This window comes from Macaca fascicularis, chromosome 11, assembly GCF_037993035.2.
Source record: "Macaca fascicularis isolate 582-1 chromosome 11, T2T-MFA8v1.1".
Classification (NCBI taxonomy): Eukaryota; Metazoa; Chordata; class Mammalia; order Primates; family Cercopithecidae; genus Macaca; species Macaca fascicularis.
Genome location: NC_088385.1, coordinates 82,388,958 through 82,677,315, shown reverse-complemented (window position 1 = coordinate 82,677,315; position 288,358 = coordinate 82,388,958). Strand labels below are relative to the sequence as shown.

The following is a 288,358-nucleotide window of genomic DNA, read 5'->3' as shown; positions in this document are numbered from 1 at the left end:
GAATGGTATGACTGGAGACTGGAATTATCTAGAGTGCCCTGGTGGGAATGACATGAAGGCTAGATCCAGACAGGACTATCAGTTGGAACCCCTGCTCACGTCTGAACTCTACATGTGAATTAGGCTTCCCCCACAGTTTGGAGGCTTCAGGATATTTAAATGTCTTACATGGTGGGACAGGGCTTTAAGAGTTAATGTGTGTTCTGCCTTACACTGTCACAATCGCCATTATTAAAAAGTCAAAAAACAATAGATGTCGGCATGGACGTGGTGAAAAGGGAATGTTTATATATTGCTGGTGGGAATGTAAATTAGTACAGCCTCTATGGAAAACAGTATGTCTCAAAGAACTAAAAGAAGGTCTACCATTTGACCCAGCAGTCCCACTCCTGTGTATCTATCCAGACGAAAATAAGTCATTGTATCAAAAAACAAAAAAAAAAAAAGAAAAGAAAAAAGAAAGAAAGAAAAAAAACCCTGCACACATATGTTTATTGCAGTCTAAGTTGCAATTGCAAAGATATGGAGCCAGCCTAAGTTCCCATCAACCAATGACTACATAAAGAAAATGTGGCATATATACACCAGGGAATACTACTCAGCTATAAAAAAATAATAAAAGAATGTGTTTTGCAGCAGAGGCATACAGAATGGTTATAACCATCATTGGAGACTCTGGGTGGGGGATAAGGAACAACATAATGGGTACAATGTATACTACTTGAGTGACACTAAAATTTCAGACTTTACCACTATACAATCTATCCAGGTAACTGAAAACCACTTATACTCCTAAAGCTATTGAAATTGAATAAAAACGAATAAGTGTGTTTAGAAATAAGGTGGAAGCTCTATGGCCTTTTATAATCTAGCCTCTGAAGTCATATAGTATCACTTCTACCTTACTTCGTTAGGTTGAGTAATCACAAGGCCGCCCATAACTATGATGACAATACATAGACCTGACCTTTTATCAAAATAAATATCAAAGAATCTGAAGCCATATTTTAAAAGCACTACCTCTTTATCTGAGCATGTTTTTAAAAAGACACTTGAAAGTCTAGTAGTTTTTAGGTAATTGTCCTTGTATTTGTTTGCAGAAACCAAACAAGAAAGGTATGATTCTTTCTTTTTAAAAATAATGAATTAATTTTTAATTGACAAATAAAAATTATGTATATGTATAGTGTACAAAATGATGTTTTAAAATAGATACACATTGAGGATTGGCTATATTGAGCTAACTGACATATAAATTACCTCACACTTTTTTGTAGTGGAAACACTTAAACATCTACTCTCTCAGTGATTTTCAAGAATATAATATGTTGTTATTAACTGTAATCTCCACATTGTTTAGTAGATCTCTTGAGTTCATTCCTCCTATCTAACTGAATTTTTCTGTCTTTCCACCATTATCTCCCTCCTACCACACCACAACCCCTGGTAACCAACCACCAGTCTACTCTCGACTTCTATGAGTTAGACTTTTTTAGATTCTACATGAATGAGGTCATACAATATCTGGCTTTCTGTGCCTGGCTTTTTTCACTTAACATAATATCTTCCAGGTTCATCCATCTTGTGGCAAATGGCAGAATTTCCTTCTTTTTTAAAGCTAAAAAGTATTCCATTGTGTATGTATGGGACATTTTCTTTATCCATTCATCCACTGATGGGTACTTAGGTGGATTCCATATTTTGGCTATTATGAATAATGCTGCTATGAACATGGGTGTGCAAATATCACTTCGACATACTGATTTCATTTCCTTAAATACTCAGAAGTGAGATAACTGAGTCATATAGTAATTCTGTTTTTGATTTTTTTTGAGCAACCTTTATGCTCTTTCCCAGAAGGGCTGTAATAATTGACATTCAACAGCATGCAAGGGTTCCCGTTTCTCCACACCTTTGCCAACACTTGTTATGTCTTGGTATGATTCTCTCTTAACTGTGTTCTCTGTTGTTACAATTCTGTCTATCCCAAATAGTTGGTCTTGCTCACCCTTGTTTTTCTACTTTTCTCAGGTATATTTAAAGCAAACCCTGTCTTTATGTTGCATTAGGCACTATTTACAAACCTTCAGTCTTTCTGGGATTCTTTATAAAGAGAATGTAAAATATGTTTTCAAAAGAACTTAAACTCTTCAAAAGGAAAGGAAACAAATAAACGGAACTCTTTCTGGGATTTGCTAGAGACCATGGCACGAAGACTTCTGATTTATTTGGCCTCAGTTTCTCTAAGTGCTGAAGAGAATTAGAGGATTTGAAATAAAATGGGAGGATCATTGTGTCTGCTTAGAGCTCATCACAAAAAAGTGATGCATAGTTAATGACCTTTTGTGACAACCTTATTCTTGCAAACTAGTGGGACCATATGTGCCCTACAGTGACAGATGGTCCCAATCTGCTGTTGCCAGATAATGGCTCGTTTAGAGGCTCAGGGTGACTGTGTGACAAGTCCCGGCTGGACCAGCTGTTTCCGTTGCAACTAATGCCTGGTCTGGCTGAATGAATGCAGGCCACAAACTTTAAAAGACATGCTTCTACTACATGAAAGTATCCACAATTTCCCTGGCAGGAGAATTGATTAATATATTTTTTTGAAAATTTTTACACCATTCCCCCCCACAAGAGCACTGGTCCAGGGGTCAAGGAACCTGGGTTTTAATCTCATCCTGTTGTTAACAAGCTATGTAACTATGGATGCATCATGTAGATTCCCTGAGCTCCTATTTCCTAAAGTGGGTCTGAGCTGGATAATACTTGAAGTCTTCTAGTCTTTTGCTTTTTTTTTAATCTTTCAATCCAAATCGTGGACCATAAAAGTTAGTGTAGTAAGTATTAAATAGTATTTACAAACTTACCAAATATTGGGTTCTATGCTTAACTCATAATAATATTGTTTCTTAACAATCCTGGTGGCCCAATTGCCCAATATTATTATTCACTATGTGAAAGATGGGCAAACTAAGTAACAGAGAATCACATAACTTTCCTAGAGTCAAATGTGTGGGACAAGGCAAAGCTGGGATTTGAACTAGCTCCTCCTCTTTATCCTCGTGCTATACTGTATACCTGGGTGAGTTGGAAAAGTAGGCAAAGCAATAGAGAATCCAGATGCAAACAGATGATATTGTGGCACCTCTGTTTCCTCTGCCTGCATGCTATCATTGGTATTTCTATATTTGTAATAACTCAGGGCAGATGTCCTAATCTATTTCAAGACCCCACCAAACCTACCAGGGACTTGGCTCCCCTAAGGCACGAAGAAAGCCCTGGGGAACCAGCCCATTGGTGTTCCCATGTGGTTTGTTTGGAAAAGCCCTACTGTTGTGTAACAGTAGGGGACCCTTTGGTATGGGGTGGGCTGGGCATGGGAGGATATGCTTTCCTAGAAAAAAAGCAAAGGATTCACGGTATACTGTTAATGTATCTCTGGGCTTAAGTCACATGTACAGATTTATATCTTAAGTCTACTTTATTTAGTTCACATTTCTGAAACCTCTCATTATATTGGTCTTGTGTTTCCTGGTCATATGAATTTTGAGACAGTGATCCCTTTCTCTGAAGAATGACCTCATTCTCCTCATGGAAAAATTACTTTGGCATTTGAGCAAATAAGAATTAAATTGAAACCTAAGCCATGGCTTCTCCACCCAGCAGCTCTTTGGTGTTTTGCTATGGACATTGGGTTATATTTTTTTTCCCCTAGGCTCAAGCTTATTTTAAGAATATAATATAAATATTGTTTAAATAAATCCCTCCCTGCCAAACACAGGATGTAAAACTTGATCATGCTGTGAAAAAAGACTAGATATTTAGCTGACCTTGAGGTTAGTGGATAGGCTCTTCACTGCCAGCTAAATTTTCAACTGGGATTGGAGTCTCAAGAGGCATTTTTCTTTTTTTAAAGAAAGCCTGTGGGTATTTTCAAATATTGCAACATTGGGTTCAGGAAAGAAGAGGATATTATGGCTCCCATATGATGATACCAGCCCTTTTGTATATTTGTTGATAATTTTACTTGGATCACTTGTTCTCTTATCTGGCATTATTGGGTTAGCTCCCACTGTACCTGGCATGGGGAGGGTAGAAGAGTCCTTGGAGGTCTGCAGAAAGGAATGATGGGATTTAATTGATGGCAAGATCTTTAGCCCTGTGGTCACTCATACATAAAACCTGCTTGCAGACCTCAGGCATGCAGGTAATATCAGAGACCATTTGAATTAGGAAGAAGGAAATTGAGTCCAGGAGGTGAGGCCAGTACTTCCATTTAGTGAGGTTTGAGTGGAGCTAGGACAGAGGGATATATATTAAGTTGACATTTTAAATCTAAAAAATGATTTTCTGTGGACATCAGCAAGCATAGGCAGCTGGGTAAATTAGCAAAGTATATCATTGCCTGCATCTTACATCTACAGTTCATAGCGTTCCTGTGATTACAGTATAGATCAGTTACATTGACAGATGTGGTCTGGCCAATAAAGTTACTGTGTTACATGCACTGTCCATGCCATATTCAGTTCAGGTTGGTGTTCTCTGCCCTACCACTGTGATGTCAAGGTTTCTCAAGCTTGTCCCTCTTGATATTTCAGGTTAGGAACACCTTTGTTGTGGGGAGCTGCCCTGTGCCCTGTAAAAGCAACATTCCTGGCTGTGACCCACTAGATGCCAGTAGTATTCTCCATTATGATAACCAAACATGTCCCCAGACAGTGCAAAATATCTATCCACTAGGGTGGCAAAAGTGCCCTCCTCCCCATATAAGAACCACCATATCAGATTCACAATGACCCATAGGATTAAATGAATATATGAGTTTGTGCATGTTTATGTGCACACATACATATATACACATACACACATCCCCAAATTGGGCTGATATGTTGAATAGGGTCTTTAAGCATCTGTGTATCATGTTCTAAGGTTTCTCCTTTAGTTATTTTCCATTAGTATAAATATAAGAGTGAATCGGCTGGGCACGGTGGCTCACACCTGTAATCCCAGCACTTTGGGAGACCAAGGCAGGTGGATCACGAGGTCAGGAGTTCAAGACCAGCCTGACCAACATAGCGAAACCCCATCTCTACTGAAAATACAAAAATTAGCAGGAATGGTGGTGCATGCCTGTAATTCCAGCTACTCAGGAGGCTGAGGCAGGACAATTGCTTAAACCCAGGAGGCAGAGGTTGCAGGTAGCCGAGATCACGCCACTGCACTCCCGCCTGGGCGACAGAGCAAGACTCCGTATCAAAAAAAAAGAAAAAAAGAATGAATCGATCCTTATTGGCTCAGATTTCTAGAATGAGTCCTTCGTTTCTCCGTTTTTAAAACAAAAAACTCACAGTGCATCTATTCTCCATGCATCATATTTGCATAGAGGAACAGTCACAAGGAACAGGACATTTACTCCATGCCCTAGGAAGGCAGATATGGGAAGGAATACTTCCAGGTTCTCTTGGCCTCTTTAGTCATGCTCATTGGAGCAGGACTTTGATGATTAATGAGTTTGATTAATGAACATCCTCAGTTACACTCCTGCATGTCTGTTTATTCCTGTCTGTCTGCCCACTAAAAGGATGCATTCTCATCCCCTCTCTGCCATGAAGCAAGCTGCTGCTCTGGGCAATGTCTGTGGACAGCGAGTGATGACAGTGATTGGGGGTAAGGCTGTGTGATGGGGTGGCACATAAGGAAGCTACTGAGGCTGCAAAGTGGAGATACACCCTTCAGTTTCACTTTGATCAACAATACATGTGTTATGATCTTCAGTGGGCTCAGATTCAGGTCTGTCTGTTAGTTCTGAGCTTGGTTAGGGCAGAAAGCAGTTATTTATTAAAGGGCCTTCTATCTACCTTTAAACTCCAAGTAAAAGGACTGACTGTCTCATATACATCAATGTAAAATATGCCAATAGATTTTTTTTTTTTTTTTTAGACAGGGTCTTGCTCTATTGCCTAAGCTGGAGTGCAGTGGTGTGATCACAGCTCACTGCAGCCTCGACTTCACAGGCTCAAGTGATCCTCTCACCTCAGCCTCCTGAGTAGCTGGGACTGCAGGTATGCACCACCATGCCTGGCTGATTTTCATATTTTTTTGTAGAGACAGGGTTTCACCATGTTGTCCAGGCTGGTCTCGAACTCCTGGGCTCAAGCAGTCCTCCCATTTGGCCTCCCAAAATGCTGAGATTATAGGTGGGAGTCACCATGCCCAGCCAAGATTTTAATATAACAAATATTCAAAGAGTTTCTGAATCCTGACAGCTAGAACTTTTAACCATAAATTCAAACTTTCAGGTAATTTTGTACACTGACAACTGATGTTCCAAAAAACAGCAGAGTGGTGATATAAAGATTATGAGCTTTGAAATCAATAAGACATGACAACAGTTCCCAGCTTGACCCTTTATGAATAGCTTTGGGTTAATTACTCAAGTAGCTTTGGGTAAGGTGAGGTCATGTACATGAAGTGCTTGCATGGTGCCTGGCACATAGTGGGTGCGCAATAGAAGCTAGCTGCCATTTACCTTCCCCATGCCACATGACTCCAAGTTAGCCAGAGTGGTCAGTCCCTCATAACAGCCACCTATTATGGCCATTAACATTTGTATTATTCTTTATACCTGTTGAATGCATTTGCATATACAGTTTGATTACTCTAAATCGCTATGTGAGCACGTGAGGTAGGTGCATAGGTGGAAGTGATCCTATGTCACAGATAAGCAAAGGTGGCTCAGATGGTTGACTGATTTGCCCAGGGTCGGTAGAGTCAGGTCTCAAACTCAGGTAGGATTCTAAATCCAGCACTCTTTCCATCATGTCTTACAATCTTGCGTACTTCTGTTTGAGAAGAATGTTGGCATTTACTGGCTATTCTGACAGATAGGGAAATTGGAAGACAGAGTATATGCATATAAAATCCAAAGTAAGTGTTAACTTTTGGGTAAGTGTCCTTGCATTATTTAAATATTGCTTCCCCACTAGGGCCTTTCCCTATAATGTTTTCTTTTCCTAAATGTTTACTTTCTACATTCACTCATTCATTCATTCATTCACTCATTTATCACGAACATTTCTTGAATCTCTGTTATGTATATCAAGCAGCATAACAGGGTCTGAGAGTACAAAAAACCCAAGATGGGATCTCTGCCCTCTTAGCATTGCTGGGGAGAAAGCTGTTCAAACCGATAGTCATAATTACTGTGTGATGGTTTCCATGGAGGAGGAACATACCAGATGCAATGCAGCTCAGAGGAAGGAGTGATGGCGGAAGCCTGGAGTAGGTGAGGTCAGAGGCAGAGGCTTCTCAGAGAAGATGCTCGAATCAGGCACTGACAAGGGAGGAAGAGCTGGCTACTCCTCTGAGCCTCAGTCACTCATCTGTGAAAGTGATAATATTAGTAACTACCTCATATGGTTTTTAATGTCTGTAAAGTGCTTAGATCCATGCATGGCAAATAGTAAGCCCTCTATTAATTGATAAATGGTGGTTGTTATTACTATCACAATTCCATTCAGGAAAAACATTCTATTTATTTATTTTTTAAAAAATTATTTGCTTTTTGAGACAGAGTCTTACTTTGCTGCCCAGGCTGGAAGGTAGTGGCAGAATCATGGCTTACTCTATCCTTGACCTCCTGGGCTCAAGCGATCCTCCCATCTCAGCCTCCTAGGTAGCTGGGACCACAGATGTGTGCCACCACACCCAGCTAATTTATAAGTGTTTTGGTAGAGATGGGTGTCTCACCATCTTGCCCAGGCTGGTCTTGAACTCCAGGGCTCAAGCAGTCCACCTGCCTCAGTCTCCCAAAGTGTTGGGATTACAGGCATGAGCCACCTCACCCAGCCAAGCCATTTCATTTTATAAATCAGACTTCACACAGAACAGTAGGATAAAGCAAATACCTTCGAATTCTTTACATGTTGTTTCCAGAGATGAGCTTAAAATAGCACATGTATTAGAGCCCCAATCCTACGTAGTACTAAGGAGAATAATCTTTAAATTTTACTTATAAAAGTTTGAAATAAACATGTTCCTGACCTCTTCTTTCTCTTCCTTTTGTTTCTTCTATTGCTTGTAACAGGCCATATTAAAATGGAGCTTTTCTAGTTTCCTGTCCAGAAACTCTACTGTTCTGCCCAAAGTGTTTCTGCTATATCTGAGGTAGTTAATCTTAGTGTGTTTTTTCCCCTTACCTTTGGGATCTGGTTAACCTTTGCAAAATTTTGTTCCTTCCCCATGGACATTTACGTGTTTAATTGCAGTGAGAAAACTTGGGAGACATATGGCTTAATCCTTAAAAGCAAACTTGGTCCACAGGCAAATGGTTTCTCAGGGTAGTGCACTTCTGAAAGTCCTGAAGCTACCGTAGGCCTTTGTGAAACAAAGCTTTCTGTTAACTAATCATATTTATATATTTATTATTCAATTTTTTCTACCTTCTTAAACTGCCTCAATAAAACAGAACTATGGACATTGGAGGTGTACGTATATGCTGTGGAAGGCATTGTGGGGAATCTTGCTGATTTCATGTTGTGTAGTAGTCAGGCAGGGATGAAATGACAGCTCAAGAAAGACTCCTGAGAAAAATCATGACGAGGGTTGCTTTGTTATGGCTTTTCTGGGAATATGGATTCGGATAAGCCAGTGGCCTAACATGAACTTAGCCCAGCATTTTATCTTACTTCCTCTTTGATAACAGTTCACGTCTCCAAAATCCAACATAGACAGCATGGCTCACTTGGAATTTTAAATATCCAGAATGCTTTGGTGTGACAGCTGTATCACATTTCTCCCCTTGAGAGAGAAAATGGTAGGCTGCCAATAGCAATACTGTTCACATTAGTGGGGCCAAAAGATAGACCACTTGAGGGAAAGTCTCACAGCTCTGTGAATCAGGCATACATGAACACAAGGGTCTGTTTGGCCCTCTCTCAGGCTCCTAATTTGAATGTATTACTCTTCTTCTTTACTTCCTTGGCTTATCTGATGATACTTTTGATGTGAAATACAAAAAAAGTTGTGTTCATACATGAATATAATTGTAACATATAAACTTGTCCTTTAAAAGCAATTACATTTTAAAATCACTACCTATTCTATTGGCGATGCTATATATTTTAAATTTTAATATAGTTTATTTTTACTTACATAATTGTCAATTTTAACAAAACTAAAATTGCACCGGAGGCAATGAAGCCTGATTTGCAAAGGAATTATGTATTTTGGCAGCTACTATGCAATATGTCAGCTACTGGAATTAGTAGTAAAATACCTGTCTTAAACATTTTATTGTATGGTGTATTACACTGTTTGTACTGCCAAATCAGTGAACCTGTAAAAGATATACCATTAGGTGTGAGGTTTAATGAAATTTATTATTATTATTACTGTTATTGTCAATAACATTTAAGAAATAGGTTTCATTTCCAAAGAATAATTTGTCTTTGCTTTTCTAAGACATTTTACAATATACTTCAAAGATGCTAAAACTAAGTTATACAAATACCTAAAGACAATGGATCAGCATAAATAAGATCAGCATAAATATTTTACAAGGTAGGAAAGAGATATATTAATATATTCTATTAGATTAAAACACTTGAACTTTTGAATAGGGAGTCCTTTCCCCATTGCTTGTTTTTGTCAGCTTTGTTGAAGATCAGATGGTTGTAGGCATGCAGCCTCATTTCTGGGCTCTTTATTCTCTTCCATTGGTCTACATGTCTATATTTGTGCCAGTACCATGCTGTTTCTGTTACTGTAGCCCTGTAGTATACTTTGAAGAAATCAAGTAACATGATGCTTCAGCTTTGTTCTTTTTGCTTACAATTGCCTTACCAGTTTGGGTTTTTTTTTTTTTTTTTTTTTCCATATGAATTTTAAAATAGTTTTTTCTACTTCTGTGAAAAAACTTTCATTGATAGTTTGACAGGAATAGCACTGAATCTGTAAACTGCTTTGGGAAATATGGCCTTTTTAATAATATTGATTGTTCTGATCCACGAGTGTCAAATGTTTTTCCATTTGTTTGTTTCATCTCTGATTTCTTTGAGCAATGTTTTGTAATTCGCATTGGAGAGATCTTTCACCTTCTTGGTTAGCTGTATTCCTCGGTATTTTATTCTTTTTGTGGCAACTGTGAATGAGATTGTGTTCCGTGTTTGGCTCTCAGCTTGGCTGTTGTTGATGCATAGGAATGCTGGTGATTTTTGTACCTTGATTTTGTATCCTGAAACTTTGCTGAAGTTGTTTACTAGCCAAAGGAGTTTTTGGGCTGAGACTGTGGGATTTTCTAGATACAGAATCTTGTCATCAGCAAACAGGGATAGTTTGACTTCCTCTCTTCCTATTTGGGTGCCCTTTATTTTTTTCTCTTGCCTGATTGCTCTGGCCAGGACTTTCAATACTATGTTGAATAGAGTGGTAAGTGAGGGCATCCTTGTCTTGTGCCAGTTTTCATCGGGAATGCTTCTCGCTTTTGCCCATTCAGTATGACTTTGGCTATGGGTTTTTCATAGACAGCTTTTATCATTTTGAGATATGTTCCTTCAATACCTAGTTTATTGAGAGTTTTTAACTTAAGAGCTTTTACACAGTAAAATAAACTATCAATAAACAGACAACCTACAGAATGGAAGAAAATTTTTGCAAACTATACACCTGACAAAGTTCTAATATCCAGCGTCTATAAGGAAATTAATAAATTTACAAGAAAAAAACAAACCACCCCATCAAAAAGTGGCTAAATGACACGAACAGGCACTTTTCCAAAGAAGACATGAATGTGGCCAAGAAGTGTCTGAAAAAAGCTCAGTATCACTGACCATTGGAGCAAATGCAAATCAAAACCACAATAAGATACCATCTCACACCAATCAGAATGGCCATTATTAAAAAGTAAAGAAAAATAAAAGGTGCTGGTAAGGTTGCAGAGAAAAGGGAACACTTATATACTGTTGATGGGAGTGTAAATTAGTTCAACCACTGTGGAAAACTGTGTGGCTTTTTCCTCAAAGAGCTGAAAACAGAACTACCATTCAAAACTACCATTCAAAAATAACTAACTAAAAATTAGTTATTTTTCAATCAGAAAAAATAACTAATGAGTACTAGGCTTTGTACCTGGGTGATGAAATAATCTGTACAACAAATCCCTGTGACATGAGTTTACTTATATAACAAACCTGCATATGTACCCTGAACCTAAAATAAAAGTTAAAAAATACTTGAACTTGAAGATTTGTTTTAGAATTTAGCTCTTTTTTGTGCATAAAATGGCTTATGTTAATTGCTTGATAACAGCAGAAAGAATACTTCATTTTAAATCCCTCCAAGCAGCAGAAAGAGCAAGAAGCAAAAAGACTCACTTATATATAAGATAGGTATGTTTGGGGAGGTAAAATATGCTTTATTATTAAAAGCTCAAACTTCAGCTCTGGAATTAGGCTTTGCTTCAAGTTCAGCACCACCATTTACTAACTGTGAAATTAGAAAAGGTGTTTGATCTCTATTAGCTTCAGTTTCCTCTTCAGTAAAAATGGAACTAATAAACCCATTTAATACAGTTAGAAAAAAAACTACGATGCTTAACAGACAGCTTAATAATAGTAAGCATGCAATGAATGATAGTTCTTATTGATATTATTTTGGATGGGAGGTTTAAGTGTGCCAAGTGTGCCAAGATCTTACTGATATTATTTTGGGTGAGGGGGTTTAAGTGTACCATAAAACAAAATCTCATTAATTAATTCAAATATTACTAAATGTTCTAAAGAAAGATTATGTGTTTTAATAATACGTGCTTTATTTACATGTCTGTGGAATTCTGTAAAGCCAAAAATATAATCATAAGCATCTATACACAGTCCATGTTTGTCATGTTATAATACAGGAAAAGCTGTCAGACTTTTTGTACTTTTATTTGTGAGAACAACTAAAATTAAGTGGTGAGGATTTAGAAAAGCTAACTCTATTTCTATGCTTTTTTCCCCTTTAATGTGGTGTTTAGTGCTTAAAGAAAATCATCCAGAGTCAGGATGAGTTGGGTAATTGTAAAACTATCACAACCACAGAAGTCATGATATATCAAATTGTATATGTTTACAGAAAATGTGTGGTATCAGTCTAGCTGGCATAAAAGAATAAAAATGACAGTAGCAGTAAACAAAGCATATGGTAACTTAAAAAATGGGCTTTAAAAGTATGATTGTTTACATTCAAAGCAACTCTCCATTCTGTAGCTTTTATAATTATAATTATCTGTATTTATCATCACTGTGCATCCTACCACATCCTTAGTCTTTTTTGAGAAAAGAAGCCCCAAGTAACTGAAGCTGCTGAAAGTGACTCTGGCTTAGGCCCATGTGCACGAAAGAAAACCAACCTAAATATCCTGGTCCTGGTTGAGGGTCAGTGAAGGATATCTGATCTGAAGTCTTTATGATTTGATGTGGGGAAGCCTAACTGTAGCAGTAGTGGCTTTGTGACAGCTGCCAATGGGACTGACTCAAACTCCATGAGCACACACCCCATTCAGATACTGGGATGGATAAATGAAAGGGGCACCAGAAATAGTGAGTTCCTTGTGTTATGTAGCGTCCAAAGTGGCCCTTTGATATTATGTCTCCCTCTGTGAGACCAACTATACATCCCACTCTCAGAAGCATTTGGAACCAGAGGTAATTTGACTGCAAGATGTCACATCTGTGATCACATCCGGGTCACGGGTCATGATATGTTTTGGCTGTGTCCCCAGACAAATCTCCTCTTGAACTGTAGCTCCCATAATTCCCATGAGTTGTGGGAGGGACCCAGTGGGAGATAATTGAATCATGGGGGTGGTTTCCCCCATGCTGTTCTCATGGTAGTGAATAAATCTCACGAGATCTGATGGCTTTATACGGGGTTTCCCCTTTCACTTAGTTCTCATTCTCTCTTGCCTACTGTCATGCAAGACATGCCTTTCACCTTCAACCATGATTGTGAGGCCTCCCAGCCACGTGAAATGGTGATATCATTAAACCTCTTTTTCTTTATAAATTACCCAGTCTTGGGTATGTCTTTATCAGCAATGAGAGAACAGACTAATACAGGTCACATTCTGATGTTGGAACAGCAAACACTCTGAACCAAACATTATTCTGTGAACTCTTCTGATCAATAAGCAAAGGTATTTCTGCATTTCTTTATACCTGAGTGTGAGTTCTCTTGAAATTTTGGTGCTGCTGAAATGTGCTCACAAGAATGCGCCAAACCTAAAGCAGAGCACCCACATCCCATTCCCAGCTGCTCCATCAAAAACCCAGGTGGCCAGTAGTAGAAAAGGGGCAAAAGGATTAGGGCTAGAGTATTGGTTTTAGATAAGAGAAAGGATGCTGTCTCTGGGATGGGTAGGAAGGAGGTAAGAAAAGATGCTGATGAAGATATGGTTGTTTTGAGTAGAGGGAGGAGAGGAATGGGAAGTTAAGGGAATTTTTACCTGATTGCTCTGTTTTCTTGGTGAAGACTGAGGTAAGGATATCTATTGTGAATAAGGGGATAGGTAACTCGAATATAGTAAAGATTTGAAGCAACCTTTATAGGAAATGATGGTGTAAAGGAACAATTGACATATAGGAAAATCATTGGAGTAATATCTAGGGATACAGATCATGGATTTGTAGAAGCATGTTGTGCAATTCTCTGCCTGCATTGCCTGAGTGTAGAATCGGTGGAAAGACTGATGTGGGAATGGTAAAAATTCAGGATTGTAGTGGACTCGTTTGGAGGAAGCACAAGGGAGCAAGAAAATTGAAATCATTCATAAGTGAATGATTAAAGAGATGGCTTAGGCCATGGAGGGAAGGAAAGTGAAGACAGGAAGGCACATACCAGGGAAAATGGGAGCACGGGGCAGTGGGTCAGAGCATTTTTTTTTTTTTTTAATGAAGTTGAAAAACAAGTTTAAAGGAATTAACAGAGAATAGGAAATTCAAGTAGGTTATGTGGTCAGGCTGTGGTTTATTAGAGATTAAATTTTCGTTAGTAAAGCAATTCTGTGGGATGACAAGTTTCAGGGTGTGGTTATGCATGTGGGTGACAAAATTTGAGTAGAATTGAAGGCTATTGGAATGAGGAGGCCCAGGAACTGTGGGGCAAGGCATTTTATGGTGTATGCACATGGACATGGAATTCACCCAGGATGGTAGTAAGACTAGGGGTGGAAAGGAGAGTGTAACTCAGGTGCTTCTTAATGTTTGTGGATGAATGTGGGAGAGTTGGTTGACGATAGTGAGAGAAAGGCATTTAAAATTGTGTATTAGAAGGCATAAACTTGCGGAGTGCGGGGATTGTTCACTAAGGGAAGAATCTGAGAGTGCACAGAGAACTAGGAGAATACTGTTTCACTTCCAAGCCTCATGTCAAATGAGGCTTGAGAGACCCAAAGCTGCACCTAGACAGGGCTGTAGAAGAGAAGATCACCCAGAGGGAGGTCCAGGTTCGGGTTCAGCAAAGAAGTGGTGGAAGATTTCCTTCTGGAAGTTGAAAATGCACTAAACTTTGATAATCAGGAAATGGAGCTCTGGAGGAGACAGCAGAAAGACTGGGGAGTGAATAAGGGATGTAGGCATTTGCTTCTCCCTGATCCCAATATTAGTTTAGTGTTAGTGGTTAAGGACAGAATAGATGACTGCAGGGGCTTATCTTTGGTACAGTGATTGAAGGTGATATGAATGTGAGGCATAGTGGAGTTTATTGACCTCAAGTTTTCAAAAGAAATTTTTATGTGAGATTGTTTTAGTGTTGAATCTAATGTTCCAAATGCTGTGAAAAGCCTGATAACTCTAGAAACCTGTGAACTTGCCTACTTGAGATCTCTTTCAGCTCATGAAAGCGTTATGGCTATTTCAAATATCAATGAGTCAAGTATTTTTCCTTCCTGATTACTAAGTTGTCTTCAAAGATTGTTTCATGAGTTGCAGTTCCTAAGCTTTCCGTGAAAGTAAAGGCAGTCCACCTGCCCCATGATAGGGCCAGTGCAGAAGCATGGATCCAGGCAAATGTGGGTAACCACGGGGTACCAGCTGAATGCCTGTGTCAACTGTCCATGGTTGAGCCTCTTTTTATCCCTTTAACTTTTTATCCCTTTATTCTCCCTGTCAAACTATCTGCCAAAGTACCAGTTAGCTGGAAGTGTATGAAGTGGAGTTTTCCTTCTTCCTTCCCTGAAGTATATCATTAGAAAAATTTTATTTCTTCGTTGGTGAGAACTTTTTTCTTAATTGGGTTCATTATTTTTTCAGAAGAGTGAAGAGTTCAAAGCACACATTTCTGATTCACATCTATGCTGATGCCTGTGAAAAATAACAAGATGCAGTAGCCATCCCAAGGTTGTTTGCCTGGCAGGAGGACTTTGGACCAGTTGCTTTGACTCTTTGTACCTCAATCTCCTCTTCTTGGAGACAGTTAATAACACAGGGTTCACCTTGCAGGGTTGTTTAGATGTGACCTCTAAAATTAATGTATGTGAAGTTCTTAGCCCAGAACCTGGCATATATTGGGTATTTAATATAGGGTGGCTGTTACTTTTACAAGAAAGATTTCCAAGCCATGCTAAGATTTGGAATCATGCTAAGATTTAACACAAGTAAACTAATTGCATTTTCACAACAATTTTGTGAAATGGCTATTAATGATGACACTTGTCGTATGAATAATTTGAGGTTTGGTGTGATTCCATAGGTCATTCAGGGTCAGGGTCAAATACTAGTACATTGCAGAGCTGAGATTTGCCCTCAGGTCTATTTGATTCTAAACCCAGTGCTCTTTTCAATATAGTTAGATCATCCTGGGCAAATTATTGAGAATTTAGAGAAGAAAATTTCAAAATATTTCATTGTTGCCGTGGCTTATTGTAACCCTTACAATCAGTTGATTTTCTTGGCGCAATCTCAAGCCCTTTATGCAGAATTGTATACCCTTTTTATCCTTTTCAGTTTTAAGGGGCACAAGGAGAGATATGCATATGAAGGGTTTTTTTCTAGGTAAGGAAAATCATATTCAGAGCAGTTGGCTGGTTATTCATAAAGAGCTCAGCAACTAGGCTCAAATTGGATAATCAAAGCCACGCTGAGGTAAGCCACAGTTGATTTGATATATCAAGAAGTAAGAGTAGGGACACTAAAACTCAGAAATATCATGAAATCATACATTTCCTGAACCAAGCACATCAGAATTCATTTGGTTAATAGTGAACAGAGGCGCCCCACTGAGTTCCTTAATTGTAACACCAGGATACTTTATAGAAATATGAGAGGAATGCCTTTTCTGGCAATTTATAAATCATCTGATTTTACTTCCTCCCTTGGGTGGACATTTTATTGCAGAGCAGGGTAGGGATTTTGCTGGACATGCAAACTTCATTCACTCAATCATTGAACATGAGGAACTCCATATTGCTTGTGGATGATTTTTAATTATCCATGGTTCTTTAGTAGTTATTGTTCCTTCCCATCCCAAGCCTGAGGTGTCCCTGTGTTTCCAATATCACGTTGTGGAGACAAAGCTCTGAGCTGGATACCCCAAGTTTCAAAGGAGATCTTGGAGATCATGGAGTTCTATCTTTTTCTGGCAAAAATGAAGAAACTGGGGCCTCAAAAGGTTTAATGACCTTTCCAGCATTACATGGCCAAATAATAGAAAGGTTAACATTGGAAAGATTGAAACTGGAGGCCATATCTTGATGAGGAAAACCAGTGTTATGGGATTGGGCAGACTTTGAAGACAGAGATATGGCAGTATTTTGGGGAGAGGGAAGAAGAAGGAATTACTTAACCTCTTTGAACTTCACCGTCTTCTCTGTAAAATGCCTTCATATCTGCCTTGTGAGGTGGTTGGATAATCGAATGAAGTTGTGAGCTTAGCAGAATGTCTGGTGTATGGGGTGTCCTACATAAATGATCAATTTTATAAATCTATCTTTGAATTTTATGTCATTAGATTTAAAATAAAAGAGGACATTTGTTCCATTTTCTTTGTATTTCCAGCTGAATTTACTGCCCTTTACTAACCACCCCAGCTCAGACCTGTTTCAGAGCCCATCTGGATTGTGGTCGTGAACTAGCCCTGACACTTACAGGCTCTTCCTGCTGCAGATTTATTATAGAAAGCCCGGAAACAGCCTTGCTCTCATCTTCGTGTCTGCTCCACCCTTGCTCCTTCCTCATTCTGCCCCTTACCCATGCCTGCCATACTCCATGTCATGCTGCTAGGCATGACATGGAGACAGATACATTCAGCTTTCTGTCTCATTCTTTTCTAAGTATTCCTGTTTGCCCTGGCATTCCAGCCCATCTCTCACCCCAGAATCTTTGGCTGGAGCCATAACCTGGATTGGACTTGAGCCAGTCATTTCCTCTAGTCCCAGAGACGTCTACCTGGGATGCTTGCCCAATGCTAGTCAATCCTAGAAGTCTCAAATGTACCCTCACAAGTTTCTTAGGGTGTCTCCTAGGCCTAGGTAGAGCTAGGTACCTAGAAATGCAGAGTGCTAGAGGGATGTGGAATTTCATGACATGCTTGCCTCATAGACCCCCCACAATAAGTTATGCTGTTCTATGCAAGAATGTGAAAGAGTCAGCTTCCTTTCTACCTCGGTCATCAGGACACCTGGGGTTTCTCTCTTATGATCTACAGGTTGATGTCCAGTAGGAATCTCTTTGGATATCCTCAGATGATCTGGCTGGGTTTTGATCCCTGCTTTGTTCCCATCTTTCCAGTCTGTGACACGGAGTGTGAATTGCAGTGGGGTCTTGCTTCTTCTCTAGCATCTGTCTTTAACAGAGAACAGACCTCTCTCTGGTGACTGATACTCAACGCAGTCTTATGGGGCAGTTATGAGATTGCAGATCAGGTTGCACCCTGACTGATTCCCCAAATGTGGTTGCCTCCTTTATTTACACATGGCTTGGACTAGGAGAAATGATCTGCCTCTGTGTCCTTTCCCACGGCTTTGGACTTGGTCTTAGACTATCAGCTGTTTAGGTAAAAAAAATTATTTTTATACTGACTTGGAGATTTGACAAAAGTTCTTCTAGACACTAAGTATATGATAGATAGGGCTTTTGTGATTTTTGCTCTTTAAGTATACAAGGCAAGAAACCGTATAAAACATTACAAACTACCATACTTTGCCTGTATCAAAAATAAAAATAAAAATTTTTACAGATTAACTTTTTCTTTATTCAAAATGGCAATAGTTATAATGAGTTCTATAGAGGGGAATTATAGGCAATTGAAATATCTGCTTTGTTGAATAGAAGGTAAGAACATTTATGTTGATTTTCAACCTTGAATGTTAATCTGCAGGTATATGTGAGAAGTGGCAACACAGATCAACTTTCTTAGTGTTTATCTTGACTCTGGCTCTTGGGATGAATCACTTGTATTATAAGATTTGGGTTGCTTATCACTGCTGGAGACGCTTCTGTCTTTCTACCTTCCTTTCTCTTGCCATGATCATGGGCAAGACTAGCACTACTTTACTGAAATTCCAATGAGGCAATAAACTTAGGAAAATGGCCATGTCAGTTATAAGACACCATTAAAAACCTGTTTAGTAAAAGAGCAGTTATGGGATTTTTAAAAACCATTGCAAATCACAGTCCTCCTTTAGCACTGAATCCTCCTTGACTTTCTTTCTTTTTTTTTCCCCTACTCAGTTCCCCAACTGAGCCTGTGACTTCAGCTTATAAACCATCCTTGGCCTGGGATAGCCAATAAGGCAGCAAGATGCAGCTGTTCAACAGGGTGGCCAAAAACATAAGCGTAAAAGATGGATACATATTTTCCCTTTTTGATTGGTTTACATTTACCCCTGATTCATGAGCATATTGTTTAAACTTGCTTTTCCAAAGCCCTATTAATCTTTGCTATTGGTTCATCTCCTGTTTCCAAACGTGACCTCACCCCAAGTGCCGCCCAGTGGTGAGCAACTCTGAAGTATGTTCTTTTCTCCATCCAAGAGAATCAGGGTGGAAGATCGCCGAGTTGGTGCTTGTTTAGGAGCTTTTCAAAATGAATCATTGGAGTGTGGGGATTTGATGTGGATTACTGGCCAAGTAATTATCAGAAGATGTTTAGTATTGGAACTTGGGCTTTTGTATAAGTAGAATTAAAGCCTGTGTCCTGGCACATGAGCTTGTCATTTGGGAGTGATGAAAATTATGTACGCTTGTTAGCATTTCTCAGTCCTTTCATATATCTCTCTCCCCAGTTACCTTCCCTGTTATTCAAAAGGTGATTTTGGGGTAAGATTCAAAGTCGTGAGCTGAGGGCTGAATACAAGGTCATAGTTTTTCAGTTGGGGTCTAACCTCCTATCTTTATTCTCCAAGGGTCAGTTGACTTTTCTCTTTCTTTCCTCTCAAATGACAGATAAACTGAATGGTTAGCCTACAGATTAAATTCCTTATCCAAGCATCCACAGAAGTCACTCTTAGCCCATGAGCTATTAAGTTATATCCTAACGTAAATCTCTAAAGGTTGAGCAACTCTCTTTTTTTTTTCTCTGGAAGATAGGGGTGTTACCTTTAATTTTGTGATGCCTTTTAATTGATGCTACAGTTAATTGAGTGCTCCAGCAGTTCAAGCTGTTGTCCCTTGTTAGATTTGCATAGCACATTGTGCTAAATAACTTTCATGTCTGCATGCTCCCAGAGACATTAATGCTGGAACCTTTTTTCGTAGTCTAAAAAGGTTAACTCATTTGACTGAATGCACTGAATACACATATACTAGCTGGATTAAAAAGTTTATGGAGAGTAGTCTAAAGGAATAACACTGGAGCATTTCTCCCAAATTCTATGGTATTTTTTTCAAAGAGAGAAGAAAAATATAGAATTTATCTTAAAATGAATTTAGTTGAGGAAGAGAGAAATCAGCAGCAGGAGAAAAAATGCCCCAGGAACTGGCAAGTACTGGTTTCATCCTGTGAGTTGAATTTTCATGTTTTATTTGTGTATGGTTGTTCCTTTTCATATATGCCAGAGGGAAATACAAAATAAAGCAAAAGAAATCCCTTTTACCTGCTGGGGAAAAAGAACAAATGACCAAGGACAAACACCTCCCTTTTCTTCATCTCCCACGTGGGCCTGACTGTACGCAGAGGGTGACTGGTATCATCACCTGGAGAATAACCACTAACACTTATGTAGCTCTCTCGGTACCTGTGTCACACACTTTACATGCCTCATTTAATCGTCTCCACAGTGCTATGAGCTAAGTACAGCGCATTAATATTCCCATTTTGAAGACACCAAAGTTAAGGTTATAGAAGTGAAAATGCCTAAGATCCTATGGCTGGGAAGTGGAAAAGCTAGGCTTTGAACCCATTCTGCCTGATTCCAGACCATATGCTCGTTACTGCACCCAGTGCTATCTACATCCTTGGTAGAGGATAACAGTCCTGTGCTCCTTTGGAGGCTGGTGCCTGTCCAGTGACTGTAAAGAGATAAGTTAGCTCTGGGTCAGCAAAGAGACCAAGAACACCTCCCTTATGATACATCACTCACCGGGCCAGCTCTCTCACTAGGCCTTGGAAACTTACTTCTTCAAATGTTATTTGTAGAAGATTTAGAAAAGTTATCAACATCAATAGCAGTGAAGTTTTTAGTATGTTAGGATCAATCAGTTAGTTGGCAAGTATGTGTTATACTGCATACGTAAGGTTGTGCTAGGAGCACGTGGGGGCTGAGGGTGGCATATCAATGACACATATAAGCCCTTGACGGAGAAGCTTATGAACTCCACCATATGACATGAAACTACTCAGGGTCAAAGGCATATATTTAAATGCCAAGTGCTATGATTCTGAATGTTAAGATGCTCAGGGAAGGGGATGATTTGTTTGAGTCTTTAGTGTGCTATTTGAAGAATGTAGAACTACTATGTCTAAGAGAATTGAAAGAATTTAGAAAGCAGAAGAAACAAGCACTGAAGAGAAAAATGTTTTTATTATTTATTACATGCTGACAGCATACCCAGTGGTGAACAAGGAATAAAAGGAGGGGACTGCTGGAAACATTGGGGAAGGCACAGAACTGGCAGGCTTTTATTAGGCATGAAGATGAGTGTCACATCAGTTCGTTGTCTTCTGTATCAATATTAGGATGATGGACTAAGGGCTTCAAATTTGGTTTTATATGGTGTTTGCAAAATGTTTGCAGTTAAATTCTACCATAGTAATGTCTAACGTGCTAATCCATTGCATTATCAAGGTGTGTAATCAAGTTTTCTTGAACAAAACACAATGAGAGAATACAATTATGTTTAGGGAAAGGTGAGGCAGGGGTCTCTGCCTGTTTGGCAGGCTCATGTAGGCCTGTAGCAGCTCCCTCACTGGTTCATGTGGCAAATGAGGGGTCTCATAGATCTCTTTTTGAAGCTTTATTCAGACATTATTTCTTCTCTTATCAGTGTGTTCCCATTGCTTTTTTTTTTTTTTTTGAGTTGGAATCTCACTCTGTTACCAGGCTGGAGTGCAGTAGCACGAACTTGGCTCTCTGCAACCCCCACCTCCTGGGTTCAAGTGATTCTCCTGCCTCAGCCTCCCAAATAGCTGGGACTACAGACAAGCGCTACCACGCCCAGCTAATTTTTGTATTTTTAGTAGACAAGGTTTCACCATGTTGGCCAGGATGGTCTTGATCTCTTGACCTCTTCGGCCTTGACCTTGATGCATGACTTCTGGGGCTAGGCCATAAAAGTTATGCTATGATATTGGTCAAAGTAGTTAAAGGCCTTTTCAGGTTCAAGAAAAACAAAAATATATCCCGTCTCTTGATGTAGGATGTAAACATCACATTTTAAGAAAAGCATGTAGAATGGAATGTAGTTCAATGTGTTTATATTTAGAAAATGCAATTTGCTACAACATGGAAACCAAGTAACTCGCACAAAGTACTTACAAATATTAACTATTATTAATATTATTCAATGAATGTTTTCTTAAAGAATAAATTGATATACATTTCTTTCTGCCTAGAACTTTGAGCTGTAGTTAAATAATTCTTGACTTGTAAATTGTCAGTTTGAGCTTGTCTTGTTTGCACCTACCTGCTACCTGCATCAGGATCCCTTCAAATTCGAGAGTTTATAAATTTTACTTTTTAACTTAAAATCATTTTAAATTTGCAGAAGTTTTAAGAGTAGTACCAAGAACTAACTCTCTAAACCCATCTGAATTCGCCTGTTTTAACCTTTTGCTTCATTTTCTTTTATATTCTCTCTCTTCCCTCCTTTCCCATTCAAGTATTAGTTTCAAACATCATACCGCTTTTCCCCTTATAGACCCATAGTACCAACATCAAATTCGGACATTTAACATTGATACATGCTATTATTTAATATATAGATCATATTCGAATTTTAATAATTGGCCTAAAAATGTTTTTGTAATGGTTTGTTTTCTCCCTGAACCAGCATCCAATTCAGGATCACAGATTGCATTTGGTTGTCATGGCTCATTAATCTCCTTTAATTTGAAGCAGTTCCTTAGTTTTGTTTTTCAGGACATTGACATTATTGAAGTATACAGGCCAGACATTTGGTAGAAATGTCACATGATTTGGGTTTGCCTCAGGGTTGCTCATCATTAAGTTCAGATTATGCACTTTTTGCAAGCATCCAATGACAATGATGTTGTGTCCTTAACAACGTATCACCACCTAGAGGCACACATTATTGGTGACATTAACTTCGATCACTTTTTATAAACTGGTGATTGCTAGGTATCTCCACTATAAGACTACCACTTATCTTTATAATCTACAGGGAGATATTTTGAAACTATTTAATATTCTGTCCTCTTCAAACTTTTACCCTATAGCTTTAGCATCCATTGATGAATCTTGACTAAATCAGTTATTACTATGATGTCTTTTTAAAAACATGATTGATTTACCAACTATTATTATTTCTTCTACATTTATTAGCTGGATTCTTATTTTTATTCAGTGAATTGGATCCAATTGCTGCCATTTAATTCATGTTGAAGCTCAAATTGTCCCAGATTTAGCCAATAGGTACCCTTAAAGCTGACCCTAAGTCTTTTTGACATATCCTTCATCATTTTTTGAACACTTTTTAGTATATGATATTCCAAACCCTTCTAGTCTTGCTTTGCCCTGGCCCTCCTCTCTCCAAAGAATCCTGGCTCCTTCTAGTGAGGAACAGTACTTAGAAACAAGGTCTGTGAAGAAGTGTTTGTTCAGGTTATCCAATGTTGAGGTTATTTAGGCAAAAACACGTTAAATATTGAGTCCCATCAAACAGAAAGTCTTAAATTAAAAATTGTGAAGACAGTTGACCCTTGTTCAAGATGTTCTATGTGCAATTTTATTTTTATATCCAGTCAATTGCAAAGCATCAGAAGAGCCACAGTCCTGGGCTTATTGGAAGTGAGGCTCTATTGAACATTGAGCCGGGAGAGTAGGGAAATTGCAAGATAGCGAGAAGTCAGACCCGCAGAAGGAGCTGCAGAACTTCGGGGCATCCACTTTTTAGAAAGCTGGTCAGAACCAGCAGACAAACAGCCTCATTTGGAAATAGTGGTTGTTTGTGCAATCTGAACTTAACCAATCATAACACTCAGTTGATACTCCAAGCCTAAAATGGTTTTGGAAACCATTTGTGGGTTTTGGCTTAAGCCCCATTTCAAGGAATCCAACCCCTTCTTGTGAGATCAGATTTCCCTGCCTTGCACTGAACTTGTTTACTCCTTGTCCATCCTAGAGCTTCACATGACTCAGTCTCCCAGTTAGTTAGGTTGGGAGATATAGCAGAGCTAGGAGCCCTGGCCCTGGTACTTACTAACCATACCCGTTTGATGACTTTAATTGACTTACTGTGTAACTCTAAGTCCCTTCTCCTTTCTGGGCCTCAGTTTCCTTATTTGTAAAATCAGAAGGTGAGGCTAAATCTCAAAATGTCCATCTAGCTTCATGTTCTGTGAAATCTTCTCTGCCTAAGATCTTTAAAGTGCTAATTAAACTCGCAGATCAAGATAAATGACCAGAGGAGCTGGACCCATTACAGAATTAAAGTCTTCAGAGCCCCAGCAAGTCTGCTTTTTGGAGCGTGCTTTCTTTTTACAGCTGTGAAGAGAGGAATCAGCACATGAGCTATAACTTCATATGACTAATGGTAACCATGGCAACCACTAAATATTCCTTCCAGACCTTGCATCTGCACAGCTCACTGAAGCAGAGGAAATAAACGTTGCTGCTTTGAAAAATGATAAAAATAATCTAAGCCAGCTAGAGGCTAGGAAGGAAAGGAGAGATCTTCCACCTGAAGGTCAAGCTATTTCATCTCATTATCTTTTCAGGGCTTTGTTTAACCTCAGGGGGCATTTGGTACCAACAGAATGAATAGGTCACAGGCTGGAGGGATTTAGTATCAGGCTACTGAAACACTTGACTAGTTTTTAAAGAAGCTTCTGGGGTTCTGACAATGTTTGCCAGGTTGGTGTGATGACCCCTATGTTAAAATGCAGTAAGTCATCAAAAGCGGATCCCCAGCAGTTCTTGGTGTCAGGTCATATTATTGGTTTAAGAGAATAGCAACTAGAAGACTGGCCAAGGTCAGACAGGGGCCTGAGAAACCAGGCAGAGAGCAATAGTGAGGAGGTCATAATGCACGGGAAGGTGGGGGATGGAAAGACACAGTGAGGCAGGTTGGGTATCAGCGATAACACTCAGAGAGCAGAGCACAGGCAAGAGAACTGGGCTGCATGAAGCCTGCAAATTAGACAAAGAGAACAGACAACAGGTTGATTGCACTTTGGGTAAAACATGAGGCAACAGTCAGGAATACTGCAATCAATAGTATAGCCAAGAAGAGAGATGCAGGAAATGTAAAGGAGTGAACTGTCGTGAGTGGTTGGAGTCTATCTAAAGAGGGCAGCCTATTGTTGCCATGGGGGATTGTATGTCCAGAGCCCTCATTTGTCAAGAGAAGCAAGAAATCTGGATTTTAAAAAGTGTGAAATGCCTTAATCGTTTAACGATAACATGGTGTGGATTGCCATTTTGCATCCTGTAAAATTATAGTTACCTTCAGAGAATAAAAATAGGAAATGCCAGAGGAAGGCAATTCACAGTTAGCCGAGTCCACAGTGACACACACGGCAGACTGTCCAGCACCTGAGGCTGTGAGCACCTTGCCCAGTGGCTAGTCAGTCTTTGTAATGTCATCTCCCCTACCCCAGTATTTTCACCCTGAATTGCAATAGATGCTAGCACCAAGAACCCAGCACTGAGCTGCTGCTTTGCTTTAGTTTAGTCTGGGGTCTACAGATAAGTCATAAACATCTGACTACAGCAGGGAGTGAGGGGACAGAGAGCAAGTGGACCATCTCTGACATTCTTACATAAGGTGAGAAGCCAACCTGTGCAAACTTGACCACCATCCTATCTGCCGTGTTGCCCCACAGGAAACTAGTCTGGATAAAACTTAGTTTCAGCCCTTAGTGCCTCTGGTTCAATAAGACACAGTAGATCATGTTACCCTTTGGAAAAGCACACTTACTTTCTAGATTATAAAATTATTAAAGGGAAATCTGAAAATGCAAAAAAAAGAATACTGGCTTGTAATCATAAGGTAAAATACAGATGAAGCCAATAAAGTGTGTTGTGGGAAATGACTCTGATGCAAGGATAGCCTACAAGTACCATACCAGGCAAGTTATTACAGAGGTCACAGAACAGAAAGGCTCATAGCTGGAATGAATATGTTGGAATCTCATACTTCATTGAATTAATTCAAAACAGAGCGAGAAACAAGAGGAAAGAAGAACATAACTCACTTAGGGCAGGGTGAATGTGGACAGAAAGACCACACTCCCCAAATCCTGTGTTATCCAGTGTTCATACATCCTGTCTCTCTTCTACACTAACCTTCCCTGTTAGTGATGTGGAGAGAAGGACCAGAGTAAGGGCAGAGCAAGAGGGTTCAGCAGGTGAAAGATGCTTGGAGCGGAGGCTTAGCTAATCTTTGGGAGCGATGCGTGGACCGGCACACGCGGACACAGCTCTCACTCAGATTAACCTGATGAGCACTTGTATATTATTTGCACTTTCTGTATAGAGAATTTCTAGGGCCAAATGGCACCATAATGGGGATCACAAATGAGTGTTTGATTCAGGAATGACACAGTCTTCCATCTGGAAGTGACATGGTTTGTGCTTTACTAATACTTAAGGTTTACTTCTGTAGCTTTTGAGCCATTGACATTGGTGGTGGTGGTGGTGGGGATATGTTCTGCCCAGGTTTAGGGGTGTCCTAACTCTTTACTAGGAAAGACTTCAATTGGAAGGCAGGAAATGGCAGCCAGATATAGAGTCACTGCTGCTTTTGTGTGAAGAGAGTTTGGTGCTTCATCATGAAACTCTGAATGGGCCCATAGAAAAAAGCAGCCTGCATCAGAAAGGGTCTAGTATGAGTCCCCCTCTTAAGAATGAAACCAGCACTGTTTGCATGGCCCTTTAGGCCTCAGCTCAACTTACATCATATACTTACTCTCCTGTTTGCAGCCTCAAATCTGCAACAGGAGAGTAAATATATGATGTAAGATGAGCCGAGGACAGAAGTTGAGAAAACACCCACATTTAAAGGGCAGGTGGAGAAAGGGGAATACATGATGGGGAGGAGAAAAAGAACAGTCAGGGAGCTTGAAGGACCAGGAGAAGATGTTATCACAGAAGCTCGGGTGCTCTGTAAATTCCTGCTGAAGTTGAAGTGGCTGCTCAAGTACTAAAGGTGAGACTGAGTAGTACACCTGTCTATAAGTGAAAGCCAAATGATGCCAAAGCTAGGGTAACTCCTGCCATTTAGCAGGGAAGGCAAGGGAGAGAGAGACAGCCAGATTCCCAGTGCTTCTGACGCATGCTGGAAAGGGTGGTGGTGGTGTCAGAAACTGAAGTACCATTTTGGGTTTCCCTATTAGAGATCCCATTGCTTCACAGTGGGCTTTATAGCACCCTGATACCTGCTACTTTCTTTCGTTCTGCACTTCTAAGAGGTTTGCGTATGTGCACATTTGTTTTCAGATGTCTAATTCTGACTCAGAAAATTGCTGGTTTCAACTCTTTTGCCAGATGGCTGAGGAAAGAGCAATTGACTGTTAGCGCTAAATGCCTGTGTCAGAGCCCAAAGCAGCCGATTTCAATTAACATAAGAAGCAGAACAGATCTCCTATCGTGCAAATATAAAACGATGAGAGAATGGAACCTCATCCTAGCTGAAAAAGGCAAAACACACTGCGTTTTATCTCCTCCCAGATGCTGGCCACGCTGTCGGGTTACTGGGATCTACATACAAATGGGAGAGGAATATAAATCAGTTCCTCTATGACTCTAATTCCCGGAACACCACCTGTGCCCTTGCTTTCTTTCTGCTTAGCTGGCAGGGAGTGGTCCTCAAAATCACACGGCAGAAATCTTTTGTTTATTTGTTTGGGTGCATGGAGAATACCATGGGGTTGTTTTCAACACGATTTCCTGTTTTCTCAAATGAGATGTATTTTATAGAAGTTAAGTGCTCTCTTGCTATTTTTTCAGTTTCTTTCTCTTTTTTAAATTTATTTTGGTTTAGAGATGGGGCCTCATGATGTTGCCTGGGCTAGAGTGAAGTGGCTATTCACAGGTGCCATCATAGCACACTATGCTAATTTTTAAGTGGATGACATAAAAAGGAGATTTTAATTTTTTGCTTTTGCCTTTTAAAAATGTATATGTTTTTCTTTTCTTTTCTTTCTTTTTTTTTTTTTTTGAGGTAGGGTCTCGTTCTGTCACCCAGGCTGGAGTGCAGTGGCATGATCTGGGTTCACTGCAACCTCTGCCTCCGGGTTCAAGCTATTCTCCTACCTCAGCCTCCTCAGTAACTGGGATTGCAGACATGTGCCACTATGCCCGGCTAATTTTTTTGTATTTTTAGTAGAGATGGGGGTTTCACCATGTTGGCCAGGCTGGTCTCAAAGTCCTGACCTCAAGTGATCCACCCGCCTCGGCCTCCCAAAGTGCTGGGATTAGAGACATGAGCCACCACACCCGACCTAAAAATATACTTTTTGTTATGTACTACACTTTACAAGGTGAAAATAAAAACAAAATTTAAAAATCTAGATTGAGGTATGTTGCTCCCACCTTGCTCTTCATCTACCCTGTTTCTTTCTGTCATTAATAAGTAATTTCAATTAGTCTCTTGCTATTTTTCCAGTGTTTTTAATTTTATTTTAGAGACAGGGTCTAATGACGTTGTCTGGGCTGGAATGCAGTGGCTATTCACAGGTGCCTTCAGAGTGCACTACAGCCTTGAGCTGCTGGGCTCAGTGATCCTCTGGCTTCAGCCTCCTGAGTAGCTGAGGACTACAGGTGCACACCACTGTGCCCAACTCCAGTGTTTCTTATTGCATGTACAAGCATACATATACATTCTTATTTCCTCTTCTCTTTTTTTTTTTTTTTCAGAAAAGATAGCATATTACACTATTTTGCACCAAGCTTTTTCATTACTGAAAAATATATTTTGGAGATCTTGTCATGTCGATACATAGAGAGCTTCTTCATTCTTTTTTTAGTTGTGTACCATATTCTGTAATACAGATACACCATAGTTCTTTTGACTGGCCTCCTATTTTTGGAGGTCGTTTCCAGTTTTTGCTATAAGAAACAGTTCTCTAGTTGATATCTTTAAACATCTATGCTGTGATATGTAGGTAACAGTAGCTGTGGGATAGATTCCCAGGAGTAGCATTGTGGTTGAAATGCATCTGTAATTTTGGTAGATATTGCCAGATACCCTTCCATGGGGGCTGGCCATTTTGCCTGCCTTCTAGTGCAGTGTGAGAGTGTCTATTTCTTTGCAGCTTTAGTAACTGAGCATTTTCAAACTTCTCTTTGGGGCTTTTTTGTTTGTTTGCTTTGTTTTGTTTTGGTTAGTCAAATAAGTTAGCTCAAGGTAATTCAATTTGTATTTCTCTTATTCTTTCTTGAGGTCCTAGTGTATTATTATTTTTGTTTGGTTTCATGATCTCCCAGAGAAGGATCATGACCTGATGATGGCAAGGTAAGGGATTCTTGGGGTGGAGAATCCTTCCTAGATGCTTCACTCTTGAGCTCTAAGGACTTCATAAGATTCTGGATCCTCCATCATGCCCTTGTGTGTTAGTTTTATTACTCCATGTTTTCCTGTAGTTGTTAGTAATTGTAATACTAAGCAACATGTGTTGAGTACTTGTTACATTCTAGGTGCTATCCTGAGCACTCTCTATATAATTCATTTACTCTTCAAAAAAAAAAAAAAAACTTTATAAGGAAAGACGTTATAATCTATATTCACATAAGGAAATGGAGGCACAGCAAGGTCAGTAACTTGCCTAAGGTCCCAAAGATAGAACCTAGGCAGTCTGACAGAGGGTGAACAAAATCCTGGTTTTTTTTTTTTTTTCCCTATTTTTTTCCTGGGACAATCCTGGTTTTTGCCTTGAAAGTTTCATGTCCCTGAAAACTCTTCAGCCTGGGCAAACTGGGACAGTTGGTGACCCTAATTTGACCCTAGGGTCCTTGTATATCACTATTACATTTGTCTTAAGCCTACAAGAGCATGCATGCATGTAATCAGAGGAATGGAGGAGAGAGCATTGCTATAGCGGCATGTGTGAGACTTTTAATTTGTAGATTCCTATTTTTATTCAATTAGCCTGACACCACGGGAGCAGGAAAAAAGAGTGGGGCCATTCCCTCAGTCAGGTAGCTGCAAAAATGAGAAATAGCCACAGAGACATAGTAGCTAATACAACTGCTATCATCAGAAATCCATGTGGAGATCTAGTAAAAAAAAAAAACCAAAAACGTGTATACACACACACACACACACACACACACACACACACACACATATATATAATCTTGTCACTATGGTAAGTGAACAATTTGCATGCACTCTTTCAATTACTTCTCAGAGTAGCTCTATGAGATAGGTACTAGTATTGCATCCATTTTCCAGATGAAGAGAGTTTAAGAAACTTACCCAAAGCAAGGTTAATCAAAACTCAAGCTGCCTGCCTGCAAAATCCATGCATGTTTTACCTAAATGTAAGTGCATATTTGATTCCTAACTGGGCTTTTAATGACTAACAGTAAGAAAGACTCTCGAAATTCTGAATCTTTGGGCTTGCTGCAAGAGATGCTGATTTGTGCTTGAATGGAGAAGCCTAGCAGCTAAACAATTAGAGATACTTTTAAAGATTTCCAACAGCTTTGGGAACAAGCACTTGTTTAAACGTGTTGAGGCTGTGAAGAGCAACAAATAAGGTTCTGCTCTATTTTTGCCACCAGGAGCCATGTGATCTTGAGCAAGACTCATTTAAACTCTCTTGGTTTAGGTACGTAAGTATAAAATGAGGATAATTGTTTCTTACTTATTTCAAAGATTATCTTCTGAAGACCCTTCTTTTTCTAAGATTAATCACAATCCATACATCCCTGATTTCTCAAGCTACATTATATTTGTATTAGTCTGTTCTCATGCTGCTAATAAAAATGTACAAGACTGGGTAATTTATAAAGGAAGGAGGTTTAGTTGATTCACAGTTCAGCATGGCTGGCGGGGTTGGAGGGCCTTAGGAAACTTACAGTAATGGCAGAAGGGATAGCAAACACGTCCTTCTTCACAAGGCAGCAGGCGAGAGAATGAGTGCCCATTAAAGGAGGAAGTCCCTTCAAAAACCATCAGATCCCATGAGAACTAACTCACTATCATGAGAACAAGATGTGGGAAACAGCCTCCATGATTCAGTTATCTCCGCCTGGTCCCTCCCATGACATGTGGGGATTATGGTAACTACAGTTCAAGATGAAGATGAGATTTGGGTGGGGACACAGCCAAATCATATTAATACCTGAGAAAAAACAAGGACCCAGTATAGAAAACTTTATACTAATACACAGTATATATACATTTATATAATTCAAGAATAAACTTGTCTAGAGTCCTATAATGGGATTTCTCAAGTTAGAATTTCTAAACTGGCCCCCCAAAGATGTTCTGACTAATCCCCAGAACCTGTGAATGTGATGAAATATCTTTGATTATGTTATATGACACAGTTGACCTTGAAATAAGGGGATTATTCTGGGTTAGCCAGTGGGCCCGTTACAATCACATGATCCTTTAAAAGCAGAGAGCTTTCTTTGACTGGTGGCAAGTGGGGCTAAAGTAGGAATAATGGTAGTTGAAGAGATTGAAGCAAGAGGGCCATTTGACACACCCCTGTTGGCTTCAAAGATGGAAGGAATATGGGTGGCCTTTATAATCTGAGAGCAGATCCCAGCTAACAGCAAGCAAGAGATCAGGAACCTCAGTCCTACAAGTACAAGGAATGAATTCAGCCAATAGCCAGAATGAGTTTGCAAGTGGATGCTTCTCTAGAACCTCTAGATAATATCCCAGCCTAACCAACACTGATTTCAGTCTTACGAGGTCCTGAGCACAGAACTTAGTGAAGCCCACTTGAATTTCTGACCTGCAGAACTGTGAGATGATAACTATACTGTGATGATAAATGTGAGATGTAACTGTGAGATGATAAGTAACTTAACTTGAAGGTTTTTTGTTAGATACCAGTAGATAATTAACATGTTTCCATCTAGGTTTCTTAGATTCCTAGTTTTTTATCTCCTACTCTTGTGGCCTTTTGTGCTGCATCCTAGACTGAGGATATTGTCTCAGTATTTCCATATTCCCTCTTGATTGCAAGCAGTTCCACAAAACTAGGAGTCTCCAATCATGTCCTCTCTAATCAAACTCGTGGCAGGATGCTGCTGCTTGACTTTGGTTGTCACCATCTCTGTCCCTTACCTTATCATTGCTACAGGCCACTGTTTCAATTATTGATCAAGGTCTTACTGTCTCACCTTTCCTACTTTCTATTAGAACCAATAAATAAATTCATTAGAACTGATTAATAAATGAATTCAATAAAGTTGCAGCGTACAAAATAAACATAAAAAATCAGTTGCATTTCTTTACACAAATAATGGTCTCTCTGAAAAAGGAATCAAGAACATAATCCCATTTATAATAACATCCAAAAGAATAAAATTTAACCAAGGATGTGAAAGATCTTCACACTGAAAACTGTAAAACGTTGATGAAAGAAATTAAAGAACACACAGTTAACTGGAAAGATATCCCAGGTTTATGAATTGGAAGACTTAATATTGTTAAAATGTCTGTATTGCTTGAAGCAATATATGGATTCAGTGTAATTCCCATCAAAATTCCAATGCATTTTTCATAGAAATAGAAAACATTCTAAAATTTGTATAGAACCACAAAGATGTCAAGTAGCCAAAATAATTTTGAGAAAGAAAAACAAAGTTGGAGGCATCATACTTTCTGATTTCAAATTGTAATACAAAGAAATAGTAATCAAACAGTATGATACTGACATAAAAACAGACTCCTGCAGCAATGGAATAGAATAGAGAGCCCAGAAATAAACCTATGCATAGATGGTCAGCTAATTTTCGACAAGGCCACCAGGAAGATACCATGGGGGAAAGGCTAGTCCCTTCAATAAATGATGTTGGGAAAACTTGGTATCCACAGACAAAAGAATGAAACTTCACTAATACCATACAGAAAAATAAAGTAGATTAAAGACTGAAACATAAGACCTAAAACTGTAAAACTCCTAGAAAAAAACATAGGGGAAAAGTTTATTGATTTGGCCTTGGCAAGGATTTTTTTGGGTATCTCACCAAAAGCACAGAGAACAAAAGCAAAAATAAACCAGTGAAATGACAGAAAACTGAAAAGCTTCTGTACAGCAAAGGAGTTAATCAGCAAAATGAAAAGGCAGCCAACAGATTGGGAGAAAATATTAGGGAATTATGGGTCAGATAAGGGGTTAACATCAAAAAACAAGGAACTTGCCCAGTGCAATAGTAAAAAAAATAATTCAATTAAAATTTGGGCAAGGTACACGAATAGATATTTGTCCAAAGAATAAATAAAATGGCCAACAATTATATGAAAAGGTACTCAACATCATTAGGTATCAGGGAAATGCAAATCAAAACCACATTGAAATATCATCTCACTCCTGTTAGAACAGCCGTTATCAAAAAGAAAAGAGATATAAAGTGTTGATAAAGTTGTGAAGAAAAGAGAACCCTAATACAATGTTGGTAGGAATGTAGATTGGTGCAGCCATTGTGGAAAACATTATGGAGGTTTCTAAAGAAATTAAAAATAGATTTATCATAAGACCCAGCAGTCCTCCAATTTTTTTTACTCTTAGGTTTAAAAAAGTTTTTAAAAGTGTCTATTAGATGAAAGGAGAATATACGACTTATGAAAAATTCAGATGCGTTTTTGTTGGTCAAGTGTTACTAGGGAGACATTGTGGCGACAGAGTTGAAGCAATAGAGATGAAATCCAAAGTGACATGAGGCTAAGATTAGAACCAGAATCATTGTGAGGAAACAAATTTACACCAGATGATAGAGCTCAAGAGTAAAACGGAAATGTAAAAGGAAAAGCAAGGTCAATAGCTAAGAATAGAGCAGGACTAAGGCTGTGAATGGCAAATTGGTGCTTGGTGTGTATTACAAGGGGTGTGTTCTCAGTCTGGACATAGAGTATATTAGTCCTGTCTGTAAGTGCCAGTCCTAAATATGTATTAGCTGTTACTAAAGTACTGTGGGTATATGTGTGCATGGAGAGGGAAAGACAAGCAATTAATGGAAAGATGTTCACACAAGATGGAGCAGAGTGGGAAGCTGTTTTTAAAAATAATACAAATTGTGTGTGGGTACAGGTTGATCCCCTCTTTTAATAGTGAGTGTTACTGATTTTATCTAAACAATTTACTCTTTAAGGACTTTGAGGCTAGGAAAATAAACCTATTTTATATTAACCATTATTTTAGCTTCAAAAAAGACAATAGGTCTTTGGTGAAACTGGCAATGTAACCCTTGGACCCAAGTCATGAAAATGTGTATACTCGCAGCATAACTCTCTCTAGCTGTTAAGCTGTCCCAGTGCCTGCTCTGTCAATGTTTTAGAGCATTCTATCACCCCAGTGGCATTCTACAAAGCTTTCAGAGCTGATGCTGGAATTTTCTGAGGCTAGCTCTATAAATAATTGAGTTTCCATCCCACAGATTTTACTTCCGTTTTTGTTATGTCTAGCTGGAAAATTTACTGACACCATTCAGCTTTCTTCTCTCCCTCTAGATTTCTTCCAACACTAACTCTAGCCCATTTCTCCCTTAAAAACTAAATGTGGAAAGAGCTGAGATTAGCTTCCTCTGCTAAAAATGGTGCCTTCGTGGGTAAGCTTCACCAGTATTATTGATAAGATTAAATTGTTTTGTGGACCTCCAAAGAATTTTAGTTCTGTTAGGAGCCTCTAGCTTGAGAGTTTTAGCTGGACCTTTGAAATTGTGTAGGCCTTAGGAATAGGCCTAGACAGGAGGATATTGGGTTTTGCTCTGTAGATGGAAGATTCATTTTGTAAAGATTTGGGCAGAAAGCTGTTTTTTGGTCTTATTAATTCATGCTATTGTGCTTTGATTATGTAACAGCTTCGTTGCTTTTAATGATTGATGGAGGTGATGATGGTGACGTACTCTCTTGAGACCAGGTGGTGTTAACAGGTTTTAACATTAGTTCCTCATTCCTACTCAACCAGCATGACTTTTCTCTTGATATTTTTCATGTGGTCAAGGTCTTGGATTATTGGAAATGAAAGACAAATAAAAAAGAAAATCTCACCCCAAATTTTAAGATATCTTAATTCATAAAGTAACTGTTTTTGTGATCCTGGGGCACCATACTTCATCTGATCAAACAATTTCACTGGAAGGAAATCTGTTGGATATAGTTAGTATTTATATGATAGATAACCAAAAGAACTGGTAGGCAATCCTACTTTTGGGTTATTATCTACTGCAACCTTGTTTTGGGTTATTATCTATTGAGTGTAATAGAAGTTAACTACTTCAATGTCAGATCTTCTAAAAGAGTGAAGATACAGGGAGTATCATTTATTTACTCTTCACTTATTTATTTAGTCAAAAATATTTATCACATATCCACCATGTGCCAGATACTGTGTTAGGTGCTGGGAATACATAAGTAAAGAAAACAAACAGGCTCTCAGAGCACTTTCATTTTAATAGGGAATACAGAAGACAGTAATGAAATAAAGTAAGAGATAAGCACTAATCAGATGAAGAAGACAACACTGTGGGTAAGAGTGATTAGTCACTAAAAAAAATAAGAATTTCTAAAAAGGTAGATAGATAATATATCTTATAAAAACCATAATATCATAAGGAACAGCAGTATAATATATAGCTATTGACCATCAGGATACATGATATTTGCTACAATGACTTTCTTTTTCTTTTAACTTTGCATTTCCTTTTATATTTCTTCAGGTTTCCTGTTATATAGGACATCGGGGGCGGGGATAGACAGGATTGCAAAACTTTTGATCTAAAAGATATTTTAGAATGATCTAATTTCCTTCACTTTGTAGATGATGAAAGTGAGGCTCAGAGAAGTTATCAGACTTGTTCAGGGTTTATAGCTAGGTGCAGCTAATTACAAGTACCCAGTGCTCATCCCTGGAAATTTCCAGTGAGTGGTGCATCTCTAGGTTTTTAATTTATAAACCTGAAATCTAAGCTTTCATGGTCTCATATGTGATCAACACTGAGATGGCTCAAGTTCTTCAGGGGTTACTTTTTATTTAATACCTATTAACAGCCCACAAGCTCTCTTCTTACCTCCAAATCAGGAAGAAGCCTAGCCTTTAATGAGCTCTTACTTGCCTTCTCTCTGTCTGGCTTAATGCTCTCTAGGCTTCAATGTGGGTGGATTCCAGCAATTTCAAACTGTTTCCCCAGGCTGCTATGGATATGCTTAGATTGCTTAAGTCTCAATGTGGACACAGTTAATTTTGTGAGCACTTCTGAGACGAGACTATATAGTTAGCAAAACATTATTAAAGGTTTGGGGGATAACAGAAGAGAATTATTTTGCAGAACAGAAAAAGGAACCTAGATATTAGCTGTCACTAGAGTTTATTGGCAAAGCCCTCAAGAAGAGTTCCCTCTTTGTCATCTCTTTCAACCTTCTTCTAAACCTAGTCCTACCACCATTGTGTGGTAATCAGCTTAAGACACCATGGCCTTTGACCATGTCCCCATTACCTACAGCCCTAGCTGTTGGGCCATCACTGGCCCTAGAGAGTTGAGAAAATCCTTTCTTCCTCAAGACAGACACTTCAGTCCACAATGATGATAACCTTGTGTTAAATCATACAGAACAGTTTGCTCTTCATAGTCTCACATGTTCTATCCCAGATTTGAATTTGGGCTTTCTTTTTACCTAATCAAAAAGCTGTTCCCCCTACTACCATTTATGATGCCTTCACTTCCAGCTAAATTTAAAACAAATAAACAGAAAACTGTTGGCAGCTTTGAAATAATAATTTCCCTTGCCTAATAGCCAATTATCAAAATTTTAGTTCTTATTGGGTCAAATTTCTGAACATCTCCTTACATGATAATCTAAAGAATTTCCCCCACTACTTTGCTGGTAGTTAGCTTTCCTTACCAACTTCACAGTGTGTTTCAAAATCCAGCCTTTTCTGGGAGGCTGCTTATCCTCATGTCCTTCTTTTTTTCTTTTCTTTTCTTTTCTTTTCTTTTCTTTTCTTTTCTTTTCTTTTCTTTTCTTTTCTTTTCTTTTCTTTTCTTTTCTTTTCTTTTCTTTTCTTTTCTTTTCTTTTCTTTTCTTTTCTTTTCTTTCTTTCTTTCTTTCTTTCTTTCTTTCTTTCTTTCTTTCTTTCTTTCTTTTTTTTTTTTTTTTTTTTTGAGACAGAGTTTTGCTCTGTTGCCCAGACTGGAATACAGTGGCACAATCTTGGCTCACTGCAGCCTCCACCCCCTGGGTTCAAGTGATTCTCCTGTCTCAGCCTCCTGAGTAGCTGCGATTACAGGTACCTGCCACCATACCTGGTGAATTTTTTGTGTGTTTTTAGTAGAGACAGGGTTTCACCATATTGGCCAGGCTGGTCTTGGACCCCTGACCTCAACTGATCTGCCCGGCTTGGCCTTCCAAAGTGCTGAGATTACAGGCTTGAGCCACTGCACCCAGCTGTTATCCTCACGTCCTTCTAATCAGCATGTTATTCTTAGCACTTAGGTGTTCAGTTTGGATGCCATTTTCACCTGTCATTTATAGATATGTGTTCTCCTCATAATTAGAGCACAAACACTTTAGAGACAGTTACTTTGTGTCATGATTCCCTCACCTCCTGTTCTCCACATCTCACAACAATGCCTATTTAGCACTCAACAAATATAACCTATTTCTTGGCAGACTAAAATCTATTGTTATCCCCCAAACATTGCGAAAGGCCTTACACTTACCACATTGTCATTTCTGCTTTGATATTGTCCTTCATTTCACCTTCCTATTGAATTTGTCCCAAGGTCAGTGCTTACTGCTTGTCATATGGATTTGGCATGAAATTCAGATGAAATTCCCATTAAAAGGCATAATTTATATATCGCTTGACATGAGAAAGCTTAATCTTTACATTTTATGTTATAATTTTCTATTGTGTAACCCAACAGGAAATAGTATGTTGAGAGGCTGGAGATTGAACTGAAGACAGAGTGTCACATTGTTGCTGCTTGATCCAAGAAAATGACATGGCCTTGTGTGTCGTGGTAGGGATGCTGGTGATCTTAGGAGGCTAGTCAGAGCTGTAATCAGGGCCTGAAAGCCAGTGCAGGGGAGTGTACAGGCAAAGGGGTCACACCTAATGAATGGGTCTTATTGAGAACAGGGAGATGGGCTAAGAAAGAGATATGGGTCGGGTACGGTGGCTCACACCTGTAATCCCAGCACTTTGGAAGGCCGAGGGGCATGGATCATTTGAGGTCAGGAGTTTGAGACCAGCCTGACCAACATGGTGAAACCCCGTCTTTACTAAAAATGCAAAAAACTTAGCCAGGCGTGGTGGTGCATGCCTGTGGTCCCAGCTATTCGGGAGGCTGAGGCAGGAGAATCGCTTGAACCCAGGAGCTGGAGGTTGCAGTGAGCCGAGATTGCACCATTACACTCCAGCCTGGGTGACTGAGCATGACTCCATCTCAAAAAACTAAATAAATAAAAGAAAGAGACATGGAGAAGGTGTGGGTCACTATACTCTCAGGCCCAACTGTGGCCTGAAAACACACAACATAGGAGGAGAAGTGGAGGGATGGATCAAGGAGTGAGGAGTACATTTTGCAGGTGTTAGCAGAACTTGGTGTGTTGTTTAAAATTTTTTAGGTCAGTAAAATTAAATGGTAACTCACCCAATATATCTATATGACTCACCCTTGTGCCCAGTCTTACCCTATCCTCCTTTTAATATATGTATAATAAATATATAATTAATTAATTAATTTATTTATTTATATTTGAAATGGAGTCTTGCTCTTTTGCCCAGACTGGAGTGTAGTGGCCCAATCTTGGTTCACTGCAACCTCCACCTCACGGGTTCAAGTGATTCTCCCCACTTAGCCTCCCAAGTAGCTAGGATTACAAGTGTGCACCACCAAGCCTGGCTAATTTTTGTATTTTTAGTAGAGATGGGGTTTCACCATGTTGGCCAGTCTGGTCTCGAACTCCTGACGTCAAGTGATCCACCTGCCTTGGCCTCCCAATGTGTTGGGGTTACAGGTGTGAGCCACTGTGCCTGGCCTCTTTTAATATTTAATACCGTGTGAAAATCCAAGAAGCTTTGCCTTTCCAGAGTTTGAATTCATCACTATGCTCAAAATAACAGCTTGATATCTTTGAAGGTTTTGGTTATTTACCTAATCTAGTTGTATTTTTCTTAAACAGAGGAAAGTTATCTTTGATTGTGAATAAGCGGAGCTAATCTATGGTGAAAATTTAGAACATACACATCTATAATAATTTCAACATTAAGTAAAACTACTTCTCTGGGTGTCAAAACATATGCATATCTATACATAGTGGATGAAACTGACATCAGTCAACAGAATGCAGAATGGATACATTTGGGGCCAAACAGCTTAAGTTTCAACCCCATCTCTACTCATTTAACTGTGTGATCTGGGCAAGTTATTTTGCTTATTTGAGCCTCAGTTTCTCCATCTGTTAAATGAAGGTAGTTCAGTTGGCCCTTGAACAACATGGGTTTGAACTGCATGGGTCCACTTAAACATGGATTTTTTTCAATAAATATATTGGCAAATTTTTTGGAGATTTGAGACAATTTGAAAAAACTTGCAGATGAACTGCATATCCTAGAAATAGCCCCCAAATTAAGAAAAGTTAAGTATGTTATGAATGCATAAAATATATGTAGATATTAGTCTATCTTATCATTTACTAACATAAGATATACACAAAGCTATTATAAAAAGTGAACATTTATTAAAACTTACGCACACAAACACAGACCATTCATGGCACCATTCCCAATCAAGAGAAATGTAAACAAATATAAAGACACAATATTAAATTATAACTGTATAAAATCAACTGTGGCACATACTGTAATAATTTTGCAGCCACCTCCTATTGCTACCGCACTGAGCTCAAGTATTGCAGATATCTGTTGAAAATGCTATTTAATGCTAATCATCTCCACATGAGCAGTTTGTCTCTCCAGTAAATTGGATATTGCAATAAAAAGTGATCTCTCACAGTTTTCATGTATTTTCCGTCATGTTTAGTGCAACATTGTAAACCTTGAATAACACCATGGGTTCCATGTGACGTGCCACTGGTGATGCTGCTGGACGTGCTCCCAAGAAGCAGAGAAAGGTCATGACATTACAAGAAAAAGTTGAATTGCTTGATATGTACCATAGATTGAGGCTTGCAGTGGTGGTTACTGCCATTTCAGACAGGTAATTCATCTTATAAACAGATGGCATAAACTTATGGTATCAATAAATATAACATTTTACTGTAAATATATTTTTCTTATGTCTTTTAAATAACATTTTTTCTCTAGCTTACTTTATTGTAAGAATACAGTACATAATACATAGACCATACGAAATATGTGTTAATCAACTCTTCATGTTACCAGTAAGGTTTCCAGTCACCAATAGGCTATTAGTAGCGAAGCTTTAGAGAGTTCCATTATGCTTGGAGTTTTTGACTGTGCGAGGATTGACAACTAGAACTTCTGCGTTGTTCAAGGGTCAAATGTATTTACCTTATGGGGTAATGAGAGTTTAAATGAATGAATATGTTTAAAGCTTGCAGAAGAATGTCTGGCACACAGTACCAAATAAGTATTAGCTATTATTATAATTACACTCCTGTGGTTTACTTTGGTAGTAAGTTCATGTTTAAAGTGCTTGGGGGTGAAGAAGATTTTACTGTTAATCACTTTTACAAATATTGAAAGTTGGATTTTCTCTTCTTCTGAAGAATGTGTGTGTGTGCATACATTTATACGATGTGTTTGTGTACGTAGTGATTTTTGAAAAGTGGATGCTTGTTAATTTCTGTATTACCCAATCATGGATTGAATTTTCTTTTTTGGTAATGCCGAAAGTATTTTACTAATAGGGCAGGTTCTTTCTCATCTTAATCACCAGAGAGATAATGTAATTCAAATGTGTAAACAGTTTCAGTGAAGGTGTGAGCCCACAGAATTTTCTTTATATTATGGCCAGAGGAATGGTTTAATTTTCTCTGTTATGTTCCAAATACATCTCAAGCTGTACTGGGAATATCACTATAAAATAAAGGGGCTGTTGCAATTCAGCACCTCCTACGCACAGCTAATTAGATAGAATGAGAGGCAAGGAGCAGACAAGTATCAAGCTCATACATATTACACATTTTTATTAATAACATACAAATGATCTTAATGAAACCTGCATTTTCCATGAGTAACAATCTCACACACAAGTTTGTTCCCTTGTCCAGGAACTCCAGCGGGAATGGAAATGCCCTGGAATTTTAATGGCTTAACAGACTCTCATTATTTTGCAGCCTCTCACCCAAGCTTCTCCCAGTTTCTAGGACCCAAGCGACTAAATGAAAGACCCATGTTTCCTCTGGGCTCTACATGAACTTGTGATCCTAGAAACTCCCAGAGACAAGTCTTGGCATTAAAAAAAAAAAATCTCAAATCAAAACCCTAATAATTCACAAAGGTCTAAACTAGGTCTCTCTGTTTTCTGTTCCCCTCACTCCCTTCGTTGTGTTTACCCAAATTTGTGAGTATACATTTTTCCTGTGATACTTTTTTTAAAAGTCTGTCTTAGCCAGGTGCGGTGGCTCACGCCTATAATCCCAGCACTTTGGGAGGCCGAGGTGGGTGGATCACATCAAGCCCGGAGTTTGAGACCAGCCTGACCAACATAGTGAAACTCCGTCTATACTAAAAATACAAAAAAATTAGCCTGGCATGTGGGCAGGTGCCTGTAATCCCAGCTACTCGGGAAGCTGAGGCAGGAGAATTGCTTCAACTTGGGAGGCAGAGGCTGCAGTGAGCCGAGATTGCACCACTGCGTTCCAGCCTGGGCAACAAAAGCAAACTTCATCTCAAAAACAAAAACAAAAACAAAAAAAACCTGTCTCCCACTTCGTCTCAAAAACAAAAACAAAAACAAAAAAAATCTGTCTCCCACTGTAGATGCAAGCTCCTGAAATCAGGTGTCATATCTATCTCTGGCTATTGCCAGAGCTATGCACACTTCTGACATACTGTAGGTTCTATATGATTTGATGTGTGTGCCAGGTGGATGCTACAGCTAGGGCTTTTATGACTTTATTAAACTGAATAATTATTTATACATAATACAATTTACACTTTGAAGCATATGCTTTCATGTGTTTGACAAATGTATGGAGTCACGTAATCTTGACCATAATTGAGATAAAGAAGCGTTACATCACTCCCCAAATTCCTTCATGCCCCTCTTCACTCAGTCTTCTACTTCGCTTTCACCTCTACCCCCTGGAAATACCAATCCGTATTACCTTCCTATAATATTGCCTTTTCTAGACTATCATATAAATGACATGATATACTGGGTAGTCTTTTGTGTCTGGCTTCTTTCATATAGCCTAATGCTTTGGAAATTCATCCATGTTGTTTTGTGTATTAGTAGTTTGTTACTTTTTATTACTGAAAAGTAGTACAGTAGATTCTTGATAATTATTTGTGGGAAATATAAAAGGGAAACAGATTTGGAAATATACCTATAAATGGATTAAATGAGAAAAATGTAAACATCTGTATCTGCAAATCCTTGCTGTGTGTCAGGATAATAGGTTAATAATATTTTAATGGTAATCACTGTAAATTTTAACACTAGTTTTTTTTTTTTTTTTGAGATGGAGTTTCACTCTGTCGCCCAGGCTGGAGTACAGTGGCACGATCTCGGCTCACTGCAACCTCCGCCTGCCAGGTTCAAGCAATTCCTGCCTCAACCTCCTGAGTAGATGGGACTACAGGTGCATGCCACCATGCCCGGCTAATTTTTTGTATTTTTATTAGAGACAGGGTTTCACCATGCTGGCCAGGCTGGTCTCAAACTCCCTACCTCGTGATCCGCCCACCTTGGCCTCCCAAAGTGCTGGGATTACAGGCGTGAGCCATTGCGCCCGGCCCTAGGTCTTGCTTTTAATCTTAAGATTTTTGATGGAGTAGTCATCCAAATAATTGGACAATTTAATTAAATTGAAAAATTTAAGCATCATTTCTAGTGGAAATGAAATAATATTCTGTTTCTTTGATACCTAGACATTAACATCTGGATATTGTCTCGAGATCTTTAGTGGAGATCCTGATACTTAACATCTGGATATTGTCTCGAGACCTTTAGTGAAGACCCTGATCTTTAGTGGAGACCCTGACACAAGGAAGGCTGACATTTTCATCATAGATTATCCCCATTGGTACAGAGGGCACTGCACTTTTCAAGTAAAAATTTCACATTTCAGCTAAAATGATATGAGAATTATCTTAGATGATGGAAAAATAACTTAAAATACATTGTTTGCCCAATCTTACCCTTAGAAAAATAAAAACCAATATTGGATGGTTTTGGGTGAATACAGGTTTCATCTTGGATTCTTTTTTAAAATTATTATGTATTTATCTATTTTCTTATTTTTTAGAGATGGGGTCTTGCTCTGTTGCTCAGACTGGAGTGCAATGGCGTGGTCATATGTAACTGCAGCCTCAAACTTCTGGGCTCAAGAGATCCCCCTGCCTCTCCTCTTGGATTCTTGAAGAGTATTTTCCTCAGTGGTTACTGGGACTGTGACAAAGAAAATGTTGCTATTTCAGAGTGCCCTAACGTTAAGTCATTGAGATAAAAGGAAAATCAGGTCTGTCCTTTCTGTCACGACATAAATGATTAAGGAGAGGCAAAATGTGTGAGAAGAGAGTACTGGGTTAAGAATGAGATGTGGATTCTACTTAGCCAAAGTGATTTAACCTCTTGTAACAGTAGTGCTCTCTGGTAAAATTTGGATAAATAATTATTAAGTCCTGCCTATCTCTTGGGGTTGCTGCTCCTTATTGTAAAATGCTACTAGCAATAATATTCTCTTTGGTTTGCCTGTTCTTTTACCAGAAACACTCCTGTACAATAGTTGAACATGTTGACTTCTCCCCTAACACAGCAGTAGAGATCACTGTGGGGAAAGTTATTTCTTCCTTCACTCCTTTGCAGTAAAGTTCTTCATAAGCACAGAAGAGTCTTATAAAAAATGTCTTGTGTTTTAACTCAAAAATGATATATGACAATATACAAACTTATTTGTAAAATTCTCCACATTAGTTTTGAAAAACTACTAAATAGACAGTAAATTCCCAAGATCTTGCTTATTTACTTACGATGTGCCTGGCACTATGCTAGGAATATGACATGTACTATCTCATTTAACCATCACAACGCTCCTCTAGGGTAGGTAATGTTATGGGTCATATTTTAGAGATGAGAAAACAGGCTTAAAGATGTTAAATAACTTGCTCAAGGTCATCAAAAATAGAAATGGGATTGAAACCCAGCTCTTTCTCTCTCTTTTTTTTTTTGAGACGAGTCTTTCTCCATTGCCCAGGCTGAAGTGCAGTGGCACAGTCTCGGCTCACTGCAGCCTCCGCCTCCCGGGTTCAAGCAATTCTCCTGCCTCAGCCTCCCGAGTATCTGGGATTACAGGTGTGCACCACCATGCCCAGATAATTTTCATATTTTTAGTAGAGACAGGGTTTCACCATGTTGGCCAGGCTCTTCTAGAACTGCTGACCTCAGGTGATCCACCTGCCTTGGCCTCCCAAGGCCAGCTCTCTTTAATTGCAAAGGCAGCCCAGACTCTTAAGCAGTGGTATGCTGGTAAACTGGATTTCTAGTTTCTGCTTTTTGGTTACTATGAATAATGTTACTATGAACATATATTTTTAATTCTCTTGGGTATATACCTAGGAATGGAATTGCTACACACATGGTAACTCTGGTAAACTTTTTGAGGAATTGTCAAACCATTTCCTAAAGCTGTTGACATATTTTACATTCCCACCAGTAATGTATGAGAGTTCAGATTTCTCCATATCCTTGAAAACAATTCTTATTGTCTGGCTTTTTTACTTTAATCATTCTAGTGGGTATGAAGTAGTATCTCATGGTTTTGGTTTTTATTTCTCTAATGATAAATGTTGAGCATCTTTTCGTGTACCTATTGGACACTTGCATATCCTTTTTGGAGAAATGTCCTTTTACATCCTTTGCTCATTTAAACATTATATCCTTTTCACCTATGTCTCTCTTTATGACAGTAACAAAATTTTGATGATTATAGATAGTTAGAAACTTTTAAAATTCAGTAGGGTGAGTCTTCCAATTTCACTCTTCTTTTTCAAATTTTTTAGATATTTTATTCTTTTGGATGCTATTATAAATTGATTAATTTCCCTTTATTTTTAGGTTGTTCATTACTTGTCTTTTTTTTTTTTTTTTTTTTTTTTTGAGACGGAGTCTCGCTCTGCCGCCCAGGCTGGAGTGCAGTGGCCGGATCTCAGCTGACTGCAAGCTCCGCCTCCCGGGTTTACGCCAGTCTCCTGCCTCAGCCTCCCGAGTAGCTGGGACTACAGGTGCCCGCCACCTCGCCCGGCTCATTTTTTGTATTTTTAGTAGAGACGGGGTTTCACCGGGTTAGCCAGGATGTCCTGACCTCGTGATCCGCCCGTCTCGGCCTCCCAAAGTGCTGGGATTACAGGCTTGAGTCACCGCGCCCGGCCCATTACTTGTGTTTTTATGCTTGAGTTGCAGGAGTTCTTTACATATTTTGAATATGGGCCCTTATCAGATATATGATATGTAAATATTTTCTCCCATTCTGTGGGTTTTCATTTTCTTGATGGTGTCCTTTGAAGTATGAAAGTTTTAAATTTTAATGTAGTCTAATTTATCTGGTTTTTAACTTCTTGCTTGTACTTTTGGTGTTACATCTAAGAAACCATTGCTGAACTCAAAAGGCCATGAAGGTTTACACCTATGTTTTCTTCTAAGAGTTTTGTAGTTTTAGCTTCTACATTTAGGTCTTTGATCCATTTTGAATTAATTTTGGATATGATTTGAAGTTGGGGGTCCAAATTCATTCTTTTGCATGTGGATTGCCAGCTGTTCCAACAGCAGTTGAAAAGGCTATTAGTTCCCCCATTGAATGATCCTGGTACCCCTTATTGAAAATCAGTTGACCATAAGTGTACAGGTTTATTTATAGATTTTTCAATTTTCTGTTGATCTATATGTCTATCTTTATGACAGTAGCAAAAGTTTGATGATTATAGCTATGTAGTAACTTTTAAAATCCAGAAGTGTGAGTCTTCTCACTTTACTCTTCTTTTGCAAGATTTCTTTAGACTATACTAGGTTGCTTGTGTTTTCATATAAATTTTAGAATTGGTTTGTTAATGTCTGTAAAAATGGCAGCTGGAATTTTCATAGGTATTGTGTTAAATCTATAGATTAATAATATTGCCCTCTGAACAATATGAAGTCTTCCAGTTCATGAAGATAGCTTTCTATTTTTTTTTTAGATCTTCATTAGTTTCTTTCAATAATGTTTTGTAGTTTTCAGTATACGAGTCTTACACAACATTGATAAAATTTATTTTTAGGTATTTTATTCTTTTGGATGCTATTATAAATTTATTTTTTCCCTTAGTTTTATTTTTTGGTTGTTCATTGCTAGTATACAGAAATACAATTGCTTTTATGTGTGATTTTATAGCCTGCAATCTGAGTGAACTTCTTTATTAGTTTGAATAGGTTTTTTCATGGATTTCTTAGTACACTGTATATATAAGATTATGTTACCTGTGAATAGAGATATTTCTTTCTTTCCATCTGGATGCCTTTTATTTTCTTGCCTGACTACTGATTAGAACAGTCAGTACAATGGTGAAGGAAGCTGTGACAGCAGACATCTACCCTTTGCTTCTGATTTTAGAGGGAAAGTTTTCACTCTTTCATCATTATGTATGATGTCATCTGTGAATTTTCATGTATGCTCTTTATCAGGTTAAGGAAATTCCCTCCTATTCCTAGTGTCTTTAGTATTTTCACATGGCAGGCTGTTGGATTTTATCAAATGCTTTGTCTGTGTCTTAATACAGCATATTACATTGATTGATTTTTCTCCCCGTAGTTAACCAAACCACATTCCTGGAATAAATCTTACTTGGTCATGGTGTATAATTCTTTCATATGTTGCTGGATTCAGCTTGCTACCTAATAATATTTTGTTAAGGATTTTTGTGTCTACATTCATAAAGGATATTGGTCTGTAATTTTCTTTTGATATCTTTTTCTCGTTCTGGTTGCAGGGTAATATTGGCCTCATAGAGTGAATTGGAATGTGTTTCCTCCTCTTCTGTTTCTTGTTTCATGAAGGATTGGTGTTAGATCTTCTTTAAATACTTGCTAGAATTTTCCAGTGAAACTCTCTAAACCTTTGAGTGTTTCTTTTTTCTTGGTCAGTCTAGTTAAATAAAGATTTGTCAGTTTTGCTGTTTTCAAAGACCAACTTTTGGTTTCATCAATATTCTCTATTTTTAAAAAATTCTCTGTAGCATTTATTTCTACTCCAATCTCTACTATTTCTTTCCTTCTGCTGGATTGGGGTTTAATTTGCTCTTTTTTTTTTTTTTTTTTCCCTTAGTGGGAGGTCTTAAGATAGAAGGTTAGGTTATTAATTTGATATCTTCCTTTTAAAATCGGCATTTACAGGTGTAAATTTCCTCCTAAGCACTGCTTTAGCTATATTCCACAAGTTTTGGCACGTGGTGCTCTCATTTCATTCATTTCAAAATATTTTAAAATTTCCTTCTGATTTCTGTTTTATTAATTGGGAATATATTGTTTGATTTTCACATGTTTGTGTATTTCTCAAATTTCCTTTTGTTACTGATTTCTAGTTTTATTCTCTTGTGGTTAGAGAACATATTTTGCATGAATTCAATCTTTTAAAATTTATTAAGACTCATCTTAGGTCTACCACATGGTCTGCCCTGGAGAGTGTTCCATGTGCACTTGAAAAGAATGTGTATTCTGCTGCTGTTTGATGGAGTGTTCTATAGATATCTGTTAGATCTAGTAGGCTTATGGTGTTGTCAATGTTTTCTATCCATTTTCTTGTTGGTCTTCTGCCTAGTTCTAGTTTTAGCTGTTTCCAAGGCTATTTCAGAGCTGTGGAAGGTAGAATGAGAAAAGGGCAAGTTAAATCTCCTAAAATCTTGCTGTGCTTATTATGATTCAGCCATTTATATTGAATAAATGTTTCCCAGATAGTTGTAAGCCTTTCACTAATTTCTAGAGTTCTGAAAGAAGTTGATTTTCATGAAATTTTCCCATATTCTCATTGATTTTATAGAGGAACAGATTTTTGGAGATCTTCTTTCTACCATTTCCACTGATATCCTGGAAATGATAGTTTTTAGTATAAAAGGTGGTGGCTGATCTGAGCCATCTTTTTTTTAAGTCTTGTAAATAAATTCTAAGTACATAAATACATTTTGCATAAGGCTGAATTGATCAAAATATGGTTAAGGATCATCTCTGTTAGAATTACCTGGGAGGTACATTAAGGATACAGATTACTAGACCATGCCAGGCATAGTAAACCAGCTTCTCTAGAGGGAGAACCCAGTACCTTATTATTTTTCACAACTTCCATGTTATTTATATATATTTACAAACTAAAATCGAAAAGTCACTGCCATGTGGTATTCTACAACTGATGTAATTCAGTGCTTATATACTGTCTATTGAGTACAAGATCAATTTTGAACATCCTGAATTTCAGCAACACGAATATTGGCAGATAATAACACTTTCCTTAAGTTTTACATTTGTCAATTATACTTTAACATTGTTTTAACATAGCATATCATGAAAATATCAAGGGTTCTGCATCTACTATTTGGTAGTGGCTCATGGACTTTCATTCTGTCATTTAATTCTCAAGAGTATGATTTTTTTACCCCTATTTTAAAGGCAAAGAACCTGCCGAGGGTCATGTGACTAACAAGTGACTGAACTAGAATTTAAAAGAAGTATTCCTTGTACTAAATCCCATGTTCTTTCTGCTTTACCTTCCTAGTTCTCATAGGCTACATCTTTATTAGACACTTCTCACTTGAACATAATGATTATTTTGCCAATAGATCCACAACACGTGTTCACTTCAATTTCTTTTAAAATGTTTTAGCACATTAGATGTCTTTCTTACCTCTTTGTAATGCGATTCAACCTCTCTTTGTCTGAAAGCTACAAAATAATTGGCAAATAAAAATGAGTTGTATGTCACAGGTATGGAATGTAGTATGCATGAGCAAGGAGGCAAAACAATTTGGAGCCTCTCTGTGGGCCAAGGGCTAATTTCACAGCAGCTCTAAAATGAAGGTGAAAGAAAGGAATTGAGGCCCTTAAGCCAACCAAATCAAATTAGTTCAAAGAAAAGGAAATGACTTTTCACATTAATAGAGATGAGCTGGCATGCACGTGCTAAATACCCTCATATTTTCAAATGACTGTATGAATGTGTCACTTTCTCAAGGCTGTGGGCAATGGGTGTATATTTTAAAAGATGATTTCAAAAGAACAAATTTTCTCAGTGAGCTGACCATCATTTCCTGGTGCAGTCTGTTAGCTATGGGGCTATTTCTTAGAATTCTGAATTTTGTTCATCACTTGTCAAAAGGAGAGAGCATGGCACAGAGGGGTGCCCCTGTAGCCCCAGACATATTTAGAAAATTGGATGTCCTGCCTCAGAGTCTTTTAGACCTGTCAGCTTATGATTTTGTTCTCACCCTTTCTGTGCCTGTGCAAAATTCCTCAGGTCAATTACGTGTGATAGAGGACTCAAGAAAATCCTACTGTACAGAATTAATTTTGTGCTCTGAATTTTATCAGATTGGTTCAGGTATGGGTATATATTCCTTACTCAGTGCCAATTTTTAGATAAATAGACTCAAAACTCCTTGAAAAGAGGGACTATGTCTCATTTAGTCTTGCACTATCAAAACCTAACATGGTACCTTGCTCATACTAGGCACTTGAAGCATTTGAAGAATAAACAGCTGTATTCATGATCCATGAATCAGGTTCAAGTGATTTTCCTGCTTCAGCCTCCTGAGTAGCTGGGACTACAGGCATGCACCACCATGCCCAGCTAATTTTTTTTTTGTATTTTTACACATTTTTGTATTTTTAGTAGAGACGGGGTTACACCACGTTGGCCAGGCTGGTCTTGAACTCCTGACCTCAGGTGATCCACCTGCCTCGGCCTTCCAAAATGCTGGGAATACAGGCATGTGCCACCATGCCCTGCCAGGACTAATTTTTTTCTTTGTTCACCACGGTGAGCAAATATAATCTTTCAAATACTCTCAAGAGCAGGCCTGCCTCAGTTTTGCTTGACATTGAATGAATATGATTCAATTCTCAAATACCTTGGTATTGAAAGTGGGGTTTAGGTGTTCTATTATATTGACACTATTTTTACATTAGTCTTATTCATGCAGCACATATTTGTTGAGCATGTAACGTGTGCTAGACGCTAGCAACATAACAGTATATAGAATAGATATAGCCTCTGCCTTCAAAGAGTCTAAAGTCTATTAAGGGAGGCAGACATTCATTCTAATTGCAGTAAGTGCTATGAAGAAAAAGCATATTTCATTTTGCTAAGTGTCATGGAGAGGAGCCTCTTTTCCACCTGCTTCCTATTTTCTTGTGGAGAGGTATCAATTAATATAGCACTCCTGGCTTCTCTGAATAGGCATGTCTAGCTTAGCCTTTCCCATCCCTTTGCTTTTGGGATGGGCTTGTCTGCTGAGTCTCTCTGCCTCTGAGTGGGAATTAGGGTTAGGGCCTTCCAGGTTTCCAGTGCTGCCGTGATTGCATAGGTCTATCTAATTCTGCCGTTGAAATTAAGAAATCCACTGACACCCTGCACTTAAGTACAGTCCCCAACATAGCCTTTATTAGTATTTTGTTGATACTTGACCCTCATCTGTTTGACACCATTGTCTCTCTCAATTCAGAATTTCAGTGGGATAGGTGGTGGTATTATTGGGTCTCTCAAACCTCAATAGTAAGAATCAATTTGATGCTTATACTAGGGGAACTGACAGACTGTAATTCTGGAGCAGTGTAATTTCTGGAGCAGTATAATTTCTGAACCAGTGGTTTTCAAAATTCTGCTGCTCACAGGAAGGTGGATTGTAGCGAGCTGACAGGGCCGAGTCCCGCCCCCTTCACCAGTGGCCTGCAGTGATGGCAGATTTATTTTGATCTATTTTACATATTAAGCTTCCACATAAAAATTCTGAGCTTAAAAATAGTTTAAAACCAGCACCTTGAACTTATTGCTTTCAAATAGTTTAAACCACGATCCTCATAGTTACATTTAATATTATTCAAACTCATATATATTTTATACATGTGTATACTGACCTTACTATCCGTGGTATAGTACATTCCATTTCATACCATTAGAAAGAAAAGTGTGGTTAAAACTCACGGAATTGGTTCCACAACACTCATTACATGAAGTTTAAAAAATTCTGCACGAGACCATGTTTATTTTGTCTCAGGCCTCTTGTCTAGTAATGACCTGACTTTCCCCTAGGAGTATCCTTTTTGCCTCATGGGCCTTCTTTCTTTTGGAGCTCAATGTATTATTCATTTTCTGCATACAAATACATTAGGGTTAAACTTATGAAATTACCATCCCTTCTGAGAAAGTACTTTTTCCACATTGTTATTATTGCTGAGGATTTCAACAATAGCAAAATAATGTATTACATTCCAAACTTGGCAAATGTTACTAAATATTTCTCTTGAGGCTCATTTTTAACCATATTATTGTTACTGGCCTGTTTTGTTGGGTTTAATGAGATAATTTTCTATCAAATCACGGTAGTGAACAAAGCTGATACAAATTCTCAAGTTCGTGATAAAGTTTATACTCCACTGGAAAGTTTCTTTTATATAACAATATTGGCAGGGCTCGTGTTTTAGAATGAATTATTTATGTGGGCCCATTCACCACCGCCACCCGATTCTACACAGCATGACATCCAGAAAACGGCAATTTTGATGAGGATGAAGAAGGCAGTATCATTTTTGACCTTGAGACAGTGCCTGGAAAGTTCAGGTCTGGGTGTCATCCTGAGAAAGGGAGCAAGGCAGCCTGGTGATGCTAGGCACGAGAAGGTGGGGGTGTCCCAAGGAAAGTGAGATGCTCTGCAAAAAAGTCAGAGGGCGTCTCAGAAAACAGGACCACCTTCCTGATGTAGCTTCCAACAGTCCTTCCCCTAATCGCTTCCAGCCCCCAGATATATGAAGCTGACTCCAGAGAGATAAACACCAGGAAGCCAACCCATTACTTAGCATTTGTTTCCAAAATAAGACATTTTCTAGTTAGGAGAGCTTCTGACTGAGGGCCAAGTGGTTTATCCTCAAGATGGAAGACAAGCACCGTGCATGCTCAGTAAAACATGGCCTCGCCAGATGCCAGGCTCAGAGAGTCCTCTTTCCTGCCTTTCTTGCGTCACTGCCTGTTTGCTTGAAATAAGCAGTAGAAATAGTCAAACACAGGTGCTGGCTGCACTGGCAGCACAGCCTCTCCTCCTCCAGATTCAGGCTTTCCCTGGATGGCACTGGCTGGTAACCACGGAGTGAAGATCTAATCAAGCCATTGCTGGCTCCCTGCCCACCACTAGCTGGTTTTATTCAGCTTCCCCAGTGTTGATAATAAAACACAAGTGAGCCTTCAGTTTCTTGCCTGCTGGTTCCAAAACCAGTATTTGCTGCATGCTCTCTGACTTGCAATTTGGTGGCATCCTGGACAGGACACTTACCTACAATCAGCACACCTGGCTTCTTTGTCTAGGTTTTGCCTGCAACACATGGTGCACATCACTTAGGCTACCTATGCGTTATTTCAAATGGAGTTCCTAACCCCTAATGTTGGCCAAGCTTTGTGATTGTTTATCTCAGGAATTTATCAGGGTTGAAAGCACAAAAAGCTTTAATGAAATTCAAGACTGTGTCCTAAGATCCTAAATGGTTGACGTGTGTCCTGGAGTGGGCTGGAGTGGAACAGGCCATCTGAGAAACAATAAGGCTGGAAGGAGAGATTTCTGGTGACTGGGAGGGAGAGAGAGGACCTGCCCTCAGAATTTGTACCCTAACTCAGGTTGTGACAAGGCCTCAGGGGGGAAGTGTTGACAGGAAGGGCACCTGTAGGAGGCTTGGGTTCTCCCATTTGTGTTCCCCTGTTTCATCTGAGATTTCTAACCTTGGCAAAGAAGCAGCACAACCTGGGGTAGTGGGTGTCTCAGCCACAGCCAGTGTGGACCCACACTGACACCTTGAGGGAATTGCTCATCTTGAAGCTAGTAAGACCCCAGGACCTTTACATATTTGCAGGAGGAAACGCAAGAAAGCATAGCTTTAAATTCTTCCAGGTCCAGTGAGAATGGAGCTTGGAGTCAGAATTACATTGATTTCAAGAATGAGAAGAATAGGTAATGCACAATTTTTTACATACCCAAGTGAATGGACTGAGGTTCGTAGTCTATATGCACTGTATTTACTCAGTGAACTCTCAGAAAACCTTGTACTTATTTTCTGCCCACACTGAGCTTCTCTGCCAGGTGCCTTCTGAGGACATGAGAGCTTCATGCTAGGCTGGCCTTGATGCAGTGTGGGCAAGGCCTGGAGCAAAGAGCCAGATGAAAGTTGGAGGCTTGGAGTCCTGCCCACGGGTGGATGAGTGGCCCAGGCAGGCCCAGACTAACTGCTGAAAGCCCATCAGTGCAGAATCATCTCATCAGGGGCAGCATCGGGGTAACACTCAAGCAGCAGCTCTTCGCTGGGGCTCCTTTTCCACCAGCTGTAGTCATTTGGGGCTGATATGTTCTCAGGGCTTCCTCAGCCCCAAGTCCATGCCCCCATTTGTGCTTAGGGGTGAACAGACATCTCTCCCTTTAACAGAGGGGCAGGAACCCAGGAGACTGCTGATCCAAAGCTTCTCCCCAGCTGTAATGCTTTCCTCAAAATAGAGACTTTGCCTTGGCTCTTAGACCCAGCTCCATACTTTACAATTCCCAGTTAGTCATGGAAAGAGGAAGGTGCCTAAAAATAAGCACCATCTGGGCCCACAAGGTTCAGCAGGGCACACTCACAGCTAATGGAGAAAGTTTCAGTCTGCCTTTGTGGTCCTGGAAACCCAGCTGTGATGCGCTTGCCAGAAGGGCCCTTCAAACCATGTTATTCTGAGTGTCTCTCAGGGCAGCCTTTGCAAAGGCAACTTTTCACTGCCTCTAAGTTCTTGAGGTCACCCAAGGATAGCAGCTTCAGGGAAAATATGAGAAAAAAAAATGCATTTTTAGTGCATTTTCTCATGTCTTTGTGTTGCCCCTCTCTCTCTCATGCTTCTGCAGCCCCCGCTCCCCTCTGCATTAGCTCCCTAGCTTCTGTGCCTGGTCGTCTTCCCAGATGCCCAGAGATTTCTATGATGCCCTGAGCCTCCATTTCCTAACACCCTTTTGACTCTCCTCTTTATGAAAACTGACGCATCTGCCCTTCAGAGAATGAAGCTAATCTGATAAATGAACTCATAAGAAAGTGTAAAGGAGGATGGTTTAAGATGACCTGTTATACAGAAGATGGCTGCATTTTTATAGTGGTTAAAAACATATACAATTTACCATCTTAACCATTTTTAAGTGGACAGTTCAATAGTGTTCAGTATATCTACAACGGTATGAAACGGATCCCCAGAATGTTTTCATCTTGCAGAACTGAACCTCTGTAGTTATTAAATGACTCCTTCCTTCCCCCTCCTCCCAAGCCCTGGTAACCACCATTCTACTTTTTCATATCTATAAATTTGACTACTTTAGATACCTCATGTAAGTGGAATCATACAGTTATTGTCCTTTTGTGAGTGGCCTATTTTACTTAGCATACTGTCCGCAAGGTTCATTTCTGTCTTAGCCCATAACAAGATGTCCTTCCTTCTCAAGGGAGCATGGTATTCCATTGCGTGTACATAGCACATGCTGTTTATTCATTCATCTATTAATGGACATTTGGGTTGTTCCCACCTCTTTGCTGTTGGGAATAGTGCTGCTAAGAACAGGAGTGTTCACATATCTCTTTGAGATCCTGCTTTCAATTATTTTGGAAATATACCCAGAAATGGGATTTCTGGACCACATGGTAGTTCTATTTGTAGTTTTTTAAAGAACAGCCACAATTTTCCATAGTGGCTGCATCATTTTACAACCCAGTAAACCATGCACAAAAGTTCCAACTTCTTTACATCCCTGTCAACACTTGTTTTCTGGTTGGTTTTTTTTTTTTTTTTTTTTTTTTTTTTGGATAGTAGTGATCCTAATGGGTGTCAGAGTATGATTGCATTTTAAGGGAAGATTTTCATGCTTCACCCTGAAAGAATGATGATGGTGTTGATTTCAGGCTCTGGCATAAGCCAAGAGAAAATATTCGACATTTTGTTTAGGAAATTCTTGTTGCATCCTTCAAATCACATGACATAAGCCTCAGCAGAATGATTATATATCACTTGAGTGAGAGCTAGCTGGGTCACCTGCCCTTGAGGTCTAGATAAGATTACCTTCTCCATACCCCATTCTAGAATTGAGAAAAGTCAAACTCATGACACAGGATCATGCACATTTCTGGAGGGTTTATTTGTCATGGTCTTATCTCTGTTTTGTGGGTCCTGCTCATGTTATTTTTTTTATTTTTTTTTAATTTTTTTCCCCCTCTCCTATCATTCTTGTTTTGTTTCACATGAATGCAGACCTGTACCTGAGTCACTTTTCTTGGTTTCCCAGAAACAGTCATTCACTCAAAGCCCTTGTATGTGCAGCAGATTTCACTCATGCTTTAAGGAGGAGTTTATGTTGCAAAAAAAGCAAGCTATTTAAAACTGAATATTAGCTCTCCTGCTTCTAGAAGTTCTTTGGGCCATCCTGCCTCAGAGCAATTGTTTCCCCTGCTGTCAAGCCACTCTCTACAGCACCATTCACCATTTTGCTGCCTTCTCCTTTCCCTTCCCCCTCTATCTTTTCATCTGAGTCCTTTCTAACTCCTAGTTTCCCAGGGCTCTGTGCTGCACCAGCTAGAACCATGTGGGGCTAATGGGCTCTTGTCCCAGGTTCATGCCTCATTTCTTTTCCAAGGTCAACAGACATCTCTCCTCTTAAGAGAGAGATGCAAGAACCCTAAAGCCTGGGCCAAAGCTTCTCCGCAGCTGTAATGGTTTCCTGAAGCTGGAGATTTTGCCTCGACTCCTAGACCCAGTCCTCCTTCTACACTTTAGAGTTCCCGGGGATGCCAATTCTCTCTTTATGAAGCACAACAAATCAACTCCCTCAAACTCCACTGTAAGTAAGCCAACCCAAATCTCAAAATGTTCACCTAAATAAAATACTCTTTGTCCATTTATGAGCTCAGAACAGCAGTGGAGATCTTGAGTTTTCCTTTAGAAGGTTTATCCACCTTCCTTGAGAATGTAATGGTTTGAAAAGCTTTTGTTTTTCTTCTTATACCCCAGAAATCTCTGTGATTTATTGTTCTGATGACCATTCTGACTGCATGCTTTTGGGAAGGCTTTTTGGAGTGGCTGAGTCTTGGGAGGGGGGGGGGCGGCGGGAAAGTAGGATTCTGACAAATGTATTTCTTTTCTCCATTGCAGCTAAAATCCAGGCTAGCTGGGCATGGTTAACAGTGTTTCCTAAAGCTGTTTGAGTCTATTTACTTAAAGGACTCTCTTTTGCACTACCCATGGAGACTAGACTTTCAGATTCCCCACAATGTTGGCTTTCTAACTTGAGCAACTGTTTTGTGCCTTATTCACACACTGTTTGCTGTTTGTGGCAGGATGCTAAAAGAGATGTTAGAATCTGTAGCACTTGGCTGTAATTATACACTCCTTGACCTCACCTACATAGTTGAAACCCCTGCTGCCTCCCTCCAGACAGATATCCTATGGGGAGTCTGGCTGAAGATTGAAAGGTTGTCATAGAAGTCACATTTAATTGCTTCCTCTTACTATATATGGTAGGCTGGAAATGGTATCATGAAGCTAATCTTGTAATCCTTTTCTTCCTGAAAGGAGAACAGTGGAATTCTGTGAGCCAGAGAAATGTAGGCAGCTGGGAGTCGAACTTAAGCACCGGCATGGTAGGCATCAGCCCTCCTGTCCAGTCTCATTAGCCCTTCAATGGTGATAATGACGTAGTCAGAAGGCAGCTGGAGATTGCAAAGGAGCCAGACTGCAGAGGTCACCGGGAGGGGCAGAACATGGCATGAGGGAGAAGAAATGTAAAAGGAAATAGTATTGTCACCAAATTTGAGAGCTGAAAAAAGAATTGCGTCCAAATATGGTAAAAACTCATAGATATTGTCTTAACTATCCTATCTATGTCAAAAGAGGTTGTAAATAGGATACAGCAGTGGGAGCAAAAATCTGCTTGCCCTGTAGTGAGAGACAGCTTGTGTTTCTGGAATGCCCCATGCTCCATCTATCTGCCAATCTCATTTTCTGTATCTGAAACAACTTTCTACCTGGGTCTCAACTACTCCCCATGCTGCCGTTTCCCCTGGGATTGCTTCTACTGGTCCTTCACATTTCAGCATGGATGGCATTTCCTGTGGGAAATCTTGGGCTGCTGGAGACTGGGTGAGGTGTCAGCACAGATCATAAAACACATATACTAAGTATTGTAATTGGGTCTGTCCTTATTTATCTTTTCTGTTAGGTCAAGACTAAGGACTGTGTTTTGTTCATTGCTGCACCTACAATGCCTAGCACAGTGCCTGGAGTATAGAAGGCAGTCAATAAATATTTGTGGAAGGAAAAGATGATTGAATAAATGGGCTAGTAGAAAATAATCATTTTCATGTCTTCTGTGGACCAAAACCAAATCCTTTATTAGTCCAAATCCTTTACTGAACATATTCTATGTGGAAAATCTAATTTAGGGTTTTGTAAAACTATGTAAGGGTTAATTCTAGCTATAGAAAATTGCTTTACTGAGGGTGGAATCTTTGGAGAGTCAACCAAAAAAGCTTAAGCATTCTGTGAAAGAATACAGTAGCTAGAGAATTTTATCCCAAAGGTCAATGTTGTCAGTTTTGAATCTCAATTTCTTTTATATCTTTGATCATTGGGTTACAGAATCTATGGTTATCATCCAAACTAAAGGGGATGAAAGCTTTGCTCTGAAGCAACTGGATCCAGTGGGAATCTTAGTTACTTTTCTACATACCACATAAGTGACAGACAAATATATGTCAACATAAAAATTTGTAGATTAGAAATACACATTTTGGAATGCAGGAGACCTCGTTGTTTTGATGACACATAAAGTTTACAAGATCTGGCAATACAGAATCACTTTGGGTTGATCTTTTTTAAAAATATATTTTTAAAATGGATTCTTAGAAATAAGGCCTGGCTATTATTCATTCCACTACTCTTCCCACTATTTTTTTTTTTTTTTTTTTTTCCGAGGTGGAGTTTCACTCTTGTCGCCCAGGTTGGAGTGCAATGGTACAGTCTCAGCTCATTGCAACCTCCACCTCCCAGGTTCAAGTGATTCTCCTGCCTCAGCCTCCCAAGTAGCTGGGATTACAGGCACCCGCCACCATGCCCGGCTAATTTTTGTATTTTTAGTAGAGATGGGGTTTTGCCATGTTGGCCAGGCTGGTCTCAAACTCCTGACCTCAGGTGATCCACCAGCCTCCACCTACCAAAGTGCTAGGATTACAGGCATAAGGCACCACGCTTGGCCTATTTTTCTTTTCTTTTTTTTTTTTTTTTTTTTTTTGAGATGCAGTCTCACTCTGTGCCCAAGCTACAGTGCAGTGCCGTGATCTCAGCTCACTGCAACATCTGCCTCCTGGGTTCAAGCAATTCCCCTGCCTCTTCCTCCTGAGTAGCTGGGACTACAGGTGCATCCCACCATGCCCCGCTAATTGTTTTGTATTTTTGGTAGACAGGGGGTTTCGTCATGTTGGCCAGGCTGGCCTTGTGATCTGCCCGCTTCCATCTCCCAAAGTTCTGGGATTACAGGTGTGAGCCACCGCACCAGGCCTTCCTGCTATTTTTGAATGCTCATTCTGTAGAGGTCAATCTTGGCCTTGACATAGACCCTGCAGCACTTTCTGTGTGTTATCACTATCAAATGGAAATAACAGAAAAAAATTAATACTAAGAATAACAACAAGAGCAAATTACTACATTTTGAGCTATCACTAATCTTTTTATTGATAAACTTTTTTTTTTTTTTTGCTTTTAGGAAATATTTCAGGCATACCAAAAGGATAGAATAGCATTTTATTTGATGTTAAATAAGCGATTACATGCACTTGAATTTTTTCCTCATCTAGAGCACATTTTCCCTTTCAATGTTTGCCAAAATTATCGAAAAACATAATTATTTCATCTGACAAAGCATGACTTCCGAGATAGTTGCCCAAATTTTTATCTTTTTGTGAAAGATTTTAAAATAAGATTGCAGTTAAACACAGTTCCTTAAAAATGTACTCCCTGATTATATGAACCAGGATTAGAAAATTAAAATTCCCATGCATTCCAGAATTATCAGTGAGAAGCCACAGTAAAAATTTTATTTTTAAAATTCTTCCACCATGTGAATACATTTATTTTTAAAAAGCAAATGAAGGGTAATCTTGACACGTCAAAACTCATACGAGAACTAAAGCCTCAATGTTTTTGAAACACAGCATATGGACTTTTGGGTGAGTTCTAAGCTTGTAAACCATAGCTGCCCATCTTTCTTGATACATTTTATAAAAATGATATTGAATTTTATTCTTTCACTTACATATCTAATCAGTATTTATTGACTTCCCATTAGGTGCCAGGACCTATGATAGGTGCTGAGAGAGGTCAGGTGATTGGCTGTGGCACCTGCCCTTATGTTGTGTACTCTCTAGCGTGATTCTCCTTCCACCTGAATGGTAGACTTCCCCTTGGTGATACTACATTGAACTACATTATAGAATTATTCCTCATTTTTAACATGGTGAGCATAGTGACTGCCTTACAGAGTTGTGAAATGTAAGTGCAATAATACATGGAAAAGTATTTAGAACAATGAATTGCATGTAATAAATAAGAGTGCAATACATGTTAGCTAAAAAACAAATTTAAAGGATCATAGAACTGTAGAATTGTAGGAAATCTTACAGTTTTTTTTTTTTTTTCCCAACAATCCAAACTTTTCACTATATGGTTGGCAAATCTGATTCTCATTGAAGTTAGGTAGTTTAGTCAAGGTTACAATGTGTTGTTAGCAGAAGGAGCAGTGGAACTGAAGATTCCTTGATTGCGACTTCACTGAAATTTTCACTGTAGTATCTGCCAGAGAAGTTGTGAGTGGGGGGAGAACTAGAATAATAGCTCCCAGCACATGCCAAATACTCAAAAATGCACACTGCAACAATATTGAACAAAATCATTACCTCAAGGGAAAAATTCCAGCAGCATAAGGACTTTCAAAAGCTTAATGACACCCAGTTGGGTGTTTTTATTCTGATTGAGCATAGTCTGATTTCTTAAAGATATCACACTGGCTGGTGGTTCATGTATGGTTTAATTTGCTTGGGTTGGGTTCATGGAAAACATGCTCCATGAAAACAACTCCACCATTGTTTATTGATCAGGTGCAGTCTCCTACCTACTCACTAGACATTGCCCACGAGGCATGTTCCCTTTGGCAACAGTTTCCAAGATTACCATAGGCATCCTCTTGGTTATGGAGATTTGAAAAGCTAAGAAAAAGTCTTCCTTATTTTCAACCCAATTTTTTTAGCCCCAGAAAACATCAAAAAGCTGTGAAAAGTGTTGTGTTCTCAATGCTTTTCTGTGCACAGCATCCAGGGAGAACCTGAGTGGCACCATGTAAGCACATAAACCTTTGCAGTCCCATGAACCGCAGAACATTTTAACCTACTATTCAGGGAACAAGGCATCAATAGCTTGCTGAAGGTGGAAAGGGAAAATAACTTTCCCTTCTAAGAGAAAATGAAGTTCTGTTTGTGCTTACCTCTCCTCACACCTTCAAGGCTGCATTTTTTTGAGATCGGCCTCAGTTACTGCTTAAGAAGCCACACACCTCTTTCAGTGCTCCAGTTATAGACTTAAAGGGAAAGGCCAAATCGCCAGCTGAGCCAACTGAGGGTCTTAGGTGAGCAATTTTCCAATTTAGGAAAAGGCTAGAGAAGAGGGAGCAAAGACAACACAGTCTACTGCCAATATTAATTACAGTGAGGGAGGATTCATTTGATTAATGATACTAATCCTTGAATTTTAGCTTTCCTTCTACAACTGTAAGTGTAGTTATTCTTTATTGTTTTAATGCAGTAGCAATATGGTACAGGACAGCGAATCTCAATGGGTAGTAGTCATAACATGCCTCCCAGGGGATATTGAGCAGTGTCTGGAGACATTTTTCGTTGTCACAATGCAGGTGGTATGGTATTGTTGCTACTGGCATCTAGTGAGTGGAGGCCAGGGATGTTGCTAGTCAGCCTGCAACACACAAGACAGCCCTCCACAACAAAGAATTATCTGGTCCAAAGTGTCAGTAGTGCCAAGCTTGAAAAACTCTAGTGCAGGGGCTAAGAGTTTTGTCTATAGAGTCAGACCAACTGGTTTCACTTCATAACTGGTGACATTCTGAAAATTACTTAATCGCTATTCCTCAATTCCCTATCTGTAAAATGAGATAATTACAGTATTTTCCTTATAGAGTTTTCAGGAGGATTAAATGAGTTTCTAGATGAAAGGTCTTTAAACAGTGCACAGCATATGGTCAACATCATGTGAATATTAGTTGTTATTTTTGGCAAAACAGCAGCGGGTATATTAAGAATGATCAGAACAATGGAATCTCTGCACAGTATGTTTTTGAGGGGAACTTGACTAAAAACCACTTTGAAAGGAATTAATCCATATAGATGAACTAATTTCATGCAACCCATAAGATATTGGAACCCATGCGATGAACTGTGTGACACTATCATTACTCTCTGCTGGTTTCTTTGTGCCAATATTGTGCCATGCTGTTGAAAGGGAAGAAGCAATGTCAGTGTACAGTCCTAATACATCGTATGTGCTTGGGTGGTATTTGAAATTAGTTAGTAGTCATTTTGGAAGATTCATAGAAGATCAAAGGGGTGTCAATTCCTTATGTGGATATGGAGCTGTGGATATGAGACTAAAGGAAAGACTAATGGAAATACAATTGAAAATTACTCTGCTGGGTGCAGTGGCTCACGCCTGTAATCCAAGCACTTTTGGAGGCTGAGGCCGGAGGACTGCTTAAAGCCAAGAGTTTGAAACCAGCCTGGGCAACAAAGTGAGATCCCCCCCCACCACAGAAACAAAAAAAAATGGGCTGGGCATAGTAACATGCATCTGTAATCCCAGCTACTTGGGAGGCTGAGATGGGAGGATCTCTTGAGCCCAGAAGTTTGAGGCTGCAGTGAGCTTTGACGGCCGATTGGGCAATAGAGGGAGGCCCTGTGTCTGAAAAAGAAAAAAAAAAAAAAAATCACTCATTTGGCAGGGCTGTTTGTATCTGTAAGAAGTGGAGGTGATTGACCTTTAAGATAACAAAGATAAAACTCTAAAAAATGGGACTCTGGCCTTGAAAACCAAAGGTGGTGATATTTGTGGACAGAGCCAACAAATTATCATATGATTTATTCTCTCATTAACTGTAGAGTTGAAGCTGCCTAAAAGGGACATTTAAGTAGACATGACAAATTGTAGGTATTCAGCAGGGAAAAGAGGCCTGAATTGGCTGAATTGACCTGTCTGAATACTATGCCCAGAATTATGTTTAATCTTGTGGTTTTAATTTGCATAAGAGTCTGAAAATATCTCTGCTAAGCTTTGGTTAAATAGTCCTTGACCTTGAGGTTTTTATTTTATGCTCTGGATAGTTTCAGCAGCCAGGGGACCCACTCTGGCTTTTCCCTATTTTAGATTCTTTCTCTCAGAATGAAAGTTTTAATTAAGACGACGTTTAACATTAGAGGCTGTGAAACTCAGGAAGGCAATTTCACAAGGCCTCTAGAGACCAAATTTAAAGTCCCAGTTTTAGGAGCCTGTGATAAGTGCCCATTCACTCTAAATATTTGTGAACATAGAACAAGATATTTACAGTATTATTGAGATCCTCTGAGCTTCCAGGAAATGCACCTTTACATGATATACTCCCTTTTAAGCTCAAAGGGCTGCAGTTTACCTAGTTCTGGTACAGTCTCATCCGGAAAGTGTAAGAGGTCAGAGGGAACAAGCTCAGAATAATAACTACCCTTCTTGAATGCCTAATATATGCAGAATCAGACACTGTGCAAGATATTTTAGCCATTTAAAAATATCATTTTAAATGATATTTTAAAATATTTAAAATGATTATTTCTAGTTTGTAGACAATAAAACAAAGGTTCAAAGAAGTCAAGTTGTTTGCTCAAGATCACACAGCTGGTAAATTGTGGTGCCCAAATCTGGATCTAGGTCTGTCTGTCTCTAAAGCCCTTTCTGCTTTATGTATTTGTCTCCTGAGCCATTAACACATAAAATACAGTTTTCAAGCACTACCACCACTCAAGGAGTCGCTGCAAGGGAAATTGAGGTGGGCCATATCTAGGGCTGGGGATCTGCATTTCTGTCTTTTTCTGACATTTTAAAATAGGGGGATTCCAAATTTTACACAGTATCACCATTGCCTTGTCACTAACCACAATATATTTACCATCTGAGGGAGGCAAGAAATATCTGTGAGTCACAAAAAAGAACAATGGGCTGATGTGTGTCCTATAGGTTCTACCTTCAAAATATATTAAGAATCTGATGACTTCTGCCCATCGCCTACTTCTGCCCACTACCACACTGGTTAAGTCACCATCATTCTTGTCTGGGGGATTGTAGCAGCTTCCCAACTGGTTTTCCTGTTTCTACTCTCACGTCCTTACAGAACATTCTCCTCATAGCATCTAGAGTGCTCCTTTAAAAAGGTAAATCTGGCTGTGTCACTCCTTGCTCACCACCCTCCAGTGGCCCAGACTGCATTTAGAATAAAATCCAAGCAACTTTGCATTACTTCAAGTTTTAATGTTGAAGTTTAATGTTCTTCCTCCCCACTTCCCAAGTCCTTCTCTGTCCCAGCCTCTTTGTACTCGCCATAGTTTGTACCACCTGATGTTCTTCCCAGGGCTCTTTGCTGGTGAAGGAGATCAGAATATGTCACCCCAAAATATGCCTTTTTGACCTAGCAATTACTTAGAGCTGAAGGCTATTAAGAAGCAGCAAATACAAGACAATTTCTCTCAACCCTCCCCCTTTCTGCCTAAAGGCCGGATCTAAATTCTCCTTTCCTAGGTCTGACTCCAGACCCTTACCAACCCAGAGACAGCACCAGGGGAATCTGCCGGCAACTCTTACTCCACTACCTTACCCCATATGTTTACCTTCCCATAGTTCCCTGCCCTTGGAAACCTAAAACTGCTTTCCTTTGTTCTGTCATTTCTCTACACATTTATTGTTCTTTGTTAAAAATGCTATAAAAGTCGAGTCCTTAAAGGTTATGAACTCGTCTCTCATGTGTAACATGCATGATTTGCATGTTAATAAACTCCCGTGTGTTTCTCCTTATTGTTTTTGTTTGTTTGTTTGTTTGTTTAGATGGAGTTTTGATCTTTTCACCCAGGCTGGAGCACAGTGACGCAATCATGGCTCACTGCAACCTCCACCTCCCAGGTTCAAGCAATTCTCCTTCCACAGCCTCCTGAGTAGCTGGAATTACAGGCACCTGCCAGCACGCCCGGTTAATTTTTGTATTTTTTGGTAGAGACGGGGTTTCACCATGTTGGCCAGGCTAGTCTCGAACTCCTTAACTCAGATGACCCACCTGCCTCGGCCTCCCAAAGTGCTGAGATTATAGCCATGAGCCACCGTGTCCATCTGTCTCTCTTGTTAATCTGTCTGTTGTAACAGGGGTCTCAGCCAAGAACCTAGAAGGATAGAAGAAAAGATTTTTTTTTTTCCCCTCCTTTACACCCAGCACTGGTAGCCTTCTGTCATCATTCAGTTCTAGTTCAAAGGTCAGTCCTACAGACATGACTTTTCTCCTGGCCAACCTAAATGAAAGTCTCGCATCCCAACCGCCACCTACCTGTCAGACACACACTCTCCATCATGACACCTTGTTTTCTTTAAAGCATTTATCACCAACTCACACTTTCTCCTTTATATGTGTGTTTATCAGGCCGGGCGCAGTCATGCCTGTAGTCCTAGCACTTTGGGTGGCTGAGGCAGGTGAATCACTAGAAGTCAGGAGTTCAAGACCAGCTTGACCAAAATGATGAATAGTAGCACATGCCTGTAGTCCCAGCTGCTTGGGAGGCTGAAACACAAGAATTACTTGAACCCAGGAGGTGGAGGTTGTAGTGAGCAGACACTGTGCCATTGCACTCCAGCCTGGGCGACAGGGTGAGACTCTGTCTCAGGAAAAACAAAACAAAACAAAACAAAAAACCTCACAGCCAGGTGCAGTGGCTCACGCCTGTAATCCCAGCACTTTGGGAGGCTGAGGCGGGTGGATCACAAGGTCAAGAGATCGAGACCATCCTGGCTAACATGGTGAAACCCCGTCTCTACTAAAAATACAAAAAATTAGCCGGGTGTGGTGGTGGGTGCCTGTAGTCCCACTACTACTTGGGAGGCTGAGGCAGGAGAATGGCTTGAATCCAGGAGACGGAGCTTGCAGTGAGCCAAGATCGTACCACTGCACCCCAGCCTGGGCGACAGAGCAAGACTCTGTCTCAAAAAAAAAAAAAAAAACTTCACAAAAACTATATATGTGTTTATCATCTACTTCCATCCTCTAAGAAGTTAAAGATTTTGTCTTTATTACTGTTGTAACCTCAGAGTCTAGAAAAAGTGCCTGGTTAGTATAACTTAAGTAATATGCATTAATATTGAAAAGAACACTGGGCTGGGAGTCCTGAGACCTGTATTTAACTCTGGCTCCACTACTGGTTTGTTTGCAGGGGATGCTGGACAAGTTAACCTTCTAGACTCTCAGTTTGTCTCTTCATCTACAGATTAGATTAAATGACTTCTACAACCCAGTCCTAGTCCTAAAACACTGATTCTGACATCCTGACTCACACTGGGGACCTGGGAATAGAGTTTGTTGACTCTTTTTTTGTTGTTGACCCCAAAGGAGGTGTTACACTAAATGAGAAATGCTGCAAGCCTCAGTCATCCCTACTGACAAAGAGATTTTGCTCAATGATGTTAACAATGAACTTTTTAGTTAGTGCCCTGAAGGTGAGTTATGTGTATAGAAAAAGCTACTCAGAGGTTTTCTTTGGTCATAGAAATTAATATTCAGGTCGGGCGTGATGACTCATGCCTGTAATCCCAGCACTTTGGGAGACTGAGGCAGGTGGATCACCTGAGGTCAGGAATTTGAGACTAGCTTGGCCAACATGGTAAAACGCCATCTCTACTAAAAATACAAAAATTAGCTGGGTATGGTGGCACGTGCCTGTAATCACAGATACTTGGGAGGCTGAGGCAGGAGAATCCCTTGATCCCGGGAAGCAGAGGTTGCAGTAAGCCAAGATTGTGCCATTGCACTCCAGCCTGGGCAACAAGAGTGAAACTCCATCCCCCGCCCCAAAAAAAAATTAATATTCAATTTAACAGAATTACAATTAAAAACTTCTAGTTCTGCTGGCTTTTAATTCAGTCCAAAAATTTTATTGTGTTTTACAAGTCTAGTGAATTTTAACAACTACTTTGATGGGTTTTTTGAATGATACTTAGTCCCATTTAAAATTTGGTTATTTAAATGCCTTTAAACATTTTAAATTATATTTCTTCTTCTTCTTTTTTTTTTTTTTTTTTGAGACGGAGTCTCGCTCTGTCACCCAGGCTGGAGTGCAATGATGCGATCTCGGCTCGCTGCAAGCTCTGCCTCCCGGGTTCACGCCATTCTCCTGCCTCAGCCTCCTGAGTAGCTAGGACTACAGGCGCCTGCCACCATACCCGGCTAATTTTTTGTATTTTTAGTAGAGACAGGGTTTCACCGTGTTAGCCAGGATGGTCTCGATCTCCTGACCTTGTGATCCGCCCACCTTGGCCTCCCAAAATGCTGGGATTACAGGCATGAGCTACTGTGCCCGGCCATATTTCTCCACTTTTATTAATCAAAGACCTATATGGGATTGTTAGGAATACCGATTAGCATGAGCTAAGCGTAGGGGAGGGAGGGATATCCTTCACTGTACCTTTACTCTTCTATGGACTCTTTGGCTGGGTCTGGGAGCCAAACTGACACAAGGCAAATGAACAAGAGAAAAGCATGCATGTTTTACCCATGTGGAGGGGATCTCCACCAGAGTGTGAAGTTCCAAGAAATGGCCAAAGCAAGATGCTTTTATAATGTTTAGACAAAAATGAATTTGTGAAGAAATGACAGGACAAAGAAATCTGCCTAGAGTAGTGAATTCTAGAGGAGTCACCAGGAGGTATACATGGGGTGTAAATCTAGTGGCAGAGTCTATTAATTCAGTCCTGTTGCAGTGCCAAGTCCCAGGTTCCAACGTTAAGAACTATTCTTTTGTCCTGGCAGTGGGAAGGCACCTGTCGCAAAGCAATCTTTATGGCTTGCACCTGACAGGAAAAGATAGGTCAGCCTTTTCCTGAAACTACAATTTTTCCAGTGTTTTCAGCTTGAAATAATCAATATGGCATATTTGGGTATAGTATGTCTTTACTCCTTCATAGGAAAGAATCTCCATAATGATTTGGTAGTTTCAGCCAAAGCAGAGGAAACTGGGGTGCTAGTTAAATATATTTTTCTTAGCCTTATCACAAACTAGTTCTTTCATAATCTTCTAGTGTTTAAAAAGAAATACAGATCTGGGCCGGGCACAGTGGCTGACACCTGTAATCTCAGCACTTTGGGAGGCTAAGGTGGGCCGATCACTTGAGATCAGGAGTTCGAGACCAGTCTGGCCAACATGGCAAAATCCCGTCTCTACTAAAAATACAAAAATTAGCCAGGTGGGGTGGTGCGACCCAGCTACTCGGGAGGCTGAGGTAGGAGAATCACTTGAACCTGGGAGACGGAGGCTGCAGTGAGCCGAGATAGCACCACTGCACTCCAGCTTGGGTGACAGAGTGAAAGTCTGTCTCAAAAAATAAATAAATAAAAAATAATTTAAAAAAATAAATAAATACAGATATCCAGTTTCCACACTGAACAATCTAAAATATAATCTGTTGGGGTGGGAATCTTAATTTTTAACAAGCGTTGTCCTTGTCATTCAGGTGGTTTAGACTTCACTGTTCCTTGAACAACACTTTGAGAAGCAATCCAGTAGAAATTTTGAAATATTGAAAATAGTTTCCCGACCTCCCTCTGAATTGACTTCACAGGTCTGGTGATTTCAGGTTGGGAACCTCTGGAAGGGTGAATAATTGTCAACTCAATTCAGCTGTTCAGCCTTAGGCACTGCTTCAGCTGAAGCTCAAGAAGCTATGACTAAGTTGACCTTTTGTCATATCTCTTTTCCTCCCTGTTTATTTAAGTTACCATCTTAACTGGCTGCTGAAGTCAAAAGTGCTTTTGTTCTCTGCATGAATGGTTTGATTCACATCACACCAATATAGCTTCAAAGGGAGAAAAGTCTTTTACCTTTGGATAATCTTTCCCTCCCCCGACAAATGCCACAACTTGGCCAAAGGATTTTAAAGATTTTAGGTTTTAACTATTTCAAACTCTTCGGGTTACTTCTCTCTCCTTTTTCTTCTTGGAAGAAATAGGCCAAAAGAAATAACATCCACTCACAGCATTTTTAACAAAGGCAAATTCCTGCACTTAAGACAGCAATTCGCAAATTAGGAACTTCAAAAGAACAGATTACAGGAGCCACCTCCAGAGAACCTGATTTGGGAGGTGTGGGATGGGGCCTGGGAAACTGTATTTTGATTCAGTGATTAGCTAGGTCTGTGAATCAACATTTTAGTGAATGAATCCCAGCAGATTACTTGCCCAAGGTTGGATGACCAAGAAGTGACAAATTCTAACTGGGAGTACTCTGTTCTCTCCACTCTCTCATGCTGTGATGATGATGGAAAGACAAGGAAAGGAAGAAATCAAAGGCAGTCCAAGCTACCTGCTGTTTGTAGAACCTCATGTTCTGTCATTCACTTCTCTCCTTACCTCCTTGCTCTTTCCATGTTTCAGCTGCCCTGGATTTTTTACACTGCATGCATGATCATGCATGATTGTCTTTTGTCTTCCTGCTTTTATACAAGCTGTTCTTTCAGTCTGGGATTCCTTTATGCCCAACTCCCTTTTCTCCCTGGTAAACTTAAAGACTCCATTCAAATATAACCTACTATGTGAAGCTTCCCTAATACCCCAGGCTGTGTATATCCTTCCCTTCTCTGTACTCAATTAGATTTTTGTACGTGCAGGAATTGTGGTGCTGAGAAACTCATGTTCTACCGCCTGTAATTTATTTGAAATACTTCTTCATAGATGATATGATATGTATGAGTGTCAGTTAGTGACAAACTCTACATCCTACTGGCAAGTTGATGAAGTATCCTAAATAGGTACAATCTCAAAAAGTGATGAATTGGCATTTCCAAGCTCCTATAGTCTACATTCTGGGAGAGTTATTACAACCTAATCACTTGGAAATGACTATCTAATTGAGATCAAGGGATAATAGAAATATTTTTCCATGAGTGAAATGGATGGCATTCAGGATAATTATACTGCCCGGAAAGACAGTGCAAACACCTCTGTCTTCCATGAATGGGATATAAGAACCTGGCAAACCCAGCAATCTTGTGTTCACCCCACTTAACAGAAGCAATCTAGATTAGTTAGCTGAAACCTGCTGCTGGAACATAGGCCCCTCTGTCACCAGAACACCTTTCATGCAAGGTGCTGTCCTGAGTGACTAAAAACAGAAGCTAGGACTTCACTGAGCCTACAGGGACAGATTGTATGACAGTGTGTGTATTTGATTGTTTCACATCCATGCTAATAAATGTATGCTTGGCAGAATTTGGTCTGAGACTGGCTTTTATTGTAACATACAAACAGTAGTGAGGTTGTGTGAGAGGGCACAGATAGCTCTCATTTACCTTTGGTCTAAAGGTTTAGTAGAGGCTGCCAAGAGAACCTGACACCTATGAATGGCCAAATTGTCTTGTGACAGCAATCTTATTTATCTTTGTATACCTGGTGATGACCGTGCCTGATATAGTAAGTACTCAATAAATGCCTTTTTTTTGGTCTTTAATTCATATAAATATAAAACAAAAAAGAAATTGGACCAATTTAATGATCTTCTACTGTTTTGTAGAGTTATATAATTTGTGTGAAGGTTTTTATTTAAGCTGTGAAGGTTTTTATTTAAGCAGAGTGGCAACGATCAGGTTGTGAATAACAGACAATTTCATTTATAGACTCTGCTTATTTGGGAGAGCTTTGAATAAAAATTACTAATACCAGCTTTTGATGAAACCACTGCTTCAGGTGAAGTGCCTTTTGAATAGAAATAAAAATATATTAAAATAACGGTGATACATATGTTTTATGAAGTTTTTATGCTCCTCACCCCCCTCCCCAAAACACCACTATGCAATTGCCCCCCAAAAGGGCAGCTTTAAGAATAGCTGGTGGGAATCTATGACATACTTATTTGCAAACAGTGGTATTCATTTTTCAACACTGTCAAGAAAATTCATCTAAAGAAATTATAAGCCTAAAGAGTTCCTACATTGGCTATTTATCATCAGAAGCATTTCACACAATGAATAGGCTTTACACGTTGTTAAGCAACTCCAGGAACATTGCTCAATGAAATTTGTTGGAAAGATGATTGAATATTATTTAAGTAGAACTTTACACACAATAAATAGTACATTTGCAGACTGCTGAGAAAATTGATGAAAAGTATAATGTTCCATTTTGGACTCTAAACAAAAGGCAATCAATTAGCAGAAGCAGTTTGAATAATGTGAAAGAAACTACCTAGAAAGTCTCCTGCTGAAAGATCAGACCTCAGCCTGAAATAACTGCTTTTGCATTAAAAAGATCTATGGCTTGGCATAAACACAACACAAAAGGGAAGTAAGAACAAAATCCATTTCTGGACCGGCATTCCTCCCCAGAGCTGGATTTCTCCTGAGCTCCCTTTCTTTTCATTGTCTCACCTTTATTACGGGCTGCATTTCAACTTCCTATTGAGTCCACAGCCAAACTCTGGGCCAGCCTTTCATGTATCCTCCCTAGCAGAGATTTTAAGTGATCTAAGGAGGGATCACTAACAAGAAGTCTAGAGAGTGTTACTGATTTCCAGAACTAGCCTTACAAAAATAGGCAGCTGAACCCTGCTCTACATCAAGGGACCAAAATTACTATTGAACAAGTCTCACACAAAACAGTTTTAGATCATGGACACATATTTACAAAAAATAACTATTGTCTCACAGGTAATTTCATATTACTTGTGTATTTTCTTTGCATAATAAATTTAATCGATTTGCATATGGGGAAAATCAGAAGTCTTAGAAAAGAAGTTATAATCTAAAACAAAACAAAATACCATCCTAAAACACATTGAACTTGAGGGATTCCAGCTAGGAAAGTGAAATCTGCTGATTATGTAGCTAGTATTTCTCATAACTGACTTCAATTAGCAAGCTAACTTACTGGATTGTGTGACACTCTCTATTTCGTCTGTAAAACAGACTACCTGAGGCTGGGCGCAGTGGCTCATGCCTGTAATCCCAGCACTTTGGGAGGCTGGGATGGGTGGATCACCTGAGGTCAGGAGTTTGAGACCAACCCTGCCAGCATAATGAAACACCATCTCTACTAAAAATACAAAATTTAGCTGGGCACAGTGGTGTGTGCCTGTAATCCCAGCTACATACATTTATGTAAAAGGAAAAATGGAACTCATTGCAAGGAAGAAACTATTCTGTCCCTCTAAGATTCTGGCTGAATATTTATGCTGAATGATCAGTAAGATGGTAATATATGTCAGTCATTAAACACTATAGAGTTGGCCATAACTGATTGCATTTTTTAAATAACTTCTCCATTATGAATCCATTTATTATTATATATTTAATTAATATTGATTTTGAGATTGAGGGAATTGGATAATAAAAACATATTGTATTTATTACATTGGATTTTCATTAAATTGTAACTTTTGTAGCAAAGCTCTGTAGTTTTTTATTAATATGACAAAAGGAAATATTATTGTATTGTTACAATCAATCCAAGAGATAAAATATTGAAAGTGTACCATGAGAGTCCTCTTGCAGAAATAACAGAGGAAGAGCTATAAATAAATATTTTCAGCGTGTCTTCTGAAAATATTAAAGACAAAACTAACATCTCCAGTTGGTTCTTGGAAAAACAATTGTCTCTTATATTTGAAATTATGTAGTTACCTTGTGTTTTTTCATCAAACATCAATTACTGTGTCAATTATGCCTATTTATTATAATTGATCACAGTGCCTTATACTAATGTCCTATTTATAAATTTGAATTTTAGAAAGCACATATATGGGATTCAGTTTAGAAATAGAATATATTCAGGACTGATACTTCCATAACCTTTGTGTTTATCTTCCTGTGGTTCAATCAGAATGAAATTTGGAGTGTTTATTAACATTTTTGTCTTCCTGATAATACTATGGATCTGTCAGCTGACATGCTGTCCTTCACATGTGAAAATTACCGTTCTGGTTTGTTGTGAATCAAGTGTGAGAGCGAAGATGTCTTTTCTCTCCTGGTCTGCTCTCTACCCATGTTCTCTTGCTGATTCCCTTTCTGACCGTTGGAATGAGAGGGCTGCCCAGTGAGTGGAACAACTATGGCCATGAAGCAGCACAAGGTGATTGCTTCTTGTGGGGATGGAGCCCAGGCTGGCTTGGCCTTTTGAGCACTGTTTTGACCCTTCTAGCTGTTGCCTTAGTGAAATGCACTAGTACAGCTTGCTGCTTTGAATGACAGGAATTTTTCCACATGAAGATACCTGGTATTAGTAACAGGCTTCTTTGTATCTGCACACTCTCCCTTTTACTTGAAACTTGGAGGTATCATTGACTTAATACTCATTTTAATTTAAAGTTATTTTTCTTTAGATAGGAAAATGATTCTGAAAATGCAAGACTAGATTTATCGTTCTCTCTCTTTTGAGACCTTTATGGATTATGTCTCTCCATGGAGGAAACTAGCGTCCTTCACACATAGAATAGGTGGGAGGGATGGAGGCATCCTTTCTGCTGTAGTGAAAGCTTTCAATATGGAAATATGACTTAGTGAATCAAGCTGCCATATTGTGCAGGGTGTACCTAAGGCAAAAGCTAAGTCAAGAGCAGGCTGATTTGTAACATTAGTGCAGATAGAGACATCTACCATGTAAACCACTCTGCCTGGCCCATGCCATCATTGAGGGGCTGGTGGGACTGGAACAGGGATCCTAGCCCAGGCATGGTTGAAACACAAGGTACATTTGGAGTTGCAGCTTTTTTTTTTTTTTTAAGTCTTTCATATTGAAGTCCTATAATGAAATAATTTAAGTTTATTGCAGCTTTATTCCCCTTGAAGGGAAACAGTATTTTTTTTCTTCTTCTTCTTTTTTTTTTTTTTTTGTTCGTTTTTTGCTAACCAGGAATCTACAGGGCTGAGGGTCTACATGTGGAAGGAATGTTACATCATCTACCTGAATTATTTATTTATTCAACACCTATTATGTGCCAGAGATTGTGCTTCATGCTCAGAATGTAAGATAAAAGGCAGAGGTGGTACCTGCTCCCATGGAACTCACTACTTCACTCTGGATTAACTGTGGAGGTCCATGGATAGACAAAAAGCAAACATGCAAACAAAATTTTAAAAATCTGTATTTATAGCTTGTGAAGGAAATAAAAACCAGTAGAGGGATCAGAGGTCTGTGTTGACACTAGTACAAACTTTTCCTGACATTGAGCACCCCAAGATCAGGCTTTAAGATACCCAGTGCTGGGGTACCCCATAAGACACTGGAAAGAAGGGATCACTTTCCTCATCTCATTGCCGAGGATCAGAGAAATGTCCAGTAGGCAAGGTGAACTTTCAAGGTGTTCTTTCTTTGTCATTTGCTTATGAGGAGAAAATTTGAATTTCCTAAGCCATTTACTATCTCCTGCAGCTTTTTCCAAGAATTGTTTCATATGACCCAAGGGTAAAGTTTCTGTCAGAGTTCTTAGCACATACATAAAGGTATTCAACTGTCACCTTAATGACTTTATGTACTGCTACGTTAAATGGAAAATGTACCACTTGGATGAAACCAAAGAAACCTGAAAATGGGGTTTAGAAAATTACACTGTTACTATGGCAATATCATCTCCTTGGCAGTTGAAGAAAATCATTTAATATAGGTATAAAACTCTAGTAAATATTGGACAGCTTTATGGAAATGTAATAAACTGTAGTCATACATCAAAAAGCACTAAAACTCATTTTGCATTTATGGCACACAGCAAAATTATAATACAGATGAGGACTAAATGACCTATAAATGTTAAACACATAGTTAAGCATAGAATATGTCACCCAGAGTCTTCGTGGTGTTTCTGTGCAATATGTTCAAGTCAGATCCAATTATGTGGAGAAGCACCTGCCTTTTTCTAAGCCTATGTATATTTTGGCCCCTTTCTGGGGCAGAAAGGGAGAACAGAAACCATATCCATTTGCCTGCAGTTAATCAGGTAAGATATCATGTGAAATGAGCAAGCCTCTGTCCTCTGATATGAATTTAACAGGGTAAATGCTGATAACATTGTTACCCTAATCCTGTTACTGCTCAGCCTGATCCAAAATATAATTGCGTTTTATGTTGTATGCCACATACTCTAGTTTGCGAGGAAACCATTGATTTTACTCGCCAGACATAGCTGTTGTTTTGCACTTTTTCAGACGCCACTGTAAGAAGCTGAGCTTACAGGTGTTTTGAATAACAGTCCTGGGATATAAAAGCTATTCCATTTGTAGGGAGCATTTTACCCTGCAAAGAAATAGATTTCTCCCCAGCGGATGGTCCAGATTTCCTGCAGAAAAAAAAAAACAAACAAAACGAACAAACAAACAAACAAAAAAATCTGAAAGGGACAGGGTCTTTCTAGGACACAAAGAGGAGGCATTTCCAGCTAAGACATTGAAAGTGAATGTGCATTTTACCATGTAATTCAGGCAGCTATTCTGTGGTAATCAAGGTGGGGCATACTGCTTACTCATAAGATGGCCAAAGTGAAACAGTCAGTCAATTATCACATTCTCAAAATGCAAAACAACAGAAGTGACTGATGGTTTTCATTGAGTCAGCCAGTGAGCTAAAGCAAAGTCATCTATCTAGGAACTCCATGTGGGCAAACCATAGGCACTATTTTTGTTTTTTATGATTCATACTCCTAGTATCTCACATGCGACTTTGAAGGTTTCCATGCTCTGTTTCTTTGATTCCTATGCTTGAGAAGTTCTCAATGACTCTGGCTCCAAATTCTTCAGGCAGCTTTTGCACTCTCTTTCAGCACCGGTTGCTCTGCTTTCCAGCTCTACAGGGACATCACTTAGTGTATATTCCTAACCTCTTTTTAGGACTCTGTTGAATCCTGTACTTGCTTAAAGGAATCTATTGCATGGAAGAATTGAGAGCAGCATTTATTGAAGAGCATTCTTAGGTAAAATTGTTGGCTTGGCAGGGGACAAAAAAGACAAAGAACTGCAATGTAATTAAATGCAAAATGATTGGTTATTTTACTTTCTATTAGAATGTAACATTTGAAGTGAGAAGTGGGGAAGGGATGATGCTGTACAGGTAGATAATGCTAATGGGAACACTGGTGGAATACTTTTTAAATGCTAGGCATGAAGAGTTTTACATGGATCATCTCATTTGATCAGTAAAAGTTTTAAGGTAGGTATTAGTTTATGTTTTTCAGAAGAAGAACTAGGTTAAAAAAAATAACTTGCTTAGGGTCATGTAACAATAAAGCAGTAGTGCCAGGACACAAACTCATGTCTAATTGAATCTAAGTCTAAGCTTTAAACCACTACGCTATGCTAAGGTAAAATTAGTCTAGTTGTAGCTCTGTACAATATAGCAATCCCTCTAATGGAAACAAAGGGAACTATAAATAACCCCCATCATAGAATTAAAACTTAGAGCATCTTTGCACCACTAAATCCCTGAAAGGCCATGCACATTAGGGCTGTCCTTGAGGGACCAGAGAGCTGATGCAGAGCCACAAGAAAGATGTCAGAAAATTGATGGTCAGCCCAGCTCAATACTAAGTTGGAAAAGTGAAAGTGAACAGTGAGTTGGGAAATAAAATCATTGATCAGAGGCTGGAAAGAAGGTATAAATCAAGACATGGCTAATGTGAATATAAAAAGTTTGATTCTGACTGGATGTTGCAAAATCAGAAATCTGGCTGATGTCCAATCCCATTGGGCCAGAATCAGCAATACCTTAAAGAACCTTGATAGAAAGAAAGGGAGAGACAGAGAAAGAGAGAGAGAGAGAGAAATTAGTTTGCATATGATGTATTCTTATTATTTAAAAATTAGAACATTCAGGGACATTTTTTCAAAAGAAAATTTATCATAGTTTCCACTTTGAAAAGAAAATCACAGTTGTAACATTTCTATGTATTTCCTTCTAGACTTTTTCTCCTCTAGGTAAAAGATTTGTATACGTCTACACAAATGTACCAAAGTATATATGCAGTTTAGTGTCCAACTTATTTCTTTTAATATAATGTATTTTACATTATTATAATTTTATAAGCGTTATTTTATCTATGTAATATTCTGTTACTTAACTGTACAGTTATTTGCTTTTTCCTTTGATTAGATGTTAGAGAATTAGCATTTAACAATTTTAGCTGGTATCAATATCAATTCTCTGATATGTATTGCTTTTCCTTTCCAGTTTAGGACTATTTCTTCAGATACCCTAGGTAGAATTTGTAGGTTGAAGGTTAAAGACAGGTATTTTTGGTTTTTTTTTTTTTTTTTTGGAGATGTAGTTTCGCTTTGTCACCCAGGCTGGAGTGCAGTGGCACAATCTTGGCTCACTGCAAGCTCCGCCTCCCGGGTTCATGCCATTCTCCTGCCTCAGCCTCCCGAGTAGCTGGGACTACAGGCGCCCGCCACCACGCCCGGCTAATTTTTTGTATTTTTAGTGGAAATGGGGTTTCACCGTGTTAGCCAGCATGGTCTCGATCTCCTGACCTTGTGATCCACCCGCCTCGGCCTCCCAAAGTCCTGGGATTACAGGTGTGAGCCATTGCGCCCAGCCTTGTATTATCAGTGGAGACGGAGTTTCACCATGTTAGCCAGGATGGTCTGCATCTCCTGACCTGGTGATCCGCCCGCCTCAGAAGTGCTGGGATTACAGGCGTGAGCCACCGTGCCTGGCCTAAAGACAGGTTTGACCTCTGACACATGTTACCTAATTGTTTTCACTTCCTTCAGTAGCATTTAAGGGTACTCTTTCACTATATTATAAGCATTAAGTTTTTATAAAAAGAAAAACAATCACAAATATTAGGCAGAAAATGACAATGTGTTGATAGAAAAATCACGTATCTTGAATTCCTAGTAAGCAGGATATTTTCCCCTAAGATGGCTAGTTATTTGCATTCCCACTTTCTGTGAATTTTCTGTGCACATCCATTTCCCATTTATATTTTGAGATCTTTTCCCCTGTCTTATTGGGAAGTACATGTGGTACATATGGAAGAGTGTATAAAACGTATGTACAGCTTGAAATATAATTCTACAGAGAACTGTGCAATCAGGCCTCAAGTTAGGAACCCACAAAGTAAAAGGTGGTTTCCTCATTCGCCTTCCTGCCTGCTGGCCCAAGGCCCACTTTCCCTCCTAGACCATGGTCTAGAGTGTTTGCTCTTCCCACCTCCCTCCCTCACCCAAAACATGATCCTGACTTTGGATCATCAATCCCTTGCTTTTCTTAATATTTTTATTACCTATGTAGGGATTCATAAACAGTTTAGTTGTGCCTGTTTTCGAACTTCATAAAAACGAAATCATAGTCTGAACTCCCATGAGTGGATCATTTTGTGTAACATTTGGTTCGTAGGATTCATTCACGTTAATGTGTGGAGCTGTGGTAGGTCACAGTAATTATTCTATCTATTTATTTCAGCAATTTCAAATATGATAGAAAATGTTCTCTATCATGTTTAAGGCAAATGTTTTCCCAGTTTTAAAAAGTTTCTTATAATTTTGGTTATGTTTTAACACAGAGACATTTTAGACAAGTTTACATAGTAAAATCTATTGATCTTTTCCTTTATGAATTATTTTATTCCTTTGAAACTTAGAGGGACCTTCCCCTTCAGGATGTTGATAAATATTTGCTCTTATTTTAGCTCTTTCATGATTTGATTTCTTTTTTTGAGGAAAAAAAAAAAAAACTTTAGCACTCTAATCCATCTGTATTTATTCTGGCTTATGGTTTGATTTGACATTGAGATCGATTTTCCTTCCAAATAGGTAACTGCTTATTGAGTAATTCTTTCCCACACCCATTGGGGCTGCTTTCTTTGGGTAGCTGAGATGAGGCAGAGCTGGATTTACAGATGTAAGGCAAGAAAGCAAGTAAGTCCAGGCACAGTGTTGGACAGAGCGGGAGTGATTTAGTATAAAGTTGCTTACTAGCCATGGCTTGTCTTCCCACAGACTCTATTTATGTGAGAAATGCACTTCTGCCATTGCTATTTTGTCATTTTTGTCACTTGCAGCTGCACCTAATTTTAACAAATTCTGATTCACCCTATTTGCTCTTAATCATTAGATAAGAAATGCAGCTTTTCCTTCTCTTTGTATATATAAAAAAGCCTCTCAAATAATAGATAAGAAATATTAGACTTTGTCTCCATCTTCAGTGTTAAACTCTGCAAAGCCCTTTTTTGGCCATTTCATCCAGATTGCTTTTTCCTGATTTGCAGAGTGTTCTTTTGGCTTCCTGAAATGCGTCAATGTTCCTCCAGCCTGGGATTAATTCTATGTAGAATGGAGGATTGTTTGGTATTTCTCTTAACATAGATTAATTTTATTTCTTAATTTTAGGGTGGTGTTGGTATCTTTTGGTTATTTCTTAAATGAGCATAATAGTTGTTAAAAAAAAATAAGGTTATACTTTTCATTGGTGCATTTGTTCTTTTCTGACTTGTGTGCATTCAAAGTGAATAAATGATATTCTGGCCTAGAGAATCACTCATCACTTGGTGCCTTGTTGTGTACACAAGAGCCAAAGAGCATAATAATAATACTGGGAGGAAGGCCAGAGAGAAGATGATGAAAACTGCACAAGAAACAGTGTACATCTCTGCTTATTAGCTATGGGTGTCTAATTCAATAAAATGATTTTTTAAAGTGTGTGTATATTAATGTCTCATGGTCCTGAGCAGAAGATAATTATGTCTTCGTTTCAGTCAGAATTGCAATTAAGAAATGGGTTCGGGAAGTAAATATTAAATAGTAAATGAATAATAGCTCAGAGTTTGCCTACTCATTGCTTCTCAGAGAATGCGAGATGAATTACAGGTTCTATTAAGATGGTTTTAGTTGAGTAATTGGGACTTTTGTGCTTTGCTTGCCTATTTCCTACTCTTTTTCTGGATTGAGTTGTTTATTTGGTTTACATTCCCCTAAACACAGTTCTTTTTTTAAGCATCAGAGTAAATACTGGTTCACATCAATAGACACATAAAAAGTTATTGAAGAGTCCGAGTGGTGTGGAGCGTGGAGTTTGGAATCAGGAACACCTGGTTCAAAGCCCACTTCTACAATTTACAGGGCACTTGACCTCAGGCAATCTATTTGATATCTCTGAGTCTTAATTTCCTTGTGTAAATAGAAAAAGTGGTATCTTATTTCCAGTTTTGTTCTGATACTTTTTCTTTATTTCAGAATTTCCAAGTTACTAGAATATGGGTAACCCATAAAACAACTGGCCATATAGTGCCTACTGATTATATGGTGACTGGGACATAGCAAGCACTTACCAATTACTTGTTAAATAAAGGAGTGGCAATTATGTGTCTACACCTCTATACTTTATATTTAATTTCCCTTAGAATTCCCACAAAACAGATACAGTGTGTTGCCATGAATGGCCTTGATGGTAAGGATGGAGTTGGGAGGGTGGATAAAGATTTCAGTTGTAAGACAGGATGTAATATGTGTGTGTGTGTCTGTGTGTGTGTGTGTGTGTGTGTAAAAATCCAGAGCCCATCAAAAGACATCTGGTTTGCTTTGGTATTTCACTCACATAAGGAAATGTAAACAGACAGCTCTGTTTGGATTATGACTCTTAAAAGCTATCAGCCTATTTCAGGTATCAGGTAGTTTGTAGTTTTGACATTAGCTCTACCCCACTGAGAGATATAAACCCTCTCAGGTGCAGCATTTTAATGTTTAGATTTTTTCTCAGGATTCTGAGCCAGGGGAAATAAACTGAAGAAATTAAGTGAGGTCAACAGATTGTGCATAAAGATGGTCTCCTTTCTGGAAGTAAGAGTCAGGGAACTCCTCTCCCAAATGAATGGGTTGATGTTCCCCACATTCACCATCAGGAGAATTTGAGTGAATTACTTCAGAAAGCTACTTCACAAGAACTTTGTGTGATGGTGACTTCCTTGATTACACATCTGTGAAATTCAGTGTCTGCAAACCACAAGGTTTAAACCACAGTGTTTAAAGCACACACATTTCATTGAGGTACAAATTGATTGGAATCCTTGGCATCCCTTTAGCTCCATACCAACTAATTTTTATTAGGCTACTTTGATTATATGTCTGACCTTTTTGTCTCCCCTCTGTCTTCCATCCTTTCCTCTCCTTAACTAGATAAAACAAGATAATATGTAAGAAAGAAACTTTTATTTAACGGCAAAGTACTATGTCCACATCAGAATAACAACTTATTGATTTATTTAGCCACCCAAATTAACCTGCAACTTGGTCCCAAAAGCAAAACGCACTTGGAAAAAAATGTTTCTAGAATTAAAACTTTTTTTCTCCTTTGAGAACTTTTTCTTTACAACCAAACCTACTGAGAACATGTGCTTCATCTTTTTTGATACTTTGTTCCTTTGTGTTCTTACTGCACCAGATTGGACTGTGGCATCCCTGGTTTTATAGCATTTCTATTTTCACTGCATCTGTAGCTTGGCTTAGACCTCAAAGTGCTAAAGTGTGAGATGAACATCCCACCTGAGCTATAGATGATGGTGTGTCTAAGAAAGAAAATAACATGCTCTCTACATCTCATGACTGCCCTTTAATCATTTGATCACAGTTCATTTGTCTTTTTATTTGCTGAGAAAACATTTCATGAATCTGTGTGAGATTTATTAGAAGTTTACCATTTCATCTATTTCATCTTCAATGTTTTTACATTTTAAATCTGATAATTAAAATTAAGAAAGTAGTCTCCTTTTTTCTTTAGCCATGAAAGCCTCATGGCTTTTATTTACTTTTATTTTTATTTTGACACAGAGTCTCGCTTTGTTGCCCAGGCTGGAGTGCAGCAGCGCGATCCCAGCTCACCGTAACCTCCGCCTCCTGGGTTCAAGTAATTTTCCCGCCTCAGCCTTCTGAGTAGCTGGGATTACAGGTGCTTACCACCATGACCAGATAATTTTTGTATATTTAGTAGAGATGGGGTTTCACCATGTTGGTCAGGCTGGTCTTGAACTCCTGACCTCGTGATCTGCCCGCCTCGGCCTCCCAAAATGCTGGTATTACAGGGGTGAACCACCGGGCCTGGCCCTCATTCATCCTTCTAAGACCCACTTTAAATACCATTTCCTCCATGAAATGTTTTCTAGCCCCATCACCCCAATCAGATATGAACCTTCTGAAACCCCAGTATATTAATTTACATCAATGTTACAGAACATGTATCCCTACTAGCATTATTACTATTGGTATACTTACTTTTGCTGATACGACATGTAGCTGCGATGTTCCTGGCATTATGCTAGGTGCTTAATTTACATTATTTTATTCAAATTTTAGGATTTCGCATCAACTCTATGAACTACATACAATCTCCACTTTAGAATTTAAGACACCAGGTTTGAATAAGTTGCTCAAGGACAAGTCTTAGATCCAAATCCAGATCTATTTTCCACCAAAGCACATGCTTTCTCTATTAGACTATACTGCCTTTTTGTGGTTAAAGGCTCTCTTACTTAGTTGTGTGCCTCTTGTAACTCCTCAGTGAAAGTGATTTGTATGTAGTGGGCCTGGGAGGGTGTAGGCTGGGAGCTGCCAGCATACATCATGTATTATGTAGACCCTAAGATGGAAGTCAAAATGGAGGAGCACTGAACCAAGAAGAGACACTAGGTCTGGGTGACATTACTTTAGCATCTGCATCATCCCAGACCTATCTTTGAACTGCTCAAGTACATGAACCAGTATAGTCCAGTATGTATTGGATTTACTGTTTATTAATTTTTCTAAAATGATAGATCAGGGAAATGTTGTAGGCTTTGATGTCACCAAGATATTTGACAAAATTTGTTAAAATATGTTCATGGACAAGAAGGTGAATTGTAGGTTGTCTAATATATACTCAAATTATGTTTATGTAGAGATAGCACTCTGGAAAAATTCTCCTTTGGGTGTTTCACAAATCTTATCAATGTCTTAGAAGAAACTCTAGGTGAGCAAATATAAACTCTTATAGATCTTGAAAATAGTGCTTGTACATTGGATACCCAAATTCTAAATAGTCAGGAAGCACCTCATCCAATATGGTTATGGATAATGCAAAGGAAAAAAACTAGGATGTTTAGATTAGTGTTTAGTGCTGGAAATCAGAGAGGAGGTGACAGAGTCTACCTGAGATTTTGCAGGGCAAGGTTAAAGCCAAGAAGCCAAGGCCAAAAATAACCAGAGGCAGCATTAGCATTAAAACCATTCAGATATAGATTCAAATCATACTCTTGTCAATGAATAACTGTGGAACTTCAAGAAGTTACTTAATCACTGAGCCCCTGTTTCTGCACCTGTAGATACCTATCAGCTGGGCTGTTGAGAAACAAGGGGGGCTGTTGAGGAATAACGCTTCCTATGTGGAAGCGTTAGGTACATAGTAGATGCTCAATACATATGATCTGTTTGAAAGTATATTATGTACTAGGAGCTGGCTAATAATATACTGGGAACAAGGAGGGAAGGCCAAGGACCTGGGAGGTGGGGAAGCAGGAATAGTCATAAAGATGCATGAGTAATTCTACAGAACGTGATCTTTCTCATCTGAGAACAAATTTTTCCCCCATAACCTCTTAAGTGCTCCACTTAGCACCTTGTAAGAAGGAAAAAACCAAGGTGATACAATCAATTTAACAGGGATAAATGTTAAGTTTAATAATAATAATAATGCCACCATTTAGATAATTACAGAACACAATAAATTTGGTGGTGTAGATCAATAATAACTTGATTAGAGTTCACAGAATGATACTGTTTCTAAAATGTTTGGCATCCTCGGAATGTTTTGATAGAAGCAGAGGGCACATAGTCTAACAATTATTAAGTAACTTACTATTTGACCAGAGCAATTTTGCTGGAAACAATTTGATCAACATACCTTGGTTGACATATTGATGCCGTTGAAATAGATATTTCCTAGTCATAGATTTTTGGAACATTGGTAATTTTTGTATCTAATTTTCAGCCACTGATTCTTACTCTGCCTTAATTTTTAGAGTGAAAAGTTGGGATAACACCAGTGTTAATATTGGAATTCTTCATGGTTTTGGAGAGTACTTATCTTTTACCTATTATAAAAACACAAACCCATTATAGAAAAGCTAGAAAATCCAAGCAAAAGAACAACAACAAGAAATGCATCATTTTGCCCGTCCTTAAGCCAACACTGTTATTATGTTGGCTTATATAATTCCAGGTTCTTTTCCTTGCCTTCCATTTATCTGACAAAGGAAGGGACTGTACTACAAAGTAGTGAGCTCTCCGTTTTTGGAAGTTTTTAAGCAGAAGTAGGAAAATCTGTCAGAGAAGTGTCAGAGATATGATATAAAAGAAAGGTTAAATTTTATAATGTCTAGTGTTCTTCAACTTTAGGATTCTAAGAAAAATACAATAAATGCCATTGTAATGCTCACAAGGATTATTCATTTATATTGTATTTGTGGGATTCAGCTGAAAAATAACTTCTAAAATTCCAGCTCTGATTTGTAATTCATTCTGTCGTTTCTGAGGTATTGACTTGAATGCCTATATTTGATTTCTGTGCTTGAGTAAACCCACCCACTGGCCAGACTGAACCTCAGTGTGTTTGACATTTTCCCTTTTGAACAGCATCCAGCATAATGTAGCTTACTGGAAAAAATCTACACAGTATGACTCAGAAAGTCATGCAAGCATTTCTTTCTGTGGAATTCTTTATTTTCTTTCTCAAAATGAAAATAGATCACATTATTTGAGGATAAACAAATCTGTAAGTGTTTCCAGTAATATCTTTTTATGTATAAGCTGCTGAAGATTAACTAACAGTTCTTGGCTAAGATCTTGCTTCCTACCCAAATGTCTCAGTAAATACTGTCCTATCGAAATAAAACTCAACTTTTCAAAGTTTCCAACTGAAAATAGAAAATAAAGCCCTACTTCCCAGAAGGAGAAGTCATGCTTTCTTTTTTGTTTAAAATGTCCGTAAATTATCCAACACACGCCCAGCCATGCAGTGTACATTTAATGCCCTCTAAATGAAACTATGTAAAAATTATAGCTTATGAAAAACCATGTAAGCTACATAGTCTAACAAGATCTGGATTCTTCTTCCTTTATCTTCCTTTGTTTTCTGATAAATTTCAGGAAATACTCCCAAATAAGCACATGTATTGTCAATACTCACAATTTAAAATTTATTATTGTTTGTTTTTTGCTTTATTTTTTATTTTAGGTTTGGGGGTACATGCGAAGGTTTGTTGTTACATAGATAAACGCGTGTCATGGGGGTTTGTTGTACATATTATTACATCACCCAGGTAGTAAACCCAGTACCCTATTATTGTTTTTAAGGAGCTGTATTTTAAAAATGTTTTAAAATTATGAATGGAGTGTTATTAGCTGAACATGCACATTTGAGATGTTCTTTAGGTAGAAGGATTTCTATGCAACTAGGCAAGCACTTTTAGAAGGTATTGACTGTTGTAATGTTGGCAGTATAAAAGGAAGGAAGACAGGACCATAAGACTTGAGACAAAGGGAGTGGAAAAAGAAGTAAGCTACAGAATGTTTGATCTGATCAATAAATAATAAAAGAGTAGCTACATGTTTTGAGTATTTACATTGTATAAGTTAGATACTAGGTTAGGTGGTTTGTATATACACTGCCTTTTATAGCCACCCTACAAGATAGCATTATCATCTCCAATTTACAGATGAATGTTCTGAAGCTGAGGAGAGCTGGGATTCATAGTTTGTCCCATGATAAAGCTTACTTTCTTCACCCTACACCATATTGTCTCAGATGTGTCATAAATAAAAACGGGAAAGACAAAGAATAAAAATGAAATCTTAAAATTCTCACAACATAACAGTAAACAAAGCAAACAGTCCAATTAGAAAATAGGTAATAGACATGAAACATTTCACTGAAAACATATACAGAAGGCAAATTAAGCACATGAAAAGATGTTCTACATTGTTAGCCATTAGGAACATGCAAATTAAAACCATAGTGAATTTAAAATTTAAATTAAATTAAAACCATACAGTACATCTATCAGTGGCTAAAATATAACAGCAACAACAACAAATGTAGCGATGTAACCGTCCAGTGGGTTCATCTTTCCCACTGCCTAGACAGAGCCAATTTATCAAGACATGGGAATTGCAATGGAGAAAGAGTAATTCACACAGAGCCAGCTGTGTGGGTGACCAGAGTTTTATTATTACTCAAATCAGTCTCCCCGAGCATTTGGGGATCAGAGTTTTAAAAGATAATTTGGCAGGTAGGGGCTTGGGGAGTAGGGAGTGCTGATTAGTCAGGTTGGAAATGGAATCATAGGGAGTTGAAGTGAGTTTTTCTTAATGTCTTCTGTTCCTGGGTATGATAGCAGAACTGGTTGGGCCAGATTACCAGTCTGGGTGGTGTCAGATGATCCATTGAGTGCAGGGTCTGCAAAATATCTCAAGCACTGATCTCAAGCTTTACAATAGTGATGTTATCCCCAGGAGCAATTTGGGGAGGTTTAGACTCTTAGAGCCAGAGGCTACATGACCCCTAAATTGTAATTTCTAATCTTATAGCTAATTTGTTAGTCCTGCAAAGACTGGACACCAGGCAAGAAGGGAGTCTTTCTGGAAACGGCTGTTATCAATTTTGTTTCAGAGTCAAATCATGAACCGAATTCTTTCCCAAAGTTAGTTTGGCCTCCACCCAGGAATGAGCAAGGACAGCTGAAGGGTTAGAAGCAAGATAGAGTCTGTTAGGTCTGATTTCTTTCACTGTCATAATTTCCTCCATTATAATTTTGCAAAGGCGGTTTCAGTGACATCACCCGTACTGGCAAGGATGTAGAGAAACTGGATCATTGTTACACAGCTGATGCTACAGAGACTCTGGAGAACAGTTTGCAGTTCCTTTAAAACTAAACATGCAATTACCATATGGCTCAGTAATTGTACTCCAGGGAATTTGTCCCAGAAAAATGAGAGCTTATGCTCACACACAAAACCTGTACACAAGTGTTTAAATCAGCTTTATTTATAATAGCCCATAACTAAAAATGACTTAGATATTCTTCAACAGATGAATGGTCAAACTGTGGTATGCCAGTACCATGGAATACTACTTGTAAATAAAAAGAAATGAGTTATTGATACATGCAACAGTCTGGATGAATCTCCAGAGAATTATGCTGAGTTTTTTTTAAAAGTCCATCCCAAATGATACATGCTCCATTATTCCATTTATATAATATTCTTGAAGTGACAAAATTATAGAAATGGGTAAGAAATTAGAGGTTGTGAAAGGAAAATATCTTGGGCTCCCAAAATGACTAGGGAAAACTCAAGCTGGAAACTGCTTAGGGCAAACCTGCCTCCCATTCAATTCCAAGTCACCCCTCTGGCAGAGACAGATGCATATGTGATTGCCTCTTTTGGAAAGGCTAATCAGAAACTCAAAAAAAGTAACAGGTTGTGTATGACCCATCTGTGACCTGGAAGCTCCCTCCCCACTTCCAGTCTTTCTGCCTTTGCTTCAAGTTGTCCCGCTTTTCCAGACTGAACCAGTGTACTTCTTACATGTATTGATTGGCATCTCATGTCTCCCTAAAATGTATAAAACCAAGCTGTGCTCTGATCACCTTGGGCATATGTCTGTGTCTCGGGTGCGTTCTCAACCTTGGCAAAATAAACTTTCTAGATTAACTGAGACCTGTCTCAGATTTTCTGCATTCATACTTTTAAAAGGGCACCATGAGGGATGCTTGTGGTGATGAAAATGTTTTGTATTTTGACAGTATCAATGTCAGTATCCTGGTTGTGGTATTGTACCATAGTTTACAAGTTACCATTTGGGAAATCTGAGTAAAAGGAACATAGGATTTCTCTGCATTATTTCTCACAATTGCATGTGAATCTACTATTACCTCCAAAAAAAATTTTAATCAAATAAAAAATGAACATTATTAAATATGAATAAAATTTATTTTTTATTTGAATAAATATTTGAATTTGTTTAAGAAATTCATGATAGCAAAAAAGGAATTGGATTGAATAGGTGAAATGGAACTGGTTTAGCCTGAGAAAGCATTTCCTGCCTTAGTAAATGTCAAGGTAACAGGGCCAAACATTTTGGTGTCCACTTTGAATCCTCTCTCTCTAACTGCTATATCTGATCAACTGTTTTCTTCCTCAAAATTCTCTAGAATATACTCATCTTTGGCAGGGCTTTTAATGCCACCCATACATATGGTGACTTTGTGAGAATAACGAAATGATACCTTGTCTAGCTGATGAAAAAAAAGGGTTCCTTTTTTCCTCCTGCTGGGTCACAATCCTTGGCCAGGAGACCAAGTCTGATTTTCAACAACCATCTGCCCCTTGGGAAAGTGCTTTGTGCAGGGCATGGCTTTCTGCATGGCTGTATATGGTGGCCTTTGCCTTATTATTTTCTGCCACCCTTATCTTCACTATGGCGCGAGTCAGCATGATTTCTCCCCTGCAGCATTCTCCTAATTCTCCTTACCTCCAATCTTGATTTTCTTCAGTGCTTTCTCCACACCGTAGCTAGAATTTGCTTTCTGAAATACAACTCTGATCATGCTGCCTCACCAACAACCCTACAATAAGCCCCCTTTGTCCTAAGTAGGGAATCTAAGCTCTTGGGGTATGGCAGATGTGCCATCCTCTTCCTGACCCCACCAGCCTTTCTCCTCTCCACTTTTTCAACCCTCTTCTTATCTTCTACTGTCCTGCAGCTCACGTGGGCCATTTTCCCTCATCTTTGATGTTTCTCTGCCTTGAATACCTGTTCTACTCTTAACCTCCAGCCTTTTATCCGACTGACTTCTACATGTCCTTCAGAACTCAGCCCAGACATCCCCTCTGGGAAACCTTTCTAATCTCGTGAGCTTGAGCTGCGTGTTTCTCTGTGCTCACATACTCACTCTGAACCATAGCCCTGAAGACACTGGTTTGTAATTGTCTGTCTCTGCATCTGCCTTCCCCATATAGCTGCTAACTTCTCCAGGACAGGAACAATATCTTTTTAAATATTGTAACCCAGAGATCTACCATAGTACTTCGCACATTGACCAATCTCAACTGTCAGCTGGTAACACCTTTTTTTTTTTTATTAAGTGAATGCAAAATCATTTAGTTAACTGTTCTAGAAAATGTGAAGCTAGGGATAAGGGAAGAAGGATGGAAAGGCAACTACTTTCCGGACTTTAAATGTTCAGTGCCTCTGTTACAATGTCTCTGGAAGCTTTTTGATCTAAGGGGCTTTCACTTCTTTCTAGTTCTGGCATGGAATTGGAATTCGAACTATTTTTCACACCTGCTTTAGTGACTCTGAAGGAATGTATCAATTAAGCAAAGAGCAAACCACTGGAAACAGTTCTGACAGGGTTATTCCAAAAGGATCTGCATTGGAAAACAAGGTCTGAACTGATATCTTTAATATCTTACATAGCCATAAAATCAGGGAATGTGTAAAGGCCTGCAGGTGGGTGGCTGTTGATATTTAAAGCACGGAATTTTAGAATCTTCAGACATTCCTTTCAATGGAAGAATTATTGCCCAACGATGGGAGTATTTATTTAGCTCTGCAGAGCCAGAAGACACCTTTTCCCCCTTTTTTTTCAGCTGTAGGAATAAGGACCTGAGTGGAAACTGCCCGTACAATTATTGACCCTCAAATCCTCCATGATTTCCTTCTCATCTCTGAACACCCAGATGATCTTGCTCCTCTCATCATGTTTAAAACCTACCATTCTGTCCTTCCAAGGGGAAACATCAGCTGCCATGAAATGGGAGGAATGTATTTGATTCTTTTCCTCACTCTGCAAAGACCATACCAATAACGTAACATGTGGGATCACAGAAGGGTATCGGCACCTGCTGTAGGTAAACAAGAGATACAACATTTTATTCAAGTCTTTATTTCTTGTCTTCATAGCTCATAACTTGTATTTTTTAAATTGACTTTTAATAGTTGTACATATTTTTGGGACATATGTGATAGTTTTATACCTGTTTACAATGTGTAATTATCAAACCAGAGTAATTGGGATGTCCATCTCTCTTTTTTAAAAAATTACATATATTTTCTCCCTAGAAAAAGGGCCAAAAAGCTTTTTCTCTAAAGGGCAAGATAGTAAATATTTTAGAATTTACTGATCATACAGTCTCGGTCATAACTACTTAACTCTGCCACTGTATGCAAAAGCAACCACTGACAATATATGAGGGGATTTCAAAAAGTGCATGAAAATTGAATTAAAAAATAAAAATTAAAAATATAAATTTTCTTAATCAGCATAAGCTTCAGGTTCAAGACATTTTTGTAAGTGATGATACCAGCCATTTAGTTCATCTCTAAAGAACTGGGAGTCCTGGGAATTCACCATGTCAAAGTAATGTTTTTTATATTATTAACTGAAGAAAAATAGGTGCCCTTTAAAGATTTTTTTATGATTAAGAGACAAAAAGAAGTTAGAAGAAACTGAATCATGACTCTAAGATGGAAGCCTAATGATTTCTTACCAAAACTCTTGCAAATGGCCCTTGTTTGATGAGAGGAATGAGCAGGTGCATTGTCGTGGTAAAAAAGGATTCTAGTGAAGCTTTCCTTAGTGTTTTTCTGCCAAAGCTTTGGCTAACTTCCTCAGAATACTCTCATATTAAGAAGATATTATGGGCAGGTGTGGTGGCTCACGCTTGTAATCTCAGCACTTTGGGAGGCCGAGGCGGGCAGATCACCTAACGTCAGGAGTTTGAGACCAGCCTGACCAACATGGAGAAACCCCATCTTTACTAAAAATACAAAATTAGCCAGGCATGGTGACACATGCATGTAATCCCAGCTACTTGGGAGGCTGAGACAGGAGAATCGCTTGAACCCGGGAGGCAGAGATTGCAGTGAGCCGAGATCGCCCCATTGCACTCCAGTCTGAGCAACAAGAGCAAAACTGCATCTCAAAATAAATAAATAAAAATAAGAAGATATTATTGTTCTTTCACTCTTCAGAAAGTCAATGAGAAAATGCCTTGAGCATCCCCCCAAAATTGTTGCCATGACCTTTGCTCTTGGCTGATTCACTTTTGCTTTCACTGGCCCCCTTCCACCTCTTGGTAGCCATTGCTTTGATTGTGCTTTGTCTTCAAGATTGTACTAGTAGAGCCTTGTTTAATCTCCTGTTACAATTCTTAGAGGAAATGCTTCAGGATCTTGATACTGCATGCTTAAAATTTCCATTGAAAGCCCTGCTTTTGTCTATAGCTGATCTGGGTGCAATTGTTTTGGCAGCCATTGAGTGGAAAGTTTGTTCAACTTTAATTTTTCAGTCAGAATTGTGTAAGAACCAATGGAGATGTCTGTGGTGTTGGCTATTGTTTCTGCTGTTAATCATCAGTCCTCTTCAATTAAGGCATGAACAAGATTAATTTTTTCCTCACAAATTGATGTGGATGATCTGCTGGTGCTGGCTTCATCTTAAACATCGTTTCATCCCTTCTTAGGATGAGTGATCCATTTGTAAACTGCTGATTTCTTTGGGGCATTGTCCTATAAACTTTTCATAAAGCATCAGTGATTTCATCATTCTTCCACTCAAGCTTCACCATAAATCTGATGTTTGTTTTTGCTTCAATTTTAGCAGAATTCATATTGTTCTTATAGAGGCTCTTTTCAAACTAATGTCTTAGCCTTGTTTATGCCTCAAACTACATCCTTTTTAGATATGCTGTAACCAGTTGGCATGAGTTTATTTTGGTGCAAAAAAAATTTGAACTCCATTCATAGTTTTTTTCATAATATGCATTTTCCATAAACTTTTAAAAGACTCCTTTCATATAAATGAATGGGCATAGTTGTGTTCCAATCAAACTAAGCACTGAAATTTGAATTTCATATAAATTTCATGTGTCATAAAATATTATTTTTCTTTTGATTTATTTCCAAGCATTTTGTTTTTACTTCACAGACTGCTCAAAAATAGATAATGGGCCAGATTAGGACTGTAGGTTATAATTTGTTGGTCTTTGCACTAGAATGTCAACTAGAGAGTGAAGGGATTGGATTTGTGCTTTTAGTCAGTGCATCTCAAATTTAAATGTGCATATGGATCATCTGGGTTCTGTTAAAAATGCAGATTCTGTTGTAAGAGTTTGCATTTTTAACCAGCTGCAGGACCATGCTGGTGCTGTGGTTGCTGACCACACCTTGAGTAGCAAGGTGTAAATCAGCAGTTTACAAATGGATCACTCATCCTAAGAAGGGATGAGATGATGTTTGAAAACCTTGCTACTCAAGGTTTTCAAAGATTGCATATTGGCATCCATCCATGCAAGAGAGAGCTTGGATTGTAGAGAGACTGGATGGGGATGGGAGTGAGTGGTAAAGAGGAGTTACGAGGCTTTGTAATCATTCAGGATTGCACTAATGAGGGCCCATCCTAGGTCAGGATCAATGAGGTTGAAGAGGGACAGATGAATATGAAAGACTTCTGAGAGATGGACTCAGCAGGTCTTGGTTGCTCAGTGGATGTAAGAGATGGAGGGAGGAGAATTGAGGATGACTACAAGATTCTGTTGGTCAATGGTGCACTTAGCAGAGATCCCAATGATCCATACAGAAGTGGGTAGAGAGTAGGTGCTTAATCAGTGTTTGTTGTTTAAGTGAAAAGGCAAGGGGAAGAGCAAGCTGGGTTGGAAGGGGATGGGAGAGAGAAGAGAATTACCTCAATTTGGGGTAGTTTGAGTTTGATTCTTCAGAAACCAAGAGAAAGTAGCAAAGGCAGGTAATGTTTGGAAGGCAGAATGCTGTCCCACGTGGCTGGTCTGGGAATGTGTTGTTTTCCATCAACTGAGAATTTGACCCAGAACAATAGCACTACACATTGGGTGTCCCTTATCTGAAATACTTGGGACCAGAAGTGTTTAGGATTTCATGATTTTTTTTTTGGTGGATGGGGAAGGGGGTGGATTTTGGAATATTTGAATGTATACAATGAGATATCTTGGGGATGGGACCCAAATCTAAACACAAAATTCATTTATGTTTCACATTCACCTTATACACATAACCTGAAGGTAATTTAATGTTTTTAGTAATTTTGTGCTTATGAAAAAGTTTTGACTGCATTTTGTCTGCAACCCATCCCATGAGGTCAGGTGTGGGATTTCCCACTTGCAGGGTGATATCAGTGTTCAAAAAGTTTCAAAGTTTGGAATCATTTAGATTTTTTATTTCTAAACTAGAGATTCTCAACCTATACCAACCAGGAAGAGCATAAGCTATACCAAAAGTATGCTGAGGGCATTTACCACCTTGCAAGAGTTCTTATATAAATGTTTAACTTTATTCTTATTTTACAATAGAAATTTTTTTTTACAAAAAACCATCGGGCTGTGCACGGTGGCTCATGCCTGTAATCCCAGCACTTTGGGAGGCGGAGGCGGGCGGATCACCTGAGGTCAGGAGTTCGAGACCAGCCTGACAAACAAGGGGAAACCCCATCTCTACTAAAAATACAAAATTAGCCAGGCGTGGTGGTGCATACCTGTAATCCCAGCTGCTTGGGAGGCTGAAGCAGGAGAATGGCTTGAACCTAGGAGGTGGAGGTTGTGATGAGCCAAGATTGAGCCATTGCACTCCAGCCTGGGCAACAAGAGCGAGACTCCGTCTGAAAAAAAAAAAAAGAAAGAAAAAAAGAAAAAAAAAATCAAGGAATCAGAATTTGTTTGCAAATATTTTACAGCTCTGGCCTAAGAATCAACTTAATTTGAATATTATACCATAAGGCCTGTTGTCTCAGGTTTTCTCCACTCCTATGTTTAATTTAGTTGTTCTACTGAAGACACTAAACATCTCTCATGTATCAAAAGAATTTGTCATTTGTGTAATATTAGGTAATGCATTCTTAGATGAGGCAGATTTTTTTTTCCTGTTTTTGTTTTAACACACTTTTACCTTTCCAAATTCTGATGAAAGAAAATCTTTACCTGAATTTGCTGGTGATCTGTCTGTCGCTGGCCATAGAAAAACCCCAAACATACCAGCAATGTTTAATTAACAACCTCCTGAGTCTTCCTCTGTCTCTAGTCCTTCCCTCTTTTAATCCATTTTATGCATTTTTGCCCAATTAATATTTCTGAAGCTTATCCTTGATCCTATTACCACCTTGTTCAATAAACTTAAATGGCTCTCTGTGGTCTACATAAGTCCACACTCCTCAGCCTGCTTTTCAATGTGCACCACCATCTGATTTCCATAGACATTTCCAAAAGATTTCATATTACTCACTTTTACCCACCCCACCCAACAACCAAATCAAACTCACTGCTTCCTCGCAGGTCCTGCTCTTCCTGGCCTCTGGGCTATGATGCAAGAGCTCCATCCACCCACTCTCCCAGCCTACTCTGAGCCCTAAAGTTCTTTGAAGTTCAGGCCAAACTTCCTCTTCTCCATGAAGCATTCTCTAATTTCCAAGTTGGAAAGAATATTTTTTTCTGTTTTTAATTTTCAGAGTTTTTTATCTGTGCAGCAAGGTATGGCAGGAAGGTTATAGATCTCTAGAATGTAAGCTCAAGGTAGGACGTGGTCCACTTATTCATTGCTGTGTCACCACTGCCTAGGCAAATGACTGGCATATAGAAGGCGCTGAATAAATATTTATTGATAAGTGAACAAATGAATGAATGAGTGACTAAATTAAGATGAGTGCACTTTAAATTCAAGGCTACCGTCACATGCAAATGCCTAAGACATGGATTGAAAGAAGGTAGGGGCTTAATATGTTAAGTTCCTTTCCCTTTATTATCTCTTTTATGGCAGTTGTAAATCTCAGATGTATTTATTTCTGCAGTGTCTGGGACCTAGTGTCGGAGGGAAAAGAAATAAATCTTGAGCACTTACTGTCTGTTAGGTTCTATGCTAGGTGCCTTATATTCACATCTTGTTTTAATTCTCCATAAGAATTCTATAAGGTAAGTATTATCCTTTCCATTTTACCATGGAGAGAAGCTAAACTCAAAGATATTTGTCACTTTGGGAGCCCAGGAGCTCAGGACCAGGCTGGGCAACATGGTGAAACCCTGTCTCAACACAAAATACAAAAATTAGCTGGACATGGTAGTACATGACTATGGTCCCTGCTACTCAGGAGGCTGAGGTGGGAGGATTGCTTGAGCCTGGGAGGCAGAGGTTGCAGTGAGTTGAGTCATCCTACTGCACTCCAGCCTGGATAACAGAGCAAAGAAAAGAAAAAAGAAAACTTCTTATAGGTCACAGATTTCATAAGTTGTAAAGCTGAGATTTTAAAGCCCAGTCAACCTGATGCCCTTATTACTCACATATAATAACATGGGTTATTAACTAATAAATGACAAAAGTGTGATGCAAAACCATGTTTACCCAACTTTCATATTCCTACAACTTTATTGTGGTGTCTCTCAATATGTCACTACATAGCAAGTGCTTAATAAAGGAATAAATAAATAAATACATTTAAAATAAACTAGTAAAAATGAATGAATTATAGAGCTAGTGGATTAAGAATAAGCCATGCTTTCCTACTAGAAAATCATGAAGTCAGATTAATGTCTGTTGACATGCGAGCACCAATTGCTTTTGCCAAAAGAACAAGGTTAGCTACAAAATGGAAATAAGTTCAAATTGACAAATGGTCTGTTGCTGCCACCATGGAGTCAAGAAGATCGGCACCCATCTTTGATGCCTGCCGTCTTAATTGCAAGGCCAGGCATATAGTTTATTCTTAGTCTACAACCGCAGTCCTGAAAAGCAGCAGCTTTGGTTGTCTTCAGCGGTCATACACAGCAGGTCCTAGACCATAGTAACACCCACTCCGGTGGAAAGTTTGAGGTAAAAGTCCTCTCTGACTCATCTCTTCTGACTATTCAAATCACAAAATTAACCAGGGTGGGTGCAGAGGAACTTGTAGCTGAGAAACTTCTGAGAGATGTTAAGTTATTCACAGGTTATCAACATTAGTTATCTCACCATATAAGAGAACTAACAAAGTAATTCTACCATGAAAAATGTCTTCTCAAATCTTGAAGGCTATGTCCCATTCGGTCAGTGTGCAACTTTGGAAAGCTGCTTAACCTCTCTAACCCTCAGTTATCACATGGGGGTAACAGTGAGTGCTTTATCTATTGGTTTCAAAGGATTAAGTAAAAACATTTCACACTATGTTCAATAAGGGTTTAATTAAAAATACCATTTTACATCTATCACACTACTTTCAGCACATCTGGGAATTTCTTCCAACAAGACACTGACTGGAAGGAAGCTGGACCAACTGTCTAGGAATTGATCCTGTCATTGAAAAGAACTTCATATATATATTATTTGCAGCACTATTGTAGGGACCTAGTATCCTAAAAGTATCTTTTAGGTGTGTGCAACGATTCTTAGATATTTGAGAAGGATCTCAGAGTGTCTTTCAGATATTTGCAATACATTGATTACAAATTGCTATTGATTTTGATCTGATTTGTATGGGAATAAATCCTGATTCTCATGATTAATACAATAATAATAAAAGCTACATTTTATCAGCACTGGGTAAGGGTTTGGTATGTATTATACTAACTTCTCACAATGTCTCTGTAGGGTAAAGATTATTGTCTTCACTTGCAGATATACAACCTAGATTCAAATTAGCTTATGTAAGTTGTCATCCATATCATAGACAGTAAGCGGCAGACCTGTGATTTAAGTGCGGGTCCGTCTGACTCCAAAGCATGCGTTCTTTCCACCAAGTCACATGAACTTGGAACCCTTAGCCATATGGTCACAACCTATCACATTCATCTCACCGAGAAACATGGAGCGGTGTATCAGTGCGATCACTCTGCTAGAAGATAGGAGTACAAAGATGAACGAGGCATAGGAGAACAAGCAGCTTTGGTTGTCTTGAGCTGGGTCATCCATAGCAGATCCTAGACTATCGTAATACCCGCTCTAGTGGAAAGCTGGTTCTTTAAGGATTAATAGTTCAGAAAGGGGAGGCAGAGGAATACATGGGACTTGTGAAAAGAAGCTGATTAATGTATACGTTGAGAGGAGCTGGATTAGATAAGACGCTGGAGGAGGTGATGCCTTAGCTAAGTTCTGAAGAGTGAATAGGCATTAGCCAAGTGAATGAATGGAGTTGGGTATGAGAGAAGACTGCGCTAGGGAGAAGGGATAATATATGCGAAGACGTGTAGGCGGGGAGACAGAGGCACATTTGGAAACCTGCAAGGTGTTTAATGTATTTGGAATACAGTGGGTCCTCAAATAATATTGCTTCTTTCAACGTGGCTTTATTATAACATTGATTAGGAAAAATGATCAGTTCTCTGCTGGGGTCACCGTCTGGGTGGAGTTTGCACATTCTCTTCAGATCTGCATGGGTTTTCTCTGGGTATGCCTGTTTCCTCCCACATTCTAGAGATGTGCACATATGATTAACTAGTGTGTCTAAATTGTCCCAGTCTGAGTGTGTATGTGTGTCTCTCTGTGTGTGTGTATGCTTTGTAATGGAATGACGTCCTGTCCAGAGTTGGTTCCCACCTTGCTCCCTGAACTGCAGGGATAGGCTCAGACCATCTGCACCTTGAACTGGAATAATGGGTAAATAATTATCTTACTTGTTTTTATTAATCTCTCTTAAATGTCCATATAGCTCACATTTATTTCAATGTGTAATATTAGACATGTTTGGGGTCTTTATTTAGAAATTTGTTTTTGTGTGGTGGAAATATGTCACCAAAACTTAGCTATTGTTCATATCAATTAGCCTATGGTAAAATAATTTTCACTCTACATCGTTTTGCTTAAAGTTGCAATTTCCAGGAACCTATCAATGATATTAAGTGAGGACTTACTGTATATGGAGAGGAGAGTGGAGAGCATGAAGCTTTGGCGTAAAGGTAAGGAAATTGGGCTTTATCATAATGGATATTTATATTGATGCAGGATGGAATTTAGGTTAGGAAACAAGAGAAGGACAAAGGAGCTCGTAAGAGGGAACAGCCATGGACCAGGGAGGCGAGGCTGGAAGGAAAAGCAAATGAAGGCTGGAGGAAGCTCATAATTTGAATGAATGGTTCAGAAGATGCTGGGAACACACCTTGCCAGGCTTCCCATTACTCCATGTATCACATCCTGGTCCCTGGTGGAAGCAAAGCTGTGGAATTACTAATAAGACGTTGTTCAAAGGGTTATTATATTTATCTCTCCATCCATTCTTAATCAAGGGCTTATGAATAAGAACAGTTTCTAAATGCTATTTATTCAGAATCTTCTCCACTAATTTGTCTCAAGAATTAGTCTTTGCTAGAAACTGTAGAACTGAGCCAAAGTGAATTCCTGCCAGTGTGAATGAGGTCAGAATACCTGAGTCACATAAGGTCCAGAGGGCAGGTAGCCAGCCAGGGCGCCTCTGTGCTAGCCAGGGTGTCTTAACAAGAGCCTAATGAATAATTTTTTGTTCTGAGGCATATGGCTTTTAGTCGAAGAGGACAACTCCTAGACAACTAGCTAGAACTTTGCAGAAAGGAGAGCAATGTTGCTTGACCATAAATGAAGGAGAATTACTTGGTGCTGCCATATTCTCTAGGGGGCAAGTGCAGCTTCACAAAAGGGTGTCTTTTTTTGCCAGCAAAAACTAAAACAAACAAAAACCTTCCAACTCTTAGCTAAGGGGAATTCTGTGGATCTAACTTGTGTTCTTACTCCTTATAACTTCTTGTTATTTTGTTCCTTTTAAGTTCTTGTACTTTATATAGGAGGTAGTAATTTGGAACTTGGTTGACTTAACTACCCTGGTTGCATTGACATACATAGCGCTTAAATTGTGCCCAACACATTTCTAAGGGCTTTATGCATTAACTCGTTTAATGTTTTTACACTCCTAGAAGGTAGGTAGATGCTATTAATATCATCATTTCCAGTTTGCAGATGAAGAAACTGATGCAGAGAGACAAACTCATAGTAAAATAGCTATCTAGTCGAGTTTTGGACCCAGGGAGTATGGCTCCAGAGTCTATGCTTGTGACCTGGGGTTTCCAAGTTTTCATATGAAGTAGAAGCCGTGGAAAAGTATGTTAAGATGTAGAATCCCAGGCCATGCTCTCAGAAATTTGAATTTAATTTGTCATAGAGGGCCCTAGGTATTTCCACTTTTAACATGTGCCCTATATGCTTATGATGTGGGTGTTCCTCAGACTACACTTTGAGAAACATTGCTCTAAACTACTACATTATCCTGTCTTGTCACTGTTGTTGAAAGTCTGATTGTGCCCTGTTTCCTGCTATCCCAGTACACTGCAGAATGCAAAGAAAAAACGATGTGAAAATAACATTCTGTGGATGACTTCTATTTATCTATCATCTATCTATCTATCTATCTATCTATCTATCTATCTATCTATCTATCTATCTATCTACCTACCTACCTACCTATCTATTTTTGTATATATTTTACAACATTGGTTCTGTCTATATACATATAAATCAGTTTGAATGAAACCAGTTTTAAGTGAAGTTTTAAAAACTTTACATGATATCAAGTATTTCTTTGGACTTAATCTTTATTTTTTTTATTCTTTGAGACAGAGTCTTGCTCTGTCGCCCAGACTGGAGTGTAATGGTGCGATCTCAGCTCACTGCAACTTCTTCCTCTTGGGTTCAAGTGATTCTCCCACCTGAGCCTCCTGAGTAGCTGGGATTACAGGTACCCACCATCATGCCCGTCTAATTTTTGTAGAGATGGGGTGTCACCATGTTGGTCAGGCTGGTCTTGAATTCCTAACCTCAGGTGATCCACCTGCCTCAGCCTCCCAAAGTGGTGGGATTACAGGTGTGCGCCACCGTGCGTGGCCTGGACTTAATATTTAGCTATCTATTTTTATGCTCTATAGATTCATTTAGAAATAAATTTGTGGTCACTCTAAGAAGAGACAATCCTTGTATTTTTGTTACTAGATGCTTTGTGATCAAAAGGTGACACATGTGTATAGTTCTGATACTGGGGTCAGAACTAATGTTTTTTGTGTCATTTTATAATGGCCTTTTAATGCATGTCGCTATGCTTTGAGAATGTGACCTGGTCTATGGCATTTTCCTATTTATTCAAAAATGTCTAGTGTTTCTTGTGAGTTTTACTATATTTCTTTTAACTCTCTGCCATAATTCTTATGCAACTGTGAAAAAAGATGTGCTGTCAGAGTAGAGTGAACATTGAACTCAGTGCTAAAATGATCAGATACTATTTGGAGTCTCATTTTTAAAATCTGAAATAAAAGCAGTATCTTTTTTCAATCTTATATTTATCTAAATTGGGTATTCAGAGGCATCTGTTTTTAGGTTAAAATTATAATTCTTTTCCACTTGATAGAAAAAAGGGAAAAAATAATCAGAAAGTCCTCACCAGTTACAATGTAGCCCTCTGAATTGACAAAGGTTCCAGACAGCTTCATCCTCTCCCTTAACACCAATATCCTTGGACTTAGAATGAATGTCCCTTCCTCTAACTATAACTAAGTGAAATGATGTGAGAGACAGAGCTCTTGCTTGGGGAAGAGAAAGAGGAGGGTGGGGGATGAGATTTTCTAGAGACTAGAACAAAGGAATCTTAACAAAGATGGCAGAGACTCAGAATGCTTAGTGCATCAATAGAGGCAGGAACCAAAGTTAGAAGGGAAGAGAGGAACTTTGAATGACAGTGAAGTGTGAATTATTTTCCATATCCTCCTTTTATTCTCCAGTGGACTCAAAATCTTGTGTTGTGATCCATCTCCTAAGAAGCAGCTTGTCTCTTGTTTCCTTTTGCCTGTGACCATGTTCCAGAAAGTTCTGCACTCATGGGCCTAAACACTGAGAAGGGACCACTCCATTTCCCCCACTTTCCAACTGAAGCTTTGTACTGTTTTGGCAGCCTGGGTGGATTTAACCTAACTTAGAAACTTTCCTATAAGGATACAGTTATTTTTTATTTTTTTATCCTCTTTAGATTGGGGGTATGCCAAAAAGAAATAATTGACTTCTGCTTCTGACCAAGATGAAGTAACTGAGACCAAGTTTATCTTTCCAATTGAATCAATGAAAAAAAAACCAGGCAAAATATATAGAACAAAGTTTGTTAAGACACTGGACATCAGGTGATGAAAAAGTGATACCTGGGGGATGGGGAGCAAACAAGGTGAGCTCTGTATTTGCCTCAGGTTATTGCTTGAATGAGTTCCCAGGTGGCTGTCCAGGGAAAGGAGACGCAGGTGGGGCCAGTGGACCCAGTGAGTTGAGAGGACCTGAAAGTCTAGGAAGACAAAAGCAGCTAGAGTTTGCAGGGCAGGGTTCTGGAGAACAGAGAGCCACAGAAGAGAGAAGTCCAGAGACCTGCTAAGGGTCTCCTTTCACTTTTTTGTTTGTTTGAGACAGAGCCTCTCTCGTTCTGTTGCCCACACTGGAGTGCAGTGGTATGATCTCAGCTCACTGCAACTCTCCCTCCCAGGTTCAAGCGATTCTCCTGCCTCAGCCTCCTGAGTAAGTGGGATTAAATGTGTCCACCACCATGCCCAGCTAATTTTTGTATTTTAGTAGGGACAGGGTTTCACCATGTTGGCCAGGCTGGTCTTGGACTCCTGACCCCAAGTGATATGCCTGCCTTGGCCTCCCAAAGTGCTGGGAGCCACTGTGCCTGGACTCTCCTTCAATTTTTATCTTTTTTTTTTTTTTTTTTTTTTTTGAGATGGAGTCTCACTCTGTCACTAGGCTGGAGTGCAGTGGTGCCAACTCTGCACCACTGCAACCTCCGCCTCCCGGGTTCAAGCAATTATCTGCCTCAGCCTCCTGAGTAACTGGGATTATAGGCGTGTGCACCATGCTTGGCTAATTTTTGTATTTTCAGTAGAGACGGGGTTTCACCGTCTTGGCCAGGCTGGTCTTGAACTCCTGACCTCATGATCTACCCACCTCTGCCTCCCAAAGTGTTGGGATTACAAGCGTGAGGCACCGCTCCCAGCTGTCTCCTATGATTTTTTTTTTTTTTTAAACAAGTAAGCCTTTATTTCCTTGTTTTGCAAATAAAGCTGGCTAAGTTGGTTGCTTTTTGGTGATTAGTCAGAGACCAAATCCCATATCCTCATCCGACTCCTCCAACTCTTCCTTGGCTTCAACCTTAGCTGGGACTGCAGCAGCAGCAGCAGCAGCAGGAGAAGCCACAGTGGCAGCGACCACAGGGGCAGCAGCCACAAAGGCAGATGGATCAGCCAAGAAGGCCTTGACCTTTTCAGCAAGTGGGAAGGTGTAATCTGTCTCCACAGACAAGGCCAGGACTCATTTGTACCCGCTGATGATAGAATGGGGTACTGATGCAACAGCTGGGTAGCCAATCTGCAGACAGACACTGGCAACGTTGCGGACACCCTCCAGGAAGCGAGAATGCAGACTTTCCTCTGTGATGTCATGCACTTCAGGGTTGTAGGTGCTGCCATTGTCGAACACCTGCTGGATGGCCAGCCCAAAGGAGAAGGGGGAGATGTTGAGCATGTTCAGCAGCGTGGCTTCGCTGGCTCCCACTTTGTCTCCAGTCTTGATCAGCTGCACATCACTCAGGATTTCAATGGTTCCCCTGGAGATTTTAGTGGTGATACCTAAAGCCTGGAAAAAGGAGGTCTTCTCGGGCCCGAGGCCAGTGTTCTGGGCTGGCACAATGACTTCACATGGGGCAATGGCACCAGCACGGGCAGCAGCTGGCACCTTATTGGCCAGCAACATGTCCCTGATCTCAGTGAGGTCCTCCTTGGTGAACGCGAAGCCCACATTCCCCCGGATATGAGGCAGCAGTTTCTCCAGAGCTGGGTTGTTTTCCAGGTGCCCTCGGATGGCCTTGCGCATCATGGTGTTCTTGCCCATCAGCACCACGGCCTTCCCGCCAAGGGACATGCGAATCTGCTGCATCTGCTTGGAGCCCACATTGTCTGCTCCAATGATGAAACATTTTGGATAATCATCCAATAGTTGGATGATCTTAAGGAAGTAGTTGGACTTCCAGGTCGCCCTTTCTTCGCTGGGCATCACAGTGGTGAGTCAGGGATTGCCACGCAGGGTTTAAAGACGATGTCACTTCCACGAGGATGCCTGGTGAGAGAAGCTCCTTTGATTTTTAAGGAGAATGTTGCTGGGCACATGTGTGTGAGAAAACTTCTCTTGCCTCCCAGAAAAATTAGAAGAAAAAGTACCAATAACTCACACAGAGATAGAAATAGTGCCTATTTCCATCACCCAGATGGGAAAACTTATAATTCATGGGACATTGGGTAGAATACTTAGAAAAATATTGTCTAGCAGTGGAGAATTATTAGCTCTAGACTAAATGCTGCTCTGGTATTGCCTAATGAATCTCAAAAGCATGATTCAAATGTGTCAGACTGTTTCCAAGTAAGGTAACTGTGTCTTTGAACAAAACTCAAAAATATCTGTAGAAATGCATATATATCCAGCACCCATCAAGGGAAAATTCAAAATGTCTGGAATTAATTTAAAAATTCCTAGGCATGCAAAAAAGTGGTAAAATATGACCAATGATGAGGAGAAAAACCTGTCAATTGACACCAGACCAGAACTTGCTTAGATGTTAGAAATCGCCAACAAGAACATTTCAACAGTTATTGTAACTGTATTATTCTATAGCACAAAAGCTATAGCAAAAATGTTAAGTTCAGACCTGGAAAATAAAAAAGGTCCAAATTGAACTTACAGGGCTGAAAGCTATAATGTCTTAAATTAAAAAGACACTGTATGAGGTTAACAGCAGCTTAGACATTTTTAAAGAAAAGATTGGCCAGGTGCGGTAGCTCATGCCTATAATCCCAGCACTTCGAGAGGCCAAGGCAGGTGGATCACCTGAGGTCAGGAGTTCAAGACCAGCCTGGCCAACATGGTGAAACCTCATCTCTACTAAAAATACAATATTAGTTGGGCCTGGTGACATAGTCCTATAACCCTAGCTACTAGGGAGGCTGAGGCAGGACAATCACTTGAACCTGGGAGGCAGAGGTTGCGGTAAGCTGAGCCATTGCACTCCAGCCTGGGCAACAAGAGCAAAACTCTGTCTCAAAAAAAACAAAAACAAAAACAAAAACAAAAAACTAAAATGAAACATAGAGACAAAGGAATAAAAAAAATTTTTTAAAGTGTCAGTGCACTGTGGGACAACTTCAAGCAGCTGAAAATATGCATTGTTTACTTATTCAAATAGCTAAAAAGACTTGAATATGCCAAATGTTGGCCAAAAAATATATATATATATATATTTATATATATATATATATGGTCTAGCTATTCCATTCCCAAGTATTTTCCCAAGAGAAAGGAAGTCAAATGTCCACAAAACAGACTTGTTTGTAGATATTCATAGAAACTTTATCTTGTAAGTATTAAAACTGGAAACAACCCAAATGCCTATTGACAGATGAATGGATGGTATGTCATCCATTTTTATGGTATATCCATACAATGAACACTGCTTAGCAATAAAAAGGAATGAACTATTGATATACACTGTAGGGATGAATGTCAAAATAATTATGCTAAGTGAAAGCAGCTAGACAACAGAGAGTACATACCATATGATTTCTTTTCTTTTTCTTTTTCTTTTTTTTTTTTTTAAGACAGAGTCTCGCTGTGTCACCCAGGTTGCAGTGTAGTGGTGTGATAGTGGCTCACTGCTACCTCAGCCTACCCGGTTCAAGCAATTCTCCTGCCTCAGCCTCCTGAGTAGCTGGGATTACAAGAGCCTGCCACCATGCCAAGCTATTTTTTTTTTTTTTTTAGTACAGCCGGAGTTTCACCATGTTGGCCAGGCTGCTCTCAAACTCCTGACAAGTGATCCGCCTGCCTTGGCCTTCCAAAGTGTTGGGACTACAGGTGTAAGCCACCGTGCCCAGCCCCATATGATTTTATTTATATAAAATGCTAGATGATGCAAAATAATCTATAGTGACAGGAAGCAGACCAGGGATTGCCTGGACCCACGGCAGGGATTGGGGAGGCAGGTAAGTGAGGTAGTGAGAGATTAAAAAGGGGCACAGAAACTTTTGAGGTTATTAATATATTCACTCTCTTGATTATGTTGATATCATTTATTGTGTGCTGGTTATGCATATAGTAAAGTTATTTTGAAAAAGAAATAACTTTTCCCAAATGATGAGCCATGTGTCTTATATAGAAGACCCTGGAATCACTTAAAAAATAAGATAAAGCAGGAAATGTTTTGTTCCACAACAGTTGGTAGGAGAAGTCTTTTTTCCCTGTTAAAACCCATTACTCTCTGGAATCTAGGCCTCAGGAATCTGGGGAGGGGCTAGAGGCATAGTCTCTAGGCTGTACCAGCTGAGGCTCCCCACGGGGAGACAATCCCAGGGCCACACTGCAAGGGATAGTCATGAAGGTACAGAACTAAGTAAATGATGTGCCAGGAAGGAGGAGCCAAACACAGACCAGAGGAAAAAACGATAGTGTTGTGAACTCAAAAGGAAGAATTAAGATGCCACGTGGAAAGGGCTGGAAGAGTCTAAAGGTTAGTGAGAGGAGGTTTAGAGGCTGAAAGGAATTAAACAGAAGTAGAGAAAGGCAAATGCAGGCTCAGGCCAACATGGGAGTCTCTGGTAAACAACAGTCATCCCTTTGGACTTCCTGTGGTCAACGTTTGATGTGCTCTGCTGCTGCAAAGCAAAGCTAAGAAGCAACAGAAATGCATGCAACAGTTATAAGGCGTTGCATAATTCATAAGATGATTTCATTGTGTAGGTTATAGTAACATCTAGATAGAAACCCTTGGCAAATGTGGTGGAAGGGAAAAGAAATCGAAAATCGATTTATTTAAACATCAATGAAAAAAGGTACTCAGAAGGTTAAGTGTTTTGTCCTTCCGCAGGGTTCCATCAAGGTATTCCCATTGGTCTGGGCTATGAGATAGAACAGCTTTTAATCTATGTGCATCAGCTGGTACTTGAAGAAAGGTGTGCAGTTAGGTGTAACAGATTTCGTTAATAGTGTTTTATAATTACATTGCATTTTCAAATTTATAAAATTCTTTCACATGTTTTATCTTTCTCATGTAGAGTTCCTATTTTTTAATCAGACTGATTAATTACTCTGTTAAAGATTATTTATATCAAATAATTTATAAAGTAAATATTACAGTAGTCAGAATAAAAAGAAAGATTCACTCTGGGTCATTAGCTACGGTTAGAAATAATCAAAACATAGGCTGGGCACGATGACTCACGCCTGTAATCCCAGCACTTTGGGAGGCCGAGGTGGGAGGATCACTTGAGGTCAGCCTGACCAATATGGTAAAACCCCGTCTCGACTGAAAATACAAAAATTAGCCGTGTGGTGATGCATGCCTATAATTGCAGCTACTTGGGAGGCTGAGGCAGGAGAATCACTTGAAACCAGGAAGCAGAGGTTGCAGTGAATGATCATGCCACTGCATTCTAGCCTGGGTGATACAGCCAGACTCCATCTTTAAAAAAAAAAAAAAATTAATCATCAAAACATAACCTTTAATAAGGAGTCTTAGAAATAATTAAACTTGCATTGTCTAATACAGTAGCCACTAACCACATTAAAACATATTTGTTTTAAATTTAAATTGATTAAAATTAAATAAAAGTAAAAATCCAGTTCTTCAGTCATTGTACTTACATTTACATACGCAATAGTGCTCAATATCGCTAGGGCTACCATGTTGGATAGTGCAGATATAGAACATTTCCTTCATTGGCGAAGGTTCTATTGGACAGTGCCAATCTAGACAAATCCACTCCTGTTTTTAGTGGCTAAAAACATACTTTTAAATTGAATTTAACTTTAGAGCTGGAGAATTTGAGGCCCACAGAAGTTAGTGATTTATACAAAGTCACACAAGAAGAACCTGAAAATGGCCCAAATTTCCTGACTTCTATAAGAGTGATCATTTTAGCACCTCATACCACCAAACTTTTATTTTTAATTCTGCTCTTGAATAAGAGAGGATTGGATACTCCAAGCTGGCAAGTAATTGAACACTCATTTAGTTTTTTGTTTGTAATTTACACTTATATTTGAAGTTAGGCAGAGCTAACTTCAAACAGTATTAATGATGTCAACGCTATAAAGACATGATGTTGAGGAACTTGGAAGCATTTCAGTTTCCTTGCTCTGTTTCTTTTTACACGTTCTTGTTCAAGCCACTCTACTCCATGCTGGGACCAGACAGTTTGTTCTTAGGTTAACAGAAAAACAGGCAGAATCGCCTCCTCTTAAAGCATCCCTGGAGCACCAGGTGGGAAAGGGCTCAGATTTTTAAAGGTTGCTCAGTGGGGCTTTGAAAATTAAAGAGAGCCCAGAAGAGATGTGGAGAAAGCATGCAATTACATTTGAGAAGGTGTAGCCTTTCCACTGGGTGCATTCTTGATGAGACAGCAAAGTGAGTCATTAAACAGTAGGCTGTCAATAAAGCTGAGACCCAGATTTGCTATGGATCAGTTGCAATGCCAAAAATTTAACCGTCTAAAAAAGCCATGGGCAGATCCTTGGTGAACCCTTGGACCTGTTTGCATTACAAGCTTACAATCTTTATTTTTCTGAAAAGAAATAGAGAAAGGAGTAGATGTATATTGAAGAATTGCTGATGAAATGCAAGCGTTCCTTATAAAAATTATGCAGGATCATTTTGGAAGGTCAATAATTTATAGCCTTTTTACTGGCCTCGGGGAAAAATGATCACTTCCACATTTGAATTTTAGTAAAAGTTGTTTTTCCTGGATCTCCATTAAATTTCATCCAGCTTTTGGCAGAAATTGTCTTCCTGGACCCTACTGGAGTGCTGGCTGACGAGTTACATCTTCCATGGGGCCACAACTCCCTAACGAATTCTGGGAGAGCAGCCTGTTTTTGTTACCAGACGCTGGAGGATGCGTGACATGCCATTAACCTTCAAAACTGGCTCTGCACAAGAGTACTGTCAACAGATGGTGACTCTGACTCTCTCTCTCTCTCTCTCTCTGTCTCTCTCTCTCTCCCCTCTCCCTCCCTTCCTCCTCCATCCCCAGGATATCTTCTGGCACAGAATGCTCACTGGTTTCAAAGGGAAATTTGTGTGTGACACAGACATTGTGGAATGTAGAACAAAGACTGGAGCAAAGTCTCTTGTATTTATAATTGCGGACTATAGGAATTAAATGCACAGAGTAAGCCATCAATAGTGTTTATACGTGAAGACAGGCATACCTGTGATGAAATGAACATTTATGCTGAGAGGCAGGCTCTTTAGGATCAGGGAAAGGTGTCTGGGAACTGGGTGGAAGAGTTCAAAGCCAGCATTGGGCTTAGAATTTTGGCCCAGCCATTTAACTTTTCAATCTCTCACTTTGCCTTTTCAGTTTTTATCAGTGGAAGTCAATAATAATTAGGGCATTGTTTATCAGTTACCCCCAAAAAATGTAATCCCAGCACTTTGGGAGGCCGAGGCAGGTGGATCACGATGTCAGGAGTTCAAGACCAGCCTGGCCAAGATAGTGAAACCACATTTCTACTAAAAATACAAAAAAATTAACTAGGCATGGTGGTGGGCACCTGTAATCCCAGCTATTCAGGAGGCTGAGGCAGAGAATTGCTTGACCCCAGGAGGTGGAGGTTGCAGTAAGCCTAGATTATGCCACTGCATTCCAGCCTGGGAGACAGAGCGAGGCTCCATCTCAAAAAAAGAGAAAAGAGAAAGTTAATTTATTTATTATGTTTAGCAAATATTTATAGGATGCTTAAAATACACCACGCACTATGCTAGGCTCTAGGAAGAAACAAGATGTAAAGCAAAGAGCCTGTCAAGAAGAGGCTGACCAGTAATCAGATGATTGTAGTACAGCTTTTGAGAGCTTCCTATGGAAGCACATATGGTGAAAGGAGAGGTCTACAACCCAGAATACACGGGGTGCGGTTCTGAGGGCACAAAAAGCCGTGCGGTAAACATATCACAGCTTCCCAGAGCATCAGTTTTATTTAACAGGACATTTAAACTATTTATCTTAAAGTAAAATATACATTAGAGAGTAGAAAGAAATTCTCCAATACATTTCTTTTATTTAGCCCAGGTATACATGGTTCTTTCACCTTTCTCTTAATGAAGACTTCTAGGGAAAAGTGAGGACATAATGATCGCTTTTTGTGTAGGCGTTATTGAAGCCTGAGAAGCCCTTTCAGTGCCACTTCGCCATCGGTGCTAGAGGAATCCACATCGTACTATTTACATTCACATGGCACTATATGGTTTATAAAGGCATTTGACGAATTTTGCACCTCACAGTAAACAAGTGTACTATCCCGCTTTACTGATGAGGATATTGAAGTTCTATGAGATTAAAATTCATTTTGGTGAGTGGTTCAAAGTCACAGAGTGATTAGTGGCAGAATCAGACTTTGTCTTGGTTTCTGACCAAATCCATTATTCTTTCTCCTGTAATGCATTCCTTCTCTTTCCAATGATTAAAAATTAAAAGACTGAGGTAAAGGATCTCTAGCCCTTTTCTGGTACATATCCACCTTCTTGCTCTTTGGGAATGGAGAGTAGAAGTGAGGAAGGTAGACTTTGGCAGATGCTGAGAGTGAAGCTCTTGAGAGGCTGGGTGAGATGGAAGGCTCTGCTTGATATCTGAGAAAACTTAGGGAAAGGGGCATGGGAACTAATGAAGGTGAAACTGGGTTAAGTAGGGAGCACCGCGGTGACAGTTTAAGGATCTATCCTGAGAGGTTTCAAGATCTGCTTGTTGTTAGATTTTCGGTCTCTTGCTAGTTGCCCTTGACATGGATTATACTCTTTGTTCTCTCATTGATACCTCATGACTTTAGACTTGCTGTTTTGTCTTTTCCATCCATCAAAACTAAACTAGCTAACGTTGTAAAATTTTGGAAGGATATAACATCAAAAAAATGTTTAAGATGCCCCATCTTAAGTTAGGCAGTGAGGAAATACCACAAACCATGCTGATGCTTCTTGAAAAACAAGTAGGGCTGAGCCACATATCGTTACTGGGCAATGCTAAGTTCCTGAATTGCTTATATATATGTTTCACATGTAACCTCTGTCTTTTAAACTAAAGAAGGTATTTGCTTATAATAATTACAGATTTGATTGAAATCATACACCGTGATTCAAGATTTAAAAATTAAATGGCTGAGACAAAGAAGTGACAAACTAAAGGAAGCCACAGTATGCTTGCCAATTGTTCTTGGCAGGAAGTGGATGACTCATCCTGGACATGTGCTTTCATTGCTGGGACAATGGGGCACAATGAAAATGTTCAACTTACTGAATAGTGTGGACATTTTTATCATCCATTTGCAGGAGACTGATGAAATACAACTACAGATTAATAAGAACCCCAAAGTAACCTATGCTTTTGTGTGAGAAAACTAACGATAAACATTAAGAAAAAGACATGGACTGTTTTAAAATAATCAGTAGGTTTTCTGTGCACTAAAAGAGACTGTGTATGGCAGATCCCAGAAAAGTAGAGGTGGAGAAATTCCAGAATTTAGGAAGGAAACATAGTGTTGCCAATGGGAGACATGATTTATTCCCAAGAAGGAGGAAATAGGACTAGTTGCTGAGGGAGAAGTGAACAAGTACGTTTTGGTTGCAGGAGAATGGAGCCATTTCTGAAGTCTTCCTAATGTGACTCTGATAGGATATCATTTTACAGGTATCTAATCCTGTAAAAATATCTGACAGGTAGACAGGGAAGGGGTATTAACTTGGTTTAACCTTCATGAACTGGCCCAGAGTTACTAAGCACTTAAAAGGACTGAGGGGCTGTGTGGGGGCAGGAGTATATGAGAAATTTCTGTACCTTCTCCTCGATATTGCTGTGGACCTAAAACTGCCTTTAAAACATTAAATCTATTAAAAAAATGCTTAGTTGACAAAGTATGAGTGATCAAGGCAATCCTAGTTTGGCTAAAGGATGTGAACTGAAGTTCAGGTTTTATCCCTAACTGGCTCTGTAACCTGGAGTTAGTTTGTCTTTCTGGGCCTGTTTCTATTATCTATGAACAAGAAGCTTCCCTAGATTATCTTCAAGGCCTCTTCCAGATGGAAAATGCTGTAATTCATGTGGGCAGAAATATCTGTGTACATACAATAGTCCCAGAAGAGAGCACAGTTTTGCCAACAGATAAATACCTTGAGATACTCCAGGGAAATTTACCCTCTGTTATTATAGATTTGCAATAACAGGTGTGTTGTCAGGAGTGGAGCATGAGCTGAAGGAAATAATTATTGTGAGTGGGGAAAAGGGCATTTTATAAGCTGGGGCAGATTAATAATGAAGGTTGTGCTGGGGATTACTTTTCAGTGTAACCTTAGCCATTCTGTCCATGGGGAGATCCTGGATTTGCATTTTCTCACTCTGTTTGCTCAGTTAGAGCCCTCCTTTATCAAAGACTACTTCCTAAGTCCAGAATTCAGAATTGTAAAAAGAAAACTAAAGAGGTGGTTAACAGAGTCCTGTGGTTTGTTCTACAGCATGTGGACGTTGCATAGCCTCCCCAAGTCTGCAAAAATGCAGGCAGAAGATGCCCTCTAAGTAAAGTGTACTTGCCTTTTCCTGCATACAGCCCTATGGAAATAACAATGAATAATGCTAAGAAAAGGAGGCAGCATAATGTAACACCAACGCAGAAGGAGATTTTAGCACACAGATCCTTGCAGCAATCTTGGACCATCCCTGAATATTCTCTCAATTCATTCTCCCAAACATAAGAGCATCTGTTTGTGAGCCAGCAGAGCTTTTCATTCAGAATCATGACACTCTGCAGGCAGTCACACAAGAAAATCTTTTATCTCAGTTTTCAAAAAGCTCCATTAGGCAGATTCTTTCTCTTCTTTTCAGAACAGACTCCTGCTTATTTTGGAGGAGGTATGTTCTTGACAAGTGCTCTTCCCAAATGTGCTGCATTGTAATTCAACCCCCAGTAACTTGACCGGCTCTCTGACTTTATCAGATTGGAGAGAGGAATCCTGCTGCCTGAGGCTCTTGGCTGCAAAGGTGAATGTTGAGAGCAGTGCCTGCTGCACGCCTCTCTGCGGGTTCTCACCTCCCAGTGGCTCATTCCAATTTTTGTGTTAGAGCTGCATGCAGAGACCTACCTGTTAGGACAAGAAACAGATGTTGCCTCACATCTCCAAGGTTTCAGAATTTATGAATACTGGTATTTGTGGCACTCATCTCACATTTCCTGGGATGGTCTTGATTCCAAATTATTTTTCTGAGTCTTTGATATTGAAAAATGTCCTTTTATAGATCAGCGGTTCTCAAACTTCAGGGCACATTAGAATCATCTGAGAGTGCTTACTAAACAATAAAGATCCACATGCCCTTCTCTTAGAGATTCTGATTCAAAAGGCCCGAGGTGAGGGCAAACCTTTTAATTGAGTTATCACATATTCATAGTAAAGTGCTCACACCTTAAGTGCACAGCTCAGTGAATTTCTATGTATGTATACAACTGTGCAACCACCACCCAGATGAAGCTGGGGAGCATTTCCAACAGCCCAGAATATTTCCCTTGCCCCTTCCCAGGCCACCCATTCCCCCACCCTGCCCCAGGATCACCACCATTCCTGCCGTTTCAAGATGTCTGCTTTTTGTTTTGTTTTTGTGTTTGTTTTTTTGAGATGGAGTCTCACCCTGTTGCCCAAGCTGGAGTGCAATGACGTGATCTCGGCTCACTGCAACCTCCGCCTCCTGGGTTCAAACGATTCTCCTACCTCACCCTCCCAAGTAGCTGGGATTACAGGTGTGCCACCATGCCCAGCTAATTTTTTGTATCTTTAGTAGAGACCGGGTTTCGCCACATTGGCCAGGTTGGTCTTGAACTCCTGACCTTGTGATCTGCCTGCCTCGGCCTCCCAAAGTGCTGGGATTACAGGGTATGAGCCGCCGCTCCCAGCCAGATGTCTGCATTTTTAACCAGCTGCTCAAGTGATCCACATACAGATGTTGTTCTTCATCATTTGAAAAATCAATGGATTTAATACAATGGCCAGGAGAAAACCCACCTGTACATTTTGAGGCTGAAACTAGTAGCTTCTAACAGATAATCTTACCCTTGTCAAAGTAACCTGCTTGAGAGATTTGGGAAACCCCCAAACCCACAGGGGCTGCCAGCCACAGAAAGATATGTCTGGAATGTGTCTGATGAAAAAAGCAACTGTGATCCGATTCAATCGGATTGCATCTTTCTTGGGTGATGCCAGGGTGTTCAGTAGTTCCTTATGGAAACAATCGTGAGAGTAGGAAGCTTTAGTGTCTGTGAAGCACTACTACCCAGGCGTGGTTATTTTGACTCCATAAAAGCTATCCTAGTTTTTAATCTAGAAACGTAGTTAATATTCTTTGAGTATCCTAATTAATTCTCATAACAACCCTATTAAGATAGATTTTTATTCCAGAAAACCAGTGTCAATTCTTTGGATAGGAGTATAATAATACTGAACATTTATTGAATGCTTCCTATCACCACTGTACTAAATGCTTTAAAAGGATTCTTTCTTTTCTTCATCCTCACATTTAAAAGAGTAAACTGAGCACTAGTGAGCTTTCTCAAGGTCACCAGAGGTAGTAAATGAGATTTGAAGTCAACCCTAGTCTCACTCAGATCCTAAACTCTTAGCTCTGTGCTGGAATATTTCCCTAGAGAAATACAATTCATTTATTTCTTGGCTTGGTGGAATCCTCTTGTCCTGAGATCATGCAATTTCCTTGGCTTTCATTTAAGCTTTTTAATGTATAATTTGGAGGTCTGAATATTCATGCCCATCAGAAGACATAAACTCCTACTGGGAGATGATTTCTAACATAAATTAATAAAATAGCATTCTGGTTTATATATCGAATGTTGTGAGTTTGGTCAGTGTCTAACTGGGTCCTGAAAGGCCTGAATAGCTGTATGTGCCATGACAAAAATTACTTTCAGAACCTGAAAACCTGAGGACAATAACTGGCTCAAGATAATTTCACCATGATATTAGCAGCAAGCCCAGCTCCATCTCCTAGGGAACTCCTCCATGCTTCATGCCCTCCAGCCCCACAAGAGTTCCTGTCCTAAAGAAGCTACACACTCCATTTTTCCCACTTTACCTAAAAATCCCAAAGAAGGAATGTAGATTCAAGAGAAACATTTACTATTTCTTTACCTTTGTCATTAAGATGTACATACAATGATGTGAATATTAGCATTTGAAGGTCTGGTCCCAATGTTTTATTGGTTGTACCATAAATTTTAGTGGAAAAGGCAGGGTGTGGTGGCTCACTCCTGTAATCCCAGGACTTTGGGAGGCCGAGGTGGGCGGATCACAAGGTTAGGAGATTGAGACCACCCTAGCCAATATAGTGAAACTCAATCTCTACTAAAAATACAAAAATTAGCTGGGTGTGGTGGCGCGTGCCTGTAGTCCCAGCTACTTGGGAGGTTGAGGCAGGAGAACCACTTGAACCTGGGAGGCAGAGGTTGCAGTGAGCCAAGATCATACCACTGCACTCCAGCCTGGGCGACAGAGTGAGACTCCGTCTCAAAAAAACAAAAACAAAAGCAAAACGAAACAAAACAAAAAAAATTTAGTGGAAAAAAAATTGCCCCAAGGATGTTTTTCTAGGCAGGCCTAATTTCTTTCAGAAATGAGAGTGACAGGTGCCATAGTCTACATTCATGAAAAATTTCATTTCCTTTTGCTTATTTATAGTAAGCAAAATCCAAGTATATTCTCATGAATGGCCTGACCAATACTTGTCTTCTTTAGCTTTGCAGACACAGTTGTGCACAAAACACACCTGGTACTTTTAAGATATGTGTATTATCCCTCACAGGGCAGGAACAAAATGTACTTTTCATTTTAATAGCTTCACTTAGTTTTAATTTTTGGCTCCATCCATGGATATGTCATTCATCAATACAGAGGGCAGTTTGATCTCAATGGCAGGAATAATCCCACAGCATGGGGATACTAATTCTTAAGGGTCTGTTCAGGTTAAGGCAAATGCACTCTATGGTTTGTGAAACAACTTCACAGGGACTTAAGAGCTCTCATATCCGTTTGGGATTTATTCAAACATATCTCTCGTATTTCACTAGGATATATGCTCCATGAGTACAGGGATTTTTATCTTTGATGACTTTGTGTCCTTAGTACCCAAAACAAAAGTGCTCAATAAATAGTTAGTGAATGAATTTATTTATCCATCCATCCAGTCATCCATCTACCTATCCATCTATTATTTACCTCTCCACTTCAGCTAAGGTACCTGCATCTTTAGGTGCAGAGAAAGAAAAATAACCTGCCTCCTCCAAGGTGACTGGAAAGCAGCTCCCTGCTTCTTCAGTTCAAATAAGCACTGAAGTATATCAGACTGTTGCATTAAAAAAAAAAAAATCTTACCATCCTGCTGCCCAGATAAATAAATTGTTATTCTTCTGATGTAGATCATTTAAGCGATTGCTTATTATTGCTTATTTGCCTAAAAACACTTTTTGATAAACTTTTTCTCAGCAGCTCCGGTTTATTCTTTTAATTCCAGCTTTTATTTATGGAAATACCAATCCATTTTTATTCAATAATTGAGGGGCTTGTAAAAGATTTTTTTAAGTACAAAAATACTTGTTTTTTAATGTATGTATGTATGTAAAATATGTAAAAAAATATATATTAAGCCCCTGACTTAAATCTGATTTACTAATAGAAATAGTTAAGGGGAAACAGGAGCATTAATCCTTACAAGGCCACATTTCCATTGACTAAGTATTTAAGATCGGTTGGATTAAAGGAGGGAATGGAAAGATAATAACAGGGAGAACTCTTATTCAGTTCAGTCTCATCAAGACTCCCCTGCCTGCTGAGTAGCAATGGTGGGGATGGGATTCCCTCTCTGTAATTGCACCACTATCATGCCATAAACAAATAGAGAGAGAGCAGCCTAGCTGTGTCTGAGTCTCTATGGGACAGTTGTGCTCATTAAGCATCTCAACATTTGCCACACAACTTCAATTCCATCACTTCCTCTCTGGAATGTTTCTTTAAGAAATCTCCTTGCCTCGGAGCTCTAGGGTACCACTCTAATACATGCCACCTTGTATTGTTGAATCCTACACAGGCCTGTAAGATGAGTATATTCTCAGATATAATAATGATTCTGCTTAGAGTGATCTGGAAGTGCCCAAGGCTGGATAAGGATGATGGGAGTTCAGTAACTCTGTGCCCTGACTGGTTGTCATTGAAGCAACAGTTGCCACAGAAACTGGGAAATGCTTAAATCCCACATCTCATTTCCAAATCTCATGAGCTTCTCCTTCATGACTAGTGGAATTAATTATCCCAATCATTCAGACACATAATCTTATAGAACCTTGCAGCCACAGATAGTCAAACTTCTTGCAAAGCCAAATCTTCATGGATCATTTAGGTTAATTAATATTGAGTGGTAAATGCTGCTAAAAATTCAGGGCCTCATGTGTGGCAGGATTTCATTTTCATTACTCTGGGGTTAGGCTGTTAGATTAGCATGCACTGGGATATGTTATTCATGATGGCAGAGTAAATGCAATGAACTGGAAGACAGAAACATTATTACTGTAAAATTCATGTTAGCATGTTGGCAAACATAGATGGCCTCAGTTTCACTTTACTGACTCTGTGGGGATTCTGTTCTCAGTGTCTGCAGATAAAGCATCTCCTCTGGGACTGGGTCCTAACCTTAGGACTCAGGTTCCATCTTCCATGGAAAGGCCACTGTGCCAGGCCCAGAGTCACATTTGGAGAGCTCAGATGGCACAGTAAGACTAACTCAGGGCTCTAACCTGCTTTCCTACTTAAAGTATCTGTGTGACCTTGGACAAGTGCCTCAACCTCTGTAAAATGAAGAGAACAATTATATTCATATTTGACCTTTGAACTAGGGGGTTAAAGGCACAGACCCTTGTGCAGTTGCAAATCCATGTATCACTCTGACTCCCCAAAAGCTTAACTATCAATAGCCTGTTCTTGACTGGAAGCTTTGCTAATAACATGAGCAGTTTGTCCCAGAGAACCATAGATTAACATGTTATTTGTATGTTATATGTATTATATACTATATTCTTATAAGAAAGTAAGCTAGAGAAAAAAATGTTATTAAGAAAATCATAAGAAATAAAAAAAAATTTAGTATTTATTAAGTGGAAGTGGATCATCATAAAGGTCTTTATTGTCATTGTTTTCAGGTTGAGCGGGCAAAAGAGGAGGAAAAGGAGGGGTTGGTCTTGCTGTTGCAAGGGTGGTAGAGGCAGAAAAAGATCTATTTATAAGTGGACCCACACAGTTCAAACCCGCATTGTTCAAAGCTCAACTGTTTTCATAGGATTAAATGAGATGATGTGTTTTTCATGCTGGATACATTACCTGGAATTCAGAAAGTGCCCCCAAAATATTAGTCCTGATATTATTTTTCTTGTTCATTGAAGAATAGACTTGAAAGGGGAGTGAAAAGGCTGGAGAAAAACGAAATATGAAAGATTTGACAGGTTATCCTTATATTCATTCTTAGCCAATATTTATTGAGCAATTACTCTGTGCTATGCACTGCTCTTTGTGTGTGGAATATAGTAGTGGACAAAACAGATATTTCTGCCCTTGTAGAGTTTATGTTCTACTTGGCGTAGGGGGTGGGTACAGAGTACTTAATAAGCAATAAATAAATTACGTGGTAAGTTAGAGTGTGAATGTTACGAAAAAAAAAAAATGTGAAATCAAAGAGAAATTAGGAGCACCCAGGAAGGAGGAAGCGGAGCTAGATTAAATCTACCATTCTTCTCATAACCAAAGTGGGAGTAACCCTGCCATTCAGACCGTGAGTCCTTCAGATGATTGGATTTACTTGTATTAATACTAAGAACACCAGATAAAAACCCAACATTGACTGAAAGCTTATTCTGTGCCAGAGACTGTTCTAAAAGCGTCATGTTTAATACCTTTTAAAATACGTTTAAAAGAAAGTGTTACTACTTTCTCCATACAGAAGAGGAATCTGAAGAACAGAGGAGTTAAGTAAATTGCAAAAGGTCACACAATTCATCAGTATCAGAGCTATGATTCAGCACCAGCATTCTTTACCACTAAACTATACCATTCACACAAAGCATGAGTTGAAGTTAGAATGTAGATCTCTCAACATAAATTCAGGCTGCTTGGGCAACTCTGCCTTTCAGAATAACAAAGGAAGCCTCATATCTAATCATATCTAGATGCCTATTTTCTGAGTGTAAATACTTTTAAGATAAGTTATCATGTATTCATATGATAATTGACTTACTTTAGTCATCCATTGACAGAGAAAACGAAAATGATTACAAGTGATGAAATGATTATAAAATCAGTAAATTTAAAACATTCATTTGTATTACTATTCCTCTCAACAGCCTCTATTTAGTTACTTGAAAAACAGACTTGTACTCTGCTTGGTGTACATGTGGATTTGGGAACTCTTTGCAGTAAATCAGTAGTGCCCCAGGGGTTTGTGACCCACAGGGGATCTTTAAAATAAACTCCTGCTTGGATTTTTGAGGTTGTCTCTAAACTGGAGATGGATGACACAGTTCAACAGGAAGAGAAAGGCAGATTTTATTTACTTTTATATACATTTTCTTAAATGGTTACTGTAAGTTTTTCTTAAACAGGAGGTCTCAATTGAGAATTCTTTGATTCAATGCTTAATCAACCCAGAGGACTTCTTACTAACAAATTTATAAGAAAAAGCATAGAGTATGGAGTTAAGGGCTAAGACTCTTAAGCAAGACTGATTAGTTATTGTCTCCTAATCACTCAATAGCTGGATAACCTCTATGAGCCTTAGATTATTTTTTCTATGAAATGGGAGTTATCATCACCACCATCCCCTCCACCAACACCATTATTATTATCTCCTGGGATTATGGTGAGAAGTAAATGAGATATCACAATTAAAATACTCAGCTTGATACTGGCACCTCCTCGACATTCAGTGAACGTAGCAATCATTATTAATACACAAAAGAGTTGTTGATGTTTTCAGCAGTTGTGTGACAGATGGAGTTGCAGAATAAGCAGAGAAGATAGAAGTGAGTAGCTGACTTTGATTATGACTTTTGGCATTAGACATGGCAAAACCTCAGGCAAGTAGTGATCAAGTCTACTTTCACCCTCAAGCATTCTGAATAGAAAGAGAGGTAAGAGTGATTGTGGTAGAAAACTTTTTCTTTTCTTTTTTTAATTTTAAATCTATTTTATTATTACTATTATGTTTTAAGTTCTGGGGTGAAAGAAAGCTTTTAAAAACAGAAAACCAATGTCAGTTCCCTGATTAAAAGGAAAAGATGGTAAAGGATATGCTAATTGGTGATGTATATATGCAAAGAAGCCAAGGAAAACAGGAAAAAGAAGCAAAATAAAGAAGAAAAGGGGTAAAAGAACCAGGGGAAAATAGAAGCTTTGGAGGATGGTAGAGTAGAGTCCGCTGGATGGCAGGCAGAAGGCCTCTGATGGTGGAAGAGTGGAACAAGCAATGAAAAAGGCAAAGATGACGGGCAGTGCTTCTGTCTGGCAGCTCCTTCATCAGTCCTTATAGGAACAGGCATGAGGCGTTTTCTACTCTAAAGGCTGGACAGTATCTGGTGGGAGACGTAGAACATACCTCTGTAATAATAACATGATTTTGTAATCCATGTTTATTATGAGCCAGGCATTTTTCATAGTTCACAAAGTGGATTCTATTTTATAGCAAAAACTAAAGCTTAAAGGGGTGAAGGTTACTCAACAAATAAGTAGAACAGACGGACTCCAGAATCTTCTGTGTATTTCTTCCTGTTATAGTTCTTGAAGTTTCAAATGGTCAACTTGCTGTATCAGGAAACTATCAACTGGAATAACTCATATCATAATTATGCCAGATAATTGCGGCATATTATAGATTTTTTAAAGAAAAAGTACTGCTCTTTTATTTATTTTTGTTTGCCATTGTAAATCAACTTTAAAAAAGTCAAAAAGGCATCAAGTGCTACAAATATGGCATTTGATAATTTTCAGTTAATTATAGATGGCATTTGCTTAACATTTAGGCAATTTGAAAAGGAGTTATTGAGTATTAGCAGAATCAGCAGCAAAGGTTTTTCTAAGCTCCTGGAACCATGAGTCAAGGTAAATAAAAGTTCCCTGGTTAGAAAAGGGCACCAAAAAAGCCTTTGAAAAGTAGTTCAACTTGACTTTGACTTATGATATCTTTGGGAACTTGCCCAGTTTCAAGGTGAGGCTAGTGAGACAGGAAATACAAATGACAGTACAAAGAAATTACAGAGTTCCAGTTAAATCCTCATATAGAAAGGCTGAAACTATAAGGGACCTTAACCACAAACTCTAAAGATAAGCAAAAGTTGGAATTGAATTGTGACTTGAAATTCTCTAGCCTTTCCTATTAGTCCTTTATACAAAGGAATAGCCCACGTAATAAATGTATCCACTTTGAACATTATCTAGCAAGTTGTTTTGCTGGATTTAAAGTAAAATCTCTGAGATATTAATAACCCATTAATTAATTTTGGCCAAAGTCTATTGGTGTTAAAAATAAAACCAATTGCATATTACCTGGCTTATTTAAGACATTTATAAACAGTAACTATTTTGAGAAGCTGGTATATTATTACAACACACAAATAACTGTAGTATTGAGGGGGTGGAATATGTAGGCAAATATGTAAGTTCTGCAATCCAACTTTTATCTTCCCTTTGTTCCCAGTTTTATTTTTCTGGCATTAATCTTGGCATTGAGTTCTATTTTTGTTGACTAGACAAAAAAAACCTGGGGGTTTGGTGGACACTCAGAGTGAGAAAGTAGGGCATTTGGAAAAATAGGTAGGAAGTGCTTGACCTCCAGTCCATCCTGCTTCGTTTTTCCTTCTGAACAGAGCATGCATCAGCTCCCAGACTCCCTGACTGATTTCAAAGCGAGCTTCTAAACATTGAGTTTTGCAAATAATACCTTTCTTATTCCCAGAGAAAGAAGGCTGGGTCAGAGATGCTACAGCAGGTTCCTTTTCCCTCTCCACATAGTTAGCAGAGCCAGACTTTCTAGTAAGCAGATAATTCAGCTCTAGTGGTTGGCTTGATTCAATTAGTGATGGGGCGAACTTCAGTTTCCACATTCCAGGAGGAGGGGTTGCCCTTTTCACATTAAAACAACAGACTCTGGTTCTGACTAGTTCCATCACTTGCTCCTCTGTAATTAATCTGTGGGCCCAGACAGTGATCCTTGAATAAGGAGTCAAATGCCCACGATACACAAATAAATTTGTCAAACTGACCTCTAGTCAGCAGAGAGCATCTGAGAGAGGAAGTATTTAGCAGGTATACATTTGCCAATCCCTAAATCAGGGTGTGTTTCTTTAATAAGTAGGGGACTAATTCACTGAACTCAGTGCTTAATGTCTACGGACACATGTCTCATGTACTTTGGGACATTCAAATCATTGCTAGAGTAAACTGTTGGCCCATCAGAGATTCATAGTGCCTTCTTTCTTAGTGCCTTCTTCCCTTTGCATAGATAAGAGCTATTCTTGTGGATATACAGGAAATCAATGACTCTTTTCAGCATTAGTAGTTATCATTGCTTGGGTAGCAACTCAAGGTAGGAAAATATAGCTAGAACAACCAAGCCGCAGTGGAAGATGGACCAGAGACAGGAAGTTAGATGTGTGGTCCAATCAGCATTCGAAATGCTTAACTAGACAACCAGCCTCCTTGGAGATCAACTGCTGGCTATAAATGTACATGTACTAATATATGTGTTAAGAAGGAAAGGCAGGAAGTAACGGTTGTATGTTTTAGGCTATAGAACCTAAGAGCTTCAACATTAAGGTCCAGTACAGGTAACTAATATTTATTATTATTTTTTAAGTTTAAAGACACTGGCCTCGTATGACCTGGGTGTGAAAAAGAACCCAGAACTCTTCTGTACCCGTTGTCAGAATATCTAAGAAGGCCAGTCGTATCTTTCAAGATTTTCAACCCTTTTCTGGGGCAAAAGACTAAATCAGTGTAATTACAATCACCTGGAAATAAACTGCAAATAGAGCTGCTTTTGTTCCCCAACTGAAATCTTGCAAAAGAGACACATTACTTTGCTAGCTCCACTTCCTAAAAGGAGAACAGTTTTGTATATTTGCTGCACTGTTTTGTTGTAATTTTCTGAAAAATATCAATTCTGATTTTTATTAACCTATGAAAATAAAAGCTAATGCCCTGCTGTGCCCTCCATTCTCTGAAGACATTCATCTCTTGATCTCTTTTCATTAGCGTGAAAACTAAAAAGAGAACAGACAATTCCAATTTAATAGACATTCTTTCTACTAGATCTAAAGACTTGGCTCCTTTTTCCTTTTCCAAAAGTCCTTCTCTGAAGTAACCTGTCATTTTACAAAATTCCAAATCTTATGCAATTTATTCTGAACTCAATGTTTTTGAAGCAAATACTAATCATTTTTTTTAGTGCTGCTGTATATTATGATCTGGTGGCTTACATCTTCTGTTGTGTATCTCAAGCTGGATCAAGTTCACTTCACAGGGAAGTCTGTGCCCCTACAGGGACAGAATGGGCACAGAGGGGAATTAGAATCCCTACAGGGGCAGCACAGAGAAGTGTGTTTTCTTCATGAGCTCTGATGTTTATATTAACCATTCTAGCAGCTTTGCGTCTGACAGAATCCACAGATGAAGTTCATGTTGTTTGTTACTCTGCCCAATATAAAAGGCTCTCTTTTGAATACAGTATGAAACTAGTGGCTCTGACCAGCCAACACTAGGGCATATGCTTGCACCTTGTTTTTCTGGCAGCAATAACAAGTGTGCTAACTTGTGCTGTCTTAGTGGGTCCTGCCTGTGACCAACAGGGTGAGTTTCTGAGTTGGCTGTGTAGGGGGAACTCTGCATTTTGGCGCTAGAACAGAGGAAAGTCGGGCAGTCTGGAGTCCTGACCCTGACCTCATTAGCACTGTGCTCCTGTCCATTGAAATAACTGTGCAGTGATTTCAACTTTAATTTGATCTTAATTCTGGGATGATTCCAACTCAGCTACTCAAGGTTGTAGAAAAACAAAATAATGAATGTTCTAAAATCTGCTATTTTCTTTAACACATCAAGCTTACTCTTGTCCAGCATAAAGACACAGACCCAGAATTTCCTCCTGACTTTCCTCTATCTTCCCTCTTTGTCCCTGACTTTAAAAGGATGCATAGTAATTTTGCTATAGATGAAAAAACATGGTACTCCAAAGTCAAAAAGACTCAGGTTTGAATTTCAGCTTTGCCATATATTGACTATGTAATTTCGGGTAAAAATTCCAATCACTTAAAGCCCCTGTTTACACATTTGTAAAAATGGAACAAATACTGTGGCATGGAAAAGAGATAGTCTTAGAAGCAGAAGAAATGAGTTTAAATCTTAGTTTCTTAGCCTCTTAAAGCCTAAAAACATTAGTTAGTACTCACTTCATATGGTGATAATGAAGATTAAGCACCATCTCTGCATTGTGAATTTATAAGAGTTAATGGAGTACCTGTGTATAAGTTTCTAGTATTATGCATAGTGTACAGCATGGACTACACGGATATCAATTTCCTTGTTTATTCTGGGCAGTTTTATAGAGGTTAAAAATCCCTTTGTTTTTCAGGAGTCAAGGACTTCTCACGTTGTCAATAAGCTTTTTGAGCTGGAAGGCCAGAGTAGGTCATGACACATTTACTTGCATTGCTCAGTGGAAGAGGATTCTACAGGGTGCTTATAAAATCTCAGAGCTTTGGAAAATGCACATAAGTAGTTTATGGATATTCTCTTTTAATACAGTGTTAACTGTGTTAGCCTCATCCACAATGTGTAGTTCCATGTGCTGTGCAAAATTACAATAAAAATAGGGCCGGGCGCAGTGGCTCACACCTGTAATCCCAGCACTTTGGGAGGCCGAGGCAGGCGGACCACCTGAGGTCAGAAGTTTGAGACATGCCTGGCCAACATGGTGGAACCTCGTCTCCACTAAAAATACAAAAATTAGCTGGACATGGCGGCGGGTGCCTGTGATTCTAGCTACTCAGGAGGCTGAGGCAGAAGAATTGCTTGAACGCAGGAGAATCACTTGAACGCAGGAGAATTGCTTGAACCCAGGAGACAGTGGTTGCAGTGAGCCGAGATCATACCATTGCACTCCAGCCTGGGCAACAAGAGTGAAACTCCATCTCAAAAAAAAAAAAATAAATAATAAAGGTACACCCCAGACATCCAACCCTGCAACCGCGGTGCAATGGGGTAGTGCACCAGCCTGATAGCATCACTCTGGACCGCCTCTCCTAGTCCATCAACTAATGACATGATTTAGTCACTTGAAAATGGCAAACATGTACCTATGTTTCCAAACTTTAAGGCCACCCTATGGCTAAGTTCTAACATTTGAATAAGATAAAGGGCCTCCAGAGAGATGTTTATTCTGCTTTCCATATTGCAGAAGTCTCATGATTATAAGAACAGTCTGCTTTCCTAGAGGTTCGTGGGAGCAGAGTCTATTCATGACCTTGTTTTCAGATACAGCCACTAATAGGACTCCCTGCTAAAAAATATTTTCCCCAATATATCCAATTTATACGTAATTAGTCATTTCCTTTTTGTTTTTCCTTAAGCTGATGAATTACTTACAGTTCTTATAAATTCACTTCAATATTTAGAGGTTACATAGAAGAAGAATGAAGAGACAATAAGAAAGGGTAGGGAAGTAGAAGAACGAAGAGTGTGATATTCCAGAACCAAGTGAAGAAAGTGTTTCAGGAAGGAGACCGTGATCAGCTATGCCAGATACTGTTGATAGGTCAAGTAAATGAAGACTGAGAAGTGAGTGTGTATTTGGTAACATAACTATCAGAGCCCATGAAGAGGCAAGTTATTAGTGTGGGGACCAAGAGAAACATTGGAGTGAACTGAAGAGAGAAGACGATATTGATCGTAGACAACTGTTTTAGGTGGCCATGGTGGCTCACCCTTGTAATCTCAGCACTTTGGGAAAGTGAGGTGGGTGGATTATCTGAGGTCAAGAGTTCAAGACCAGCCTGGCCAACATGGTGAAACCCCATCTCTACTAAAAATACAAAAATTAGCCGGGCATGGTGGTGAGCACCTGTAATCCCAGCTACTGGGGAGACTGAGGCAGGAGAATCGCTTGAACCTGGGAGGCAGAGATTGCAGTGAGCCGAGATAGTGCCATTGCACTCCAGCCTGGGCAACAGAGTGAGACTCCAACTCAAAAAAACAAAACAAAACAGACAACTGTTTTGAGTTTTGCTGTTCTTTTATTTATGTTGTCACACTTAGTGTAAGGTAGTTTAGGAAAATCATTGTCTATAGACATTCTGTTTGTGAAAATAGAACTCACTTTATGTCTGACCTCTATTTTCTGTGATTTTTACGCAACGAAGAACATAGGTCCTCAGGCCAACATATGGACACCTAGAACAAATGGCTTCCAAGGCCTCTCCCAATTGAATAATTCCGGTGAATTCCCTTTTCATGAACTTCCTGCCAGATGTTCCTCATGACTGATCTTATTTCCTTTATGCTTATGAAAGTGAGGCATAGTTTTTTTACAAAATTACTTAAATGCATGTTATCAGAATGCAGCAGAGCAAAGCGAAGACCATGTAATTTGACACAGTCATGGCTAGAAGAGAAACCTTATCCAGGACGGGTATTTTTAGTTGCCACAATTTTCTATCCCACTAAACCCCATTATTTTAGGCTATATGGAAGTGGGTAATCTGAGGGGCTGTACCTCATAACAGCCTCACTTTTCACATGAGAAACCTACTTTAGAGAAAGCTCTTAAGATGTATCTTTATATACTTGGCCGGGAGATGACCACTTTTATTTTTTTCCCTGCTAAAAAAATTCTTTCTTCAATTCCCTGGAAAATACTGTTGAGGAGGCTGTCATGCTGTTGGGGGCAAAAACCATATTTTCTCATTTATATTGTGCCTGCTTATCTATATTTCTGCAAACATTTCAATCTTTCTCCCCACTGCATTTTTTACATCAGGCTTTTCTAACTACAGTTCATGGTATTCTGTTTTATGTCACTGTGACCCTGACTGCTGTGTGGAAGTGGGGCCTGCAGTGCAGGAAGCCTGTTTATAATCGACAGATAAATCTGTTTTCTAGAAACTGCATTCCACAGCAGTCCCAGCATATATGATTCTTAAAAAATCACTTTGTTTATTCCCCAAATAGAAGGCAGTCAAATCAACCAGTTTATCCTTCCAGCATTGCAAGAGGACTGCCAGTCATTTTCCAACTTTGCCTTTTTTTTTTTTTTTTTTTTTTTTAAGCTGCAGTTGTAAAAACTTGGTGTGCTTTGGGATGTGTCATCTCTTATTTCTTAAGGGTCAACTGTGTTAAGAGAGAGAAGGTCAACCTAAACAGTTCTTGGATTTCATTTCGGGAAATTCCAGGCCCCAGCTCAGCTTGTTCTGTGCATGTCCACCTACCAAGGCTCAGCCCTCTGTTGTTGCAGCTGTTGCTGAGTACAGAGCTCATTTATCCCCAGTCAGCTGGAGCTTCCTGTAAGTGTTGGATGCTTTTCCCTATTGCTACTCAATTGAGATTTTTTTTTACAAGATTTATCACAACAGTTCCAGCTACATGCTGCTTTGGAATACATACCTCCAAAGTCCGATGACTTTTCAAAACACAGATACTATGCTAGTGGCAAACCATTAGAGATGTCAACTGCCTCACTTGGTTCAACCTCTACCATGTTGTAGGTGCCTCCATGCAGAATGGTGACATGGAATGAGGAGTTTGAAGGGACACACAGAAAGTCTCTTTCATTGTACCTCTCACCCCAACCACGCCATGTTGGAATATACAAGACTGAAGAATTCAGAGTCACAGCCTTGACTCCAACTCCCTTGTTCTAAGATAAGAAGAATCTTAGTGATTTACCCAAGGTCATATGGCTGATTATGGCATTAGCCTCTTGTAATCCTTTTGAAACATATGATCTTGAAAAAAAGTCCAAAATGGTAGACAAGGAGTTCACTTTACAAAAAAGTATTTATTCTTGTTATTATTTATCCTAGGGGTCTTGGAACATTGTGTTTGATGGCAATAGTTTTAATATGGCCGATTCTTTCTGACCTTGTCAGAGTCTGTATTTTGATAAGATAGAAATATAGATTTATACCATATCTATATAAACAGTCATCCACATGCATGTGTGTTCTGCTTCTATCAATAGCTCTTTTTCTCAGGGATAGGAAATAAATGTGTCTGAATTTATATAAAAAAAAGCCATCAAAGTAGTAAAACAAACTAATCTACTGTGTACTACATAAGGCATTTAAATTCTGATAATTCATGTCTAATGCAAGCAGTAAGAATATGAAATAGTACACATTCATCTCTTTTCTTCATGAAAACTGGGGCAAAAATCTTAATATTCTAAAAGAGAGAATACCATTTAAAAATTCAAGCTTCACCTCTCACTCTTTCTACTCCCATTGCCTGAAAACATGCAGAGCTCTCTTTGATATTTTGATTTTGAATCTTTTGACTTAAAAACATCTCCACTAGTGTCTCAGGCCATTCTTCATTCTAACGAAAGTAGACTTCATTTTTGTTTTCATTATCTTTTAGAGACATTGGATTGCTGAACAGGTTTGGGCCAAAATCCGTCAGCTGCATTTCTTTTAGCTTGCTGGCTAAGACTGTCCATAAGGAAGGATACTCACGCTTTGCTGACATTTCCTCCCTAGGTCTCTACATTGCGTCAATTGACTCACCAGTGGTTAATAATGTGCACTCTGGAGTCAGATTACGCAGGTTGGAATTCAGGCTCTACATCTTGCTAGCTAGACAAATTTGAGCTAGTTATTCAAATTATCTGAGTCTCATTTCCCACCCCTAGCCACCATAGGATTTTTGGGAAGGTCATATGAGATAATTTATGGTACAAATTAAAAAATCCATAAATAGTAGGTATTACTATTATTACATATGAAATAAAGTATTTTTAACCTTGAGAGAGATGGAGAGGGTCAGATTACATAGATTTTCCAAAAAGTACACCTGAATGGAACTTTGAACCTCAAGGCCAGCCTGCACAGGTGTTCAGAGCTATTCTGTGGACCTGTCAGTCATGGAATTGCTATTTTCTCCTGTTCTCTTGTCTTTCAAAGGACTAAGAGGAAGGCCTATTGTTACTTGCGGAAAGATATTCATTGGCCAGAGTATTTCTGACCATAGCCTCTTATGGAACAAAAAAATCATTGTTTATTCATATTCTAACTTCCCCTCCAGGAAGTACAACAATGCAATAGACAACAACCGTTTTGTAAGGTGAGTTCAAGCTAGATAAACAGATAAACAGACAGAACTGTGCCCACTTTTTTCTTCCTTTCTACCGTTCTTATGAATGTGTAATAAGATGGTTGGATCTGAAGTCCTGTTTCCCAGGGTAAATGCTCTCTATATATTTGTAAAATTCACTCATGTCCCTTCTCAGTAAACCACTCACTATTCCCCAGAAATGTCTTCTGAGTGTTTTTCATTTTATATTAGTTTTCTAGAACTTCATATAAATTAAATCATGCAGTAGATATTTTCTTGTGTCTAGCCTTCTTCAGACTGTTGGTGGAATTTTGTGTCATGACTTATACAGAGATACCAAGTTTGTAAATTACTAGTATATCGTTCTCTCCTTCTTCCTCAAATGTCATTGCTAGATAGAACGACTACTATTGAAAGACTGAAATATGTGCAAATGAGTACTCAGGATACATTCTCCAGTAGACAAAATGATTGATTACATTTTAGTTAGCTTTAGTTGAAGTGTATCTATAGTATGTTTTTAGGTAAAGTAGAGGTTAATAGACTTCTGTGAAATAATTTAGGACTTTAATGGTAAGAAGCAGTGGCCTGTGTCTGTCATATAGGGAATAGGGAGTGGCAGCTAATCCAGCATGCCTGGAAAGTGGTTAGAACGGTTCTGTGCACAGTGGCACCCCTGCATATCAATTGAGTTGTGGAGTTGTTCTTTCTTACTGAGGGTTAGTTGATCTTGAGTTTGTTTTGAGTTTTTTCTCAAATATGTAACATCAGGTATATTAGTATTTTAATTATACACTTTAAAAATTATATAAACTGATGAACATAAGAGCAAAAAGAAAGTGGCTTATTGATTTTATATCAACTAAATTTAATGTTATGGACAGGCACAGTCAATTTAGTTGGCAAAACCTGTCCAATTAGTTATGCATAAAGGTATGTTAAAGGGAAAAGCTGTATGGGAAAAATTATAACAGTCTAGAGTTTTGCACAATGATGACTTTATATGTGTCTTTAAGTTTTCTTTCTATTTAAAGGCAAAATAACTAGAAATGTGTGGGGCGGTTTATGCAACAAAGATAAAATGAAACCGGAAGACTCATGATCAAAGAAAAGACCATGGTAGGTGAATGAAAAATAGGTGAATCTATGTTCATATATATATGAGTTATTTTTAAACATTTTATTACACAAAATTTTAAACATACATGAAGGGGATGTAATAAATCTCCATACACCCATCACCCAGCTTCAACGATTTATCAACTTTCTGCCTTTTCTGTATTGTTTTCTATACTTCTATCCCCACTCCCCTACTCAATTAATCTCACAGCTTTTTTACAGTTTCTTTCTCCCTTCTTCCCCTCCCCTCACCTCCCCTCCCCTCCCGTCCGTCCCTCCCTCCCTCCCTCCCTCCTTCCCTCCTTCTTTCCTTCCTTCTTTCCTTCCTTCCTTCCTTCCTTCCTTCCTTCCTTCCTTCCTTCCTTCCTTCCTTCCTTCCTTCCTTCCTTCCTTCCTTCCTCTTTTTTTTTTTGAGGTAAAGTTTATATGCTTTGAAAGGTATGAGTCTCAGCTGTACAATTTTGGCAAATGAATATACCTATGTAATACACAACCTTATCATGACACTATAGAACATTTTCATCTTCCTATAAAATTCCCTCCTGCTTCTTCCCAGAGAATCCCCCACCACAGCTCCCCAGATGGGACCACTTTTCTGATTTTTTTTTTTCATTTTAAATTAGTTTTCTAGAACTTCGTTTAAATGAAGACACATAATAGGTACCCTTGTGTCTGGCCTTTTTGCACAGCTTATTGTCTGTGAGATTCATCTAGTGCCATGCTAGAGCCAGCTCAAACTAGGTTGAGAGAGCCAACCGTGTGTATCTATCACCAAATTTGCATGCAGTGACTTCAGTTTGGTAGCTTGAAATTGGCCATGGTGAGACTGTTTACCTCATGGAAATTGGCAAATGCTACAAATCAGGGTTTCCCTACCCTAAAGAGCCAGTTGTCAGCACATCACTGTATTCATTCATGTGGTTGGGTGAATCAGTAGTGTAATCCTCTATATTACTGAGTAGCATTTCTTTGTATAGGTATACTACAAATTGTTCATTGATATATCATGTAGATTGTGTTGATGTGCATTTGTGTTGTTTCCAGTTTGGGGCTATCATGAATAAAATAATTATGAACATTCTTGTACAAGTGGACATATATTTTCATGTTGTTGCATGTAATGTGTTAATTTTAATTAGTTTATGCTACTCATGAATAATCTCAGTTTATTTATTTGTTCTAATATTTATAAAAAATTTGAAGTTCTCAACTTTGGGCAATTATGAATGATGTTACTATGATCATTGTTGTATATGAATCATATGAATCTCAATGCATATTTACATACTTCTCTGTATCTGTGAGTGAACTTGTTGGGTCACAGGGAGATATATCTTTATCTTTACTAGGTAACACCAGAATATCTTCCAAATGTACTTATTTATGCTCCTACTCAGAATGCATGAGTATTCTCATTGTACCATATCCTTCTTTACTTCACTTCTTAATCTGAGCCATTGCATGTGTGTACAGTTGTTGATCAGCAAAAGGGAATACCAGAAAGCAAATAACTGAGAAAATAGTACACAGATGGGCAGTTTTCCACAGGCCCATTACATTCTAGGGAAGCACGTAGAAACAGGCAGGGCCAGACATCAACCTCTGGAATGGTTACCTTGATACTTGAAACTTTTAAGCTACATGATTGGTGTTTTAGTTATCTATTCTTGCCCTAATAAATTACCCCAAAACTCAGTGGCCAAAGTAAACAACCATTTTAAGTTTTCTTATGATTCTTAATGCTGACTAGACTCAGTTGGATGGTTATTCTACCGGTCTCACTATTGCAATTTTAGATTAGACATTTTTCGCTTGTAATTTTGTCAGTTATACTTTATTTATTTTGAAGCAGTGTTATTAGGTACATAATACTTTAGAATTGTTAAACATTCTTGGTCAATTGTAGTTTTGATAGTGTTATTATTGTGAAATGTGTCTTTTTATCTTTTATAATACATTTTGCCTTAAAAATCTAATTAATTAGTTTCCTAAATTTGTTTCCTTTTGTTGATATTCTTTGGTTAATATTTTTTCATTCTTTTGTTTTATTTTTTCTTGCCCCCTCCCCATTCTTTTATTTAATTTTTTTCTATACTTTTGTTTAGATATGCCTCATATATATAGAACATAGTTGCATTTTTTTAAGTCCAGTGTAACAATCCATCTTTTAATTTGAACTTTAGTATTTATACTCAACATAATTCAGATCTGCTTGGATTTAAATCTACCATCTTATTATGGGCTTTTAGTTGTCCTGACTGTTCTTTATTTCTTGTCCTCTCCTTTTGGATTAATACTTTTTATTTTTTCATTTTCTTCATCCATTAGTTTAGAATTTATATACTCTTTTAGTGTCAACCTAGGGATTAGAAATGTATCCTTGACATATCAAAGTCTAATACTAATTGTTACTTTTAACCTATTCCCAGAAAATTTAATAATCTTAGAGTATTTTAATGCCACTTGCCATACCCTAAACTTAAATGCCAATTTGTTATTACTTTATATGAGTAATATTTGAATGCATTTACTCACAAATTCACTACTTTATTTGCTATTTCTTCTTTTCCTCTCCTCTTCCTCCCCCTTCTCCTACTCCTCTTCTTCTTCTTCTTCATCTTCATCTTTTGCCTTTCATCTGGTTTCCTTTCCTTCCACCTAAAAACGCCTCTGGATATTTCCTTTCCAGCAGTATTAACCTACTGATAATGAATTATCTTACTCACTATTTACCCCCAAAGTTTTTATTTACTTTTATTAGAATTATAAATTGGCACTTATTTTCTATATTAGTCTGATCAGGCTGCTGTAACAAAATTCCACAGACTGGGTGGCTTAAACAATAGAAATTTATGTTCTCATTGTTCTGACGGCTGAGAAGTCCAAGATCAAGTTGCTGGCCAATTCAGTTTCTGGTGAGAACTCCCTTCCTGGCTTACAGATAGCTGCCTTCTCGCTGTGACCTCACATGGCAGAGAGAGAGAGAGCTCCAATATCTTTTCCTTTTCTTAAAAGGGCACCAGCCCTATTGGATTGGGGTCCCACCCTTATGATCTCATTTAACCATATTACCCTCTTACAGGCTTTATGTGCAAATATAGTCACACTGGAGGTTAAGGCTTCAATATATGAATTTCAGGGGGATACAAACATTCAGTAACAACATTTTCTTTTAGCACTTTAAATATTCATTATTTCTGGCTTTTATTTAACCTGCTTGGGTTTGTAGGGTTTCTCAAATCTATGTCTAGAACATTCAGTTTTGGAATATTCTTAGCCATTATACAAATATCACTTCTGCCCCATATACTCCCTGCTTTCTTTCTGGGACTATAATTTACACATAGTTTAGACCTTCTCATTCTGCTCTCTACATCTCTTACCCTTGCTTCTGTATTTTTTATCTTTTTCTCTCTTTGTACTGTATTCTAGATTGTTTCTTTTGATTTACGTGTCACTTCATGAATTCTCTCTTCCGTTGCATCTAAGCTAGTATTAAATCCATTATTGAGTTCCTAATTTTGTTAGTTGTATTTTTTATTTCTAGAATTTCACTGTGTATTTAAGAATGTACTATGTCTTTTTAAAATAGTTTTCAGCTCTGTCGTAATTGAAATTCTTAATTATTCCTTTATATCCTTAATCATGGTCAGCATAATTAAAGTCCATGTTTGATAACATCAGCATCTACAGGCCCTACAGGCCTTTTAATTATCCTGTTGGTTCTGTTGGTTCTCATTTATTTTATTTTGTCCTTTTACATGCATGGATGTTTTTTATTGTGAGACAGACATTATACTTAAAAATTGCTTGTAGAAATTGAGGCCTAGTATAATATCTTTCTCTAGAGATTGTTTACTTTTGCTTCTTTGTTTACATTTGCCTCTGTACGCTAGTAATCTGATCACCTCAATTTAATTTCTGGGACTGAGAGAAACTGTACCTGTCAAGCTCTAAAGACAGTACATGGGATGAAAGAAGAAGAAAGCTTAGCTGTAGATCCAGTGATGAACAACTTCAGGTTAACGTTTACTCCTTGGATATAACTCTTCAGTGTCCTAACCCAAAGTGCATGAGATTTATCAGCACCTCTGTATTCTCAAGCAGATCCTGGCCTCCAGCTTCTGTCTACTTATTCCTGGGATATTATTAAGAGCACCATTCAGCCCCTCAGCCCCTTAGCAGCCTCTTCCAGTATTAGCCAGTGCTCCAGGGAAGAGTAAGCCTAAATCCTGACCTTGCCTCTATTGATTTCCCTCTTCTTCTGGATTATGGTCTGGTAATTACTCACTATTTTGTTGAGCCTCCAATGCCTTTAGAGCAGATTCTTATTTACATTATGTATAGGATTATATGAATTAAAGACTTTATAATTACTGTAATTGAAAGTCCAGAGTTCTTTTAGCATCCAACAGTGTATTATATGGTTGAAAAGGGAAATACATGTCATTGAGAAGCTCATAAGACATTTAGGGATATAAAACATGTGATATAGATTTAAGGGAAAAGTACGTATATATGATCTCTAAAGAGGAAAGAAGTAGGGGTGGGCTGAATGACCTGGTTTATCTATGTGACCATGGTCGTCTTTCATCCCATGTACAGTACTTGTCTGGGCCCATTCACTGGCCATGGCTCTAGCTCCCTGCTGCTAAATATGCAGTCTGACCACTTTCTCTCTTTTGAGCTTGATAGGTACAAGCCTAGCTACCTATTTAGATATTACCACCAGTTTTTTACAGGTTCTTCAAGTGCAATATGTAAAACTATGCCCATTCTAGATTTTTCCTCCATTTAATGGTTTGTATTGTTTATTTTATCTGTATAGTTCTACTCATGCTGCCCTATTAAACCTCATTAGGTTTAATTATTTGCAAATTTTCTAAGCTGTTTTTAAATGATTATATCCACAAAGTGCTGAATATTTATGTAAACTATATTACCTGAAGACTGGGTAAGAAATGTTTAATGATATGAAGGCACACTACTTTTTTTTTTTTTTTTTTTTTTTTTTTTTTTTTTTTTTTTTTTGAGACGGAGTCTCGCTCTGTCGCCGGGGCTGGAGCGCAGTGGCCGGATCTCAGCTCACTGCAAGCTCCGCCTCCCGGGTTTACGCCATTCTCCTGCCTCAGCCTCCTGTGTAGCTGGGACTACAGGCGCCCGCCACCACGCCCGGCTAGTTTTTTGTATTTTTTTAGTAGAGACGGGGTTTAACCGTGTTCGCCAGGATGGTCTCCATCTCCTGACCTCGTGATCCGCCCGTCTCGGCCTCCCAAAGTGCTGGGATTACAGGCTTGAGCCACCGCGCCCGGCAGGCACACTACTTTTTAAACTATTCTGTGGGCTTCAATCATGTTCAACTCTATATGTCTGTTTTACACATAATTGTGGTAGAAATTTAATGATTTTATTATTTCATTTGGGGGTTTAAAATTTACTAAAATATTCTTCTTATGAATTCTGGAAATAATTTTAATAATAAATGACTACTTTTCTATTTTTTGAAATACCCATTTGATGAACTATATGCAATTACAAAATGCTAAATAGTTGAAAAAATTTTAACAATGTGGCTAAATATCCTTGATTATAATGCTAAGTGAAAAAGGATAAAAATCTATGTCTACTATAATTATAGTGTTCTGTGTGTATGTGTGTGATTGTGTGTGTATGTTAATGGAAGAAAAGATGAAAAGAAATGTATCTAATTTTTTTTTTGGCTGAAAATAACAGAAATTTATTATTTCATAGTTTTGGAGACAAAGTCCAAAATCTCAGTGTTGATGGGGCCATGCTTCTTCTGAAGTCTTTATTTTTTTATTTTATTTTATTTTTATTTTATTATTATACTTTGAGTTCTAGGGTACATGTGCATAATGTGCAGGTTTATTACATATGTATACTTGTGCCATGTTGGTGTGCTGCAGCCATCAACTCATCAGCACCCATCAACTCGTCATTTACATCAGGTATAACTCCCAGTGCAATCCCTCCCCCCTCCCCCCTCCCCGTGATAGGCCCCGGTGTGTGATGTTCCCCTTCCCGAGTCCAAGTGATCTCATTGTTCAGTTCCCACCTATGAGTGAGAACATGCGGTGTTTGGTTTTCTGTTCTTGTGATACTTTGCTAAGAATGATGGTTTCCAGCTGCATCCATGTCCCTACAAAGGACGCAAACTCATCCTTTTTGATGGCTGCATAGTATTCCATGGTGTATATGTGCCACATTTTCTTAATCCAGTCTGTCACTGATGGACATTTGGGTTGATTCCAAATCTTTGCTATTGTGAATAGTGCCGCAATAAACATACGTGTGCATGTGTCTTTATAGCAGCATGATTTATAATCCTTTGGGTATATACCCAGTAATGGGATGGCTGGGTCATATGGTACATCTAGTTCTAGATCCTTGAGGAATCGCCATACTGTTTTCCATAATGGTTGAACTAGTTTACAATCCCACCAACAGTGTAAAAGTGTTCCTATTTCTCCACATCCTCTCCAGCACCTGTTGTTTCCTGACTTTTTAATGATCGCCATCCTAACTGGTGTGAGATGGTATCTCATTGTGGTTTTGATTTGCATTTCTCTGATGGCCAGTGATGATGAGCATTTTTTCATGTGTCTGTTGGCTGTATGAATGTCTTCTTTTGAGAAATGTCTGTTCATATCCTTTGCCCACTTTTTGATGGGGTTGTTTGTTTTTTTCTTGTAAATTTGTTTGAGTTCTTTGTAGGTTCTGGATATTAGCCCTTTGTCAGATGAGTAGATTGCAAAAATTTTCTCCCATTCTGTAGGTTGCCTGTTCACTCTGATGGTAGTTTCTTTTGCTGTGCAGAAGCTCTTTAGTTTAATTAGATCCCATTTGTCAATTTTGGCTTTTGTTGCCGTTGCTTTTGGTGTTTTAGACATGAAGTCTTTGCCCATGCCTATGTCCTGAATGGTACTACCTAGGTTTTCCTCTAGGATTTTTATGGTATTAGGTCTAACATTTAAGTCTCTAATCCATCTTGAATTAATTTTCGTATAAGGAGTAAGGAAGGGATCCAGTTTCAGCTTTCTACTTATGGCTAGCCAATTTTCCCAGCACCATTTATTAAATAGGGAATCCTTTCCCCATTTCTTGTTTCTCTCAGGTTTGTCAAAGATCAGATGGCTGTAGATGTGTGGTATTATTTCTGAGGACTCTGTTCTGTTCCATTGGTCTATATCTCTGTTTTGGTACCAGTACCATGCTGTTTTGGTTACTGTAGCCTTGTAGTATAGTTTGAAGTCAGGTAGCGTGATGCCTCCAGCTTTGTTCTTTTGACTTAGGATTGTCTTGGAGATGCGGGCTCTTTTTTGGTTCCATATGAACTTTAAAGCAGTTTTTTCCAATTCTGTGAAGAAACTCATTGGTAGCTTGATGGGGATGGCATTGAATCTATAAATTACCTTGGGCAGTATGGCCATTTTCACGATATTGATTCTTCCTATCCATGAGCATGGTATGTTCTTCCATTTGTTTGTGTCCTCTTTGATTTCACTGAGCAGTGGTTTGTAGTTCTCCTTGAAGAGGTCCTTTACATCCCTTGTAAGTTGGATTCCTAGGTATTTGATTCTCTTTGAAGCAATTGTGAATGGAAGTTCATTCCTGATTTGGCTCTCTGTTTGTCTGTTACTGGTGTATAAGAATGCTTGTGATTTTTGCACATTAATTTTGTATCCTGAGACTTTGCTGAAGTTGCTTATCAGCTTAAGGAGATTTTGGGCTGAGACAATGGGGTTTTCTAAATTTACAATCATGTCATCTGCAAAGAGGGACTATTTGACTTCTTCTTTTCCTAACTGAATACCCTTGATTTCTTTCTCTTGCCTGATTGCCCTAGCCAGAACTTCCAACACTATGTTGAATAGGAGTGGTGAGAGAGGGCATCCCTGTCTTGTGCCAGTTTTCAAAGGGAATTTTTCCAGTTTTTGCTCATTCAGTATGATATTGGCTGTGGGTTTGTCATAAATAGCTCTTATTATTTTGAGGTACGTTCCATCAATACCGAATTTATTGAGCGTTTTTAGCATGAAGGGCTGTTGAATTTTGTCAAAAGCCTTTTCTGCATCTATTGAGATAATCATGTGGTTCTTGTCTTTGGTTCTGTTTATATGCTGGATTATGTTTATTGATTTGCGAATGTTGAACCAGCCTTGCATCCGAGGGATGAAGCCCACTTGATTATGGTGGATAAGCTTTTTGATGTGTTGCTGAATCCGGTTTGCCAGTATTTTATTGAGGATTTTTGCATCGATGTTCATCAGGGATATTGGTCTAAAATTCTCTTTTTTTGTTGTGTCTCTGCCAGGCTTTGGTATCAGGATGATGTTGGCCTCATAAAATGAGTTAGGGAGGATTCCCTCTTTTTCTATTGATTGGAATAGTTTCAGAAGGAATGTTACCAGCTCCTCCTTGTACCTCTGGTAGAATTCAGCTGTGAATCCATCTGGTCCTGGACTTTTTTTGGTTGGTAGGCTATTAATTATTGCCTCAATTTCAGAGCCTGCTATTGGTCTATTCAGGGATTCAACTTCTTCCTGGTTTAGTCTTGGAAGAGTGTAAGTGTCCAGGAAATTATCCATTTCTTCATGATTTTCCAGTTTATTTGCGTAGAGGTGTTTATAGTATTCTCTGATGGTAGTTTGTATTTCTGTGGGGTCGGTGGTGATATCCCCTTTATCATTTTTTATTGCGTCAATTTGATTCTTCTCGCTTTTCTTCTTTATTAGTCTTGCTAGCGGTCTGTCAATTTTGTTGATCTTTTCAAAAAACCAACTCCTGGATTCATTGATTTTTTGGAGGGTTTTTTGTGTTTCTATCTCCTTCAGTTCTGCTCTGATCTTAGTTATTTCTTGCCTTCTGCTAGCTTTCGGATGTGTTTGCTCTTGCTTCTCTAGTTCTTTTAATTGCGATGTTAGAGTGTCAATTTTAGATCTTTCCTGCTTTCTCTTGTGGGCATTTAGTGCTATAAATTTCCCTCTACACACTGCTTTAAATGTGTCCCAGAGATTCCAGTATGTTGTATCTTTGTTCTCATTGGTTTCAAAGAACATCTTTATTTCTGCCTTCATTTCGTTATGTACCCAGTAGTCATTCAGGAGCAGGCTGTTCAGTTTCCATGTAGTTGAGCGGTTTTGATTGAGTTTCTTAGTCCTGAGTTCTAGTTTGATTGCACTGTGGTCTGAGAGACAGTTTGTTTGCTGAGGAGTGCTTTACTTCCAATTATGTGGTCAATTTTGGAGTAAGTGCGATGTGGTGCTGAGAAGAATGTATATTCTGTTGATTTGGGGTGGAGAGTTCTATAGATGTCTATTAGGTCTGCTTGCTGCAGAGATGAGTTCAATTCCTGGATATCCTTGTTAACTTTCTGTCTCGTTGATCTGTCTAATGTTGACAGTGGAGTGTTGAAGTCTCCCATTATTATTGTATGGAATTCTAAGTCTCTTTGTAAGTCTCTAAGGACTTGCTTTATGAATCTGGGTGCTCCTGTATTGGGTGCATATATATTTAGGATAGTTAGCTCTTCCTGGTGAATTGATCCCTTTACCATTATGTAATGGCCTTCTTTGTCTCTTTTGATCTTTGATGGTTTAAAGTCTGTTTTATCAGAGACTAGTATTGCAACCCCTGCTTTTTTTTGTTCTCCATTTTCGTTACCATTTGCTTGGTAAATCTTCCTCCATCCCTTTATTTTGAGCCTGTATGTCTCTGCATGTGAGATGGGTCTCCTGAATACAGCAGACTGATGGGTCTTGACTCTTTATCTAGTTTGCCAGTCTGTGTCTTTTAATTGGAGCATTTAGTCCATTTACATTTAAGGTTAAGATTGTTATATGTGAACTTGATCCTGCCATTATGATATTAACTGGTTATTTTGCTCCTTAGTTGATGCAGTTTCTTCCTAGCCTTGATGGTCTTTACATTTTGGCATGTTTTTGCAATGGCTGGTACCGGTTGTTCCTTTCCATGTTTAGTGCTTCCTTCAGGGTCTCTTGTAAGGCAGGCCTAGTGGTGACAAAATCTCTAAGCATTTGCTTATCTGTAAAGGATTTTATTTCTCCTTCACTTATGAAACTTAGTTTGGCTGGATATGAAATTCTGGGTTTAAAATTCTTTTCTTTAAGAATGTTGAATATTGGCCCCCACTCTCTTCTGGCTTGGAGAGTTTCTGCCGAGAGATCTGCTGTTAGTCTGATGGGCTTCCCTTTGTGGGTAACCCGACCTTTCTCTCTGGCTGCCCTTAAGATTTTTTCCTTCATTTCAACTTTGGAGAATCTGGCAATTATGTGTCTTGGAGTTGCTCTTCTCGAGGAGTATCTTTGTGGCGTTCTCTGTATTTCCTGGATTTGAATGTTGGCCTGCCCTACTAGGTTGGGGAAGTTCTCCTGGATGATATCCTGAAGAGTGTTTTCCAACTTGGTTCCATTTTCCCCCTCACTTTCAGGCACCCCAATCAGACGTAGATTTGGTCTTTTTACATAATCCCATACTTCTTGCAGGCTTTGTTCATTTCTTTTTCTTCTTTTTTCTTTTGGTTTCTCTTCTCGCTTCATTTCATTCATTTGATCCTCAATCGCAGATACTCTTTCTTCCAGTTGATCGAGTCGGTTACTGAAGCTTGTGCATTTGTCACGTATTTCTCGTGTCATGCTTTTCATCTCTTTCATTTCATTTATGACCTTCTCTGCATTAATTACTCTAGCCATCAATTCTTTCACTTTTTTTTCAAGATTTTTAGTTTCTTTGTGCTGGGTACGTAATTCCTCCTTTAGCTCTGAGAAATTTGATGGACTGAAGCCTTCTTCTCTCATCTCGTCAAAGTCATTCTCCATCCAGCTTTGATCCGTTGCTGGCGATGAGCTGCGCTCCTTTGCTGGGGGAGATGCGCTCTTATTTTTTGAATTTCCAGCTTTTCTGCCCTGCTTTTTCCCCATCTTTGTGGTTTTATCTGCCTCTGGTCTTTGATGATGGTGACGTACTGATGGGGTTTTGGTGTAGGTGTCCTTCCTGTTTGATAGTTTTCCTTCTAACAGTCAGGACCCTCAGCTGTAGGTCTGTTGGAGATTGCTTGAGGTCCACTCCAGACCCTGTTTGCCTGGGTATCAGCAGCAGAGGCTGCAGAAGATAGAATATTTCTGAACAGCGAGTGTACCTGTCTGATTCTTGCTTTGGAAGCTTCCTCTCAGGGGGGTACTCCACCCTGTGAGGTGTGGGGTATCAGACTGCCCCTAGTGGGGGATGTCTCCCAGTTAGGCTACTCAGGGGTCAGGGACCCACTTGAGCAGGGAGTCTGTCCCTTCTCAGATCTCAACCTCCGTGTTGGGAGATCAACTGCTCTCTTCAAAGCTGTCAGACAGAGTTGTTTGCGTCTGCAGAGGTTTCTGCTGCGTTTGTTATTGTTTACTGTGCCTTGTCCCCAGAGGTGGAGTCTACAGAGACAGGCAGGTTTCCTTGAGCTGCTGTGAGCTCCACCCAGTTCAAGCTTCCCAGCGGCTTTGTTTACCTACTTAAGCCTCAGCAATGGCGGGCGCCCCTCCCCCAGCCTCGCTGCTGCCTTGCTGGTAGATCACAGACTGCTGTGCTAGCAATGAGGGAGGCTCCGTGGGCGTGGGACCCTCCCGGCCAGGTGTGGGATATAATCTCCTGGTGTGCCCGTTTCCTTAAAGCGCAGTATTGGGGTGGGAGTTACCCGATTTTCCAGGTGTTGTGTGTCTCAGTTCCCCTGGCTAGGAAAAGGGATTCCCTTCCCCCTTGCGCTTCCCAGGTGAGGCGATGCCTCGCCCTGCTTCAGCTCTCGCTAGTCAGGCTGCAGCAGTTGAGCAGCACCGATCGTCCGGCATTCCCTAGTGAGATGAACCCAGTACCTCAGTTGAAAATGCAGAAATCACCGGTCTTCTGTGTCGCTTGTGCTGGGAGTTGGAGACTGGAGCTGTTCCTATTCGGCCATCTTGCTCCGCCCCCCTATCTAATTTTTATGACTGATTTTTTTCTAGGTGGTGAGACTTTGGAGATTTAAATAGATTTAAATATTTATTGTCATGTTTTCCAAGTTTCTAAAACTGAACATATCTTAATTAACTTAAAAGGTACAATAATAATACAAATCTGTTGTAAAACAGTGTGTAAGTGCATGATGTAAAAGGTGATAGTCCCTCATTCCCTTCCCTCATTCCCTTAATAAAAAATAAGCTTTTTTTATTCAATCTTATTATCTTGAGATAATCACTATTATAAATATTGGGCATCTATTTCCAGGCCTTTATTTCTGTCTGTGTGTGTGTGTGTGTCTGTGTGTGTGTGTGTCTGTGTGTGTGTGTGTGTGTGTGTGTAGGTAGGTATATGTATGTTTATGTTTCTGGCAGAACAAGTGTTTAATTCTTAAATTTACTTGAAAATCAGGATATATGCCTCCTTTTGAATTCAGAGATTAATTGGGAATACTGTAAAACGCTTGGCACAATTATTTCACTTGGACCAAAAAGTAAAGAAAGAAAAGCTGAGGGGTGAGCCTGAAGAACAGATAATTCTATAATGAATTTTATTGATTATTCACCAATGGATCCCAGGGTACAATCTGCATATTGGATGTAGAGCGAAATGGATTTAAACTCCAGGCTGAAACCCATAATTAGATAAACTAATCAGTTCATAAAAATTAGCATTACAAATAAAATAGATAATAGCAGAATATATCATATGTATTGGGATAATTATTGTGTATCAAACATTTATTCAGTTATATTTTTACATGTGCATGTTTTTATTAGATCATGGTGTAAAATGTGAATCCTGTGCTGACTGTGAAAACCAGTTCTTCATGGAGTATGTGTGTGAATCCACATGTGCATGTACATATGTGTGTGTATAAAACCCATTGGAGTTCAATGGTAATACACTAGATGATGCAGAAAAATAAGTAGGGACTTGGAGTGTGAATTAAGTCTACAGAAGACAGGACTTGAGAATAGAATAAAATGAAGACTGAAGCACATAGATTGTATGTGAATTACACTTTATTGCATTTACCTTAAAGGAGATAACTCTCAACAGAAATGACAAGGTAGCATTAATTAGCAGATGCTCCATGACAACAGCTTCTCAAGTTTCCTCTGCTTCCCTCAAAGAAGACATGCTTGATCCTTGGCTATGTCCTCACCTCATCAGGACCTGCAGTGCTGTGATCTTGAACTTTTTGGACCTCAGCCATGCCACCCTAAAATTTCAGAATAATTATTGAAATGATTGCAGAAACCTGCTTGGCAAACCTTGTCACCTAAATCTAACATTCAAATTTTACTTTCAGTTTCTTGCTCCATCATTGGTGCCATGTGGTGTCATTAGCCTCAAGTTATATAGCTGTAAATAGGCAATAAGTACATTCGTACTACACTATTTTTAATCTGTGTGGCAAAAGGTCTGAAAGCATGATCAACATGGCTATGCCACACCTCAGAGGCTAAGCCCCATCTTGGACCGAAGTCTTCCACCCATTCTGCTCATACTCTAGTCAGCATAGCTCAGAGTTTGGAAATGTACTGCTGAGGATGTTGTGTTCTATGGACTGTCTAATAGGAGAGAGAGATGTATTCTGGCACTCATGTCTGCGAAAGAAATGGAGTTTCCTGACAATGATGAGGAATTGTATATGTGAAGGAACAGAGGAATGACAGAATTGGCGCTGCATTCAAAGTTTCATAGACCCTTGTTCCTTTTCCTAAATGTATTCACTGGGCCCTCTATTTTGTTAGGCTAACTTCTGCAATGTTAGATCTGCAAACCCCTGTGCTTCCTTCTCCTTTCTCCTTGCTCATAATTTTTCTTGGTTCCCTCTCACTTTCATTCAATTCCAAACACACATCAGTAAGGAAGGCTTTGTAAAACAGGGGTCACTGAGGTTAGTGCAGATTGTTGACTACATTATTGCATGTTCAGCTATGTACAAACATGCTTGGATAGGTTGGGCAGAGGTCGGGGGTGGTGTGGTGTTCCAACAGAGCTTTATTTTCATAAAGGGTCAAGGAACCACTGCTGAAAAGTAGTTATCCTAACAGATAACTGTTAGGGGATCTGAAGTCTGGCCAAAGAACATAGGACTGTGTCAAGTGTAGAGGCCATCTTTAGTTCAGCAGAAGTTTTGCCACTTAGCCATCCTTTAGCCTTTGGTCACACATAATGTATATGAAACACTGGCAACTTTTTTTTTTTTTTTTTTTTTTTTTTTTTTTTTTGCGGGACTCCTGTCTATAAAAACAATTATTTAAAAAATGTATTGCAAAATGTGTTGACTCATGTGAGGTGTAGTGATCTATCTTGAATGGTGAAGATCTAGAGAAGCACTTAGGTGTTTGCATATTGTCCAGTCACTGCACAAGAAGATTCTTTGCAGTGTTAAGGCATTGTCTCTTCCCATTCAAATCCAGGAACTCTTTCTTTATATTCTTTATAGTCCACTTCTTGTCAATTTTATATCTCCCACTGTGAGAAAAAGGTAGCAGTGCTGTGATGACTCACTCGGCCAAGACTCTCCAGGACTCAATTGTATAGAAACAGTATAGATCTTGCTTCTGCAATTCTCTAATGCAATTTATTTGATGTTGATTACCTCATTACTCATGATAGTGTAGCATCTTTCTTGCTGTCCTTGAAGAGTGGTGTCCAGTGAATCTTTCAAATATTGATACTGAGCTTCATTGTTGATGAACAAAAATGCAAATCTCACCCAGAGCATGCAGGAACATGTGAGCAATAATTCATTTACTCATCATGTTAAATTTGTCATTCAGAAAACAGATCTTCAAACCATGTCTTCTCTTGACCTTTGTAGGCTATAATCACTACACTCCTAGAATGTGATCTCTTTCAGTATTGACTGCATCCCTGCCTTCCACACACTTTCACCAGTGGGAAGGATGGAGATTTCATCTGGGCAGAGGGAGAAGAGCGGTACCATTCAAAGGTCTGTCCCTCTTAAGATACGCTCTCTCTGTCAACCCAGGTGAGTATTTTAAGTCTCCAACATGACATCACCAAATGCAGAGTTAGGAAGAAATACATGCACTCTTGCAAGTTAGTATAAGTAGATTCAGTACACTACTGACTATTTGTGTTACCTAAAAATTACCGGAAAAATGCCATGGCCTGCCCAAGTTTCTATCCAGGGACAGGGGAAGGACAATCCCCCAAATAGTGAATAAATATAAAGACAGCAGAAGAACAAAACAAAATGACTTTCTTATTTCTTACAAACCATAGTTATTCAACATAATAGTTACACATTTGAAAAAAGATGATTGTTTTATTGGAGTACCTTAAGATGTTTTGAACGTATGGATTTGACAGCAGGGCAGTTCAAGAGGCATGAGGAATATTGCTTATCTCTATCTGTTGGAGCACTGGAGTGTGAGCTGAAGCAGCCTAATCTTGACTTGCAGAAATGGGGAGGACATGATATACTGGAATTGTTCATGGAATTGGTTTGGCTGATTCTCATTGATTCTGCCTTTTCTCCAGAAGCCAATTCTATAGCTGTTGAAACAGGGGAAGAGAAAAATGACAGGTACTAAGTAGTATCTAGGAGGCTAATATTGAGCATATTTAAAATAATCTCTGGGACTTCTGGAATTTTCTAGAAGGAATCTTAAATGCTCTAGATTTTGTAACAGCTAATAAAGGAAATACTATAATGCTGATGGTGACAGTGGTGACCCTGATCTATCCCGGAAAACCTGGCTTTTATTGTTTATTCTGTTGTATTTCATCGTTAATTCCTACTTTTTATTCTTTATTTTAAAAATTGTTTTTATTTTAGTGCAGGGACAATTAGTTACACATTTTTAATTCTTGGGACCTATAACATTCAATGAATGTGTTAGAAAGGTGATGGTAATGTCTAGACCAAACAAAAGAAGAATAGGAATCTTTTCAGGTAAGTAAAAAAGATAGTCTGTCGGCCGGGCGCGGTGGCTCAAGCCTGTAATCCCAGCACTTTGGGAGGCCGAGGCGGGTGGATCACGAGGTCAGGAGATGGAGACCATCCTGGCTAACACGGTGAAACCCCGTCTCTACTAAAAATACAAAAAAAAAACTAGCCGGGCGTGGTGGCGGGCGCCTGTAGTCCCAGCTACTCGGAGGCTGAGACAGGAGAATGGCGTGAACCTGGGAGGCGGAGCTTGCAGTGAGCCGAGATCGCGCCACTGCACTCCAGCCTGGGTGACACAGCGCGAGACTCCGTCTCAAAAAAAAAAAAAAAAAAAAAAAAAGATAGTCTGTCCTCTTTTAGAGTTTTTGTGCTCAGAGGTGAAATTTTCCCCTCACATAGCTAAAAAAACCCCCTCTAATTTGCATTATAAAACTCCCTGCTACTTATGTTCCTAAGGGGTGGACTATCTTGACCTTTTAATTATTAATGCCTTTCCTCAAATTACAATTATATTCTTAATCCCTGTCCTGCTAACTGGCAATTTTCTAATAGAGTTTTCAATTTTCTGTATTTCATTAATTGCAACTTGTGTATCATATAATGACAGAATCTTCAGAACAGCACCTTGCTAACTGGAAAGGTTGTGAAATGCTAATGAGCTCTTTTAAATGGCTAACTCCTTAAAAGACTTTCCAGATTCCTTATTTTCTTTAATATTTCTTTATATTTTTAGACATTCTTCCTTGAAAAGTATTCTTCAAGATTATTTTAAATATTCATGAAAAGAAATTAACATATTTGATGGCCTTCTGTATGTTGAACATGCTCACATAATTGCTGTGTTTCTTTCTTTCAACAAGCCCTGTGAGTGAGGCATTCCTACTCGTCTGCAGTAAAGGGAAACAAGGATAAAAAAACAATGTTATTGGCTCAAGGTCAATGGTGGAGCAACGATTTAAGTTCAAGTTTTCCATCTTCAAATCTTGTGTTCTTTCTTTTGTAGAACTCCAAGGGCTATGTAAAAAAGGTTTACTGTGGAAAAAAAAAATTGAAAAAAACTGCCAGTAAGTAGCAATGGAACGCTAAGGTGCCATTATTATCTGTCTTAATCATTATTGTCTTATTTCACTTCTCTTCATTATTCTACTTACTTCTTGCCTTTATTCCTTTAATCAGACTGAACATTGTTTATTTTCTTCCTTTTCTAATTTGTCAACTAATATGCTGAAATTATGTAACAATCATTCAATTATACACATAAAATGATCTATAATGGTCCAATTTACCAGTTCCCTTTCTATCTCCACTGGATTTTACACAATTTGAATTTAAGCATAATGGAAACACCACTTGTGAATGACTTTTGTGTCATGTTTAATTTTTCCAATGAATTGCTCAAGATTACCCTTCTACTGTTCAGCAGAATATTCTGTAGCTTTTTATTAAACCTCCATTGCACTCCTCCCCCAAATTTCCCAAGGATTCTGAGGTTTACTGAATTCTTAGAGGTTAGACTCATTTACAAATGGAAGGTGAAATGAGAACTGAAGTCTAATCTGGCTACTAGAGGCCATTGCAGCTTCCTCTGTCTCAGTATTCTTGTTTTAGGCTGTTTCCACAAATCAGATGGCACTACTTCTCCAGATTCTGAATGTTCTACATCTGGGCACAAGATTACAGTTCTTTCATTGTACCATCTCATGCTCAGTCATTGTTACTTAAGCGGACCACCATGTTGTGGGACTGGTGGGGATGAGCTTGAAGGCTCAGTTGTCAGTGTAAGAACTTCCCCTTTCCTATGACCTTCCAGATGAGGAACTGCTCAGATCACCAGCTGCTTCAGGTTACCAGCCCACACCTGTCTGTCTCACCTCCGATAACCCTGGTAAGTTTTCCTGCCACTAGGACTGATTATTAGAGTTTCTATAAATAGGCGTAGTATAACATCTCAGAATATGGACAATAACAATTATTTTTCCAGATTTTTATTAAAGGTGCTAATTATTTCACATTACTTGTTATAGTTTTAGGAAGTAGTTATTAAAATTATGTTTTTAATTTCTTGGTCATCTGTCATCGAGAAAGTAGTTATCATTTAAAGGCATGAAAGTTTCTTCTAGCTTAGGTGTCATACCTTGGTCATATGTTTTAGCAAATTTAGGTTTATGATCTTCATCTGTGAAATGAAGGAATTGGATCAAAATAGCACAATCTAGTTTAGGTTCCTTTGCTGGCATATATCCCTTCTACAGTAAAAATCATCTTGTCATCTTATGTGTTGCATAAAGCATAATTTAAAATTTATAAAAAGGCCAATATGTTATTACAGATCATATTCTTAGTAGTATTACCAAAAGTCCCATTTCCTTAGGACAGCCCTGGATTTTATATATTCTCCTGGGATGGTGATTATTAGTAGCCCTTTCCATTCTCAAAACTGTTCTAGTTTGGATGATAAATTATATGGTTAATTAATTGTTTAAATATAATCTTAATGATTACTATATAGAATACATTTTAACTTTTTCCCACTTAACAAGTAACATTTGCTAATCAATTTTTAAAATTGTATTAAAAAATTTAAAAGATATGAAAGGTAAAATGATATCTATAATATTTAGTTGGGGACTAAATGTATATTAAAATATAGATATAAATGTAACTTATTGTGGTAACATCAACAAAACTGCTTATTTTATGTTTGGATTTCTTGCATTTTACTTTTAAAAACATGAGTGTTTTATTGAAATAGTTTTTATATTTTTGTTCCTAAAATATGGGTTCAGAGAAAAGATTTAAGTGGTCATTTTCCTAACCTGTGCTCAAATAAAACATTTTGTTATGGATGATATTTAATCCCATTAGACAAAAAACCTAAATTCCATATGATTGGCAAAAGTTTCCCTTTTAACATGCTAAAAGTAGAACTGGAGAGAGCGTGACATGCTGTATAAATATTTTGATTAATTCAATGCAACTGGTAGGTTTGGTTAAAGAAACTCTTAAGGGAATTTATGGAATTATCTCTTTTATGTTTCGTATAAATTTGTATTTCAACATCAGTGTTCTTTTGCTTCCTGTCTTTAACCAATGATCCACCACAGATATAAATTAAACAATGAATAAGAACAAAAACAATTTAAAACTGCGTAATGGTCCAAACCACCATGGATGGTGTTCTGACGATGATACACGGGGTGAGGTCTGACTCATGAGCCACTGTCCATGATGACTTGACATTCTCAAAAGGAAATCCCGAATGTTCTCACCGCATGCTGCTGCAGGCGCTCATGGCAGGGCATCCACACCACTGGCTCAGGTGCTGGTTGCTCCAGAATCTCTCTTCAGCTGGTCTTTTGCTACTGAACTGTCTCTGTGAGAGCATCACTGCAGGCACAGTTTTCTCCAACCATAATTGCTGCTGCCAAAGCCACCTTGGACTTGGGAAAGGGTAAACAACTCCACTAGACCTGTGCACTCCAGCAGGGGCGGCTCCTTTTTCTTTAATTTCTCTTAGTAAAGGAGAGGCCAGGAACTGCATTTCATCATTTTAAGATTTTTAGGATTTGGAGCATTTTAAAACAGATTGTTTGAGAATAATAGAAGGGAAGTGCAACCTATACCAAACATCTGAAAATTGCTGCCTCTGTTCCAAATCCCTTGGGGGTTCCTCATCAGGCAGGTCCTTGCTTTATTCTTGGTTATAAGGGCAGCTCACCGCATGCCCAGTCACTAGCACTGACTGTTGCAATATTGAGGCTTCAGTGCTCATTAAGATGAGTCCCTCACCTAGAAAAGGACAGATTCTCTTTGTCCTTGGGAACTGAGATATATTTCCCAAGCCCTCCTTTCTTGTCTCAGGATTTACTTCCTTGTGGGATAATTGATAACAGGAACATAAATTTTATTTTAGGGAAACTTTACTTCCACCCATTACAGTATATAAAGATCCTGTGGCTGTACATTGGTTTCCCAGTGTCAGAGTAGTGTGGTTTTAAATAACACCACTTATGAGATGCTAAAAATTCAGTCCCGATGGGACTTGTTCAAACTCAGTTCAGTTTCTGGTCATGAAAAAATCAATCTGTTTTAAGATCTAGTCTTGCCCATGAAAACTTTAATAATGGTAGATATCTAGAACATGAGTTAATCACCCCCCAAACATTTCAGTTTCTCATTGGTATATTGCCAAAAACCATTCTGGCTATATATATTTTTAAAAGAAGCCATTTGCATGTCCTTTTGTGGTAGAATATACATTTGGTTAAAATTTGATGATATTTACTTTAATTAGCTTCAAAGTATGATGAATTTTTCATGTGTGGAATGTGTGGTCTGATAATTTTTTAGGAAACAACACTCCACTGGAGAGTGCAGAATCTTAGAATTCATCTACTTCATTCTCCTCCTGGTACTCTACTTTCTTCTAGAACATCCCAGCCGAGATGAGGTCTGAGCTGTGCTGCTCAAGGCTGTCCCATGTGAATACAGATGCAGAGACCATGTAAGGGTAGCAGAGGAAACTGTGAGCCCAGGGGAAGAAGATAAACTTGTGGACATATGTGCAATGAGCAATTTTAAGTATATTGCACTAACCAATTCGTGATCTGTAACTCCTTTGTTAATGAAAAGAATGTGTATCCATGTCAAACATCCATTTCAGAAAGCAGAGGGCCAAAATAATGAGTCCTGGGGAATTCAAACCTGTGTTAAGAAAATGTGTAGAGCTGGGCGCGGTGGCTCACACCTGTAATACCAGCACTTTGCGAGGCTGAGGCGGGCAGATCACAAGGTCAAGAGATGGAGACCATCCTGGCCAACATGGTGAAACCCTATCTCTACTAAAAATACAAAAATTAGCCAGACGTGGTGGTGCACGCCTGTAATCCCAGCTACTCAGGAAGCTGAGGCAGGAGAATTGCTTGAACCTCGGAGGCGGAGATACAGTGAACTGAGATCACGCCACTACACTCCAGCCTGGGCGACAGAGGGAGACTCTGTCTCAAAAAAAATAAAAAATAAATAAAACAAAACAAAAAAGAAAACACAAAAAATACACACACACAAAAACACAAAAACAAACAAACAAAACACAAAAAAGAAAATGTGTAGAAAACTTAGGGCTGAAGGAGAATACAAATATGTTGGATCTAGGAAAAAGATCCAAAAGACGCAGTTTAGGCTGGGGAGGGACAGGGGCCAGAGTTATAGAATGAGAGTGAAGTAATTCAGCTAGACTAGCCCCCAGTGTATCACCCATCAGAGGAGCAGAAGACCAATGGAATTCAGGAGAATGTGCAATTCTGGGGGCCCCACTCCCTAAAATATCTCTGCACTTGCTTGCTTATGTTTCACAATTTTCAGCAGGAAACATTTTCCATGACATGAGATAAAGCATGTAAAATCAAAGTGTGGAATTGATTGTCCTGTTAGTTAAATGGTTTATGAAACTATTTTAGACCACTGTTATCTCTTTCACCTGGATTACAGTAACAACCTCCTAGTTGGTTCCCTAACTGGCCTGAATGATTTTATTGGAGAATGATATTTATTCATGTTTTTCCTAATGAACCCTTTAACTTTCCTCCAGTTGCCCTTAAGATTGAGTTCAAGCCCTTGGCACGGCTGACAGCACTCAGTGAGATACGGCCCTGGTCTCCTAATCCAATTCCATCTTTTTCCTCTGCCCCCTCTTCCACCAACTTCTTTCAGTTCTTTGAACAGGAAACCCTTTGTTTTTACTCCTTTACATCAGTTGCTCCCTTAAAAACTCTTCCTCATTCCCTACCCTGCCCTATTTTAGGTTTCAGCTTAGAGTAATTTTCTCCAGGAGGTTTCCTGCTGGCCTCCCCAGTGGGAGTTAGAGGTGGCCAAGACATCATAGCCCTTATAGCACTGTATTGCAAAAGCCATTTGAGTTGTCTACGTCTTCTGCTAGGTTGGGGGTTTCTTGGTCTTTCTTGTTTACCATTGTATCCCCACAGCTAGCATAGTTCTAGCTTGGATTAGGTGCTCAATGAAAACCTGATGAATGGTGAGACAGATGAATGAGAGAAGGTTTTCCTTTTCTGACAAGAGAAGGTTGTGAATGGAATAGTTGGAAAAAAAAATGTAGTGGCTAAAAATAAAGGAAACAAACTTTTTCTTACCTTTGATCAGCTATATTTTTCTTAAAATAAGGAAAAAACAAAACAAAACACTGAGAAAAGTGTTTGCTGATTGGTTAGTTTTAAATTTTGCCACCAGTGAAATCTTACTGCTGTGTACCTGTTGCTTCTGTTTTCTTTTCTATTACTACCATGGGCTTTTTTTTTCACAAAGAAATTTGTTATAAAAGAACATTATTTCAAGGTATCACTGTATAGAAGCTGACATAACAAGTATTTGTAAATGGTAACATTCAGTGAATATAATCACTTAATCTCCAGAGTAGATAACATACATAGGTATTGAAACCTAGAGGCCTGGGGTTTGGTCTTGTTTATATCATTATCTATGTAACTAGCACTGGGACATTAAACTTTCTATATTTAATTGCATTTAAGTAAATGCATCATCTTTAAAATGAACTGATGCCTTTTCTGATATCTCATATGTGAAGATATAATGAAATGACTCATATAACAATACTGCAAGCAACTCTGTAAAACATAGGTACCAAGAAGTGTGATGGGAAGGGTAATGGCCCAGAAGCTAGGTTGCCAGTAGCTACTCCCATTTATACTGATAATTATCTACTTTATTGTCCTCTTATCAAACAAAATAAAACATAAGAAGGTTATGCAGACTGTTGTTTTGAGATTCCTTTTCGCCTTTATCTTTTTAAAAATTATTATTATACCTTAAGTTTTGGGATACATGTGCAGAACTTGCAGGTTTCTTAGATAGGTATACATGTGCCATGGTGATTTGCTGCACCCATCAACCCACCACCTACATTAGGTATTTCTCCTAATGCTATCCCTCCCCTAGCCCCTCACCCCATGACAGGCCCTGGTGTGTGATGTTCCCCTCCCTGTGTCCATGTGTTCTCATTGTTCAACTCCCACTTATGAGTGGGGACATGCAGTGTTTGGTTTTCTGTTCTTGTGTTTGCTGAGAATGATGGTTTCTAGCCGCACCCATGTCCCTGCAAAGGACAGGAACTCATCCTTTTTTATGGCTGCATAGTATTCCATGGTGTATATGTTCCACATTTTCTTTATGCAGTCTATCATTGATAAGCATTTGGTTTGGTTCCAAGTCTTTGCTATCATGAACACTGCTGCAATAAACATACATGTGCATGTGTCTTTATAGTGGAATGATTTATAATCCTTTGGGTATGTACCTATAATGGGATTGCTGGATCAAATGGTATTTTTGGTTCTAGATCCTTGAGGAATTGCCACACTGTCTTCCACAATGGTTGAACTAATTTACACTCCTATCAACAGTGTAAAAGTGTTCCTATTTCTCCACATCCTCTCCAGCATCTGTTGTTTCCTGACTTTTTAATGATTGCCATTCTAACTGGCATGAGATGGTATCTCATTATGGTTTTGATTTGCATTTCTCTAATGACCAGTGATGAGAGCCTTTATCATTCTAGGAAATGAAATGAGTACTATATTCTGTACATAATCCTATTAAATTTCTTAGAGAATGTATTGCTGTTTAATCCATCCTTGCATTTCATGGGTTGCTGTAGTTCAGTGGCTGTTGTAGGGAATTTGTCTTCCTTCTTTTTCTATCCCAGTTATTTTGTGATTTTTTCCAGATGTGTATGTTCTCCATTGATATATCTACACGTTGTCTTAGAACATTTAAAATCTACCCAGGAACCTATACTAGCTAAAAGCTCTTTCAATGTCCCTTCACAGCTATACAAGATGTTTTTAGTAATTGTGTTCTGTGGAGCTCAGCAGCTGTTATGTTACCTGAAGTATTTTTTCTTCTTTCTTGGCTTTTAAGTTGATGTTTGGAAGTCTGTTCCCAAGTGTTCAGCCTGAAGGAGAGACAGTTTTCTGTTCCCCCTGCTAATGCTAAACACACAGATAAACAAAACAAAACAAAATTCCAATTAAACAGTCTGAGAGATTCTAGTTGAATGGTGTATATTAGCATCTTTCAAAGCTAGACCACCTGCCGCTAGACAATTTGTGGCTTTCTAAAGTAATACAAGGAATAGATGTCTGGCAAAACAAAAAAGAATTTAGAAAGTAGGGATGAAACATGATTCCTTTTCAGGGAGGAAAATCACTTCATTCAAGTACCAGCTTAGTTTCATTGCTGCATTTGAACCTCCAAGGAGAGAAATGTGGAGCAGTTGATCCACAGTTGTACCTCCCATTGTTGGTTTATTAAATGGGCTTTATTGGGCGTGTGTGCAATTTCATTCAGACCGTTAATCACTACTTGGAGTATTCTTAGCTTTCTACAAATTGACAAACATAGCGGTAGGGAAATCTATGTGGAAATTCTGTTTTTCAAAGGTTTGGCAGTTTCTCTTCAATGAGTCCTCATGGTATCTCAGGTTTCACTAATTTGTGTTTAACTAGATTGGAAAAATTCGGGCAGTAAGCGACAAGAACGTTCTGCCCCGTAAGTTGGAGAAAACCGTCACCCAGGCACTCAACAAAACCTCTTCCAAATACATGATATAATACATTCACTCCAGAACAGGGTATGAGCCCTAAAGGATGATTCAGACATAGAAACAAAAGTTGCTGTTAGAAGATAAAAAGAATTATCAGTGGATGTGTTTTTGCTTGCTGCTTTGACATTGCTGTGGCAGGCAAGAGCAAAGGAAGAAACGATGCGCTGAGCTGATGAAAACAAATTCCAGAAGCATTTATGACCAAGTTGTGGTTAGAGGAACAGAATGAAACATAATTTTTCAAAGTTTCCAGAAGGGCTTGTGCATGCTGAAACATAACCAGGAACAATATAACATGCTACAGGAGGAATCAGTGATAAAAGCAACATTCCCCACATAGACCTTGTTATTTACGAAGAGCTATAAGAATGAAGGGCTTTGAAGCCTTTAAGATGAACAATGTTGTTACAGGAAAGGGGTCCTGATTCAGAACCCCAGAGAGGGTTCTTGGATGTTGCGTAAGAAAGAATTCAGGGAGATCCCACAGAGTAAAGTGAAAGCAAATTTATTAAGAAAGTAGAGGAATAAAAGAATGGCTACTCCATAGACAGAACAGCCCTGAGGGCTGCTGGTTGCCCATTTTTATGGTTATTTCTGGATGATATGATTAACAAGGGGTGGATTATTCATGCCTCCCCTTTTTAGACCAGATGGGATAACTTCCTGTCATTGCCATTGCATTTATAAACTGTCATGGTACTGGTGGGAGTGTAGCAGTGAGGACAACCAGAGATCACTCTGTTTGCCATCTTGGTTTTGGTGGGTTTTGGCTGGCTTCTTTACTGCAAACTGTTTTATCAGCAACATCTTTATGACCTGTATCTTGTGCTGATTTCCTATCTCATCCTATGACCTAGAGTGCCTTAACCTTCTGGGAACACAGCCCAGTAGGTCTCAGCCTTATTTTACACAGCAGGAGCTGTGTGGCTCTGGTTGGGGTGGCCATCATCTACATTAGGTATTTCTCCTAATGCTATCCCTCCCCTAACCCCCAAGTCCCTGACAAGCCCCAGTGTGTGATGTTACCCTCCCTGTGTCCATGTGTTCTCATTGTTCAATTCCCACTTATGAGTGAGAACCTGTGGTGTTTGGTTTTCTGTTCCTGTGTTAGTTTGCTGAGAATGATGGTTTCCAGTTTCATTCCACTCCAGATGGGGTGGCTCTGGTTCACATGCCTCTGACAATGTCATATATGGAGTCAGTACAGCTTCAGGATTAAGAAGCTAGACTCCAGAGTCAGACAGACATGGCTGATATCAAATCTTGCTTCCACTGACCTTGCCCAACTCACTTGACAATTTTGCGCCACAATTTTCTTGTTAGTAAAATGGAATAATGATTTGCCCTTTATCATAGCGTCGATTTGAGGAATTAGGAAATGCTTGTAAGACGTTGGTAAGTATTCATTAGTGTGTGTCAACAAATGATGTCTATTAGTGCTATTGTTATTAACAAGATATTCTGGCTGTGGACTCCATGTAGTTCCAGAACATTTGGTCACAGACTGAACATATCCAAAACTATAGTCTGTTAAAGCCTAGAACTGGGTTAGAGATTGCATTTTCCAAAGAATTTAAACATTGCAGGTTGTACTTTCCAAAGATGACTGCTACAATAGTTCCTATCCCACATGCTATGTGATAATGTGACCTTGCCACTCCTCCCATGAAGAGGTGGGGTTTATGTTTTCTCCCCTTTGAAACTGGGTAGGCTTGTGACTGCTTCAACCAATAGAGTATGGTAGGAGTGACACTATGCGACTTCAGAGACCAGGTCCAAAAATGCTTTAACTTGTTGTACTGAAATACTCCTTCTGGGAGTCCTATCCGATTCCTCTGGGGCTGCCATGCTATGAAGAAACCAACCCACACAGAGAAGCCACAGATGGGTGCTCTGCTTAGCAGTCTTAAACTTTGAGCCTTTCCTTCTCAAACACCAGTTATGAGTAAGTCTTCAGATAATTCCAGCTCCAGAAATTGATGATTAGTCTCCTCATCTGAGACCCCAGACCTCATGGCAGAGAGAAGCCAGCCCTAATGTCTCCTTTCCAATTCCCCATCAATACTGGAACATAATAAAATGCTTCTTTGAAGCCACTAAACTTTCAGGTAATTAGTTATATAGCAAAGATAACCGGGATAGAAATTCTCCCTGGTCTGGCCAGTTCTCCCATCTATGGATTTTCCAACTTTTCTCAATCAAGTAATTAGCATTTACCATGGCCTTTTAATGCAAGTCACTGTGCTAGAACAGGGATAAGCCAACATAGTTAAACAGAAATATACACAAGGATAAAGAATACTTAGGAATCCTATAGTAAGGACTGTGTAGCATCGAGTAATGCAGGCATGACCATGGTGTAAATTTAAAAGAGGCTGAGACAATCTGGGAAGGCTTAATGGTAAAGAGGCTTGCATAGGGCCTTGGATAGGTGGTACTTGGATAAATAGAAAAGGGAGAAAATGAATTCCTGACAAAGTATGAGCAAATGTTTTGGAAAAAAAGAATTTGGGCATTGCATCTTATAATTAATCTGTTAAAGTCATATTTGGCTTGCAAAATAGTATTTACAAGAAAGAATGCTTTTAGATATGTTTCTAATTCTAAGAGAATTTACTTAGTACTTTATAGAGGTTGAGTTATGTCAGTGGTATCTTAAATTGTACTAATTTCCACAGGATTGATCAGCAAACTTTGCCTCCTATGTAAACATAATTTACAACTTTATTAGAAAACACAGAATTTTCTTTTTGTTTTTCTTTTTTTTTTCTTTTTAAATGGAGTCTCACGCCATCGCCCAGGCTGGAGTGCAGTGGTGCGATCTCAGCTCACTGCAAGTTCCTCCTCCTGGGTTCACACCATTTTCCTGCCTCAGCCTCCCGAGCAGCTGGGACCACACTTTTTTTGTATTATTATACTTTAAGTTCTGGTGTATATGTGCAGAACGTGCAGATTTGTTACATAGGTATACACGTGCTATGGTGATTTGCTGCACCCATCAACCCATCATCTACATTAGGTATTTCTCCTAATGCTATCCCTCCCCTAACCCCCAAGTCCCTGACAAGCCCCAGTGTGTGATGTTACCCTCCCTGTGTCCATGTGTTCTCATTGTTCAATTCCCACTTATGAGTGAGAACCTGTGGTGTTTGGTTTTCTGTTCCTGTGTTAGTTTGCTGAGAATGATGGTTTCCAGTTTCATCCATGTCCCTGCAAAGGACATGAACTCGTCCTTTTTTATGGCTGCATAGTATTCCATGGTGTATATGTGCCATGTTTTCTTTTTTTTTTTTTTTTTTTTTTTTTGAGACGGAGTCTCGCTCTGTCGCCCAGCCTGGAGTGCAGTGGCTGGATCTCAGCTCACTGCAAGCTCCGCCTCCCGGGTTTATGCCGTTCTCCTGCCTCAGCCTCCCAAGTAGCTGGGACTACAGGTGCCCGCCACCTTGCCTGGCTAGTTTTTTGTATTTTTTAGTAGAGACGGGGTTTCACGTGCCATGTTTTCTTTATGCAGTCTATCATTGATGGGCATTTGAGTTGGTTCCATGTCTTTGCTATTGTGAACAGTGCTGCAATAAAAATATGTGTGCATGTGTCTTTATAGTAGAATGATTTATAATCCTTTGGGTATGTACCCCATAATGGGATTGCTGTGTCAAATGGTAATTCTGGTTCTAGATCCTTGAGGAATTGCCACACTGTCTTCCACAATGGTTGAACTAATTTACACTCCCACCAACAGTGTAAAAGCGTTTCTATTTATCCACATCCTCTCCAGCATCTGCTGTTTCCTGACATTTAATGATCACCATTCTAACTGGCATGAGATGGTATCTCATTACGGTTTTGATTTGCATTTCTCAAATGACCGTGATGATGAGGTTTTTTTTCACATGTTTGTCGGCTGCATAAATATCTTCTTTTGAAAAGTGTCTGCTCATATCCTTTGCCCACTTTTTGATGGGGTTGTTATTTTCTTGTAAATTTATTTAAGTTCTTTGTAGATTCTGGATATTAGCCCTTTGTCAGATGGATAGATTGCAAAAATTTTCTCCTATTCTGTGGGTTACCTGTTCACTCTGATGATAGTTTATTTTGTTGTGCAGAAGCTCTTTAGTTTAATTAGATCCCATTTATCAATTATGGCTTTTGTTGCCATTGATTTTGGTGTTTTAGTCTTGAAGTCTTTGCCCATGCCTATGTCCTGAATGGTATTGCTTATGTTTTCTTCTAGGGCTTTTATGGTTTTAGGTCTTAGGTTTATGTCTTTAATCCATCTTGAGTTAAATTTTTGTATAAGGTGTGAGAAAGGGGTTCAGTTTCAGTTTTCTTCATACGGCTAGCCAGTTTTCCCAACACCATTTATGAAATAGGGAATCCTTTCCCCATTGCTTGTTTTTGTCAGGTTTTTCAAAGATCAGATGGTTGTAGATGTGTGGTGTTATTTCTGAGGCCTCTGTTCTAGAACACACAGAATTTTCAACTAATTCCAACAAATATAATGTCTTATAATAGACATTCATCATCTCAAAGTTACACATCAGTAGTCTTTAGAACTGTTAAATCACAAAATTCATGAGAAAACTCTTTGCCCCTTTTAGGAAATATATTTAGATAAATATCCAAATTTTAATGACAAGATGTAGCATAGATATAGCTATAACTTACATTTTATAAGTAACATATAAATATTCACAAAACACCTTCCTTTTAAAAAAACAAAAACAAAAAGTAATGGCTAAACCAAGCTTTTGAGTTCTGAAGGTCCCGTGACAACTTTTCAGTAAATACCATAGAAATGTGTTGACTTGCTTTTTTTTTTTTTTTAAGGTGGAGTTTTGCTCTTGTCACCCAGGCTGCAGTGCAATGGCACAATCTTGGCTCACTGCAATCTCTGCCTCCTGGGGTCAAGTGATTCTCCTGCCTCAGTCTCCCGAGTAGCTGTGACTATGGGTGTATACCACTACGCCTGGATAATTTTTTTGTATTTTTGGTAGAGACGGGGTTTCACCATTTTGGCCAGCCTGGTCTTGAACTCCTGACCTGTGGTGATCCGCCCACCTCAGCCTCCCAAAGTGGTGGGATTACAGTTGTGTGCCACCACGCCTGGCCTGGGCTTGCCTTTTAACTATAATTTAAAATTTTCTGCAATCTGTTTGAACATAATTAGTAGCTGGAGTGTATTACTTCTTAAATAGTGAATTCTGCTGAATAGCTCAATTTCCCGCTTTTGCTTACATTGGGGCATCCTATCTCCCTTTAAGTCCTCCCTTTTGACTTTAGTCCTTCTCTTTGGATAGCATGGAATAAGTACTCTGTCTCCTGTGTGACAAGCATTCAATTGCTTGAGGGCAGCACCTATACCACCTCTGTGCCTCCTCTTTTGGTTAACAATTCCATGTCTTCTCATATGACCATCTTTCCAGACCTTCTTTATCTTGATTGCTATCTTTTAAATTGTTTCCAGAATGTCATTCTTAAAATGTTGCCTAGAACAAATGAATGCTCTAGCTGTTGATAATTGCCTTGATCATCAGATAGTAAATATTTAGCTTGATCTAAGTCTAACCATTGGGAAGTGATTCCTTTTTATGTTTTTTTTTTAAATTTTGGAAAAAGTGTTTTATGACAATTAATTTGGTGACATGAAAATGTGCATCAGCTTGGATTCTGTGAGAATATCCCAAAATATATTGGAAATCCATAATCTCTGTATCCAAAGGAATCTTTGAAACTTTGGCATCATCCTAGATATTAGGTAGATTTTCGTGGTAGGATTTTTGGCTGAAATGAGTCACTTACCTCCTCCTTAATCTAGAACTTTCTTTTTCAAGTAATCTAGAGTCTCTATTATGTGTGTGTGATATATGTTATACCTGGATCTGCCAATAGACAGACAGGCCAAGATAGGCCTGCAGTATTATCTTTGGTTATTCTGATGCCATAGCCACTAGCCCCATATGGCCATTTAAGTTTGAAGTTAAAAAAAATTAAATAAGATTCAAGTAAAAATTTAGTTCCTCCATTGCACCAGCCACATTTAAGTGCTCAGCAGTCACATGTGGCTAGTGACTGTTATATTGGTCAGGACAGATATAGATCATTTCCTTCATTGCTGAAAATCCCATTCCTGCCACCTAGATAAAAATGTAGAAAATGTGAAAATTTCTGAATATTTAAAATGGAAAATAATATGATAAAAATGGATATTGGCATAGGCATAGGCATTAAAAGCATTAACTATTTTATTATTTTGTGTAATGCCTAGTTCAATGTTTTACAAGGAAAGCCTATTGAATAAGAATTTAGGCTTTGTAGACAGGCTACCTGAGTTCAGGTTCTACCTTCACCATTTTCGGTGTGATCTTAACCTAGGCTTTGTTTCCTTAACTGTAAAATAGTTTTAGTGAATTTCTTAAGATGATCATTAAGCTCAAATGAAATAATGCTTGTAAAAGTATTTAGCACAATGTCTGACACATGTAAGTTGTTAATATAAACATGAAGCATCATTGCAATTATTTAGAGAAATGTAATTATTAGCTCCAAAGTACTAATTGCAGAATGTGTGCATAAACTCCAACACAATATAACACTTTATTAAATAAATTAGACTTGTTAAAAAGCAAGCAGAAAGCACCTTTATTCTTTTCCATTCCTATCACTTTAAACCCATTCTGCTGAATTCTTCTTCCCTTCCATTAGGTGAAATTTCGGGCAGACTCCAGAGTTTTTCATGTATAGTCAGTCTCATTTCCAAGTAATAAAACAAGGGTATGTGTGGCTTGGATAAATAGCAAAGGAATAAGAAAGAATCCTTGTAAAATATACAAGCTTTAAAATATAGTTCAATATGCATGCTGTCAAATCTCATCTCATTCATCCGATCGCAGTTCTGGCTAAAACTCTGCAATGGAAAGGTGGGCTTGGTGGCCTCTTTCATTCTTCTTCCTAGTTTTTGTGCTCCTTCCCCATTCCCTGGGATCGGAGAGGGAAAAGATAGATGGGAAAAATTCAGACATTGAAAAGGTTTTCTCTAGCTCTCTTGGCTCTCCACCTCTGCCAAGGGAGATATGCTACAACTGGTTCATGGTGAGATTTTATGAGTTATTAGAAGAACCCACAGCTGTGGGTTTTCTCGCTGCAGGTCCCTGACACAGGTGATGCCTCCTACAATTGGCCATTCACAGTTTCTTTCTCAGCCTCTCACTTCCAGTGGCCCATGCTCCTCAGATTTTTTTTTTTTTTTTTTTTTTTTTTAATTTTAGATAGAGTCTCACTCTGTCACCCAGGTTGGAGTGCAGTGGCACGATCTTGGCTCACTGCAGTCTCTGCCTCCTGGGTTCAAGCAATTCTCCTGCCTCAGCCTCCCAGGTAGCTGGGATTATAGGCATGCACCACCATGCCTGGCTAATTTTTGTGTTTTGGGTAGAAATGGGGTTTCACCATGTTGGTCAGGCTGCTCTCAAACTCCTGACTTCAAGTGATCCTCCCCCTTTGGCCTCCCAAAGTGATGAGATTGCAGGTGTGAGCCACTGCACCCAGCCTGCTCCTCAGATTCTCTCTTGGTGTCACTTCATCCTTCAAGGTGGGCCTCTTATTCAGGGTCCCTACCAATATGATTAAAGGTCAGCTCCCTTCTATGGAATCCATACTTGGTTCTCAGAATGCAATTTTTTCTCCACCCATTGGTGAGAGTACAATTAACTTCCATTGTAGCCCTCCTTTTCTCACTCAGTTCTCAAGGGTGTTGAATCAGGCTCTCATATTTACATTGTTCAGGTTTAGTCAGATACCGCAGCCTGTGCCACCTAACTTCCAGTAGACACAAGTGTAGTGCTCCGGGTGGGTTTCTGAAGCCTTCCTCATTTGGTTTGGTTGGTAGGGGAGCAGAAGCACTTCCTTCTCCTACACTATTGTGTGTGGAGGGAATGCATAAACCACTGACAAGTCTCCAAGAACATCTTCACCACTCATGTTCTTAGGGGTGATGAACCAAAACTCCATCTTTGTGTGTGTCAGGGGCCCATATATCAAGATGTACAGGGTCTTAGTACAGGTTTGGGCATAATTATACTCAGTGTTTGGGCCTCTGCTAAAATTCTAAGACAATAAGAATACCAGTTTAATGGTCTATTACAGTTGTTTTCATGAAGCTTGTAAGATTGGTATGTAAGTGGACAAAGTGGGAAATAGTTTTCAGGGCTCCAGGGATCATCACTTTGTGCTCAGAGTACAACTGTCTACTAGTGATTTGGTGCATTTAGACAAGGAACAGGAGCAAAGGGCCTATTTCAAGAGGGCCATAGACACTGCCTTGTGATAAGTGAATGGCTAGAGGGTTTCTTGGTAAACTGAAGTCCTTTTCACATTTTTAGCTTTTTCTGTGGCAACCTCTCTTTTACAGAAGCTACTCATGAACTCTGGCTTTTCATTTTCAGGGTTGGGCTGGACATTCATTTTTTTTTTTTTTTCTGAAACAGAGTCTCGCTCCGTCACCCAGGCTGGAGTGCAGTGGTGTGATCTCCGCTCACTGCAAACTCTGTCTCCCGGGTTCTAGCGATTCTCCTGCCTCAGCCACCAGAGTAGTTGGGACTACAGTTGCATGCTACCACGCCTAGGTAATTCTTGTAATTTTAATAGAGACAGAGTTTTGCCATGTTGGCCAGGTTCGTCTCGAACTCCTGACCTCAAGTGATCCACCTGCCTTGGTCTCCCAGACTACTACGATTACAGGTGTGACCTACCATGCCCGGCCTTGGACATTCATTTCTGATTCACTGATCACACTGTGTATTAAAAGAAATGTTGGTCCAGTGACAAAGAAAAATGACCTATTCTATTCCTCGCCATCACATAGCTGTTTGGAGTAAAGTGTTCCAAAGTAATGCTTTACTCTTCACTGTCTGTGAGAGTGATGCCAGACCCCACTGTCCTTGATTAACCGTTTCTCATTTCTTAGAGATACAGAGTTAGGTGACCTTTCAAATTAATGACATTCTGTTCACACATAAAATTACCACCCAGTTCTTGATCTGCTTTCTTTTTTTTTTTTTTTTTTGAGACGGAGTCTCGCTCTGTCACCCAGGCTGGAGTGCAGTGGCCGGATCTCAGCTCACTGCAAGCTCCGCCTCCCGGGTTCACGCCATTCTCCTGCCTCAGCCTCCCCAGTAGCTGGGACTACAGGCGCCCGCCACCTCGCCCGGCTAGTTTTTTTTTTGTATTTTTTAGTAGAGATGGGGTTTCACCGGGTTAGCCAGGATGGTCTCGATCTCCTGACCTTGTGATCCGCCCGTCTCGGCCTCCCAAAGTGCTGGGATTACAGGCTTGAGCCACCGCGCCTGGCCCGATCTGCTTTCTTAATGCCCTTCTGACTAGCTAGAAACACTTAGAATTGGGCATTAAGATTGAAGAATTTAATTATAATGATTTGAAAAACATGTAAAGAGAGATGGTAATTCTTTTTCTAGGTAGGAAGCCTGTTGGAAATGATGATGGTAAGCATACTGGTGATGAGAAAACAAGCCCAGAACATCCCTAGAAGCATATGGGAACATTTGGTATCTCCCGCAACCCTCTGCTTCAAATAAACAACTAGCTTTTCTTGGACCTATGGATAAGACTGTTTTTAGGAATGAACTGGGGACCAGCTATCTGAATAAGTGATTTAATGATGTTACCCTGTTGTTGTACATTCCCCGTCTGTTGACTCATGCCAAAGACGCCACTAATACAGCTTTATTCTTTTGGTTCTTATTAAAATACAAAGTTCTCAGGATCTCAATTTCCTTACCTTTTAGCTTGATCATTTTAGAATAATCTATAAAAGTGGCTTTAGTTCTGAAGTGTACATTTTTTTTAAAGCATTCCTGGAATTATTTCAGGCTGTAATCAGTTAAAATGATCATTTAGTATATGTTTGTTATTGAATGAATGCATTTACATCTTACTGCAAATAAATTCTAGGTTCATACTTAAAATCAGGCTTTACTATAGAGAAAGAGTCTATAAAAGATCTAATTCTTCTCCAGGAATCCAATAAATATATCTTGACAGATTATTTTGGATAAGACACCATTTCAGTACTAGGTTGCTTAGTAGTAATACAAGTTGCAGGTGGTGTCTGCAATTTGGAGACTAAGAACAAAAAAGACAAGCTTAGGCCAGCGCAGTAGTTCACGCCTGCAATCCCAGCACTTTGGGAGGCTGAAGTGAGTGGATCACTTGAGGTCAGGAGTTCTAGACTACCCTGGCCAACATGGTGAAACCCCGTCTCTACTAAAAATACAAAAATTAGCTGTACATGGTTGTGCATACCTGTAATCTCAGCTCCTGGGGATGCTGAGGCAGGAGAATTGCTGGAACTTGGGAGGCGGAGGTTGCAGTGATTCGAGATCATGCCACTGTACTCCAGCCTAGGTGACACAGTGAGACGCCATTGCAAAAAAAAAAAAAAAAAAAAAAAAAGACAAGCTTTACCCACTTCATAGTTTTTCTCGAACTCCTGACCTCAGGTGATTCACCTGCCTTGGCCTCCCAGAGTGCTGGGATTACAGGCATGAGCCACCGCGCCCGGCCAAATAAATATGTGTGTTAATTAGCCTTGATATATATTAGCCTTATTTCTCTTTGATTATATTTAATACTTAAATCATCTATATTTGGTTGCATAATGTAGCCTGAATTAAAGGAAAGAGGAAATATGAAAAAAATAGCATCTATTTAGGGTTTAATATAGTGCTAATCACCTCATATAGACATGTTCATTTAATTGTCATAGTAACTCTATCAAATAGATACTATTATTACACCTTTTATAGATAACAAAACAGAGGCTCAAAGAAGTAATGTAACCTGCCCAAAGTTACATACCTAGAGCCAGTATTATGGGATTAGATGGTCTAACTCTAGAACCAATAGCTTAACTGTTACTCTAGAGGAAAAATCATTCATTGGATGTGTATCATATGAGCTGCATATGTTACCTAACTCACACAGAGATTCATTTCTTTTCAAGAAACTGCAGGTGATATTCACAGTTTCAAGAATAGTTTAGATAAATTTTGAATGACAGAGTTCCATTTCGCTTCTGAGCAAGGTAATCTTTTAATTTTCGAAGGCCTTTTCGGAAAGCAGTTCCCAGAGATGATCCTGCAGTGGCCCTGGTAAGATTAACCTGTGTTCAGGTCTTGGTTCTGTTACTCAAATGTATACAAATTTGGGCAGCATTCTATTTTATTCCTTTATCTATAAAATGGGACCAATGCAAGGAGGTGTGGTGATTAACAGAGTTAATATGTATACTCAGTGGCCTATAAAAGCCTGGTGCAAATAAGTAGTTTCAATAGTAGTATAGAGATAATCAAGAGACACCACTGTCATATTTTCACTTCTTAGTACAATGACACATGTAGTTTGTAATATATGGACTACCTTAGACAGGATTATCAGATCCTTGACCAAATAAGATGCTTGATAAAAGTTTAAAAATGAATTAAAAGATTGATCAAAGACCATGGACAGTCTGTTTCTAGAGAAGACTAAGATCTAATCCTTCTCCAGCAATCCGATAAATATATCTTGACAGATTATTTTTCGTAAGACACCATTTCAGTACTAGGTTGCTTAGTAGTAATGCAGAGATGGCCTCTGCATCTTTGCAGAACTAGCTCAGAAAATGTCTTTCCAGAGCTGAGATTTCAAGGTTTCCATCTCAAAAGCCTACTTCATTCTGGATTGTGCTCAGCCATCATTCTTTCCAGTTCACCCTCAGCTCCAAAAGCTCACAGCAGCATTATTTCACAGTGGGCTTTCCATTGTGTGCCGACTGCACTTGATCCTGGAGAAGAGCACTGTCCAGGACTTTTCCTAGTGTCCTAGCAATATGGGTCATCAAAACCAGGTCTGATTTTCCAAAGTCAGTATTTAGGAATACTGTCTGCTCTTGTTCACTTCAAAAATCCACCAGGTAACTCTAATGGTTGAAATTATTCTGTTTTCCTAGTAAGGAACCCTTTTTGAGATTGGATATTTTGCAGATGGTGTCTAAGGGAAACTCAACTAAGCTCCATAGCTGCTATGATTGTGAATAGTTATGAGACTATTGACATGAATCAGTGATACATTCCCACAACCCTCCACTCCTTTATGGTTGAATTTCAGTGGGTGCCTGGGAGGCTCTTCTGCCTTAAGAGATCCTGTGTCAGAGCCCTAGGATTTCTCATCAGTCAAAACACCTTCAAAGTTTGAACTAAATTCAAAAAAATTAAATGCTGCTTACTGGAACTATAATTGATTATCATGTGTCTTCTCTGCAGTGATTCTTGACAGCTTTGAAGGACTTTATGTCATTACCTTCTGAGGCTTTGCAAACCAAATATATCATTTGTACAGAGCAATGCCAGGGTTTGGTAGCCTTAAACATTCAGAAGCAACTAACTGATACTAGACTCTTGACTTCTAGTACATAATGGATCATTATGCAATCTACAATGAAGCCCAGAGTGCAAAATATACATTTGAGCTTTTAAGATGAAAATTAGGCACACAGGTTTTCTAGAGAGAAAAGTATTTAGGATCTACTTATTGGCATCTCAGAGATGAATCCATCTGTTTGCTGAGTGCATTGAACTCCACTGTGGTGCCTTGGCATTTGCTTCACATGTTTCTTCTGATGTGCAAACCAAGCAGTAATAGCACAATATTGATCTCCATCTTTTTTATACACCTAGGAGTGAACTCTTCCATTCATTTACCATTTTTGCAAGCCTGCAATTATGCTTTGACATTTGGTAAAGTAAACGCTGCAGCAGAAATTATATGTTAATGGTTTCCCATGATTTAAATAATTAATATTCTATGTTTTCTATGCTTGAATGAGATTATATGAGAATATTCTATTTCTTTTAAAAATCTTCGTGTAATAGTGAAAATTTCTTTTTGTTATTGGCTAAGTCAGTTAATGTCTCATATATTTGACAAAGCCTAATTCTAAGAGTGGTGGAAGCTTTGACACCTCTCCTTTATTTCCAACAGAGGCAATATTACATAGTAATTAAGAATGTGAACTCCATATTGGAGTTTGAATATTGGCTTTACCACTTAATAATGATGTGACCTCATTAACAAAATGGGAAAAATGATAATACTGACTTCCCGGAGTTCATTTGCTCTATAAACACTTGTTGAATGCCTTCTATGTGCCTGTGTCAGAAAATTTGCTAACCACCCAGAATACAAAAGTGAACAACACCACGTAGTCACTGCCTTTCTGGGATTTGCAGTCTTACATGGGAATGTTGTCTCCTGATTACCAGTTCACTTGGCTTTATTCTAAATTTAGTACTGAATTTACATTTGTTGAATTATTTAGTCTCTGATAATCGATAACAAATTCGAATAAATGAATATGAATATACTAATTTATTTATACAATGGGTTGGGAAATTTATAATGTATACATATTAAATTTTAAAGGACACAAAATTCAAAGCATTATGTGGGCCATTAAATAAAAACAAACCGCCGGGCGTGGTGGCTCACGCCTGTAATCCCAGCACTTTGGGAGGCCGAGGCGGGCGGATCACAAGGTCAGGAGATCGAGACCACGGTGAAACCCCGTCTCTACTAAAAATACAAAAAATTAGCCGGGCGCGGTTGTGGGCGCCTGTAGTCCCAGCTACTCGGGAGGCTGAGGCAGGAGAATGGCGTGAACCCGGGAGGCGGAGCTTGCAGTGAGCCGAGATCGCGCCAGTGCACTCCAGCCTGGGCAACAGAGCGAGACTCCGTCTCAAAAAAAAAAATAAAAATAAAAAAAAAAATAAATAAATAAAAATAAAAAATAAAAACAAACCAGTAAGCAAACAAAGGACAGAAAAAGAAATGAATGTCATAGGCAGGAGAGTAGATAAAATGTAAGAGAGACTTGTATGGGGTATTATGAGTGAGATGAATTTTCAATTTAATGTACAGAAAAATTATGAAGAAAGCATTCAAAAGAGTTGAGGTTTACATGATCATGGCAAAATGAAAAGCAAATATTCTTCTGACCTTAAGAGGGTGAAATTAAAAGAAAACTTCAGTAGTCAAGAACAGAGAGAGTCTAAAAGTAAATCTTTTTAAGCAACGCATTTGAAAACAAAGGAATGGAAATATGTGTTTGACGAAGGAAAAAATTATAATAAAGTAAGCATTCCACAAAATCAGTTGCTTCATAAATTTGAAGTTAAAGAATATTAATCATTTAAAAAAATTTTATACAGGTCTTTATGCCATCAAAACTCTTCCCCTTTCTCCCAGTCTGGTCTCTATCAAATAAGCTGAATGATATAAAGATGGTCCCCTGAGTTCTTCAGACTTTGTACCATTTTATTATGTATATATAAAATTATTTTTAAAAATAATTAAAAAAATCAAATAATAGGCCTCAAAGGAACTTACTTTAAAAATAATTCTGGGCGAGCGACACAGAAGACCGGTGATTTCTGCATTTTCAACTGAGGTACTGGGTTCATCTCACTGGGGAGTGCTGGACGATCGGTGCTGGTCAGCTGCTGCAGCCCGACCAGCGAGAGCTGAAGCAGGACGAGGCATTGCCTCACCTGGGAAGCGCAAGGGGGAAGGGAATCCCTTTTCCTAGCCAGGGGAACTGAGACACACAACACCTGGAAAATCGGGTAACTCCCACCCCAATACTGCGCTTTAAGCAAACAGGCACACCAGGAGATCATATCCCACACCTGGCCGGGAGGGTCCCACGCCCACGGAACCTCCCTCATTGCTAGCACAGCAGTCTGTGATCTACCGGCAAGGCAGCAGCGAGGCTGGGGGAGGGGCGCCCGCCATTGCTGAGGCTTAAGTAGGTAAACAAAGCTGCTGGGAAGCTCGAACTGGGTGGAGCTCATAGCAGCTCAAGGAAACCTGCCTGTCTCTGTAGACTCCACCTCTGGGGACAGGGCAATAACAAACACAGCCGAAACCTCTGCAGATGCAAACGACTCTGTCTGACAGCTTTGAAGAGAGCAGTTGATCTCCCAACACGGAGGTTGAGATCTGAGAAGGGACAGACTCCCTGCTCAAGTGGGTCCCTGACCCCTGAGTAGCCTAACTGGGAGACATCCCCCACTAGGGGCAGTCTGACACCCCACACCTCACAGGGTGGAGTACACCCCTGAGAGGAAGCTTCCAAAGCAAGAATCAGACAGGTACACTCGCTGTTCAGAAATATTCTATCTTCTGTAGCCTCTGCTGCTGATACCCAGGCAAACAGGGTCTGGAGTGGACCTCAAGCAATCTCCAACAGACCTACAGCTGAGGGTCCTAACTGTTAGAAGGAAAACTATCAAACAGGAAGGACACCTACACCAAAACTGCATCAGTACGTCACCATCATCAAAGAACCAGAGGCAGATAAAACCACAAAGATGGGGAAAAAGCAGGGCAGAAAAGCTGGAAATTCAAAAAATAAGAGCGCATCTCCCCCGGCAAAGGAGCGCAGCTCATCGCCAGCAACGGATCAAAGCTGGACGGAGAATGACTTTGATGAGATGAGAGAAGAAGGCTTCAGTCCATCAAATTTCTCAGAGCTAAAGGAGGAATTACGTACCCAGTGCAAAGAAACTAAAAATCTTGAAAAAAAAGTGGAAGAATTGATGGCTAGAGTAATTAATGCAGAGAAGGTCATAAATGAAATGAAAGAGATGAAAACCATGACACGAGAAATACGTGACAAATGCACAAGCTTCAGTAACCGACTCGATCAACTGGAAGAAAGAGTATCTGCGATTGAGGATCAAATGAATGAAATGAAGCGAGAAGAGAAACCAAAAGAAAAAAGAAGAAAAAGAAATGAACAAAGCCTGCAAGAAGTATGGGATTATGTAAAAAGATCAAATCTACGTCTGATTGGGGTGCCTGAAAGTGAGGGGGAAAATGGAACCAAGTTGGAAAACACTCTTCAGGATATCATCCAGGAGAACTTCCCCAACCTAGTAGGGCAGGCCAACATTCAAATCCAGGAAATACAGAGAACGCCACAAAGATACTCCTCGAGAAGAGCAACTCCAAGACACATAATTGCCAGATTCACCAAAGTTGAAATGAAGGAAAAAATCTTAAGGGCAGCCAGAGAGAAAGGTCGGGTTACCCACAAAGGGAAGCCCATCAGACTAACAGCAGATCTCTCGACAGAAACTCTCCAAGCCAGAAGAGAGTGGGGGCCAATATTCAACATTCTTAAAGAAAAGAATTTTAAACCCAGAATTTCATATCCAGCCAAACTAAGTTTCATAAGTGAAGGAGAAATAAAATCCTTTACAGATAAGCAAATGCTTAGAGATTTTGTCACCACTAGGCCTGCCTTACAAGAGACCCTGAAGGAAGCACTAAACATGGAAAGGAACAACCGGTACCAGCCATTGCAAAAACATGCCAAAATGTAAAGACCATCGAGGCTAGGAAGAAACTGCATCAACTAACGAGCAAAATAACCAGTTAATATCATAATGGCAGGATCAAGTTCACATATAACAATCTTAACCTTAAATGTAAATGGACTAAATGCTCCAATTAAAAGACACAGACTGGCAAACTGGATAAAGAGTCAAGACCCATCAGTCTGCTGTATTCAGGAGACCCATCTCACACGCAGAGACATACATAGGCTCAAAATAAAGGGATGGAGGAAGATTTACCAAGCCAATGGAGAACAAAAAAAAAGCGGGGGTTGCAATACTAGTCTCTGATAAAACAGACTTTAAACCATCAAAGATCAAAAGAGACAAAGAAGGCCATTACATAATGGTAAAGGGATCAATTCACCAGGAAGAGCTAACTATCCTAAATATATATGCACCCAATACAGGAGCACCAAGATTCATAAAGCAAGTCCTTAGAGACTTACAAAGAGACTTAGACTCCCGTACAATAATAATGGGAGACTTCAACACTCCACTGTCAACATTAGACAGATCAACGAGACAGAAAGTTAACAAGGATATCCAGGAATTGAACTCATCTCTGCAGCAAGCAGACCTAATAGACATCTATAGAACTCTCCACCCCAAATCAACAGAATATACATTCTTCTCAGCACCACATCGTACTTACTCCAAAATCGACCACGTAATTGGAAGTAAAGCACTCCTCAGCAAATGTACAAGAACAGAAATTATAACAAACTGTCTCTCAGACCACAGTGCAATCAAACTAGAACTCAGGACTAAGAAACTCAATCAAAACCGCTCAACTACATGGAAACTGAACAACCTGCTCCTGAATGACTACTGGGTACATAACGAAATGAAGGCAGAAATAAAGATGTTCTTTGAAACCAATGAGAACAAAGATACAACATACCAGAATCTCTGGGACACATTTAAAGCAGTGTGTAGAGGGAAATTTATAGCACTAAATGCCCACAAGAGAAAGCAGGAAAGATCTAAAATTGACCCTCTAACATCACAATTAAAAGAACTAGAGAAGCAAGAGCAAACACATTCGAAAGCTAGCAGAAGGCTAGAAATAACTAAGATCAGAGCAGAACTGAAGGAGATAGAGACACAAAAAACTCTCCAAAAAATCAATGAATCCAGGAGTTGGTTTTTTGAAAAGATCAACAAAATTGACAGACCACTAGCAAGACTAATAAAGAAGAAAAGAGGCCGGGCGCGGTGGCTCAAGCCTGTAATCCCAGCACTTTGGGAGGCCGAGGCGGGCAGATCACAAGGTCAGGAGATCGAGACCACAGTGAAACCCCGTCTCTACTAAAATACAAAAAATTAGCCGGGTGCGGTGGCGGGCGCCTGTAGTCCTAGCTACTCAGGAGGCTGAGGCAGGAGAATGGCGTGAACCCAGGAGGCGGAGCTTGCAGTGAGTCAAGATCGCGCCACTGCACTCCAGCCTGGGCAACAGCGTGAGACTCCGTCTCAAAAAAAAAAAAAAAATAAAGAAAAGAGAGAAGAATCAAATCGACGCAATTAAAAATGATAAAGGGGATATCACCACCGACCCCACAGAAATACAAACTACCATCAGAGAATACTATAAACACCTCTATGCAAATAAACTGGAAAATCTAGAAGAAATGGATAATTTCCTGGACACTTACACTCTTCCAAGACTAAACCAGGAAGAAGTTGAATCCCTGAATAGACCAATAGCAGGCTCTGAAATTGAGGCAATAATTAATAGCCTACCAACCAAAAAAAGTCCAGGACCAGATGGATTCACAGCTGAATTCTACCAGAGGTACAAGGAGGAGTTGGTACCATTCCTTCTGAAACTATTCCAATCAATAGAAAAAGAGGGAATCCTCCCTAACTCATTTTATGAGGCCAACATCATCCTGATACCAAAGCCTGGCAGAGACACAACAAAAAAAGAGAATTTTAGACCAATATCCCTGATGAACATCGATGCAAAAATCCTCAATAAAATACTGGCAAACCGGATTCAGCAACACATCAAAAAGCTTATCCACCATAATCAAGTGGGCTTCATCCCTGGGACGCAAGGCTGGTTCAACATTCGCAAATCAATAAACATAATCCAGCATATAAACAGAACCAAAGACAAGAACCACATGATTATCTCAATAGATGCAGAAAAGGCTTTTGACAAAATGCAACAGCCCTTCATGCTAAAAACGCTCAATAAATTCGGTATTGATGGAACGTACCTCAAAATAATAAGAGCTATTTATGACAAACCCACAGCCAATATCATACTGAATGGGCAAAAACTGGAAAAATTCCCTTTGAAAACTGGCACAAGACAGGGATGCCCTCTCTCACCACTCCTATTCAACATAGTGTTGGAAGTTCTGGCTAGGGCAATCAGGCAAGAGAAAGAAATCAAGGGTATTCAGTTAGGAAAAGAAGAAGTCAAATAGTCCCTCTTTGCAGATGACATGATTGTAAATTTAGAAAACCCCATTGTCTCAGCCCAAAATCTCCTTAAGCTGATAAGCAACTTCAGCAAAGTCTTAGGATACAAAATTAATGTGCAAAAATCACAAGCATTCTTATACACCAGTAACAGACAAACAGAGAGCCAAATCAGGAATGAACTTCCATTCACAATTGCTTCAAAGAGAATCAAATACCTAGGAATCCAACTTACAAGGGATGTAAAGGACCTCTTCAAGGAGAACTACAAACCACTGCTCAGTGAAATCAAAGAGGACACAAACAAATGGAAGAACATACCATGCTCATGGATAGGAAGAATCAATATCGTGAAAATGGCCATACTGCCCAAGGTAATTTATAGATTCAATGCCATCCCCATCAAGCTACCAATGAGTTTCTTCACAGAATTGGAAAAAACTGCTTTAAAGTTCATATGGAACCAAAAAAGAGCCCGCAATCCTAAGTCAAAAGAATCCTAAGTCAAAAGCTGGAGGCATCATGCTACCTGACTTCAAACTATACTACAAGGCTACAGTAACCAAAACAGCATGGTACTGGTACCAAAACAGAGATATAGACCAATGGAACAGAACAGAGTCCTCAGAAATAATACCACACATCTACAGCCATCTGATCTTTGACAAACCTGAGAGAAACAAGAAATGGGGAAAGGATTCCCTATTTAATAAATGGTGCTGGGAAAATTGGCTAGCCATAAGTAGAAAGCTGAAACTGGATCCTTTCCTTACTCCTTATACGAAAATTAATTCAAGATGAATTAGAGACTTAAATGTTAGACCTAATACCATAAAAATCCTAGAGGAAAACCTAGGTAGTACCATTCAGGACATAGGCATGGGCAAAGACTTCATGTCTAAAACACCAAAAGCAATGGCAGCAAAAGCCAAAATTGACAAATGGGATCTCATTAAATTAAAGAGCTTCTGCACAGCAAAAGAAACTACCATCAGAGTGAACAGGCAACCTACAGAATGGGAGAAAATTTTTGCAATCTACTCATCTGACAAAGGGCTAATATCCAGAACCTACAAAGAACTCAAACAAATTTACAAGAAAAAAACAAACAACCCCATCAAAAAGTTGGCAAAGGATATGAACAGACATTTCTCAAAAGAAGACATTCATACAGCCAACAGACACATGAAAAAATGCTCATCATCACTGGCCATCAGAGAAATGCAAATCAAAACCACAATGAGATACCATCTCACACCAGTTAGAATGGCGATCATTAAAAAGTCAGGAAACAACAGGTGCTGGAGAGGATGTGGAGAAATAGGAACACTTTTACACTGTTGGTGGGATTGTAAACTAGTTCAACAATTATGGAAAACAGTATGGCGATTCCTCAAGGATCTAGAACTAGACGTACCATATGACCCAGCCATCCCATTACTGGGTATATACCCAAAGGATTATAAATTATGCTGCTATAAAGACACATGCACACGTATGTTTATTGCAGCACTATTCACAATAGCAAAGACTTGGAATCAACCCAAATGTCCATCAGTGACAGATTGGATTAAGAAAATGTGGCACATATACACCATGGAATACTATGCAGCCATCAAAAAGGATGAGTTTGCGTCCTTTGTAGGGACATGGATGCAGCTGGAAACCATCATTCTTAGCAAAGTATCACAAGAACAGAAAACCAAACACCGCATGTTCTCACTTATAGGTGGGAACTGAACAATGAGATCACTTGGACTCAGGAAGGGGAACATTACACACAGGGGCCTATCATGGGAGGGGGGAGGGGGGAGGGATTGCATTGGGAGTTATACCTGATGTAAATGATGAGTTGATGGGTGCAGCACACCAACATGGCACAAGTATACATATGTAACAAACCTGCACGTTATGCACATATACCCTACAACTTAAAGTATAATAATAATAAATTAATTAAAAATAATAATAATAATTCTGTTAATTGCATTATAAAGTAATTTTAAGTGAATCAAGGAACTTACTATTTAAAAATATTCCAAAGTGAATTGTACTGACAAGTTAAATTTTAAGTGAATAAATTTATGTTCTATATACCTAAGGGTTAGAGGAGTAAACCACTAAACTCTTTTGAACATTAATTGGAGAATGATGACTGTAAATTGCAAATACTGTATGTTATGTGTATTTGCAGCAATACATGTTGCAAATATGTTTGAGGAGTCTGTCTTTTCTAGAAGCACTCTACCTCTTTTGCTTCTGTGGAACTGTTCTGATTAGAAAGCCAAGCAGTTTCAAACCCTCAGGGACCTCAGGTTTCCTCCTCCACCACCTTCTCCTCTTGCCTTGCACAGACATGCAGGCCTCACTAATTAGACTGCTTTTGCAGAAAGAAAAGGCCGCGGCCTCCCAGATATCAATTACAAACCCTGGTTAGGACTGTGGCCTCTGCTGAACTCCATTAATTCTCCCAGCTGCTTAAGTATCATCAATCAAAAAAAAAAAAAAAAAAAAAAATCAAATTGTGACACTGAATTGTAAACAGTTTTTAGCTGGGAAGATGTGGGGATGGTGATATGATTGTTGGACAGTTGGTGTCATAGGATTATGCGTGCTATAAACATAATTAGATGTACAGAGTCCAAAATTGAGAGAAACAAGCTCAAAAACACTATTTGTTGATACTTTGAAAGTCTGGAGGGATGCTTGGTTATGTGTTGTTTTGGGCATTAAAATAGCTATGAAAGCACAAGTCCAGAGGATCTCAATCAACCTTTACTATTAGGCGAGGAAGATGGTAAGTTTGTGTGCTTCCCTAAAGTAATATATGAAAGGCTATAAAATGAGCCATATCCTGCTGGGTGAGCAGAAAGCTTTTGAAACTCCTTGATAACCTCTATGAAGAATTTTGTAACTAGCAGAGATTATGTAGAGAAAGCCTCCAGTGAAGATTAATTTCACGATGTTCTTGAATGGATTTTCAAAGTGATTTCATGCTGGTAAATGTACAAGTAAAAATTGTCTGTTTGAGTGCCATTTAAGCTACCTTAAATGAAATTACAAGCAGAAGCAGTGCACAAATTAGACATAAATACATATTTTGCAGCCATATGGCCTTCCTCCAAACTCTGATGAATAAATGAGAATACTTCAAGAAAGTGACATTTTGGGTAGGGGGTATGGAAAAGCTGTAAGAATTTTTTCTGTACTGGAAACAAATGCAGAGAGTCACCACAATAATCTACACATAGTAAAAATGCATACAATACTTTATAGATGGTGTTAGTTTCTCAATTTCAATCATACTTGGGTCTTCAAATTGCATTATAAAATGCAGTGAGCCATTTCAGAGAGACTCAATGGATAAGTAATCTTGAACAAACTGGGACATGATAAAAGTACAGGAAGTTTTTACCTTTGGCCCAATATTTAAAAGTATTAGGTATGGAATGAGGAAGGTTTCAGAAAGGAAATTGGGACTCTATTATTTTTGGCAACGGAGTTTGAATAATGTTTTAAAAAGCACCAACTCTTAGCCCTTTGCCCACAGTTCAAGGAGCTTCCCAATATGGTCCAACCTACTTCTCCAATTCTGTCTACCTGTATGAACCTTCTACCCTAAATGTGTCCTACTCTGTAGTGAAAGAAATTGTTTATCATCTGTCGTACATGCCCCATAATTCTCACCTCCATGTATTTGCTTACAGACAGTCCATTGTGTATCCCTTATATGCCCAACCTGCTTTTCAAGACCCAATTCAATGCACTTCCACCATACATTCTTGATACATCATCTCCAGCTATTTCTTGTCGTTTAGCATGTAGCTTCTACCTTGTTTTAATTGTTTGTGAGCATCTCTTACCTACCTGGACCAGTCTTCTTGAGGAGAGGTCTTTCTCTGATTGATATTCCCAGTCTTTATATTCACTATAACAACAATAATTACAAAAAACAGACTCTTAATAAATATTTACTAAATAAATACTTGAACTACAAATTAAAAGATTTGTTACAAAAAAAGATTTTGGGGAAAATGCAAATGTATCGTTAGTCCTAAATTAAAGTAATTATTTCTTGCTTTGTAACAAATTATGACAAAATTTAGCAGCTTAAAACAACACACATTTATTATCTTGCTGTTTCTGTGGATCAGGAATACTGGCCTGACTTAGCTGGATTCTCTGAGACAGAGTTCCTCACAAGGCTGGAATCAATCTATTGGTGAGAGCTGAGCTCTCATCTGAAGGCTTGAGTGCGAAAGGCTGTTAGACTGAGGGCCTGAATTCATTGCTGTCTATTGGCTAGAGACTGTCTCAGTTTCTTGACACATGGGCTTTTCCAAAATCACAGCTTTTTTCATCAAAGCATACAAGCTGAGAAAGCAATAGAGAGTCTGCTAATAAGACAGAAGTCATTGGCCAGGCACAGTGGCTCACACCTGTAATCCCAGCACTTGGAGAGGCCAAGGCAGGTGGATCATCTGAGGTCAGGAATTCGAGATCAGCATGACCAATATTGTGAAACCCCCATCTCTACTAAAAATATAATAATTAGGCCAGGCGTGGTGGCTCATGCCTGTAATCCCAGCACTTTGGGAGGCCAAGGCGGGTGGATCATGAGGTCAGGAGATCAAAACCATCCTGGCTAACATGGTGAAACCCTGTCTCTACTAAAAAATACAAAAAAAAAAAATTAGCCGGGCACGATGGCAGGCGCCTGCAGTCCCAGCTCCTCAGGAGGCTGAGACAGGAGAATTGCTTGAACCCAGGAGGCAGAGGTTGCAGTGAGCCTAGATTGCACCACTGCACTCCAGCCTAGGCGACAGAGCAAGACTCTGTCTCAAAATAAATAAATAAATTAAAAGACAGAAGTCACAATCATGTAACCTAATTATGGAAGCGACATCCCACCTTTGTCATATTCTGTTGGCTAGGAGTAAGTCATAGGTCCTACTCATATTCAAGTGGAGAGTATTACACAATGACGTAAATATGAGGACGTGGAGATCAGTGGGGGCTGCCTTAGAAGTTGCCTACCACTTACTCAAAGGTTTCTTGCATACCTTGCTTTTTAGGAGTTCTTTGTCCTTCCTTACACTATAACTTGCCTTGTGTCAAACTTCTGAGTTTATAAAGCATGTCAATTATTTGAGGCTTAGATCAAGTGCTAGATTCTAGTAAGGTCTTCTTTGATTGTACATGTTGAGGTTAATTTCTCCTTTGATTGTATATCCATAATACTTTGTAACCTTTTTCATGAATTAGATTTTATTTTGAATTCTTCAGGATAAATATGGTCAGTTTGCCTTTACCTGCCATAATTGCTTTCCTTATAGCAGGAGGAAAAGCATACAACATCAAGATTAGCACATTTCTTTCTTTTCTCTTTTTTTCTTTTCTTTTTCTTTTTTTTTTTTTTTTGAGACAGAGTCTCACTCTGTCACCCAGGCTGGAGTGCAGTGGCAGGATCTTGACTCACTCCAACCTCCACCTCCTGGGTTTAAGCAATTCTCGTGCCTCAATCTCCTGAGTGGCTGGGATTATAGGCATGCGCCACTATGCCCGGCTAATTTGTTGTATTTTCAGTAGAGATGGGGTTTCACCTTGTTGGCCAGGCTGGTCTCAAACTCCTGACCTCAAATGATCCACCCACCTTAGCCTCCTAAAGTGTTGGGATTATAGGCATGAGTCACCCCTCCTGGTCAGCAAGTTTATTTTCTGAAGTCTATGTCTCTTGACAATGAATAATACTGCAGCTTGAGTGAAAAGATAATAGATAATGGGTGATAAGTTTCAAAGAATCTACTAGAGCTGAACCAATATTGTCAATTATCTTATAACATTTAAGATTAAAAGAAATAACCCACAAGAGACATCTGGCACAGTGCCTGCGCACAATGGTATTTCATTCAAGGGTTGACACAGTTGTCATCTTATTTTTTAGGTTTTTTTTCCCTGCATCTCAACACCCTCTTTTTATATAAACTGTTTGAACATGCTGCTTGAGGACCGGGCACGGTGGCTCACACTTGTAATCCCAGCCCTTTGGGGGGCTGAGGTGGGTGGATCACCTGAGGTCATGAGTTCAAGACCAGCCTGACCAACATGGTGAAACCCTAGTCTCTACGAAAAATACAAAAATTAGCCAGGTGTGGTGGTGCATGCCTGTAATCCCAGCTACATAGGAGGCTGAGCGGGGAGAATCACTTGAACCCAGGAGGCGGAGGTTGCAGTGAGCCAAGATTGTGCCATTGCACTCCAGCCTGGGCAACAAGAGTGAAACTCCATCTAAAAAAAAATAAAATTCTGCTTAAACTATAATACCAGGATTTAAATCACTTATTTAATTGTTTAGTGTATTCAAACAATTATTGAGCATTTTCTAGTGCCATTATAGACACAGACATTAGAGATACAGCAAGAACAAAACTGAAAAAGTATCTTTTCTTCATTGGAGCTTGTATTAGGTTGGTACGGAGGTAACTGTAGTTCTTGCCTTGGAAAGTAATGGGAAAAACTGCAATTACTTTACACCAACCTAATATTTTAGTTAGGGGAGACAGATAATAAGCAAGTATGGCAGACAGTGATAAGTACTATAAAGAAAAATAAAGTGAGAAAGGGGATAAAATGATGAAGTAAGTACTATTAATATTTTGTACAGGATGTTGAACTGGTATTTGAGCATGAGCCTGAAGGAAGTGAGAGATTAAGCTATGTGAATATCTGATAGAAGAGGGTTCCAGAAAGAGAGAACAAATACAAAGGATTTACAGAGGGAGTGTGATTGTATTGGAGGAACAAGGAAACCAGCTGATGAGGAACCATTGAAGGTTCTCAGCAGGATAATATGGTCTGATAAATATTTCTAAAGGATCACTGCAGCTGTTGCATAATGAGTAGACTGTAGGAGGCAGGGATATAAGCGGAGAGACCAATAAGTAAGCTACTGCACTATTCCAGGTGAGAGGTGATCAAAGTTTGAAGTAGAACCAATAGAATTTGTTGATGGATTGGATATGGGCTATAAGAGAAAGATGATGTTACTGTTGTCTGAGATGGGAAAGACTTTGGGAGGAGCTGGTTCAGCAGGGGAAAGATCTGTAATTGAGTTCTGGATATGCTAAGTTTGAGATGCCTATTGAACATTGAAATGGAGATGTCAAGTGGGAGGTTAGCATTATAGAGTTCAGGAGAGAGGTTGTGTGCTGAAAATATAGATTTGAGAGTCATCAGTATGTGGATAGTACCTAAGAAATCAATAACTGAATGAAGACAGAGAAGAGAAGAGGTCCTGGGGCTGAGCTCTGCGGCTCCACCGTGATGAGAAGGCCTCTTTCATCTGGAATGCTGCATCCTCTTTCACTGATTCTTTGGCAGAGCTACAAACCTTTTTTTCTCCACAATAGGGCTCACCGCCTACTCAATCTGCTGAAGGGAGGCACTTTATCCTAGAAAAGCAGAAAGAAAGTGTGGTGAGAAGCAGCCTGATGTGTAATCCTTAGCCGAGGGGATCTGTAAACACCTTTCTAAACTGAATTATGTGGAGTTTCTGTGAGATTTCTGTAGATCAGCCTCAGGGTCTGGAGGCCCCTACAGGATGGTTGAAATGGAAATGAGCTCCCATCCATCTTTTGGAGTCAGAGGGGTCATCCTGTCAGCCAAACCCCTTCATCTATACTTTTCACTGGTAGAATTTTAGAAAACTAAAAATTGTAAATAATAAAAAGGTTTAAAAGTAGCAACAAAACAATAAAAAGAAGAGTTAAAGATAAAATGATACAAAGCACTAGGTTACATAAATGAACCCACTCCCTCCCTGCCACCAAAAAAAAAAAAAAAACCACACAGAAGGCAGCAAGCAAACCATGAGGTAAGAACAACTAAGATAAAGGAAAATCTAAAACTAAAGGTCAGAGAGAATAAAAGAATAATCCAAACAAGCTAAAGTGATAGAAAAAGAGAGTAAACAATGATTTCAAAGTTCAGGAGGTTAACTAGTCAATATTGACTAAATTAAAAAAGCAGTAGCACGAGTTCCAAAGATCAACTGAGAGAGTCTCTTGAGCTAAGTCCCAAAAGCCCCAAATAAGTTTTTTCTTCTGTGGCCTGGGATCCACAGGCAGCTGTCCCCTCAGCAGGTTAGGAGGCCTGACTTTGACTCCGCTCCTCTTCTCTCTGATTCTGGTATCTTCTCTCCTGGGTTCAGTTGCAGACAGGCTCCTGCGTCTCCACCACAGGAATGTCTCTGCTAGCCATCTTTCTCAGCTGTGACTCTACCCTCTGGCTGTTACTGATGGAGGAGAGGGAAGCACTTGGCCCAAGTTGGATCAGAGTCTCTTTTTTGAAATCTGGATTTGTTATCAAGACTCACTCATTTAGGGATGGCCTCTTTAATCATAATAATATTAAATAGTTAATATTTGTTGAAGATTTATGTGGTGAACATTGATCTTTATATGTGTTTTCCAATGAAATTTTTAAAGAACCTTATGAAATCAGTAGTATTATTGATGAGGAAACAGGCCCGAGAGGTTAAATGACTTTCCCAGTGTCACACAGCCTGTAGATGGTAGAATTAGGATTTAAACTCACCTCTGTCTGACTCTGGAGTCTATTCTTAGCCTCATGTAATAGTGCCTCTTTTGAAGAAAGGAGATGTAAACTTGGAAACTGTGGGATCACCGTCTTTTGTCCACCATGTGAACAGAGAGCAAAGAATGAATTGACATTTAAATATATAGAGTAGCTGCAATGGAATCAATGTTTATGTCCTCCCAAAATTCATATGTTAAAATCGTAACCTTGAGATGATGTTGTTTGAAGGTGGAGCCTCTGAGACATGATTAGGTCATTACAGTGGAGCCCTCCCTAATGGGATAAGTGCCCTTATAAAAGGGACCCCAGAGAAACCCCTTGTCCCTTACCCCATGTGAAATTACAGCAAGAAGGTGGCTATCTGTGAAAAAGTGAGCCCTCACTAGATATCAAATCTGCCTTGACTTGGGACTTCTTAGCCTCCAGAACTGTGAGAAATACGTTACTGTTGTTTATAAGCCACCCAGTCTGTGGTATTTTGTCATAGCAGCCTGAACGGACTAAGATAGAAATCAAGATGAGAAAAGGAAATTCCTAAGCTTCTGCTTTGAGTCTGGGCTCTGTTTCTGCTACCACGCATTGTGAGCCACCCCTGCTTTTCCATAATATATTCCTCCCCAACTTTTTTTTTTTTTTTTTTTTTTTGAGATGGAGTTTCGCCCTTGTTGCCTAGGCTAGAGTGCAATGACGAGATCTTGGCTCACCGCAACCTCCGACTCCTGGGTTCAAGCGATTCTCCTGCCTCAGTCTCGTGAGTAGCTGGGATTACAGGCATGTGCCACCATGCCTGGCTAATTTTGTATTTTTAGCAGACAGGGGCTTTCTCCATGTTGGTCAGGCTGGTTTTGAACTCCCGACCTCAGATGATCCACCCACCTTGGCCTCCCAAAGTGCTGGGATTACAGGCGTGAGCCACCACACCCGGCCGATTTCTCCCTTTTTGTGTTAGACTAATTCAGTTGAATTTCTGAAACTTGCAACCATGAATACTAACTAATATTAGTACTGTTCCTTGATGTGAGTTATGGAGGACCTCAAAGCTCCAAGCTTCCCTTAGAAGCCAGGCTTCTTTTGATTGCTAAAAAGTAGCAGCCTCTTGGATTTGGCTCTCGATCTTTTTTCTCTGCTACCCGCTTTCTAAACTGTAACTTCTTTGAATACAAGGATAATTAACAGGTCTTTTTTTGTGCTCCTAAAGCACTAGATGTTTTGCAAATGCTAGGTCTCAATAAATTCTGTTTAGATAAATTAATTCATATGATACTGTTTATTTATTTCCTTATACAAACATGATGCCTTCCTGAACTTGGGAATGATTAAACAGCTATCTTTCTAGAATGAAAAGCTCACATGTTATATGATTTCATTTATATAAAATATCCAGAATAAGTACATCTTTAGAGACTGAAAACAGAGTCAGGGACGGGAGAGAGGGGAGAATAGAGGAACTGCACAATGGGTCCAGGTTGTATTTCCAGGTGATGAAGATGTTAGAGGTCATGATTATATAAAACGTGAATGTAATAAATTGATCTGAATTGTTCACTTTATAATGATTGACTTGTGTTATGTGAATTTCATCTCAATTATAAAAATATTAACAATAAAAAATTCTATTTTGTGAAAGAAAAAAGGTTACCTTTCATGTAGGTGGTAATCATCTGGGCTTGAGCTTATTGGTTTGAGGACTGTAGGTCAATTCTGGGCATGAGAGGAGGGCACTCCCTGACCATTGTCATATTACAATGATTCCTTCATCTGAAACATAGAAGTCAGAGAACTCTTCACCAGAAGAGCATGGCACAGCAAGGCTTACTTTGTTCTATTCCCACAAGATAATCTATGTGAATTATAACCAAGGATTCGAAGAGAATGAGGCTGTTCTTACAGTATTCATGATGTCTCTGGAAGTTCTATGGGTTTGCTATTTTGTAATATCTCTATTGCCTAGTCAAAGTACACCTCATAGTTCCTGAAGTGGGAAAGGAAAAGTACATGTTTTTGCCACCACTAGAAATCATCTGAGATATAAAATGGGAGGTCAGTTGACCTCAATGAAGGATCCAATTGTGTATTCAATGCTTGAAAATGGCAATCTTCTGTCTATTGGCCCTTCTAGGATGAAGATAGTCTGAAAACTTGCCTGGAAGTTTGACAACAACAGAGGAGAGCTCCTTTATCAACAAAAAGCCAAGAAAGCAATGCAGGTGATGACTTAATGTCATCTTGCATAAAATATAAAGAGACTTTCTAGGAAAACCCTACTTATGGATGCTTGTCTCTTAGAATTGTAAACTTTTCACACATTGAATTATAATAGGAATTATTTATTACTTTTTGAAACTTACGTGGAAAAAGGACCATCCCTGATTTGGGGACCAAAATTCTCCTACAGTTATTCCCTTGTTAGTGTTCTTAGAAATTCCTTATTTACAAAGTTCAGGTGGCTTCTAATTCCTGGCCAAGCTCAGAATTATGAAAGAAAATAATCAAGATGAAGCACAGATTTTTAGATATAGAAAGCATGCAACTTCCTTCTTTTTGGGAAAGGATCCAGAAAATGAGGTTCAGAGAGGTTGACAGACTTTTGCTGGAGCAGAAGAGAAATAATGGCCAGGAACGTCCACTTTGTGGGTCTTGATGCCACAATGTCCCAGTAGACCATGGAGCCCAGAACTTGGGTCTCTTGGTATTCGATTTTTTTGCCTGTTTTAATTGAGAGGAAATGAAAATATTTGAGAGGCTTAATGTCATCTGCACTATTTTAAAAAGCACAATTTTGTGCCCACAATTCAACGATATATTTCATCAGATCATAGACCCATGGAGCTTTGAAATCTTTTCAGTGTTCACCCTAGCCAGTGCTTTGTCTGTAATATTACTTCTCAATGCTGTTTCTTCTAAGAGGTTGTCTGGTCTTTGCTTTAACCTTTGGACGGACAGGAAACTCATCACCTCTTGAAGCAACACATATTATTTACGTGTGTTTGTGCTTATATTCTCTCTCTCTTTCTTTCTGTTTCTCTCTGTAGAGTGCCTATATTTCATAGTCTGCTTATGCATGTATTTCATAGTCCATTTTCTGCAATTGAGATCCTACACATACTTTTCATATTGATACAAAGTCTTAATATGGTTGATATGGTTTGGCTTTGTCCCCACCCAAATCTCATCTTGTGGGAGGAGTCCAGTGGGAGGTCTTTCCTGTGCTATTCTCGTGACAGTGAATAAGTCTCACAAGATCTGATGATTTTAAAAAGGGGAGTTTTTCTGCACAAGCCCTCTTCTCTTGTTTGCCACCATGTGAGATGTGCCTTTTACCTTCTGCCATAATTGTGAGGCTTTCTCAGCCATGTGGAACTGTGAGTTCTCCATTAAACCTCTTTCCTTTGTAAATTGCCCAGTCTTGGATATGTCTTTATCAGCAGTGTGAAAACAGGCTAATACAATGGTAATTGTAAATGGCTTCATATACGATATAATCATGACTTAAAAGTTTTTACTCTTATAAGTAGAATTCAATGCTATTTTGGTTTGGGAACGTTTGGTTATTAGATCATAAAGAGTTTAAGATTTAACTTTTACTCTTTGGCTTTAAATGTATACTGCAGAGTAACATTGAATAAATCAAATCTCTCTTCCACCAGACAGTTCTTTTCAGTGTTTTTAAAAAAGGTATCATGTTCCTCTGAAAAAGTGTCTTTTCCAAGGTAAACATCCTCAGCTCTTTCCATCATTCTTTACAAGTCGTGGTTTCCAGACCCTTCACAAGATTGTTTGTTCTCCTCTGGATGGACTCCAATTTGTCAAAGTTCTTTGTAAAGTACGGTGCCAGAATTAATTACTGTAAAAACTATAACCATAATAATAATAACCACCATTTACTGACTGCACACAATGTTCCAGGAACTGTGCTATAGACTTAGCTTTTTTAATCCTCACAAAACCCTCTAATATTGTATGCGTTATTATCTTTATATTTTTAGACAAGAAAACCAGTTTTAATACGTCAGCTGGCTTATCCAAGGTCACACAGAAAGGAAGTGGCAAAGCTAGGACTTAAAACACGCTCTGTGTTCTGAACCATTTTATAATGCTACAGAATTTCCTGGCTATACAAAATTTAGGGCTGAGATATTAAATTTATGTGAGAATACCTTAAGATTTCATTATCTTTTCATCCTTATGAAAAGGATGATAGAGCCCAGTTCTTCCAAAACAGGCTTAAAAACACCAATTTATGCATTTGTCAAATATTTTTTGAGTGCCTACTTCATGCCAGGCACAATTTTAGGAGGTAACAATATTGAGATATGCAAAGTAGACAAAGTTCCTTCTTTCATAGAGCTAGCATTCTATTGAGAGAGACAAACATTCTGGAAATAAACAAGTAAATAAGGTAATTTCAGATAGTGATAAAGTGACATAAAGAAAATAAGACCAAGTAATGTGCTAGAAAGTGTCAGTGTTAGGTTATCAGGGAGAGACAACGTGAGATTTGGTGACCAAGGGAGGCCTCTTGGAGGAGGTGACCTCTGGTCTTAGACTGAAATGATGAGAAGGAACCAATCATATAAAGATCTTGGGGAAGAACATCTAAGTCTCAGGGAATGGAAAGGGCAAATTTTCTGGCACCAGAATAAGCTTAGTGAACTCAAGAAACCACTCAAGAAACTAAATGTAGAGTAAGTGATAGAAGAGGGGAGAAGGATAACTTCAGAGATACAAGCAGGGAAAGATCACTTGAGGTCCTGTAGTCCATGGCAAGAATTTTGGATTTGTATTTTAGTGTAGTGGGAACCCTATGCCATGTTTTATGCAGGCAAGCGGACTGATCCAAGTAATCTTTTAAAAAGATGACATCGCTACAGTGTAGAGAACGCATTATAAAGGGCAAGGATGAAAGCAGGGGAATTGAGTCAGGAGGCTACGGCAATGGTCTGGTTAGAAATGATGGTGGGTTTGATCAGGTGGCAGCTGATCTAATTGTGACTCATATCAATGGGAAAAAATGGATACGTTCAGAAAAAATGAAAGAAAGGTGGACAGAATTCCTGGTAAATTGAATGGAGTCAGGTAAGAGAGAGAGAGAAATTGATTTAACACTAGATTTAGAGGTTAGTAAGAGTGCTGTATATAATGTGTGCTAGGTATAGTATACACGGACCATTTACATATATGAAGTGATTTAGCTCTCACAAGACTCCTATGATGTAGCTAGTATTCCTCCCAACTTATCTCTGACGAAGAAACCAAGATTTAGAGATGCTTAATAACTTGCCTTAGGTTATACAGGTAGTAAATCGGGAAGCCAAGATTTGAACCCAGGTGTACCTGACATCAAAAGTAGTGCACATTTTTGTGTGACACAGCATTATCCCTGGAGCTCTGATAAAGATTGCATCTTGCCTATAAGGCAAGATGAAATTAAAGAGTCCCACAGCAAAACATCTATGGAGTCACATGTGAGGACACGTTCTATTATCAAGGGGCTTCATTGATGTTGCCTGGCTTCTCTCTGGTTCCTTGAAGGGCTGTTTCAGTTCTGGAACCTCATGTCTAAGGGACGTAAGCACATTAGGTGGAGTCAGAAGTAAATGAAATGATTAAGCCAACGGAGAAAATGACTTCTGAGAAATGATTACAAGATTGCAGCTTAGCTCAGTGATGACTAAAGAGGACATCAGCCTATAAATATTTCAGGGGTGGAAATAGCAGGAAGGGGGGATTTTTCTGTGGAAAGTAGAAAGAAATTGCATGAAGGGACAGGCAGAGAATACAGTTCAGTACCTGAGTCTGCTCTTTATGATGTTGGTGGCTTATGACTTTGCGTCTACATTTTCTCATCTCAAAAAAATAAGCTGTGATTAAATGAAAAACAGGTAGTATCTCACTAGAAAGGCATCAAAATCCAAATAAAACATTCTTTCATGCTTTTAACTTTCATTTGATAAATATTTATCGACCTCTACTTTGCATAAGACACAGGAAAGGGGAGGATTTGGGGCCAAAATGTGGATGTCCATTTGAATATTCTTGTTTTATAATAAAATATACATATTTTTATGAGACAACTATTATAAGGACAATTCCTTCACAGCAGTTGTCTAGCTGGGATCAGAATTATTCATGCACTGAAACGTATCAGCTATTGTCATGTTCTGGAGTCTGGAGAGAAAGGGTAATGCTGGTACCATGCATCCCTATTGCCTGAATACTGCTATACTCTAAAGAATGGGGAGGCTTAAGTTTCAAACACAGGCTAGTGATTTCCTTGCGTTTGCCACAATGTGTGTTTGTCTGCACATTTGTTAGTGAAATAAGAGAACACACTGCTTGATAACACAGGGACAACTGTCCAATACATTGGGTGCATTATCTTTCCATATACAGCATGAAAATTATATCTATCAGGCTGCAAAGTCAGAAAGCCTTAGTTTATCAGCTACATCCGGGCCGCATACAAAGGCTAAAGCCGCTGTGGGAAAGGTTTCTTGAAAAGCACACCTGTCCTTTTCAGACATTTTTGAAGTATCATATTTGTTTTTGGATAATTTTGACCTTCCGCCCTTGATTCTTCAGCACGGTTGGGAGGCTGTCCTGTGGCTTGAAGGTTAAAGAGAAATACAAGCGAATGTGTCATCTTAATGGGCTTTGAATGCACTCCCAAATGACACTTTTTTTCTTTTTTCTTTTCAGTCTTGCTTATAAAAGTTACACCTGCAAAAATGGGACTGAATCCAGTGAGGAAGGACATAACATTTTGCTTGAATGTGCAAAAAATTGTCTGTATCCCTGCAGGCTCTGAGCAGCCCAGTGGGTAAATGAGCGTTTGTTTCCTGTTCACCATCTTTGAGTTGAAAATGAGTCACACACTCGTGGAAAGAATAGTACTATCTTCTTTTGTCTAGCTCTGCATGCTTTTGTGGTTACTGAATTTGTCTTAATGGGAAGCTTGATTGTTTCTCTGAGGCAAACTATTAGAATTTATTTTTAATCTGGAATAAAAGTACTTTAAATATATTATTTTTGATTCATAACTGGATTTACAGCCGGTGTATACAATTACAGAAAATTTCTATGGGGCAAAAAAAACAAAAAAACAAAAAAAAAACCTCTCAGGTTTATTAGTCATCTGGAAGCATAAACCGATTCCTAAATGTTTAAACTAATTTACTTTGAGAATGATAATAAGTGTAATTTGTTGAATGTCTACTTTGTACTAGCCATTATGCTATGTATTTTTAATAGATTATTCCTAATCCATATAACATGCCCAAAACGCAGGTATCAATAACCCCTTTTTATAGCAAAGGAGAGCAAGGGTCAGAGAGATTAAGTAACTTGCCAGAAGGCACAGAGCTGATCAGTGAGGGAATTTGCGTTCATTTCTATTTATGTCTAACTTCAGGGCCTGGGCTCCCTCCATTATGACATCCTACCTCTCTGCAAAGAGCATTTGATGACAAATTTGCCTCAATTCTTATTACAAAGAGGTAGGGCAGAAAGTAAAAAGACCAACAATAATTTCCTTTTTTCTTTGTAAGAAATTGATTTAATAAAGAAATTGATTTAATAGGCTAGAAAATACTTTTAGTCTTCCCTGGATGTGCCAAGAGGCTCAGATGCATTTGGGTACTGGAGTAGTTTCCATGACTCAGGGGACCCTGATTCTAGTTTTGTTTTATCCAGCTCTGCATGGCCTTGATTTTGAGACTCCCAGGTCCCAGATATCTGAGGATTCTGAGGCATACGCTTATGAATTCTTACTCCATTACTGTGTTCTTAAAGAGATGGAGGGATAGCTTATGGATCAGGTTTGCACAAGGATTTCCAGACTGCTGGAAGAAGGAACAAAGACACCAGAACAGATACATTTAATGAAAAAAGTAAAAAGAGAGAGATTTATCATAAGGAAAACATCAGAAAAGTGTCAGCAGAGGCTGTGGTATCTGAAATTATTGCTGGACTATCTGCAATGATAAATCATTATTTCAGATAATCTGACTGAATTGCTGGCATACTAGGGCCCCAAACTAAGAGTCACAGGTTCAGTTATTAAAGTCAGTTTCAGACATTTTATGAATGAGGATTTCCTTTTGAAAACTGGAGGGGGAATCAAGAGGGGCACACTTCTAAGAAACTTACCATTTAAATTCTAGATTTTAATTGAGTCTTATTTATTTATTTATTTACTTACTTACTTACTTACTTACTTACTTACTTACTTAGAGACAGAGTCTCACTCTGTTACCCAGGCCGGGGTGCAGTGACGCAATCTCGGCTCACTGCAACCTCTGCCTCCCGGGTTCAAGCTATTCTCCTGCCCCACCCTCCCAAATAGCTGAGATTATAGGCATGCGCTACCATGCCCGGCTGATTTTTTTCATTTTTAGTAGAGACGGAGTTTTATAATTTTGGCCAGGCTGGTGTTGAACTCCTGACCTCAAGTGATCCACCTGCCTTGGCCTCCCAAAGTGCTGGGATTACAGGCATGAGCCACTGTGCCCAGCCCATTGAGTCTTATTTTTGCCTTTCTTTCTGCTTTACGAGCTGTTTCATGTTCACACAAGGGGCCTTGTGGAGCCACCGAGGACGTGGGGCAAATGTCTGTTTGTAGAATTGTGGAAGAACAGCATCTCCAGTCTAAGTACATATATCTCTGATTTTGATTGGTTCATTATGGATATTAATTTGGATTACAGACATTTTTATTAACTAATTATAGAACATTAAAGCAAAAGAAAACCACATATGATAGTCAAGGCACATTTCTCAAAGAAAGCTGTTCATGACCATGTCATACTGCGGCAAGCTATGCCTGATGTGTACATTACCTAGCAATTTGGCTTTCTCACATCTATCACCCCTGTGTTACTCCAGGTGCAAATTGGAGAGAACTTCCCTTTACCTGTTCTTCTATTTTTATAACTTGGCATTCACTTGCCCTGGCTCCCATATCTGATTAAGGAGCAGACACCAGGCGAGCACAGCAAGCTGATGCAATGGGTAGAGCTGCTGCTCACCAGGAAATGAAAGAATTCCTTTCCGTAACTAACAGACAAGGGAAGGGCCATGCTCAGCTGGTCCTAGCCCATTCCTGTGTGGCTGGTCACACCCTCCTTGCAGATGGCAAGGCCTACTCTCTTCCTCATCTGCCACATCTACCTTTCCTTGAGAGGCACTTCTAAAGATACTTGTGTAGTGTTCCTTGGCCACACCAGCCTTCCATGACCTTTTACTTCCCTGGTTTCTCCAGTATGTTTTGCCAGGTTCTGTTCTCTGTGAACACCTACCTGATCACTTTGAAGGTTGTCTCGTTAGAATGCATCCAGTTACCATATCAGAAAACACAATTTAAACTGGCTCATGCCATAAAGAAGACTTATGGGCTCAGATAACTGGAAATTCAGAAGTATATACGTGTCAGGATTGGTTTGATCTAGTCACACAATTGCATCACCAAGGACTTGGTTTCTGTCCTTTTCTCTGATACTCAGAGGTGAGTGATGCAGCTTTGTGCCAAAGCTGCTATGCTCTTGTCCCAACATGGCTGCCAACGACTCCCAGGTCTACACCCATTGCCCAAAAAACCAGTTACTATTTGCGCCAAAACGTCAGGCAAACCCTCCCTCCTGCCTTGCAGCCCAAATATTTGTCTTGGGCCAGATGGTAAAAATACTCTGATTTTGTTAGGCCCTAAGAGCATGCTTTATGTTTAGAGCCAGCCTGGGAGTCAGCATCCCCTGTGCTCTTGGTTTGCCTCAATGACAAAAATGTAGGTAAGAAAGGGGGTCTGGGTGCTGGCAAGTCAACCTCAAGGTCCATTTAATTAGTCAAGTGTAATCATTTGCCTGTCCTATCCTGTAGGTTCCAAACTCTCCATCTCTAGGATTAATTTCAGCCCTGTTGGGGTACATAAGAAGATGTGTCTTTACATTAAGTTTGGGTCTTGTTGAAAGTGGTTTGGTTTCTGTTGCCACGCACTGATTCTCATACAGGAATCTGCTTCCTGGTGACACTCATCCCTCATCTCCTTATCTGCGTTTCTTAGACTTCTCTATAACATGACTCTGATAACTTCCTGCCTACTACCTGGATCTCCTGGAGGGCTGGGGGACCGAGTTTAGAATACAAGAATCAATTCTTAAGGAGACAAGATTTTTAAAAATTCAGTTTTCTGGGAATGGTTAGAAATTGAGATGTTACAAAGGAGAATATATTCCAAAATCACACTGGACTGACAGAGGTATGCTAGAGCCAGCTCATACTGGCTTATGAGAGCTGATCATTGAATTTTCAAGACTTTGTGAGCTGGTTGTTAAACACAGCCCTTATTGAATGTTATGACATATAAATTTAGAATTAAGCAAATTGTTTAAGGTAAAGTTAATAAAGACTCCAAACTCATCATTTCCTAATTATTTTGCTATATTTTACTATATGCTCTTGACTATTTTCATCTATTGTATGTCTATGGTAGAAGTAATATACGAGGGTATGCTACCATACAACCCTTTTCAACCCTGCATTCTGTCACATCATGTTGGTAATATTTCCATGAAGTATTTACACCGTAGATCTTGGTAGACACTATAAATCAGAGCTTTTTCCTCATAAAATATTTACTAGCACACCCCTGGCTGGTTTTTAAAATGTAAAATGAGAATGATAATGGTAAGTGCATTTTTAGCTTTGTATGAGGTCATAATGATGTAATTCATATAAGGAGTCTGGCTCAAGGCAAATCAGTCAATGAAACTTGGTTATGACTATGTCCTTCTCTGCCTTATTAATAAGAGTATATTAAATAGCATATCATCTTAGGGCAATGTAAAATATCATATCATATCAGGGCAATCCTTAGAAGTATAAAGTAATATTACATTGTGCTATTGGTACATTTCTAGGAAGAGATGAAGCCTTGTGGGGCATGGCATAGAATGATGTTATTACTTGACCTTACATGTGACAAATGTGCCTCGCCCTCCAGCCCCCAGACTCTGGGAAGATCCTGGTCTCACACCAACTTGCTCAGGGTTTTCTGCTGAGCCGTCATCTGCCTCTTCCTTTCTCTCCTGTTTTCCTCTTCCACTGTTAACTTCCAACACTTGCTAGGGGTGGCCTCTGCCTTGGTCTTCAGAGATCATTAGTACCTCAATGATCTCTGAAGACCAAGGCAGAGGCCACCCTTAGCCTTTTGTCTTTTACTTCCCTTTTTGAGAGTGAACTGCCACCTCTCTGGTACCAATATGGTTCCTGCTTTTATACCACAATACCACAGTTTATCTCTGTGCCACCTGATGCCATTCCTACTTTTCATCTTTGTATCTTTCTTTTCTTGGCTTCATTTTTCTATTTCCTTTTCTGTCCCCATTGCCTTAAAGATGCCTCTTTCAAAGCAAAAACCATTTTGAAAAACCACTTCCCTTCTGCTTGGCCACTGACTCATTTGAAACTCTTACTGTATGCAGAACACATGTACTTGATACATATTCAGAATGAAGAAGCAGTTTGTGCAAAGAGTTACGATATAGAGATATAAGAGCATATAAGAGCTATAGAAGAAAAAGAGGTTACATCTCACAACAGGTAGTGAGGGGAAGGCACAAAAGGTCAAGAATAACCCAACTTATTTGTGGTTTTGGAACTTTTCTGGGTGCTTGGCAATGTTGATGGAAAGATAACTGGAATTTTAGTTCATATAATGCCCTATGTGTCCCAAATTATTTCTTGGACATCTAATTTCTTTAACTGTATTGTATTGTAATTTCATTAAGGGCAGAGATAATTCTGTCAAATCAACCCCACTTTACTCCTAAGGAGCACATGTGTTTAAAGGCAGCTCAGTGCCTCATTGATAAAAAGTTTGCATCAAATGCTTATTGAACAAAAGAATAAATAATCCATGACCTAAGCTGAAGTTCATATAGCCTCTATTGAAAAAAACTTTAATTATATTTTTACAGATTCATAGAAATTCAGGAGTGAAAAGTATCTTAAGAGTTATTTGGTCTAGTAATTCCCAAATCTGGAGATATATTACAATTGAATAGGGGTGTGTTGGGATGGGTTATTTTTAGAATGTAGACTCCTGACCTCTTCCCCAGACCAACTGAATTAGAATCTGTGTGTTTTGTGAACTAGAATCTGTGTGTTTTGGAAAGTGTGGTCTAGCGTTTACCAGGCACTGCTGCTTCTGCTGGGCTGTCAGGTTTGGGCCCCCAAATGATGCAGTCAGAACTGCATCTAGTGTCTGACAATTGATTTTTTTCTCCATGAGACTGTAATAACACCTTTGCAAACACGATATGCTGTCTGGGTGTCCCTGAGTCTCCAGAAATCTGGGATTTTCTTTACTCTTAGTGGCCAAGGGAAATGACTTGTGCCCCCTCCTCACATTTATGTGAGTCCCTGAAGGGAGTGGTGTTTGTCTGAATCTTTCTATGCTTGAACCTTTTCCTTCTAACTCTCCAAGCTCTAATTATCCCGCAAACTTGCAAGGCTGTCCTCTTTCTCCCATTCTGCCTCTCACTACTAACAAAAAAACCACTAGAAACGGCGCTTATAAAAGTTTGGGGAAAATTATCTAACAAGTACGTATTGAGAATCATTCTGTGCCAGGCAATGAGTGGACAATAAATGTAAGCTCCTCACAATCCAAAAACAAGACAAAGCAAACAAACATGATCCTTACCATCATAAAGTGTAGAGTCAATTGGCTGATGCAGATATTATTAACCCAATCGTTACTGAAAATATGTATAAAACCTCAGCTGATGCAGATGAAGTGTCCAGAGTTGTTATAAAAGGGAGATACACGGGGCAATAAAAATAATAGTAAGAATTGACCTATTTGGCACTTTAAAAATGGCTTCCTCAAAGAAGTGATAACCTAAAAGCTATCTACAGGAAAAGCACGTGAAAAGTTTTGTGACAGGGAGGGCAGGAACCAAAAAGAGACTTGTATGATGTGCCTCAGAGAGAAAGTAGAAATGTGGTACCGATGGGGCTGGTGAGGAGGATGCGCCTGCAAAAGAGACTGGAAAGACTGGAGGCAATTTGAGATGGGACAGCTGCACAAGAGCCAAGCAGGGAGAGAATTCAAGGAGGAGCTGATCAATAAGCCAAATGCTTGAGGGTCAAATAAATAAAGTGAGCTCTGAATAATTCCTATTGGATTTAGTGTCTTCAGCTCATTAATAACCTACAGAGCCAGGGCTGTTTTCGATGGTGTGGTGAAGAGGAAAGTCAGATTGAAGCAGGTTGTGAGATGAATGTGTAGGGAGAACATGGAAAAAGAAAAAATAACATAGTGCTTTTGAGATCCTTAACTGTGAAGCAGAGGAGGAAGATAAAGGGATGGCGGGGAAAGAGTGAAGTTGAAGGAACTTTTTAAAGATTGGAGTGTGTGCTTTTTTTTGTTGTTGTTGAGACAGAGTCTCACTGTGTCATCCAGGCTGGGGTGCAGTGGCGTGATCTCGGCTCACTGCAACCTTCTTCTACCAGGTTCAAGTGATTCTCCTGCCTCAGCCCCCTGAGTAGCGGGGACTACAGGTGTGTGCCACCACGCCTGGCTAATTTTTTGTAATTTTGGTAGAAACGGGGTTTCACCATATTAGCCAGGATGGTCTCAATCTCCTGACCTTGTGATCTGCCTGCCCTTGGCCTCCCAAAGTGCTTAGCTCCTATTTGAAAGCTAACAGAGGCCGGGCGCGGTGGCTCAAGCCTGTAATCCCAGTACTTTGGGAGGCCGAGGCGGGTGGATCACGAAGTCAGGAGATCGAGACCATCCTGGCTAACATGGTGAAACCCCGTCTCTACTAAAAATACAAAAAACTAGCCAGGCGTGGTGGCGGGCGCCTGTAGTCCCAGCTACTCGGAGGCTGAGGTAGGAGAATGGCGTAAACCCGGGAGGCGGAGCTTGCAGTGAGCCGAGATCCGGCCACTGCACTCCAGCCTGGGCGACAGAGGGAGACTCCGTCTCAAAAAAAAAAAAAAAAAAAAAAAAAAAGAAAGCTAACAGAAAGGACCCAAATGGGAAATATTAAATACACAAAAAGGAGGAATAGTCAACACTAATATTACTGCAATGACAGAGCAGATGGAAGGGTTGGCTTTAGAGAGCAAGCAGACAGAGCAGACAGCATCTTCACTGTAGAGTAGTGGAGGAGGTGATCGTGGGAGCAGACAAGTACGTATGCAGCCCAACCCAGCACACACCTTAAACCTCAGGATGGGACTGCTCTGTCCTAGAGCCTACCAGCCCCTGCTGCCATGGGGAACTTCTTGTGGCCAACTTTCTTTCCAGTTCCTACCTATTGGTATGCTGCTCATAAACACCACAGCCCTTCTTCTTTCACACTCACTTCTGTTTGTCTTTCTCTTCCTCCATTCTTCTCCCATCTCCCTTCACTTCTTTCTTCTCACCCCTTTCTTTCCTCTTCTCACCCCTTTCTTTTCAGTTATTGGACCACAAGTCCCTTTTTTCCATGCTTCCCAGTAAGATTCAAAATCCCTCCCAACATGTACCATGTAGAGAAATGTAGTACCCTCTATATTTAGCCCCAGTCCTTCAAATGGTGCCCAGCAAGCCCAACCATTTTCCACCAAAATGTCCAAGGTCCAAGATCATTTTTTATCTAAACAGAGCTGAGCCGTGCCTTTCCCCAAGAAGGCAAAACTTCCTCTTTTCTTCTATTTATTTTAATAAAATTTATCCTTCCCAGTGTACTCACCTTATAGAGCTGCTGTAATGATAAGACAAAATATTTAAGTTGTGCAGTAAATCACTTCCAGTTTTCAAATAGCATAATCAAATCATTTTGCTACATCATCCTCTCATAAATTATGCTAAAACAACAAGAAAAATGATCAAAAAAGTAGAAATTCCATTTTTAATAAAACTAAGAGACCGCTAAAACCCTGAACCACAATATACAAAAGTATACAGTAGATGGAAAAGTGATGATATGCAGTATCTGATTGACTTTCAGTATCTGCATTTAGTTATGTAAAGACTGAAAGCTTTTCTTTAAGCTATGGATCTATATTTTATTTACATCAATAAAACTAACAGGCCTATTTAAATGGTTTTTCCAAAATAAGGGTTAGTCTGTTCAGATATAAAGCCAAACTTTCATGTCTTATGAGCTAGAAAATCTCTTGCTTTTTTAGTGATGGTAGCTTTTTATGGCAAGCAATCTTCAAGGTTTCTAAAAATATATCAGGGTTTGGTTTTAAAAAACAGGGGCCCTATTTTTTCTAAATATGTTGGATAATTCCCCCTGCAGAATGAGTAATCCACAAGGTCATAACTCTGTCTTTGGTTTATTTCTTACTAGGAGAATGGAAATGTTCCTGATGTCAAATATAGCATCCACAGACAATCAGATATTACATGGTTACCTTTTGGCTTAAGTAAAGTAATTCAAGGGAAACATGGGCTTGAGAACCCCAAGATTCTGTATGACTTTTTCATCGCTAGTGCCATTGGACATTTTTAGCCCAGGCATCATACTTCTGTGGGACTTTTCACTGAGCTCATAACATAGTGGGGAAGTGCCAATATATAGGACATTTAGGAATTGTCCATGAAGGGAGTTTAATTGGTCTTGCCTGGGGTAATACAAGTCAGAGCAAGATGTTCTTACTACTACATAATGAATATCGATACAGGAAGATGAATGATAAGTGGTTCCACCCTTCACCCCACAACCCTGTACTTTCCATAAAGAAGATAAAGCCCATGTCCAGATACTCAGAACAGGGAGAGCGGCACGTCTGCTCTTCTTTTTGCTTTGTTTCTATATTAATAGTGATAAAAGAAGTTGAAGAATAGTTTTCCCTCACAGAGTTCCCTCCTGAACGATAAACACGTGGACAAAATTCTTTCTGATCTGTACCAAGCCTCCCTGATCACCCTCAGAGGGAGCTCCGCATGGGAACATTTGCAGAATATTTGATAACTAACTGTGCTGTGGTTTGCAGATATGTGGTGCGTATCCAAGCAAGAAAATTTAGCCTTTGCACTCTGGGAATTGACTGACCTAATTAGTAGATTCAGACCTTTCATCATGAGAAAACAATTTACGCCTCTCTCAGCCCCATTTATGGTTAATGGGACAAATGAGAATACAGGAGATTGAGGTAAAGAAGGTGAATGAATTGAGCTGGGACATAAACTTCAGCTACCACTTTGGACTAATTAAGGGATAAGGCTAGTTTGAAACAGTGAAAATTCTAATTAAGGGACAGTTTTCAAAAAATATAATGTTAATTTCAAACATGAATAATTACCATCAACAATGGTTGAAAACAGGCAGAGGTCATCCCGTGCCTGCTCGGAAGAACAGGGAAAGCTGTTTCCAAATTTGCACATTGCTTGCAGAAACCATTGCTGAAGGGCTCGGACAACTTTGCATTCTTTACAAGGATGTCAACAGTAACATGGAGTTTCTTTTTGTGGCACCCAGAAGTTAGCTTCTTTGCTCCATTTATTCATTCATTCAACAGATATTTTTTTTTTGAGAAACTTTTAACTATCAGGATTTAGCACTGAACAAAAAAGAAAAGAATCTCATCCCTCATGGAGCTTTGGGAGAAACAGTCAATAAGCACATAAATAATTAAAATGCATAGCATGTCAGATGCTGTTGAGTGATATGGAGAAAATAAATTGAGTGTGAGGAGAATAAGGAATAGTGGGGGGGGGGGGGTGGAGAGAGAGGGCAGGGTTGCAGTTTCAAATAGCATGGTTGGAATAGGCCTTTTGGAGAAAGTTATGTTTGAGTAAAAACCTGAAGGTTATTGGCATGAATTCACCTGAGACAATGAGTGTTCTGAGTGGAGGGAAGAGTCAGTGCAAAGGCCCCAAGGCAGGAACACATTGGGCAAGGACCAGAGGTAGCAAGAAAACTGGTGTGGATAGAGTAGAGTGAATAAGGAAGAGGGTAAGTAGGAGTTTTATGGATAAGAGAGGAAATAGGTAGAAATGGGGGAACCAGATTGCATAGGGCTGTCTAGGGGATTATAAAGACTTCATTGATGCTTTGGACTATGGAGGTATATGCATTAAGAAGTGTAGCTTATGAATTGTTCTAAGTTAAAAGTTAGATTTGGTCAAAGTCTTTAGCCTTTGGGTAGTCTCAATCATGTTAAGGTGTCTCCTAAAATAATAACTACTTAAATAGCAGGCGATGAGAATTGCTCTGAATGTCTAAAGTTACAGATTTCATTTCCAGTCAAAATTGCTAGTGAAAAGTAACCTAATTGACAAAGAATGCAATTGTCTCCCCAGAGAAAAGCAGCATTTAACTATGGGAATATTTAGAATTAGTATAAAAATTAGTATAAAAATGCTTAAAGGAATCAGAACCATAGTATTCGTATTATGTTTAGAATTTATGTATAATTAGTATTGCATATATCAATTTCAAATATGTAAGAGAATAATGGATTTTGGTGAATATTTCTAAGGTTATATATAGCACTGGAATATTAAAATGATTTTAATTTCACCATATAAAGTTAATTTGATTTATCTGAGTTTCTTAAGTATTATGGAAGGGTCTGTCAATCAGAAATTTTAACTTAAAAGAAAATACAATATATTAAATTTATAAACAACGTTTGTCATATTGAAAGTGTTACCAAGTTTGTAAATGGAAACCAACCAGTATTATTCAAATCCCCATAACAAGCAGTTGTAAATATTTGCTAGATTTTTAAATTAGAGTAAGAAGTTGAACATAAAAGCTCAAGGAAGAATTCAATTTCAGCCTCTGTAACTGTAATAAAAGGTTATTAATAAAGTATCTTGAATAATATTTTCTGCACACAAAATTACCCTTAATTGTACCAGAATGTTTAAGTTTATCAGTAATCGTTTACTGTGTAGTTTCTAAAACTCCATTTTCTTGCATTGTTCCTTTCACTGCACTTTTTCTCACTCACACCTTCAGTTGCAGCATGTATTTTAATGAAATTACTATTTAGAAAAAAAAGATTTCATGTAGGATCCTGAAAAATTTCTGAGCGTGCCTAGAGGGAATTGTGCAGCGGTATTCATGCCGTCTTTCATGCCATTGGGTGGGCTTTCCTTTGTTAATAATTGTTCTTCTGGAAAACTGGAATGCAGCCCAGGCAGAACTAATTTACAAGATTACAAGTTATGCACATGTCTTCTGGAGCAATTGGTCTTCCATTATACACCTTATTTCCTAAAATTTATCATATAATAGCAAGAAATGTACCTTGTATGATAAAGAACAATATGTTCCAACTTGTGTCAGGCTAATGAGATATGAATTAAAGGATAATATTTATTCACCTGAATTAATTAGATAAGTATGTTGCTCCATTTGAGGGGAGGCATTTTTAAATAATCTCGAAAATTACATTATAATCTACACCTTGAATTTCTGTTTTTGGTACCCTTTGAAGCTCCTTGTGATGAATCACTCACTCTGTATACTTCTGGATCCCCAGCCATGTTTGGGTCAAACTTCAGAGCTTTTAGGATCTGACTTTAAAAGTAAAAACAGGCCCCTAGAGTTTGTTTGTTTACGCATATTTATTTTTTGTCCCCAAACATATTAAGCAAGAAAAGACTATAAAAATCTAGAAAAATTAGCTTAAATAATGCTTGAAGACTTAAAAATTTAGCTTTTATATTCATCTTCTTTTATTTTGCTGCTATTCCTTATATAATTCATCAGTTCATGATTTTTGACATTACATTGTTTTGTATGTGTGTGTGGTGGGGAGTTTTCTCTAATAGGAATACGTGTGTTTGCTAATATTTGGGGGGGAACCGGTGGAGATGGCAGCAAATGGAGAAATCACTACCTTAATGGATGCCAGTGAAATAAAACTCCGGGGAACTACATGTACAGCAATTATCAAATACTGTCAATTACTTGTTAGAACATTTTTCCAGGAAAAAAAGGTTCGATAAAACTGAATGTTTTTTGTAATTGGAGGCAAAAGCTTTGGTCTTTCCTAAGTTTTACCTAGACTTCTTCAAGATGGCTCCCTGGCACCATCAACATTTTCACCCCAAGAGAGGGCATCTCTTCTGCTCAAAGCCCTCTGAATCCTGTCCCTGTCCCAACCTCCTTTCCCAACTCAATAAGAGTTTTTCTCTCATAATTCCATGGGAACTTGTGCCTATCTCTATTTTGACACGTCATAATATGTCCATATTAAAATATTATTTATATTTCTTACTTCTCTACTAGATTAGATCCCTGAAGACAAGATATATTACACATATAACAGGATAAAAAGTATCAACAAGTGAAGCCTGTTGTGACAGGCTGTGTGGAATGGAGGAGAAGGCAATCAAGAGCTAAGATATTAAGGATAGAGCAACAGAAATGAGAGAGGGTTCAATTGGGGCAAAAATGTGAGATACTTCTAGAAGGTTCAGGGGGCCTGAATATAGCAAAGAACCAAGAAGCTTTATGAAAGTTTCCCAGGATCAGTCACGAATTTCTGTGAGCTATAGAAGAAAAGTTCACAATTTCTATTGATTTAAATGCAACACAATCCCAAGACTGGACTACCAAGGAATTACATCTTCATATGCCTCACACAGAGATCTTTGTTCCTGTTGTGCAAGATCTCAGTGCCTAGTGCAATGAATAGCTTATAGTAGATGCTCAATTAATACTATTGATTGAATGTTGGACTGAAAGCTTTGTGCCATTCTCTCCTTTGCATAGGCTTATTTTTGTTCCTTGGAGTGGATGTTCCCTTTATATTCTGAATATTCTGGCTTTGTAGTAAATATTAAGTGATAATTAACTGTTATTAACCATCTGTTCAAGAAATGTGTACAAATGATACTGAACTTGCTTAACAAGCAAAATTTTCACTTGATTTGGGGGCATTTAAAGTTCACATTTGTGTCAGCAGACCAAAGAGTTGGAAGTAATGCAAAAACTTTTTATTATTAGATAAAGTGTTTGATTAATAGGAGCCCAAATTGTGAATCCATGGATGTTAATTTCATGTTACTTTCCTTCTTACTATCTACACATTATTTAACATTTACCGCTATGATTCTCTTTCCTATATATTAGCAATTATTTTAGTGCTAGGAGGCAGGGGGAGAAAAAATTATGCAGGCTAGTTGGTTGATGGTCCATGAAGTCAAGAGAGAATCTTTGGGGTAACAGACAACGTGAGGAGTATGTACTCTCTGGAAGCACTTCTGGAGGCTTTCTTTAATTTGGCACAAATAGGGCCATTCATCCTTCTTTAACTGCTCTGACCATGCCGGCTACTCTGATTCTCACAGCTAAAATAGCTCAGTGGGAAAAGAGGGGGTGGTGACAAGGGCACCACAAGTGGAAATGACATAAAGGAAAGAGATTACAGTGGGGGAGGGAGATATTGACTGGGTTATGTGAAGCTGGGAAGAGAGATATGGAAAATAAACATAGCTATCTTAGCCCTCCGCTCTATAATTATAAGAGTTAACCTCAATGCAAATGGTCAGCTCTCTATTTACCCACTAATCGCCTTCTATAATGGCCTCAAGGTCTCACCTTCACACTCCCAAGCTGTTCCCAGGCTACTGAGATAGGATGCAGACAGATTGATTGTGGAGAATTTGTGTCAGAGAGTATTCTGAAGTCAAATGCAAGTGATTTGAGATTTTTCTTTTGCTTTAAGTTGTCTCTTTTCCTCCTTTAGGGGTGGTTAATTAAACATTGGCTCCATGTTCCTGTTATAATATGAAAGTTTCCTTACTATTCTCACTTTGAATTCTCTAATTCGTAATCTCCCTGATACTTAAAGCTAAGGCTTGCAAAAAGTTTCAAAAGACTTCTGGCTTATTATTTTTCCCTAGCAACTTCTGGCATATTGCATTTGGTATTCCGTCTTGAACTTTCAAAGAAATACTGTAATAAAAATCTATCATGAGAGATACTTACATAGCATCTCCAACATTCACAATTCTGAATATCATATTTTAATTTTTATTAAGAGCTCTTTTACTATACTTTATTTTAGATGCACCCTAAATTCCTTGGGACTTGAAGCTGACAGTAGATTGCTAGTTTGGGGGACAGGCACAGGAGCGCTTTAGAAAGCCATTAGATCTGAAATGTTGTAATGTGTTTACGGTGGAACTATAAATGGTCAATCAGTTAGGATAATTTAGATCTGTTTATTTTACACTGTGATCTGTGGAGCTAGTGTCCAAGGAGATCTTGGGGAAGGGGGTTGAGGCTCCTAAGAAAAGAACATTGGGCAGGGTTTGATGCCCACCACCCCGTGTCCACCCATGCCACAACTCCTGTTTTTATCTGTTTTCAAATGTTAGGCTTTCATACAAATTTATTTTGAATAAAGTACCTCATGGCTTAACAAGTTGAAAGCCCCTAATATAAACGACTGGAGTTGCTTACCCAAATGGAAATTAGAATATTGTTGACAAAAGGTGAAAATTGAGGCAGAACGGCAAGTATAACAAATGTCCATTTCAGTTACGCATGACTTTTTGTTCCAAACAGCTATGTTTTCAATCAGCATTAAAAATCTAAGATAGTAACCTGTTTTTCTGTTCAAAGGTCTTAAAAAAAAAAAAAAAGCAGAGTAAAAATAAAATGCTACATTAAAAGAACTAAATCAAAATATCAAAAACTGAAGTAAGCTTTAGTCATAATTTGGTTTTCTCTCTCTTTTTCCTTCCATTTTTCCCCTGGGTAAAACACCTGAAAGGCACATATCTGATGGGTTGAGGAGTATGAAAGCCTGATTGAGAAATTAACTATTTTATTACATAAGCCACAAAAGTATCTTCTTTTCTCAATCTTCCTGCTTTTTTCACACAAAGAAGAAACAGAAAAATGAATTTCAATAGTGACAGCGCAAGTGTTTTTTTTCAGCAGTAACTTTCTCTCTCCCTTTTCAGCTCCCTCTCTTTGCTGGTCCTCTTGATCCTCCCAAAGACCTTGCCCAGGTTACCACTGGGATCAAGAAAATTAGGGAATCTTGCATAGAGGCGAGAAATGGCACATGGGTGTTCTACCCTATGGGATAATCTACATTAGTGTAGAGTGAAGGTGTCTTATGCCTCTTTGGAAAGAAAATTCCACAAGAGCAATAGGGAGACTGCAATCTGATGACAGCCTGCTCGGGCTTTCCCATTATTTGTAATATAAATTATCATATAAGCTAAACACTGGTAATTTTAAACTATTATCTGCCACTGTTTCTCAATTTCGTGCCTATGCCTGGGTATCAACCCTCTCTGGGTCCTTGATTTCAAACACTATGTCCTTGTATTTGGGTTTCTCCCCCAAATTATGAATGACTTTCTTCTTTGGGCCTGACCCAAAGTCAATTGTATTAAATGCCACGAAATAAAAATTTCTGGATACCAAAGAGAGAAATGAGTCAAATGGTTAAACATTAAGTTCCCTATTAAAAATAATTCTTATATCATTGTTATCAGTTTTGTATCTGAAGATGGGAAACTGTGTGTTGAAACCATACTGGGCACTGAGATGGTATTTTGATTCATGTTGGGGCACATAAACTAAAAGGACTGCCATAGCTTTCAGGTTAGCCTCTGCAAGAATATCTGGGGCATCTACTATAGCCCTGGAGGGAGAGTCTGCCCTTTTCACTGCATCCCAGATCTCTGAGAACAAATGTTGTGACTGATAATAAAATTCACCAGATCCTCTGCAGGAATAATTGTATTAGCCCATGTGTAGACAAGGGCACAACCAGACCCTTCAACAAAGGAATATACTTTATTATTTATTTTTAGTTTTTTGAGACAGAGTCTTGCTCTGTTGCCCAGGCTAGAGGGCAGTGGTGTGGTCTCAGCTCACTGCAACCTCCACCTCCTGGGTTCAAGCGATTCTCCTGCCTCAGCCTCCTGAGTAGCTGGGATTGCAGGTACCCACCACCATGCCAGGTATATACCACCATGTATTTTCTTTTTTCTTTTTTCTTTTTTTTTTCGAGACGGAGTCTCGCTCTGTTGCCCAGGCTGGAGTGCAGTGGCCGGATCTCAGCTCACTGCAAGCTCCGCCTCCCGGGTTTACGCCGTTCTCCTGCCTCAGCCTCCCAAGTAGCTGGGACTACAAGCGCCCACCACCTTGCCCGGCTAGTTTTTTTGTATTTTTTTAGTAGAGATGGGGTTTCACCATGTTAGCCAGGATGGTCTCGATCTCCTGACCTCGTGATCTGCCCTTCTCGGCCTCCCAAAGTGCTGGGATTACAGGCTTGAGCCACCACGCCCAGCCCATGTATTTTCAGTGGAGATGGGGTTTCCCCATTTTGGCAGGCTGGTCTCAAACTCCTTATCTTAAATGATCCGCCCACCTCGACCTCCCCAAGTGTTGGGATTACAGGCGTGAGCCACCGCGCCCGGCCAAAGGGATATTCTTTAAATAGCTTAGTAAGACATGATTCCATAAGTGATGATGGACTCTCTGAAACAAAAGTGTGAATTTTTCATATATTACAGAACAGTGTTATCCAATGGACACGTAAAGTGTAAAATTTTAAATTTTCATGGTGCCATATTTTTTAAAAAGTTAGAAAACAGATGAATTATGTTGTTAATATATTTAACTATTATGTAAAAATAATATAATATAAATTGTATCATTTCAGCATATAATCAATATAAAACTTATTAATGAGTTTTTCCCCTCCAAACTAAATATTCAAAATCTGTTGTATTTTATTCTTACAGCCAGTCTCAATTTGGACTAGCCAACCTTCAAGGGCTCAATAGCCACATGTCACTAGTGGCAATTAGTTGCTAGTCTTGGATGGTGGAATTATAGAATCTCCTGAGATTGAATATACAGAAATTATTACATCTCAAGATTAAGTAATCTTTAGCATGTCTTGCTTAGGAATAATGGTCACAAATTTATTATTCTGTTCTCAAAAGAAGTCATTAAATGTCAGGTTGATAGGACATTCAAGCTTCAAAGTTGAGCGGGGAAGTACAGATTTTCCCATAGATCTCCTATAACTTATTTTGAGGCTTTGTTCATATTATTTTTGCTTTGCTTTGTCTTGGGTTTTAAACCAAGTTGATATCCAAACTACGTACTTAGCTTTTTTTTTTTTCTTCTAAAATGAGACAGCCTTACCTAAGTAATTTCAACTAATTTTTAAAAATGGACTGTAATTAATTTTTTTTAGAACTGTGCTCCTGTTTTCTTAGACGTCATTAAAGAAACTGCTGTGGGAGATGAGAAAGAGCATGTCTATTTCTATTCCAGAAATATTTTACTTGTTAACCTCATGGTTGATAAAATTATGTTCAATTAGTCAGAATGTAAGCTGCATGAAACCATGTGATAAATTGTTCCTCAACTAGAAAGTTGGTTCACCTCCTTATTAACTTGCTTATTTTCCTTCTTTTTCTTATAGCCATCCTTCTTGATAGATTTTTTTTATGGGTGTCATAAAATCAATTTTGCATTTTAATTTTTACCATAGTAATAAGCTCTTGGAAACACACATACACACATACACACACATTTAGATAATACACTGTAGTACAAAAATTTTGTTAAATAACTGTTTTCATTTTTATTTCTAAATCTCAGTTTATACCAGAGAGTAACCACTGAATAGTACCTAAATGGAAGTTAACAATGGTTATGAAAATATAAATTACCTTTACTATAATTATTTTGCCTTTTGGAAATGTGTAATAAGATTATGGAGAATTTATTATCCAACATTGATACATGACACCTGTCAGAGATGCCTGTCATTGGTAGCTGCCTGGATTAATTTTATATTGCTGCATAACACATTACCACAAGCTTATTGGCTTAAAACTTAGCTTATTATCTCATAGCTTTGTTGGTTGGAATTCTGGGCAGAATATAACTAGGTTCTCTGTTCAGGGTCCTGTAAGGCTAAAATTAAGGTGTCAGCTGGGGCTGGGGTCTTATCTGAGGCTTAGGACCCTCTTCCAAGCTCATGGGGTCATTGGCAGAATTTGTTTCCCTGCAGCTGTCGAACTTGTGGACTTTGTGTCTTTAAGACCAGCAGGAAAATTCTCTTATGCTTCAAATCTCCTCTCAGTAAGGGCACATTCCCTTCTAAGGGTTCATCTGGTGAGGTCAAGCCCACCAAGGATAATCACCCTTTCAATTAAATCAAAGTAAACTATTTGGGGCCCTTAATTACATCTACAAAATCCCTGTTGCCATATAACTAATCTTGGGTATAACACCGGAGAGTGGAGATAGTGGAAGATCTTAGAATTTTGCCTACCAGATTTTCCACATGCCTTGAACACCCTCTATTCATTTGATACGTCTCCACATTGTGAGCTCCATTTTCCAAGGGTAGTTTGAAAAGAAAAAAAAAAAAGGTCTGCATTCTCAGACTCCCTTGTGGCTAAGCTGCAGATGTGTAACTATGGTTTTATAAGTTAGAGGCACAAGTGAGACTTAACTGTGGAGGTGAACTGTAGCAAGAAACAGATTGGGGATGATTCATGCCTTTTGCTAATGTGGGGGTGGTGGTGGCCGTGGTAACTTCCTGCTCAGGCCAGTTCTTCGGTGTGGTTCTGAGGAATGGTTCCTGAGGGGGTAATCTTGAGACTATTCCTCAGCCCACCCAACAGTTCTCTGAGCTGTCTAATATCTTTCAGTAAATTCATTTATCTACCTACGCTAGCCACAGTAGCACCACAGTAGATTGCGGTGCTTACAAAATAGCCCCGACGGATACGACTCCTGAAATTCCTTGTATATACTTCATGACTCTGGAGGAAATAATGTCTTTCTAATAAGATGATATTCAATTAAAGCATTTTCCCTGCTTAGAGAAAATGGCTGTGGTTTATTAAAGAAGCATTTGATGTCTATTCCTTCTCTACTATTATCTTATTTGCATTTTCTGGAACATGATTAGTTATAATGTACCTATAAGTTTTCATAAAACCACCATGAAAATAATTATGACTGAATTATATGCATTCCATAAATATCATCTAGTTATCTCCTCATTTCCTATTACCTCCTTTCCCTCAATTGCAACAATACTGTTAAGATATAAATAAATCATTAATACTTGATTTTCAGATATATGCTCTTGCTATTGAGCTTGAGATATTAAATAAATCTCAGTTCACTATAGTTTACCTTGAAATGTTCCTCCCATTAAGGCATTTGACTGTTTTGGTTATTGTTGACTGATAACAACAAGTTAATTGTTCATGCTGAATAATCGTGTGAAACTCTTTTCTACATAATTTTCAAAATTCTAAACAAGTTGCATTTTTACTACTCTTGTCATTTTTTTCTTTAGGTTTATGTTGTATGACTAATTACATTCTAAATTCCAGGAGAAAAGGTATGAATACCTGCAGAATATTTTGTAAATAAACATTGATTAGGCAGAAAATGCCATGTTTTCTTTCATATGATTTCAAACTGATTGTATTTTTCTATTTTTATTTTATGTCTACCATAGTAACATTTTTAATCAGTATCATAGACCCAAACTTCCTTTTAATGGAAAATAACCTATTCCTAATGATAAATAATCTTGTCTTTAAACACACACACACACACACACACACACACACACAACACACTCATTATTAAATATTTTGTACCTGAAATAGTCAGTCTATGATTCAGTGCTTAAATTGTTTAATAAATGATAAAATATTTTGCAGATTGGCCTCAATATAAGGTGAATAGTGATTTTTCAATGATCTTTTGTTCAGCTCTAGTGTTTCCTTCATACCACCAAACTCACACTCTGCGTATACCTAGATTTGCATCCTGCTGCTCCTGCTAACTTGCTGAGTGGCAGTGTTGCCTAGTGGTTACTCTTTTGGCTTTTTGTTTCCTCATCTCTAAAATTAGGCAGCAGATTCTATGATTCTAAAATTTATCTACAAGTGGCTATTATTTATGTAAAGTAGTATGAGTAGCTTTATTAAGGACATCATTTTTATCATGATATCATTTATCACTAGTTTTTCAAATGTAGTTCCTGCTGAGAGTCTCTACTATTGTGTTTTCTTCTGTCTTATTTTATACTCAGGAAACATTTTAACTAGTGTATATTTATGTATGTGTGTGCATATGTGTACTTTTAGTGCTTTCCTTGTGGAGCTGTGTGAGAGACGTCATCAAGGCGATCTTAGGGTTAACGAAAGTTGTTTAATACAATTACTATATTTTACAAGTGATCAATTTCATTTAACAAAGTGCCAGTGAACTCACAGGGTTTGCACCATTTTTTAACCAGCTCCAGTCACTAGCCAATTCATAAAAATAAGAATGTATCTCTGGAATGGGGAGATAAATTTATTTTACCTAAATGTTCCATTGGATGAATGTTTCTTGTTCCCAAAAAACATTTTTTTGGATACTTTAATGATTGCCAAATATTCTTTTAAATTTTCAATTCCAGATTGTTAGTGGGACATTCCATTGACAGGGCTAATTGTCAGTGGGTTCTGAACTATAACAAAGAAGTATTCTTAAGCTTGGTATTTCCTGGACCTTTAAAAATCCAGGATTGTTTATAAGGTAGTATCAATTAGGATTTGTTGGTGGTGAGAAGCAGAAATTAACTTTTTACTAAATAAATTGAACTTATTAGAAAGATCAAATAGCTCAGAGAAGTAAAAGAAAAGCTTTACGAGCCAGGCTGGTTTGGGCGCAGTGGCTCACGCCTGTAATCCCAGCACTTTCAGAGGCCACGGTGGGATGATCGCTTGAGGTCAGGAGTTTGAGACCAGTCTGGCCAGCATAGTGAAACCCTATCTCTACTAAAAATACAAAAGTTAACCAGGTGTGATGGCGTGTGCCTGTACTCCCAGCTATTCTGGAGGAGAATCGCTTGAACCTGGTGGGCGGAGAAGTTACAAGATGGAAGGAATAAGGGTCTTTGAGTCCTCTGAACTACTTGAAGGAGAATAGCCACACTAGAAATACTCATTGGACCTTTATGTGAGCAAGAAATCGTTAAAAAAAATTTTTTTTGAGGAAATTGAAATTTTGGTACTAGATATTAAGCCTTACCTTAACTCATACACCCACTAAGATTATGTGAAGTTGGGGGAGAAGGAGCTCCTCTGGAAATATGAAGGTGTCATTGCCATAAGAAAGAAAATAAGTGATGGGCAGGCAAGAACAACGGCCATCCACCACAGCAGCCCCTGTAATGATCCCTGTAATGGACACCTTATTTGCATATCAATTTATAAGCCATTAATGGGGGCTGTGGTAGTCTGAGTAATGGCCTCCCAAAGACGTCCATGTCCTAATCCCAGAAGCCTATAAATATATTACCTTACATGGCAAAGGGGAATTAAGGCAGCAAATAAAATTAAGGTTGCTAATCAGATGATCTTAAAATAAGGAGATTGGTCTGGACTATCTAGGTGATATGTAATTAGAAGGGACCTTAAAAATGGAAGAGAGAGGCAAATGAGGAGGTCAGAGTGATTGCAAGTGGGAAGGACTTCCCTCGCCTATTCTAGTTTTGAAAATAGAAAGAAGCCAGCTTCAAGCCAAGAAATGTGCATGGTCTCTAGAAGTTGGAAAAGGCAAGGAAATAGATCCTACCTAGACCCCACAGAAAGGAATGCAACAATGCAGTCCTGCTGGTGTCTTGATTTTTGCTGGTGTCTTGATTTTAACTGATGCCTTGATTTTAGCCAATATCTTGATTTTTAACCTGATGAGACCTGTCAGACTTCTGGTTTGCAGAGCATAAGATGATAAATTTATATTGTTCTAAGCCATTATGTTTGTGACAATTTGTTACAGCAGTAATAGGAAACAAATACAGGGACCTAGGCATTTGACTTTAGTTAATGGGGATATGCCAATAAAGACATCTCCCCTTTCTTAAGAGGAGAGAGTCAAAAAAAATAAACAATTTCAAAGTGCACTTAATTGAAGGGTGGAAGTGTGTGTGTGTGTGTGTGTGTGTGTGTGCGCGTGTGTGTGTGTGGTGGGGTGCGGGGAATGTTGGAAGTAAGAAAATCAGGGAGAGCAAAAAGATTTCCAGGAGGAAGAGTGGTCTACATAAAAGCCCAGAAGTAAAAGAGAACTGTAAAAATTTATGTAAGTCATTCTAATTAACAAGAAGACAGAATTTGAGACTGATGATGCTTGAGAGTTGAACAGGGCTAAGATCATGAAGGGTCTGGTAAATCCACCAGCAGCTTAGACTTTCTACAGATGACAACAGGGAGTCCTTAAAGGGTTAGAAAATGAACAGACATGGCTAGATCCACTCTACATGGAGTCTGATTTCAATGTGAGTGATGTATTAAAAGGGGATGGATCTGGAAGCAGAAAGGCCAATCAGGAGTTTGCCACAGAGCCTTGGGCAAGTGATGGTAGGAATCTGGCATAGCACAATGATAGTAAGAGTGAAAAGTAGATGGATTTCAGAAATACAGAGTAGAGCCTATGGACTAGATAGTTGCCTTTGGCTTGGGCAACAGTGTGAAAGGTGATGTGATTCATCCAGCTAGAAATACAAGATGAGAAGGAGGTAGGTGTAAGGAGAAAGAGTGGGGAAATAATGTGTTTATGGTTTTACTTTATCATCGTCATCATCATCATCATTGTAACAATACTTACAACAGTACAATATCAGCTGAAATTATGCTATCATGTATGTATCTATTTATGTGGTCACTGTCAGCAAACTTCACAAGGGCAAAGGACATCATCTTATTCACTAGAACCTGGGAACGCTGCACACAAGTTCCTTCACCCATTAACATTAGAGGTTCTATTTTGTACCCAAGTACAACTGAGACCTCTCTGAGAATTGCCTGGTGGTTAGCTGGGGCAGGGAGAGCTCATCGCGCTCAGGAGATGAGAGAAGGCTTACTCACACTCAGCAGGAAGAAGGTCATTCCGTGGTCATAACTTAGTAAACTTCAAAGATGCTATTTGAAAAGGTTGCTGATGGAATACATTTTAAAAGGATTACTGTATGTATGCAGTAAAACATGAAGGGGATGTTTTGTTGATTTCAACTTTTTTCTCAAACCGCTGAAAAGCAGCATTGTCTCGTATGGAAGGGCTGAATTTTCTCATCAATCTCTAGTGCCTAGAACAATGCCTGGAACGTGGTTGGTGCTCAAGCGATATTTGTTTATTTTTGTGTGAGCTAGGCACTGTTCTAAGGACACAAATTCTTACAGCACTATTTTGAGGTTTTAATTATTCTGACTTTAAGAATGAGAAAACAGGCTGAGAAATCCCACAATTCAAACTCAGATCTGTCTGGCTAAAAAGCCTATTATTTTAATCATTCTATTACTGAATTTGTGGGATGTGTGGAACATCCAAGTGCTAATATCTAGTAGACAGTTGAAAATATGGGTCTGAGTTCAAGACAAAAATCTAGCCTATAGATACACTTTTCAAAACCATTAGCATTTAAATGTCATTTGACACTAAGTGGGTAAAATAATGTTACCGAGGCAGTGACTTTCAGACGTATTGACTATAGTCAGGACTAGATTTTTTTTTAATTTTTTTTTTTTTTTTGCAGACACCTACTAAACACACAGACACACACAGACACACAGGTCTCCTTTTACAATACTTACACCTATTAAATGTGATAAATTCTGTTGTTTTCTATTCCATTTTCTTCTATGCAATTTGATTTCGTTTAAAAATGCTACTTGCAACCCATGAGACTGATGACATGAGCCATCAGTAGGTTGTCCTCTGCAGTTTGGAAAGCACTGCCTTTGGTAATTTGTAGTAAAGAAGCCATGAACTGGCAACCCACCGGCCATTTCTGGCATGGAGATGTATTCTCTTTGGCATGCTATTTCTGGCATGTAGATGTGTTATCCTCGAGCAGATTTTTAAACATCAGAGATTTCAAATGAAAGCCTGAATTTCAGATTGTCTTGATAAATGGAAAAAAAATATTGCTAATAGTTATATTACCTATTGGCTGACATTGGCTGAAGCTGAGAAACAGCTGCTTCCTGTTTTCCATAGACACATGTACTCCTTCTTATCTTTCTTATCTCCCTGACATTGAATACCAGTTACCATTTAAGATTATGCTTGTATTTATTTTCTGTTGTTGTTGTGGTTGTTGTTTTTCTAAGAGAAAAGGTATTTCTTTACTATATCAAAGATGGAAAAACTAAAGAGTAAGAGAGCCACATAATTTTTCTTTCCTACCACCTGCTTCATTTATTCATGTTATCTACAGATCTCTGTTATCACTTGGGTTTGTGAGTCACAGTCTAGAGTGTTAAAAGAGAGAGCCAAAGACAGGAGGCTGGTAATAAACAGAAGAAAAGGGAGAAAAAAGAGTCCTAGAAAAATACGAAGAAGGAATTACCAGAGGGTTTAAGAGAAAATCCATAAGAATAGGACACCAGGAGTTAAGAGCAGCCAGTTTAGGCTTTATGGTATTTTTAATGTCAAAGGCATTTGTTGATCTACTTGACAAAAACTGTCAAAGGAGATTCTCTTCTCTTTAGATAATTCAACTCAGTATCTCACCCCCAAAGGCAGGAAGATACAAAAATAAAGGATTTTAGCAATGGGGACCTGTATTAGTGTGCTAGGGTTTAATAAAAATATTATCATGTCACACTAATAAAAATATTATCATCTTACACTTTATGTTAGAGGATGAAGATGTTGAATGCAGTTAGCCAGATATTATTTTGGTGATGGTTTTTTGATTGAGTGAGAAAATGGTTCTTGCACATGCACTGCTCTTTGAAATAGTTTTCATGAGACAGAGGTGGTAGTGGAAGCCCTTGACTCAGCGTGGATTGGGACTGAGCATTTTCACATAACTTTAGCCATCCATTTGAGTGTCTCAAATTACCCTACCAATGGATCCAGGAGCCTGGTACTATTACTGAGGTCAGAATTGTGACATGACAATATTTTTATTAAGCCTTAAGTCTGTACTAGCATTGGCTACCATCGTGGCATATCATTGAAGTGGGTATATGCCTTGGTCTGTTTGGGCTGCTGTAACAAAATACTATCAACTAGGTGGCTTATAGAAAGTAGACCTTTATTTCTCACAGTTCTGGAGTTTGGGAAGCCCAAGATGAAGGTGAAGGCATGGGGAGATTTGGTGTCTGGTGAGGACCCGCTTCTAGTTTATAGATGACACCTTCTCCCTGTGTCCTCACATGGTGGAAAGTACCAAGGGTCTCTCTTGAGCCATTTTTTTTTTTTTTTTTTTTTTTTTTTGAGATGGAGTCTTGCTCTTGTCACCCAGGCTGGAGTGCAATGGCATGATCTTGGCTCACTGCAACCTCCGCCTCCCAAGTTCAAGTGATTCTCCTGCATCAGCCTCCTGAGTAGCTGGGATTACAGACACCCACCATCATGCCCAGCTAATTTTTGTATTTTTAGTAAAGATGGGGTTTCACCATGTTGGCCAGTCTGGTCTTGAACTCCTGACCTCAGGTGATCCACCTTGGACCTTTTTTATAAGGGCACTAATTTGGTCCATGAGTGTTCCATCCTCCTGATCTAATCACTTCACAAAGGTTCTACCTCTTAATCTCATCACTTGTGGGTTAGAATTTCAGCATAAAAATTTGGGGGGATAGGGATCACAAACACTCAGATCATAATAGCATATAAGATGAGTTGAAGTCCTAGGAAAGAGGCTTTGAGAGAAGGAGTTAGTTTGCATAGGGAAATCATTTATAATCAGTATTGACCGAGGGTACTCCTTATAGTGGCTGGAATAATATGTCATTTGAATAAACTGGTGGTCTTCAATTTAGATTGCACCACCAAAGAATCAAAAGTTGCTCAAGAATTAACAACTGAATATCACATGAGACAATTTGAAGGAGGGAAACAAAATAAGCTCTGCTATAATTTTCAAAAAACGACTAAATTTTTAACACAAAAATAATTTCAAAAAGGATTTTCACCTTACCATTAGTCTTTTTCATTTAATAATAAAGGAAGGAGAAGAAACAAAAAGAAAAGATGGACTATTTTTGCCTAAACGTCATTCTTAGAAGCAGAGAAGTGTTTGCTTTTCTTCTGTTCCTTCAAATCCTAAGAGAGCAGTACAAGCTGGAGCTTCTCTGCCTTTTCATCTGCCAGGAAATAGCACACAAAGGCAAGGCTTCTCTTAGCAGGGCAGAAACATTTGTTTTCTTTTTTTCTATTCCTTGTTGAGCTGAGCCCTTAAATAGAAATCTACCCACTGTGCTTCTATTGTGTTGTGAGCACCGTGACTTCTGTTTATTCTTTATAGATCACATTTTCCATGTTTTACCATGTTAGCAAGTTAAAATGAATACATATTTTGAAGTGTTCACAAGTGGAAAATTTATAATTCTTTGGTTGTGACTAAAGGTTGAGTTGCTAAAATATCATAAAGGGAAATTTGCCTAGAATTAATATATGTAAAATACTCTGTGTTAAGTAGCCAGCCATAGCACACAAACTAATCAAATCTCCAGACCTGAGATTTTACAATAATTAAGATAATACTTATAGGTAATATATATTATAATGAGAATTTTATTTTTCTATGGAAGATTAGTCAAGTAATAGGAAAAAATTGCCAACATGACATGTAGGGCAAAAATGACTTATTAGTATCTGTCAGTCTAAACAGGGTCACTTTCCTACCTCAAAGTCATCTATCAAATAAATCCTTCTTCCCCCATGGAGGGAGATCAACTAGTTTAGCTGAGGTCTCTCCAATGTGAAGCAGCCAGCCAAGAGAAAAGGAGAGGATTCAGAAGCTAAGAGATACTTTACTTAGTCAAGTTGGCAGGAGAAGACACAATGAGAGAATGAGGAGCTATGCATGTTTAGGGAACTGGGAAAGAAATAAACAAATAGTAGCAGCTGTTGTCTGGATGTGTCCCCTCCAAAATTTGGGTGTTGAAACATAATGGCCAATATAATGGTGTTAAGGGGCCTTTAAGAGGTGATTAGGTCAACGAGGGTTCCTTCTCTTGTGAATGGGATTAAGGCCCTTATAAAAGAGGCGTCATTAATGCTTTGGCTCCCTCACCCTTCTGCCTTCTACCATGTGAGGACAACACATTCCTCCCCTTGAAGGATGCAGCACCAGGTGCCATCTTGGAAAGAAAGAGCAGTGCTCACCAGATGACCAAACCTGTTGACACCTTGATCTTGGACTTCCTAGCTTCCTGCACTGTGAAAATAAATGCCTGTTTTTCACAAATTAGCCAATCTCAAGTATTTTTGTTACAGCAGCACAAAACTAAGAGAGTAGCTCTTGTGATTAGAATGGATGTGGCTTTCAATTGCAATAGGGTCTTACTACTTACATAACAATACTATTGATATTTTATATGTATTTTGCATACCTTTCATTTGAGACCTATTCATGAATTATCCTATATGATCCTCAGAAAAACTTGGTGAGGAAGTAATAGAGGGCTCTATTAATAATAATAACTTGGTTATTATTCTCATTTTACAGGTAAAGAAACCAAGACTTAGAGACCTGTCCATAGTCGTTTAGTGAGGGAATGCAACATCTGGGTCTAGGGTCCAAATCTATCTCTGCTGTGAAGAGGAACTCATACAGGAGATCTACTTGATTACAAATTCTTGGCCCTGAAGTGGAGGTAAGTCTTTTTATCAGCCTTTCAAAGCTGCCTATAGATACTTAGGCATCTATAGGATTTTACAGAGATCATTAGGATTTTATAGAGCTCTTCATATTTTATGGGGCTAATTTTAGCCAATCTTGAGATTGTGGTTATGTTTCTGTAACTATTGATTAACTCAGGAAATATCATAGATTATAAGATATTTAACTATATGTTAAATTATAAGATATTTAATATATGATTGTTGAATAAATGAAAAGATCTGTGATGAGCATAGCAAGATCAATGTATTTCTAGGTCATAGCTAATGATAAAATATATAAAGCAATGATTTGCTTTTCACATTTTATGATTTTATAGTGACAAGACCTATTTTTTATTACAAAAGCCTCAAAGACCAGAAGCTTTTTTTTTTTTTTTTTTTTTTTTTAAATAATTTAACCTCAAGTAGGGTTGTGGACATGTGGCCAAGATTGTTGCTGCAGGAAACTTAAGCATAGAGAAAAGGAAATAAAGAAGCAAGGACAGTGAGAGTTCAGTCTAGTGGTGAGAGCACCAGCATCCAGCAACAGCTATGGTGGTGGCAACAGTAGTAGGGTGTCTGGTGGCCACAACTAGCAGGGCTAAAGGCAGCATTGTTCTAGCCAGACTTTTCCTCTGTGTCATTTCAGTTGTGGTTCTGGCCTTCTAAGGGCTTTGTTCCTCCCCATTTTCCAAGGCTCTTTCTCTAGTTATTCTGGCTATTCTGTGAGCCACCTGATATTCTTCTGTTTTAGTTAGGATTCTACAGAGAAATAACCAATAGGACCTGCATATATAAAGAGATTCAATATTTGGCATAGGGCATTGGCTTACATGACTACGGAGTCTGTAAAGTCTGAAGATCTGCAGGGCAAGTGGACAAGCTGGAGACCTGGGAGATCCCATGATATAGTTCCAGTCTGAAGCCTGGCAGGCTGGGGACCCAGGAAGAACCAATATTTCAGTTCAAGTTTCAAAAAAAGGAAAAAAGCCAATATCCAGTTCAAATGCAGTCAGGAAAGCAGAATTTTATCTTACTCCAGGGAGGTCAGCCTTTCATTCTATTCAGACCTTTCATCAACCAATTGAATGGTTGCCCATAGAAATTGAGGGGGAGCAATCTGTTTTACTCAGTCTACCAATTTAAATGTTAACCTCATCCAAAACCACAATTACAGAAATACGCAGAATAATGTTTGGCCCAATATCTTGGCACTCAGTAACCCAATCAAGTTGACACATAGAATTAAACATGTTTTTCAGTAGGTACTTTTCCGCTCCAATTCACTGGAGTTAGTTTCTGTTGCTTGTAAATAAGAAAACTTCAGTTGATTAGTTGCACAGATGAATGTTTATATAAAAAATATTTACAAACCAAACAGTATGTGTTAGTCACTATCCTAGATGTCAAGAATACTGCAGTGAACACAATCAACAGGATATTTGCCTTTATGCAGATGAAATTTTTAGTGAAGAGTAGAAAACAATAAACAAGAAAATAAATGAATAAAATAATGCCAGCTGGTAATAAGTGGTATGGAAACAACGACAGGCCTACAGAAAGTAACAGGGAGCAGGGGTGTTCCACGTTGGATTAGAAAGTTAGAAGATCTCTCTGAAAAGATATTTGAGCCAAGACCTGAATGCAAAAAAGAAGGCAGATGTGTTAAAGTCTAGGAGCAAGGCATTCCTGGCAGAGAGAATAGCAAGGCCAAGTTCTTGCAGTGGGAATGAACTTGGTGTGATTGAACAACAGTAAAAAGGAGAGTATAGTTACAGCCCAGTGAGGAAAGGGTTAATAGTGCCAGATGAAGTCAGATGTGGAAGAGGTTCAGATTTTATATTAATTACAATTGGTTGCCATTTGAGTGTTTTAACTAAGGAAGGAAGAGAAGCTGATTTGCATTTTATAAAGATGGCTCCCGAGCTCTGTGGAGAATGAATCATAAAATGACCAGAGTGCAAGCCTGCAGATCTGTTGGGTTCCTGTTACAGGAGTCCAGGTGAGAAAGGACAAACAAAGGATATTTTTTCAGGGCCTCTAAGTTGTGCTAGATGGAGAAGTTCAGCAGAGACGAAGTGAAGAAAGCATATGCCTTGAGCTGCTTATCTTAGAAAAACAGTTTATATTAATCAAAGGCACCATGAGCCAGGGCCACCATGTAAATGCTTGAATAAACATTTCCATTTTCAAGCAATTGAGAAGGTCAAGGCAGTTTCTGTGTTCAATTTTGTGTGATTTTCCTTTCCATTCAGCTGAAAAGAATAAGCTGATAAGCATCACTGCTCAATTTTTCAGCTTTGTGATAGAGAGAAATAAAATATTATACCCAAAAAAAGCAAAATTCATTTTCTTTACACTGAGATATTTTCTTCGTTTATTCAAGGACTCATGACAAAGAATGTTTGCTTGAGATCATAAAAATATAGGCCAGTGCAAAGTCATTGTACAGTTGTCTTAATCCAGACTATTTATATACTAGTGTATAGCTCTGTTTTATGTATATTTAAACAAGCCAGATATTTTGGAAACATGGTGCCTGGTGTTCCCTTAAGTTCTTTATAATCAACATCAAATAAAAAATTATCAACATCAAATATTGATTACATATCACTATTTATTGATTCTATTAATACCTCTGAAGCTATTTCTAATTTTAAATAAAATTAGAGTATGCAGGAACAGTTTATGTAATAGTTCAATGAGAAGTGTTCTAATTTTGCCTTTCACGGCAACATGGAAATTTTTGTCCTTTACAAACTCCTGATAGGGAAGAAAATGGATAACTAGGATATTATCGAATTAATAAATTGACTCACTTTAGTCATCTCCATGTACAACTTCTAAATGAAATGATTTGTAAGATCAGTCAAATAATTGTCAATTCAAGTAACATTTTTTTCAGTCCTCTTTGAGCAAATTATTTCCTGTCTTTATTAATTATGGAGATGTATTTTTGTATTCAGCTGTGCCAAATGTCATTTTAAATTTACCTTATATGGAGGAGGCCTTATGGAACCAAGTTTTAATTGATCATAGTGGAAATACTGGCAACATTAACTTGATCTTAGGCAAAAGATTAAGGCTGAGCGATCAAAAGATAAGATCTAGGTATCAGTAAGGGGACATGATGAAACTTTTATGGAAAATCTACTCTATATTAGACATCATGCCAGGCGCATTAACTATGTAAACTCAATTTCAGACAAGAGTCTTGCAAAGAAGGGTATTTAGCCTGTAGATAAGAAAGCTCCAAATATGACATATTTAATAGGTAGTTAAATCAAGACTGAAATCTATGTCTAGGCCGGGTGCAGTAGCTCATGCCTGTAATCCCAGCACTGTGGGAAGCTGAGGCAGGTGAATCACTTGAGCCCAGGAGTTCGAGACCAGGCTGGACAACATGGCAAAATCCTAACTCTAAAAAAAATAAAGTACAAAAATTAGCTGGGTGTGGTGGTGCTTGCCTGTGGTCCCAGCTACTGGGAAGGCTAAGGTGAGAGGCTTGCTTGAGCCTGGGGAGGTCAAGGCTCCAGTGAGCCATAATCACCCCACTGTACTCCAACCTGGGTGACAGAGTAAGACTGAATTTAAAAAATAATAATTTTTTTATTTAAGAAAAAAAATCTATGTCTATCCAGCTCCAAATAGTTTGTGGGTTTTTTTACGTATTCTTAATTTTCTTGCAATGTTTCCTAAAGTGATAAGTCAAAGTTTTTCCTTTTGTTCTATTTAACCCCTACTCTAGTTGTAACCCTTACACCATAGATAAGTTCATCAGATCTGTAAAAAGACTACTGTTTTTCTTCTGGTTATAAAGTGATATATACTCGCAGAAAACTTGGGGAAAACAAAGGAATAAAAAAATCGCATATGTTCTTAGCGACATAAAAATAACCTCTGTATTAGTCTGTTCTCATGCTGCTAGTAAAGACATACCTGAGACTGGGTAATTTATAAAGGAAGAGGCATAATTGATTCACAGTTCCGCAGGGCTGGAGAGGCCGCAGGAAACTTACAATCATTGTGGAAGGGGAAGCAAGCATATCTTTCTTCACATGGCAGCAGCAAGAAGAAGTGCTGAGCAAAATGGGGAAGAATGCCTTATAAAACCATCAGATCTCATGAGAGCTCACTTACTATCACGAGAACAGCATGAGGGTAACTGCACCTGTGATTAAATTACCTCCCACCAGGTCCCTCCCACAACACGTGGGGATTGTGGGAACTACAATTTAAGATGAGATTTGCGGGGGGGCACAGCCAAACCATATCAATCTCTGTCAATGTTTTGATGTCTTTAACGTCTTAATCTTCAGTGTTTTCCACAAAAGTGGGGTTATGTTTCATCTCTAGTTTTGTATTCTATGCATACATAATATCATATCATCTTTTTTGTATGGCTAAATATTCTTTGAATTATTTCAATTATTTATATTATTTATATGGTGCAAACCACTCTTTTGAATGAATATATTAGGATATATTTAATAATTTTCCCACATATGAATAATTTTAATTGATTCTTATTTTTAATCATATTGTAATAGGCATCCCCATTTGCCCACATTTCTGATTATTTGCTAAAAATACATTTCTATAAGTAGAATAACTATTTAAAATATACATTTTAAAGGGCTTTTGATACATCTTGCCAGATTTCTCCTATTGCTCTCTGTAAAAGTTGTAACAATTTGTTTCCTTACCAGTCTTCAATGCACTATACCCACAAAATAATGGCAAATTTGAGTAGCAAAACTGGCATCTAATTGTGGTTTTAATTTGAATTTGTAGCTAATAGTGCAGTTGGATTTTTTGGGTTTTTTTGACGAAGTCTCTGTCGCCCATGCCGGAGTGCAGTGGCGCAATCTCAGCTCACAGCAAGCTCTGCCTCCTGGGTTCACGCCATTCTCCTGCCTCAGCCTCCGAAGTAGCTGGGATTACAGGCGTGCACCACCATGCCAACCAATTTTTGTATTTTTAGTAGAGATGGGGTTTCACCATGTTGGCCAGGATGGTCTCGATCTCTTGACCTCGTGATCTGCCTGCCTCAGCCTCCCAAAGTGCCAGGATTACAGGTGTGAGCCAGCGTGCCTGGCCTCTGTAGCTCCATCTATGAGGGACTTGGTCCTGAGGATACATGGATTATTACCCTGAAACTCTCTCACTTTCAGGAAAAGCTGAGGAATGCTCCAAGAGTGGTTAGAAACTTAGGCCTTAAATGTAAATGGGAAAAAGCATGTTTTCAGCATTATTACTTACATTATTCAAAGCCTGTATCTCATTTATTTTTACTATTTCGTCTAAAATGAACTGATAATGGAATGAAGTATCTTACTACAATTATCCGTCAATTTCTGTGTGACTCTCTAAAAATTTCTATTTATTTCTAATGGTATGGTATTATTTTAATAAGCTCATAAAAGGGTGTGATGACCTAATTTTAAATTTAGAGGTAAAAGAATGTATAGGAAGTTCAAGAATTTATCTATAATCTAATAATGGCACTTTTTTGTTTATTTTGAGACAGAGTCTCTTGTCACCCAGGCTGGAGTGCAGTGGCACAATCATGGCTCACTGCAGCCTCTCACTCCCCAGGCTCAGGTCAACCTCACACCTCAGCCTCCCAAGTAGCTGGTACTACAGGTATATACTACCACACCAATCTAATTTTTGTATATTTTGTAGAGACAGGGTTTCACCACGTTGCCCACACTGGTATCAAACTCCTGGGCCCAATTGATCCGCATGTCTCAGCCTCCCAAAGTGCTGGGATTAGAGGCACGAGTCACTGCGCCTGGCCTAACAATAATGATACAATTAAAAGCAATTCCCTCTGAACTTTTGATTCATGGTCTTTCTTATCCTTACTTCTCATTGCCCTTGCTACCTTTTAAACTTTCATTTTACTTTTGTTTTCATAGGAATTTAAGTAGGTAATTTGTAGGCACTGTAAGACATGACCTTTATTTAGCTACAAGTCCCTTTTATCTAATACCTACTAAAGTGATCAATGCCATCTGGATATAAACTAAAAGACTTTTTCCATCTTGCCACCCATCACCATATCACCCCTAATACCCTTATTTAAAGTATCCTCCCTGTTTTCCCCTGACTCAGTGTTAGTAAGGCTGAATACTCCACCTACATTCTTTTTGCTGATGCCGCCTAGCTCCCAGGGTACTGGTCTCCAGTGTAGGGTTTAGGCTCCCTAGAAGGTGCTAGTAAACATTCTTTTGAGGAGTAGGGGAAAATGCTAGAACTATTAATTATGTTTATTTTTTATCTCACCTTAAATTGTTCTTTGTTTATGCTCTATAGTGTTTATGATATAATTACAGTAGTACAGGTATAACTTACTAATAAACACGTGTTTATTGAGTGAACTGAATTTATTGGTGTGCTACAGACCTGGTGATTTGTATGCAGGAAGTTTATTGGGGAATGCTCTTAGGAGCAGCGCCTCAGGGGGTGCTGTCAAAAGGGCAGGATTGCATCATGGTTCTCAACTGGGAAGATTTGGAACCCCAGGATATATCTAGCAACATCTGGAGACATACTGGCATCTAGTGGATAGAGGCCAAGGACACTGCTAAATACCCTGTAATATACAGAGTGGCCACCACAACAAAGAATCATCCAGCTCAAAATGTCAATAGTGCTGAATTTGAGAAATCCTGGGGTGAAAGGATAAGCTGAATGGCAGTCACAGCCAAGGCCTCATTTCATTCCATAGGGAGCTCTGGAATCAGGTGGGCCCTTCACAGTGCTCTACATGGGCCAGTCATGGGACACAGGAAGGAAGTATGACCTCAGAAGGGTGGTTGTCTTTGGCTTCAGGCAACCCTGAGAAAGCTAAGAGCAGGCAGCTGCCAACACCCACAATACCGGAGAAATGAGAGCTTCAGCCCTGAAAAGGTCAGGACAGAGACTAGGTGGAAAACCACAGCATCCACTATAGGGGAAATCACTAACCAGCTTTATTTCTCTCTCACTATTGTCTTCAAGGTTTTTTCTAAATGTTATTTTTAATTGACAAATAATAATTGTGTATATTATATGGGGTACAAAGTGATATTTTGATCTATGTTTACTTTGTGAATTAACAGATCCATCACCTCCCATACTTACCATTTGTTTGTGGTGAAAACATTTAAAGTCTACTCTCTGAGCAATTTTGAAATATGTAGTGCATTATTATTTATTATAGTTATTCTGTGCAACAGATCACTGAAGTTTGTTCCTTTTGCCTAATTGTCTTTATGTTTGGTTGAACCTTGGCCTCATCCTTCCCTCTACCTTACCACCAATGAATCTCACTGCTTCTTAGGGCAATTTCAGGCATTAAAAAAAAAAAAAACAAACAACAACAACAACAAAAAACCATTTTCAAGACTTTCAGACTCTAGGACAATTTATTTCAGAATGTTAATCCTTCATTCAGTGCAAAACCTCCCTTTCTCTTCACTCCAATCTACTCCTGGCTGGGGAACTGGTGATGGACAATGGAGCATGTAGCTTTCTCTGATTTCTCTTATTTTGACTTGTTTTTCCCACATGCTCTGCGAAATGTTGGGACAAAGGTCAGGAGGAGATATAAAATGGTGAAAAAGTTTGGAGGGCACGGTGTAGAGGGTGTTGATCCAATAATCATCACATCTCTGTTATATTATTTATAGTTTCCCTTTCTGCTGCTTCATTTTCCTTTGTCCACTAAGGTACTCACAAATCCTTTCAGTCTTAACAGAAACACACCAAAAAATAAAATAGTAGCATCATCCTTCCTTGCTATCATTGTGCCTTTTTCTTTCCTTCCCTCCAAAGTGGAGTAGGTGGGACTTACTGTCTCTGTTTCCTGTTATCTGCTTATCTTTAATTCTTGACTGCTGACTCTTCAACTGCTTTTCTCGATGACTTCCCTGAAACTTCTAAAGGCTGCACATTACCTGTAACTATCAAATGTTAAAGCTTTCATTTTTTTTCTCATTCCATTTGATCTTTTTGCAGCACTTTAACATGAATTGACAGACTCTTTCATCTGCTTTTTTTTTTTCTAACTTTTCTCCACTGTGAAATAATGTAGGAAGAAAAGTAGACAAAATTTTAAAATATATAGCTCAGTGATTACAGAGAAAACTCATGTGATTGTCTCCTACCACATGAATGTGTGCATTTCTTATGTCCTAGAAGCCCCCCTTGCAGCTTTCCAATCACTACCAATTCAAAAATAGTCAATATGCTAACAACTACGCTAATTACTTCTTTGATTTTCTTTATAGTTTTCTACCTAAGAATGCGTTTCTAAGCACTATAATTTGATTTTGCCTCTTTTAAAAAGTGAAATAAATGCCTGCAGTATGTATTTTTCTGTGTATAGCTTCTTTTGCTCAACATTATATTTGTGAGATTCATCATTACTGTTGTGTATAGCTGGGATTAATTCGTTTTTACAGCTATATACTATTCAATATCATGAATAGACCACATTTATCCATTCTATTGTAGATGAACATTGGAGATGTTTGTAATTTTTGCCTATTGCTAGTAATATTGCTACGACCTTTCTTGTATACACCTTTGGCTACATGCATGTATGCATTTATATTGGGCATATATCTAGGAGTGGAAGTAGTGAATTGATGGTTTTTGCATATTTTTAAATGTAGTAGACAATGGCAAATAGTCTTCCAAAGTGGTTGTACCAATTTATACTCCTGTCAGCAGTGTTATTAGAGTTCCCATTGTTTCATGTCCTTGCAAACACCTGGTATTTTCAATATTAGTATTACATTTGGGTGGTTTTATAATGGTATCACAATGCGATACTAATTATATTTCCTTAATGACTGATAAAGTTGAGCCTTTCTTTGTCTGTTTATGGGCCATTTAGATATCTTTTTCTGTGAAATGCCTGTTTAAGTCTTTGCCCAGTTTTCTATGGTGTTGCCTGTTCTTTTTCTTATTGATTTGAAGAGTTTTTTTTTAAAACATACTTTGGATTCAACCTCTTTGTTAGTTGTATGTTTTGCAAATGTCATCTCCAATTTCCATGTTCTTAAAGTGTCTTGATGAAAACAAGTTATCCATCTAACTGTAATCCAAATTTTTCATCCTTTCATACGTGATTAGAAACTGGTTTTTGTTTCCTGTTTAAGGTTAGCCTAGATGATGAAAATATTCTATTATGTTTTTCTCTAGAAAGTTTATTGTTCTGTCTGTCATATTTATATCTAAGTTCTACTTGGAATGGACTTTTGTGTAGGGTAGGAGGCAGGTAATCAAGATTCTATTCTGTTTCCAAATGGATGTTCAATTTGCCCAGAATCATTTATTCAAAATACTGAATTTTCCCCACTGTTGTTTAGTGGTTACTGTGTTGTGTATCAAGTTTCTATACAAACAAGGGTCTTTTTCTTTTCTATTATATTCTGTTCATACAGTTGTCTACTTTTTTCTTATTTACTGTAGCTTTCAAATAAGCCTTGATATGCAGTATAGCAAGTCATCCTACCTTGTTTCTCTTCTTCAAGGGTATATTGATGGTTTTTGGTCCACTGCCATTTTCATTACAATTTTAGAATCAACTTGCCACGTTCCAAAAAAAGTCCTGTTATTTTGATTGGAGAAAATATATCTTTGCAATGTTGGAAGTTGCATTCATACACAATGTATCTCTCTCCCTTTTTGCCATTCTACATTTATCTCAATTAAGTTTTGTAGTTTTCTGCAAGGAAGTCTTGAACATCTTATTCCAAGGAAGTTGACATTTTCATTTTTCTTAAAAAAATTTTATTTTAAGTTTTTATAGGTTCATAGTAAGTGTATGTATTTAAGGGGCATATGAGATATTCTGATACAGACATACGGTGTGTAATAATCGCACAATCAGGGTACATCAAGTATCCATCACCTTAAGCATTTATCTTTTCTTTGTGTTACAAAGAATCCAATTATACTCTTTTAGTTATTTAAAAATGTATAATTATTGTTGACTGTAGTCACCCTGTTGGACAATCAAATACTAGATCTTATTCATTCTCTCTAACTATACTTTCATACCCATTAGCTATCCCCACTTCCCCCTTCCTTCCCTCACTCTCCACAACAACTACCCTTCCCAGCCTCTGGTAGCTATAGTTCTACTTCCTATCTCTGTAGGTTCAATTGTTTTAATTGTGAGCTCCCACAGATAAGTGAGAACATGCAAAAGCTTGTCTTTCTGTGCCTGGCTTATTTCACCTAACATAATGAACTCCAGTTCCATCCATTTTGTTGCAAATGATAGGATTTCATTCTTTTTTTAATGTCTGTATAATAGTCCACCATATATGTATATCACATTTTTTTACCATGTATGTATATCACATTTTTTTTTAAATTATACTTTAAGTTCTAGGGTACATGTGCAGAATGTGCATGTTTGTAACATAGGTATTCACATGCCATGGTGGTTTGCTGCATCCATCATCTCGTCATCTATGTTAGGTATCACTTTTAATGCTATCCCTCCCCTAGTCCCCACTCCCTGACAGGCCCCAGTGTGTGATATTCACCTCCCTGTATCCATGTGTTCTCATTGTTCAACTCCCACATATGAGTGAGAACATGCAGTGTTTGGTTTTCAGTTCTTGCATTAGTTTGCTGAGAATGATGGTTTCCAGCATCATCCAGGTCCCTGCAAAGGACATGAACTCATCCTTTTTTATGTCTGCATAGTATTACATGGTGTATATGTTCCACATTTTCTTTATCCAGTCTATCATTGATGGGCATTTGGGTTGGTTCCAAGTCTTTGCTATTGTGAACAGTGCCCCTATAAACATATGTGTGCATATGTCTTTTTTTTATTTTTATTTTATGCATGTGTCTTTATAGTAGAATGATTTATAATCTTTGGGTATGTACCCAGTAGTGGGATTGCTGGGTCAAATGGTATTTCTAGTTCTAGGTCCTTGAAGAATCACCACACTGTCTTCCGCAATGGTTGAACTAATTTACACTCCCACCAACAGTGTAAAAACGTTCCTATTTCTCTACATCTTCTCCAGCATCTGTGGTTGCCTGACTTTTTAATGATTGCCATTCTAACTGGCGTGAGATGGTATCTCATTGTGGTTTTGATTTGCATTTCTGTAACAACCAGTGATGATGAGCATTTTTTCATATGTTTGTTGGCTGCATAAATGTCTTCTTTTGAGAAGTGTCTGTTCATATCCTTTGCCCACTTTTTGATGGGGTTGTTTGTTTCTTGTAAATTTGCTTAAGTTCCTTGTAGATTCTGGATATCAGCCCTTTGTCAGATGGATAGATTGCAAAAATTTTCTCCCATTCTGTAGGTTACCTGTTCACTCTGATGATAGTTTCTCTCGCTGTGCAGAAGCTCTTGAGTTTAATTATGTCCCATTTATCTAAATTGGCTTTTGTTGTCATTGCTTTTGGTGTTTTCATCATGAAGTCTTTGCCCATGCCAATGGCCTGAATGGTATTGCCTAGGTTTTTCTTCTAGGGATTTTATGGTTTTAGTTTTTACGCTTAAGTCTTTAATCCATCTTGAGTTAATTTTTGTATAAGGCGTAAGTAAGGGATCCAGTTTCAAATTTCTGCATATGGCTAGTCAGTTTTCCCAACACCATTTATTAAATAGGGAATCCTTTCCCCATTGCTTATTTTTGTCAGGCTTTCCAAAGATCAGATGGTTGTAGATGTGTGGTGTTATTTTTGAGGCCTCTGTTCTGTTCCATTTGTCTATATATCTGTTTTGGTATCAGTACCATGATGTTTTTGTTACTGTAGCCTTGTAGTATAGTTTGAAGTCTGGTAGCGTGATGCCTCTAGCTTTGTTCTTTCTGCTTAGGATTGTCTTGGCTATGTGAGTTCTTTTTTGGTTCCATATGAAATTTAAAGTAGTTTTTTCCAATTCTGTGAAGAAAGTCAATGGTAGCTTGATCGGGATAGCATTAAATCTATAAATTGCTTTGGGCAGTATGGCCATTTTGACGATATTGATTCTTCCTATCCATGAGCATGGAATGTTTTTCCATTTGTTTGTGTTGTCTCTTATTTCCTTGAGCAATGGTTTGTAGTTCTCCTTGAAGAGGTCCTTCACATCCCTTGGAAGTTATATTCCTAGTTATTTTATTCTCTTTATAGCAATTGTAAATGGGAGTTCACTCATGATTTGGCTCTCTGTTTGTCTGGTTTTGGTGTATAGGAATGCTTGTGATTTTTGCATATTGATTTTGTATCCTGTGACTTTGCTGAAGTTCCTTATCAGCTTAAGAAGATTTTGGGCTGAGACGCTGGGGTTTTTTAAATATACAATCATGTCATCTGCCAACAGGGACAATTTGACTTCCTTTTTACCTAATTGAATACCCTTTATTTCTTTCTTCTGCCTGATTACCCTGACCAGAACTTCCAACGCTATGTTGAATAGGAGTGGTGAGAGAGGGCACCCTTGTCTGGTGTCAGTTTTCAAAGGGAATGCTTCTAGTTTTTGCCCATTCAGTATGATATTGGCAGTGGGTTTGTCATAAATAGCTCTTATTATTTTGAGATATGTCCCATCAATACCTAGTTTATTGAGAGGTTTTAACATGAAGGGCTGTTGAATTTTGTCAAAGGCCTTTTCTGCATCTATTGAGATAATTATGTGGTTTTTGTCATTGGTTCTGTTTATGTGATGGATTACATTTATTGATTTGCATATGTTGAACCAGCTTTGCATCCCAGGGATGAAGCCAACTTGATCAAAGCTGGATAAGCTTTTTGATGTGCTGCTGGATTCAGTTTGCCAGTATTTTATTGAGGATTTTCACATCGATGTTCATCAGGGATATTGGTCTAAAATTTTCTTTTTTTGTTGTGTCTCTGCCAGGTTTTGGTATCAGGATAATGCTGGCCTCATAAAATGAGTTATGGAGGATTCCTTCTTTTTCTGTTGTTTGGAATAGTTTCAGAAGGAATGGTACCAGTTCTTCTTTGTATCTCTGGTAGAATTCAGCTGTGAATCCGTCTGGTCCTGGACTTTTTTTGGTTGGTAGGCTTTTAATTACTGTTTCAATTTCAGAACTTGTTATTGGTGTATTCAGGGATTCGACTTCTTGGTTTAGTCTTGGGAGGGCGTATGTGTCCAGGAATTTATCCATTTCTTCTAGATTTCCTAGTTTATTTGCATAGAGGGGTTTATAGTATCCTCTGATGGTAGTTTGTATTTCTGTGGGATCAGTGGTGATATCCCCTGTATCGTTTTTTATTGCGTCTATTTGATTCTTCTCTCTTTTCTTCTTTATTTGTCTTGCTAGTGGTCCATCTATTTTGTTGATCTCTTTGAAAAACCAGGTCCTGGATTCGTTGATTTTTTAAAGGGTTTTTCATGTCTCTCTCTCCCTCGGTTCTGCTCTTATCTTAATTATTTCTTGTCTTCTGCTAGCTTTTGAATTTGTTTGCTCTTGCTTCATCCCATTTTCTTAAATTAACTTTTATTTTAGGTTTGGCAGTACACTTTTATTTTAGGGAGTAACTTTTATTTAGATTTGTGAAGGTTTTTTAATGCAGGTAAACACACGTCACTGGGTTTTGTTATACGTATTATTACATTACCCAGCTATTATGCCCAGTACCCAATAGTTATCTTTTCAGGTCCTCTCCTTCCTCCAACTCAACCCCCTCAAGTAGACCCTAGTGTCTGTTATTTCCTTCTTTGAGTTCATAAGTTCTTATCATTTAGCGCCCACTTATAAGTGAGAATATGCAGTATTTAGTTTTCTGTTCCTGTGTTAATTTGCTAAGAAAAACAGTCTCCTGCTCTATCTATGATCCCGCAAAAGACATGATCTCATTCTTTTTTATGGCTGCATAGTATTCCATGCTGCATATGCACCGCATTTTCTTTATCCATCTATCACTGATGGGCATTTAGGTTGCTTCCATATCTTTGCTATTGTGCATAGTGTTGCAATGAACATTGGTGTGGCTATATCTTCATAGTAGAATTATTTAATATTTCAATGGGTTTCTGGGGAACAGGTGGTGTTTGATTACATGAGTAAGTTCTTTAGTGGTGATTTCTGAGATTTTGGTGCACCCATCACCCGGGCAGTGTACATTTTACCCAGTGTATAGTCTTTATCCTTCATACCCCTGCCACTATTTCCCCTCAGTCTCCAAAGTCCATTATATCATTCTTATGCCTTTTCATCCTCATAGCTTAGCTCCCACTTATGAGTGAGAGTATATAATGTTTGGTTTTCCATTCCTGAGTTGCTTCACTTAGAATAATGGTATCCAATTTCTTCCAGGTTGCTGTGAATGCCATTATTTTGTTCCTTTTTAACGTTGAGTAGTATTCCATGAGATATATATAGATATATATATACACACACACACACACTCCATGATATATTCCATATTCCATTATATATTATATATATATATATATATTTAACTGATATATATATCACAGTTTCGTTATATACTCATTGATTGATGGGCACTTGAGCAGGTTCCACATTTTTGCAATAGCAAATTGTGCTGCTATAAACATAGGTGTGCAGTGTCTTTTTTTTTGTAGAACGACTTATTTTCCTCTGGGTAGATACCCAGCGGTGGAATTGCTGGATCAGATGGTAATTCTACTTTTAGTTCTTTAATGAATCTCCACACTGTTTTCCATAGTGGTTTACTAGTTTATACTCTCACCAGCAGTGTAAAAGTGTTCCCTTTTCACCACATCCATGCCAACATCTATTATTTTTGATTTTTTGATTATGGCCATTCTTGCAGGAGTAAGGTGGTATCACATTGTGGTTTTGATTTGAATTTCCCTGATTATTAGTGACATTCAACATTTTTTAAATCTGTTTGTTGACCATTTGTATATCTTCTTTTGAGAATTGTCTGTTCATGTCCTTAGCCCACTTTTTGATTGGATTGTTTTTTTTTTTCTAATTTGTTTGAGTTCCTTGTAGATTCTGAATATTAGTCCTTTGTTGGATATGTAGATTGCAAAGATTTTTCCACTCTGTGGGTTGTCTGTTTATTCTGCTGATTGTTTCTTTGGCCATGCAGGAGTTTTTTAGTTTAACCAAGTCCCAGCTATTTATCTTTGTTTTTGTCACATTTGCTTTTGGGTTCTTGGTCATAAAGTCTTTGCCTAAGCCAATGTCTAGAAGGATTTTTCCAATGCCATCTTCTAGAATTTTTATAGTTTTGAGTCTTAGATTTAAGTCTTTGATCCATCTTGGGTTGATTTTTGTATAAGGTGAGAGGTGAGGATTCAGTTTCATCCATCTACATGTGGCTTGCTAATTATCCCAGCACCATTTGTTGAATAGGATGTCCTTTCTCCACCTCATGTTTTGGTTTGCTTTGTTGAAGATCAGTTGACTGTAAATATTTGACTTTACTTCTGGGTTCTCTATTATGTTCTATTCGTCTCTATGCCTGTTTTTATACCACTACCATGTTGTTTTGGTGACTATGGCCTTATAGTAGAGTTTGAAGTTGAGTAGTGTGATGCCTCCAGATTTGTTCTTTTTGCTTAGTCTTTCTTTGACTATGTGGGCTTTTTTGATTCTGTATAAATTTTAGGATTGTTTTTTCTAGTTCTGTGAAGAATGACAATGGTATTTTGATGGGAATTTCATTAATTTGTAGATTGCTTTTGGCAGTATAGTCATTTTACAAAATCGACTCTGCCCGTCCATGAGCATGGAATGTGTTTCGATTTATTTCCACTTATGATTTATTTCTGCAGTGTTTCATAGTTTTCCTTGAAGAGGTCTTTCACCTCCTTGGTTAGGTATATTCCTAAGTATTTTATTTATTTTTGCAGCTATTGTAAAAGGGATTGAGTTCTTAATGTGATTCTCAGCTTGGTTGCTGTTGGCATATAGCAGACCTACTGATTTGTGTACATTGATTTTGTATCCTGAAACTGCTGAATTCATTTACCAGTTCTAGGAGCTTTCTGAATGAGTCTTTAGGGTTTTCTATGTATACAATCATGTCATCAGCAAACAGTGACAGTTTGACTTCCTCTTTACTGATTTGGATGTACTTTATTTCTTTCTCTTGTCTGATTGCTCTGGCTGGGACTTCTAGTACTATGTTGAATAGAAGTGGTGAAAATGGGCATCCTTGTTGTGTTCCAGTTATCAGGGAATGCTTTCAACTTTTCCCCATTTAGTATAATGTTGGCTGTGGATTTGTCACAGATGTCTTTTATTGCTTTTGGGTATGTTCCTTCTTTGCAAATTTTACTGAGGGTTTTAATCATAAAGTGATGTTGGATTTTGTCAAATGCTTTTTCTGCATCTATTGAGATGATCATGTGATTTTTGGTTTTAATTCTGTTTATGTGGTGTATCACATTTATTTACTTGCATATGTTAAACTATCCCTGCATCCCTGGTATTAAACCCACTTGATAATGGTGGATTATCTTTTTAATACGCTGTTGGATTTGGTCAGCAAGTGTTTTGTTGAGGATTTTGGCATCTATATTCATTGGTTTGTATTTTTCTTTTTTTGTTATGTCCTCTCCTGGTTTTGGTATTAAAGTGATACTGGCTTCATAGAAAGATTTAGGGGGTATTCCCTCTTTCTCTGTCTTCTGGAATAGTGTCAATAGGATTGTACAAATTCTTCTTTGAATGTCTGATAGAATTCAGCTGTGAATCATCTGGTCTTGGAATTTTTTTGTTGGTAACTTTTAAATTACCATTGCAATCTTCCTGCTTGTTATTAGTCTCTTCAGAGTTTCTATTTCTTCCTGGTTTAATCTAGGAGAGTTGTATATTTACAAAAATTTATCCACCTCCTGTAGGTTTTCTAGTTTATGTGTGTAAAGGTGTTCACAGTAGCCTTGAATGATCTCTTGCATTTTTGTGTTATCGGTTGTAGTAGCTCCCATTTTGTTTCTAATTGAGCTTATTTGGATCTTCTCTCTTCTTAGTCTCACTAATGGTCTATTAATTTTATTTATCATTTCAAAGAAGCAGCCTTTTGTTTCATTTATCTTTTCTATAGTTTTTTTTGTTTGTTTCAGTTTCATTTAGTTCTGCTCTGATCTTGGTTATTTCTTTTCTTCTGCTGAGTTTGGGTTTGGTTTTGGTTTGTCCTTGTTTCTCTAGTTTTTTTGAGGTGTGATCTTAGATTGTCTATTTGTGGTCTTTCAGATTTTTTGGTGTAGGCACTTAATACTATGAACTTTCCTCTTAGCACCACTTTTGCTGTATCCCAGAGGCTTTGATAGGTTGTCTCACTATTACTATTCAGTTCAAAGAATATTTTAATTTCCATCTTGATTTCATTGTTGAACCAAAAATCATTTAGGAGCAAGTTATTCAATTTCCATGTATTTGCCTGGTTTTGATGGTTCTGTTTGGAGTTAATTTTCAATAATATTCCATGGTGGTCTGAGGGAGTACTTGCTGTAATTTTGATTTTCTTAAATTTGTTGAGACTTGTTTTGTGGCCTATCATATGGTCTATCTTGGAGAATGTTCCATGTACTGATTAATAGAATGTGTATTTTTGAGTTTTTGGGTAGAATTTTCTGTAAATATCTGTTAAGTCCATTTGTTATAGTTTAAGTTCATTGTTTCTTTGTTGACTTCCTGTCTTGATGACCTGTCTAGTGCTGTCAGTGGAGCATTAAAGTCCCCCACTATTATTATGTTGCTGTCTATCTCATCTCTTAGGTCTAGTAGTAATTGTTTTAGAAATTTGGGAGCTCCAGTGTTAGGGGCATATGTATTTAGGACTATGATATTTTCCTGTTGGACTAGTCCTTTTATCATTATATAATATCACTCTTTGTCTTTTTTAGCTGCTGTTGCTTTAAAGCCTGTTTTGTCTGATATAAGAATAGCTTTTCCTGCTCACTTTTGATGTCCATTTGCATGGAATACCTTTTTCCATCCATTTACCTTAAGTTTATGTGAGTCCTTATGTGTCAGGTGAATCTCTTGAAGACAGCAGATACTAGGTTGGTGAAATTTTAATCCATTCTGCCATTCTGTATTTTTTTAAGTGGAGCATTTAGGTTATTTACATTCAACATTAGTATTTAGATGTGAGGAACTATTCTATTCATCATGCTATTTGTTGCCTGAATAACTTGGTTTATTTTTTCCCCCTTGTGTTATTGTTTTATAGGTCCTGTGAGGTTTATGCTTTAAGGAGATTGTATTTTGGTGTATATTGAGGATTTGTTTCAAGATTTAGAGCTCCTTCTAGCAGTTCTTGTAGTACTGGCTTGGTAGTGGCAAATTCTCTCAGCATGTGTTTGTCTGAAAAAGACTATCTTTTCTTCATTTATAAAGCTTACTTTCACTGGATACAAAATTTTTGGCTGATAATTGTTTTGTTTAAGGAGGCCACAGGTAGGACCTTAATCCCTTCTAGCTTGTAGGGTTTCTGTTGGGAAATCTGCTGTTAATCTGATAGGTTTTCCTTTATAGGTTACCTCATGCTTTGGCCTCATAGCTCTTAAGATTATTTTTTTCATCTTGACTTTAGATAACATGATGACTATGTGCCTGGGCAATGACTTTTTGCAATTAATTTCCCAGATGTTCTTTGAGCTTCTTGTATTTGGATGTCTAGATCTCTAGCAAGGCTGGGGAAGTTTTTCTTGATTATTCCAAATATGTTTTCCAAACATTTAGATTTCTCTTCTTCCTCAGGAACACCAGTTATTCTTAGATTTGGTTGTTTAATATAATCTCAAACTTCCTGGAAGCTTCACTTATTTTTTAAAATTCTTTTTGCTTTGTCTTTGTTAAGGATTAAGTTCATTCAAAAGCCTTGTCTTTGAGCTCTGAAGTTCTTTCTCCTACTTGTTCAATACTATTGCTGAGCCTTTCCAGTGCATTTTGCATTTCTCTAAGTGTGTCCTTCATTTCCAGAAGTTGAAATTTTTTAAAATTTAACGTTATCTATTTCACTGGAGATTTTTTCATTCATGTCCTATATCATGTTTTTGATTTCTTTGAGTTGGACTTTACCTTTCTCTGGTGCCTTCTTGAATAGCTTAGTAGTCAACCTTCTGAATTCTTTTTCTGGCAATTCAGAGAGATTTCGTCTGGGGTTGGAACCATTGTTGGTGAGCTAGTGTGATCATTTGGGGATATTAAAGAACCTTGTTTTGTCATATTACCAGATTTGTTTATCTGGTTTCTTCTCATTTGAGTAGACTATGTCAGAGGGAAGATCTGGGACTCAAGGGCTACTATTCAAATTCTTTTGTCCCACAGAGTGCTCCCTTAATGTGATGCTCTCCACTTTTCCCTAGGGATGGGGTTTCTGAGACCCAAACTGCAGTGATTGTTATTTCTCTTCTGGATCTAGCCACCCAGCAGAGCTACCAGGCTCTGGGCTAATACTGGCTAAGTCTGCAAAAAGTCCTGTGGTATGATCTGTTTTTAGGTCTCTCAGCCATGGATACCAGCACCTGTTGTGGTGGAAGTAGCAGGGTTGTGAAGTGGACTCCTTGAGGGTCTTGGTTGTATTTTTGGTTTTGTACTGGTTTTATGTTGGTTAGCCTCCAGGCAGGAGGTGGAGCTTTTAAGAGCACATCAACTGCAGTTATATAGGGAGAATATAAGCTTGCCCTAGGGTGGAGTTTGGATAAGTATTCAGATTTCTCAGGCAGTAGGCAGGGTCATAAAGCTCCCAAGGGATTATGTCCTTTGCCTTTGGAGTTACTCAGCAGTCCTATGTAGCCTACAGTGGCCAGTGGCAATCCTCCTCCTTCAAAGGGTCTGTGGATTCTCTTGGCTTTCCTGGTATGTTCCTGCAGTAGTTCTTGAGGCAAAAGTTCATGATGTGGGTCTCTGTCATGACGCTACTCTTTCTGTCTTAGTGGGAGTTGCAAGTCAGTCCTCCCTCCTATCTGCCATTTTCCTTTTTCTTACATATTAGTTTTAGTAGTGCTTTTGTAGATTGCTTAGGATATTCTGCATAAACAGTCATCACCTACAGGTAGAAAAAGTTTTACATTTTTTCAAATCTGTATTTTTTTTTAATTTTTTTTTTTTTTTGCCTTTTATTACATTGTTAAGGGCCTCCAAAAGACTTGTGAGTAAAAGAGATGAAAAGGGTCATTATTGGCTTATTTCCAATATTAGGGGGAATGTAATCAATATTTTTCATTAAGTACAATGCTACCCGTAAGATTTTATAGATATTCTTTAACAAATTGAAGTTTCCTTCCAAATATTTTTAGACCAGCCCAGAAGGACAATTTTTAAAATTATTTTTCATTCTTTTATTAATTTTAGATGAAGGTCTTGGTATGTTGCCTAGGTTGAACTCAAACTCCTGGGCTTAAGCGATCCTCCCACCTCAGCCTCCAAGTAACTAGGACTACAGGTATACATCACTGTGCCCAAGTTTCTTCTAGTTTTAGTCTGTTGAGAGTTTTGACGTGGATAAATGATGAGTTTTGTCAATATTTTTCTGCTTCTAATGAAAGAATCATATGGTTTTTATCATTTTTTGAAAACATGAAGAATTATATTGATTTTAGAATGTCATATAATCTTACATTTCTTGGATAAATCCTCCTTGTAATTGTTCTTTACATATATATTGATGTATTTGATTTGCTAATATTTTAGTTAAGGAAATTAAGGCTATCTTTATTACAGATATGATGCATAGGCTGGGTGCGGTGGCCCATGCCTGTAATCCCAGCACTTTGGGAGGCCAAGGCAGGCAGATCACCTGAGGTCAGGAGTTCAAGACCATCCTGGCCAACATGGAGAAACCCCGTCTGTACTAAAAATACAAAAATTAGCGGGGCATGGTGGCACACGCCTGTCATCCCAGTTACTTGGGAGGCTGAGGCAGGAGAGTCACTTGAACCCAGAAGGCAGAGGTTGCAGTGAGCCAAGATCACCCCAATGCACTCCAGCCTGGATGACAGAGCAAGACTCCATCTCAAAAAAAAAAAAAAAGAAAAGAATTATGATGCATAATTTTTAAAAAAAGTCTTTGTCAGTTTAAGGATTAAGATTGTGCTATTATCATAAAATGAATTGATATCATTCCTGCTCTCTCTTTTCTGAAATAATGTGTTTAAGAATGTTGTTATTTCTTCCTTAAATATTTGTTAGAATTCATCAGTGAAACCACATGGGCCTGGAATAGTCTCTGAAGAAAGAGTTCAGTAATGATATTAGTTTTCCTTAATAGATATAGGACACTTCAGATTTTTATCTTGTGTCAGTTTTTGTACATTTTGTTGTTCAAAAAATGTGTTCATTTCATCAGAATTGGTCAATTTGTTGGCATAAAATTGTTAATAATATTCCCTCATTATGCTATCCTATTATCTATCCCAAGATAGAATGTCTATTCTATCTTAGTAATAACCACTCTTTTGTTCTCAACAGTGACATTCATTATTTGTTTTTTCTTAAGTTAGTATAGCTAGGGTTTATAAATCTTTCTGAACTTTTCGAAGAAATAACTTTTGGCTATGTTTTTCTATCATATTTCTCTTTCATTGATTTCTGCTCTTAACTTTATTATTTTCTTCCTTCTGTATACTCTTCTTGTGCTTTTCTCTTTTTATAATTTCTCAAAAGGGATCTTCAGTCATTTATTTTAGACCTTTCTTTTATTGTAATAGAATTATTTAAAGCCATATATTTCTCTATAAGTACTAGTTTAGTTGCATTCTACATATTTTGATATGTTGTATTTGTTAGTTGTTTTTCAATTCAAAGTATATTCTAATTCTTATTATCAGTTTTTTGTCCTCTAGCTTATTTAGCATTGTATTAATTTTTATATTTTAGGATGTTTTCTAGACACATTATTGTTTTCTAATTAATTTTCCTTTGTGGTGAGAGAACATCCTCTGTATAATTTCAATCCTCTTGAAATTTACTAGACTTATTTTGTACCCCAGAATATAGTTCCTTTATGAACATACCATGTGTACTTGAAACGAATGTGTATTCAGCTGATTCTGGATGTTCTGTTCTGTAAATGGCAATTAGAATAAAATGATTAATAATGTTGTTCAACTCTCTTATATGTTTGCTGAGTGTCTGTTTGGTTGTTCTATTACTTGCTGAGAGTGGGATTTGAAGTCTCCAACTATGTTCATGGAGTTATTTCTCTTTTTAATTTTGTCAATCTTTGTTTCATGTATTTTGTTGCCTTGCTATTAGATGCATACACATTTATAATTGTTATATCTTCCTGATGGATTGACAATTTTATCAGATCAAACTTCCTTATTTATCTCTGATAACACTTTTTGTCTTAAAGTCTACTTGATATTAAATAGCCACTTCAGCCTTTCTGTTTGCATGCCATCTCTGTTTCCATTTAATTTCAACCTATCTACATCTTCATATTTAAAATTCATCTCATATGGACATAAAATAGTTGAGCCTTGCTTTGTTTTTAATTAATTCTAAAAATGTCTGCCTTTTTTTTTTTTTTTTTTTTTTGAGACGGAGTCTCACAGTGTCCCAGGCTGGAGTGCAGTGGCGCAATCTCGGCTCACTGCAAGCTCTGCCTCCTGGATTCACGCCATTCTCCTGCCTCAGTCTCCCGAGTAGCTGGGACTACAGGCGCCCGCCACCACACCCGGCAAATTTTTTATATTTTTAGTAGAGATGGGGTTTCACCGCGTTAGCCAGGAAAATTTCTGCCTTTCAACTGGAGTTAAAAGGATTGGAGTGCATGGGTACACTATCCATACAACTGGACTGTATGAATTTTTAATATTTAATGTAATTATTGACAGGGTTAATTAGGTCTGCCGTTTTATTATTTGTTTTCTGTATGTCAATCTCTATATATTTTTCTTTCCTTTGTTTCTTCTTTCCTTTTATCTTTTAGCTTATTTGAATAATTTTTAGAATTGTATTTTAATTTACCCATTGCTTTTTAGCTATATCTCCTTGCATTAAATCTTAGGGGTTGCTGTAAGAATTAAAATATACATCCCTAACTTTTCATAGCATAGTTAAAATAAATATTATGCCAATTCACGTTAATGTAACAATTTTTATAGCAATGGGGGATATTTCATTTATTGTCACCTTAGTCTTTTATGCTATAATTTTCATGTATATTACATATATCTATATCTATCGTACTAAATCCCATAAGACCATATTTTAATATTTGCTTTAAACAGTCATATGTATTTTAAAGAAACTAGAGGAAACACTGGTTTTTAAAATGTATCCACATATTTGCCTATATAGCCCATCAGTTGCTGAGTCCTTTTGGATCTTTCTTTTTAAGTGTGACTTTATTTTTCTTTTTACTCCTATCGTCTTATTTGTCCCTACAATAACCTCATGACTAGACCATGCTTCTTAACTAATCACTATTCCTTCAGACTTTTTTGTTTTTGTTTTTTTGAGACAGGATCTCTGTCATTCAGGTTGGAGTGTAGTGGCATGATCAAGACTGACTGCAGGCTCAACCTCCGGTGCTCAAGTGATTCTGCCACTTTAGCCTCCTGAGTAGCTGGGACTACCGGTGCACAGCACCATGCTCAGCTAATTTTTATATTTTCTGTAGAGTCAGGATTTTGACTATGTTGCCCAGGCTGGTCTGGAACTCCTGAGCTCAAGCGATCCACCCATCTCAGTCTCCCAAAGTGCTGTGATTAGAGGTGTGAGCCATGACACCCAGCCCACCTCCTTCAGATTTTCTATTATCAACTCCTCTTTCCCAAACATTGTGAAGGGGAAGGGGGAAAAAAGGAAATGCAATGAAGAGTCCCTGAGTCCCTGAGAGTCAACATGTATAAGTTACCTCAATAAATTACCAGAAAATAGAGCCTATCTTAGACAGTTTTATATTCTATGCATTGTCTTGCACTAGGCCTTTCACAAAGAAGGCGCTCGATGAATATTTATTAGATTGTTGAATGAACAAAGAGGCTCTTTTATTCTTACCCATAATGAGGGAGAACCTGTGTTGCTGAGACAAAGTTATCACTCTGCAAACTGATAATGACAACTAACAAGAGATGCAGTTAATGATGCATTATTGCTTGTCAGTGAAAACACATAAGTAACAAACAAACAAATCTCTTTTACTTTGTGCATAAAATAAAGAATGATTATAGCCAGTTAAGAGAATCCTATTGGAAAGGGGACGAAAAATTATGAATTGTCCAGAAATTAGTCCATCATATCATACCGTACCAATTACAAGGCAGTTTAATTTCAGAATGAAAAGAGCTGAAAAAACCTATATTTAAGACATTAAATGTATCACCTAGTATTATTGCCATAAACATCACATCAGCTTATGAATGCCTCCAAGTACTAGTTTTATTTTCTAAAAGATGCAGACTGAGATGCTACCTAGTATTTCCTTTCTTTTTCATTTTCCTTTCCTGCTTTTCATGTTCTTGTTATGGAAGCTGGTACATTTTATGCTCATTCATCTGCTAAACTTGTAAATTGACAGATTTCTTAAAATGACAAATAGGAAGGGGTCTCAGGTTAATTCAACAGCTGGATTTCTATAATAACTCTAACCTGCTAGGGAAAATGAGCTATGTGACACTAAAGAGAAAAGGAGCACAGTTTAATTAAAACTGGCTCAGGATGGAAACTTTAATGAATTGCAGTTCCAGAGCATAACAGAACTCAGGACCCAAATTTCCTAAGGGAACTGTCAATAATAAAGATGCAGTTACCTGAACTGACTGCTCACAAGAGCAAACTTGTTTTGATAATGCCACGTGCTGTTTCCCAGGGCATAATGATTTGGCAGAGAAATAACCTGGCAGACTGCACTGAAAATAGCTGCATTATAATTACATTGTTACTTTCTACACATCTGATAATGAGGTAATACTTGATCTGCAAAAATTAATCATGCATCTAGAGAGTTCTATGTCAAATGTCACATGCATGAAATTTCTACTCAGTAGATACAACCTAGTCACAAACACTTCTTGGTAGCTGAGTTCAAAATTCAATTTTGGATATAAGAAACCAAATTTGCCATTTAGTCTACATTGCTATTCTTATTAGATCAAAAAGGAAACTTTTAATCTCCTGAAAGGGCATGCTCACATGCTGACCCCACTGTGTCCTGAATGGATTTGAGGGGTGACTAGAGGTTGTGTGATTCTTCAGGAACTCTTGCCAGAGTCCAGTTGCATTTATACTGTTAATCAAATCCCCTATGTCAGTTTCATACTGCTACCCTAGCAAATTACAACACACTTAGTAGTATAACACACAAGTTTAACATTTTGTAACTATGGAGGTCAGAAGTAAAAAAAATGGGTCCACAAGGCTGCCTAGGAGGTGATAGGTAACAATCCATTTTCTGGCCTATTACAGTTTTTAGAGGCTACCTCCACTCCTTGGTTCAAGGCCCCTTCTTCTGTCTTCCAAGTCAGCAGGGTAGCATCTTCTTTCCTCTCTGAACTCTGTTTCCGGCTCCATATCTTCTTTCCATGTCTCTGACCTACCTATTTCTCTGTTACAAGAACCCTTGTGAATACCCAGATAATTCAGGATAATCTCCCCATCTGAAGATACTTAACTTAATCACATCTACAGTGTCTCTTTAACCATGTATGTAACATATTCCCAGGCTGTGGGGATTTTGGATGTGGATATCTTTGGGAGGGCTGTTATTCAGCCTACCACACCTCCCAAATAGTCAAGGGCCTCTAGAGAAAGAAAAATTAGAAAAACAGAGAGACATTTATTATGATTTGGCTGACATGATTATGGAGGCTGAGAAGTCTCAGATCTGCAGCCCCCAGTACAAGATCCCCGGTAAGCTGGGACCCAGGAGAGTTGATAGTGTAGTTCCAGCCTAAGTCCAAAGGTCTGAGAACCAGGAGAGCCAGTAGTGTAAGTTCCAGTCTTAAAGCTGGCAGTATTGAGACTCAAGGGTCTATTTTTCATTTCGAGTCCAAAACCAGGAAAAGACCAAGGTTTCAGCTCATGCAGTCAGGCAGGAGATGTTCCCTCTTATTCAGTCTTTTTGTTCTATTGAGTTCTTTAACTGATTGGATGAGACCTACCCGCATTAGAAAAAGCAATCTGCTTTACTCAGTCTGCTAATTCAAATGTTAATCTCATTCAGAAACACCTTCACAGACATGCCCAGAATAATGTTGAACCAAATATCTGGGCATCCTATGCCCTAATCAAGTTGACCCATAACATTAACCATCACAAGGGCAAAAAGATTTGCAGTAGTAATTGGCTACCTTTAGGTACCAAGTTTCAGTAATTCTTGCCACTTTCCTGATGCTGGGATAGCTATATCTAGTGTATTGTGCTCAGCTATGAGTTTTACAAAAAAACCCACAGAGTGGCTTATATCAATTAAGGAATGTTTCTGCCTCATACAAGAGGACTCCAAGCACAGGCAGTCCATACTTTCTCATTTTCTCTTCTTTTCCTCCCTTCTCTTCCATCCTTAGGGGTGGCTGATGCACCTCAGGTATCCCTCCAGGATTTCAGGCAGGAAGAAGAACAGAAGGGGAAGCAGCAATAGTCTTTCACTTATATCCCATTCACCAGAACCGAGTAACAAGACCACCTGGGGCTTCCAGGGATTCAGGGATATAAGAAGGATTTCACTTTCTTGGTTTTGCAGGGCAGGAAAGCAAACATGAAAGGAGAAAGTCAGCAACTCAAGTATCTTCTACAACAACCAAGAATTCTAAGCCTTAAACGTCCCTCCTTATCACTCAGTGACTGAATAAGACCAACTGTCTTATAGTTTAAAAACATGTCCCTTTGCTCACCTAATTTTTCATCAGAATTCCCAATAGGCAAATAAAAATAACCACAGTGTGTTTATGCATCACCAAAATCAGAAAGATTTAAAAAATAAAATAGTTTAAACAGACCCAAGTAATAGTTATGATTGTAGTTTTCTTCTAAGCAAATTGATTTTTTAAAATTGATTTTTTAAAAAAATTAAAGTGACTGAATTAAGTTATCACTCTTTAGGACAGTCTCTGGTGTGTTGGTGTGTAGGTGCACATCACGTCTTCATCATAATGGCCGTAGATCCAGGGCAGCCATTGAGCCCTACATGTCCATGGCTCCTGTCTCCTGTTGATAGGTTTGGTGAAACCCTATTCTCCAATGTGTACCGCTCCTTGGCCAGAGTTGACTCATCTAGTAATGGACAACTGATGAAAATAGTCAGTTTTTTTGCCTAGGAATTTTAAAATTGGAACAGAAAGAGTACATTTAGTTTCTTCCTGAATGACTGAATTCTAACACACAGAATCAGGGAGCTACTGTTCTCCATGTTTTGTATGTTGACTGGGATTAGAGAAAGCTAGTCCTCAGAGAAAGAAAACAATGAAATTGAAGATCAGAATGGAGCATGGACAAAACCTGGATCATTCTAGATTATTCTTGGAGCCCAGCCACATTTCTGGGCTTGGTTTGGTTACTGACCTTTAGTCATTATGAGAATGCTGGGGTTAGTTCAATGTAATGCTCTGCTATTTATAATTAGATATAACTCTATAAAATGTAGGATTATTGCCTATGCATAAAAATTATGTCTGTAAAAGGGCCAAGCACTGTGGCTCACACCTGTAATTCCAGCACTTTGGGAGGCCAAGGCGGGCGGATCACCTGAGGTCAGGAGTTTAAGACCAGTCTGGCCAACATGGTGAAACCCCATCTCTACAAAAAATACAAAAATTAGCCGGGCACAGTGGCGGGCACCTATAGCCCCAGCCACTAGGGAGACTGAGGCAGGAGAATCGCTTGAACCCAGGAGGCAGAGGTTGCAGTGAGCTGAGATTGCACCACTGCACTCCAGCCTGGGTGACAGAGTGAGACCCTGTCTCAAATAATAATAATAATAATAATAAAATAAACCATAACCATTGCTTGCATTAAGTATTTCTAAACTTCAATTAGTAAACAATGGTGAGTAAAAGTAAGCCTAGGATTATAAAGCCTTTTTGTTTTTGTAAAACCGAGGTCGCGCCATTGCACTCCAGCCTGGGCAACAGAGTAACACTCCATCTCAAAAAAAAAAAAAAAAAAAAAAGAAAAAAAAATTCTATAAAAGGATTACTTCTGTTATAACAGAGGAAATTACTTTGATTAACTGAAAGGCATAATTAAAACCTCTGGCCTATAATTAATCAAATTGTAGTCTCATTTCTTCATCAATTTCTAATGCATCATACAGTGTATCTAAATATGATAAGGTATTTGAAATAGCAATAGTAAAATTCAGAATATATTCATAAAATCTAGAGGAGTGCCATACATCAAGAAGGAAACATGAAATATTTTACAGAAATTAAATGTGTTAATTTTACACTTAATTTAAAACCTCTGGGATAGACTAGAGAGAACTTTTGTATAATATAGAGAGATTACTACGGGAAGGTTTGGTTTCCGTTTTGCTAAATTTGAAAATTAAGATATGCCATATTTATATTTCTTACAGGAAACCATCTTTTAATATTTGATGCAAAAATAATTTTATCAGCCTTACTTTTAATATCTAATTTTAAGATGCTGAAATCTGACAGTTCTGATACTAATTATGTCTTATTTAAAATATAGCTATACTATAAAGCACTAAATCCTGGGTCTGCAGTGGTGAGAGATTGTACCGTGTAACATATTACACTGCTAATTCATAACGTTTCTTTGTAAAACTGCAAGCAGGGCCATCTCAAACATCTTGTTAATGAGCCTTTTCCTGCCTCCCCTGGGAATGCAGATGGGGTTTGCTTCTAGCCCTTCTGGAGGCAAATAAAGAAATAGAACTGACTAGGTTATAAACCCAGATGAAATCCTCATATGAGAAAATTCTCATTTGTGCCATCTGTTTGGGCTGAACTGGAGATGAAATATAAGGTGTCATTGCCACAATCCCTAGAGGACTGTCACCAAGTGATCTTCCTTCAAATTTGCCTTCAACTTATCACAAGCTGCTTTAATTCCTTTCCAGTATGTTCACCATAATGTCATCAGCCTTCAGTTTCCCCTTGGTTTTTAAATGCGTCTGTGACACAGCTGACCAGCTCTTTTCTTGAAATGCGTATCTCTGCCATGAAACTTTCTCGACACCCTTTCAGAATTTTGTCTTTCTTTTTTTTTAATAAAATGTAGCTTTTATTGAGTAAAGGAAAAAAGGAATTCAGCTACATGATAGAAAGATTCCAGTTTGATCAAATTGTAACAAGTCTTCCTATTTGCATGAGAGGAGCCTCACTAGTCCACAGGGAGCTCTTGGGAACGATTGCTTCAATGGGTTGGTTCTCACTCTGGCGCACATTATCAGCTCCCGGTCAGTCCCAAGAGGCAAGGGTGGAGGGCATGATGGTTCTCACAGAGCTACTTTATAAATAAATTCTATGTGACTTTTCCGGGAGTCTCTTACATTCTTTTATTTTAAAAGATCTGAGCAGAAAATAGAACAGAGGACCATTAAGTGGTGTTGTGTGGTTGTGTGATACATGAAACGGCCTGGTCTATGGAATTGTGACGGGTAACAGAAACAGCATGATTAGGCATTATGTGAAGAGCATGACACACTGCCACCATGGCCTGTCCAACTGGTGTGAGTAAACCATCGCTGTTTTTCTAAGCATTGATAGGCGTGAGCCCCAACGTAATCCCGCTTAGTCTGGATGAGGTTGGCTGGGAGCATCTCGTGTCTGTATCCATCACAGAAGGAGACAGCAGTGTTGAAACAGGGCATGGGAATGCTGGCTCAGATCCTGGTGCTGACCACCTGCTACCAGCGGTCCTGGCAGTTTTCAACAGCCAACTTAAAGAAGTCGTCTAATAATAGGTTCTTAAGTTCCGGGTGTTGATGAAATGCATCCTTTATCTTTCCTAGAAATACACTTCTGATGATGCAGCCTCTCTCCTCCACATCAGGACAATATGACCATAATTGAGGGTCCAGCCAAATTCACTGGTTGCCTGTCTTAGCAGTATAAAGCCTTGAGCATAAGAGATGATCTTGGAAGCATAGCGGTCATTCCGAATGTCTTCCAGGAATGATTTCTTATCACCATCAAACTAATTCTTTTGGGGACCCTTCAGCTTTTTGCTAACTTGAATTCTTTCATCCTTCAGAGAGGATAAGCACTGAACAAAGACAGCTTTTCCATTGAGGGTGACAGGAATGCCATCTTCCAGGGTGGAGATGGTGATCCACTTCCTGGTGCCCTTCTGTCCCGCGCTGTCCCTGATCTTTGGCAGCAGGTATTTGCCATCAGTATCTTAGAATATTGGCTGTGATTTCAATCAAGAATGAATGGGGCTCTGTCTTATTCTAGTCCTCAAAGGCCTCTGTCTTCTTATTTTGATTTCAATCAAGAATGAGTCAAGCTCTGTCTTATTCCAATCCTCAGAATCCTATGCTATCTTGTTTTGCTCCATGCCCAGCACCTGTTTCATCAGGTGGTAAGCCCCACTGATCAGCTGCATAGCCCCATACTCTATCCTATTGTACACCATCTTTACAAAGTGGCCTGCCCCCTCCTCTCCCACCCAGTCAGAGAAAAGTTCTTCAGTTTTCTTTTGCAGTGATGCCTTGGAAGATTGTCTTGATAGGGGCCAACTTCTTTGTTCCCTCGTGGCATGAGTTATAGGCCATACGGGATCCTTTTCCTCCAGCACTAACTTTGCTCTCCACAGATAAAATTTCCTTGGCCTTGTGGTCTCTACATCGTCTTGTGGCATCCCTATATTTGGAATTGCCTCCATCAATGATATTGTCACCAGTGTGTAACAATGATACTAATTTTTTCACAAAATCATCAACAGCTTGACCAGCCTTCACAAGAAAGATGATATGCCTGTGGCTTTTTCAGCTTGGAGACCATCTTCTTCAAGGACTGAACAACATCTTTGGTCCCCTCTGCCTTGTTGCCAAGGAATCATCAACTTTGGAGACTGTACTATTAAAAGCAAAAGCCACAAAGCCATGGTCATTCATGCACAAAATTAAGGTCTGGCCCATGACAGCCAGTCCAATCAGTGTTATGCCAGCTTGGGCCATGGCGGAAGCATCAGACAGAGTAGAACTGGAGTGGGCAAAGTGCGGAGGGCTCACGGCTCACAGGCAAGTGAAGGATATACCAGCTGCCGGAGTTTTGTCTCTTTAGATGCCTCTTTTTCCTCCCCCACCTGCTAAATAGAAATATTTTTGAAACTTTTATCCTTAGCCATTTATAGAAGCTTAATCTCTGTACTTTCTCCCACAAAGAACACATCTACTTCTTCAGTGTCGGTGACATCTTTGTGCCAATTCCCAAATCCTCCCATAAGTATTTTTCTTCTATTCTCTGACCAGCCACCTTGACACTTCCAACTGGATTGGCCGTTCAAATTTAAAAAACTGCAAACCTCACATATCTTTGAGCCCCAAAGCATTTATCTTTATGTCTTTCCTATTACTATTAATAGCAATGCTATATTCACAGTCTCATAGGTTTCAAAAGGGAAATAGCTTTTGATTTTGCCTTCTCTTTCTCTTCTCCTAGTTCTGGTTAGTCTTTCTTTGTAATTTTGTCCCCGTTTGTTTATTCCTGTTTATTCCAGTTTTTTGCCACCATTATGTGGCCTTCATAACATTACATTTAGACTATGGCAATTGTTAGGGGATGTCCCTATGTTTCATGACTGTTCACTGCTGCCAGCGAGGCTGAAGCTGCAGTTGTACCTTGGTTACCATGGCACTGCTCCATAACCCAGCCACTATAAAGCAGATGCACTATAAAGACTTTCCAAGTTCAAGAAATGAATCCCAGGAGATTTTCCCTTGACTAAATCCCGTGCTTACTTTAGCATAACACTTTGGAGGCCAGATTCAATGGGAGAAAACAATAGAGAGAACTTCTTGATGTTGCTGGCCTTCTGCAAGGCAGAGGCTTTGCTGCCTTCTTGCAACTTGACCATAAATCAGACTAAATGTTTTTCAGTGGATAGGGGGTGGTTCTAATGGGATGAAGACACAAGTTGCTTAATAGTCTTTAGAGATAGTCCATTACTTTTTGCTTTTCTGTCTACCGAAGTCTTCAAATAACACTTATTGGAGAGCTTTGGTGGGTAGGTAATGATTATTTGTAAGATGAACAGATTACTGTAAGATTATTTATAAGATTATTAATAAGTACTATAATATTTATATTTATTACTTATAATAAATAACATATTACTAAATATATATGGCTGGGTGCGTAGCTCACTCCTGTAATCCCAGCACTTTGGGAGACCGAGGCAGGCGGATCACTTCAGGTCAGGAGTTCAAGACCAGCCTGGCCAACATGGTGAAACCCCGTCACTACTAAAAATACAAAAATTAGCTAGGTGTGGTGACACACACCTGTAATTGCAGTTACTCAGGAGGCTAAGGCAGGAGAATCACTTGAACCCGGGAGGTGGAAGTTCTAGTGAGTTGAGATCACACCACTGCACTCTAGCCTGGGCAAAAGAGTGAGACACTGTCTCAAAAAATACGTGTGTGTGTGTGTGTGTGTGTGTATATATATATATAAATATATAATATATAAGAAATACTCAGGCCGGGCACGGTGGCTGAAGCCTGTAATCCCAGCACTTTGGGAAGCCGAGACGGGCGGATCACGAGGACAGAAGATCGAGACCATCCTGGCTAACACGGTGAAACCCCGTCTCTACTAAAAAATACAAAAAACTAGCCAGGCGAGGTGGCGGACGCCTGTAGTCCCAGCTACTCGGGAGGCTGAGGCAGGAGAATGGCGTAAACCCAGGAGGTGGAGCTTGCAGTGAGCTGAGATCCGGCCACTGCACTCCAGCCTGGGCGACAGAGCGAGACTCCGTCTCAAAAAAAAAAAAAAAAAAAAAAAAAAAAAAGAAATACTCATTATTTATGAGATTAGTTTTAAGATGAATAATAAAGAAAGCTTTGCATTCCCTTCTTCTGTTCTTTGTACTATCTGTATTGGATAAGAATAACTCATCAGATTGTTCTTAACCTACCAAATAAAACAGGCATTGGCACATCTTATTAATAGAAACAATCACTTATTGAATATGTTCTAAAGTTATCACTGTGGAACATGCCCTTCTGAAATTAAACAGAGCTAAACAATTTCTGGTATTACTTTGGTTTACACACTTAATCCTATAGCTTTCTGTCTGATAAACCTCCTTCTCTATTTTCTAATTCTATGGTTTGTCGAGGAAAAGGAAGTTAAGCCCTAATTATTGAATTAGCTTATACGTTTTTATTTAGGAAACAGACACATTTACTAAGAACATGCTAATTATGGGTACTACCATGTGAGATGTAAATAGCAGCTCCATTAATTCAGAAGTTTTACTATTTCTTTCATGCAATAGTAAAATTTATTGTTTTTTCAAAATTCTATTTAAGACCCTGTTTCCCCTGGTCAGATGAATATAACTAATCATTTTAACATTTTTGAAAAGCACACTAATTAGCAAAGTAAAGCTTAGGCTTAAAATCTAAACTAGGAGAATTTCTCTTTTCCATTGTAAAATAACTTTTAAAAAAATTGTATAAATGACTGAAGTACAAATGCAGTTCTGTTACATGTATAGGTTGTGTAGTGGTTAATTCAAAGCTTTAGGGTATCCATCACCCAGATAATGTACATCATATCCACTAATTACTCATTATCCCCCCTCGTAAAATAACCTTCCCTATATTTGATTATTTGAAAAATCTGAATGTATCTTACAATCAATGTCAAATGAAATTTGCCACCACCAGGGAGAAGGTAAGTTGATAAGTAGTTGTCAATGACTAAACACATACAAATTTAACAGATGTACAGGCTATTGATCATCCAATTGTCACCTCAATAAGAGCCTACATGAATAACATCACATTCTGATAAAGTTTTAGTGAACTGCATATCCCTGTCACTTAAAACTGTTTCTAAAATAAATATTATGTTGCAGTCTTAAAGTTATTTTATATTAGGAAGGCTATCTGTTTTAGTTCAGGTGACATATTGAAAGGCTGCAGAAAATTTGGGAGAATAGGTGGAGAATTTCCTAAGATAGCAGAGGTTAATACAGCCAATGTAAGCATCATAAAAGGCACCCACAGCATCAAATGTCTATTTGTTGAAAGGTCGCAGCTGGCTTATAAGACAAACTACCTCCCCGTGGTATATCATTTAATTACCAGAAATAAAACTACAAATTTGGCTAAGTTGACAGTTCAAATGAATCCCTGGTACTGTTTAGGATGTCTCATGGTTGTGAGTAAGCCTGTGAATAGTGGAGTGGAATGCCACTTGATGTTGCACATGACTGCCAAGGGCCAGCAGTGACTTAGAACAATCTTTACATCCTAAATGTTAAGAAGGCTTAGACCAATCTTTCTCAATGTATGTTGGTGGGCTACATTAGAACTAGCTGAGATGCTTGTTTAGAATTGATTGCATCCCTGGGGTCTCCTGCTCCTCAAGGTCATAATATGGAAGGTAGGAGGCAGGAATGTGCATTTTAACATTTGAAGGCTGTCATCCTTAAACTCCTGTGAGTAGTCCCGAAAAATAAAGTGGAATGCAAATATATGTACCATTTATGGTTTATTAAGCTAAAAAGAATACTTTTGAACATTTAATATATATTTTAAGTAAAAAAAAAAAAGCTGTTGTTGTGAATCTTACCATCAATGAAGGGTATTTTGCAATTAAAGAACTGTAATATTTTAACAATAGTGAGCTTACAAGTCTTAAAAAAGAAGGATGACTGATATGGCTATGACCCATATACATGCTCTAAACTAAGCCACCCTAGTCAACACTAACATGAGGTCCAAGGTGCAGCCTGTGGTTAGGAACTGGGAAAACAGTTCATTTGTTTGAGGATGTGGTCAAAGTCACCTAAGTTTTGCCAAATTTTTAAACATTGCTTAGGAAAAAACTTCATAGTGAGAACAGAGTAGGATAAATGTAATCACTCAGGCAACTGCTTGGCAGAGTAAGTATGGGTAAAATGCTCTCAACCAGGATGATTTTACACCTCAGAAGACATTTTTGGTTGTCACACTGGTGTGAAGGAGAGAGGAGATACTGGTAGCCAGAAATACTGCTAAACATCTTTCAATGCACAAAAGAAGCCCCAACAACAAAGAATTACCTGGTCCAAAATGTCAGTGGTGTCAAGGTTGAAAATCTCTATTCTTGAGAATAACCTTCTGTAACCACCAGATTTTCAGGGTGATTCTGGACAAAGAAATAGAATAGAAGCCCAAGAGTACAATGTCTGTTTTCTTTCAACAACAGAACAAAGCCATCAGTTAGAAGAATACAGTAGAGAAGAACCAAAGTCCTGACCATTATGCCTAAAACATTCTTTTGTCTCATAAACTGAAAAAGTCGCAGATTGGCCAGTGATATTCACAAAAGGGCAACATGTCAGTTTGAAAACTGAGATTCATTAAAGAAAATTCAGCAGGAGACAGATGAGACAAAAACAACAACAAAATGATGAAATGTCAAAAAGAGAGAGGATGGAAAGCCATGATAGAAACAGCAAAAATTACAATAAAGACATAAGTAGCTGCTTTGCTTATATAGAATAACGTGTACACTAAGGGCTCAAAATAGAAATGAAACAACAACATGAATAACAGCTACTGTCATATTCTATATTACTTAATTTAATCCTGACAATATCACTATTGGATGGATACCAATGTGCCTGTTTTCAAAATGAGAAAACTAAGGTATTGAAACTGAACCCCTTCCTTAAATCATATACAAAAATCAATTCAAGATAAAGACCTAAGTGTAAAACCTAAAACTGTAAAAACTCTGAAAGATAACCTAGGAAATGCCATTCTGAACATAGGCTCTGCAAAGACTTTTTGACAAAAACGCCAAAAGCAATTGCAACAAAAACAAAAATTGACAAGTGGGACCCAATTAAACTAAAGAGCTTCTCCACAGCAAAAGAAACTATCAACAGGGTAAACAGACAACCTACAGATTGGGAGAATATATTTGCAAACTATGCATCCAACAAACGTCTAATATCCAGAATCTATAAGGAACTTAAACAAACAAACAAAAAACAACTCCATTAAAAAATGAGCAAAAGACATGAACAGACACTTTTCCTTTGTGGTGTTGTTTAAACATTTTTTTTAACTCTTATTTTAGGTTTGAGAGTGCATGTGCAGGTTTGTTATGTAGGTAAACTCATGTCACAGGGGTTTGTTGTACATATTACTTCATCATCCAGGTACTAAGCTTAGTACCCTATAGTTTATTTGTCTGCTAGTCTCCTTCCTCTCTTTCTCCACCCTCAAAGAGGCCCCAATGTCTGTTGTTCCTTTCTTTGTTTTCATGAATTCTCATCATTTAGCTCCCACTTGTACGTGAGAACATGCGGTATTTGGTTTTCTGTTTCTGCATTAGTTTACTAAAGGTAATGGCCTCCACCTCCATCCATGTTCCCAAAATAAACATGATCTTGTTCTTTTTTATGGCTATACAGGGTTTTGTGGTATATATGTACCACATTTTCTTTATCCAGTCTATCACTGATGGGCATTTAGGTTGATTCTGTGCCTCTGCTATTGTGAATAGTGCTGCACTTAACATGGGTGTACATGTATCTTTATGGCAAAACAACTTATATTCCTCTGAGTATATACCCAGTAATGAGATTGTTGGACCAAATGGTAGTTCTGTTTTTAGCTCTTTGAGAAATCACCATACTGCTTTCCACAATGGTTGAACTAATTTACACTCCCACCAATGGTATATAAGTGGCACTTTTCAAAAGAAGACATATATGTGGCTAACAAACATAAAAAATAAAAAAAGCTTAAAATCTCTAATAATTAGAGAAGTGCAAATCAAAACCACAATGAGATACCATCTCATACCAACCAGAATGGCTATTATTAAAAAGTCAAAAAATAACAGTTGCTGCGAAGGTGTTAGAGAAAAGAGAACACGTATACACCGCTTGTGGGAATGTAAATTAGTTTAACCATTGTGGAAAGCAGTGTGGCAATTTCTCAAAGAACTTAAATCAGAACTAGCATTTGACCCAGCAATCCCATTACTGGGTATGTATCCAAAGGAATATAAATCATTCTACCGTAAAGATACATGCACACATAAATTCATTGCAGCACTAATCACAATAGCAAAGACATATAAATACTCATCAATAGTAGACTGAATAAAGAGAATGTGATATATATATATGTATATACATACACACACACACACACACACACACACACACACACACACACCATGGAATACTACACAGTCATAAAAAAGAAGGAGATCATGTCCTTTGCAGCAACATGGATGGAGCTGGAGGCCATAGTCCTAAGCAAATGGATGCAGGAACAGAAAATCAAATACTACATGTTCTCACTTATAAGTAAGAAGAAGGGAGAAACAGACACTACTTGAAGGTGGAGGAAGGGAGGAGGGAGAGGATAAAAAAAAAATCTACCTATTATCCTTGGAAGCAGTGGCAGTGAGGTGAGTTGAGAATCCAGTGCTTCAGCAACTAACAGCCACGATGGCAGTGTGAGTGGTGTGTATCACATAGCAGTAGGGCGCAGCTTTGTGTCCTAAGCAGATATTCCTCTCAGGGCCTTGTCCATGTTCTCTGCTGGGTAGGCCCCCATTTCCATTCAATTTTTAAAGGTTGATTCTCCAGCATTTTTATCATATCAATAAAATTCTCCTATTTTTCCAATAACTTATTTTCATCTTAAATTAGCTAGGATCAGCTTCAGTGGCTTGCAAGCAAGAGGGCTGATCGCTTCAGTACTGGAAGGGGAAGATCGGATAACTCTTCTGAGTTATACATGGGGTTGGAATTTGAAATAAAATGTGAACAACTATCTCACCTCTCCCATTTCAGGGGATTGCCGCTCTGACGATGAGGTGTTGTTTTCAAGCCAGTGATCTTGGGATGAGGAGGAGAAAGGCAATGGAGAGGGAAATGACAGAAGCCTAGATAATACTTATCTGGCATTCAGTGGATTTACATTTCCTTAAAGTAAAATATTTGAACTTTGTCTTTTAAAATGTTATGTTACGCCCTTTCCCCCACCCCATGCATTCTTCCCCAGATTCTTCTCAAGTCCTCTTCCTTCCTGTCATCCTTGTCTCAGCTCAAATGCCCCTTCTTCAGAGATGGCCTCTCTGACCACCTAAAGTGGTCTCTCATGTTCCTATATCTCACAAATCCCATTTTATTTTCTCAATAGCACTGACCCTCCCAGATCTATTTGATTATTGTTTATGTGTTTAAATCCCCCAGTCCCGTACCCAGTCCTTTCTCCAACTGTATCCCCAATGCCTCAAACAGACCTAGCATAAAGTGAATATATTTTGGATAAATGAGGCAGTGGATGAAGCCCCAACTTCTTAGCCTTTTATATACTTTTTATACTTCCAGAATCGCTGAAATTCCTGTGTGTTTATATTCTTGCCATGTGGAGATTAGTGGGTGGGGGAGGAGGATGGACTATTTATTTAGTTGGACAATAATCCACAATTTCTAAAGGGAGAGTTTTAAAAATTAAAGGAATATCTTATCATCTATAAATTTAATTCTCTTTTATTAATATCAAGGTATTATCAAGGAACTTCTGAAAGAAGTTGAACTGTACAGAAAACCTAGTATATGACACTGGTCCCTTTCTTGCAAACATACTTTAATTTGATGCAATAAAATATCTTCATGTAAGTAATATAAAAATTGTTTTCTGAGCATATACTGAATATCATGCACTATGTCTGTTGCTGGAGAAATCACTGTGAATAAGGTAAAACTGTCTTTGCCCTCAGGGTGCTAAAAATTTTGTGAAGGATCCAGATAAGGAAACTGTTCAAAACACATGTGATAATTGATATGACAGATCAATTCAGAGTGCCATGGGAATTTACAAGAGTGGTGCTTACCCCAGGCTGGAATGGAAGGTGGGTGATAGGCAGGCAGGCCTAAGCTGAGATCTCCTGGTGAGTTAGCTGCAAGCAGGAGGGATCCTACAAGGGAGTCAGCAGGTGTAAAAAGGAATCACATGAAGAGGTCAGGCTGGACCAGCACATGCTGACCACATCACACACACAGAACCAAGATCAGTTCACTGATCCTGAACTCCAGGTGTCAGACACAGCCTGTTTCCTCCAGTTGAGTTCCTTCTACCATGATTCCAACCCTTGTGTGTATATATCCTCTCAATCAACGCACAACCTACATATCACTTCTTCCAGGAAACCATTCCTGATCTTTCAGACATAAGAAACTTCTTTCTCCTTTGAACCCCTGTTGTTTATTGGTTTACTTAGAGACTGTCTCAGATGGCCATGCAGGTTGTGCACTGCACAACTTACCCAAGCATGTGTGGCAGCTAGCTCTACCTACACACGGGTACTTATTCACACATCGTATCTTTCCTGCCAATCTTTAAGCAACTTGAGGGCAATTTCCGTTGGCTTTTTCTGTATTTCCTTTTGTGCCAAAAACATTTCACTGGATCTGTTACCCAACTGTCTATATCAGTATGAATTTAGAATGTGAGTGATATATTAGTTCCGTGAGAAACATGAAGAAAACCTATATATATTTTGGAAAATGTGTGAGAATTTGTTAAAAGTGTATCGTTAATGGTATTTAGATGTAGTGGGAGTGAGAGACTAATCCTACTCTGCCCGAAGCTCAGTTCAGCTCCTTTCTTTTTAAATTTTGAAAATCACTTTGTGTTATCTCAAGACTATCTTATGACTTCAAAGGATTCACAAGAACTCAATCTGTTGAATTTACCATTGAGTAACTACGCATTGTTTTCTTCCTTTACTTTTCTGTTCTTATTTTTAACAGCGCAACAGTCATTTGAACTGTACATCTGTTAACCAGAAGGCCAACCTGACTTCAACTTTTAACTGCTTTCCTAATAGCTCTATTGGAAAGCTCTTACATCTTACCACCATCTGGTGCCACTAGCCTCTGAAATCTTTTAGGCAGTCTGTGCTGAAGGGTGTGTGTGTGTGTTGAAAGACATATTCAGGGATTTTCTTTTCTTGAAATTACCTTCAGTGACTCAGAAAACTTTAGTTTGTATCTCCTATCTTTATTTTATTAAATTCAGTTAGACCATCAGGGTTATAACTGTTTTGGATGGTGTCTAAACTCCATAGAATTCTACATTTCCCTTCTGGTTTTTTTCACACACATACAGTTTCAAAAACAAAACCTCTTCTAACTCCCTTTATCTATCTTGGGGATTTGAGAGGCTCCAGGAAACATCCCCCTACCCTCCCACCCAATGATATCATTGTAGGGCTGGGAATTCCCACTTCTAATTAATCTTTGAGGTTGCATCCCTGAAGGCAACTGTGAAAACACAAATGTAATCTAAAAGCAGCATCATGTTAAGCCCTGAGAGCTTCAATTACTTCATTAAGGGGCACATGGCTGAGGAAACGAGAAGCAGCACAATTTATTACTGACGGAAAAAAGGCAAAGGAAGTGAGTGTTGCCAGATGGTCTCAATGAAGGCTCTGGACATAAAATAAAAATGTATAGAAAGGTATGTACACAATATTGGAACCTTGACAATTATCAACATTACATTTTACAGTTGGCAATCAATTATATAACACTTATCAACCTAAAATGTTTTTTCTTTTTTTCCCAAGTAGGTACATTTTTAAAAATTATCAAATTTTCTTTCTTACTGACTCGGAACTAAATCTGCTGCATTCATAGCGAGGTGGGCTACTCGGGATGCAATAAATCCCCTCTACGTCAGGAGTGCCCTGAAATTCAAACAATATGCAATTGATTTTACCACATTTGGAGAGGTGGTATCTGGGCTGAAAGGGAGAAAACTTATGGTAAGTGATAAATTATCAAGATGTGCTCTTACCTTAAGTATAGGGAACATCTTTTCCAAGGGAACAAATATCTAACACTCAGATTTGGATTTGGATTTTTTGAAAGTTTATTCATATATGTAAGTATAGAGACACTGTTTGATTAAATTTGAACTAAGATTTTACAGTGTGAAGAGCTGCTATATTTTCTGTCTTACTAAGAGTAGTGATTCACCAGATTTCTTAGAATTAGCCCAAATCAGAACATGACAAATGAATTTTCAATAGCAGAGCATGCTGTTTATTTGAAGGCTGTATGTATACATTCAGCCTTTCAGAAGTAAATGCTTTAGATTATTGAACTGCTAAGTAGATCTGCTTTTTAGAATGAAAACCTTAGTATCAATTTCTTTTCTCAAAATATTTTCAAAGGAAATTATTTATTCAACAAATCTTTTTCTTAAGTAGACATCTATGCACTGTAATGTGCCAGATACTGTTCTAGGTTTTAGATATGACACCTCAATATGGTACCTATTTATATAGTCAGAAAGATTATGCAAAGAAACAAAGGTGATGAATTAAATGAGAATTTTGACACTAAAGTATTTAAGTCTTTTTGATAAAGTTACCCAATTGTCTTATATTTTATGAATATTGGAAAGATAATACTGATCTGAATTATGTGTTGGTAAAAGAGAAATATTCAGCTTAACCGTGCAGTTCTGTCCCACCTGGCTGCTGAACCACAGTAACATGAGTGGGGAGCCATGTCTTGTCTAGCTACTCTGTACAGAGACATCCTTATTGAGATGCCAGTAAGAGTAATATCTAAACAGCAAATTGGTCTAGAAACGTGGCGCTGGCATAGAGAGTAAGTAAGACAGCCTTCTCCTTTAAAAATGTCTGTCCCTAAGGCATGTCAGATAGTGAAAATAACATAATTTGCTTTAATTAGAAAAGTGATATTTTATTAACTTTTTTTTCCTGGGTAGAAATACCAAATCTCCAGATCATTATAAGGCACTTGCCCAACCGAAGTGAAATGTAAATAAAATTGTGTTTCAACGACCTGGCTATCTGTGTTGTTTATAGTCGTGAGCATCTAGGGAATAAATAAATTTACAAAGTCCCCCAAAAAGGTGACATCTCATGGTGGGCATGGAGAGTGAAGAGAGATTTAAATAGAGAACTTAAAGGCCAATGTGATCTACTTCACATTTTAGCTGGGTTTGCCGTGAATTCATTCTGCCTACCCTTCAATCATTGAGCTGTTCTCAGAAATACTGAGTGTAGAGGAAACAAACTGTGAAATTTGGCTGGAAACACATGGTTGTGAAAGGGGAGTAGTAGCCAGAAAAATAGTTTGGTATCTTAACAGAAGGCTCTGACTGGCCAGTCAAGTTATTTGGACCTCATTCATTTTTTCATTCAATGAATACTTATTAAGGATTCATTATGTGTCAGGAGCTGTTTGGAGCAATGAAAACTCAGCATTAAACAAGACAAAGGGGTGGAGAGAAAAAATCAACAAGAAAATATCAGGTGGTGGTAAGAGCTATGAAGATAAAACAGTGGACAGTGATTGAGATCACAGGATTCATGGGGCTCATATGTGGTCAGGGAAGACCTCTCTGAGTGACATTTAGGCTGAGACTCTGATGACAAGAAGCAAGCATCCATAAGGAGTTCCAGGGAGAGGAAACAGGCTGTAAAGTGGGAAGTGGTTGTATGACTGGAGAATAATGATCAAGGGGGAAGGACAGTTGGAATGATGAGGTCAAGTGAGGTAGACAGTAGATCAGTTTACGGAAGGTCTCTTAGGCCATGGTAATGAGTTTGTGTGTTTCCCTAAATGCAATGGAAGGTTTTAATCAGGGATGTGATAGGATACGATCGACAGATTTTGTTTTAAAGTTCATTCTACTGCTGTATGTGAAAAATAGATTTGAGATGGGCAAGGCTAGAAGCAGGAAGACTAGTTTTTGGTAATTAACAAAAAGGATATTTTCATCGCTAAATGAGAGGTGCTGGTATCTTGGACAAGGAAGATAGGAAGTGGAGCAAAGAAACAGATTTTGGATATATTTTGAAGGCAGATCTGATAGGACTTGTTCGTGAAGGTTAGAAGGGAAAGAGAGGAATTAAGAAAGACTCCTGAATTTTTGGTTAATGAAATGGGAGGAAGCAGGAGGAGACTGGGGTTGAGCAGATTTGATAGGAGTCCAGAGTTCTCTGGGTGATTGGGAGCCATTTAGGTTTTGTTTGTTTGACATTAAAGTGGAAAATGACATGATGGAAGTTGCACTTTCAGGAGATGACACCTATCTGTGAGATTATGTGTGGAAGGAGATCAGAGGTGTAGTTCTAGTCTTAATTCTAACATTAGTTAACAATGTGACAGTGAAAGTTACTTTTTTTTTTTTTTTTTTTGCTCACTATCGTTCATGATTGTTTATTAAAGCTTTTTAAGTACCAGAAACTAGGCAAGGAGTTGTGAACAGCAAGATGAATGAGAAATTTCCTAGTGGAGGAGCTTGCGCTGAACCTGAAGTCATTAGCAAGAGCACATCTAACTCTAACACTGAGTATTATTGTTTACAGTCATGTTTCTGGCACAAGACCGAAGTACTATAGGATTAACAAAATTGGAATGCTTATTTCTGCCTGGGATTATTTTGAGTGGGCTAGGGAGAGGAAGGATTTATGCAGTCTACTTAAAGTTACCCCAGAATCCCTCTGTGTGTGTCGATATGGCTTGACTGTGTCCCCACCCAAATCTCATCTTGAATTGTAGCTCCCATAATTCCCACGTGTTGTGGGAGGGACCCGGTGAGACATAATTGAATCATGGTGGTGGTTTCCTCCATACTGTTCTCGTGGTAATGAATAAGTCTTACAAGATCTGATGATTTTACAAGGGGTTTCCCTTTTTGCTTGACTTTCATTGTCTCTCTTTGCCGGCCACCATGTAAGATGTCCTGTTGCTCTTCCTTTGTCTTCCACCATGATTGTGAGGCCTCCCGAGCCATGTGGAACTGGGAGTCAATGAAACCTCTTTTTCGTTATAAATTACCCATTCTCAGGTGTATCTTTATCAGCAGCTTGAAAATGGACTATTACAGATGTGGTCTATATATGCCTCACCATTCTCTGAATACATTTTTAATTTTCCCCATCTTCTTCTCCACAGTAACTGATAGTTTTTGTTGTTTGCTTTTTAGGTCTTCAACTATTACAGCGGGGGGCAAACATTACTACATAACTTATCAACAGAGGACACACTGTCATGCGTATGGATGTTAAGCCACTTTGTAGGCAGAGGAAATATTCAGAAGAAGGCCACAGGGCATGGTGAGAAACAGAGCATCTGATGTAAAAACTACTTTCAGTAAAGCCAACTTCATTTATTTCTGTGACTCATCAGTTTGTATTTTAAAAGGCCCAAAGCCTTGCCATCAAAGATCTGAAATCATTCATCTCTAGTCCAGAACCAAGCATAGTAAAGAATGGGTACTCAAGAAAGGTTTACTCTTTGTTTTGGGGAGTTGGCAATCCTTGTTTGCTATGGTGGCTGTTGTTGTTTAATTATGACGCTAAGACTAAGATAACTGAATAGAAAGCCAAAATTAGAAGGGGTAATAGGAGAAAGCCATTAATCTTCAGCTTTTCCTGTCCTGAGAACTGTTAGGTCATTGTCTTTACTTTTCAGTCCTTCAAATTGTTACTCCTTTGTTGCAACAGATTCCTCAGGGCATAATCGAAAGCTGGCAGATGTCTGCTCCTCTTTGGATAGATGAGAAAGAGCAACCAGGCCAACCACAGGAGCACATTACAGGCAGAAGGGCTGCTGTAAACAAAGGCAAAGAGGTGCCTGCAGGTCCCACATGGAAGATGATGTTTTAAAGGAACCATTCCCACCTGACCTAGTTAGAAGGCTACATATTATCATTCGTTATCCAATTCCATTTTCCATTTACCGTATTTACTTTTATTTCCCCAGAAACCCTTTATTTTCTGCCTAAATAGGAGACATGAGAGAGGAAGGCAGCAACTAAGGCAGATAAATCTGACAAAATAGTATCAGGATGAGGGTGAAAGGCAACATGCAACAATATTTCAGGTGTTTCGGTGTGGTTTTTAAATTATTATTATTCTTTTCTCTTGAATGTTTTTAGGTGTTTTAGTGCATATAAATTAGACTATTCTATGAAACTTGCAACAAAATTCTGACCAAAGAGAGTCTATCAGGGCACACTGCCAAAGGTTCTATGCCAGCGATCCCAATATCTCTCAAAATTGCCCTCAATGGTGTCAATGGAAGAAAGGTCTTATAGGGAAAGAGAAAACACAAAAATGGGGGCAATGGCTCCTCAGTGAATTGCTGATATTCCTATTTATTCTCTCTGTGAAATGGAGCAGAGACCACACCAAGAGCCAAAAAACCCAAATCTAGACTGGCCTCACGTCTCATAGCTGAGCTGAGAGTGGAACTGCTCACATGCAGGAAAGAATGCAGGAAGCAGGAACTATGCTGTGGTGTTGTCTTGCTTGGCCATCATGTCCCTGCTTTTGTAAGTGACTCTGGGCTCTTTTACTTTTTCTTCTCCATTCCCCAAGTAAATCAACTGAAGTAAGCATGATTTGTTTTTCCCTTCTTACCTGTTTTCAAAAGAAAGCACATCTTTAAAACTCTTGAAATGTTTATAAGGACTCCTTGTGCAATGAAGGGAAAATAAAAAAAATACAGATAAAGATATACATGTATCTTAAAATCACTTATAATCTCACTTCTCAAAAATAACTATTTAATACTATGAGTATTTGTAAGGAATTTCTGTCCTGAAGTCTTTCTTTCAAGGAAACAAGAAAAAAAAAAAAAAAACTTACGTCTTTTCCAACATGAACATACACATGGAAGCATTAATGTATATGTGCTCATCTATAAGCTGCTTTTCTCTCTTAGCAATATGTCAGTTAACGTTTTTCAGGCTGATTGTAAAATCTCAAAATAAATTTATAAGTGTTAAATTTGAGCTTTTCTCAAAAATTTTCCAGATGGTTCTGAGAGTTTCTTGGGGCATCTCATATGAACTCTAAAAACAATCTTCTCTGCTGTTTTCCTTTGTCTCCTTCATTGCTGTATCCTATTCCTATTAACAGCCCAAGTGTGGCTATGTCTTCCTCTCCTCCCCTTTTCCAGCAACAGGATCTTTGCTGCTGGTGGTGGCATCTGATGTCTGGAAAAATGTTCCTGATGCTTAGTGCCCGAGATATAGTGGCCACCCCTTATCTGCAGAGGATACATTCCAAGACCCCCCAGTGGATGCCTGAAATCTTGGATAGGACAGAACCCAATTGCCATCCACTGGAATACATTTCTGTTCATGGCTTCCACCTACAAATTTAATGCCTTTTTCATCTTAACTAAGCCCTTATCATACACTGTGATAAATTTTTGTGGTTTGAGGTACATCAGCAAAACTAGTACAAATTTCTTTTTCCTTCTTTACAATATCCTGTATAGAAGATTTGTTCTTACTATAGATCTTAGCAACCTCTGCATTTGATTTTGTTTCTTTCCTCATTAAGTCGAGAACTTTCACCTTTCCACTTAAAGGAAGCACTTTACAGCTTCTCGTTGGCCTATCTGAATTGCTAGCATCACAACTCTTGCACTTTGGGGCCATTATTAAGTAAAATAAGGGTTGCTTGAACATGAGCACTGCGATAATGCAATGGTTGATCTAATAACTGAGATGGTTACTAAGTGACTAATGGGCTGGTGGCATGTATAGCATGAAAACACTGGAAAAAGAGATGATTCACATCCCAAGCAGGATGGAGAACAGCACACAGTTTAAAATTTATGAGTTGCTTATTTTTGGAAGTTTTCCATTTAACATTTTTAGACTGTTTTTGACCATGAATAATAGAAAGCACCAAAAGCTAAACTTGAATCAGTGGGGACTAGTGTATATATATATATCTGCACTAAATGCCATGTCCTCCTCTTATTAATGTCTTTGAAACTAACAGAGGAGTTGTTTTTTCACTCTTAAGGTACCTGATTTTTTTTATCCTTTATTCTTCCTATTGAAGCTTCCCTTTCCCTAGTACTTGTGCATTCATCTGCTCATTCATTCAACAAATATATGAACGAGGTATTAGGAAAAAAGTAGACAGCAAGACAGACATGGTGCCTGGCCTCTTGGAACTGATAAAAGAAAAACTTCAGCTGAATTAAATTGAAAGGGGTTTAATTGAGCAATGAACAATTCGTGAATTGAGTGGCCTTCCCAGCCAGAGTAGGCTCAGGGACTCCAGCGCAGCCATGTGTGGAAGATTTATGGACAAAAAATGGAAAGTGGCATATAGAGAACAGAAGTGAGGTACAGAAACAGCTGGATTGGTTGCAGCTCGGCGTTTGCCTCATTTGAACATGGTTTGAACAGTTGGCTACATTTGATTGGCTAAAACTCAGTGATTGGCACAAGTGCGGGCTACAGTCTGTTTATACTTCCACTTATTATAGTTCATGATGTACAAAGAAACCCTTAGGTTGAACTTAAAATATGTAAGGAGGCAGCTTTAGGCTGAACTTAACAGAGCCTATAGTCGAGTAGAAGAAACAACCATTAGCTGGTAAACACATCAACAAATGTGTATTTTACTAGGAAGGAAGACTGCGGATGCTATATGGAAGAATAATAGAGAAAGTACTGATTAAATTGTGGACTCGAGGAGGCTGCTCTCAGGAAGTGAGTCCATGGGTGCTGGGAAAATGAAAACCTGAGAATCAAGTACCATCTTGTCTGAAAATCATTTCCACACTGGTGCTGTAGCCCATTTTCCTAGAGGTCACTTTATGGACCCAGCCTCTCCTCTTACAATGTGCTTTTCCTCCAAGATTCCTTGTCCTTTGATGAAAGAGTTCTGCAAGCTGTCCTCCCAAATCTAATTTCTCAGAATCCTCAAATAAACTCAGTTTACAAACACAGTTTCAAATCAATTCATTTTTATACAGCTTGATGTACAGTGATGGATAGAAATAGCTTTTCAATAAAGAAAATCTAATTATCCAGTCTAGAAGATACTTATAATCAAAGAAACTGCTTGACGAGATATCTATTAGAGTGTTGGTTTTGTTGTGTTTTGTTTTGTTTGAGACAGGACCTCACTCTGTTGCCCAGGCTGGAGTGCAGTGGCACAATCACAGCTCACTGCAGCCTCTACTTCCCAGGCTCAAGCAGTCCTGCCACCTCAGTCTCTCAGGCAGCGGGGACTACAGGCACGTGCCACCATACCCAGCTAATTTTTGTGTTTTTGGAAGAGACAGAGTTTTGCCATGTTGCCCAGGCTCTGTTAGAGTCCTTATACTACTCAATGTTACTATGTAATACAACGATCATATGGTAGCTTTCATAACTGTAAAAGAATAATGGGTTAGAATGAGAAATAATTTTTTTTCCTCAAATAGGTTTCCTTTTGTCCTTTGAATAATAGAGTTTTTCACACGAGGAACAGAGGAAGACAGAGAAAGACGGAGGGAGGGAGGGAGAGAAATCACAAAGCCTGCTCCCTGAGAGAGAGATAGAGAGAGAGAGAGAGAGAGCACTAAATGGTTATAGCATTTTAAGTACCAAGGTTCTTAGTGCTCCTCAGCTTTTTCTGGCTTAATGACCTAATATGAATGAGATAAAGTTATACTCCACTACCTTTGATTTATAGAGTTAGGCAAATGTCTCCTGCTCCATTTTTTTCAGCAATTTCATTTTTCTTTAATGACTTTTCTCTCTCCTCTCCTTCTCTATACACAGACCGGGTGACAGGGGCTGATAATGGGTAATGAGTTGTTTCATAATAGAAGTTTATGATAACGTTAACCTCATAAAGACTTCCCCCATTCACAGGAGCCATTTATGTAAATATATGAAGAAATTATAGGTCTGCCATGTCTTAGGAGAACAGCACCTGGAAGCCTGGCATTTTAAAACAGCTGTTGAGCTCCTGAGCATAACTTCCGTGCAGAAATGAAAAGATACGCATACACAGCTCAGTGAGTTGTCAGTGGCATGTCGTGAATTAGAGCATCACTCAAGAAGCTGTTTCTATGCTCATTACTAAATCTGCAATTTTTTTTTTTTACTGTGGCACTTCATTATATTAAAACATCAAGCTACCTCCAAAAAAATCTTATAAAACTATTTTTTCCTGTAATCCCAGCTACTGGGGAGGCTGAGGCAAGAGAATCGCTTGAATCCAGGAGGTGGAGGTTACAGTGAGCTGAAATTACACCACTGCACTCCAACCTGAAACTATTTTTTTCCTTAAACTACTTCAGATATAATTTCCTGTTTCTTGGGAGGCAATTCTTGTAGTTTAAGTTACCTAAAATGTCACCTTGTTGTATGATTGGATTGTTCTGCACTGGTGAATTTTTCATGTGCTTTCCCAGGTTTGATCCTGCAGTGGTCAGTGGAGTGAGAAGCCAAAAAAGAGGCAAGGGGCTGGGGTGCAGAAGAGGGTGATGTAATTACCTGTACCAACCCTGAAGCAGCCCCTTCAATTCTAGACGCTGTCAGGTGGAGATGCTGTCAAAGTTTATATTCCTTCAGCTGGACAAGATGTTGAAGATACACTTGCTTCAAGAACACCCTCATATCCTTGCCAGAATAGCACGTTCTTTTCCCTGTTACCCTGAAAGTATAAGTCTGTATTTAAGGCAACAATTATGTGAACTGTCAGTCTTTCATCAACAAGAGAGATGATATTGAGACTCATTGTGGTAATATCACTATTCCGGCATATGTAAAACCTTGTGAAAAAGACTACTTACTGCTCAAGCAAAATTTTGCCTTTCACAAAAAAAGTCCTCTGATTGTTCAATCAGTTGGTATTGTGGAAACCTGGAACTTCATTGTGAAATGCAGTATTCCGAAATGGACTTAAAATTGACCATTTTGCAGACATAATGGCAAGTGTATATCATCAGAAATAATAATAGCTATACCATGTATTGATCGTTTATTCTCTGCCACACAATCATGCCATCTATGTGATCTTTCTTAATCCTTACGACAACCTGTGAGTAAGGAACTGTTATTATGCTTGTATCATAGATGGAAAAGCTGAGGTTAGAAAGGTGAAGTAACGTGTTCAATTTCATGTGCCTAGAAAGTGGTGGAGCCAGGATGTGACCTCTGTTCTGTCTGATCACAAAGCTCATGCCCTAATCACTAACTTCAACCTCACAGAATTAACATTAAATGACAGAGTTTGGAAAATGATTTGGTTGGCTCAAAAGTGAAAATGTTGCTGAAGTAAGAATATAGTAGAATTTTCTTTCAGAAACTTTCAGAAAGTATTCATACTTGCTATAAACTGAATGCTTGTGTTTCCCCCAAATTTATATGTTGCAACTTAATCCCCAGTATAATGGCATTTGTGGGCGAGGCTTTTGGGAGTTCATGGTGGGGAGCCTCATTGAATGGGATCAGTGTCATTATAAAAGAGACTTCAAAGAGTTTCTTCACCCCTTCCACCATGTGAGGACACAGCAAGAAGACAGCTGTGTCTACAAACCAGGAAGCAGGCCCTCACCAGACACCCAGTCTGCCCGTGCCTTGATCTTGAACTTTCCAGCCTCCTGAACTGTGAAAAATAAGTGTCTGTTGTTTAAGCCACCTGGTCTATGACATTTTTTGTTATAGCAGCCCAAACAGACTAAGACAACGCTCATTAACTTTCTGCCTGATGTACATCCATTAGCTAGAAAATAAATATATATTTTGCCAGTTTTTGAAAAAGCCAATACTGCATGATTCTCAACCTGGGAAAATTAAGTGGCTTGAGATGAATGAGAATCCAGGTCATCTTTAAAATGCCTCAGCGCTTTTTAGCTATTTTTAAGTTAAGATATTTTTGTATGAATCCAATAATATAACAAGAATATATTCAATAGCCATAAGCGCTGAAAAATCTCACAGTGGTTCTAGGAGGAAACTTCTGTTATTACTACAATTTTATGTGCTAAAGAACAGGCATATTAAGATACTTTAGTACCAATTATAAAATAATGGCAAACATCTATTAAGCACTTAATATGTGCCAGATACTCAATATGTGCCAGACATTCATTTTTTTCACATAGTAACTCTAAGAACTAGATACTTCCATGTTACAGATGATAAATTTGAGATAGAAAGTCACATAACTTCCCCTAGCTCATACAAAGTATCAGAGTCATGATGAAAGCCAGGCATCAAGTAGAACCTCTATAGTCTACACTCCTGATCACTCTGTAACATGGCCTCTTCTTCTATATAGGCTTCTGTATTTACATATTAAACACACCATATGTTGCTATTATGTTTAAATTGCATATTACATTTATTTTCTGCAGTCACTTTCCGTGGTGACTAAAATTCATAATGGTGGCTATGGCTCAAATTTCTCCTTTTTTCTTTTTCTTTTTCTTTTTCTTTTTTTTTTCCAGATAAAGTCTCACTCTGTTGCCCAGGCTGGAGTACAGTGGTGCCATCTCAGCTTACTGCAACCTCCGCCTCACAGGTTCAAGTGATCCTCATGCCTCAGCAACCCAAATAGCTGGGATTATAGGCATGAGCCACCAGGCCTGGATAATTTTTGTATTTTTAGTAGACACAGGATTTTCCCATATTGGCCAGGCTGGTCTCAAATTCCAAACCTCAAGTGATCTGCCCGCCTCAGCCTCCCAAAGTGTTGAGATTACAGGTGTGAGCCACCACGCCCAGTTCAAATTTCTATAATTATCTGATTTGTTCAGTAGCATTTTTGGTTTTTATTTCTTCCAGGACAGAATTATGATGATATTACACTTTTTCAGTCATTGATTAATTTATCCAGTGTGTACTGCCTATGCTAGCTGTAACACACTCTACTAGACCTTTGAGGGAGTTACAAAGATTATTACTGCTTTCGGCAACCCACGACTTGAGGGAGAAGGCAGTGTGATGGAGTAAGGCACAGCTAGCTTGATGGCAGTACAAGATAAAGTGAGACGGGAACATAGGTGAGAATTAAGCATTTAGAAGTTGAAAGATGGGATTCATTTGGATCAGGATAGGGGTCAGGAAAGACTTGTGAAGGGGATGCCATCGAGGATGTTCTCAGGGATGAATCTTTGCTATCAGGAATGTTACATTTGGAAGGGATCTCAGAGACACCGCACTTAATTCTCTCATCATGAAGGAGAGAATGCTGAGAACCAGAAGCGTTGAGTGATTTCCCAAGGTCACACTCTCCCATCTGTAACCTCTACTTCAATTTCAAACCCAAACGCTAGATTAATGCTTTTTAAGAACAGTTTTGACAGATTTGTCCTGATTTTAGTACTAGTTACCTGACTCACATCTTAAGGATACTCTTGAGAACCAAATAAATTAAAATAAGATGTAGTAATTGTTAAAAATCATTAAGGAAAAGTAATGCTGACTAGTCAACTCTAATGGAGAGTCTGACAGATTTACTGCCAAGTCAGGCTTGGAAGAGAAGAGGAAGTAGCAGATGGAGTTTTATGCTAGTAATGACAGCAGGTGGGAAACAGGTAATAGCAAACAGATGGGCCCCATAGTATATAAAGACCACCAACATCTCATTTTCTAGTGCTTTGTTCCCAAATAGTAGTGAGATTCAATTCAGTTCTTGTAAAAATCTTACTAAACACAAACTCACTATTAGGTATAATGTTAGGTATCACAGAGGGACAGTTTAAAAATAAAACTATCACTGTACTGAGGCTTAAGAAAAGTAGGAAATATAACACAAGTACAAAAAAAAAAAAAAACAATGTAATACAAAAGAGCGTGAATAAATGCTACAAAAGAAACACAAAGTGTAGGATGAACTGGTCTGCAAGGGTAAAGGAGTCAGAAAGCAAAAGAAAATGTTCAAGTTAAAGAAAGGCTCAGAAGCAGGTAAATGCCAGAGAGGATTTGCTTAATTGTGAATGGCACAACACTGCTAGAGACAAGCAAACATGTGTCATGGAAGAGCAGAATAATTAGGTGGTACAGACCCCTAAACATCACTGTCTAACTTGGAACAAGACACTTAAACCCTCTCACCTTCCATTTCTTTATTTCTAAAATGAGATCGTTTCTATAACCCTTTCCAGGTTTAGGAGTTAGTAATCTCTAATATAGAATCTCCTTAAATTTCTTTTTTTTTTTTTTTTTTTTTTTGAGACGGAGTCTCGCTCTGTCGCCCAGGCTGGAGTGCAGTGGCGCGATCTCGGCTCACTGCAAGCTCCGCCTCCCGGGTTCACGCCATTCTCCTGCCTCAGCCTCCCGAGTAGCTGGGACTACAGGAGCCCACAACCGCGCCCGGCTAATTTTTTGTATTTTTAGTAGAGACGGGGTTTCACCGTGGTCTCGATCTCCTGACCTTGTGATCCGCCCGCCTCGGCCTCCCAAAGTGCTGGGATTACAGGCGTGAGCCACCGCGCCCGGCAAGAATCTCCTTAAATTTCTTAGACTAATATTTCCCAAAGTATGAGGTGTGTGATCCCAGTGAAATGGCTATTTTAAAGAGTACATATGTAATATTTGTGTCAGTAATTACATAATTTTTAGTAAGGTTGGCTTCTATTTAAAACAAATGATAGTGATTTTCATTTTTGTAGTGTTAGAAGTTTTCTTTAAATTTTTAAAGTGAAAAATATGTATCAAGTTATAGAAAAAATTTAACTATTTCCATTGATATTTTCAATTCATACATGTTTTCTGTGCATACTATAACATAGCTGTGCTTGTTTTGCTATCATTGATTGATTCATTCACTGAACAAATACTTACAGAGTACCAACTGTGTGTCCTGCTCTAGGCAGCATTGACAACCTGGTAAACAAAACAAACAAAATCTTTGCCCTGCGGAACCGACATTCTTGTAAAGTGAGATTGACAATAACAATAGACATGACAAATAAGTAAATTATATAGGGTCTTAGTAGGTGATCAGTGCTAGAAAAAAATAGAGCAAGACAGGAGGACTAGGAGGGCCAAGAGGTATGTGATCGATGAGATGGCCAAGTAGTCTCTTTAGGGAGGAACCATTTTATCAAAAATTTCAAAGAGAGAAGGGAATGAGCCACGTGAATATTTTAGGTGAAGAATAATATTACACTTTACTTACCACTGAGTGAAACTGATGTTCCTACATCCTGGGCTCACATATGCCCATTGTTATTAGGGGAGAAACATATTAGAACAAAGCTTACATTCATAGTGACATCACTATGCCAGGTATATTCCAATTTGAGACACAATTTGAAATGCTAGAGGGACACCTTATGGGGAAACCCAACAAGCCAGTGGATATATGGAGGCGATATTTGGAATTTGAAGTAGATTTTGGAGTCATTTTTATATCTTTTATATTTAAAGCTGTGATAGTGCCAAGAAAAAGAGGTAAAACAGAACCTTAGCAACCTGTTACTTCTGTAAGGGATGGGAGGGGGCACAGAGATGGAAGAAACTAACTTGTATTATGTGCCAGGCCCCAAGCTAGCAAAGCAGTTTGCATACACTATGCATTGATTGCACAAGAGGTAGGCAATGAATATGTAATAAACATGTTTATTTTTCAAGGAGCTTTCCAGGAGAGGTGAGAGAAGATAGTGGGGGTCAAATCTGTGGTCTCTAAAGTAAGAGAAGCTGGATGTAATGGCTCATGTCTGTAATCTAGCATTTTAGGAGGCCGAGGCAGGAGGGTCGCTTGAGCCGAGGAATTTGCCAGCCTGGGCAACATAAGGATTCCCCCGTCTCTACAAATAATAATAAGAATAAAAAAACGTTAGCGTGGCATGGTGGCATTCACCTGCAGGCCTTGGGAAGCTTAGGTGGGAGAATCACTTAAGCTCAGGTGTTTGAGGCTGCAGTGAGCTATGATGATGCCACTACACTCTAGCCCAGGTGACAAAGCAAGACCCTGTCTCTAAAAAAATAGTAGTAATAAATTAAAGTGAGAAAGACCTAGGTCCAAATATTCATAGTGGAGCTTTAGGCAACTGACTTACTTCCCTGAGCTGACTTCTTCCTCTAGACCACAAGGCCAATGACAGTAACTGCATCACTGGGTTGTTGTGAGGCAACGTATGTCAAATCTCCTGCTACATAGTAAGACCTCAGTAAATGCTGGCTATTCATTTAAAGTAAAATAAAACGATAATATGGTAGCTTACAATAACAAATGAACTGATTTTTATGGCTATGTTATTTTAAAGCCGTGAGATATTTGAGCATTTTTATTTTTATACTAGCAATGAAGAAAAAATTCAGTTAAACAAGAACTTTCAGAATTAACAAGTTTTTCTTACTTTTTGCAATTATTAAAAAATTCAAATGGGATCAGTCCTATTTTATTCTTAAAATTTGGTTGGTTTTACTCTCTCTCTTTAAAAATTGAAGATCCCTTTAGATTTTGGCTGTTCTCTGCAGAAAAATACATATAAATATACTAAAAAAATTTTCCAAAATTTGGAAATAAAGCAAAATGACAACTGTGGTATTCCCAAGTTTTGCTTGAGCAGTGTCCAGTAAGCCTGAGGAAGGTTCATCTGATTCTTGAAATATAGCTTTGCCTGATTACTGTTTACTATTGATTAGAGTTCAAATTATAAAATTCCAACTTAACTTGTAGACATTTCAACAGATGACAATGATTTTTGTCCAAATGAGATGCCAATGATTTCTCTCTAAAAGGGAGATAATACTAAAATTTATGTTTTGATTGTCATGTAGTACATTAGCCAGTTTTGAATCTAATTTAGCAATCATATTCCCACATTCTTTCTTACACTTTCATTAGTCTCTTTTATCCTTCTTTGAACTATTTTTGACATCCCGCTGGATCCTCATTAATAACTTAAGTAAATCTTTGCCATACTATGCTTACTATGAATTTCTATGAGAGTTACAGTTGTAACTTTTTTTTTTTTTTTTGAGATGGAGTCTCGTTCTGTCGCCAAGCTGGAGTGCAGTGGCGCAATCTTGGCTCACTGCAATCTCCGGCTCCCCTGTTCAAGTGATTCTCTTGCCTCAGTCTCCCAAGTAACTGGGATTACAGGTGCATGCCACCATGCCCAACTAATTTTGGTATTTTTAGTAGAGACGGGGTTTCACTGTGTTGGCCAGGATGGTCTTGATCTTCTGGCCTCACGATCTGCCCACCTTTATTGTTGTTTGAGAGGGAGTGTCGCTATGTTGCCCAAGCTGGAGTGCAGTGGCGTGATCTCAGCTCACTACAACCTCCACCTCCTGGGTTCAAGCTATTCTCCTGCCTCAGTCTCCCGGGTAACTGTGATTACAGGAGCACACCACCATGCCCAGTTAATTTTTGTATTTTTAGTAGAGACAGGGTTTTACCATGTTGGGCAGGCTGGTCTTGAATTCCTGATCTCAAGTAATCCACCCGCCTCAGCCTGCCAAAGTGCAAGGATTACAGGTATGAGCCACAGCACCTGGTCATACACTTATAACTTTATACTTTAACATACAATGTATCAGGGTTTAAGCAAAACCATATATACTTATTTGTTTATACAGTTATTAAAATATATATTTATAGTATATTTTTACTATATTTAATATATAAATAAATATTATAAGTGTATATATCACATATAATATGCATATATTTATATATAATGTATGTAAATATATATTTATATATAATATGTAAGTAAATACTTATATATTACATATAAATATATATTTACCTATATATATTTATATAATTAAGAAATATATTTTTCAATTTTCAATTTATTAATTTACAGTTAAGAAATATATATTTCTTAATTGTAGTGATTTGTCCTTACAGTGCTGTGAAAACTGGTGAGGAGGTCTGAGTTTGGATATAAAGCTGTAGTTTCTGGCCTGGTGCTGGCACCTGAAGTCCACAGACAGTTGGGCAAAGAAGATGGATGGGAAGCAGAGGAAGCAAAGACAAGTTGAATGAAGGAGAAACTGGTGCCTTCCGTCATGGAGCTAAATATGCATCTGGTCGAGGATTCAGGGAAGTTGATCCAGCAGGAGGATCTGGCAGGAGCCCAACTGCTGCCCCTCACCAACAAGGTGAGCTTGCAGATAAGTGACAACATGCATGAGGTCCAACAGTGCCTGGAGCCCTGCATCTGTCTTCCAAGCATAAAAAAACTAGATGGCTACTGCTTTACTTCCACTTTCTACATCTTATGCAAAATGTCTTTTGAGGACCACACTGTCCAAGAAATCTGCAGAAAAGACATACGGAAGACATAGTTCTAAGCCAAGTTGATACAATAGACATCTATCACACACTATTTATCATAAGATTTGGTGAGGGATGGGGGGTTCACAGATGCTCTAAACCCCACTGATAGATAGCCTAGGGGTTTATGAGCCTTGGGGTTATTAAAAATCTCTCTTCTAGTGTTCATGATAATAGGAATGGTATCAATGACTCAATTAAGAAAACGCTGCCTTCTGAATTTAGGCTTATCTGTGTCAATGAGTTTTAATAGCTGGAAAAATTTGTATTTTAGTTACCTTTCTAATTTTCTCTTTACTTGAGAGCCTGTCAGTCTTCTCAGTACTAAGGAGTCAGTCTGTCAGTACTAAGGAGTCACATTCTCTACAATGCATTTTTTAAATGTAAGTTTTATTTCCTAATTTTTCAAGCAAATGCACATATTATTAAAAATGTATATGTCACTGACTTTAGTCATAATTAAATAAAATAAATGAGTGTTTTTTCTTTGAAATCAAATGTATCAGGTAATTTTAAGCCATGGAATTGTGTTAAAGTTATTGCCATTTATTTTGAATTTTTAAACTTACTGAGTACTGGATCCTCCTTTATTCTTACTCTAGCTTTTCAGTTTTGCCCTTAAGAATCTTTTGAGTTAATAGAAAACCTTTCAGTTAGATTGGCTCTTGATCTTTTGAGCAATCTTCAACTTCATAGAAAGTAGGTAGCCCCTGCCCATCTGCTTACTGACACAACGAAAAGCCTTTCTATTACTAAATGCTATCTAGTACTAGATAATAACAGCTGAGATATTGGGAGTTTTATGTAGTGCTACTTTATTGCTTTGGGAACTTAGACAACTCTCTTTTCTGAAAACTGTTTTCACAAAAAAATTGCTTCAAAGGGTTTCAATAAACATCTTCCCATTGTCAGATAGTTCTCAAAATCTTACATCTTGTAATGAATGTGATTATACAAGTTTACATAAGCATCGATAAAAAGAAAAGTCTTTTTCTTTTTACTCCTTGTCCAATATGTACCTGAGATACTTTCTGGTATTATATCATGGAAGCAAAAAATAGCAGTTGATGGAAATATGGTATCAGGGCAAAGAGTGATTTTAGATTTTTAAAACTATATTCATTCAAAAATTATGTCCATTAAAAAAATAATTCCTATAGATATTTAGTTAGAAAGTAAACAAGACTTCTTAGGTTCTGGCCTTATAATCTAAACAGAACGTTTCATTCATGTATCTTATCTGTAAAATTGCATTTTAAATATCTTAATTTTCGTGGAAAATGACCTCGTTTTAATTATTGGTCTTCTGGACTTAGGCATAGCATAGTGCCCTAAAATAGACAATACTCAATAAACACTTGCTGCATGAGAAAGGATGGAACAAATGAATAAACAAATTTATGATGCTCTCTAATTTCTAACATCAATTCATGTATTTATTCCTAAAGTACCTCCTCTAAACTGAGGCATAACCTCATTTCTAACCCAATGTGGCACACACTGTTGATACTGAGAGATGCAATGCAACTAGCTCCCTGTGGCAAGTCTGTAGGATCCCACAAATTACCAGGAGTCCAGAAGTTCTGGTCCATTCTCAGAAGAATTCTCTAACCAAAGAAAACCAAAATCATGTTATCGCCATCGCTGACGGTTCCAACTGCACCTGAGGACTGCTCTTCACTATCTTACCCTCGAGTTTAAACCCTATATTGAGCACCAACCTGCGCCCCCCATCTTAACATCCCATTAAATATCTAATGCATTCTTTGGCTTTCCCATATTAAAATAACTTACTACACACTCAAGCATCAGTTTCTGATTTACCTCACACTGAAACATCTTCTTGTGTTTTGCTAATCTCAAGACTTCTATACAAGTCTACCTGGGAGGACCTAGACAGAATTAGCCCTACAAAAACTAGGAAGGAGGTATCCTTTGCCTTGTGCACATTTCCCTCTTCCCATCTTATCTTCCACCACACTCTCCTTTCAAGCTATAAAAACACACTTTTTCTTGACTATATGGTTATACTTTTCAAATATGTGTGTGTGTGTACGTGTGTGTGTATGGTAATGCTCCTCTATACACACACAGAGATGCACACACATGCACAGAATATATAGTTATCTTTTTCAAATGTGTGTGTGTGTGTGGATGGTAATGCTCCCCCTCTATACACATACACATATACACACGCATGCACACACACAGACACATATGCACAGATACACATTTAACTTTCAGTGGCTTCCATTCCTCTTAAGATAAACACTGAATCCTAGCAAGGCCTCCATGCCTCTGCGTGCTCTTGTCCCAGCCTACTGTCTCTCTCCCCATTGTCTCTGCCATCCATCCACACTGTATCCTTCAGTTTCTAGAATAAGCCATGCTCTCTCCTACCAAGAGAAGGGTCTTTTAATATACTGCTTTAAAAAATAATTTGTGTTACAATACACATTACCTACAATTCACCTTTTTAACCATTTTAATGTGGACAACTCAATGGCACTTAAGTACATTCACAATGTTGTATAACTATCACCACAATCAAGTTCCAGAGCATTTCATCATCCCCAAAGAAAATCCATACCTACTAAACAGTCACTAGTCATTCCCTCCTACTCCCAGGCATGGCAACCATTCATCTGACTTCTGTCTCTATGGATTTTCTATCTCTATCTCTATGGACATTTCATATAAATGGATTTATACAATACATGGCTTTTTGTGCCTGGCTTCTCTTTCACTTAACACAGTGTTTGTGATGTTCATGTTGTAGCATTTATCGATACTTCATTTCTTTTTATGACTAAATAGCATTCCATTTTACGGATATTGAGCATACTGTTAATTCGCTCAGAATGAGTTTCCATCCTTCTCCTCACCTAGCTGTCTCTTGTTCATCCTTCAACAGTCAGCTCAACGATTACTTCCTCATTGGACTTTCTGAGACCCCAGCCTAGATGAAGTCACAGACTTTTTAAGGCCCAGCTTTCTCTTCTACATAGCTCTTCTCTCAGTCTGTAATTAAACACCCATTTAGGGGTTATTTGACTAATGGCTGTCTCCCCAACTGGAATCTAAGATCCATGAGGTAAGAAATCATGTCTATGTTAGTTCCATATCATATTCCCAATAGCTTTTAGAGGGCCTGGTACATAAATAAACTTTTGTCAAATAAATGTTGTTGAAATTATTTCCTAGTAAGAAGTAAATAATTGGCAGCAGCTTACTGTTCCTTCATTCCCAATGATATTTTGAGTTTGAATAGAAATAGAGCTGTCATAGAGAAATTTCATGGTGGAATTTCCCTGGCAGAGAATAAAGGCTGGATTGTTTTGGGGGAGAAACTTCTTCCTGCTCCTGAATTGCACTGCCCGATGCCTATGCCACCTGAAAGATCAGTTCTTGAGTCACCATTTCATTCACTGTAAATATGTACTGCTTCCATTTTATCTGAACTGAAAAACAGGCATATTTGGTTCTATTAACATTCTTATTTCATCACTAGAAAAGTAGTGACCTGCTGTAAGTAATTATCCCTCATCCATCTTTCCTCTCCAATATTTATAATGTAAGTCTGATTGAAATTTGATGGGTTTCTTTGATGTCTGCAACTGAAGGATGCTTTTATTTGTAAATGGGATTGTAATTGTATGTTGGAATGTACCCTTCGTTAACTCAATGGCGCTGTCTTTTCCCAATCTTTGCCTGATATTCGTAATGGGTTTAAAAGTAGTCTTTCCTCTTTCATGCCCTTACGTTACCTCATACATAAACCATATCCTTTGTGCAAGTGTTTGCAGTCTACACAATGCTGTCCTGTTTTGGAGTAATTATATCTGGAAAACAGCCAGTCATTATGTTCTTAAACTGATGGCAAATTCTTCTCTAGTATTTACAGACAGATGACAATTAAATTGAGGCCCTGATACAGTAAAAGCACAATTTAACAAATTTACTTGGTGGCAGCATTTTTATTTAAATTTTGTTTAATTACTCATGAGAAAAATTTTCTCCAGAATGATAGTTTTATGCTCTAAATGAGCTGCCTGATATTTTTCTCAATTAGGCATCAGATTAAGGGACAGTTGTGCCAAGTGAATTGTATCATTTGCATGTAGAATTACTATTATTTCAGTTTTTGTTTATTTTCCAATTGATTATGTCAACCCAAAGAAAATTGGATATTTTTGTTCCAGGTATAGCTGAAGTCCTCTAATGTTTTTTTTTCTCCCCAGGTGGGGTCAGAGGGGCTAGATATGGATAAAGTTAATCCTAACTTTAGGCTATTCTCTGAAGGTTGAGCTGTGAACATGTAATGACTAAACATAAATATATTTCAAGAAACCTAAAAAATATCAAAAGTGGTTTCTGGCCTCAAGGATTGTCAATAGCCTGATTAATTCTACTAACATAGTAAATTAGAGAGAGATTATTTAGCTAGAGAGGCATTGTCGGAAATGGAGCGCCAGAGGCAAACATTGGTAATTTAGATCTTGGTATTCAAGACTGACTCAGATCTTGGTATAGTCAGCTTAGTAATCAATTCCCAATTGTGTAGGTGGCTACTGGAGTCTCATAAGGTATGTGTTTTTTTTAAATAACACACAAAATCTCATATGTTCTGATCATAACGTGGCATCCCGTGAATCTTATCTTTACATGGATGGTAAGAGAATGTGCTAGTCAGGTTAATGTGATGGCCCATTCATCTTGGGTGTTGTAATTCTCATTGTATAAATTTAAAGATTTTTCTGCTTTTATATACATCTTTTTGATGTTTGAGCGAAAGAGAAGAATATAATCTAACCGGACCAACTTTGGAATATAGACCAGTTTAAATTTTTAAGCTTGCAAGGACCTAAACACTGATGAATTCACCAAGAAAAAGTCAACCAGTAGGCATCTCTCTGCCCTGAGAAGGGTCAGCTGTCTCTGCGCACACAGCACTGTCTCTCTTACTGTAGGTCTTCTTTGAATTTATTTATTTTATTCTTTCACTGGCTTCTGTAAGGGGATAGAGAGGCATAATAAGAGTCATACATACACACATACAAAAACTAAACACAACAAAAAGTCTTTAGAATTCAAGGATCCCAAGTTGGAATATTCTTCCTGCCTCTGTCAAATGACATTAGACAAATGACCTTTTTTTTCAATTTCCTCATCTCTTTAAACTTGAAATGCTACCTATCTTTTTATTTGTTTTGAATATCAAATTAAAACTGTTTTAAAAATGTCAGCCTAATGTGAGACTGACATGGAGTAACCCTCAATTATTCATCTGCTTGGCTTTCATTTCATTCATTCTTCCTTTCTTTTTTTGAGATGGCATCTCTGTGGTCCAGGCTGGAGTGCAGTGACGCAATCTCGGCTTACTGCAAACGTGGCCTCCCAGGTTCAAGTGGTTTGCCTGTCTCAGCCTTGTGAGCAGCTGGGATTACAGGCACACATCACCACACCTGGCTAATTTGTGTATTTTTAGTAGAGACAGGGTTTCACCATGTTGGACAGGCTGGTCTCAAACTCCTGGCCTCCAGTGATCCACCCGCCTTGGCCTCCCAAAGTGCTGGGATTACAGGTGTGAGCCGCTGAAAAAAGTTGACAGTTATATCCAGTTCTCTGTTTTGGAAAGGTACGATTATAAAATTGTATTTATAAACTCTGATTTTTTTGTTCCTAGAAAGAAACTACAAATAATCACACATATTGGTCACTGGATATTCGCTCCTGTCTAGACTTAGAAAATTAGGAGGTTTTTGCTGTCTGTGGCACTGCAGCCTAGACAAGTATAGAAACAGCCTCAGAGTTGGGGCATGTGCCAGGAATCTCCTGACACTGCAACACTGTGAACATATAACAAAAATACAAAAACACAAAGATAATCACATTCCCACATTCAATTCGGGTATATGGCTTTTGAGTAAGCCTGTCATCTATTTTAAATATGGTCTTTTAATAGACCCTGTTTTCTAGTTCTGTTCCCTGAGTAGCCAATTAACAGATCAACATTCTCCTAAGACGCCTGTCTTTCAGGCTTTGGCCAGCACACTATGGTTTTTAAACCCACTCTTAACATATCACCCCATGCCTAAGAAAGAATAACTCATTTCCATTTACTGTAATGGGATAACCCGTGAAAAGACCTATTTAGAGCTGCATGTCAGATACTTTCATTTGCTCAAAGTGGCCTTTCATGCAGAAACATGTTTGGTTTTTTTTTGGAAGATGGAGTGTTCTTCAATGTTGATGTTGGAAGACTCCAAAAGTGAGGTCTGTGGCTTTTATAATTATGCAGGATTTTAGTATAAACCAGCAGGCAGATCTTAGCTAAATCTGCCCCACAGAAAACTGTCTCCAGCCAAACGACCAACTGAAAGGTCAATGTAAATAGTAAGATTATTAAGCAATAGCAGTTGAAGAAAGACATTCAGCTGTGGTGGAAGGACTCTTGCAGGGTGAAAAAGAAAAAAGGTTGTTTATGTACTGTTCCTCCACTTCTTCCCAGAAAAGGTTTCTTGAACTTCCTCCTTTTTCACACTGGGGTTTTATTGTCTCACATTGTCTAGAAAGAAAAAAAAATGGAATTTTTCAGTGGTAACACATCCTTGAAATTTGGGGTTTTAAATTCTCTAACTGCGGCTCCTGCAAGGAAGAACACCAGAGTCTCTCATTATCTTAATGGCTTCCCTCTGTTGCTGGGCATGGGCCTCATTATAGCTTGGAGTCTCTTTAGGGACTGTGCAGGTGCCTTTTTTTCAGTTCAGGTGGGCAGGGTGGAAGTCATGCGTAGAGCACACTCCAAAAAAGAGCCCAAACTGCTCCACTGACTTCTCCATGCATACTCTTGGAGTTATTTCCACTAATAAAAGCAGAATAGAACATGTACCAAATGAAACCATCAAACCATTGATTATATCTACTGAATGTCAGAGAACGTGCTATTTATTGCATACATAGCATGTATTAGCTAAGATGATGCTCGTTAGCTAATGAAAGCACATTATCGTTCATCTCAACCCCACACCTGCTCAAGAGGTCTCTGGGGCTGTGCCCTCATTTCCTATTGCTGCCGTTTTCATATCTTTAGATTCAGTACTTCCCCATCTCTGAAGTGACTCCATGTGGTACTTGTGTGTTTGTATGTGAGCATGTATTTTATATCTATATATCTATATATCTATCTATGTATCTATCTCTTTATATTTTAAGCACAGATTCCAAGGCAATTCTCTTATGGACATCTTCTCCTGGATCTCCCAAACTGAACTCAGTATCATTCATTCCCTCTCAAATATTCCTTTCTTCTTATGTTCCATGTCTCCGTATAGCACACTGTCATTCACTCATCATGTTTGCTTTCTTCGCTTTTCACTCTCCAAATCCCATTTCTGACCACCTTATCTGCTCCCCATGGAATCATCACATTGCTCAATTCATTTCCACTGGGACATTTATCACTGATTTATACTATTGGGTTAATTGCTGGTTTACTTTGTGTCATCTGTCTCTTTTCTCTAGAATATGAGCCTCAAGAAGGTAGAGTTCTTTTCTGTGTTATTCCCTACTGTGAACCTAGAACAACGCCTAGAACATAGGCATTGTTACCTATAAACCCTGTAAAAGTTTATTAATTACATGAATGAATCAAAAACTCTCATTGATGCTATTGCTTTAATGTCTTGCAAATCACTTTTTAAAATCCCTGTTGCTGCCACCCTAGTTAAAGCCAGTATATTTCTCGTATCTGTGACTGCAATAGCCTCTGAGCAGAGATTCTTGCTTCCACTCTCACCCTTCTCTAGATTGTTATCTGCCTAGCAGGCTGAAGTCTTTCTAAACTGCAAACTGGCTCCTGTCATTGGTCTCCTTAAAACTCTTAAGTAGCTCCCCATTACAATCCACTTTGCAAACTTTTCCACAAGCATTTCCCCAATGGCAAAGGAGAGAGCAGGCCTGGGATCTGAAGTTACCTGTCACAAGTACAAAATATCTTAGGAGTTTTATAATTTATCTTACAAATGTATGCAGATTTTGCACTCTACTTCTTTAGTAATAAATATTTTAAATTACTCACCACTTAGCAAAAACAATGCTCCAGGAAGATATTTCTTGTTTATCCTGTGGTGTTGCAATATGGACACCAGGATATCAAAGTCTGAGAAAGGCAAAAACAGATTAAGATCAGATAAATTACTTTGATGCATAAAGCCCTTCAAAACCTGGTACATGATTCTCTCTCCCTTCTCACCTTTTGCTATTCTCTCACACCCACCTTCCCCAGGCTGGCTCATCTCAGTGCCGCCCTCCTCTCTAAGACTGCTTTAGGTCTCCCTTCTGTGTTTCCCCTCAGGATCCTGTGCCTTGTCGTCTGCACATGATCAGTCCTTATTGTTTATCTCTGTGTCTGTAGCACTAACTTTGAGGAAAGGAGATGCGTTATGTTCATTATTAGCCAAACCTGGTCCAGTGCCTGGTAGATCTCAAACACACAATAAACATCTATGGAATGAATTAGTGAATGAGTCAATGGATTACCAATTATTCCAAGTAAGTGCTCATTTGAAGCTTTAAGGATGCTGATATCTGAGATTAAGCGACATTCTATTTCAGTAGCCTTCCCCCATCTGGTACTCCATCCTTCCCAATACATACATGTAAGAAGAGAAATTTATTTAGGGTTGATTTGATTGACAAAGAATTGAAAACTGCGATAATGTCTAGGACCAAAGCAGTGATTCAAATTTACTAAGAGACATGTAAAGTTCAAAGAATGATCCTTTTTCCTGGAAACTGGAAGGGATTTTTGAAAGCACAAGGACTCCCTAGCATGAAGCAGCAATTAAAGAATGGATATTTGGTAACATCATTGTTTCTGATTTAGATGGCAATCAAATATCATTTGCAAAGGTTTCAGAGGAAAGTTGAGCCCATGTTTAAGAAGATACTCAACCTCGTTCCATTTGTCATAGAGAATCATAACTCATCTATCCACCTATCTTTTCTGACATTTACTATAAAATGTTGTTACTGGGACTGTAACATCTAATTGGCCAGGCTATTTGAATGATCTGATGAGCTAGTTTTAGGGTTCAATGTGTCATTAAAAAAGAAACCAGACTTTTCTAGTGGAGTACAACTAGTGGAGCCTCCATAACTTCAAAGTCTCTTAGAATGGTTTTGGCCAAAGTCAAACATCCTCTGCATTTTATAAAATTTTTGGTTATGCGTGACAGATGCTCAATGGGAAAGTTCTGCAGATGGAATCTTTCTATAGAGGGAAGTGGTTTGCTCTTATTAAAAAGTCTGAATGGGGACCAGAGAGAGAATGAAGAGGAAAAGGAAGTCACAGAAAAAGTTCTGGCTGCAAGGCCATCCCTAGGCACCTGACAACATAGAGCAGTTGGCAGAGGACTGAAGTTAAGCAGCTGAGTCCCGTCCTCTGAGAGCTTACAGTCCCCAACCAACTGACTCAAATACATGATTAAACAGCACTTGGCCAACTATACAAGTATTGAACCATAGCCAAAATAGGTTTTTTAAAAAATAAATTCAAATTAAAATGCTTCCCACTGCAGTATGGAATATAATTGAGGTATCTTCTTTTCAACTGGTTAACAATGGATCCTTCCTGAAATATTCAACCCTTCACTGGCTTAGAAGGTATTCTTTTTTATTTATCAGATATGATTTGGGGGATGTTTAACACATGGGACTCATGGTTTAGTGTGTTTTCCAATTTTGTTGCAGTGTTTCCAGTCAGGACAGCCTTAAAGGAAGCATTGCATATTTTATTAATTAATTAGTCATAATGAATTCTTTATTTCTGGTGTTGGCAAAGGCTGAAGTAGTCTGTTTGGCTATTGTTACACAGCCTGGTTTGCAGGCATTTCCTCCTGAGATTGCCAAGAGCGGCTGCCAGGGGGTCACAGCAATTCCTTCAGCCAGTACTGTCCCTTTCCCAGACACACGTCTCTCCTTTCAACCCACAAGTGAGGATGCAGCAGAGTGGGCCTGGGCACGGGCTTCACCCCAAACACAGCCAGAACACTTTGTTTTTAATCTGACCTTTTCAGACGAGTTTTTTTTTTTTTTTTTTTTTAAGTGTTCTATATCTGAAAAGGTTTTGGAAAACTACTCAATAAATAGAAGATAGATAGATAGGTGGATTGATAGATCGTATAAACAGAATATTATATTCTGCAAAAGCTGCTGCTTCCCCATAAGGCTTTGTGAATTTAAACTCCTCCTTCATCAACACCAAATATTAAAGATACTACTTCGTACTGACCTGGTGCGGTGGCTCACGCCTGTAATCCCAGCGCTTTGGGAGGCCGGGGTGGGCGGATCACTTGAGGTCAGGAGTTTGAGACCAGCCTGGCCAACATGTTGAAACCCTGTCTCTACTAAAAATACACAAATGAGCTGGGCGTGGTGGCAGATGCTTGTAATCACAGCTACTCATGAGGCATGAGAATTGCTTGAATCTGGGAAGTTGCAGTGAGCAGAGATCACACCACTGCACCACTCCAACCTAGGCGACAGCCAAGACTCCATTTCAAAAAAAAAAAAAAAAAAGACTCCATTTCCAAAAAAGAAAAAAAAAAATTACTTCTTACTAAAATAAAAAAGAATAATGACTCCCAAATACCTAGTGTCTATCTGTTCCTCTAAATTAGGGGTTGTGCTTAAATTTACTAAATTTATATGTTTATTTCAGATAAATTAGGCTGAAAACCTTTGTTCATATCAGTACTCTACAAGTGACTTCCATTAATTTATTTTGTGAAGGAAATTAAAACCTGTGACCATGACATGTAAATTCATTGAAATTAAATGCAAATAAATCCAGTCTTGTTATGTTCTTCTGTTTCAAGACTGAGGTTATTGACTGACACATAACGTTGAGAATCCATTTCCCAAGCACTTTGATTGACAGGCAAGACAACACAACAGCAGAGAGCTGGCTGCCTGTTTAAAAGCCGTGCTCCAAATACAGGCTATGTTGATAGAATTGACTGCTGCATTTTTCTGCTTTCTGGTGAGAAGATAATCCTCTACCTTCTATTTACAGGATATTAATTTTAAGTACCTGTGAAATGAAGTTCTTAAAACCTAAGATTCCCCAAAACTCCAGTTATCAACAAGGTTATATAGGAATCCAAGCCAGGCATTTGGAGTAGATGCTGAGATCTCCTCTCCCTCACACCTTTGCTGACCCCAGCTACCTGCAATCTTGCCAGGACCATTCTGGAGGTGAGGTGATCCTTTTTATTTGTAAAAGATCTAGTAAAGTATACAACAGTTTATTCTTTTAATTTTAATGGCAATTTACATACATACATACTTGTGTACTTCATAATCAACTTTCTTTTAAAATATGTGAATTCTTTGTAGGAAATGTTTCAATTTAAAAAATTAAATCCTTTATGAATATAAATTTAATATTCATTTCCTTCAACTTCTTTCATCTGAATTTCTTTCTTCCCATTATCCCTTTTTCTTCTTAGCTAAACCATCAAATGACTCTCCTGCTATTTTACATTTTGCTGATAAGCAGTTCCTGTAATTAATAACCTTATCTTTCTATATATGAAAAAAACAAATTTAATGCATTTTAATAAGGAGGTTGAAAGAACAAGGAGACATTTTATTGCTGTGTTGATTTTGATAAGACTAGAAATAACCTGGTTAGCTGGTGATGGCATATTGATGTTGGTTGCATTTGTGCACACATTTTTGGTTACTCTTGCTGTTTGTACTTCAGTATTTCTTATAAATATATTTCTGAATGGGTGTATAATGTAGATTTCTTTAATAAGCAAATCTCACTGAATAATGTGATGGTTTTAGGCCACTTTATCATTATGTATATCTGATTCTAATCTTGTGTTTGCAGTTATCAGCTGACCAACCAACTGGGCTGAGAATCAGAAGATTTGGTTTTAAGACCAGCTCTTCCAAAAAATTGCTTTTAGCCCAAGGAAAACATCCCAATTGCTATTTCCTTATTTATATGTGGAGGTGGAGCACCAGGAGACTACCTAAAAGAGCTCTAATATCTAAACCAGAGCTAGTATTCTACGACTCCAGCTAATTCATTAAAAAAAAAAAAAAAAAAAAAAAAAAAAATCCTGCGTTAGGCTTTTAAAGTTGAAGATCCTTTGGAATGTGAATAATCAGGTCTCTCTCTGGGGTCGAAATTTTGTACATCCCAAATGAAGGCTGAATAAAGCCTATTCCTTTGAAATTAGTGACGTTTATGAGCTCATGAAGGATCCATAACAGAAAGAGCTCTGTGACGGGCATCAGGGTTGTTCCCGCCCTTGTTTCCTGTCCACCCACACACTAATCCCGTGATGTGGTTACATCTGTAATTTCATTCTGCAGAGAGGAAAACTGTGTTGTACAGAGTGGTTAGTTGTCTCGGGCAGGGCCGGAGAGGGTCACGCAGCTACAGAGGGCTGAACACAATTCTCGATATTCCAGACTGTGGTGATTTTTGTTAGAAATCTTGGAGTCACTTTGGGAGGCCGAGGTGGGTGAATCACGAGGTCAGGAGTTTGAGACCAGTCTGGCCAACATAGTGAAACCACGTCTCCACTAAAAATACAAATAAAAAAAATAGTGGGGTGGCGGGCGCCTGTAGTCCCAGCTACTCGGGAGGCTGAGGCAGGAGAATGGCGTGAACCCGGGAGGCGGAGCTTGCAGTGAGCCGAGATCGCGCCACTGCACTCCAGCCTGGGCGACAGAGGGTGACTCCGTCTCAAAAAAAAAAAAAAAGAAAAAAAAAAAAAAGAAATCTTGGGGTCACGGTTCCCAGGACTGTGTCCTCAGCTCAGGAGTAGGAAGTGAATAGGAGTGAATACCTAACGCTGCTCAAACACGGCTGTTCTCGCGCTAGCAGAGGGATGGTTGATTGGGTATGGGGGCATCTTCTCCACGAGACTGTAAGCTTTTATATTACCGAGTGTACCCATATATCCTTCAGGGCAGGGAAAAGATTTAAAATTGGTGTAATCTGCTGTAGTACCCAGGACTGTGCTGGGCTCCCCAATATTTTTCAATTCTGTGACACTGTAGGCAATCAATATAAACAGCAGATGAGGGTAACAGTGGAAGTAGAAAGGGGTCAGATGTGAGAATGGGGAAGTAGAGGGTACTACACCCACCTCAGTTCAGTAAAACAGAGCCCCTTCCACTGGCTGATTGGTGAATCACCGGGGCTGGCTCCAGGAACAATGAGAAGTCTTGGATTTGGTGCCCTTCGGTGAAATCGTATTCCTCCTCTTCCTTACTGGCATCAGCGCCTTTTGAAAAGCATGAATGCTGAGTTAATCCTTCAGGGTCCTGATAGTTCTTGTTCAAGTAAAGTTCAAGGCCAGGGACTGTCTTTAATTATGGCTTAAGGAAACAATACCTCCCTTTTGACACTCTATGTTGTTAGTGATACTCTTGCTTGAAGATTCATGCAGGTAAAACCAAAAGGGGTTTCTATAGTATTTAAATCCATCTTCAAACACCACTAACCACTCCCTCTCCAATACTCATCTCCTGCTTCCAAGGGCAAAACTTAACCATCAAATAACATCACATATATGTTTTGGGCCTTGTGTTTTGTACCCTACAACATGTATGACTATTCTACTGATGAGAGAAAACAAAATGTTTATGTAAATAAGTTTTTAATCACTAAATTCTAATGATAATCAAACCAAAACAACAGATTATTTTTCTGAGCATTTGGTCACAGCTTCAACAAAAATTCTTTCTTTAAGAGCTTATTGTAAAAGGATTTCACCTGCATTTATAAAGATGTCTTCTTTCATTTATTCTTTGGCAATTCTGATTAGTAAATTTTACTGGCATTTCTCTTTTGCTGTGCTCAGCAAGTTAATACAGCATCATCATTGATTTCTGCCACATGTTACAGCAAACATACTTATTTCTCTTTTTTTCTGCCAAAGAAATAAAGTCTTTATGTGCTCTGCACCTGGGTTAGGGGAGCTAACAATGGGCTGATTGTTCCAGTCTTGGTGCTGCCTAACCTTGGAGGTAAGGACTGTTACTCTTTCAAGCACTGTCCTCTAGTGTGGAAAATAAATATTAGCACTTTTACAGCAAGCATTGCTGCTCAAGAACTGCTGCTTGATAAGTAAGTGCGTGCCTTCCACCAGCACACTCAGTGCTTTTCCTGGGAAGGTATTGACTCCTAACCACATGAGTTAAAGTAATTCTTAGTGGGACAATTACTGGCAACACATGCACCTTTACCTAACAGTGTTAGGTCATCAGAAACCACTGAGTAGATGAAAGAAATGGGCTTGTAGTGCAGCATAGATCCATCAGCTTGTGATAAAATGCAGGGAAAAAAAAGGGGGGGGGGGGGTGAGGGCACAGTTCATCTATTTTTAAAAATTAGTATTTCAAAAAGAGTACTGGCCAGGCATGGTGGCTCGTGCCTATAATCCCAGCACTGTGGGAGGCTAAGGTGGGTGGATCATCTGAGGCCAGGAGTTCGAGAACCACCCTGGCCAACATGGTGAAACCCCATCTGTACTAAAAATACACAAAAATTAGCCTGGCGTGGTGTCGGGCACCTGTAATCCCAGCTACTTGAGAGGCTGAGGCAGGAGAATTGCTTGAACCCAGGAGGCAGAGGTTGCAGTGAGCGGAGATCATGCCATTGCACTCCAGACTGGGCCACAGGGTAAGACTCCAGTATAAAAAAAAAAAAAAAAAAAAAAAAGTGCTATCATTTTTGACAAACTGGCTATTCTGAAATTAATTTCTGTGTGAAGCACACATACACATTTCTTTGAATCCTTGTATAACTCAGCTCTGACTGGCTGTTTAATGGAATGGTTCTGGCTATCCACATTTTCCAGGTTATTATCTCTTAATTTCATTTAGTATGATGCCTGGCTTTGAAATCATGGGTAAATATTCAACAATGTCTGTTGGGTAAGATTTTAGGCAACTAGATTCAGATAGACCTGGGTTAAGCATTCATTGGTTAGTTGGCCTTTCTAAGCTTCAGTTTCCTTTACGGTAAAATGGAGATCATAATAGTGCTTTCTTTCCTTAAATAATTTATTTTATGAACCTATGAGGCTTGAAAAATATTTAACATAGTGTCTGGATCTTCACAAACACCAAATAAACATTAGAAATTATTTTATATATTTTTGCATTTTTTTTGACATGGCCTCTAGAAAACTTTCTATCCACCATTCAAGCCCCAAATGACATTCTTCTAATAAAACATATAGTAGACTATTTACATTCATTACAGAGTTCACTTGTATGAGTTCCTTTTACTGCATTTGAAAAAGCCTTTGCTCAGTGTGCACGTTCAGCTGGACCCGTGCTTCCTAGCT

General features: G+C 38.6%; 2 long non-coding RNA genes and 2 pseudogenes across 2 annotated transcripts; 2 read left to right on the top strand and 2 right to left on the bottom strand.

Annotated features, from left to right (window-relative positions):
* The first annotated feature begins 55,854 nt into the window (after positions 1 to 55,854).
* Positions 55,855 to 285,119, top strand: LOC102135541 (uncharacterized). The gene is made up of 4 exons (XR_010579506.2): positions 55,855 to 56,052; positions 215,679 to 215,826; positions 272,547 to 272,800; positions 284,053 to 285,119. It is a non-coding gene; the product is annotated as an uncharacterized lncRNA (long non-coding RNA).
* LOC102137590 (large ribosomal subunit protein uL10 pseudogene) lies at positions 101,592 to 102,710 on the bottom strand (annotated as a pseudogene).
* Positions 245,360 to 246,865, bottom strand: LOC102134459 (6-phosphogluconate dehydrogenase, decarboxylating pseudogene; annotated as a pseudogene).
* Positions 256,509 to 265,973, top strand: LOC141408076 (uncharacterized). Its single transcript, XR_012420459.1, has 4 exons — positions 256,509 to 256,706; positions 259,910 to 260,039; positions 263,363 to 263,446; positions 265,144 to 265,973. It is a non-coding gene; the product is annotated as an uncharacterized lncRNA (long non-coding RNA).
* Positions 285,120 to 288,358: the final 3,239 nt, after the last annotated feature.